The sequence below is a fragment of the Nuphar pumila genome, chromosome 15 (assembly GCF_984573655.1).
Source record: "Nuphar pumila chromosome 15, dmNupPumi1.hap1.1, whole genome shotgun sequence".
NCBI lineage: Eukaryota > Viridiplantae > Streptophyta > Magnoliopsida > Nymphaeales > Nymphaeaceae > Nuphar > Nuphar pumila.
This window is the reverse complement of record NC_143263.1, coordinates 29,837,806-30,099,863: the sequence shown is the minus strand read 5'-3', so window position 1 is coordinate 30,099,863 and position 262,058 is coordinate 29,837,806. Positions and strand designations below refer to the sequence as shown.

Genomic DNA, 262,058 nt, shown 5'->3' with positions numbered 1-262,058 from the left:
GAACATTTTCCGATTACCCATTCTGTGGCTAGAACAATGAGTTCATTTTTTTGTTGTATTCTTTGGTACAGATATAAAACCAAAATCTTTCAAGCAAAAATCTCCAAATGCTCTGGCCATGTCAAATTTATGACCATCAAACACCCCACAAAAGATCTTTTGTTAAAAAAAAGTGAAACCAAATATCAAATCAAACAACCAATATTCACAAAAACAGAAAAAGAAAAAAACAGCAAAAGTCAAATGTAAGATCGATTTTCCAATTTCACGAAATTATTCCCACTGAGATCATAATCAAGCCAAAAAGCAGCAAAAGAAAAGAAAACAATTTGAAACCCTAACGACAGAGATCATAATCCAGTAAAAATGCAGCAAAAAATCAAGCAAAAAACAACAAAAAATTAGCAAAGAGGGAGGGTTTCAGAGAGAGGGAAAGAGGGCTAGAGGGGGGGGGGGGGGGGTGTTGCAGAGAGAGGGAAAGAGATGTCACGAGAGAGAGGTTCTAAGGAATTTAAGGGTTGCAGAGAGGGAAGGAGGCAGAGAGTACCTGCGAGGTTCCGGCGACGGCGTGGGTGGGAGAGGGAGAGGGTCGGGCACACAAAAGGCTACTTTTCTTTATTTAAATACCGTAAGATCCAACGGCCAACGCAGTTGCATTTTGATTGTGCTGGTAAGGATTGCGCAGCTACACACACACACACACACACACACACACACACACACACATATATATATATATATATATATATATATATATATATATATATATAGAGAGAGAGAGAGAGAGAGAGAGAGAGAGAGAGAGAGAGAGACGAAAGTAATTCAACATTACCACTCATGAAGATCAACAAAATGTTGAACCCATGTACTGAACAAGAACAAAAGCCAAAACAAATAAAGAAAGCACAAGAGAAAAGAACATTAGACAGATAAAATGGGCTCACGCCGGAGCCGCTTGCCCAGATTGCGACAAAGGATAGGTAGCATCAGCAGGAGGGAGTGGAAGATCACTAAGATGCATACGCAAGATCGCATAAACATCTACCAAGATTTTATGCACCAGGTTTTGAATGTTAACTTGAATATGACGAAAACGAGCATCGTTTCGCGCCATCCAAACAAACCACCAAGAAGTAAGCAACTACGTCCGCTAGATGAACCTCCACCTCTTGCTGCGCCTAATACAAACCGACCCCAAGATCAGATCTAGCGCAAAAGACTCCTCCTTAACAAATACTTCCGGATGCCTCCAGGTCCTGCTAAAGATTTCCATAAATATTGGGCAAGACCAGAACAAGTGAAACGTAGATTCTTCTGCAGCTTGACAAAGCACACACCAACTCGGGAGTTGAATGCCCCACTTCTTTAAATTACTGTGGGTATGGATCCTATCGTGCAAAATTAACCAAGCCAGGACTCGAGAACGGGGGGAAGGACCCTTCGCCCAAAGCACATCCTCGGGCAACCAATCAGCCCCTGGCGGTAGCAACGATTTATAGACTTTTTTGGTGAGAAACTCTCTGCTTGGTGCCAACGCCCACTGCAACCACTGACCCAAATTTCCGGAGACCTCAAAATGGTCTCTAAAGCAGGCTAAATCCCTCAACCACGATTTACGCAAGTGCGAGAGCGCCAAACCTCGAGTTCCCAGACGAACCGGAATAAGAGTTGGATCCCCATATTTAGCAAGAAGAAAACTAGCACAAGGGTTATCCGGTTGGTGGGCCAACCAACATTGCTTGGCGACAAGAACAATGCTTCACAGTCTGGGCACTGGAATGCCTAAACCACCCATACGCCAAGGTAGTACCACCGAACGCCAACCAATCAAGTGACGCTTACCTTTGAGTTTACACCCAGACCATAGAAAGCCTGCCAGCAAGCGCGTCAGCTGCTTCTCTACTCCCACAGGCATCACAAACAGAGACATGAAAAATTCTGGAATAGTTGAAAGAACATGTCTGACTAAAGTTAGATGTCCAGCGCTAGAGAGATAAGACGACTGCCACGAAAGCAATTTGCGCTTCATTTTTTGAAATGTCGGAGCCCAAGCAGCTGAAGAGAGGGGCTTCACTTTTAACGGCAAGCCAAGGTACATAATAGGCAAGTCAAAAGTAGTGCAATTAAAAATTCTCTTTCCAGCTGCAAGCATATTGGCATTAACATTAAACATGGTAATAGAGCATTTGGTCTCATTTAGAGAAAGCCCGAACATGGAGACAAAGAACTGAATGATAAGCTTGAACCTAAGCATCTGTTGAACATTTGCACGACAAAAAATGATCATATCATCAGCATAAATAAGAATATGACCCGGGAAGTCGGAAACCTGCAAAGGATCAATGAAACCCGATACAACAGCCCGCTTAAGCAAGACCACAAGACCCTCAGCAACTGCATTGAACAACAAAGGTGATAGGGGGCACCCTTGCCGCAAACCCCGCCCTAGCTTGAACCGGTCTCCTCTAATACCATTGATATTTAACATGGCCTGGGCATTTGAGACCAGCTCTCTCACCCAACCAGAAAAACGACGACCAATACCGAAATTTGCTAACATTTGAAATAAGAATGGCCAATGCACAGAGTCAAAAGCTTTATGAAAGTCTAATTTAAGGACAAAGTAAGGTTGACCGCTATGCTGCAAGGAATGGACCACCTCGGACGCCATGATGAACGAGTGATGGACCCTCTTATTACGAATAAAGGCGAACTGAGAGTCTGAAAAAATCTGGTTAGCCACCGATTTCAGCCTATTCGCCAAAACTTTGGCAAACATCTAATAGAGAGCACTCATAACTGAGATTGGTCGGAATCGAGAAATATCATTGGCCTCATCATCTTTCGGAATGAGTGAAATAATAGCAACATGAAAATGATAAGGCAGACTGAAGTTACGATGAAACTCATCAAACATACTCACCACGTCTGATTTAACACAGTCCCAAAAGATTCTAAAAAAGTCGACATGAAACCCGTCAATGCCAGGCGCTTTCCAACCCGACAGATCCTTAATGGCCGAAAAAATCTCATCTTCAGAGAACCTTCTTTGCATAGATCTGACTTGCTCTAGCTGAATTGATCCAACTAGGATATTACCAAAGACACCCTCCGCAGTTAACGAAGCAGAATATAAGTCCTTAAAGTATAGCGAGACTGCCGGATTAACGTGCTGATTGAGATAAGAAACACCCTCAATGGAGATAGAAGGAACAACCTTCTTTCTATAACGATGGGAAGCATATGAGTGAAAAAATTTAGTGTTGCCATCACCAGCTGCAAGCAATTTCACCCTAGACCTTTGCTTCCAACGAATTTCCTCTTTGATCCTCCAGTTTTTCAAGAGCATAGTTAATTCTAAGGACCTGGCCTGAAGATTGAGAAGTTGCAAATCAGAAAGAGAGTCAGGAGAAGACATAGACTGGTACAACTCAGAAATCTCTTGATCCCATGAGGCTACCTGCTGAAATTTCTCCACCTTACGACTATGAAGCCAAGCTTTGATATCCTTAGCTAGACGAGAAAGCTTATTTTGAACATGTAGTGCGGCTCAATGCTCATCAACAGTTTTGTTCCAAGAATTAGTAATAACCGTGAGAAAATCTGGCTCCTGAAGCCACCATTCTTCAAACGCAAAGCTCCTAGTGGGTTGAAAGCCATCCCCCCAATGAGTGATGATCTGCCCATGATCCGAGATAGATGGAGCAAACATCACACACTTAACGTCGAGAATGAGGTCCAATAAATTAGGTGTGACAAAGACCCTATCAAGGACCCTACAGCACGGACGAGACCGCATATTCGACCAAGAGAAGCGCTCCCCAGTTAAAGGAATAGGGTAGAGAAAATGACGGTGAACAAAGTCTTGGAAATCTCGCATAGAGGGATTAGGAATTATGAGGTTATTAGAGTCATGGATAGATAACAAACAATTGAAATCCCCCATAAGAAGGTGACAATCCACGCTGGAAACGACAACCCTATCCAAATCATCCCAAAAAGCGGGCCTCATGGCGGCGAGATTAGGTCCATAAACAACAGAAACCACTACTCTTCTATCAACTGTCTGCAAATTGAAAGCAACAGACAAAGAGAAATGACCCACATCCAACTGTGATAAATTTAAAGACTGCTTTCCCAAGATAAGGATACCTCCTGCATGATTTACCGCTAGCTTATAGAAATAGTCAGCTCCATGCCAGATGCTAGAAACGACCATGAGTGAGATGACCTCCATTTTAGTTTCACATAAAGCAAGAAGGTCAGGCTTTTGCTCTTTAACCCAATTAGCCAGAAACATGCGTTTAGAGAGAGAGAGAGAGAGAGAGAGAGAGAGAGAGAGAGAGAGAGAGAGAGAGAGAGAGAGAGACCGGATCAGTGCTATATGATTGCACATTAAGGACCCTATCACCCTCCATCAGTCTTAGGCCCACACCTGCGGGGCCCTGTCCCCAAGATGGAGGATGGTCAGGTGCACAAATATTTGTTCAATCACATTGCACCGTATCTTTTCACAGTAAGGGGCCGGGTCTTTTGTGCATACGGCATGCTTACTAAGTTTTGGAAAGATTGTTTTTATTTTTTAATACAAAATACACAACTTATATACATTCTATAAGAACTATATATATATATTCTAACACCTGTCAATTTTACTATTAAATAACCGAAAGTTGGATAAGCAAAAATTGAAAATATTGTCCCAGCAAAGATGTCTACCAATTGACATTCATAAGTGATATAAGGTTGGTGTTACATGATAATAATCCATCTCCATGTGTTTGGTGCACTTATGGAAAATATGATTACATGCTACGAAGGTAGCATTTTTTTTGTCGTAACATAAGTTCTACATGAATGCTCATGTTTGCAAAAAATCTTTTAGCCACACTTTTTGAAGTGGCGGTCATGATAGCTCTATATTCTACTTGGTAAATGAAAGTGTTACTCCTTGGTACTTCTTAAACTTTCATGAGTTAAGAGAATCATCTAAAAATACACTAATATTTAGATCTTTACTTCATCTAAATTAAATTACTATATGTAATTAACTTTAAGAAAAATGAAGAAGATAAGAATAACCATTTAGCAGTAGACTCTTTAGTGATTATTCTCAAGACAATATTCATACTCACAAAAGTTAATGAATGCTAAAACTAATAGTATAAACGACGTGCACAATGACGTCTTGTAATGGCAAGATAAGTGAGAGCTTCAACAAATTATTGATAAACTGTTAAGTCTTCCATGGGTGTTCCTTCATTAGTCTTTCATCATTTATTCCAAATCTAACAATAGTATCAATAACAATCTTAGCTTGTGATAACAAATATTTTGTCAGAAAAAAAAGTTGCTTGCATTTCAAGAAAATATTTAAGTTAACCAAGATTTAACATTTTAAATTAGTGTGAAATCCAAACTTGGTGTCATCTATTCCTTTCTCATTACTAGTTGTGATGGTCATGAAGGAATGATCGCATAATATCAATCTCATTCATCATAGAAACTGGCTTCCAACCCCCCCTCCACTTCAATTCAATCTCCGGAGGGAGCCAAGCGCTTGTGCCCAACAAAAAAGTGAATCAATCAAAATGTAGACAAGGAGAGGCGAAAGTGGGTGAGCCCTGCTTGGATTGATTTGCATGAAGGGAGCAAGATGATGGTGCGATGAAACAGATTCAAGTTCTGAGACTGCTAGGAGTCGAGCAAACATGAGTGCGCTTGTGCCCTCAATATACAATAGTAAAATTGCAATGCCTAATAAAAAGAACTTAGCATACATAGAAAAATGTTAGTATAACATGATTTAAAACCATAGTAAAAATATTGGTATCGGCTATATGTCAACGAGTCTATTTCTCACGATATTATAGGCTTGGTGATAAAAATTGGGGCATAAAAAATATAAAAAAATAAGTAAGAAAATATTATGTTTCGACAAAAAATTCATAAATAATAATAAAAATAAGTAAAAAATATATATAAAAAAAGAAAAACATATTTAAAATGTAAAAAATAAATAAAACAATAAAACTAATTGATATTATCACAAGAATATCATGATATTCTTGTGATAATATCACGATATTATCAAATTGGTGATATTTTACCTATATTATTGTTTGCTGAATTTACAATCATAATATCATGATATTTTGAAAATATCACTAATATTTGTGACTATGTTTAAAACCAGATTCTAACATAAATTGACTCAATTGGTCAAAAGAAGCCTTAAGAACTTGCTTCAACCCATACAGGACCTTCCAAAGGCGAAGAACAATACTATAAAAAATGATATACCCCAAGAAAAAATTTATTAACAGTTCTCATTCAAGAAAGCATTCTTGATATCCATATGATATATAAACCATTTATTTATGGATGCAACAAGGAGAGTCTTAACAATAATCATATGAGCAACATGGATTAAGTTTTCATCAGTCTTCATATTTCTATGAATACCCTTTAGCTACTAGCCTAGTTTTATATCTATTTACGATCCCATAATTTTTTGTTTTTATTTTGTAAATCCACCTGCATCCTATTGTTTTCTTTCTTGAAAGAATTAAATGTGTCAGCTCTTGGATTTTTGTAAGACTTCTAATTCTAATTTAACTGCTTCTATCTACTCAAGTCTATTCTTAGCTTGCTTGTAGGATGAAGCTTCAAAGTAGCAATAAATGACAGCTAGAAAATCCTTGTATTGAGTAGAAAAGGATTTTTATAGGAGATAAACCAATTACGAGATCTAGATATACTAGTGGAGTGTAGTTTCTACTCTATCACTACTCTCATTTTGGGAGTATTTATCTAGTGCACATTGAGGTTGTTCTTCCCGATTACGCTGAGAATGTTGCAAATACTATGGCTCTAAAAAACCATAATTTTCACCATCATGTTCATAAACATAGTCATCACACAAATCAATTTCATTGACAATTTTTTCATTTGTAGGCAAGAGATCAAGCTAAAAAGAACATTCAACATGATCTTTTTATTTAGAAATTTCAAAAATGTTCTTTTTCCAAAAAAAGTCACATTTCTATAAATGTAAAGTTTGCCATGTAAAAGATCATACAAATCTATAATCTTTATTTATTTTTTTGCATACACAAGAAAAGTACAAGTAACAGCATTAGGAGCAAGTTTGTCTCTTTGTGGAGAGAGAACAAAGCATTTGCAACTTAGTTTAGAATAGTAGGGTTGTAGTTCCAAATATTTTTTTCCACTAGAAAAATATTCTTAAGAGAAGTTTAGGCATTGTACGAATGAGATAAACAATGGTAAGAATGCCTTTGACCCAAAGATGTAGTCTATAATATGCATGTATTTTCTTTTGACCAAACCATTTTTATATGAAGTAATAGGCAATGATCATTGGTGGGAAATCCCAATGGCATCAAGAAACAATTTTAAACTCTCCCATGAATCTGAGAAGAATAACAATGTTAGTGAGTTTTAATAACATTTTGGAAAGTTTTATAAAACATTTAAACCATCCTTTTATGCTTAAGAAAACAAATCTATGTCTACGTAGGTTATTCATAAAATATAACATAGTAAAGAATTGGAACGGAACCTCAAACATCTTGTATGCACTAATTCAAATGATTTAGAAAGAACAAAATTTAAATGTCCAAAAGGAAGAGATTTTATTTCTTTTTCCAAAGTACAATTCTTACAATTATATTGTTTTGCATTACAAAATTTTCCAAGCGAGAAAAAGGTTCATCTTTGATATATGTTAAGATGGCCAAAGCCAATGGAAAACTATCCCTGTTAGGACGGAGGAAATACTTACAGTGTTCTTACACTAACGGACACCACAAATAGGACCAGTGTCAACGTGGCACCTCTCAGCCTGTGACAGAATGTCCAAACCAAACCAGTGGCTACTGCCCGTTGTCAAGAAAGAAATGTAGAAGATATGGTAGTATCTATGTCACAGGGACACGCTATTTTGGTGGCGTGTTTTCCATGACACGAGTGGACATGCTCGGACACGTACTGAGAATATTTTAATATTTTTAAATAGTTTTAAGTATTATTTCAATAAAAATAATTTATTAATGTTTTAAAAAAATAGTTTTTTATTGATTAAAAACATTTTAAAAACTGTATCCTCGTGTCCTATTTTTAAAAAAAATGAACTTGCAAGTCAAATTCGCATCCTCGTGTCTTTGTGACATAGGGTAGCATAGACTGCTAATCTCTTCTTGCCCCAACTAAGGCCTTGGATCAAATCCCATCAGCAGCATTATATGCACTTGAGCAGAGATGTCCTAATGGAGAGCAGCAGGTGCTCATGCACACCAGAATCTGGCATGTTTTCTATTCAGATTGTGGACTTTGATACCATCACCAGTGAACTGGGATCCAAGTTGATTAGGAATCTGGCCTAATCCAACCAGTTAATGGCCTAATTACAACCTACAATCTACATCCCTTCCTCCCCATGCAACATGATGTTGCTTTCATACAAAAAATGCCTTCCCTAGAAAACACAAGAATTCCCATTTAAATTTTGCACAGTTAATTCGACTAGTTGAAAAGGGTCACAGGTAGGGCTGGTAAACGAGCCGAACGAACCGAACAGGGGCTGTTTGGGCTCGGCTCGTTTACAGCCACTACATGTTCGGGCTTGGCTCGTGTGACCTGAGTCAAGCTCAGCTTGTATCCTCCCGAGCCAAACGAGCTGATCTCGAGCTGGCTCGCATAATCTTGACCTGATAAAATCAAGCATAGTTGTTCACCCAGTTTAGATAGCATGCCTTTCTTGGCATGTGGTGTATAAATCTATATAAAGTATTTAAACGAGCATATACGAGACCAGCCAAAATGAACACCCTTTGTTCATGCTTGACTCGGCTATCTATACCGAATGAGCTCGTGCTAAGCTCGCCATCCAGATGAACCGAACACAAACAAGTTTGAAACGAGCTGAGCTGTGATTCTCTTGGTGCGACGGGCATCCCATCTCCTATCCAGATTGCACTTATAGTTACATAAATGGGTTCCTAGGCACTCTTATCTCTATGAGGCAATTAAGTTGCGACTTGCCGCTTGAATGTCATGGCCTGATGCTATAGTATGAGGAAATAGACAATAATGCCTCTGTGAGAGTGAGTGTTTGTGTGAGAGAGATTGGTGACCTTGGTTTTGTTGATTTTTTTTTCTATAAAAGGGAAGAAACCTGAGGGATAAAAGAGAAACTCTATTTTGAAGAAATGATCAATGTTTTGTTTATGTGATGTAATTTTTTTCCCATGAAGGACAGAAAACCACCCACTATAAGAAATAACATCTTTATTGGTGCATCCCCCTTGGCGTGCTAGTAAAAGATCATTTTCATTAGCTGTACTGCGTTTAGTATAGTACTTTTTTCTGACGTACATAAAAATGTATTAGTAAAAAGACAAGGGATTTAAAAAAAATAAAAATTGGGCACTCTCTCTCCCTCTTTCTCTCGTTCCCTTTGTGTTCACCCACCACCACTGCACCCTCTCTCTCTGTCAATCAGATTTCTCTCTCACTCTTTCTCTCGTTCTCTTTGTGTTCACCGGCCACCACCACACCCTCTCTCTCTCTCTATGTTTGTCCCTTTGTTTTCTCTCTGTCTCTCTCTTGTATGATCGCTTGTCCTTCACTGCCGAAGTTGTCTTTGTGTTCACTGGCCACCATTACTAGTGTCGGTGCCTTATCTGACGTCCTGCCAACACCACTTCACCCAAAGTATATTTCTCAACCTTTTTAAAATTTATAATTTTAGGGATTTTATACTTTAATTGATATTTTTATAATTTATTTAGTAAATGCATGCTAAATCTGATTTTTTTACTTATATATGATTTAGATTCAAGGGGTTTTGTATTTTAATTGCTAATTTTATAATTTATTTAGTGAATGCATGATAAATCTAAATTTTTTCTCATTTATTATTTAGATTTTAGGAGTTTTGCATTTTAATTCTTAATTTTATTATTTATCGAGTAAATTCATGGTAAATCTATTTTTTTCTCATATATGATTTAGATGTTAGGGTTCTGCATTTTAATTTTTAATTTTGTTATTTATTGAGTGAAAATTTATTTATTTTTATATATGATTTAGATTTTAAGGGTTTTGTATTTTAATTGTTAATTTAGAAAATTTTTAGTGAATATATCCTTAATCTAATTTTATTTTTAAGTATGATTTAGATTTTAGGGGTTTTATATTTTAATTACTAATTTAGAAATTTATTTAGTGAATGTATGCTTAATCTAATTTTATTTTCAAGTATAATTTAGATTTTAGGAATTTTTTATTTTAATTTTAATTTTAAAAATTTATTTATGAATGCATGTTAGATCTTTTTTGTTTTTTGCAAGTATGATTTAAATTTTAAGGGTTTTGTATTTTAATTGTTAATTTAAATATTTATTTAGCGAATGCATGCTTAACCTAATTTTATTTTCAGGTATGATTTAAATTTTAGGGTTTTGCATTTTAGTTGATAATTTAAAAAGTTATTTCATGAATGCATGCTTAATCTAATTTTATTTTTAAGTATGATTTAGATTTAAGTGGTTTTGTATTTTAATTGCTAATTTATAAATTTATTTAGTGAATATATGCTTAGTCTTATTTTTTTTTCAAGTGTGATTTAAATTTTAGGGGTTTTGCATTTTAATTGATAATTTTATAATTTATTTATTGAATGCATGCTTAATCCAAATTTTTTTGCTTAGCATAATTTCTTATTTTAGGGGTTTTTCATCTGATATATGACTTAAATTTTATGGGTCAGCTTTGCATTTTAATCCATATATTTGTAATTAATTTAAAATATATGTATCTATATATGACTAGATTGTTGTGGTTTTTTAATTAATTTAATATATTTAATTATATATGTATATAGTACTTTAACATTTTTTATGTGAAATCCAGTTAGGCAATACTCTTTGAAATTGCATATATATGACAAACATTATGCACAATAGAAGTTGGATCCGAATTGGAAGGTAATTTTATGTTTGTTTTTTAGTTGCCTTATTTGCAAGTTAAGATTGAATTTGGATGCAATAGTTGATGATAGCCTTTCTTTGATAGCCTCATTTCATAAAAGAGACATTGATCGCTATTTAAAAGGAGTTAAAAATTTCTTAGAACTTGCTCTGAATAATAATATATTACGGCAGAGAAATCTCAGGTACCCATGTCGAAAGTATGTTAACCTCTTATGATAGCCAATGCAGAATATGTTCGATCGTATAATGTGCAATGGATTTTTAGAAAGCTATATCAACTGACATTTTTTTGGTGAACCTATGAGACCACGTGCAAGTGATCTGTCAGCTGAAACATCTGAAATACATCCAAATTCGCCAGCTGAAATGCCAAATGATATGGACAAGTTGATAGTGGGTGGATTTGGAGTACATCCAAATCCGAGTCGGTGATCATGTAAATGTTGTACCTACTGGTGAAAGTCTAGAGGGTGATACATAGTTCAGGTTGCTAAATGATAACACATAAAAATTATACCTTAGATACTCGAAGTTTACTAAAGTATATTTTCTCATGTGTTTGTTCCATCTGAAATGCATTACCGAGTGAAGTAATAAGTCCTTTGATATGTTGCTAGTGCTATTGCATGAAGTTTTTTCTATTGGTGTACAATTACTTAAAGATTATTACAAAACAAAGAAAAATATTGAGAAACTAAAATTGAGTTATGAAAAAAATAGATGCATGTCCTAGAAATTGCATGTTATATTGGAAAGAAGACAAAGAAAAGAAGAAATGTGTGCACTATGGAATTTCAAGATGGAGAGAGGGTGAAGGTGATGTGGCACGTCTCAAGGAAGTTACCAATGTTTCTGCAAAGACTTTGTGGTATTTAGCTTTGATTTCGATGCTGTAGAGTTTGTTTATGTCAACAAAGACTACTTCAAAAATAAGATGGAGTTATGAGTGCTCAAATTTTCTAAAGAAAGAAAGAAGTCCTAAAATAGTGATGTCATTGCCAGTGCCCAAACTTCAAGTTATTTAAGTGCAAGAGATAGAAACCTGACAATTGGTGATATAATCTATTATAGGTATATTACTGAAATCATTGAAGTTAAATATCATGGAGATATATGATTTATTATATTCAAGTGTGAATGGTATGATGTCCTAAGTCCTCATGTAAAGAAGATAAAGAAAGATGAATTTGTTTTCACACTTATCAACATAAACTTGTGTTGCATGAAGAATGAACCCTATGCGTTTATATCTCAAGTAGAACAAGTTTTTTATATACAAGATCCTACTGTTGCAGATTGATAGATTATCATTAAAACAAAACCATGAGATTTATTTGAGTTATGTAACAAACAGGTAGGTGAATTGCATGACATAGATGGTGATGAGCTAGAACCATATTAAGCTAGTAAACCACTTGTTTTTTATGTTGTCCATAGCATAAATGATGATGTTGATATAAAACTAATTTTCTAGTCAAAGTTTGGTGGTAACAATATGGGATCGAGGAATGCACGTGGGAACCAAAAGCCAACATTAAGGATAAATACTCTGACTTGTTTGAATAGCTTAAACCTCTGTAAATTTCGAGGACGGAATTCTTTTTAGAGGGGTAGGATGTCAGGTCTGTAATTTTTCTATGTTTAATTGTGGTATTTTTTACGAAATTCATCAACCTTAAACAAATCGATGAACTTTTGAATGTTAAAAAGGGTTGGCGCTAAATCAAATGTGTTTTGGATATAGACCGCAGTAGGGATTTCTTACACTAACTCTGGTATTTGTGCAATTTTAATGCATGTTTGTTAGCATAAATTTATGCTAATTAAAATGTATGCTTTCGTAGTTAAGTTACAATGAGCATATATATATATATATATATATATATATATTATAAGATATATATATTTATTATATTTACGTTATATATATATGATTTTAATTAAAAGATATAATTTTTTTGCATATTCTTGTCCCCTTTTAGTTACGTCATTTACTTTGCCATTGCACTGTAATGTGTACAGACTCCATCTTTATGCAATTTACTTAGTTCTACTTTAATATATATGTATCCTATGTACATATATAATTATATAGGGTACGCAGTTTTGTGTACTCTTATTTTATTTTTAAATTACTCACATATTTATTTTGAGTATGCAGTTTTGCGTACTTATGCTTACTTGCTTACTTTAAATTATTCTAGTATGTATTTAAAGATGCAAATTTGTGTATCTTTGCTGTAACTCAATTTCAAAGAAATCTTCATCGATATTTCAAGCTTGCATACTCCAATGTCTCAAAAAATAAAACAAACATTTTACATTCGCATATTCGCGGTATTCAACATTTACATGCACTGCTTATCTTATGTATAAAACAAGGCTCCCATGCATGCTAGCATCAATGTTGTCGGATTCAGCTAGTCGTTTGGGGTATCAAAACACATGGAATAATAAACCCCCGAATGGTCTTAGTTGTTTCTACGTATTATCCTGTGACTACCCACATGTCGTAATTATTGAAACAAGATTATGATGTTCACTATACTTCTACTGAAATTGCATGTTGTAAAATGTATTAATGTATATTAATAGTCTTGTTCTGACGTTTGATATCGATGCACCTACCAGGCTTTCATGAGTCTGACCCATTTTATATAGTACAGGTGACGATTAGAATAATGTTGCAGGCAATGATGTGATGATGTTAAGAACCCACTCTCTCTATTGTTTCGCTCTTGAGCACGTTTTGTAATTTTGTATAAGAGTTTCTTTGTAATAACTTTTTCTATATAAAATCTCGTGATTTTGAATCTACATGGTTTCAAAAGATTGTATGGAAATACGAACTTAAAGTGTTGAAAAGGAAATTCGCCTGTAATGCGCCCAAGGTCCGTCGACTTATTCTTTTCAAATATTATTTTTCACTGAACTATCATTTTTAACTTTGAAAAAAAATTGATTGTAAAGTTTCAAAATTTTCCTAAAATTTTACAAGCTCAAAATTTTGGGGCATTACGAATTGGGTCAGGACAAATATCTTGATAACAAACATTGAAAGCCCAATTGACAAAGCCATAGAAGAATATCTACATGATAATGGTAGGTTTTTATTTATTTGGTGATATATTTATGCTTTGTTGTAATATCTATATGTTTGTAATGTATTGATTGAATGCAACCTAAACCAAAATTTTTAAGTATGATTTAAATATTAAGGATTTGCATATTAATCCTTATTTTTGTAAATTCTTCAGTGAATGCATGCTAAATCTGATTTATTTTCTCATGTAGGGTTTTCATTATAATTCACATTTTTGTAATATATTATTGAATGCATGCTTATTTTGAATACTTATTTTGTCATAAATGTTATTAACTTATTGTTAAATTTTCAACAGGTGCTTCCTAGACATGTATCATTAGAAGCATCATTGTAGTGATAGAAGCATAAGATTAATATTAATATGGCCAACCCATAGAACGAAATATGTAATATCTAAGTAGCTTCATAAGAACAATCACATGAGATCTCGACCATATACCTTTGCATTTTTTTTGGCATGCATTACCAGATTCTTACAAGGAGGATGCTTGGACTTTATTGTTGGTATGTATATTCCTTATATATAGTATATATATTTTTGAATTTTAGCATTTATTCATTCAACTATATGTAAGATACATATATTGTTATTACATAAAATGTTTGACATTTCTGATATGGTGAAAGCATAAGTGTTGAAGGAATACACAAAAGTCTAGAAAAAATTTAAGTGCGAGCTTAGGAAGTTCTTCAAGCAATATAGTACTCTCGATGAATGCCTGACAACACATGCTTACCTTGCATATCTTCTTATCAATGGTTACAATTGATGAGTTATTTTGAACTATAAAACTTTGGGTATGAGATTGGCATGTCTGTCCTCTTGTCATAAACTATAAAACTGTTTGTACATATTTGATAAAAAAAACTTTTTTTTTAGTTGACGTTGTCTAACATGTTAATTCATAAATTTTATCTAATATTCTAAGTTTTTAAGTTCAAATATGAATGTTGGAGTTATGGAGGGTTGAAGAAATAAATATATATAATTGTGTATGAGTTATGAAGGGTTGAAGGAAGAAATATATATAGTTGTGTGTATACGTATGCTTTAAATGTTGTGTTTCTTACAATTATTCAAATATGAATGTTGGAGTTATGGAAGGTTGAAGAAAGAAATATATATAATTGTATGAATGTATGCTTTAAATGTTGTATTTTTTGCAGTGATTCAAATATAAATTAAGTTATGAAGGGTTAAAGGAAGAAATATATAGTTATGTATATGTAAACTTTAAATGTTGTGTTTGTTGCAGGATTTCAAATGTAAATATTAGAGTTGTTAATGTTGGAGTTATAGAGTTTCAAATATGAATGAATGAAATGAATGAAAAGTATGATTTAGAATGAATGAAATGAATGAAATGAATGAAAAGTATGATTCAGAATGAATGAAATTAATGAATGTATGAACTACTTCAAGTTAAATGAATGAATATATGTATGTATGAGCAAGTTTATTTTTTAATGAATGTATGTATAAGCATGTTAATTTGATGATGAATGAATGATTGTAAAAGTTGGTTAATATTGAATGTAAAAAATAAATGTATGAGCAGGTTCATTTCAAATGAATGTATGAACTGGTTCATTTTTAAATGAATGAATAAATGTACATATGAACATGTTCATTTTTGAATAAATGATCAAATGTATATATGAGTAGGTTTATTTTAGAATTAATGAATGAATATATGTATGAGCATGTTTATTAATGAATGTCTGTATAAGCATGTTCATTTAGTAATGAATGAATGAGTGATTGTAAGAGTTGATTCATATTGAATGTAAAAAATGAATGTATGTATGAGCAGGTTCATTTTAGAATAAATGAAATGCATGAGCAAATTTATTTCGAATGAATGAAATGAATATGAATGTCATTTCGAATAAATGAAATGAATGAATGTATGAACTAATTCATTTTTAAATGAATGTAAAAGTTGGTTCATATTGAATGCAAAAAATGAATGTATGCATAAGCAAATTCATTTTTTAATGAATGAAATAAATAAATAGATTCATTTCAAATGAATAAAATGAATGAGCAAATTCATTACGAGCGAATGAAATGAACCAATGTATGAAGTAATTCATTCTTAAATGAATGAATGTATGTATAAGCGATTCATTTTAGAATTAATGAATGAATGTATGAGAAAGTTATACATGAGAAAAAAATTAAATTAGCAAAAAAAAAAAAAAACTAACATTGATGCTAAAAAAGTGCCAGAAAAGGTATTTTTTAGCAATATTTTTAGCAAAAAAATATATTTTCGACATCAATTTAGCAAAAAAAAAATTATTTTTTGGCATTATTTTAGCAAAAAAATGTATTTTTAGCATTATTTTAGCGAAAAATGATTTTTCTTGCACTTTTTTAGCGTCAGTAAAAACACCTTTATTGGTGCTATGCATTAGCGTTAATAAATGCATTATCGACATCACTTTTATTGGCGAAACTACTACCGTTACGTTAATGCTAGTAAATGTCAAATTTTATTGTAGTCATTGGGATGAGAGACCTAATTGCGCTGGCTCAGCCTGCCATACTTTCAGTCACTTTCCTGATGGTGTAAACGTGTGGCTTACCCCTTACCCCCAAAGAGTCATCCAGCTTTGGCTGAAAAAAGGATAAGCAAGGGCTTACCTCTTGACTTTTATCCCTTGCCTTCATTAATGCAAGAAGTTTGACAGTTATGGAATGGAACCTTGACCATAGGGGTGGCAATCGTGTTGGGTTGGCGGGTCAACATACCTCAACTCGAACCCGACCCGTTTATTAAACGGGTCGGCTGTGGCAAACACGAACCCGACCCGTTTAATAAACGGGTAACCCGACACGACCCGCCAACCCATTTAATAAATGGGTTGGGTCGGGTAAACGGGTTCTCAGGTTCGCGGGTCGGGTTGGCAGCCGGGTTGGCGGGTCGGGTTGGTGGGTTGACGGGTTGACCCGCCCGCCTAACCCGTTTATTAAACGGGTCAGCCGGGTTGGCATACCCCCAACCCGAACCGTCTAATAAACGGGTTAGGCGGGTCGACCCATTTATTAAATGGGTTGGCTTAAGCCCAACCCGAACCCGCCTAAGAGTCGGGTTGGCGGGTCGTGTCAGGTTTTGCCACCCCTACTTGACCAGCCAAGGCTCCTTCCACTTCACTAATATAGTGTACACCTCAGCATAAATGAATGGCTTGGATTTGGCATGCAATTTACAGAAAAGAGATGCTATAGCTACCGCTTGGAAGTGGCCATAGTGTCCACCAATGGAAGGCCTCTATTGGTAGAGCAACTTTAGAGTCCCAAAGTGCTATCTCTCTCTCTTTGTCTATATATCTATATATGGTCTCTAGTATTTGACTATCAGTGCAACACGAAAGGTTGATGCGAGTTTAGCAGAATAAAAAAATAACTCTCCCTCAACCTGTTTAGCCAAAAAAAGGTTTACCAAAGTAAAAAAAAAAAACTTTCTTGCTCTCTCTGTCAATGTGCATCTTCAGGCCCACAAAGGGCTCCGCTCATCTGATAGCTGTGACTTGTAAATGTCACCAAGTTGACAGGATGTCACAAGTTCGAAACAACCCATGGGTGGCATTTATTGCTGCAAGGTCGAAGCTGGGTGTATTCCCTGGTGGGCAGGAGGGACCTCAAGGGTTTTACCAAACAAAGGCCAGCCAATATGCGGTTGGTGATGTGGGAGGAGGGGATTCCTTGGATTATCCAAAAAAAAGTATATGAATCTATAGCCACAAGAGGCAACCCTATCATTTTTTTTATATTGAAAAATTGTGGATCCTAATTCAAACCTAGGTGGAACCCAGATTTGGCATGGAATTTTTTTTGACAGAGAAAGCTGGGGTTAGGAAGACCCCTACTAGTTATACAACCATACCATTAGGATTCAAACTTGCAACGTCCCAACAAGGTGATGTGCCCTAACTACCCCTGCCAGACAAGCAGAGCCCCCGTTGGTAGATCTGGTATGAAATTTAACAAACCATATCTGGCTCCAATTTTTACCACAAAAAAAAAAAAACTCTCTCAACTTGTTTAGCCACATAAACAAGTTTACCACAAAAAAACCCCACTCTCAACATGAATCTATAGCGACAAGCGGCGACCCTAACTTTTTTTTACCTTGAAAATTTGTGGATCTTAATTGGAACCTAAGTCGAACCCAAATCTGGTATAAAATTTAATAAACCCTATCCGGCTCCATATACTAATTGGACTGTTTGGGTTCGACTCAAATTCCAGGTAGGCTTCATTTATCATCAAACCCTGACCCAATAGGGCTTGATATGGGTACTATCCTAATGAAACCCGACCCATTGACCCATTGATGCCCTATTCATATTACTATTTATCTTGCAAATTTGCTAGAGAGAGAGAGAGAGTTTCACGTAGTAAACCTTTTTTTTAGTGGATAATTAGGAGATGCTAGAAACGGATTAGTTAATTTTTTTTTACTAGAGCTAACTTTTTTCCCAGGTAAACGGAAGATGCTGGCAACGTTTTGCTATTCCCTTTAAGGGTAAAAAAAAAGAAAAAGAAAAACAGAGAACGCCTTGGGACTCTAAAGGCCCTTCCAACTGGATAAATTTAATTGGTGGTGGCCGGACAAATCCCCGGAAATCTTAACCCCCACGCAAGCAAACACCCAACCAACATTTTATGATGAAATCAAGTGGCATGTTACACATCTTCACCACTACATGACTCACCCCTACTTAGTGCCCTATAGTGCGTTTGGATGTCACCAGAAATCCAGATTTTTTTCCCTTTTTTCAATTCCACTGCTTCAATGCAAAATTAGGAAAAAAAGGCCTTTTTTGGAATCAGAAACTTGCCTGCCTTAGGTGGCCCATAATGAGTAGGGGTGGCAAAATCTGACCCCAACCCGCTTCTTAGCCGGGTTAGGGTTTGGCTTAAACCGGTTTGTGTCGTAAACGGGTCGACCCACCTAACCCGTTTATTAAACGGGCCGTGTTCGTGTTAGGGGTGTGCCAACCCGCCAACCTGTTTGACCCGTTTAATAAACAGGTTAGGCGGGTGGGTCAATCCGTTTACACAAACCCGTCAACCCGCAACGCGTTTATATATATATATATATATATATATATATATATATATATATATAAACTTATCGTGTTACTCGGGTCAGTTATCGCATCTATGTTATCGGGTTGCGGGTTACTCGGATCGGTTATCGTGTCTATGTTATCGGGTTGACCTGTTTAATAAACGGGTCGTCGTGTCGTGTAATCGTGTCGTGTTGACCCGACCCATTTATTAAATGGGTTAACCGTGTCATGTCGGGTTACCCATTTAATAAATGGGTCGTGTTCGTGTTTGCCACATCCGACCCGTTTAATAAATGGGTCGTGTTCGTGTTGAGGTATTATGACCCGCCAACCCGACCCGATTGCCACCCCTAATAATGAGCAATGTTTTTTTTAAGAAGAGGAACCCTCGCCTAAGCGAGGTAAACCCCGGGTGGGCCCCCACGACCACCCTGCCTTACGTGACCCACCTCCATAATGAGCAATGTTGAATGTGACCTAATGGTGCTTCAGTAGACAGCTTGTCTTGGTTGCTTATCTTTCCTCCACAAGTCTAACTAGTCTTTTTTAAGCCTGTTGTCCATATGCTTCCGTAATGTGGGCCACTGAATAGCACATTATCAGGCTCAGCAATTCATTTCTCTTTCGTTCTGACGTTAACCATGACACACATCCCTTAATGCATCTCTTATAATAATTAAACAAAAAAAAAATAATGTAACTAAACAATGTGCATCCGCCGGGAGTGACCAATTTAGTTAAGCAAGTGGTTTCTTCATAGATTTTCATTTAGGCCTGGTGGGGGTATTAAATAAGTAGGAGGAATTAGAAAGACCATGGTTTTCAACCAAGCACGATCATGGTTTTATAACTTTCTTAATGAAGAAACTGCCACTGGAATTCAATTATATATTCAGTTGATGGACCTCAAATCTAGGCTCTTTTACATTATTCTAAGTCATTTGCTTCTACTTTTGGAATATAAACAAGCATACCGAGTTCACCAAGTCTAAAGCTTATTAGTTGTGGATAAAATGATGGGGGACCATGTACTTGATCATGCTTCACATGACTACAAACTACCCCGGGGGGCAGGGGTCCTAGCCTTGGAGTTTTAGGCTGTCGGCGCGACGATTGTAGGTATGGCAGGCTGAGCCAGAGAGACCAGGTCTTTGTGCCAGTGCGGTTTCTTCAGGTTATAAATCCAAAAAAAAAAAAAAAAATAGGACTCCAAACTACAAACTAGCTTTAGGACACCAATTGTGGGAGTAAACATTTGGGCATGGCATCATGAGATACAAGTGCCTCTATATCACATAGGGGCAATCTGTTTTGATGTAACCAACCTCATAGAGGGATTCAACATGGTTCAAATGCTAGGAGTCAGAGCTTGGATAATGTGTTTTTCTGGCATAAAAACACAATATTAGATGCCGTGAAAATGCCACACATTGTTTTTCTTAGAATTTCTAAAGTCTTCTAAAAGCCACCAAACAAAACATGTAGGTGACATCTATGAGGCTAGATTCATAAAAAAAAAAAAAAAAAAAAATGAAAAAAAAATTGAGATATTTCTACCTCATAGAGACGGTAGAAAATATCATACAACTTTTGGGCATTACATGAAGGGTATAACCAAGTTCATGAAATCCAATATCTACATTAGTTTGGCATACACAACCAAGTTCTTGAATTTCGAGCATTTACATTTTTTGATAGACCTAGTCGTGCTGGTTATGCCTGCCATACTTATGATCATTGTCCTGACATCATAAAACTTCATGGGCTTACTCTTTGCCGTCAAAAATTCGTCACCCTTCGACTTCCCCAAAGGGTGATGCTCATGAAATTTGAACCTAGACTGTCGGTGTAGCGGCATATGCCCCTTTGGGGCCTCGAGCATTTACTTCTTCATGATATTTGTTAAGAATACCAGAATTCTATATTATCAAGATTGTCGGTCTGTCAAGAATTCTATTATCCGATGACTTTCAGCCAGCTTATCAAAGAGACATTAGTCATATTGAAGTTCAAGTTATTCAAGAGTTCAGGCTTATGGTATAGGATTGCCATGTGCCATAGTTATCCCCTTGAATTGTTTGTATTTTTGTGGTCTTTTGTAAAGTGTATAAATACCTGTATGCTGAAGGGTTTTGCATCAAGTTTTAATAACTCCTATTGTTTCTGGTTGTATTATCTTCCCTTTGTGTATCGTTTTCCCACCAAGGCTGAGTTTTGTTAGTTAGTTCAATGGTGTAAGGAGGAAGTTCGAAGGATATGTCTCTTAAAATAGAATCAGGTCAGGATACTTCTAGTCCCTTCTTCATTCACCACTTTGATAATCCGGACAACATCTTGGTTTCTCAACAGTTGACCGAAGATAATTATGGCACTTGGAGTAGAGCCATCAGTGCAAAAAACAAACTCGGTTTTATTGACGGCTTTATTACCGAACTTGAAGAAGGAACGGTAGATCACTCGTCTTGGGCCTGCTGTAATAACATGATATTATCCTGGATTTTGAATTCATTAAGTGTAATTTACTCCTTCACTGCCCATGAGGTATGGAGAGATCTACAAGAAATATACACTCAAAGTCTGGCACCATGGATCTATTAAATTCAAAGTTTTATTTGTCGCCTGCAACAAGAAACAATGTCAGTTGCTACTTATTTTAACAAAATAAAATCTTTATGAGACGAAATTAGTTCATATTCTCAAGTACCAACGTGCAAATGTGGCTCAATGAAAATATTTTCTGAACAAATACAAAGAGAAATGGTTATTTAATTCTTGATGGGGTTAAACGATTCCTACAATACAATAAAAAGACAAATTCTCTTGCTCGAATCCTTACCTAATGTGACTAAGGTTTATGCATTGGTGCTCTAAGAAGATAAACAACATAAAGCCAGGTTCACGATGTGAGGTAATGGTCAATAAGGTACGGCCTTAGCTGTACCACATGGTAACACCACCAGTCGTGAACCACCAAATGGGGTCAGACGTGAATCGGCAGTCGGATTTCAGAAATAATTGTCAAAATCAATCAGTGTGTAACTATTGCAATGGAGTCAGTCACTTCAAGGAAAAATGTTTCAAGCTGATAGGCTATCCTCCAGGTCATCGACTATATGACCTGAATTTTAAACCCAGTACTGCTGCAACATCTTTTTGTAATGACTCCCATGGATACACATAGCATTACTGGTAAGGGTGATGGGTTAAGTAATATTGCTTATGTATTCACTATGGACGAGTATCATAAACTTCTGTCACTTGTAAAAAACCATCCCATATTAGTTAACTTTACAAGTATGATTTCTCCACCCACCATATCTTCTAATCATGTTTGGGCTATTGAGTCTGGTGCTAGTCAACATATGGGAACCAAATCCCTTGATTTTCATAATTTTGCTCCATGTAATGTACTGGTTTCATTACCTAACGGTAAACATATTCTTGTGTCACATCAAGGTTCAATTTCTCTTTTCCAGTTTAGCATGAATCATGTTCTGTGTATTCCTTCATTCAAAATGAATTTACTATCAGTAAGTCAATTGACTGAGTTTTTGAAATTGAATTGTTTAATAACTTTCTATCATAATTCTTGTGTTATTCAGGACATAAAATCGAAGATGATGATTAAACATAGTAAAGAAAGAAAATGTTGTATTTCCTACAACCAAACAATAATGTTAAAGCTTGTCTTAACACTGGAACTAACCATAAACTATGGCATAGAGGGTTCAAACATCCTTCATCTTAAAGGATGAAATTAGTAAAGATACATTTGGATTTAGTTTTTGATCTTGATGAATCTCATTATTGTGATACTTGTCATAAAGCCAAACAAAATAGACTGAAATTTCCTTTAAGTGAGATTACTATAGAGAGTGCTTTTGATATGATTCATTGTGATATATGGGGTCCCTATTCGAAGTCCACTTTGTTCGGTGCACACTATTTTTTAAGCATAGTGAACGATTTCACAAGAACAACCTGGGTTTTTCTTATGAGACACAATTCTAAAAGTTTTGCTCGTATAAAGGAGTTTTTTAATCTTGTCAAGACCCAATTTCTTAAACAAATCAAAGTCCTTCGTTCTATAATGGGTCCAAATTTTTTCTGAATGAGATTCAAGCTTTTTTCAAAATTAATGGTGTGATACATCAACATAGTTGTGTTTACAATCTCCAACAAAATGGGGGTAGTTGAACGTAAACATCGACATCTTGAAGTAGCCCAGACTCTCCGGTTTCAATCAAACTTACCTATACGTTTTTAGGGTGAGTGTATTCTAGCTCCAACCTATCTAATCAATCGAACACCGACACCTAAACTTGAAAAAAAATGCCTTTTAAAAAACTATTTCATAAAAGACCAAATTATATGCATCTTCGTGTTTTTGGTTCATTATGTTATGCAACCAAAACATGCCAAAATAAAAACAAATTTGACTCGAGAGCCCGGTGTTGTATTTTTCTCAAATATTCAGGAGTGCAAAAGGCATATAAAGTGTATGATTTAGAAAACCATCAAAGTTTTACCAGTAGAGATGTGTTTTTTTATGAAAATATATTCTTTTATAAGTCTATTGAAGAAAATAAGGATGGGACTGTGTTGCCTAAGCCTATAGATCATGTCAAAGATTAAGGAATCGTTACCATATCACACTCGTTACATGGTTCAGTACCAAAAGCGCCTACCCATGAAACTATGGATTCTTCCATAGAACTTCAACCAAAAATCGTGAATGAAAGACCTAATAGTGTTGAACCCACGCCTTCTTCTGTAAGTGGCCTTAGAAGATCATCTCGACCAAGAAAACCCAATACATGGTTAAAGGAGTTCTACTGCTCATTGATTTCTTCACCAAGCCCGAACACTTTTTCAACACAAGTATTCAAGCTAAGTACTCGATTTTCATTATCTATGTTTGTCTCATTCAAAAAAAAATTAAGTAAACATTCTTCCTTTCTAACCTCTATTGCTTCTACTCATGAACCTGACACCTTTGAAGAAGTTGTTCAGTATAAATTTTGACAGGATACTGTGCACTCAAAAATATGTGTTTTGCAAGAGAATAACACTTGGACCATCACTACTTTACCTGGTAATGTGAAACCCATCAGTTGTAAGTAGGTATATAAAGTGAAACATAAATCTATCTGACATGTCAATCAAACGTGAAACCCATTGGTTATAAGTAGGTATATAAAGTGAAACATAAATCTGACGGGTCAATCAAACGTGAAACCCATCGGTTGGCCGCTAAAAGATACTCACAATAAGAGGGTCTTGACTATAATGAGACTTTTGCTCCGATTGCGAAAATGGTCACGGTAAAAACTTTACTCACAGTTGCGACTGCTCGCAAATGAGTGCTTTGCCAAATGGATATTAAAAATGTGTTTCTACATGGAGATTTACATGAGGACGTATATATGGAGATTCCTTCGGGATATACCCAACAAGGGGAAAATCGTGTGTGTAAACTACAAAAATCTCTATATGGTTTGAAACAGTCATTGCAAAATTGGTATCACAAACTCTCTAATGCTCTTGAAAGTTTTGGGTTTAAATAATCTCATGCAAATCATTCACTCTTTACTTGTGTTAAACGTCATGACTGTGTGACAGTTTTAATTTATGTGGATGAACTAGTCATTATTGGCAACAATTCGAGAGAAATTAATAAGTTGAAGCTACATCTCTCACGACTATTTCATATGAAAGATTTAGGAGTTCTTAAATATTTTTTGGGTATTGAGGTTGCCTGCTCAGAGAAAGAAATCTATTTATCCCAACAAAAGTATGCCTTGGATATCATAAACGAGATGGGCCTTTTGGTGCCATACCCGTCTCTTTTCTCATTGAGCAAAAACATGAACTGAGCCCAAAACAGGGGGACCTTATACACAATAGTCGTCTAGTTGGATGATTGATATATTTAAGTATCATATGACCAGACATCCAGTTTGCACATGTCTTGAGTCGGTTCATGTAGCAACCAAGACTCTCACATTTTCAAGCTGCTCTTCGAGTAGTACGATATTTGAAGTCACAACCCGGACAAGGTATATTGCTGCAAAACAATAATTCTCTTCATCTTATTGTGTTCCGTGACTCAGATTGGGCAGCCTGCCCCCAAACACGGTGCTTTGTAGCCGGGTATTATGTGTTTTGGGGTCTTACTCTTATCTCTTGAAAAATTATGTGTTGAGCACATACAACTAGTCACCATATTTTGTGACAATCAAGCGGCCCTGCATATTGCCACGAATCCGGTATTTCATGAACTTACCAATCATATCGACATTGACTCTCATGTGATGTGATGCCTGAAAAGTTGGCACAAAGAGTTGTTCAGACATGCTATATTCCTATCCTAGATCGTAGCAGCCATTTTTACCAAGGCGCTGGGTAAGAAAGCATTACTCCATCTTCTCGGCAAACTAGGTGTGTGCAATCTCCACGCAACTGTTTGAGGGGCATTGTTAAGAATACCGAAATCCTGTATTATCAAGATTATCGGTCTGCCAAGAATTCTATTATCCGATGACTTTCAGACAACTTATCAAGGAGACATTTGTCATACATTCAAGAGTTCAAGCTTACGGTATAGGATTGCCATGTGCCATAGTTATACCCCTTGAGTTGTGTGTATTTTTGTAAAGTATATACATACATGTACTTTGAAGGGTTTTGCATCAAGTTTTAATAACACCAACCGTTTCTGGTTGTATCCTCTTTTCCTTTTGGGTGGAAAGGTTGGAATCTTTGAGGTCACGATCCCAAACAAAGGACCGCCCACCAAAATGAGTTGCAGCTGTTTCGCCAAGTTTGACCGTTAGAGGAGGTGGATACACTTTAATTCATGTACCAAATAATATATTATGCGTCATAGTATATTCCCCTTACCATATTCCTTCAATAACTTGGGGGCGATATTAAACCCGTGGGCTCATGTTGGGGTCCTCGGTGCATACACAAGGAAGGTCAGCTTTGACTTCTATAAGGGCATGTATTTGACTTGTTTGCCTTTGTTCTGTTCATTAAGATGCTCACAATTCCTGTTGAATGTGAATGTGAAACATGCCCTTCTGTGATTAATTTGGTACCATAGCTTACAATATGATGAAATATTTAATGCCAACATTAAAAAATTAAAAAATTTCATGTCCTCGTGTCCCATTTTTGAAAGAAATTTGGAACTTTCGAGTGGAATCCAATTCCTCGAGCCAACGAATCATTGTGACAGAGATCCCTCCCTACACCAATGCAACTCACAAGTCATTTTGTAAAATGTCAAGGGCATTATGATCAGGCATTTGTTTGAAGTCCCCAAGCTTATAGCATTTTTTTTTGAGGTTTCTGGTCTCAGAATATGTAGCGTATATTCTTTACACTTTTTGCAGGTGAGAACTAATGAATGTAATTTAAAAAAAAAATATTTACAGATCAAATAAAAAGACAATAATGCACTTTCAGTTTTTTAATGCAAGACAGAAAAGGTCATTTAGGAACAATAAATTAGATACTGACATCTGGGCGATATATATATATATTTAAAGGCAAGCTGGGGTTAAGCAGTCTCCTATCAGTTATACAACTATACCGTTAGGTTTTGAACCTGCAACGTCTCAACACAAGGTGACGTGCACTAGCTGCTCCTACCAGACAAGCGGTAGCCCCGTTGGTAAGTAGCTCCTTTAGCTCTACTTGTATTGATTTAGTGTTTGGTTCTAAACGAAGGTACAGGATTATTGAGTAAAATTGACATTCTTTATATATATATATATATTGGATTTTATTATTAATGCAATCTTATGATGTAATCTACAAGATTATTTAGTATAAATAAATTTTGAATCACGTGATTGTGATATGTATGTTTTTCAAAGGCTCCAAAAATCAGTAATCAACACTGTACCGAAATTTTATAAACAAAATTCATAATTTTACATGGAAAAATCACCATTCTTAGAAAAAACAACCTATGCTGGATACATCTTAGTCAATAGTTAGGTACCTTCGTTAGTACCAAATATAAACCCTTTTTCATTTTCAATATAGCTGTGATTAGACTAATGCTAAGGGTTCTTTTGTTTTTTTGAGAAAAATAAGGGATTTCTTGTTTTTAAAAGCCCTTTTGTTTGTCACGGAAGGTGGCATCTGACTAGGGGTGGCAATCGTGTCAGGTTGGCGGGTCAGCATACCTCAACCCGAACCCGACCCGTTTATTAAACGGGTCCGCTGTGGCAAACACGAACCCAGCCCGTTTAATAAACGGGTAACCCGACACGACCTGCCAACCCATTTAATAAATGGGTTGGATCGAGTAAACGGGTTCTCAGGTTCGCGGGTCGGGTTGGCGGGTTGACCCACCCGTTTATTAAACGGGTCAGCCAGGTTGGCGGGTTGGCATACCCCTAACACCAACCCGACCCGTTTAATAAACGGGTTACCACCTGTTTATTAAACGGGTTCATTTTTTCCAAACCTGAACCCGCCTAAGAGGCGGGTTGGCGGGTCGGGTCAGGTTTTGCCACCCCTACATCTGACTGACGTGCGTTCCCATGGGACCCACTGTGACCAAACAAACTATGAACCATTTCCGCAAGAAAGAGAGCCCAAAATACACGGAATCCCTTACTTTTCAGCCGAAAGTGTTTCCATGGGGGTGGCCCTATTCTCTTTTCCGTAGAAAGGAAAGAGGGCAAGAAGGTGCTCTTATTCCATGTGACACGCAAACAGACCCCAAAACAAAAACAAAAAATTAGCGCGTCATTTTCTGATTAGAAAAGTAAATCCCTGGAAAATGAAAGGGCACGCATCACCCATTTAGGCCGTTTGAGTAATTACTAAAATCAACCCGACTATTTCTTCAAAGACAATCATATCCCTTAGTTAAGTCCTCGGTTTCGAGAAAGCCAGACGATTGAAGACTAATCAGATTTGGTAAATGACAGAAAAAGGACCGAAATTTTTGTTGACGAAAATAACCTTCACATTATAAGCATTTTCAAGAGTCCGAAGCTTCCAAGAAATTTTGTCAGTTATTCGTTGTCAAAACATTCCAGAAGGAAACCGTTTCTGGAAGACGCAGTTTTTGGAACGTGATTTTAGAGGTTGTTTGATACCCTTATAGTAATTTTGTCATGCGATCGGCAGCCCTCTGACTGGTCTGTGGTGGACAAAAGCGACCGCCTCGTGTTGCCCGCCTTTGACCGTACGGAACGTTAAGATTACGCCCCGGATCTCTTGAAAACTACAGAAACGCCATCGGATCTATAGGAGGGCTTCGTCATTGGCCCGTAGAGCACGCTTTGGGGGGAAACAGCGTAAGGGGAATTCACTCCTAGAGTGAGGACTCCGTGAGCGAGGCGCTCACTTGCACAGGATGAGCGCGTGTTGCGCGCCTTAGGGCCTGGAAAATCGTATGGTCTAGATTTGTAAACCGTTTGAGTACTTATAGAATATACATGTGTTTACACTCGATTATTTAGCACTAGGTTCATCACGATTCAACTTTTTTGTTCATATTGCTGTCTACATGTTTATTTAATAAAACACGTGTTTTAAACTTGTAATCACATTTCAGAAAACTTTTAAATATTCAAAACGCACTATAATTTTATCAATCACAAGAATGTGTTATTTGATCGAGAAAACATGACCCAAAAGCCAATCCTTCCATCAAAATCTAGCACTTTGTAACTTCTTCCTATTAGGGATGTAAAAGGTTTGGATTCGGATAGGATGCGGAAAAATACTATACCCGATTAATTAATTCACTTTTTTACATATAAACATATTCGGATATCCGTTAAATTCGGATATTTGTCAGATTCGGTAGCAAAAAATTAGAACCACATCCGCATCCGATTTTGACTTACAAAATGCAAGTAAAAGATATTGAATTCGATCGGATATAGAAAACCCTCGAGTGGAGCCCTACAATCACCCCAAGAAAACCCTGGAGTGGAGCCCCACAACCAATCTACCTTATGTGGCCCACCTCTAAAAGCTAGGAATACACCTGTGCCCCCAACGGGGTTTGATCTGGTGCTTTCACCACAGCACTCTCACAACCACCCCGCTGCCCATGCACCCATGGTGGTTATTTAATGACACATGTCATGTGATGGTATAAAGCAATGTTGTTAAAATAGGTTCAGCAGGTGAATCAGTTTCTCAAAAAAAAAAAAAACCCTCTCAATTGAATTGAATTGAATTGGATCATTTGTGAATCAGTAACTTTTCACCATTAGATGAAACTTGCCATTAAAAAATGTTAAAAAAAAAATAAACCTTTTAAAAAATATTTAAAAACTTGAGTTGAAATGATGGGTGAATCCGCCGCCCCCTTTGAATCGTTCAAGGACCGATTTGATCTGAAACAGCCGATTCAAACGAATTCTGAAAACATTGATAAAAAGTTATCAGTTGTAGGTAGGGGTGTCAACGGGTCGGGTTTGGTTTGGATTCAGTGGAACAAGACTTGGACTAGATTTTTTGGTATGGGATCGGGTTCAGACCTGAGTCTAATCAGGTCTACCATAAGAGAAACCATACCTGAATCCAATAAAAACTACATGAACCAGACCCAGACCATACCCACTAAAATAATATTTTTTTATCATTTTTACATTGAAAATTTGTGAGTGGGTAGGGCCTGAGACGTATAAAATTTCACAAACTATACCCAGGTCCATGTATTAATCGTACCTTCGGATCCAGATTCTGAATCTTAATCGGGTCTTCTTATTTGTCACCGTACCTGGACCCTATAGGGTTTGGTCCCGGTAAACCTGACCTGTTGATAACTTTAAAAAACGATTCACCTAACGAACCGATCTTAACAAACGTTGCTTTTAAGGACTGTTTATAAGGCAACAAGTGGGGAAGGAGGCATAGCTGCAGACCTGCAGAGCCTATGAGTCTAAGACTTGTTTGGTGAAAAGAGAAGCAAATTAATTACATTTTTCATAGAAATCTTAGCTGTACCAAAACGATGCAAATTGCTCTTGTAAGTAAACGCATAAAGAAATGAAAATCCATAAGAGATGCAATCTAGTATTTTTGTAAAGCAGTAGGTATCTGAGGCGTTGTTTCCTTTATTCCCTTGTTGCCACCACCACCACCACCACTGTTACCACCACCACCACCACCATCACCTTTATTACCTTGATTTGAATTGAAGTTTTTTTTTTAGTTGCTCCGTTGGTGAGGACAGGCCGTTGATCTCGTGTCATTAGAAATCGTTGAATATATCAGCAATCTTTTATTTTAAATAAAGTGGGTAATATATTTTATGTATATTAAATTTTCAAGGATTTGCAAAGGCTGATTTATTCAGCAATCAAGCCACATTTTGTAAAATCGTAAGAAGGCAAGAGCCGCCCATATTGTATACTCATGGGCGGCTAAAGAAAAGTTTGGCATATTTTATTAGAGGCCCATATTTCTTCATATTTTATTTTCATTGAAGACCGTCAGCACTTGCATGTGCAATATAAGTGTTATATATACATATATATATATATATATATTTCATTTGAAGCCCTAAGCGGTGACCTCATATATCAAAGTGGCCAGCCGGCCCTGAGTACACCCAGCCTTGACCTTCGGCAGGGATGACACACGAGGGTTTTGAACTTGTGACGTTCTGTCAACTTGGTAACATTCATAAGCAGCCCCCTAGCAGATGAGCTGAGCCCTTTTTAGTGAAGTTGGTCTCACTATTCTGCGATCTGCTATCCAGATAGGGATGTCAATGGGTTGAATGAATGTAACCCGATATCAGACCCGAATCTGATTAGTCGGATTCAGATTGGGTGGTAATTTTGCATTGAAATCTGAATCCGACTAAGATTCAAATACAATTACGTGTAAAAATCGGGTTTTAGACTAGTCGGATCCGGATCCGGATCCGGATTCAGCTTTATCTTTTTTCATCCGACTCTGAATCCGAATTCAAATCTAATTAGGTCAGATCCGATTAAGTCGGATTCGGCAATGCCTAGATCCTACCCGTTGACATCCCCATATCCAGTGTATGTTTTCAAAATGGGTAAGATTGGGGGGAGGTAAGGGTTGCATGATTACGGTCACGCAAATTAATGGGATTAAATAAATCTCCCGACATGTGAGTGGCGTGTTTAGTAATTAACTGCCATGAGCAGGGGCTATTGATTGAGGCCGCACGGTTCTGCATCTCTTTTTTCCCATTTTAGCCTTCCTACACGAACACGAAAGGAAAGCGGGAAAGCTGGGTTGACCGTGCGCTCCTGGTTTTGGACGTTCCTCCCAAACAGACAAACCCTAGGGGACTGGTTTCCCGACGGTGACGGTCCTCTTCCACTCTTCCATAAATACTCCATCCCAACCCCTTCTTCGCCATCATCACCATCATCGTCTACTTCATCATCATCATCACCATCACCGTCTACTTCATCATCATCATCGTCGTCGTCTACTACTACTGCTATTACTTGTGCATCAAGAAGACTCTTGCTGTTGTTACTGAATGGACTCGTTCTCTTCCTCAGCTTCCCACACGCAGTCTCTGATAGAGGCCACCAGCAGCTTGGCCATCATCAAGGAGGGTAACCGTGGGTTCATCGTGAAGGTCGGGTCCGAGTCGGAGTTGAGAACGACCAAGAAGCAGGGAGACCGCATCGGCAGATCCAAGCCCAAGGTCTTCATCGGTGAGGCCGGTTACGTCCTCGAGGACGTTCCTCACCTCACCGATTACATCCCCGACCTTCCCGTGAGTTCTTCTTCCTCATGCATCGAGTGTTTTCCTTCCTTTTTCTTCCCGAAACGACATTCTCTCGAGTTTTTGGCAAATGTTCGGTGTTTTCGCTTGATCCTCACCCGCCCTCCCCCTTTTCTTCTATTAAAGTTTTCTTTTTTTTATAGCCATACTCTAAGTCTCTTTGCGACCACTTTTCTTCTTCTGATTTGTGTTTTTTCTTCTTAACCTTTTTTTTTCCTTTTGTTGTAAAATCGGCTCTTTGAGTGGTGTTCTTTCATTTTCTTTGTTTTATGAACTTGTTTTGTGCTTCCTAGTTTTATATCTGGTTGTTCAGTGAATTTCTTTGCCTTTTTTTTTTTTCTTTTGACATGATTTTTTTGCCTCAATCTATGAAGCTTTTCTATGTGCAATAGGGTCGGCCAAAATACTTTTTCCATCTTCCATTACGAATAGATGGTTAGGCGCAATTACCCTTTTAGTCCGTCGGTGTTATGTAATTTTCGTTTTGTGTAAATATGCTTGGTTGATTGATCTTTTTGTTCCTGTTTTTTCTCCCTTGGATTGACTTGATGGTTACGGTAGAACGAGTCGTAATTTTTTGATCTTTTGATGTGTGTGTTTTGGCAGACTTATACGAATCCTCTGCAGTTCAATCCGGCATACTCGGTTGTCAAGTAAGATGCCTCCAATCACCTCCATGTCATACACTGAATATGCTCATAGGCCCCCATCTAAGACATGTTTTTCTTTGATTCTGCAGGCAATATTTCGTCAACCTTGATGACACCGTTGCTCAAAGGGTAACTATCTGACGATGTTCCGTCTTATTGGGTTCTCAATTTGTTTTCTTGCAATCAAGTTTTTAATGTTTGGTGTTTGGTAAAGAGTATTGACACGGATTGGTGTTCTTGAATCACAGGTTGTTGTTCGCAAGGGCGGCCTCAGGGGAACGCATTTTCGACGAGCAGGGCCTCGAGAAAAGGTACGACATCCTCTTCTACCTCTGTGCTAACACCATGAAATATGTCTATTTCCTTTCCTGCTTCCTTCGTTTGGCAAAACATTTCCCAGTGGGTCCTGACGAGCCTCTTTGGACACTTCAGGTGTATTTCGAATCTGACGAGGTAAGCGCATGTATTGTAACATGCGGTGGCCTCTGCCCAGGGCTTAACACAGTGATAAGGGAATTAGTGTGCGGCCTCTACCACATGTATGGAGTTACCAACATTCTTGGAATTGAGGTAAATTCCCTAGGAAAATTAAAGTTTTGTGCAAATTTGTTTTATGCACGCACAGTTCTGTAATGTGGTTAACTTTTGCTTGATTCAAATCACCAGGGAGGATACAAGGGCTTCTACGCTCGCAACACCATCCCCTTAACACCCAAAGTTGTAAATGATATCCATAAGCGAGGTGGGACCGTCCTCGGCACATCGCGAGGTGGACAAGACACCATGAAAATCGTTGACAGCATTCAGGACCGTGGTATTAATCAGGTATGTTGAGAAACGTTTGAAATTGTTTCTGGTATTTTACCTTTGCTTCTACCACATGCCTTAGCGAAGACATGGTGTAATTCGGGGTTCATTTGTTCCAGGTGTATATAATTGGAGGAGATGGTACTCAAAAAGGAGCTTCTGATATTTATGAGGTAATTTTAAGATGCATCATTTGCAAGGTTTAGGTTCGGATTTTTTTTAGGTTCAGTGACATGGATTTAATCAAAGAGTTAAGATTTTGTAATGAACTTCCAGTCCCTTCCTAAAAAGTTCCACGTTGGTAGCAGTTCTAGAAGCCTATGACTTATAGGCAACAAACTACCTGTGAGTTCCTGTTCTGATCATTTCCGGAAATTCCTCTGGTAATTGGTGTAGAATATGTTCTCCACATCGTGCCCATATCTAATGTGTGATGAGTGTCCTCTGCAACCCTAATGTTTCTGTTTTATATCACCAATCAACTCTCCCACTTTACAGATCAGAAAATTTCGAGTTTCTGCAATTCTCTGTCTTGATTCTGATCAGTTGTTGCCGCCTGCCTATCTGTGGCAATGTGACGCCACCTTGTTTTGACGTGTGGCACTGGGTGTCTCATGCTCGAAATCCGATGGCAACATATGCTTTTATTTTGTAGTCAGCCTTGCTTTCAGATGTAATTGAGAGGGTGGACCTGTAGCTTTCTTTCAAGTTCATTCTGTACGTAGCTCTACTTGTTCATTACTTCTGGATGCATTCTGCTTTTCTGTCCTTGTCAACCTAAAATCCTTATGTACCATAAGACCCGTCTCATTGTGTTCACTTATTTGGTCTTGCCGTTTCAGTAATCTGAATGTTCTCAAACCATGTACCTTGCAGGAGATCCAAAGGCGTGGTCTTAAAGTCTCAGTTGTTGGAATTCCAAAGACTATTGATAATGATATTGCGGTAATCTGCTTGTTGCTTAGAGTGAATCATCCCTCTGTCTCTTGGATAATATAATATCATACTGACGAATCCTGCTTCTAATGTCTCTTCCTCTGTATCCCTCATTTCAGGTTATCGACAAATCTTTTGGTTTCGATACTGCAGTCGAAGAGGCTCAAAGGGCCATCAATGCAGCACATGTTGAAGCTGAAAGTGGTGAAAATGGTGTGGGCCTTGTGAAGCTCATGGGTCGCAACAGTGGTACGTTGTTGGTCAGTTTCATGTGGTGATGATGTTAGGTTTATCTGAGTCACAAGTCCAGTTGGATAGGTACAGATCCACGCAGGTGGAACTCAGTCGAGGTTCACCTAACTTTGAAGTTTGGAATGGTGAACTTTAAGTATGTTATCTTCTGAAGTCTTCCTTGTTATGATAGCTTCATTGGCTTGATTTTTATCCAGTTAAGTTGTCTCTAGAAACTATAGGCGACTCAAAACCTTATGGAAGTCCTGAATTGATCTTTAGTTAGATGCCCAAGAAACTTGATTAGTTCCATGAGATGTCCTTTTTTTCTTAATCGCATCTGACCTTTGGGAAACTTGGATCCTGACCATTTTGATGTTTTGGATTCTGTCCATGAGAACGTGTCCCATCTTTTAAGTGGGTTCAATTATATGTAGAAAGTTTTGTTGCTTTTATGATTAATTGGTCATGCATTGGATGCTGCAGGATTTATTGCTATGTATGCTACTTTGGCTAGCAGAGATGTGGTATGTTTTTACTTCTAAATTTATTAAACTAATGGAACTTTATTTTGAATATCTAGTCTGCAATTGCTGCCCAATGTTACCTCAATTGGTTGACGAAAGTCTTTTCTGGTTCCTAGGACTGTTGCCTAATTCCGGAATCCCCATTCTATTTGGAAGGGGAAGGTGGACTCTTTGAATTTATGGAGCACCGACTCAGAGAGAACGGTCACATGGTTATTGTCATAGCAGAAGGTGCTGGGCAGAATCTTGTTGCTGAAAGCATGCGTGATATGGAACAAAAAGATGCTTCAGGAAACAAGCTTTTCCTTGACTTTGGGTTATGGTTATCTCAGAAGATCAAGGTATGTTCTCGTCGTTTCCTGCATGCCTGCATGCCTGCATGCAAAATTACAACCCCATGTGCCACTTTTCAGGAGCATAAACATTCTCAAGCTCCAAGGAGATGTATATTTTGTATATGTTTTTCAGATCAATGACAAACTCACTACTGTTTGACCTTTTTCAGGAACACTTTTCAAAGAAAAAGACTGTGCTGAACCTCAAATACATAGGTATGTGAATTTTAAGCTGACTTTTTAGGCTACGTTTGGGAGCCTTGCAATGAGATGGAAAAACCAGTCCAACTCATTGTTTCAGCAAAGCCACTGCTCCCAAACAGCAAGAGAGTATGAGAGCATGGTGGAAACTGCACACAACCTCCGATTCAATGCTCCCAACATAGCCCTATTGCAATGTGAGCTTGATTTGGCTTGAAGATAAGTTAACTTAAAATTACCTGTTTCATTTTTTGCAGATCCAACATACATGATTCGTGCCATTCCCAGCAATGCCTCGGACAATGTGTACTGCACGCTCCTTGCTCACAGTGCTGTGCATGGTGCCATGGCTGGATACACAGGCTTCACTGTAGGGTCTGTTAATGGCAGGCATGCTTATATACCCATCCCTGTAAGTCAGTCATAACCTTGAATTATGATCATCACCCAAATGAAGTATCAGTTAATTACATGCTCCCATTAACTATATGCTATATGCATAGCTGTCATCAACAGTAGTCCTTGCCCAACTGCTGACAAGTGCTTCTGTTGGTTTCCACCTCCAAGGTGATAGGGGTGGGTGCGACTGCTTGGTTGCTTAATAATTAGGAGATTCTAACAAAGCTAATTACATCAATTGGTGTCTATCAGCTTACAATTTAGATTTGAAAAGTATTGATTATCCAGTGGGGGGGGGGGGGGGGGGCGAATATCTGATTTTCCTTCGATTGCAGCATGTGACGGAGAAGCAAAATCAAGTGTGCATAACAGACCGTATCTGGGCAAGGCTGCTTTCCTCGACGAATCAACCCAGCTTCTTGAGTGCAGAGGACATCGAGGAAGCGAAGAGAAGGCGAGAATCCAGCATTCAGGATCTACAAGCTTACTTGGACGATGGCAAGTCCATGAGGGAGGATGTTTTTGCCCAACCCTGATGATCGCTCCAGAGTTCGAGAATTTTGTGTCCATTTGGCCCACTGTTATTTCAAAGAGGCTGCTGCAATATATCCGCTGAGTTTTCAATTGCGTGTGATTTAAGAGTTCTTAATAACATGATTGTTTATTGTATTTTTCCTTCATTGTCCATGAAAACATCAACTGCCTCACCTTTTGGGGGTGAGAGAAGCTTTAGATAATATCAGTACGTTTTACTTTAGAGATGAAAAGCGTTCAAGTGGGATTCTTGTTGCGTCTTTTTTTTTTTAAATGCAAGCTGGGGTTTGGCAGACTCCCCACCAGTTGTTATTCAACGTATCACTAGGGTTTCCCAACCACAAGGAGACGTGCACTGATAGCTCCTACCAACCACGTGGAGCCTCCCGTTGGTATTCTTGTTGCGTCTTGTTTTGCACAGTGATAAATTTTTAAGTATATGTTGGCTTTAAACTCTCTTGTCGTTCCCATTGTTAGAAGTCTAAAATCACCCAATGTGGAGAGAAGACGGGAAAGTTTCAATTTTGCTCCTTTTCTCTCATAAACACCCAAATTGCCAAAATTTGTCCTATTTTCAATTGTCATCATTCATCACTGCAATATTCCAATTCACGAGATACCTGTCTATTATTGATAAAGGAGAAACCACTGTTATGGTTCAGACATCCCATCCACGAGCTTCCCCACCTTCCTGTTTTTCATAGAGGTAACCACTGAAAAAGAGAACAAAGCCAATCCCCATTCTTCCTTTGCTCAAAGCAAAACCTCCATTTCCCCATAGATCTCCACACACGAACATGTCAATTCTTCCTTCATTCATCCCTTCTCTATAGAGAAACTCAACCCGGCTTTTTGTTTTGACCCATCGATTTTGTCAGAAGATAACTGCCCACTTTTTTATTTGATTCCCATTTCCCAGGTTTACATTTTTCTGCTATTAGTCCAAGCTTCTGATTATCTATTAACGGCTTGAAGGCACCTTGTTTTTCGACAAAAGGATGCTGATGCTCCGTCTTCCATTAGCGCATCTCAAATCAAAGGCAACCCACTCAAAAGTCAGAGAGAGCACTTTATTTAACAGACAAACAGGCTAGAAGGGATGAGAAAAGGGACGAAATAAGAGGCTAATTTAGGTATTCATGGGTTTAACTAGTGACAATAATCAAAGCGACAACAGAAGCACCTCATTGAGGTTGTTTCTAAGAAAGAAAGGTGGTTATTTGATGTTTTTAATACTTTTTGCAGTTAAAGGTAAAATAGATATAATAGAGGCAGCTATATGCAAATTACTCTAACTATTAAATGGGTTGGGATTGCGTGTGAAGATATTATTAATATTACCGAAATATGCTTTCACAAATATCATGTTTGCAATCAAGCTTTTAATAAGTCGAGTTTCAGTTAGAACTCGGCTAATTTACCAAATGAAGGAGCTCCTGCAAAAGATCAAAGTTAACCATCTGGCAAAAAACTTTCCTCATTGCCCACCCTTCAAGGGAATCAAGTATGACATTGTTAATTCAGTAAGATGAAGGCTACGAGAATCAGACTGAGTGGAAGATCAGAACCGCCAACAAGTAAATCATTCAACATGAGGTTTATTTACAAACATTATAAACACAGACAATTTTATACAAAGGAGAAGCAGGAATTTCTAGTCGGTCCGAAAGATTTTGTTGATAACCTCTTTGAGATTGCTACAGCTCACGATGGTTATCCCTTTGGTGTCAACGGTTTTAAAAGATTTCTCTGCTGCTCTTGGAATGACACATTTTTGAAACCCCAATTTGACCAGTTCATTGAGCCGCTTGTCCATTCTAGCCACCTGAAGATCAGTCAGTCTTTGCATTAATCAAAATGGTACGAATATCAAACAAGACAAACTTTCAAGTACATTACAAAATATGAACCATTCAAAGTGTCAAACCCAGAACAAAAAGCTGCCAAACTATCAGCATGATGCATGATATCCATCTACATCCACAACTCAGAAAGATGAAGCTAAGCAAGAGTTGTGCTAGTAAACCATTATCTAACAAAAATTAACAAGGCAAGTTATCTTCTTGCAGAAAGTCTGTGAATGCAATAAAGAGGACACATAATAATAGCCAAACAAGCTATATCAAGTTGCCTTACACTGTTTAGCACTTGAAATAGTATTTTACAGGATCTAATATTTCAAATTTCCAAACTAGAGTTGAAAGGATGAGAGAGAGTAATCCATGACATGAATACTGGCATGTAGGATTCTGCTGGGAAGATCACCAAAATTCATAGGGTTCACATAGAAGGGGTACATGCTAGTTACCATGAAGTCTACTGCGTGATTGCACGAAACTTCAAAATAGAGCTCGAATCAGAAGGCTACGACTGGACGATGCACTACTATCAAAATACACTAAAAACAACAGAAGAGAGAAACAAGAAGCTGGATGGCTGACATGAAGATAGACACCTTATTCACTGGCTCCCTTTCAATCAGGTCAAGCAACAAAAGATGGTTAAATGGATCAAGGTTGAAGGCTGGAACATAGACCCTGGGAAGACCCATGGGTAGGGCTGGGAACGAGATGAGTTGCTTGTAGTTTGGCTTGTGCTCAGCTTGTAATAAGCTTGTTCAAACTTGTAATGTATGTTTGGCAGGCCAAACATGAAAAATAGGTGTTAGGCTCATAGAAGTTCATCAAGTCTTAATAGATACATTATAGATATATTTTATAACATAATGTAGTATAAAATAAATAGTTGAAGTGTTTGGCTTGTAAGCAATAGGTTTAGATTTCAAATTAATTCTATTGATTTCAGCATTGAAACAATGTTCTTTCTGTAAATGAGTCAGCTTGTGTTACGGCCATTTTCCAGAAGACGCTACCTCATGCCCATAGGGTGCGATTCCAGCTTGTGTGTGATATTTTTGAGGCACTTGAATTTGTGTCCTGCACACAAGAAGAAAGAAGAAGAAGAAAAAAGCAAAAAGGGAAGCAAATAGGGCACGCCTAACCTATTGTGATGTTCCTTCTTTTATATTAGAAAACATATCACTATTTACAAACATGCCCTTAATGAATAAAATACAAAGTTGGATCAAAATGCCCTTAAGTTACAAACATATATATGTTCCAACACGCCCCCCCAAACTGTACATGGGTCTTTAACGATCATGGACAATTTGGACTTTAGAAACCAATATCTCATGATAGGTAAAGGCTTGGTGAACAAATCTGCAACTTTGATCTTCTCCACGAACAACATTGGTTGTAGTTTTCGACTTTCAACCTTTTCTCGCACAAAATGTTGATCTATCTCAACATGTTTCATCTTACCATGTTGTACGAGATTACTAGCAATGGATACTGCATTACGATTGTCACAGGATAGAAGTGATTGTGATACTTTCCGATGAAGAACAGTTAATAGATGTCTCATCCAGAGAATCTCTGCTGTAACAGATGCCATTGCTCTATACTCTGCCTCTATACTAGATCGCCACAGTCTTTTGCTTTCGACTTGACAATCATACCAAGTGTGGACCCAGGAAAGCAACATATCTTGTTACTAATCTTTTGGTTGATATATCACTTGCCCAATCTGCATTTGAATATGCAAGAACCACCAATTCCATGTTCTGGATCATGTTTTTTATATACAAGACCATCTCCAATGGCACCTTTAATATATCTGAGCACTCTTTTGGCTACCTCCATGTGGCTAACTTTAGGAGCATGCATATATTGAGAAACCTGATTCACCGCAAAGACCAAATCTGATCTAGTGAATGTAAGATATTGTAAAGCTCCAACTAGACTTCTAAACTTTTCAGGTTCTGACAGTAACTTGTCCCTATTGACATCATAAGATAGCTTTACATTTATTGCTCTGCAGGTGTTTGAACTGGTTTGCAATCAATCATGCCAAAACAAGTAAGCAAGTCAAAGGCATACTTACATTGTGCGAGGACTAAATGATCAGGTTGTTGATCAACCTTGACGCTGAGAAAATACCTTAGAGTGCCCAAATCTTTCATGAAGAATTTTTGTGTAAGCATGTTCTTCGATTTCAGTATCCTTGATCACTTCATGTATTAACAATATCATTTACACAGACCAGGACAATGGTGATATGCAAACCATCATGATGAGTAAAAAGTGAATAATCACACAGACTTCTGACAAAGCCCATAAAGCGAACTGCATTGCTGAAAGTAGCAAACTATGCGCGTGACACTTGCTTTAGCCCATAAATGGCTTTCTTTAACCGAAGAATTGAGATTTGGATATCTAATTCTGGATACCCTGGTGGATGCGCCATATATACTTCCTCTTGCAAATGCCCATGAAGAAATGCATTCTTTACATCCATTTGGCTAAGACTCCATCCATATGTTGCTGCCAATGATAATAACCGGACTAAAAGTTTCATCAAAGTCCATTCCATGCTCTTGAGTGTACCCTTTTGCCATAAACCTGGCTTTATATCTTTTGATGCTCCCATCTGCTTTATATTTAATTTTGTATACCCATTGACACCCCCACAACATTTTTATCCTTGGATTTTGGGACAATTCCAAATATCACATTTATGTAGTGCAAAGATTTCTTCATTCATGGCTTCAACCCATTTAATGTCCGTACTAGCTTAGCTTCACTATAAAATTTGGGTTCTCGATTAACATTCATGGAAGAGGCAAAAAATTGAAAATCAACTGAAGAGATCTCATAACTAACCTATCTCTGAATAGGATGTCAAATTCTGGTCGATCTTCTAACCTCACCTGATTGGGTTGTTTCTGTGACTCCTTCAACAATATCATTTTTGGACTGCACTGTTGAGATGACTTGTTGACTATTTTCCTGATATGTTGGTTGTACCTCTAGTTGCCTGAGCCTATGATAAACCTGGTCATAGTACTGGAATCTCCATTTGTCCTTCATTGTTCACAGCATCTTCATCAGAAGTGTTCTGGAAAACAGCTTGTTCTTCATTTCCCTGATGAGTTTGATTCATAACATGCTGGTCACGTTCAGTACCTAGCTAGAAGGAAGAGAGGGCAGCAGCTTTATCGATTCCATGATCATGACCATCAAACTCTGACTCATGAAAGGTGACATGCCAGGATATCATCAATTTTCCTGTAGCCAAGTTGCAACAGCGATATCCTTTGTATTCATCATCATAGCCAATAAATTTGCAAACATGTGACTTTGGAGAGAACTTGTTATGCAAGGAACTATCAATATGAACAAAACACTTGTCGTGTCTTTAAAATAAAATAATCAGGATGATGTCCATAAAACATAAAATATGGTGTGTTTCCTCCAAGGGAAGTAATAAGCATACGATTTATTAAAAACATTGCCGTGTGATGTGCTTTTGTCCACAGATCCAATCTAATCTTGGTCTCGATAATCAAAGTGAGAGTTGTTTCTGATATATGCTTGTGCTTTCTCTCAGCAACACCATTTTGTTGAGAGGTTCATGGGCAGGAAAGCTCACGCTTTATTCCATTCTCACTAAGGTAATTAGAAAAAGTCACAAAGACATTCTCACCACCACCATCACTACGAAAACGAAGAATTTTGCAAGAAAATTGATTTTCAACAACTTTAAATTTATGGAAAGTAGACAACACCTGGTCTTTAGATTTCAAGAAATAGATTCAGGTTTATCGCATGAAATCATCAACAACAATAACATAATACTTTGATTTAGACAAGGTTAAAATTGGGGCTGGTCCCCATGTTAAATTATGTAATCAAACTTGTAATTTCGTATATATATTTTATATATATAAGGTAATACATATACATATATATAATATATGTATATGTATTTACCAATTATATATATAAAATATATATAGTCATAGTAAGGGTAGTTTAGGAATTTTACACTTATTCTTTTTCGAGAATATGTTTTTTGTATTTTCTTTTTTTCTTTTTTCTTTTTTTATTTTTGCTTTTGCATTTAATGCATTGTACATGCATTGGGAGGGGCCCAACCCACTAGTCGTTGGACCCCTCCAACGGTCACATTTGTGACCGTTGGAGGGGCTCCAACGACTATGTGGAGCCCCTCCCAAGGCCTCCTCCAAAGCCCTATATATATGGGCAGCTCCTCTTGTATTTCCCTAAGGGATTTGGGATTATAGCCCAACCTCTTTAGTTGTTTATGAATCTTATGAGTGCAATTGCATATTTGTGATTCGGTGTGTTGTGCTTGTTGTGCACAAGTGTGCTTGTTGTGCACAAGTGTTCTTGAGTGTGAATAATCACACATTTATTTTCAAGGTTATTGTGTTATCAACTAAAGTATCTTGTTGAAGATACTTTTACATGGTATCAGAGTCTCGTTGAAGAAAAAGAATTGCGATTCGCCTTCTTTTGCATTCCTCGGGAAGCGTGCCTTCAAGTTTTTTGAAATCAAAGAGGATCATCTTCTTCGAGCAATATTTTAGGAGCCTCTTTTGTCAAGAAAGACGCAAAAAATAATTAAGGTACATACTATCTCTTGCATTCTTTCCTCTCTAATGGGCGAAAAAGACTCCCATTTCTCTCTTGGGTTTAAGCTTAATGGCTCAAACTATCATGTTTGGGCCGGTAATATGGAAGCCCATATTAAAGGAAAGGGGCTTTGGGGTTACGTTCATGGATCCATACCGGAACCGGAACCCAAAATTACCATTGTTGAAAAAGGGGATATTAAGATCCTTGAAGGGGATGAAAGACAAAAGGCCCTTGAAGAGTATTCTAAGAAACATGATGATTGGGAAATGAAGAACTTCAAGATCTTATCTTGGATTTTCTCATCCGTTGAGACCAAGATAAATGCCAACATCATCAAATTTAAAAGGGCTTCCGAAGCTTGGGTATATCTTGAGAAAATGTACACCTCAAGAGATCTATCCCACAAGTACTTTCTCCAAAAGAGGGCTTTGACTCTCCAACAAAATGACATGACCATTCGGGAGTACTTTGCCGAATTATCCTCTATTTGGGACGAGCTCGCAATCCTTGAACCTAAATGGAGTGGTGAGGCAATCGAATTAAGGCACAAACAACTTGAAGAAGACCAGTTCTTCAATTTTTTAAATGGCCTTAGACCCGAATTTGAACAAGTTCGGTCCTCTCTTATCTCCGCCTTCACATCCCCCTCACTCGAAGATGTTATCACCAAGCTAAGTGGTGAAGAAACCCGTATGGAGATTGGCAAAAATAATCCTAGCATTCTTGTTACTTCCTCTACTCAAGAAGATGGTGAAATGGCTAATGCCGTGTCAAGACCGGGAAATAACATGAGGACCTATAGACCTCCTCATTTCAAGAATCAAGGTCAAGGAGGAAATGATCGGTATGGCAAAAAAGACTATAGCAAAGTAACTTGCTATCATTGTAAAGAACCCGGACATATCAAACCCTTGTGTCCTAAATAGAAGAAATTGATTGCAACGGCTATGGCATCTCAAGTTGAAGAACGACCCTCTTTATCAAGTGAGTCTCTTTCTCTTCAACAAATCGTGGAAGCCCTACAACCTCTTCTCAAGGGAGGTACTTCCGGAGCCGCTATGTCATCCTCTTCCCCCGGTAAGACATCTTGGCTTTTAGATTCCGGGGCATCCTTTCACATGACTCCTAGTTATTGCACTCTTTCAAATTTTTCTAAAAATGCTTTTCCATCCTTTGTATCAACCGCGGACGGTACATCTCTTGAGATTAAAGGAATAGGTAATTTTGAAAAACAAGACTTCTTTATTCAAAAAATTCGTTTTATCCCAAACCTTAACCTAAATCTTCTTTCTGTTTCCCAACTCTCGGACCATGGTTGCGATATAAAATTTTCTTCTAATAAATGTTGGATACAGGATCGCCAGTCCGGGAGATTGATTGGGGAAGGCTCTAGAAGAGGAGACCTCTACTACGTAGATTTTCTTCAAGTTCCCAAGAGTCAATTTTGCAACGTCGTCCAAAACAAAGACATTCATGTATGGCATAAGAGATTGGGTCATCCCAATATTGTTAAAATCTCGTATTTGCCTTTTGTTAAACATCTTTGTAAAAGTGACTTTTTGTGTAATGAATGCATTCTTGGGAAAATGAAATGTTTGCCTTTTCCTCAAAGATCCATGTTTACGACAAAACCATTTGAAATTGTCCATTCCGATGTATGGGGACCGGCTCCGGTAATGTCAAAAGGAGGTTTTTCATATTATGTGATCTTTGTGGATGACTATACTAGGTTTTGTTGGATCTATTTCCTTAAACATAAACATGAAGTTTTTTCAACCTTTAAAAGTTTTCACATGATGATTTCAAATCAATTCAATGGATGTTTAAAAATCTTTAGGTCTGACTCTGGAGGAGAATACCTCTCAAATAAATTTAAGAGTTATCTTGAAAATTTTGGAATTCTTCACCAAAAATCATGTCCGAAAACCCCTCAACAAAATGGGTTAGCCGAACGAAAGCACAGGCACATCATTGAAACAACTAGGACTTTGCTCATTTCTCAAAACATTCCAAAAAATCTTTGGGCTGAGGCAGCCCTTACCTCTGTCTATCTCATAAACCGACTTCCATCTAAAAATTTAAACAAAATTTCTCCCTTTGAAAAATTGTATGATAAGGAACCTGATTATAGCAGGTTAAGGATCTTTGGGTGTAAGTGTTTTGTTCTTACTGATAAGAATGACAAACTTTCTCCAAAAGCCATTCCTTGTGCCTTTCTTGGCTATTCTGAAACCCAAAAGGGGTTTCGTTGTTATGATATCAAAAGTGATAAATTGTATGTTTCCAGAAACGTGAGTTTTTTGGAAAATGTTAGTGGATTTGAACGTTGTGACCCCCATAATGAAAATATGGATTATTCTTTTTTATTTGATTTATTGAATAAGGACGATGATACTAGTGATAATGAGTCAGATCAAAGTAACCCAAATGAACTTGAAACCGAGGAAAACATCTCCTTGTCTCCTTCGTCACATCAACCTATTGAATTACCTAGAGACCCTATCACCTACTCTCATAGAGATCAAAACAACTTTAGGAGCGCTCTTGAAAGATATAATGATGCCAGTCCCAGTGCCTCTCAGAATGAAGTGATCCCTCGTAGAACTGAGAGAAGTAGAAGGCCTCCTTCTAGGTTCATTTCCTATGACTCTTTCTCACCAAGATATAGAGCCTGCCTTAGTGCCATCCACTCTTATATAGAACCTAGAAATTTTGAAGAAGCACGTAAATGCCCTGAATGGATTAATGCCATGGACAATGAACTTGAGGCTCTGAGAAGAGCCAAAACCTGGGAATTCCAAAATCTTCCTAAAGGCAAGAAAACAATAGGGTGCAGATGGGTTTTCAAAGTAAAAACTAAAAGTGATGGATCCCTTGAAAGGTATAAAGCTCGCTTGGTTGCAAAAGAATATAGTCAAGAATATGGTATTGACTATGAAGAAACTTTTGCTCCTGTAGCTCGTATGGTCACTGTTCGATGTCTTATAACCGTTGCCTCTATCAATAAATGGAGCATCTATCAAATGGATGTGAAAAATGCCTTTTTAAATGGCGATTTAAGCGAAGAAGTCTACATGGATGCTCCTCCTGGAATGGAGACTCCTAAGGGAAAGGTGCTTCGTCTTCAGAAAGCACTCTATGGCCTAAAACAAGCTCCCAAGGCTTGGTATGATAGATTTAACTCTGTTATGATTGAGAATGGTTTTTCCTCTTGTTTTACTGACACTGCTCTATTTGTTAGAAAATCCAATGCAGGGATTGTAATTTTACTTCTGTATGTTGATGACATGCTCATCACTGGGAGTGATTCTAACGGGGTTAAAAGTATAAAATCTATCTTAAAAGATAAATTTGAAATGTCTGACTTGGGTTTTTTAACTTATTTTTTGGGAATTGAAGTGGCATACTCTCTTAGAGGATATTTCTTATCTCAAACTAAGCTTGCTTCTGAGATCATTGACAGGTCAGGTATTACAGATGAGAAGCTTTGTGAAACTCCTGCGGTAGTAGGAGCAAAGATGAAAATTGATGATGGAGCTCCCCTGTTGGATCCTACACCCTACAGACAGCTTGTAGGATCTCTGATGTATCTGAGTATTACCAGACCAGATATATCCCATGCAGTCCATACTGCAAGTCAGTTTCAGCATGCGCCTACATCCGTTCACATGAGTGCCATCTTACAGGTCGTAAGATACATAAAGGGTACTCTAAATAAGGGAGTTTTTCTGTCCTCTTCCTCTGACTTAAAATTGATTGCTTATACTGACTCAGATTGGGGAGGTGACCCAAATGACCGTCACTCCACCACTGGTTTTTGTGTGTTCTTAGGAGACTCACTAATTTCGTGGAGATGCAAGAAGCAACAAAAGGTGTCGCTCTCCTCAACTGAAGCTGAATATCGTGCCATGGCCACTACTACCATGGAGATTGTTTGGATTCACCAACTGCTAGAAGACATGGGGATCAAAATTGAAGGACCCACCAAGCTATGTTGTGACAACAAAAGTGCAATCTACATTGCAAAGAACCACACCTTTCATGAGCGGACTAAACACATCGAAATGGACTGTCACTATGTTCGTGAAGCATATCTCCGAGGAGTTATCGATCTTCCTTATGTCACGTCCGAATATCAGTTGGCAGATTTCTTTACTAAAGCCTTGTGCGCTCCGCGGTTCAACTTCCTTCTTGGCAAACTATCGGTCATCTTGCCCTAAGTTTGAGGGGGGGTGTTAAATTATGTAATCAAACTTGTAATTTTGTATATATATTTTATATATATAAGGTAATACATATACATATATATAATATATGTATATGTATTTACCAATTATATATATAAAATATATATAGTCATAGTAAGGGTAGTTTAGGAATTTTACACATTCTTTTTCGAGAATATGTTTTTTGTATTTTCTTTTTTATTTATTTATTTTTGCTTTTGCATTTAATGCATTGTACATGCATTGGGAGGGGCCCAACCCACTAGTCGTTGGACCCCTCCAACGGTCACATTTGTGACCGTTGGAGGGGCTCCAACGACTATGTGGAGCCCCTCCCAAGGCCTCCTCCAAAGCCCTATATATTTGGGCAGCTCCTCTTGTATTTCCCTAAGGGATTTGGGATTATAGCCCAACCTCTTTAGTTGTTTATGAATCTTATGAGTGCAATTGCACATTTGTGATTCGGTGTGTTGTGCTTGTTGTGCACAAGTGTTCTTGAGTGTGTATGTTCACACATTTATTTTCAAGGTTATTGTGTTATCAACTAAAGTATCTTGTTGAAGATACTTTTACACCCCACACATCAAAATGAATCAATTCCAAATGAAATAAAGCTTTTTTATTAGAATTTTCAAAAGGGAGTTCATGACTCTTACAGACTCGACAATGAGAAAAGACATAGACATAATTGGGGTCTTATCATTTATGATAATAAGACCTTTATTACATAGAATTTCAAGAAACTTTGAATTGCAATGACCAAGACACTTGTGCCACAATTTGGCACCTTTATTAACACCAACGACTTCAAAAACAAGAACTTGAGGATAACTGACAAGAGCTTCATCTACGACATATAATCCTCTGCAACACTTTCCTTCAACGAGGCTCCGCTTTATGTGAATATCCTTCACAAAAACAGACGAAGAGAAGAAAATGTGAGAATTAGTTTGATCAACAAGTTGAGAAACTGAAATAAGATTACGCTTAATGCTAGGAACAAAAAAGGTGTTAAGAAGAGGAATGAAACCACAATATGTAGGAATGATGGCAGTGCCTACGCGAACAATGGAGTGAGTTTTTCCATCTCCTGTGACTATTCTACCATTACCGTGATAACAACAAGATTTGTGAGGTTACCAGAATTGTCTGTGACATGACGTGCAACACCAGAATCAATAAACCATGTATTATTAGAGGAAGAAGGCTGAGGAGGAGTAGGCACCATCCATGATTGTTGATTGAAATTCATAGGCCATTGAGGACAAGTAGGAACACATACATATGTCTGGGTGTTTTGCAGCATCTCCATTTGATTGAAAGAAGTACTCAGAGCATCCACATCTTGATTTTGATGTTGTATGGCAAAAGTAGACAATCCAGCTGAAGTAGGGTATCTTGGATGAAAACGCGAGCTATGGGATTTTCAGCATTGCTGCCTCGGGGAGCAAACTGCCTAAAATGCGCTGGATAAGTCACAATAGGTGGTCGATATGTAGAAAAAAATCTCCAATAACAATTGGAACTGGCGTGTCCACACTTCCCATATATCTGGCAGTTAACATTTTGTCCCCAACCTCCATTAGGTTGATTCAGGTTAGGCAGAATACCAACTCCCCTAGGGTCAAAGGAACTACGACCACACGACGAATTAGTCACAACAAGAACTTCATGCTAAGGAGATGAATCTTCCTTTTTGGAGGAAATATTGAAGGTAGACTCAAATTCAAGTAGTTTGGTTCTCAATTGGTCAAAAGCAGAGTTACCGGAAGCGCCTAGGCAAAAGGGGAAGCGCGCTTCGGAAGCGCGAAACGTCGCGCTTCCGAAGCGTGAGGGGAAGCGTCCCCCTTTTTTGGGAAGCGCGCTTCCCTTTTATGGGAAGCGCGTCCCCCTTTTATGGGAAACGCGCTTCCCATAAATGGGAAGCGCGCTTCCCCCACGCTTCCCCCACGTTTCCCCCACGCTTCCCCCACGCTTCCCCCACGCTTCCCCCTCGCTTCCCCCTCGCTTCCCCATTTTTTTCATTTTTTTTCGCTTCCGGTTCGCTTCCTAGGTCGCTTCCGGTTCGCTTCCTAGGTCGTTTCCGAGACGGTTCGGAATTTTCTTCTAAGTGGTCCCACGCTTCCCCGCTTCCTAAATTTTTTAAAGTGCCTCGCTTCCCGCTCCCGCTTCCCATATCGCTTCCCGCTCCCGCTTCCTCGACTGGTAACTCTGGTCAAAAGTTCCCTTTTTCTCTCGGTTGATGTAATTTGCAATGAAAAGATTATACTCCTCTCCTAAACCTCGAAGAGTCTGAGTAATCACATCATCTTCTGGTAGAGGACTTTCAATGACAGCTAACTGATCAGCAATGTGCTTCACTTTATAAAGAAAATCCACAACGTTCTCATTTTCTCTTTTCAAAGCATCAAATTAAGATTTCAGATAGTAGATCTTAGGAAGAGATATATGTTCATACCATTTGTGCAGAAGATCCCATAACTCATATGTTGTCACACCAGTGGGAGTGTGAAGAAGAACCTGCTTGGATAATGTTGCCCTAATGAACGCAACAACTGACTGATCATTCTTGAACCATAGGCCGTACTCTGGATTTTTTACAAGAACGTTTGCAACTTCCACGTTCCCTTTGTCTTTTCCTTTTGCATCCCCTTGTGATTTAGGCACAAATTCTGGCAGGGCTAGTTTGGATCCATCGAGATGGCCCATAAGATCAATATGTTAGACAGGGCAGATATCGGACATTTGTACTTGTATTTAAGTTTGGATCTGGATCCAGATCTGGATCCAAACTACTTTTGTGTAACATGTCCAGCATATATTGGACATACTTGTAAATACTTGTAACTTATTAGGGTTACTTGTAAAAGACCATGTATTAGGTTTTGTTTCATATATTAAAAGGAAGAGATCACGATTTTTCCATTATGTAAAAACGTGATTAGTTGCAACCTCATTCTCTTTCCTCTATGCAGTTTCTTGATCATTGATTTTGGAGAAAACTTACATGGTATCAGAGCAAGTTTGATCTGAAGGCTGAAAGTTTTTCCAGCAGGTGTGTCTCTAAGAGATCTTATTCCCTTTTCTATCTCCTCTCTGATCTTCTACTGTTCTGCGTTTTTTCATTCTGCACCCCATCTTTAATATTCTGTTTTCTATTTCTTCTTCTCTAGATTCTCGTTCTTATTAATCTTTTCATTCAGATCTGATGTCTGACATCTTTCCATTCAGATCTGATACACAGATGGGAAATACCGTGAGGTGTCAAATCTGTCACACAGATCCGATGAACAAGGAGAATGAGTTTGACGCAAAACTGAAAAGGAATATCGTGAAACTGGTTTGGGTAAGAAAAAGAACTCGACCCAAATAAGTTTGACGCAAATCTGATACCAAAAATGTCGTGAAACTGATTTGGGAATAAAAAGGGTTGTCATGAAACTGATTTGACGCAAACCCAAATCAGTTTCAGGAAAAGAGGAAGATCTGAACCTGATTTGACGCAAACTAGATGGCTGAAAAATACTATCTGTGCATTAAATCTGACGATTGGTTAGAATCAGTTTGCAATCTCGGTTTCACCTGTTACTCTTCGTATTCATTACTGCTGTGTGCAATCTCACATATAAAAAAAAACTTCATATTTGTCACTTCCTTGATGCAATCAAATTAGATCTGTGTATCAAATCTGACTTTTTATATTCACGTTGAATACTCGAGCTTTCTCCTAAAAAAAAAAAGAGACGAGTCTTATTTGTTGCATCTTGATCTGTGACAATTTTACATACTGATTGCACACGCCAAATTTTTTTTTTAAGTCATGGATTCTTCTTCTCATTCATTTCTCTCATCTAATTTCCTTGGCCAACTCATTTCTGAAAAACTTATCAATTCCAATTTTTTGATCTGGAAAAGACAAATTCTTCCATTCATTAAAATGCCAAGGTCTCTCTGGACATCTAAATGGATCAATTTCAGCTCCTTCAGAATTTATCATACAAGAAACTAAGGATGGAAATGAGATTGATTTTATACAACAAATTCCAAATCCCCAATACGAGATTTGAATGAAGCATGATCGAGCTGCAGTTGTTTTAATTATTTCTACTATCTCTCAAGAAGTATTGGTGGAAATTCCAGACGAGTGTTCAGCAAAAGAATTGTGGGACAGGCTGGTAAAGACATACTCTCAGATATCAGAAGCTAGAATTTCTTTTTTTCAGCATGAATTTCAACTCCTGACTAAGGGTTCCATGTCTGTCATGGAGTACTTGAACAAGGTTAAGAGCATCAGTGATCAACTAGCCGTTGTAGGGTATGAAGTGAAAGATAAAGACAAAGTCAGGCAAACCTTGAATGGCTTGGGACTGAAATTTCATGTCCTTTTGACTTCACTGCTATGTCTACCCGACTTACCGTCATTTGAGGACTTGCAAGCAAAACTACTTCAATATGAGATGACTTTGAAGGGAATGTCACATGAGACTGGTGAACAAGTTCTTGCTACTGGCATTTCTTTTGGTCAGGGACGTGGGGATAGTAACTTTGGAGGCGGCAGAGGACGAGGTACTCCAGGGGGCGTTGGTTACTTCCTACTCCGAATATTACACCTATTTATAATGTGAAAAATGTACCCACATGTTATCTCTTTAACAAGCGAGGTCACATCAAAGCCAATTGTTGGCACAATCCACAGAACAAAGGAAAGTTCCAAAAGGGTGAGAGCTCGTCAGGACGAAAAGAGATCTCTTCAAAGTTTGGTGGAGATGTGAAAGAGCTTCTCTTGGCCACGTTGTCTGAACTTGATCTGAAGCGCGATGATAAAGGAGTGTGGTACATTGATTCAGGGGCAGCTACTCATGTCACAGGTAATGCGGGTAAATTCTCTACTTTAACCTCCTATTTTGGAAAAGTAACATTGTCACTGGAGATGGGTCACACCATCCCATCACTCACATTGAAAATGTTTCTATTCCCTTGTCTAAATCCTCACTTCATCTTTTCAATGTCCTTCATGCCCTAGATATTAAAAAAATATATAGTTTTTGTTTCTAAGCTTGTTGATCATACCAATTCTTCTGTTGAATTTACTCCGTCTTTTGTTTATGTCAAGGATCTGCAAACGAAGGAGACGTTCGTTAGAGGGGAACGCCGGGGAAATATGTATGTCTTCCAGGAGGATCCTTTTACTTGTCTCCGACCTACCTTGAAGTCTCCTCAGTCTATGTCGTCAAAGAGTATTCGTGTGTTTAGTTTGCAATATTCAAATAAATGTAATAAGGCTGATTTTTGGCATTCTCGTCTTGGTCATTGTGTTCGAGTCTTTGTTGAACGACTGGTATCTAATGGGCTTATTCCGGAATCTAGTTTGATTCCTAGTTCAGATGATAAAATATATTTCAGTTGTCAATTGTGTAAGAGTCATGTTCTTCCTTTCCATTCAATAAATGAGAGAGCTTCAAGGCCTTTTGAAATCGTTTATTCTGATGTGTGGGGACTGGCCCCTGATTCCTCTAATTCTGGCAGCAGATATTATGTTATTTTTATCGATAATTTCTCTCGTTTCACCTAGATATACTTCATAAAGAATAAATTGGAAGTCTTCGCTATTTTCCGTTGTTTTCATGTGTTTATTAAAATCATTTTTCTTGTAATATTTTACATTTCCAATGTGATGGTGGTAGGGGGGGGGGATACTCCTCTAGGGAATTTATCAATTACCTCCAAGATAGTGGAATAAATCGTAGAGTACTTTGCCCGCATACACCTGAACATAATGGAGTTGCAGAACGAAAACACCGTCACATTGTGGAGAGCGCTATGAGCATGATGCACGGAAGTCGTGTTCCCATAGGATTATAGACAGAGGCTTTTCATTCTATTGTTCACATTATTAATCACCTGCCCATGAAGATTTTAGAAAATAAATCCCTTTATTTCGTTTTATTTGGGAAGCATCCTAATTATGATTAACTAAAAATTTTTGGCTGCATGTGTTATGTTCATATTAACTCTTCTCTGCGAAATAAGTTTCAGGCTAAGGCATCAAAAGTGCAGATTTGTTGGATATGCAGATCACCATAAAGGGTACAAATGTTATGATCCTGACAGCAGTCGAATCAAGATATCTAGAAATGTAGTTTTTGATGAAAATGATTTTGGAGATGAAGAATATGTTTCTGCCCAAACCAATATGAATGCGTTTTTCTATGATCCATGGCTCAGTGCAGAGCTTTTTCCTGAAACAAGCAATAAGTGCTCTTCCTCATGTGCTCAAGGGATATCCTGTCAAGATGGAAACAGTAGAATACAGGAACTTGAAATAGACAATCCTCTAGAGATTAATAAGTTTATTGGGCAAGTTTATAGGAGAAGAGAAAGGTCCCTTTTGACCTCAAATGATATTGAACAAGAAGCTCTTACGTTTTATTCGCCCAATGACACCACTACTTCTCCAGTTTCTAATACAGTGGCACTCCCGATCAGACGGTCAGAAAGAGCCTGACATCCTATTGAAAGGTGGGTTAGTTATAAGAATTTCACCATGGATTTTCAATTATTTTTGTCACAGATTGAGAAAGAGACTGAGCCTAGACATTTTCATCAAGCTATTAACTCCAAAAAATGAATTCAAACCATGAATCAAGAGATGGAAGCTTTGTACCAATGTCAAACATAGACAGTTGTTCCTCGACCTTTAGATAAGAATGTTGTTGGGTCGCGATGGGTTTACAAGATCAAATACAAACCAGATGGGAGTGTTGAGCGATATAAAGCTCGTCTCGTAGCAAAGGGATTCACCCAAGAATTTGGACAGGATTATGATGAAACCTTTAGTCCAGTCGTGAAAATGGGCACAATTCGCATTGTTCTTTCATTGGTTGTAGATTATGGTTGGAGAATAAGCCAGCTAGATGTGAAGAATGTTTTTCTTTATGGGGATTTGAAGGAAGAAGTATACTGTTAAATTATGTACCTTATCACCTAATGTAATATATATATATTTTATATATATAAGGTAATACATATACATATATTAATATATATGTATATGTATCTACTTATTATATATATAAAATATATATATTTTTCTTCTTATTTAGTCATAGGGGTAGTTTCGTCTTTTCCTTCATTTTACGCACATTCACTTTTTGAATGTGTTTGTAATTTCTTTTTAGTTTTTCTTTTTCTTTATTTTTTTTTTATTTTTTGTACTTAAAGGAACCTTGGGGGGCCCACTCAAATAGACGTTGGGCCCCTCCAACGGTCACATTTGTGACCGTTGGAGGGGCTCCAACGTCTATGAGTGGAGCCCCTCCAAGGCTCCTTTTTGTGTGGTTATAAATAGGGGCTCTCCCCTTGTATTCTCTTATGGCTTTGAGTCAAAGCCCAAGTTCTCAATAAATCGATTCCATTGTTTTTATGCCTTTGTGCATTTGTGAGTTATTTGTGGGTTGTGCTTTTTGTGCACAAGTGTTCTAAAGTGTTCTTATTGTGCTTTCGTGGTGGGTTTAATATCGAGAATATTAAGGTCTTGATATTAGTATCTTATTGAAGATACTTTCACAGTATACATGGAACAACAGACAGGATATACAGAAGGAGATTCAAAGGAGTATGTTTGTAGATTAAATTGAGCACTCTATGGCCTGAAACAAGCGTCTCGATCTTGGTTTGAGAGTTTCCCCCTAGAAATTCAAAGACTGTTTTTATCGATCGCAATTGGATCATTCTCTTTTTATTCATCGAGGTAAGGAGTTTACTACCTTCTTATTGATATATGTCGATGATATAATTATTACAGGTAGTGAGAACCATGTTCAAGAGACTAAAGATCTTCTGAGCCAAAGATTCAAAATGAAGGACCTTGAAAATCTTCGGTACTTTCTTAGAGTAGAGGTGGATAATCAAGAAAATAAGCTTACTTTGACCCAACATAAATATACCTTGGATCTATTAGAAAAGGCTGGAATGAAGGACTGCAAACCTCTTGCTACTCCTAGTGTATAATGATCCCACCAAATATCAGAGTTTAGTGGGGATGACAACCAAAGTGCTATTCAAATATCTCTTAATCCTATTCATCACAGCAAGACCAAACACATTGAGATTGATCAGCATTTTATCAAGCTGAAGATTGAGGAAAAAGAGACTGAGCCTCATTATGTTACAACAGAAGACCAAGTGGCTGATTTGTTCACTAAGGGACTCACAAAGTGTCATTTTTGGTTCCTAAAGAGCAAGTTGTCCATGATTCAAAATCATGCACAACTTGAGGGGGACTGTTAGACAGGGCAAATATCGGGCATTTGTATTTGTATTTAAGTTTGGATACAGATCCAAACTACTTTTGTGTAACATGTCCAACATATATTGGACATACTTGTAAATACTTGTAACTTATTAGGGTTACTTGTAAAAGACCATGTATTAGGTTTTGTTTCATATATTAAAAGGAAGAGATCACGATTTTTCCATTATGGAAAAACGTGATTAGTTGCAGCCTCATTCTCTTCCCTCTCTGCAGTTTCCTGGTCATTGATTTTGGAGAAAACTTACACAAGACTGCATATGAAAGGAATAATCTGTTTTTTCCATGTGATGCAGTTGGTTTCACCCAACTCTTCAATTACAAGTTGTGGAAGAAAAGAAGAAGAAACAGGAGCAGAGGGATTCATGATGATGAAGAACAAAACACAAAGATAGATAAATGGAAGAACAAAATTAATGAAGTAAAGCAATCAGATCAGAATAAAAAACTGCTAGTTGATATCCTTGACATCATCCAATGACGTGAGAATGGGTCTCGGAATACATGCACACCTTTTTTTTAGGGGGGGGGGGGGGGCAAGAACCTCTAATCTAACAAGTCGGAATGCACAAACGTTTGAAGGATTTGAAAAAACTTGGATATTTACAAAGGAAGAGAGTATTTATGAAAGCAATAAGAAAGAATCTATAAAACAAGGGCAGAATATTGAATATAGACCTTGGGAACGACTCAACAAATCTAGTATGTGCAAACTGACAGAACAGATCCTCTTATGGTCAGGAAAAAGGAATGTGCTTAAAATAGAATAAGTTAAAGATCAAAAGGAATATAAATTAACATGGATTTAAAGAAATCACAGTTCTAGACTGATTTCTGCATGAAACAACAGATCTGATTGGGTCAATATGCTCTTTAGAGCTGATCAAATCTAACCCAAAATAGAACATATCTGACGTAGAGAGCTGTGTAATATCGCGTATTTTCGTACTTAGTCATTTTATGAGATTTTCAAAATTTTGGCCAAGTTTGGAAGAAAATCGTTTGAGCCTCGATTTTTAACCGATGTTTTTGAGTCTGGGCTTGGCCTAGGTCTCATCGACAAGGTCGAGGCAAGCCAATCGAAATGTGAGAATGAGTTTTATTTTCAACATTTAAATTTAAGAGAAATTCGGGTTATTTTCGAGCGAAATTCAGAATTTGATATTAGTATAATATGTCGTTGGATGCGTCTCAAAATTCTGAGTGCAACGATATTTTATTTTCCTTAATTCGAGTTCTGGTTGGCCCGAAAATCGCATTTTTAAAAAAATTGAGCAGTTTGTCGAACTGGATCCGAAGTGGATTGGATTGGATCTAATGCATATGATCCAAATTATTATGGATTTGAATCTTATTTAAGACCTACTTTAATCTGGTTAATCCAGATTTTGATCCAATTTCGTTTTGGATATAGATTTGGAATTTTAGATCCGAATCCGGATCCAAATCCATGTCCAAAAACAATTTAGCTTTAAATTCAGTTTAAAACTTTAAAATAAAGTTAGTTAGGGTTAAAAAGACTCCTAGAGTAATTCAAAATTTATTTAATTATTAAATTAATTTTATTAATTTCGAAAACATAGTTTAGGGCTGAGTAGGACTCCTTATTCTTGCTTAAGAGAGGCTATGAGAGTTTTAAAAGAATTGGTAAGTTAAAAATAAATAAATATACCAAATGTGGAAAAAAAGTCAACATGGGAAGTTTCTAAAAATTTGGAAACTAGGGGAGAGTTCTCATATTGAGAACTCTCTAGCCCTTATAGAAAGGGTTGGAGAAGGGGGAACGTCACCCCCTCTCCCTCAATTTATAAAAGAAAAAAAAAGGGAAAGGGGAAAAAAGAAAGAGAGAAAATAAAGAAAAGAGAGAAAGAGAGGAGGAAGAAGAAGGATATCTCCTCATCAACAACCGTCCGGTGCTTGCAACCATTCTTTTTCGTCTTTCTTTCGATCTTCGGTTAAGGTACGGGTTTCCCTTTTGATCTCGAATGAGAAAAGGAGCACAGATTCGTTTTTATGCAATAGTTTAGTGAATCCAATGGGAAGAGGGTAAATTTTAATAGTCACCCTAATGATCCATGGTTGAAATTAACGTTTTTTTTTTTGTTTGAACACTTTTTTTTCAAAATAAAACCGCATATGAGTGTAATTGCATCCCTCTTCCCTATGTTCTTTAAAGTTTTCAATGTTGTGATTGATGTACCACACCGTCTTGACTCCAAATTCTGAAAAAAAAAGAAAAGAAAACTAGATAAAGAAGCTTAGATATTCTCATATTTTCTTGTGTCTCAAATCTAAACACATATATTCAACTTATTAATCTTTCAAATACGTGTAAGAAGCTTGGATTCGTTTTAAATCTGTGGTTTTTAATACCTGTTAAACCTGAGATGTTACTTATTTGAACCGGTACTTTAAAATGCACGTTAAATCTGGATTTTCAGCGAACTAAGACCGAGTTACTGTACAACATGTTTTAAGTCTGGATTTAATTAAATCAATCTGGATTTTTGTTAAACATGCAGACCTGGGGTTCTTCAATTTGTAAACCTGTGATTTTATTAAATAAACCTGAGTTTTTCGTCTGAATATACAAATTTGGGATTTTGTTTATGAATCTGGATTTGTCTAAGGTGTAGTTATAAAACTTGATTTCGGGTTGTAAAGGTAAATTCTGTTTCTTTTTAATATGGTCATAAATCTGATGTGAATTAAGGCCAAATGGCAGCTTCAATTAACATTGCATTCAAAAGTTTCAAGGGATTGATTTCTTTCTCTTAAGTTCTTTGAGGTGGATTATTTCTTTTAATGTCCTGCAGTCTTAAGAGATGCATTTATGTTGCTATTACTCATAGGAATTTGAAATTTATCCACCCAAGCTATGATATTGATTTTTGTTTAGCATGCACTTAAAGGTCTAATTACTTATATGCTCTAAATGAGATGATGCATAATTGAAAGTATGTATATGGGAGGTTACATTGTATGGATGATAAAATTTTCAGATTTCGTTATGTACATGTATGTGAATTTTAATACATGTTAGGAAAGAAAATTTGTACATGGTTTGAATTGATGTGACATGCTTAAGCATCATACTAATATAAAGTTTGTTTCAAATGCATGTGCATACATAAACTTAATGTGTGTTTCGCATGTACATAAGTGCATGAATGTTCACTCACTCAAATTAAGTTGATTCATGAATAAAAGCATATTTGTGGTTTGGTCACCTGAAAGCACATGCACATGAATAGTGAACACATGCATATGATTGCTATATTTCATGCACATTGTTAATTGGTTAAATTGGTATATATGGATGTGCATTTGGAAAGTACGTGATTTATTTCATATATGGCACAGTATTATGGCTTTTGCATATGGTGCATCGATGATCAAAATGAATCATCGTGGGCCGGGTGGGCCTCGAGTTGTGGTTTGCTCCTTTATTTATTTTAAATGCATCATAAAAATCACATTTTTTTTATTGCATTGTATTGCATTGTTCTATTGTTTTCATGGGCGGGAGTCCCGTGATGGCTCTCGCAGGGGTAGATGCGAGTTGTTGCCTTTATTTGCATGTTGAATTGCAAATTAAAGAAATAAAATGATAATAATCTAATAATAATAAAAAAAAACAATGTAATATACTTTCTAAGGTGTCTCGTCGAGAGTGCGGTACCCTTAGAGATTCGGTTTTGAGGGACCACGAAGATACAAAAACTCTGTGTACTTTATTTATTACTCCTGAACCCGATATTGAGGTTCTTTCTCCTGACCACGGTTTTAAAAAGAGTCTGTCACTTTGCCTGTGGGTAGTGTGTAGACACAGTTGTTGTTTTGGTATACCAAGAAAGTGACGCTAGTGGATGCTGATTTTCATGGTGTCCCCGACATTAGATGTTGATTTATAATGTTCTGATGGATGGTGTTTCCTAATACCGATCGAGATCTAAGTTTGAAACTCAATAATAAAATACAAATTGTGTGCTAAGCTACCCTAGGAACCTAACTTGACATCGGAAATTTTACCTGTTTGGTGTATCCGCGGGCAACGGTAATTAAAAAGAGAAATTTAAATTGTGTGCATTTAATAGGGGCATGCATATAAAAAGAAAATTCTAATAAGTAGTAATTTACTCATACTTTGCACTTAAGTCATGCATGTTCTTTTTATGCATTAGATCATGCATGTTTACGTATTCCCTTAACTGTTAAATGTTGGTGAATACATACTATTGTTCTCTAAAGCATGTTAAATAATTGTATTACTTAAAATGTGATCTCTATTACTTATTAAATGTTTTCTTATGCTTAATAATTATTTTTTATTGCATGAATGCTTAATTGAATTATGTATTTGTCATAATTGTATTCCTCTAAGTTATTGCATGAACTCTTATTTGTATTCTTTATACTCATGTGATTCATTAAAGGGATTCGTGCGCAGAATTTCTCGGATTTTTAACACCCTTATTTTTGTGATTTTCGCAACCGTATGGGATCAGTAAAGTGACTAGCTTCTTGGAGAGCTACGAGTGTCACACTTTTGCTTGACAATTCACAGAGGGACAGCGTGACTCAGTCTATTTTCTTTATTTACTTTTATGTCATTAAAATAACTCTGATATGTCTCTTGCAACTATTGATCAAACACTCTTTCCTTCATAAGTAATAAATAATGTGTTGCTATGGTTAGAGATAATAAATAATGTGTTCTAAAATCCTTCAGCATGAACAGATTTCATTAACAAATTACTCATGGTTGGTGAAAGTTTTTATAAACTGAAATTCAGATGGGTCACATTGTGAAGAGGGGCCTCAACAAAAGAAAAGATGACCCAGATGTCCAGATGGTATAGAATATTTCACCTAGATAGAGCAGAAAATCAAATTGACATTTGGAAGTGAGAGAATGTAACAGAACACTTGAACTCATGGAAAATCTTTCACAAAAATTAACAGAAGGAATGGGATAGTTGATGGGAGTAGAAAAACCTTGGTTGACTGGCCTTCCTGGACAAGCTTCTCAATGGCAATCTACAACCAGGGGACAACAACTAGAAAAGAAATGTCATTGGACATTACCATTCAGAATTGCACCACCTTGAGTAGGTGACTGTCACAGGGACAAGCTATAACAGGGTGCCATCTCTAGGGACATGATGCAGCAAGCAGACATAACATGACGCACAGTAACATATTCAAATGTTATTGTAGAATTTTAAATAGTTGTATAAAATTTCAATAATAGATACATATTTACATCTTAAAATTTGAAAACATATTTTATCAATTAAATAATAAAAAACTTCACATTATATGTGGTATCGCTGCATGGTGGACATGCACCGACCTGCTTGACAGCCACCCATCTTGGCATTTCTTGATATGGGTGTGGGGCCCATCTCGAGAAATGTTGAGATGGATGGTCATTAGCAGCGGGGCTGCATGATAAGCATGCAGCGCCACTGCATAAGAAATGACCTCTAAGAAACCTTGTCCCTATGTCCTAGTTTTCAGATACTTGCATATTTTGTCTCTTATCCATATCTGTGACTATGTCCATGTGAAATACTCCATCTTCTATGTGATTCTGGGTTCACATATAGGCAAGGCCTATTGGAGCAAAAGCAATAAAAGAAAGGCACAATCCAAAAGGCAGAAAACAGAGGACAGATTCGAAGGCATCCAGCAGCATGTGATGTACGTGGAATGGATTTAATCCCAAGATATTGAGACTAACACTGTTCAAAATTTCTGTGTAATGCATAAACAACTGAACAGCATGAAGAATCTTAATTATAACAGTGTCAGAACTAAATAGCTTTACCCTTGTTTCTTAAAAATTACTACTATAATAAAAAAGAAAAAACAGTAGACATGTTTTAAGTGTAAAACATCTTAAAGCTGCAACCAGAAAAGGAACACAAATTAACTTTATGCAAGACTATGAAAAGAAATGCATATAAAGCCTCTAAATGCATACTGTGCGAAGCTCGCCACCTAGACCAACTTCTCCAATAAAAGCTACATTCGTAGGTATTGGAAACTCCAAATAACTGTCAAAAGACAACGTATCAAGCAGACAACATGAGAAAAAAAAAATGTTAAAATCACCTTTGCTCCCTGCAAAGCCTAACAAGAACACATACCTGCTGCAAATTGCAGCTGCAATTGCAAGATCCCCGGCTGTCTCTGTCAACTTCATACCACTAAGAACATTCAAAAAGATGGCCTATGAAAAGAAATTCCACCAAAAGTCAATACAATGACCCATGGCACATTAGCAATCAAATTTCCCTTAAAGAGGATGCTACAGTAGTTTATACTAAAGAACATGATAAATACTTCTCATACACTAAGTGCCCAGTCCTTCCTCCACAAATTATTTGGCCTCTGATTCTGTCAGTGTTTTTCTTCCCATGTTTTCAAGGGTTAATTTTCTACTCCAAATAATTCCCGGAAAAGATTGCAAGAAGCAATTCCACATGGGACTTGGAAGGACATCAATAGTTTGGTCTTAGGATTTCAATCTGGCTAGATATTCGTGATAAAGTTTAAATTATTAAATTGTACCAATGCCTTAATAGAAAGCATTAAGCTTTTATAGTTCTGGTCACAAGGGTTTATGCTATACTTCATTCCATCCATCACTCTCCTCATTGGAAATAACTTCACTAGTATATAAGACACTTAAAGTTCCAAGAAAGAAAAGCTGAAAATAAAACAAAGAGCAACAATAGCAATGCATAGATAAAGCTTGGAAAGGATTAGGGAAAAAACGTGAACATAGATTAGGACAAAACGGCTGCCAAGAAATTTTCATCCTTTGTGTTTCACATATTCTATGACAAACATAGAAGAGGAAGAGATTTGCAGCAAGTCCTGAACTCTCTTTGATGTGTTAGGCTTGGAGGTCTCCTTAGAAAATATTTAAAATACAAGGAATTACATAAAACCAGTCATATATATCAGTAGTATTTTGAAAATATCACCCATATAAATAATTTGTTTGGAAAATGATTTAAAAAGAAAAAATATTGTGATATTTTCAAAATTAAATTTATTGTGATAATTATTGCATTAATATCATGATATTTTCAATCACTTTTACTTTTTTATTTCTTGTTTACATTTTATATATGTTTTTTCCTTTTTCTTTTATATTTTTTTATATTTCAAAAATTTTATAACTTTTACATTTCTACAAAAACTTTATTATCTAAACATATTCTTTTATTATTTCTGCTACTTTTATATTTCTACATTTTTTAAATGCTGAGATTTTCTTGAGTATTATCAAACAAGCTATATTTTCACAAGATTTTGTTTACTAAGATATAGCTAAGACCAATATCTTTGACTGTGCATACAGCCCCTTACATAACCATGCGGGAAACTAATTAGAAAATAGAAAATGTAAAAACAATAACTGTTGAACCCATGACTCCTTTCATTAATGCACCTATCACATTGTGGCTCCACAAATCTTGGCACGGATCCAGATCCTAGTATGGATTTGGGTCCAAGATTTAGATCCACATTCCAACAACACCTTTCAAGTTATAATGGGTTATGACCAGGGTTACCGGAAGCGCCTACCTAAAAGGGGAAGCGCGCTTCGGAAGCGCGAAACGTCGCGCTTCCGAAGCGTGGGGGGAAGCGTCCCCCTTTTTTGGGAAGCGCGCTTCCCTTTAATGGGGGACGTGTTTCCCTTTAATGGGGGACGTGCTTCCCTTTAATGGGAAGCGCGCTTCCCATCACGCTTCCCCCTCGCTTCCCCTGTTTTTTTTTTTCAATTTTTCTGTATTTTTTATTTTTATTTTTATTTTTATTTTTATTTTTATTTTTATTTTTATTTTTTTTCGCTTCCCCTCGCTTCCGAGACGCTTCCTAGGTCGCTTCCGAGACACTTCCCGAATCGGTCCTAAGTGGTCCCCCGCTTCCTAAAATTTTGAAAGTGCCTCGCTTCCCGCTCCCGCTCCCGCTCCCGCTTCCCGTATCGCTTCCCGCTCCCGCTTCCTCAACTGGCAACCATGGTTATGACCACGAGTAATTTGTTTAAGAGATATTGGCATCTAATTCTTGTCAATACATTTGTAAACAAATCTGCCAATTGATCCTTTTTATAAATAAACAATGTGTGTAATTCTTGTGATTCAATCTTCTCTCTCACAAAGTGAGTGTCAAGTTCAATATGCCTTATTCTATTGTGTTGAACTGGATTCAATGATATTTTGATTGCACTTTTATTATCTAAATATAAGCATGATCTTGAAATTAGAATGCCTAGAGTTATAGGTAAATCTTTAATTCACGTAACTTCTCATGTGATTGTTGTCATAACCCTGTATTTAGCTTCATGTTTGATCTAGCCATAGTTTTATGTTTTATGTTTTCTGCTACTTCAAGAAATCAAATGACCATCCAGATACAGACAATAACCAGAGGTAGATCTCTTAGTTTTGGGATCCCCAGACCATTCATAGCAAAAGGTTATAACCAGCAGTTTGGGATTGATTTTGGTAAGAAATTTGCTCCTGTAGTTCATAAGATCACTATAAGGATTTTGCTTGCGGTTGCTGAGCTCCACTTTGGGATGGAAGTTGTGCTCTTTGTTGAAACCGTCAAAATATGACTGACAAGTCGTTCACACATTGGGTTAGTGGGGTTTGTGGCAGTTAGATGTATAGAATGCATCATGAATGGAGATTTAGACGAGGTGTACAAGAAGTTGTCTCATGGGTGGTCAAATTCATAAGGCAGAATATAAAGATTGAAGAGAGACTTATACAGGCTCAAACAGGAACTACGAGCTTGGTTTGAAAAGTTCAGCACTGTGGTTAGATCTCTTGGTTTAAGCAAAGTTATCCAGATCTTCCTTTGCTTGTGACATCTTCTCATGGCAAGTGTATATTACTCCTATATACTGATGATATGATTATTACAAGAGATAATGTGTAGAAAGTGGAAGATGCCAAGTAAATGCTAGCTAGTATCTTTGAGATGACCTAGGAAATTTGAAATATTTACTTGGCTTGAAAGTTGCATACCCAAGAAAGGGACTTTACTTGTCACAACATAAGTACACAAGTATGCAACTGATCTTGTTGCCAAGGCGAGGCTAACAGGTGATTCTAAGAAAGTTACCTCTCCTATTAAAGCAAATGTGAAGTTGAGGGATACCAATGGAGAGGAGCTAGAAAAACCAGTGGTACACAAACAATTAGTTGGGAGGTTGATATACTTGACTGTATTCAGGCCAAATATCACAATGTTATGCATGTTAGTCAGTTTATGAGCTCTCTTACATCAGTTTAACTTGTTGTGCTTAGGATTATTCGATATGTGAGATACTATGCATTTTGGGATGTTCTTCTCATTGTCTTCCTCCACGGACGTTAGAGCCCTTTGTGATGAATATTTTAGAGGATCTACTCTTGTCTCTCTATTACAACCTACAAGGTTTTGGGAGCTCTTTGATTTATTGGAAGAGCAAAAAGCAGCAACGAGGCGGAGTATAGAGCTATGAATTAGGTTACAACTAAAATTATTTGGATAAGGTGAATTCCGGGGGAGTTAGGTGTTCTGATTTGTAGAAGAACATTTAGAGTTTCCATGAGAGGACAAAGCACATTGAGATAGATGACTTCACACCATTTTAATTAACATGGGTGCATCTGCACCCCAAAAGCACCTGCATCAACACAGTCAGGTCCAGGTGTGGCACCCGATACAACTGGATATGGATCAACAAATGTCGAGTGCGCTCAATCACGTACCTGACCATTTTGTCCAATTTTGGACTTCATCAACTTTGACCAAGACCAAAATTCTAAAAACAAACTTAAAAACCTAAAGAAAATTATAATTGTATAATTACAAACACATTATATATATATATATAGAGAGAGAGAGAGAGAAAGAGAGAGTAGGTGGTAGCTGCCTACCATCAGCCTACTGGTTTTCACATGGGTGCGGGTGCGGGTGTGGGTGCGGGTGCGGGTGCGGGGATGCGGCACTTTAAAAACCTTGGGTGCGGGGGTGTGGCAGGGCAAAAATGCAAAAAATTATATATATTATATTATATATATATATATATAATTTTGAAGTTTTAACAGTTAACATTGTCATAGTATCATTCATCATGCATGCAATATATCAAATTAACAATTCTACAATTTTATTTTACATCATAAAAACTAACACCACAATTAAATCAACCCAAATATCAATCAAATAAGTAAAGCAGAAAAGAACTAAATTACATACCAAAAGTATATCCTACAATGTATATGACGAAGAAGTAATGGATCTTAATAATTTTTTGCTTCATCATCAAACGCATCATAAAAGAAAGATTGGGCTCAGATAAATTCATGTTTGTCATGTTGAAATCATGCTCTCACTCGAAGTCACACTCTTCTGGATTTACATCCCAAAATTTGGATGTTCCTTGTTTGCGTTACAAACCATAGTTGCTAGTTAAGGAAGCGGGAAGCGATACGGGAAGCGGGAGCGGGAAGTGAGGCGCTTTCAAAATTTTAGGAAGCGGGAAGTGTGGGACCACTTAGGAGCGAATCGGGAATCGTCTCGAAAGCGACTTAGGAAGCAAACCGGAAGCAACCTAGGAAGCGAGGGAGAAGCGAAAAAATAAAAATAAAAAATACAAAAAATTGAAAAAATTGAAAAAATGAGGGAAGCACGGGGGAGGCGTGATGAAAGAGAAGCACGCTTCCCATTAAAAAATGGCGCTTCCAAGCACGTTTCGGAAGCACGACGTTTCGCGCTTCTCCACTTACCTAGGCGCTTTCAATACCTCTGTTACAAACCCAATTTGAAAATGTTAAATACAATATAAGTATATTTAAATGAAAAACTAAAAAATAATCAAATAACTAAGAGAGCAACTTAGTACCTGTATTCATCATTGGTTCACGAAAGTAGTCGAAAATTTGAATGAACATATATTAAATCCTCTGCACGCTTGCTGGTGAGTTTGTTTCTCTTCATGTTGTGGATTTGAAAATATGTACTCCAATTTCTTTTACAACAAGATGAACTAGTAGGTAGCAATAACAATCTTAATGCAAGACGTTGGAGAAGAGGTGTTTCTGATTCAAATGTTGACCACCATGTGATAGGATCTATATTATCCTCCTCTCTCGCGAGTAATGCCTGGCCATATAATCTCGGAGATGAAAATTTTTCAAACTCTTATGTGACTTGATTTAGAAGATATGCTTTTGAAAAAAGTCTTGTCATACACATATTTTTATGTCTTGATAGCTTTGGGTCTAAATTTGGAGGGACACGACCAATACCACCTGTCTGACACCTTTTTGCATAATATTTTGGATTAAGAGAATGTGTCATGCAATGCAAAGGAGTGTTGCTCTTATCCCATCTTCTGACTAAAATTGAATGAACATGGTTAAAAAATTCTGAATCATCTAATGCAGGATTTTTTTCATCATGCTTGAAAACTACAACTTATATTTTTTCAATCATATTATCCGACATTTCATAAACTATGTGAAGCATGGGCTCATCCTTATCAACTTATCTCAACATTTCTCAAATAAGTTGCGTAAATTGAAGAAAGTATACCACTATTTCCCAAAACTCATCATCAACAATGAATTTCTTAATTTCTTGAGCCTTGACATCATCATCAGCACGATAGAATGTTCAATTTTCAACAGTCACCATGCTAACCAAAGCATTCTTCACTTTTTTAATCATCTTCACCATCATAATGATGGACACAAAACGTGTTTCAGCAACCTTCAATAATTTCAGGTCAGAATGTCAACGCTGCACGTTTACAAACTGGAGTGTTGTCTGTATTGATTTGTACTACTTCCTGATCACTCACTTCTTTTATGACTTCTATAAACAACCCCTTCAAATACTTCACATTTTTATATTCCCCCGATGCATCAACTGCTTTCAAGAATACTGAGTCACTAAGCGAAGAAGTAATGAGATTGATTAGTGGACGCCTTTGAATATATGTTCATCCATCAGAAACAATAGAAACTCCATTTTGCTCCGATGAATATTTTTTAATCTCCAGCAACCTCTCCACATTTGCCCTCTCTTCTGCAAGAAGTGTGGTTCGTAGTTTTTCTGAGTTTGGAGGCACATAGCCACTCAAATTACAATTTGTCAAAGATGTTACTAATCCTTCCAATAAGGATTTCTAGCCGCATTAAATGGGAGTGAACTAGAATAAAAATACCTCCTTACTTTTCTATACATATCCTCTCTTCCATATGTATTGAATATTGCTTGTATCGTTCCTCTACCTCCTACATTGACTTTTCTTTTTTTTTTCAGCACCTTCTTGGTGGCTTCCAAATGGCACACTAATTACACAAGAATCATTCATTGTCTTTCTGTTCTCATATTCTTCTTGTATTTTCTTATATTGTCTTCGCATTGTCTCCATCAACTTTTCTGCATCCTAAAATGCCATGTCATGGTATCTTCAACAAATGAGTCTTCACTCTTGTGTAAGACCCAACAAAATCTCTTTCACAGAGCTTGCATCGAAATCTCTTGTTTTCACCACCTCCTTCTTCAGTTTTTTCAAGCTTATCTACATGTACTCATAGTAGCCTCAAATCATCACTCTTATCACAACTATCAGCAACACTAGCAGCAGATTTTACATGTGAGGATGAGGATGACGTAAGTCCTTTCCCATTATCTGTCATTTTCATCTTGAAAACACAAAAAAAATTATATTAAAATCAATTATGCACACAATCAAGATTTATAATATTGAGTGCAAAGTTAATAACATATACAATAAGTTTAAAAAATATAGTAGTAGTACATATAAATAAATACCAAAAGGTACGAGAAAAACATATAAACATTAATCATTAATACAAAAGTGAACACTCCTAAGCATGGGATTATAAAAAATATATTTTATAGGATTAATTAAGCACTCGCGAAAACAACGAGATATATCGCTAATTTTATAGTTTTGAAGTGTCTTATTTTTTCATTAAGAAATCATGATCCAAGAGTCGATTCTCACTAAATCAAGCATGTTAAACACATCTAATGGTTCAGATCTATCATAAGTGTTTAGCATGCTTGATTTAATGAGAATCGACTCTTGGATCACGATTTCTTAATGAAAAAATATGTTTTTATGAGAAAAAAAACTATACAGGTAAGATTTCGATGATCTAAAAGCCAGAACGATAGTCGGCAGGGCAAGGCCCCTGTCGGAAAATATCGACATTCGACAGGGATTTGCCCCTACTGGAGAATAACAAGGCCCCTCTGCCAAAAAGATTATTGGCAGGGGCCTCGCCCTTGCCGAAGGAAAGATGGTCGACAGGGGCAAGGCCCCTGCCGAAAGAGGACTGTTGGCAAGGGCCTCGCCCCTACCGGAGAAATGACCGACAACAGGGACAAAGCCCCTGCCAGAGAAAGCTCGTCGACAGGGGTCTTGCCCCTACCAGAAAAACAATCGACAGGGGCAAAAACCCCTGCCAGGAAAATGGCGGTCGGCAGGGGCTTTGCCTCTGCCATGAATGTCGATGGCAGGGACAAGCCCCTGTCTGAGGAGATGGAGGGAGGCAAGGCTTCGCCCTTCCTGCCGAAACTTCGAGCGACAAGGGTGAAGCCCCTACCAGATAGGACTTAGGCGACAGAGAGGAGGGGTGCGACAAGGCCGTCGACCCTCCAATAGCACAGAGAAGTGGGAGGGAGGCGCGGTAGGGTCTGTCGGCCACCTGCTGACCCTCAGGTAGGCCCCAAAAGAGAGGGGGAGGGCGGCAGGGGCCACCGACCACCTGCCGGACCCCGTCCCGCAAACAGAGAGGGAGGAAGGCGCGGCAGGGGCCACCGGCCTCCTGCCGGCGAACACAAGGAGAGGGAGGAAGGAGACGACAGAGGGAGAAGTGGAGGAGCGTACCTGCGAGCTCCGATCGTCATCGAGGTTGAGGGTGGCGTTGATGTCGAAGGTCTACGATGAGGGAGAAGAGGAGGTGGCGTCGGGCTCCCATGAGAGACATCGGGAGGAGAGGAGGCGAGCGAGAGAGCAGAGGAGCGCGGGAAAGGAGAGGAGAGGAAAGGTCCGACAGAGGTAGTCGGCGGCATCGAAGTCCGGTGGAGAGATCGGCGTCGAGGTTTTGCTGCAAAGTCGGGAGGAGAGGAAGGAAGGATTAGGGCAAAACAAATTTCCCTAATCCTCTCTTCGCAACCCTTTTGATCGGGTAATTTTTTTTAAATCCGAAAATTTGACCAAAATGACCCTAGGTGCATTGACCGCACCCAGGGTCAGGTTGACCACACCGGGTGCTGCACCCGCGTCGCGTCGACGTGGGTGCAGCACCTGGTTTGTCGAATCCCTGTGACTTAGCCTACTGGGCTTTGGAAGAGCTTTTTCTATTTTTTCTAAAATCTAACCATACAATGTGATCTTCGTACTTGATTTTATAGGAATCGACTCTTGGATCGTCCCATTATGACATGTAGGTAGGTTTTTATAAGATCTAAAAATTGATGGTCTACAAATTTCATAAATATTCAATGCTTAAAAAACCAAGTTTGTTATCAGAGCAAATCAATCATGTCGAACATATCTATGTTAGAAAGTGACTTGAAATACATTGGGTTCAATAATGAACCCATATCTATGCACGTGAAGTGCAAATATACCCATTAAAGGGAAACAACATAAGCACATAATGTGCTAACACATAAAACCCATAAAAAGGCAAAAATATGACATAAAGTCATAAGTTGCATATCATTGAAGAATAATGGAGAAGGGGTAAAAACCCCATTACAATGGAGCATAAGCTCCCTCAAGGAGTCCGAAATACAAAGGGGAGAGCCCCTATTTATAACAACAAAAAGGAGCCTTGGAGGGGCTCCACTCATAGACGTTGGAGCCCCTCCAACGGTCACAAATGTGACCGTTGGAAGGGGCCCAACGTCTATTTGAGTGGGCCCCCCAAGGTACCTTTTGGTACTTGAGAAAAAAGAAATAAAAAATAAAATAAAAATAAAAATAAAATAAATTACAATCACATTCATAAAGTGAATGTGCGTAAAACAGAGGAAAAGACTAAAATACCCCTACGGCTAAACAAAAGGAAAATATATATTTTATATATATAAATAGGAGGATACATATACATATATACCATATATGTATATGTATCATCTTTTATATATATAAAATATGTCTAATTACAACAATTGATGGGTACATTTTAACACCCCCCCTCAAGCTTTGCAGGGAAACAAAAAGACTGAAAAAAGGGCAAAACTCCACGAGGCTTCGGCGACTCCAAGAGGCTTCGGCAAGGATGCAATGAAACTTGAAATAGCCTTCCTCCAATTGTCTTCAAATGATGAACCCATTTCCCGAACCATCCAGGGTACTTCCCTTTGTCCTATCTCCAAGATCCTGAGAAAAGAAAACAACAAAGAACAAATAAACAATATCTTTGCACTTTACTCAAAAAGGAACATTCCTAACAAGGTGCAAAATTTATGCATAATATGATAGTTACTTTAGTATGAAACGAAAAATTTAGAAAACCAAAGTTTCTAAATCATACATTATGTTAAAACAAAATGAGCGGAAGCAAATTATGCAAGAATGCATAATACATTCATAAGGTCCACCATTGGACAAATATAACCCCATAATGGGGAATAACAAAATGATCCACTAAGGGATACCACAAGAAGCCTACGAAGAGGCATAACATACATATCTTTATTGAATGAGAGCCCAAAAAAGGCCATAAAGAGCATATGCATATACGAATCATTATATGAATTGATACTCAAAGAACTAAAACATGCTTCAAACATGTAGTGAAGTTCCAAATAAGAGAAACGAAGTCTCCAAGCATACTTTAGGCAAAATAAGCCCAAGAGTTCACAAGGTTTTTTAAAAACATTTATGAAAGTCACACTTAATTGAAAAGAGAAAAAAAACATTTTACATATAAGGGTGGCAAAAACCATAAGCACTTAATATATAGATTAAATGCTAAGAAATCAACTTGATATGCATATCAAAAAGATGATTTACTTGAAAAACACAAGTCATGAATGGAATTTTGCAAATTTCAATAATAGTTTATTCATTACAAACAACTTCCTCATTAGTCCTCCAAAACCCATAAATCGAGTGTATAAGCTACTAGATCAAGAATATAAAGCCATTAAAGGCAAAAGACACACACAAAGGTGTGTAAACGAACCTCTTGTCTACATATAATAATACTTGAAATAAGTGCATCTACGACAAGAGCAAGAGAATACATGCCAACATGGACTAAAAAGTATCTCTTGTCTACGTAAAAATACACTTAAAACCAAGTATGTTCAGCTACTAGAACAAGAGTAATAAGCCAACCATGGGCTAAAACATAATACATCTCTTGTCTATATAAGATGGCACTTGAAATGAGTGAAATAAGCCAACCATGGGCATACATCTAAGCGACTAGAACAAGAACACAAACGCCAACATGGACTAAGATCACACACGATGGTGTGAATCAACGTGTCTTGTCTACATATAAGATCACTCAAGACAAGTGTGTTCAGCTACTAGACCAAGAGAGCAAAAGCCAACAAAGGGCTAAAAACACACGAAGGTGTAATAAAATTCTTGTCTACATATGATGACACTTAGATAATGGGCATAAAAGGAAAGGACTTTTGAGACAATAAAGCTTGTAATGACAACATATAAATAAAACCTCGAATGAAACAATATTCCTTTTAAAAAAGAATACTCATAACAATAACATTTTGGAATAAATGCATGTAAAAAGTATCTTCAACAAGATACTACAATCGATAAAATAATATTCTTGAGAACAAATGTGTGAACATACACACACCAAGAACACTTGTGAAAAAACACAACACATGTGCACAACAAGCACAACATACGGAATCACAAATGTGCAAGTGCACTCATAAGATTCTTAAACAAATAAAAGGTTGGGCTATAATCCCAAAACACCTTGATTTTAAATATACCTTAAAACATTTAAGGTTTCAAACACCATATGTCCATCACATTTACATAGAGGCATCCATAATATCAATGGCCACAAGAGAAAAAATGAGTGACACACTCATAATTAGAGATCAAATAACAAATCATTTTAGAGTCCCAAGGTGCCCATAACTCACCTCAACAACCATCTATAATATGGAAGGTGGACAATCTAAAATGATACAACACGAGATGCCCATAACTCACCTCGACAAACATCTCTAATATAACAATAATAAGGCCAAATAAATGATGCATTAAATAACATGTGATGGACAAATATAAGTGCCACAAAAGGGCAGTAACCACATAAGGAATCATTTTCCAAATAAAAGTTTTTACCAAGAGGACCGATTAACAAATTGAATCAAAGGTCCAATATAATCCATCAAAACAATTTTGCATAAACACGAATTATGCTTAATCTTCAAAAGAAGTCTTGTACCAAAAAAGACTTATTAAGCAACAAACACAACATAAAGAATTCATCAAGACAATCAAGCTTTTAATCAAAGAAATCATAAGAACCGTAATGGTTCACAAAGAAGGCTTTAACACAATACTCAAGGAAAGAATATTCAAAAAACACTTGAAAATTTATAGATTTGGGATTAAATCTCATACAACAATTTTAAAATATTCTTTGATTGTGATGAGATATGCGGACACATACAAAGTGCTATAAGCACTTACAATGATTTAAAAAGAACTCAATATCTAAATTCATTATACTTTTCACAAAAGAAATGTGCATAAAGGCTCCATAATGCAAAAAATGTCTACGAAGAGACAATTCACATGTAAGCACACAAGGCTTTATAAAAGATGTGCACGAAGGCACTCATACAATACTTGAACAAATACACACCAAGGTGTAAACAAACATGCACTAAGGCATGTATATCATAAAAAAGAGGGAATGCATACAAGCGCAAAATATTTGAGAAGCAAATGTGCACAAAATACAAAAATACACAAAAGTGAGCAAGTATGCACTTTATAAAAAGAGCAATGCTTGAAATTCTCAAATTTTAATCATGTAATTACATGCTTGATAAGTGCAATTGAGGACAAAGAAAACCATATTATGGCCAATGTAGGCATCTTTAAAGATATTATTAAGAGGTTTCGAAACCTTATGAAAAATACAAACCAACAAGTTTATAAGGATGAAAAATGAAATCATTTATACCAAAAAGGATGTAATAGATGAACTATGCACTCTATGTGGGAAATTCCTTTTAAAACAATCTTTCCTAATGGTTTATCATAGATAATTTTTCAAAAAAGAAACATTGAAAAACTTTTTAGGAGTTCTTATAAGTCATCATTAACAAGAACTACTTTAGGATTCAACAAAGATTTTAGATGTGAGAGATTCTCATATAATGATTATATCAAATTTTTTAAAAATGCACTAAAATCCATAATCAAGAGGGGAACTCGAATCAAATTAGGGTTCATATGAGAGTTAAGAAATTTTAAGCAAAGATCATTATTTTAGCAAGAAATCATATATATAATTTTTAAAAGTTAACTTATAGGTCAATCATGAAATATTTATTTAAGAACTATAAATCTCACATAATTGAAGGTAATTTTTAAAAACATAAATTACTATTATATGCGATGAGTAGTTCGAAAAATAAACACGAATTTTATATTTGGACAACAAACGATTTCACCAAATTTAAAAGGAGATATTTTCAAAATATATGAGCACACGAAATGTGAAAAGAAATAATTCAACTATCATGACCATTAAACGAACAAACTATATGCAAGAAACATATTGTCAAATGCATAATACTTTTAAGAAAAGGGATACATACCGAATAACTTGAAAAGCATAATACTTTAGGAAGAGCAATGAATACTTCACCATTTCTTGAGCGACACGCTTTCCGTTGCACCAAAGGACAACCCCATCGTGACCTCGCTCTGATACCATGTTAGAAAGTGACTTGAAATACATTGGGTTCAATAATGAACCCATATCTATGCACGTGAAGTGCAAATATACCCATTAAAGGGAAACAACATAAGCACATAATGTGCTAACACATAAAACCCATAAAAAGGCAAAAATATGACATAAAGTCATAAGTTGCATATCATTGAAGAATAATGGAGAAGGGGTAAAAACCCCATTACAATGGAGCATAAGCTCCCTCAAGGAGTCTGAAATACAAAGGGGAGAGCCCCTATTTATAACAACAAAAAGGAGCCTTGGAGGGGCTCCACTCATAGACGTTGGAGCCCCTCCAACGGTCACAAATGTGACCGTTGGAAGGGGCCCAACGTCTATTTGAGTGGGCCCCCCAAGGTACCTTTTGGTACTTGAGAAAAAAGAAATAAAAAATAAAATAAAAATAAAAATAAAATAAATTACAATCACATTCATAAAGTGAATGTGCGTAAAACAGAGGAAAAGACTAAAATACCCCTACGGCTAAACAAAAGGAAAATATATATTTTATATATATAAATAGGAGGATACATATACATATATACCATATATGTATATGTATCATCTTTTATATATATAAAATATGTCTAATTACAACAATTGATGGGTACATTTTAATAATCTACAGGGTCAGATTTGCAAAAAACGGAAATACCTATTCACTGGAGGTAGGCTGGCATTGGTAGGCTTTAAAAGTGGTTGGCAACTATCACTTTTCCTATACATATAGTTACAAATATCGGTATTGGCTATATCTCGATAAGGCTATTTCTCGCGATATTATAGGTTTGGTGATAAATCTCAAGAAAATCTTGGGGCTTAAAAAAATAAAAAATATATATATAAATAACAAAAATAAGAAAATATCATGTTCAGATAATAAAATACATATATAATAAAAGAAATAAGGAAAATCCAAAATAAAGAAGAAAAACACATTTAAGATGTAAAAAAAATAAAAACAATAACAATAATTGATAATATCGCAATATATCAAATTGGCAATATTTTCCAAATATCCTGATATTTTACCTATAATATCGTTTATTGAAAATACAATGTTAATATCCCGATATTATGAGGGTTGCACCTTTTGAAATTATATGTTAAGCTAATTTTTCAAGAAGAGTGTGAAACACATTTTGTTTTAGCAGAAAATTGATCCCATTTTTGTATCTTAGTATTTGAACAGGACCTCCAAACATGAAAATGAAAAATCATTGGGCATCTTATAAATTTGGAACTACAAGCATTTGCTTTTAATAGGCACCTCAATTCAAAATGTATACAAGTACAATATAGATCACATAGCTGAAACATTAAAATGACCCAAAAGTTAAAAAAAAATTGAAATATCTGCAAACTTACATTATCTTGAAGTTTCAAACCCACTTGCTTTAGAAGAACCTACAAGATAGAACACAATACAATAACTGTAACTAAAATAACAAGTTAAGATAGCATAAGACATATCTAGATGGTGAATCGGGCATTTCAAAGCAACAATAAATAGTTTCAAACAAGCAATAGCAGTAAGAAGTGATCAGAACGCTCATATAGAAGACAGAAATCTTAACATTTTGAAAGTTCTAAGCATGAATTGGAGCTTTTATACATTTTTGTGATCCACACCGAACAATCCACCATCTTGGATCATGGGTCCTTACCAGACTAATTCCCCATATGCAACAAATTGTAAATCAAGACCAAGACACAAAAGCATGTGGTTTACGTACAATTTATCTTCTTTTCTTTTTTATTTGCTATTTCAACTCTGATAGAATGAATGTCAGTACATACAGTGTCATTTATACTCGTGAAATTGCAATCTGAAAATTGTATTCAACTTTAAAAAATTGGGTCCATCCAACATCCACTTTAATGAATAACTTTTGAGCATAAACCAATGTAAAATACGTGAGCATACCAGCCTTAAACCACGAAGAAAGTGTGATATGCCTACTCAAGACAGACAAGGCAAATGCTTTTCGACTTGTCTGCATGATTTACTCAATCTATTTATATTATTCATGCATGGAGAATAGGTGAATAACTAAAAGGTGCAATAGGCATATCCATCGCTCTATTGTTTGTGGATAAAAACAGTGCAACTTAATGTTCACCTTAAATGCCAATTCAGTTTTGCCTCTTCAGTCTTTCATCTTTGAAATTGATTTTTTGTAGTTACTTGTTCATAAAAAAAGATGTGCATGATGTGGTAGAATGAGATAGCTGGATGGTTAGGTCGCACAATCAAAACCAAGGAGTCTCGGATCCAAATCCCACAGGATTATTCCCTAGCTTGCCTATCAAAAGAAAAGAGAGAAATGTTAAGATATATATATATATATATATATCTTTGTGTAAACCAAAATACCCATCAGGGGTATTTTGGTCATTTCCTGTAATAGGCATCAGCCCATTAGGGGCTGACTAACCTTTTGTTCTTTTTTGTTTTTTTATTTTCTGCTTTTTCAGCTGAAGATTCAGCTTTTTCAGTGATGGGACTGTTAAAATGTATCATTCAACCTTTGTAATATTATATATATTTTATATATATAAAGGATAATACATATTCATATATTGTATATATGCATATGTATTATCCTAATTATATATATAAAATATATATTTCTCTATTTATAGGCATAGGGGTAGTTTAGACATTTCACAGTTTTACGCATATTCCATTCGGAATATGTTTGTAATTTTATTTTATTTTTTCTTTTTTATTTTTCTCCTTTTTTGGGTTTGCGCCACCTAGAGAGGCTCCCCAAAGAGTCGTTGGGGAGCCCCCAACGGTCACAAATGTGACCGTTGGGGGCTCCCAACGACTCCTTTGGGAGCCCCCTTTGTGGCTCCTCTCTTGTGTTATAAATAGGGGTCTCCCCCTTGTATTTCCTTACTCCTTGAGGAGCTAGTGCTCCATTGTATAGGGTTTTTACCCTTTTCTTCCTATTTCTTCAATGATATTCAACTTATGACTTTAAGTCATATTTATCCCTTTTTATGGGTTTATGTATTAGCACTTGATGTGCTTGTGTTGTTCCCTTAAGTGGGTATATTCGCACTTAATGTGTATGGGTTCATTATCGAACCTAAAATATTCGAAGTCACTTTCTAACATGGTATCAGAGCAAGGTTGAGATCGAGTTGCTCTTTGGTGCATCGGGAAGCGTGGTATTCAAGAAAGTTTTAAAGAAAAATGGTGAAGTATTCATTTCTCTCTCTTTTCTAAAAGTTATTCGGTATGCATTCTATTTCCTTAAGTATTGTATGAAGAATTTAATATGTTCTTTTTTATGTGTACTCTTTGTCATTATGTCTTTTTATAAAAATTTGAGTTACTTGATACTCTATTGAATCATTTTCATATACATACTTTTTCGTATGTTTTTCTTTGAAAAATTTTAAAATGATAACTTGTTTGGCGAAAAATTAGATATATGATTGCTCAAAACTTAATGGGTCGGTAAAGATTTATGACCATTGGAGCCTTGAATTTATATTTTAAACCTATCTTTGTTTATAAGAATACCTTTTATATATGGTAAGTCTTTAAAGAAAGGTATGTTAAGATTAAAATGTTTGTGAGATGTGGTTTTTCGAAAAATGCTTGGCATATATGAAAAATTCCTTAATAAGTTTTGATTTACTTACCTAATGTGTCCTTTTTATATGAGCAACATTTAATTAAGAAAGTTTTTTATATATATATATAATTCCGGTTGAATTAAGTCATGTTTTTTTATAAAACTTAAGAGCTTTTTTGAATTTTTCCTCAATAAATGTTTAATTTTATAGATTTATGCCATAGTACAATCTTACTTTATCATAAGGTTTTTTTTAACAAATCTATTATTCTTCTTTGTTGGGATTTCTCTCACTTTAGTGGAGTTTCCCCCTTCTTTAGGAATTTTGTGTGTTTTGAGCTCTCTTTAAGGAGCCTTTTGGTCCTTATAATCTTCTTGTGAGTATATGCTCTTTTATGAAGATTTTATGGTTGTTGTGAGAAGATTGTTAGTGAGTATCTTTTCCCTTGCATAATATCCTTCAAAGATTCATTAATACTTGTAACCCTTTGTGGATCTTTTGAGATTGGTTGTGAGCATCATTTTTTAAGTTACAATAGTGGATTTCATAAGATTTTCAAACTTCACCATTTTTATGAATGCCTATATTGGCCTAAGTTTGTTATTTGCTCATTCAAGATTATTGTCATTTAAAAATCTTGCATTGCATAAAAGTGCATCTATTATCATTTGGTATGCATTTAATTGCACTTTATATCTATCATAGTTGAGGCTTGTTTTTGACTTTTTGATTATTCCAAATGGATTCTTATGCATGATGTTGCTTAATATTTCATAATTGTGTTAGTTGCATAATAAGTCCCTTTTTTGTATAAATGACTTCGTTTGAAGATTAAGCATAATTCGTGTTTATGCAAAATTGTTGTTATAAAACATTTTATTGTGATTAATTATATTGGACCTTTGATTCAATTTTTAATCGGTCCTCTTTTCTTTGAAAAATGATTCCTAAAGTGTTTATTGCCTTTTTATGGCATTTATATTTGTCCATCACATGTTATTTAATGCATCACTTGTTTGGCCTTATTATTGTTTTATTAGAGATGTTTGTTGAGGTGAGTTATGGGACCTCGTGTTATATCATTCTAGATTGTCCACTTGCCATATTATAGATGGTAATTGAGGTGAGTTATGGGCACCTTAGGACTCTAGAATGATTTGGTATATGATCTCTAATTATGAGTGTCGCTCATTGTTATGTCATTTTAGTTTGTCCACTTACCATATTATAGATGGTGGTTGAGGTGAGTTATGGGCACCTTGAGACTCTAGAATGATTTGGTATATGAGTGTGTCACTAGTTTAATGTTGGTCATTGATCTTATAGATGCTCTTATTTATATATAAATGTGATGGATATATGATGTTTAAAACCTTAAATGTTTTAAGGTATATTAAAATCAATTTTTTGGGATTATAGCCCAACCTTTTTAGTTGTTTATGAATCTTATGAGTGCATTTGCACATTTGTGATTCCGTGTGTTGTGCTTGTTGTGCACAAGTGTTCTTGAGTGTGTATGTTCACACATTTATTCTCAAGGTTATTGCGTTATCGACTAAAGTATCTTGTTGAAGATACTTTCACATGGTATACTCACACATTTTATTTCAAAATGATATTGTTATGGGTATTCTTTTTTTGAAGAATATTGTTTCGAGGTTTTATTTATATGTTTGTCATTACAAGTTTTATTGCCTCAAAAGTCTTCTCCTTTTATGCCCCTTATCTAAGTGTCATCATATGTAGACAAGAATTTTATTACACCTTCGTGTGTTGGTAGCCCTTTGTTGGCTTTTGCTCTCTTGGTCTAGTAGCTGAACACACTTGTCTTGAGTGTTATTTTATGTAGACAAGGCACGTTGATTCACACCATGGTGTGTGATTTTAGTCCATGTTGGCGTTTATGTCCTTGTTCTAGTCGCTGAGATGTATGCCCATGGTTGGCTTATTTCACTCATTTCAAGTGTCATCTTATGTAGACAAGAGATGTATTGTGTTTTAGCCCATGGTTGCCTTGTTACTCTTGTTCTAGTAGCTGAACATACTTGGTTTTGAGTGTATTTTTACGTAGACAAGAGATGCTTTTGGTCCATGTTGGCGTGTATTATCTTGTTCTTGTCGTAGATGCACTCATTTCAAGTATTATTATATGTAGACAAGAGATTCTTTTGCACACCTTTGTGTGTGTCTTTGGCCTTTAATGACATTATATTTATATTCTTGATCTAGTAACTTATACACTTGATTTATGGGTTTTGGAGGACTAATGAGGTAGTTGTTTGTAATGGATGAACTATTGTTGAAATTTGCAAAATTTCATTCATGACTTGTGATTTAAGATATTCAAGTGAATTATATTTTTGATATGCATATTTTAAAATCAAGTTGATTTTTTGGCATTTAATCTATATATTAAGTGCTTATGGTTTTTTGGCCACTTTTGTATGCAAAATGTGTTTTTTGTCAATTGAGTGAGATTTTCTTAAATGGGTAACATTCTCTACTCAAATAACACTCTTCGTTTTGCCTCGTAAATGGATTTAAAACCTTGTGAACTCTTGTGTTTATTTTGTCTAAAGTATGCTTGAAGACTTCGTTTCTCTTGTTTGGCACTTCATTACAAGTTTGAAGCATGTTCATTAATGATTCCTTTAAGTATTAATTCATTTCATGATAATATATGCATATGCTCTTTATGGCCTTTTAGGATCTCATTCAATAAAGCATATGTAACTTATGTCTCTTCGTAGGCTTACTGTGGTGTCCCTTAGGGGACCATTGTGTTATTCCCCATTATGGGGTTATGTTTGTCCAATGTTGGACCTTATGAATGCATTATGCATTCTTGCAATTCATTTCTGCATAATTTGCTTTCACTCACCATTTAACATGATATATGTTTTTGAAATCTTGATTTTTCTAAATTTTCCTCATGCTAAAGTAATTATTTTATCATGTGATCTTGCATAAATATAATTTTGCACATTGTTAGGAATGTTTCATTTGAGTAAAGTGCAAAGATATTTTTTACTTGTTCTCTGTTGTTGTTCCACAGGATCTTGAAGATAAGTGGAAAAGGAAGTACCTTGGATAGATCATGGAAGGTGCTCATCGTTAAAGACGTTGGAGGAAGACATTTCCATTTTCAATGGCATTCGGACTGAAGGCTCTTGAAGCCTTGAGATTCTTCCTCTTGCTTTCTTCAATCTTTTCGTTCCCCCACGCAAAGTTTGAGGGGGGGTGTTAAAATGTATCATTCAACCTTTGTAATATTATATATATTTTATATATATAAAGGATAATACATATTCATATATTGTATATATGCATATGTATTATCCTAATTATATATATAAAATATATATTTCTCTATTTATAGGCATAGGGGTAGTTTAGACATTTCACAGTTTTACGCATATTTTATTCGGAATATGTTTGTAATTTAATTTTATTTTTCCTTTTTTTTCTCCTTTTTTGGGTTTGCGCCACCTAGGGAGGCTCCCCAAAGAGTCGTTGGGGAGCCCCCTTTGTGGCTCCTCTCTTGTGTTATAAATAGGGGTCTCTCCCTTGTATTTCCTTACTCCTTGAGGAGCTAGTGCTCCATTGTATAGGGTTTTTACCCTCTTTTTCCTATTTCTTCAATGATATTCAACTTATGACTTTAAGTCATATTTATCCCTTTTTATGGGTTTATGTATTAGCACTTGATGTGCTTGTGTTGTTCCCTTAAGTGGGTATATTCGCACTTAATGTGCATGTGTATGGGTTCATTATCGAACCTAAAATATTCAAAGTCACTTTCTAACAGGGACAGCTCCAACTAGCTGTCCAAAGGCCTTGAAGGCCATTGTAATTGTTATCTCTTGGAGAGTTTCTCCACTCAATAATATTTATATTTTGACCCTTGTGTGGGTGGTTTGTATTATTCAATCAAGTATTCTACTTGATTGAAGTGTCTTCTTGTTTGTCCATAAGCGACGTCCTTGGGTTTAGCTCATTTCATTACAAGAAATATGTGCATGATGGATTTCTTCCATAGCAAACGGCACCCCTTCCAAGCCTAGCCATTGCAATATAACACATTATATCCACAATAAAACAGCAGTGTAAAATTTATATCATAAATTATTTCATTTTTAGTTTAAAGTCCTAAAGTCATCCTCTTTAACATAAAGAAGAGAATGGCCTTATGCAAATGCTAGAGTGAGATAGTATATATCCAATACAATCAATTGCCATAAGAGTGCTAGTCTGACCACTTCATTGGGGGCATGAACTCCAACAAATTCATGCTAGAGTAGACAAATGTGATGAACAGCCAAATGTATGGCCAGAGGGAAACTCCTACCAAAGCATGTCAACCAAAAGCCTAGAGCATCCAAGGATGTAGGACAAATTGTGAAGCAGTAAATCTATGACAGAACTATGGTGGATGAACATAAAAGACCTTGACAAAAATGAAAAAAGAAAGTTTTCATTGTGGAAGAAGATTTTTGTCGACAATAGACTTGCACAAAAAAATGATAGTGATGATGAAGAAACAAACTGCCACACTGTTAAAAATATAAAAAGTGTAATATATATAATATAATATTTATTTATATTTTTTATTTTATTGTTCTTTATTCTTTTATTCCTTTCTTTTTATCTAGTTCATTTTGAACTAGAATCTATATCTAGTCAAGATCTAATTAGATCTTGACTAAGAATATAGTCGTTGGACCTAATCCAACGACACTTGAGAAGAGCTCTTCTCCCTCTTTTTTTATCTTGTATAAATAGGGGTGATCCCTTCTCCATTGTAATTCAATGTTTCTTAAGCATTTTCATAAGAAATAAAAGTTTATTATTTTATCTTGTATTCTTCCATTTATACTCTTTCATGAGTTGTGCTTGTAGTGTCTCCAATAGACACCTATTGTGAGCTTTTGTGCTTTTGTGGAAGATTGCCATTTCCTTACATGGTATCAGAGCTTCGAAGTTTCTAGATCTTAGAGAATTTCTACCTCGTTTTTCGTGCCTCCTTAGCAAAAGGTGATGCATCCTCTTCTTCGTGATTCAAGTGACTTTTTTGAAGAAGGAAGGTGTTTGGAGGAAAGATTGACTACGCAAATTCTTGTCTATCTCTCTTTTTTTCTTTTTTTCTGTTTTTCACCCTTGTAAAAGATGGATGACAATGATAAAGTCACCATCATGCAGATGAAATTAAATGACACCAACTATGTGATGTGGGCTTCAATCATGAAGCACCACATTTGGGGAAAAGGGTCGTAGGGTATAGTAAATGGTTCTGATTCGTGACCAAAACTAACTCTCACAAAAATTGAGAATGAGAAAGAAGTACCTCTCACAGAAGGAGATAAGAATAAAGCTTTGGCGACCTATGAGAAAAAATTGAAAGAGTGAAAGATAGGGCATGCCAAAATTATGTCATGACTAATTAATAGCGTTGACATCAAGAAATGCTCTAATCTAATCAAATTTGAGCACGCTGATAAAGCTTGAGAATACCTTAGAAATATGTATTCCCTTAAAGATATTGCACATGTGTGCAATTTGAAAGAAAAAGTTCGGACCATGACTCAAAAATACAAAAGTATTAGGGAATATTATAATGAGTTATCTGAGCTTTGGGAAGAGTTTGCTCTTCTTGAGCCAAAATGGCATTGTCTCAAAGATATCGAGCTTCGCCAAAACAACTCGATATGGAACACTTTTATCAGTTTATAGATGGTTTAAGGCCGGAATTTGAATAGACCAAATCAACTCTTTTACATCGAGGAAAGGTTCCTTCTATCATTGACAATATAGAGGAACTAACTATGGAGGAAAATAAACTTAGGAAAAATACTCCAAAGCATGAAGATGATTTTGTTCTAGCTGTATCTAGACCGAAAAATTATGTACGCACTTATAGGTCGCATCACTTTGGTAGACAAAATGGTGATTTTGACAAAAGAAAAGTCATTTGCCACCATTGTCATGAGCCAAGACATTATATGCCTCAATGCCCTAAGTTAAAGAGAAGAGAAGAAAAGAAAGTTGCATCTGTTGGTTAGGAATCAAAAGATCAAATCAACCAAAACGCACATGTATTTATGGCTCAATTAATGGAGATCCTTTAACCTCTTCTCAAAGGAGCATCATTTTCAACAGAAGCCTCAACTCGAGCAGTTGTTTCATCCTTCTCTGATCTTGGTAACTTTTCTTGGCTCCTTGACTCTGGTGTTTCTTTTTATACGACCCAAAATATCAATAGTTTATCCGAATGTCTTAACAATAACTCAAGTGTGTCAAAAGTTTTCACAACTGATGGTACATCTCTTGAAATAAAAGGAATAGAAAATTTTAAAAAACTTCATAAATCCAAAAAATTATTTATTTCAGAAGTTAGATATATTTCTAAACTAAATTTAAATCTTTTATTTGTTTCTCAAATATCTGACTATGAGTGTAATATATCCTTCTCTTCTCATGGTTGTTGGGTATAAGATCGTCAGTCAGGGAAGCTGATTGAGGAAGGCCATAGAGAATGACTCTATTGTATGAATTTTTTGGATTTGCCCAAGAATGCTTTTTGTTATAATGTTCAAAAATTAAAGTTGGATCTATGGCACAAAAGACTTAGCCATCCTCATATGTCTAAAATCCAATATTTTAAAGTTTAGGAAAATTTTATAATTCTGAAAAATTTACTTGTAAAGATTGTATTCTTGATAAAATGAAAAGATTATCATTTCATGATAGAACTTTTGTTTCTTCTAGACCACTTGAGTTAATACATTCGGATGTTTGGGATCTTGCACCGGTCATATCAAAAGGGGGGTATGCATATTATGTAATTTTTGTCAATGATTTTCTAGGCATACTTGGATTTACTTCCTTAATTCCTTAAGCATAAATCTGAGGTTTTTTCACATTTTTAAACATTTCACAAAATGGCTAAAAATAAATTTAAAAATGCTATTTTCATTTTTCGCATTGATTCAGGGGAAAAATTTATATTCAAAGAATTTAAAGACTATCTCAATTTGCATGACATCACACATCAAAGATCTTGTCCACACACACCACAACAAAACGACCTGGCCAAACGAAAACATCGACACATTATGGAAACCACTAAAACTTTATTAATAGCAAATCAAGTTCCAAAAGGCTTTTGGGCAGTAGCTGCCCTAACTGCTACATATCTCATTAATCGAATGCCATCTTCTTTGAAAAATATAACTTCGACTGAGAAACTTGTTATCTTCTGATTACTCTAAGATTAAGGGTCTTTGGATGCAAATATTTTGTTTTCACCAACAAAAGTGATAAACTCTCCTCCTGTGTCATACCTTGTGCCTTCTTAGGTTATGCAGACAATAAAAAAGGCTATAGGTGTTTTGATTTTCAAAATGAAAAATTATATGTATCAAGAAATGTATCATTCTTGGAAAAGAAATGTTTTTTTGAGTTTGAAAAGCCCAAGGAAGTAACTGAATATTCCTTTTTAATAGATTTGACTTCGAAATCTAATGAATATGATCATGAATACGATTTAGACGATGATCAAGGTACTATTGATTCTGAACTTAATGTTGATAATGAAGAGCAAACCCATAGGGACATCAGTTTACAATATTCAAGACGTAGAGAATCCAATCTTCCATGTGCATTAGAAAAATACTCTGAAGCACAAACCAGCAGTTTATCACCCACATATAAGGCAATTATTGCGTTAATACAGTCATATGTAGAACCATCATCCTATACTCAAGCCAAAAACCATACAGAGCGGGTAGAAGCCATGAACGCAGAATTGAAAGCATTATAAAAGGCTAACACTTGGACTATTCAAGATATTCTTCTAAACAAGAAACCTATAGGATATTAGTGGGCTTACAAAGTTAAAACCAAGAGTGATGGAACTCTTGAAAGGTATAAAGCCAGATTAGTGGTCAAGGGGTATGCCAAAGAGTATGGCATCGACTACGAAGAAACTTTTGCTCAAGTTGCCCGAATGACAATTTACAGAACATTAATAGCCTTAGCCACTATTAGAAAATGACCCATATTTCAAATGGATGTCAAAAATATTTTTCTCAATGAAAATCTAGTTGAAGAATTTTATATGAAAACTCCACCTAGTATTAGTATCCCTAAGGGTAAAGCTCTTCATTTAAAAAAGGCCCTTTACAGTCTTAAACAGGCACCAAAAGTTTGGTATGAAGAATTCTGATGTAGGGATTATTATTATTATTCTCTATGTGAATGACATGATCATCACCGAAGATGACAAACAGGGAGTTGAAAACATTAAAAAGCTCCTTAAAGCTCATTTTGAAATGACTGATTTACGTTTATTGAGATATTTCTTAGGAATTGAAGTTGCTTATTCCCCTCGTGGGTATTTGTTATCTCAATCTAAATTTGCTTTTGATATTGTTTTCAGGTTTAGAATTACAGATGATAAGAAAGTGGACACTCCAGAAGTTGTCAACATCAAAATGAGAATCGACGTTGGAGAACTTCTTAATGATCCCACTCCTTACAGATAGCTTATTAGAGTACTTTCCTATCTTTCTATCACTAGACCTGATATAGCACACGTTGTACACACAGCTATCCAGCTTCAACACGCTCCCACTTCTGTTCACATGGGAGCAGTTTTGCGTATTGTTAGATATATAAAGTCTTTCCATTCACGAAGCTTCTTTGTGTCAGCTTCAACTTCATTAGATTTAACTGCTTATACTAATGTTGACTGGGGAGGTGATCCCAATAACAGGCACTCAACCACTGCTTTTTGTGTTTTCTTAAGTGAGTCTCTGATTTCGTGACGGTACAAAAAGTTGCAGAAGGTCTCTCTTTCGTCCAACAAAGCTGAATACCAAGCCATGACCACCACGACAATGGAAGTAGTTTGGCTCAGACGTCTGCTAGCTGACATGGGAGTTGAAGTGACAAGCTTCACGCATGTGCTGTGACAACAAGAGTGTGATCTATATTGCTAGCAACCGAACATTTCATGAACGCACCAAACATATCAAAATGGACCGTCAATATGTCAGAGAGGATTTGTCTCTATATGGTGCCTAATTCACATAATTTACATAAATACACATTAAATCACAAATAATATGATATCAAACCAACAAAACTGGATCATGAGAACACTATCGCTGGCAAATGGCAGCTAGTAGGTATTTGACCAATACATTTCCATATGAAATTTTGAGCAACTGCTTCTGCAAACTGCTTTTCCCTTCCTTTTTTTGAATTGCATTTATATATTTATATATATCTCACAAATATCATGTTTTTTGACATTTTATTTTTAAAGGGTTTTGATAAAAAAAGGCTTTTGAAATATTGTGATATCATCATGTGGTGTTTTCTTGCAATTCTTTTGTCAAGATTTTCATGATGAATGCCACATATTCTAAGTTCTCTGGTGAAAAAACTTTGCCAATATATATATATATATATATATATATATATATATATATATATATATATATATATATATATATATATATATATAGACAGAGAGAGAGAGAGAAATCTAACTTGAGTGAATCCTACTACCATACTGAGTAGATCTAACAAAGAAGAGCAATATCTACTATGGAGCATATGTTGTATCCATTAAAAGAGCCCTTATGTGCCTGGTTATGTTTTAGTCAAAGAATAAAGTCAAAGGCAAAAATCCAAGTTGAGATCCTTGGAGCAAAAAATCATATTCGGGGCAAAAATCCCATTCAAGATCCATATTTGGTGCAAAATTTCATGATTTTAGATATAATTTCGTAATTGGATCCATATCCTGGCAAAAAACCATAATAAACTTGTTAAAACATATAAAATGGTGGACGAATCAGGTCATACGATCCAAAATGAAGTAATTCGACCCATTATCCTTGACTATCCAAGTTGTCCGCACATCGTCGTCAAACAATGGACATTTTGAACATAGCATTTGAATACGGTCCAAACAAACGTTGGACCTGGAACAGTTGTTACGGAACGAACAAAACCTATGTTTTGTTCCGTTCTTTTTGTTCATTTTGTCCAACCATGGACAAGCCATCAAACATACACTAAAAGAACAGAAGGGCCAATGGACACAGGACCTTCCTCTATACCAAGAATGATAAACAAAGAGACATTCTTCTCTCTTATACCAAAAAGAAAGACAGTCAACAGAAGAGGGGCATAAAGCTAAGAGAGAGAGAGAGAGGGGAGAGCTAGGAGGGAGAGAGCTCATTGCTAAGAGAGATGATTAGAACAAGGGCTAGGCTTGGTATATATATATATATATATATAGACTTGAGTCCCTGCCCAAAAGATAGTTAAAAGGTGTGCAGTGGGTGATGACCACCAACAAGACCAATAGGAAGGGCAAGTAGCCACCCAACAGGCTAATAGGAAAGAGAGGTGGCTACTCAATAGGGCCAACAGGAAGGGGAGATGGCCACCCAACAGAGCCAACAGGAATGGGAGGTGAACACCCAACAAGGCCAATAGTAAGTAAATCTTGCAAAAATGGCACCCAAATCCGAATGTAATATACCACCCTATTTTCACCAGTTATAAGCCTTAATTTTACTCCAAATATAGCAATTTATATAAAAGTCAAACCTAGGTCCCTATCTGTTCAAGTGCTAAGACATATGCTCATAACTGAAAAATATTTTTCATAATTAAATTATGAAAGATTTTCTCCCAGACTTTTGAGACAAAGCAACAATATGTAAAGATAGAAGTTTAAAAAATATAAGACCAAAGAAATACTTGAGATTTTGAAAAATGTAATTTTGGGCCTATCTGCAAATTTCTGAAATTTGTATTGAAACTCTGAAGTTGACTTTTTATTCTTCAATAATTTGAATTTTTAACTATTTTTAACAATCTATCATGGAATGTTCATCTGTGAAGAACAGAGAAAACAAGGAAAATCATCTTTTCATTCGCCACAAATAATACAATATTACTTTTTTTCCAATTTCTAAAATACATAAGCTCTACCTTTTTCCTTTTTATAACTGCAAACCCAGTCCTGTGGATGCCAGATGCCAATTGCAGGTTATTGGAATCTCCTATCAACATTCATGTTCTAGCAAGGGTGTTAGTTAATTTTGAACGTTAATAAGGGAGTAAAACACCACTGACTGTCCGTTCTCGCATGAGTATTTTATAACCTAATTACAAAATAAATTGAATATACCCCTAGTACACTAGTCTAAAATAGTACCAAATAGCCTTAATAAAGCAAAACACTCTGTTGTCTCAAACCATGAAAACTATTAATAGCCAACTACCTGTTAAGCTGTAGTGAGGTATTTTGTATAATGTTTTTCTTTTGTCTTATGTAAATATTTCAATGTTCATTATTAATGAAGATATATATTCATAAAGCCTTATGTTTGTTGTATTTATTTTTCATTCATATGTATTGAATGTTGGTATTTGGGTTTGGGTTTTGAGTGCCTTGAATTATGTGCCACTTCTAGACATGGTATCAGAGCGAAGGCATCATGGTCTTGAAGTCTTGTTCGTGATCGTGCTTCAAAGGAAAAATTCTGACTTGTTAAATGGATTGGATTCAAGCTATGTCACATGGGTGCGGGTGCGGGTGCGGGTGCGGGTGCGGGTGCGGGCGCGGGTGCGGGTGTGGGTGTGGGTGCGGGTGCGGGGATTCGGCACTTCCAAAAAACCTGGGTGCGGGGGTGTGGCAGGGGCAAAAATGTAAAATGTAATATATATATATAAGGGGGTCAGGGGTTCCCCCGATGCGGGTTTTTTCAAATTTCATTTTATATACACCTGCATGCACCCATCTCATAAGAAGAACAGTGAATACTAATAGCCAGCAAGGCTACCACCATCATTATCATTTATTATGGAGAGAGAAAATCCTTTACTAAAAAAAAGGATCAGCAAGGCTACCACCATCATTATCATTTATTATGGAGAGAGAAAATCCTTTACGAAAAAGAAGGATCAGCAAGGCTACCACCATCATTATCATTTATTATGGAGAGAGAAAATCCTTTACGAAAAAGAAGGATAAGGATTGAAAAGACAGGAGCAGCAACAGCTGTTAGCAGCTGTCAGCAGAATTTTTTTAAAAAAAAATTCCGCAGCCCATTTCATAGGGCAAATTTTTTTTAAAAAAAAAAAAAATCCAAAAAAAAAAATGGACCTAAATAATCCTGGGTGCGGTCAACGCACCCAGCCGAATCCCTGTGACATAGGATTCAAGGATCTCTCATTCCAGTATGTACATTGTGATGTTATGGCATATGTGTTTAAAATGGAATTATTTAAAAATGAATATGTTTTTTCATAAATCCATTGAAAGTAGATCTTATAAAATTATTGTATCTTGAAATATGCTTTTGCGTAAATAGATTATAGATAAGTGTATTTTGCAAAAGCAAGTGGTTTCTTAAAATCTTATATGTTTTTCATGTTTTGCAAAATACTTAATTTTATGACATATCCTCTCTTGTATGATGCTTAATGAGTGTATTCACATCAATTGTTTTGTGATTTTTTTAATATTATGATGTTTTGATGAATTTTAGCTTGTGATATGCATGATATTTTGAATATATTCTTGTACTCCTTAATATTGTATGCTCTCCATCATTGTGTGAATGTGTTTACATGAATTTTTGAGTTCAAAGCAAACTCTTGAATGATTTACTCATTGAGTCGTAGAGGCTATAAATTGTTTAAAAATATCATGAATGTTTTATAGGCTCTCATGAGATTGCGCTATTATGATTGTGTGACATCAATGTGTGACTTTAAGTTATATTTAAAACCATCTTATTATGCAAAATTATTTTGCAAAGGATTAATGATTGATTGAGTATGATCTTCGATGGTTTATACTTGAGTTTAATGAGTGATTCTTATATTTGATTGAATATTATCTCTTTCTTTATATTCTTAGGTATACGCCATGAGTAGACTTTGGGATTGTTATATCAACTTATTTTGGATTGCATGAGCATGCCTTATTATCATGAACTTGAATGCATTCTTTTACATTAAACATCCATCATGGGCTCTTAATGAGTCATATATGTGTATATGCCTCATTGTTAGGCATTTTTTTTATAAAAAACTACCACATTTTTTTATGTATTGAGCTCTTGTGCCTCTTAGTGATTGGTGGTGCTTGGAATCTTTGTGTTTGTGCTTCTGCTATTTGTTTATACTTTTTTTGTCTCGTAATAGACTTATGATCTAGGGTAAGCTAACTCCTTGGCCATTCCCTATTAATATAATATTGATGCATTTGCTTGAACAAGATTTATGATATATTGATACCTTGTTTGCATTTGATTACATCATATCCTAGAATCTTTATTAAAACTGATTTGAAATAATGTTTTTCAAGTCATTTATTATTCGAACTCACATTATTTAAAATTTATTTTCATGAGATATTTATTGTCTTATTGTAGCATTTGTTTTGTCCATCACATAAATTATGTTTAATGCATTATTTTTTCTGGCCTTGTTGTTATTGGGTCAAGGCTAGCTCTTGAGGTGAGTTATGTGTGCACCTCATGTTATCTTATCAGTCTAGATTCCCAAGGGTTATGAACGTGTTGTGTTGGCTTTGTTGAACCATAGATGTTTGTTGGGGTGAGTTGTCTGCACCTCAGTTTTTGTCAGTTTAGATTGTTGGCTTATAGTTTGACTCTAACTTATGTTTGTTTGATCGTTGGTTCTACGAGTGCGTTGTATTACTATTTTTTTATTTGGCTATTTTTATTATGTTGGATACTTATAATTATGTTTATCTGTGATGGCTATTTATTTTTGAAACCATGGTGTTTCAAAAGATTGTTAAAATTGATATCCTTATTCTTCTTGGTGACATTCGTTTGCTTTCATTACAAGCTCTTTTTACCTCTTGTATTTCTTCCTATTATGCCTATTATCTAAGTGTCATTATATGTAGACAAAAAATGTTTATTCACACTTTTATATGCTTGTTTTGCCCCATAAGTGGCATTGTGATTATACTCCTGTTCTAGTAGTTGATACACTTATTTTGAGTGTCATTATATGTAGACAAGAGATGTTTATTCACACTTTTGTGTGTTTGTTTAGCTCATAAATGGCATTGTGATTATACTCTTGTTCTAGTAGTTAATACACTTATTTTGAGTGTCATTATATGTATACAAGAGACGATATTTTCAATGTGGTGCTTGTTCTAGTCACTAATACAGTTTTAAGTGTTAGTTTATGTAGACAAGAGATATTGTTCTTCAATGTGGTGAGTTATGTGCACCCATTGTACTCTTCATCTAGTTGCTGATACACTTGTTTTTTAAGGTTTGAAGGTCCGGTGAGGTGATTGCTTGTGGTGGTCGAACCAGTGTTAAGATTTGCAAATATCATTCATTGTTAATGTGAGATTTTTAAATCTCTTCATAATTTTTCTAAACTCATTTGCTCTTGTATGAAAAATGATTATTGAAATATTTTCATGCATCTTGCATTAAATATGCTTTTATTGCATGATTGAGGATATTTTAAATTTGTTTTATGTTGGTTGTCTTGCGTGTTTTACATCATGATATGCCTTGGTTGCATAGGTTGCTATATTTTGAATGAATTTATAGATATTGTTTCTATTATTAAAATTTAAATTGCTATGATCAGTTTGAGACTTTGCATCTCTTTGAGACATTAAAGTATCGAATTTGTATCTATATTGATTGATATAGTTGTTGAACCATGTTTGCCATTATTGCAAAATATCATTTCTCTTGTTATGATTTGCAAGTGGGTTTTTGAATTTCCTCATTATTTTCGTTGTGCATTTGAATATGGCCATTTGTTTTGAAAAATCTTTTGTTTATAAATATTTTATTTTTCCTTGTAAGGATTTAAACTCCTTTGTGAATTACTTATTCATGGTATTGATGTTGTTTGAAAATCCATATTTTATATATTTTATGCATTAATGCACTTTTAGTGATAGATATATACGAGTATTGACTTTGAATAATGCATGTTTTCATAAATGTTTAAAGTAATTAATGATTTATGCGTTTATCCTTGAGATATTTTGTGCATGCATTTCTCTTTCTGATAATATGCAATTATGTTCTCTTATGAATTAAGAACTGTGATTTCTTAAAATTATCTATTGAAGTGAGACTCTCAATGACTATTGTGTTTGAAAAATTAAGTGATTTTTCAAAATTAATTTTTTAAAATAATTTTGAAAATGTTAAACTATCTTATTAAATATTTTCTATATATTGTATTTTTTGTGTGTTTGGCCATCCTCTATCTATAATATACAACTGATATAGTTTATTTTTGAAATCTTTATATTTTATGATATATATATATGTGTGTGTGTGTGTATAGTTGGGATGTTTTGTTAGCTCTATTTACAGGTTCTTAAATAGTTATGATATTGAAGATCCTAAATACCTTTTGTATAATAGGGCATATGATTGAAGATCGAGAGTATCCTTTAAGGAAGCATACAACAACAACAAACAACAACAACTACGCCTTCATCCCAAAACAATTGGGGTCAGCGATATGAACCAAAAAAGAAATTCATTTTGGGTCTTCCACACGAATCCTTTTCCTCCAATCATTTTTATCCAACGTCATGTCCTCGGTGAGGTTCAAAGCATTCATATCCTTTCCTATCATCTCCATCCAAGTCTTCCTAGGCCTACCCCGACTTCTTTTAACTAATAAATTTTCCCATTTCTCCAACCTTCTAACTGGAGCATCATTAGGCCTTCGCCGAATATGTCCAAACCACCGTAAACGATTCTCTCGCATCTTATTTTCAATGGGTGCAACACCTACCTTCTTACGTATCTCTTCGTTCCGAATCTTATCTTTTATTGTATTTCCATACATCCATCTAAGCATCCGCATCTCAGCTACACTCATTTTTTGAATATGATGTCTCTTGGCAGCCCAACATTCCGTACCATATAGTAAAGCGGGTCTAATAGTCGTCCTATAAAACTTTCCCTTACTCCGCAATGGCATTCTACGATCGCACAGCACTCCAGTAGCACTTTTCCATTTCATCCACCCAACCTTTATCCTATGATTTACATCTCCATCAATTTCTCCATACTTTTGAATGATGGATCCCAAATATTTGAAATAATCATTCACCGGTATATCTTGCTCACCAAGATTCACTACACTCCCATCACTACTTCGTTGCTTACTAAACCGACATTCCATATATTCAGTCTTACTCTTACTCAACTTAAAACCTCTAGCTTTCAATGTCTGTCTCCATAATTCTAACTTAGCATTAACCCCAGCTCTAGACTCATCAATCAAAACAATATCATCAGCAAACAACATACACCACGGTACATTTTCTTGAATTGATCTCGTAAGCTCATCCATCACTATCGCAAATAGGAAAGGGCTTAAAGCAGATCCTTGATGTAACCCAACCGTTATCGGAAAATTGGTTGACACCCCTCCACAAGTGCGGACATTGGTTACTACTCCTTCATACATATCTTTAATTATACTAATGTACTTGAGAGAAACACCTTTCTTCATCATTGTCCACCAGAGAACGTCCCTAGGTACTCTATCGTATGCCTTCTCTAAATCAATAAAAACCATATGCAAATCTGTGTTCCTCTCTCTATATCTTTCAATAATTTGTTTAAGAAGATGTATAGCTTCCATAGTTGATCTTCCAGGCATAAAACCAAATTGATTCTCCGATATCATGACAACCTTCCTCAACCTAGACTCAATCACCCTCTCCCAAAGTTTCATAGTATGACTCATGAGTTTTATACCACGATAGTTTGTGCAATCTTGTATATCACCCTTATTCTTATATAAAGGCACCAAAGTACTCTTCCTCCACTCATTAGGCATCTTATTTGTTCGCCAAATCAAGTTAAAAAGATTTGTCAACCATTCTAAACCTTTCTCTCCCAAGCATTTCCAAGCCTCGATAGGTATACCATCTGGGCCAACTGCCCTTCTTGATTTCATTTTCTTCAAAGCCTCTGCAATTTCTTTCTTTTGAATCTTGCGCATGAAGTCACGATTTATCTCATGAAAAGGAATGGAGAAGTCTCCAAGATCTTGAGCATGACTATCATTAAATAGCTTATCAAAATAATCTTTCCATCTCTCCTTAATCTCCTCATCTTTGACTAAAACCCTTTGCGTTTCATCTTTGATACATCTAACCATACCCAAATCCTTCAATTTCCTATCTCTCATCTTTGCAAGCCTATAAATATCCTTCTCGCCTTCTTTGGTATCCAACTTGTCATAAACCTCCTTATATACCTTAGCCCTCGCGTTTCGAACTTTTTTAGCTTCCTTCTTTGCTATCATATACTTCTCCAAATTCTCATTATCACGACTCTTACTTAGATTTCTATAACACTCTCTTTTAACCTTAATAGCTAATTTGACATCCTCATTCCACCATGATGTATCCTTACCTAGTGGTGCACCGCCTTTAGACTCACCCAATACCTCCTTAGCTACTTTTCTCATACCACCCGCTATCTTATTCCACATTGATTCTGAATCCTCCTCGAGACACCAATCAACTTCCTTAACTACCTGCTCTATAAACATTCCTTGTTTAGCTCCTTTCAGTACCCACCACTTAATTCTAGGATCTATCCTATGTCTATCCCTTTTGCGGCATTGTCTAATTCTAAGATCTAAAATTAAGACTCTATGTTGTGTAGCTACACTTTCTCCTGGTATAACCTTACAATCGATGCAACAACCCCTATCTCTCTTTCTAAGTAGGAAAAAATCTATCTGACTCGTATTAACCCCACTTTTAAATGTTACTAGGTGAGACTCCCTCTTCCTAAACCAGGTGTTTGCTAAGATCATATCATAGGACAAACAAAAATCTAAAATCCTTTCTCCACTTTCATTTCTTTCTCATATACCATAGCCTCCATGGATATTCTCAAATCCATCCCTACTAATGCCTACATGTCCATTAAGGTCACCGCCGATGAAAAGCTTTTCTCCATAAGATGTCTCTTGTACTACTCCATCTAAATCTTCCCAAAATTGATGCTTAATGGAATCATCTAAACCTACTTGAGGTGCATAAACACTAATAATATTAATAATATCCGTACCTAATACTAATTTAATAAGTAAAATTCTATCACCCTTCCTACGGACCTCAACTACATTATCTATAAACTGACGACTCATAACAATCCCTACTCCATTCCTATTCCTATTTATTCCTGTATACCAAATCTTATATCCCCAAGGTTCTATCACTTTAGCTTTCTCACCTACCCATTTGGTCTCTTGAAGACATAAAATATCAATCTTTCTCCTACACATAACATCTACTAACTCTACCAACTTACCATTTAAAGACCCTATGTTCCAAGTGGCTAACCTAATTTTATGGTCTTGGACTAACTTCTTTACCCCCACCCGTCCAACAAAGTGAGGGAACCCTTGCCTATTTGACACCACACCCGGGCGCCGGTGTGACGCGTCGCTTCTGGGCGACGACCTAGCAACCCTTGCACATTTATCACTGCCTCCGGGCCTAGAGAGTACAGCGCGTCGCTCAGTAGGGAACGCCCCAACGAAATTCTCATATTGGTTCATTTTCATAGGATATGACAAAGTTTTTATGCTGGCTGTCACAGGCCTACCGCAACCCTCCTCCTTTATCCGGGCTTGGGACCGGCAGTGTATAACTACACAGGCGGAGTTTAAGGAAGCATAATATATTATATATATACATATATATGTATATATAATATATTCATTGTAAAGTTAACTAAAGTTGACTTTACACTAGTTGTTAGCTAGATTTTTATTCCAATGGCTAGAGATGACTTTATCTCTCCTCTCTTTAATCTCGCTCTTCCTCTATTTTCTTTCTATATATATGGGGTGTGGGTGCCTATTGTGGGTGAGAGAGTGATGGGTAGTTTAGGTTCATGAGTAACTCTTTGTGTAGTGGAGTATTTTGTATAATGTTTTTTTTTGGCTTATGTATTTCAATGTTCATTATTAATGAAGATACATATTCATAAAGTCTTGTGTTTGTTGTATTCATTTTTCATTCATATGTATTGCATGTTGGTATTTGAGTTTGGGTTTTGAGCAGAGTTACCGGAAGCTTCTTAAGTAGGTGGGAAGCTCGCTTCCTGGAAACTCGCTTCGGAAGCGCGATACTCCTCGCTTCCGAAACTTCATGGGAAGCTCGATTTCCCCACACTTCTTCTATGCTTCTCATACACATGGTCTATGCATACTATATACTTTTCTCACGTTTCTTTTCATCTTTTTCATGTATTTTCTCTCACGCTTTCACTCACTTTCCATGTACTTTCTTTAAATTGGTAACCATCATTGTTAGATTTTAACAAAAAAATTAACTCTTTTATTGAAAAATCATGAAATATAAGAATGATCAATTTTATTTTAGTTTTTATTTGTTTCTTGTTTAATTCTATATTGCATCATTTTTTATTCACATTTTGCTTTTAAATTGAAACTTCACTTCCCGCTTCGTATAAATTTTAAAATGCCTCGCTTCCGCTTCCCGTATCGTTTCCCGCTTCTGCTTCCTAGTTTGGCAACCTTGGTTTCGAGTGCCTTGGATTCTGTGGTTGTACTTCATGGCAAATAATAGAAAAAGTAAGCGGTTGTATTTTAGCAAGACATGTGAGGACTAATTTCTTAAGAAAATAGAAAATGGTATATCGACTTCTTGGTCAATGGTAGTCACTTCTGCATACTCCATTTCCATTTCTCTAGGTAATAAGAGAAAGAAGGCATAGTTGCATTAAAATAATGATATTAATTTGTTGAAAAAAACAAAGATGGAGAGAAAATTAATGGCAATCAAGGAGGTGAGGCATTATGTTACAAATGCTTTTGCAGCTGACTAGATTAAACAACAGCCATGATAGTAAAAATGTCATAAGCAACACAATAGTTAACTTTTGAAATGACACAAATTTTCAAAAGCAGTACACCAAAATCTTGAAACATGTCTTCAAGCTGTACACCAAGATAATTACGGAAGCAACATTTTTCACATTAACATGTTTCATTTTAGTGTGACTTTTTTTTATATAAGTTTGCGAACTTGCATAAATTTAAATAATCAAAGTATGAAGTCAACGTGTCTGAGATTAATTACAGTTTTTAATCACAAATAAATTTTAGATGCTAATAGAAGTAATCCTTATCCTTTACATGACTTGTGTATATGATTAACCTATCATAATGATTAATAATAAAAATTCCTTTTGTTAGCATATCTTCATTTGCAAGTTGGCATATCTTCATTTGCAAGTTGTCATCCCCTGAGGGGGCATTTTCATGTCACAGAAAAGCCCCCTTTCCGTGGTAAAGAGAGCTTTTCTGTGGGGCCCACACCAAAGAAGTTTGGCACACACAAAGAGAATAACTAACTTCTGTATGGAAGGCTCCCTACCAGCCAAAGGTTTCCACGTTCCACCCCCTTTTACAGCAGAAACAAAGTCCGATGAGGGATGGTTTCCACTGGAACCCTTTCCGTGCTTTTGTGTGCAGGGAGAGTGTTACCATGACACAAACACCCCTTAAAAGCCACTGTCATGGCATCTTTATCCACTTCAAATCAAATCACCCACTTGACTAATTTGTGGATATAATGACCTATTCTTGAAAAACAGTTAGATAACATAGGCAAGCATATAAGCACTCACTGATATTATCATGTCAGCTCTGCTTTCTTTTACTCCATTTACATGTCTTGCAACAGCTACACCAGATAAACATAGTGCCTGCATTACAATTCAACAGATCATTAAAAATACCAGCAAAAGGCATTTGGAAACACTCAGCTTCCTACTTTAAAAGCAGCTTTACAAGAAGAGAGACTCTCAAGATAGGTTTAAGCTTATCGTCTCAAATGTAAACTCTTGAATAGCAATTCTGTCACTATAAATTAAAAACATCAAATAATAATAAAAATAAGTTGAAATTGCAATCTAATGTAATTGATGACAAATTTTAAAAGAAAATGAATACAAGTGAATACAAAATAAGTAAACAAGATCATGAAAAGAAATAGATAAAGTTAATGACACAATGATGACTATGTCCATGAAGTGTCCTGGTGTGTCCGAGTGTCTATTATCTCAACACAGGATACACATGCTCAACGATGTGTCTATTAAGAATAGATAGGCATGTACTAAAAGGGGGTATTTTAGTCATTCAAGTTATATCAAGATGTGTTTGTACATGTTATATATATTCATGAGTATTTTTATACATATGAAAATATCAGGAGAACTCTAATCAAGAGGGACGTCCTCTCATTCTTTGGCTGACATCCTATTGTATCTTTCTCTGCAGGTTACACGAATTCAAAGGCTTCTTCGCATGGTATCAGAGCAGATTTGAGTGCAAATCCTCATCGAATCTAAAACGCCTGACATCTGCTCTTTTCAGATAAGTCATTCCTCGTATTCTCCTCTTAATCTCAATCAGATCTGAACAAATCTCATTCGACCTAAGGTCTGATCTGAATAAATCTCATTAAATCAATGAGTCACCTAAAAACACACAAAAACCAGTGGTTGAGTGTCGGTTATTTGGAACACCTCTCCAGTCAGCATCATTATAAGCAATTAAGTTCAAGAATGAAGAAGCAGATAAGAAAAATCCTCGAAAAATAGAACTTTTGATATATCTAATAATACACAAAAATTTCTCCCATATAAAAAGTGTGAAAAGATGTATTTGGGTCACGGGTCAGGGTCCAAACCTGTGACCGTGATCATGTGTTATATTCCTTCATTAATGGCACATGTGTTATTGTATTCTGTTGTAAAAGGGTACTTTAGTACCCTAAAATCTTTGTATCAGTAATAACATATAATGAAAGGTTCAGCAGCCTATTCCATCGATTGAGGAATCTGGTTTTCTCTGCAGCTCCTTCTCTCTCTTTGTTCTTCACCCTTCACGCATGATGAAACTCTGGTTTTATAAAATCTAGCATGGTATCAACGAAAACACGACCTTTTGAGAAAAAAATAAGAATGGAGGAATTGATAGACAATTAAACAGGTTATCCCATCGCCAAGGATCGGGTCACCACAAATTTTGTGATAATTGTGTTACCATTTTTGCGATAACAGAAAATGTATCTTGTTACCTAGGCGAGGTTGTCCATCATGATAAGAGATATTTGAAGAAGAATAGAAGGAATGTCCCATTAATAGGGATGAGGTCGTCACGAGAATCGTGACCATTTATGCTATAAAACAAGATAAAATAATAAAATTTGGCCCAAAAAGCTTTTTAACAGAACAAAATTTTATCTTTATTGATGACAAATTTAAAGACAAAGAGAAGGTGGGCAGACAGTTTGCTACCATTCTCGATATTCAGAAGATACATTGGGTCCAGGAAATACAGACAAAGGAATGAAGGAGTCCCAAGTGTATTTGGTTACATGGTATGCCCCAGACCACTGATCCGACTGCAGATCGAATTCTGGCATATGGTCTGCCGGGAAGCGAGTGTTGACACGAACTTGTCGATGCGAGAATTGTCTGAGACACCTCTCTGGCAGATAGTCAACACAAAAGAAGGGACCAAGCAGTCTGTAGCGTTTGCTACGAGCATAAGTGTAGCAAGGAACTGACTGTCAAAGTAATCCCAAAGGATCTCTTCCTGGTGCAGACTCTCGATCGAGGCTCGATACTGAATGGTTGACTTCGACTTCTTGTTGTTGAACCTGAAGGAACTGGCTTTTGATGGCACATGTCGCAGGAATCACGACTGCAAGGCATAGGTGCATCCTTCCACCAGAATGGTCTCTTCAAGGGCAAAACGAGTTAAGCCTCGGTAGATAAAGGCTAGAGCTTCCATGGATACTGAAAGTTGACGGGTCTGCTTGCTTCCCCATCTTCGAAAGAGTCGGGCGACTCTGACATCGATGAAATTCTAACTGTCCTGAAAGAATGTTAATCCCACTGTGCATAGGAGCATGACATACTGGATTCTTTCTTTCGCTACTCGGGACAAGGTGTCAACTTCCTCGTAAGCTTCATACTTGCGATAGAGTCCGAACAGGTCGATGAACTGACTTCGGTTGATCTCGGTGAGAGGCCAAGATCTGCTCCCTGTTGCCTTGGCTAATGCTTCTCGAACATTTATACCCTTGACGTTGATCAGAAACTGCTGCTCGACTGGATCATCTGGCTGACCAGCTGGCTCTGGCAATCCCATGATGTCGCTGAATTCGTCCATTAGCAGAGTCATCTCTCCCCATGAAAACCAAAAAGTGTAGGTACGTGGATTCCATCGTTCTGCCATAGCTTGAATCAGATTGTCGTTGATGGTTCACTTGCTCACTGCTGATGTCATCTCCAATCCACAATCATCGAAATGGTCTGGGAACATACGCGAGAAGATGGCGAACCAAGAATAATACCACCGGGGGAAGAAGAAATGAGACTGGATAACCCGATGATCCGGGGATCCGTCCTTCATCTGATAGAAGACATGATCTCTGGGAAAGATAGCATCGAGGGAATCGGACGTCATCGGAATGATATTGAGGCAAAGAAGAAGAGAATTAGATAGAATGCAGGACTTACGGATAGACTTTCGATGAAAGAAGAGGATATACATAATTCCTAGAATTTTTGAAAGATCAAGGGAATTTAGAAAAAAAGATTTCCAAATTTTAAAGGAAATTTGACACAAAAGAGAAAAGAATGTAGGTCAAGGAAAAATATACACATGGGGTTTCTGAAAATAAGGGGAAATTTTGAATAATATACCCAGGGTTTGGAAAAAGAGGTTTTGATATATAGAAGAATACAAGGAAACATCGCATAATCAAAGCTGCACAAACAAGGATGCGCACACAGCACTCCCTAAAAGGCTGACTCTATATGCAATATTTGAAATGGCTTGTAGGATCTTAATCCTAACTCTATGGTTCAGATCATCTGATTCCAACCAAGGTATGCCGATATACTCAAGTCGAAGCTCGAAGTACGTGGCATAGAAATATTTCTCTGGTTCCTAACAAACAAAGTTGTGTCAGTTAAAATTGACTCAATCTGTCATACCAAACCTTTGGCGCTAGTTTAAGGCCATATAGGACCTTATCTAAACGAAGGGACTTTCCCTTAGAAATAACTATACCATGTGGTGGTTTCATATAAACTTCGTCAACTAATTTTTCATTGAGAAACACATTTTTAAAATTCATTTGATGCATAGGCCATTTCTTTACAGAAACAAGGGCTACTATGGTTCTAATTGTTGTCATCCTAGCAACTGGGGCAAAGGTTTCCTCGTAATCTATTCCATACTCTTGGGAATATCCCTTTGCAACTAATCTAGCTTTATACCTTTCAAGATTCTCATCACTCTTGATTTTTATCTTCTATACTTATCGACAACCGATGGGTTTCTTTCGTAAGGGTGTATCTTGGACAGTCCAAGTATTCACCTTTTTTAAAGTATCTAATTATACCTGCATGGCCTCTACCCATTTAGGATGTTTTGTTGCTTTAACAGTTCTTCCGCACTCTAACCATTCCCTTATTCTGCAGAAATCATTAGCATTGTTAGAATGGTTCAGACAAGAGCTGGAAAGGAAACAGCCCCTCAACATAGTGACAGTGAGAACGAAAAAATGGATTCTCCCAAGTCAGTCAGAGGACAGGGTCAGAGCAAAGGCGATGATATCGACCTTGCCATGTACAGCATGTTTCAGAAGATGATGGACAGAATGATGTCAGAACAAGCCGAGGTCAATCTGAAGAAGGTTGTTCCAAAGAGCAAACCAAAGAAAAAAACTGTGAAAAAGCCAATCAGGATTGTCAGGAAAAAGGTCCAACCTGACACCACTTCTGAGGAATCAGAATCAGCAGAAGAGAAGTCAGAAGAGGAAGAGCAATTTGTCTACAATGTAATCTTGATACTTAGGTGAAAAGGACGCATAGGACAAAAAAATTTCAGGGAACTTTTGATATTTTGAATGACCTTCTAGTTTCCATCTCTGCATGGTCCTCATTATTAGTATATTTTTCAAGGGCACATGTGTAATGCTCCAAAATCCCGAATTTGTAAACTTTTTAGGAAAAATTAAAAGCTTTGTAATCAGTTATTTTTCAAAGTTTAACATGTCAGTTCAGCGAAAAATGGTGTTTTAAATAACAAGTCAATGGACCTTGGGCGCATTACAGGCGAACTTTACTTTACACAACGGATTTGTATCTCCATACAATCATTGAAACCATACATATTCAAACGAGGTTTTTAATAATTAAAGTTTACACGAAAATTGGAATTTCAACGAAACCCTTATACCAAATTACAAAACGTCCTCAGGAGCGGAACATCACAGAAAGAGTGGGATCCTGATATTATCATGTCATCGTATCATCGCTTGTCGTATCAACCTAATCATCACCTGTACCCCATAAAATGGGTCAGACTTATAAAAATCTGATAGGTGCATAGATATCAAAATTAAGAACAAGACTAACATATGCATTATTTTTTTTGTGATACGCAGTTCAGAATAAGTGAACATGATAATCTTGTTTCGATAATTACATGTCCTGAGGGTACGCATAGAAAAACGTAAAAACAACTGAAACTGCTCGGGGGTTTGTTATTTTATGTATTTTGATACCCCAGACAACTAGCTGAGTCCGCTCCTAAGGGGACGACCAATGGTCGAGAGAGAATTCCTCAGAGACATATATGAAAAGGGATACATCCGAACTTTTGCAGAAGCCAATGGGATCTACCACCTAGGATAATTTTTTGTAGTCTCGTCCCCTAACTCCGATACTCCGATGACTGAGAATACCGAATCATTACTACTCGAAGAGTGTAGTTGTTACCAACTTGCTCATCGAAGTTTTTTGTACCATCACATCCTCTCTCTTGACGGAACCAAAGAAACAAATAGGTATGACAAGTTTTATTTAACTGACGACCCATTTTACATGCTTTGGTCTTTTAAACCAAAACGAGCATCTTGCTTATGAAGGCGATTATTACCATTTATGTAATTTCTTTTTAATCACTGTGTATTTTCACACTATGAGGTTACCATAAACCTTCGGTCTAATCATCGTAGTACTAACATGCCATGCATGTCTGATAGTACCACTACGATGAAAAGATATCGGTTTCTCAAAAAGAAACCCCAACATTTATTTAGAATTTCCAAAGTCTCATGCTTTAGGCCGGAGAATATCTGATTCATTTCGGATACCAAAAAGAAGAATTGGTCGTACATACTACCTAGAGCTACGTAGTCAAAGCATTTTCATTACGCAGGTTTGAGGGAAAAACTCGATTGCAAATGCGCAAATGCCAAATACTTGTTTTGCTTTTCAAGATAGCGAATAAAACGAGCTTGAAATCTCGCATGTGAAATCACTTTTTTTAAAAACTGCATACTTTGTAAGTTTTATATATGTATATATATAATACATATATATTAAAGCATAAGCATGTGCAATTTACAACACGGCGGCAAGGTAAATGACATAAAGGAAGGCCAGATGTGTGAAACCACACATCAAGCTAAATAAATTGCATAAGTGATGCACGAGGTACAAAACCGTACATCGACTAAATAAATTGCGTAAGCAATGCACGATGTACAAAACCGTACATCAGCTAAATAAATTCTGTAAGCAAATCACGAAGTATAAAATCGTATATCGGCTACATAAATTGCGTAAGCAATGCACGATGTATGAAACCATACATCGGCTAAATAAATTGTGTAAGAGGCTGTGTACATTATAGTGCGGCAACAAAGTAAATGACATAATTTAAATGGACAAAAATACGCAAAATTGTATCCTTGAGTTAAAAGCATATATATATATATATATATATATATATATATGTATAAGTTAGAAGTATTCCATCATTTGTTCTTGTATGCAACTTTCTCTTGCCTCGAAGATGGTCCGACTTGCTGACGATTCCGAGCGTAAGTTCTTAAAGGCTCGTGCCGCGGTATTATCCGTTGTGCCGAAGTGGTATGCTGCAATTGATTACACTGTGTTGAGTTCTTAGTTTTTGACGAAAGCGGCGACGATTGTGTCATAGTGGTCGAACTTGAATCCAGTTCGAACAGACCAGATCGAGCCGAGCTTAAAGGAACAGAGTCAAACTCGGTTCACACGAGTCGACTCAGCGCACGCGAGTCGACTCAGGTTGCGGGGCCGACTCAGGTTGCGGTGATAGCCGAGCTGGATCTATCCCCCAAACAAGACAGGAGCGAGCCTAGGCTCGGTCCTTCAACTGAGGGAATTGAGCTGGGCTCGGTTCAAACCGAGTTCAACTCGATAGAAAGGTCTAGGTAGGAGGGTAGCGCCCTCCTGCCTCCTGAAAAATGAGACGGGCAGGAGGGTTGCACCCTCCTGTCGGCAAAATATAAACAGGCAGGAGGGTCGCACTCTCCTACCAAAAAAAAACAGGCAGGAGGGGCGACACCCTCTTGCCGGTGGAAACGAGAGAGAGAGAGAGAAGAGAGGCAGACGGGGAGGGGGGTTTGCCTGACAGAAGGGGCGACAAGGGAGCGGCCTCAGCTACCCCATGTCGGTCATCCCTACCACAGCAGTAGCAACAACCTATGGTTGCTGCTGGAAACAAAAAGGGAGGGAAAAAGAAAGGGGAGGGTGCTCGGCACCTTCCCTTCAGGCATGCCAGAGACACTATCGCAGGTGGTTGTGGGTTGCCTGCAGAAACAGGGAAAGAGAGGAGAGCAGAGCAGAGCAGGGTGTCGACCCTCTATTAGCCAATGGAAACAACAGAGGAAGAGGGTGGTCGGCGTGGGAAAAGTCCCAGCGAGGGAAAGGAGCTCAGGCAAAGATGTCGAGAGGGCTCCGGTGAGGGGGTGCCGGGTGGGCTCGGAATGAGCAGGGAAAAGTCAATGAGCGGGAGACTCGAGTGAGCTTGCGAGAGGGAGAGGTGAGAGATCTGAGAGATGAGAGGGATACGGGAGAGAGGGCTCGTAAGAGAGAGAGAGAGAGTACTTACAGTGAGAGAGGCAGTGGGAGGTGGTTCTGGCATGGCATGTCGGGAGGGGGCTCAGGCTATGTCACACGGACTCGGCTAGGGAGGTGATGCACCCGCGTCGACACGCCCAGACACGGGTGCAGCTTCGGACACGAGGCAGACTCGGACAACAGGTGTCAAACTCGGTCAACGCACCTGGGTCGAGTCTGCCCACTTTATAGACTCGAACAACTTTGATCGAGTCTATAAAGGTCCATTTTCAAACTCATTTTGGATTCGAGTCGGTTCGGATCCGAACCCGGCCTAGATCCAAAATGGTACATGCATCGGGGCCAAACCCTAAAGAGGGTTTACGATACTGGGAGGGGCTTACCCTGTCGATCTTTGCCTCCTCCCAGTCTTCCGATCTTCATCCCCTGCAGTCACGCCGACGACCCAGACCCCGACGACCGTAGCCACAGGCGACACCAGCCACCGGTCTCAGGTATGCCTCTTCCCTCTTTCGTTCTTCTTCCTCTTCGTCCGGCAGGGGGCTCCCCCTTCCTCCTTGTTTTCCGACAGGGGGTTGCCCCTTGCCTCGTTCTAATTCAGACAATGAGGCAGATTTATGATAAGTTTTGTTGTTTATCATACTCACAAGCTTCTTTATGTGTTATATTTTGGTAAGTTTGTGTTGTTAAGAATTACTTTTTTATTTTTGCTTTAAAATTTACAATCCTATTATTACTTTATTATTATATGTATAATTATATATATATAGCAGAGTCCCTATGTCCAAAATTTTTGAAATTGTGTCGCATCCGTGTTGCACCCGCACCCATGTGACATAGGGCTCGGGTTCGGTCGGCATCACTCAGGCGAGAGTCGGAAGGGTGGGGCGTCGGATGAGCAAGGAAGGCATCGGGGGTCGGATCGTGCTTCGGGTGTTTAAAAAAGAAAACCCTCCTGTTGGGGGTTTAAATAGAACACATGGGGGGGGGGGGGTGTTGACCCGGATCCAAAACTTTTTTTTGTAAAGACCATGAGCGTTACAACATGGATACAGTTTTGATCTCGAGATTGTGCTTTACTTATTTCAATATCATGCGATTTTTCTTCACTCACTATATCATTTTCTATTTCTTGATTAAGATCAGCATCATAATCATCAAACTTTGAAATTAGATGACAGAAAAGAATACTTAGTTACTCCCTCAGAATTTTCAAATTCAATTTTTTTTTCTTTTTCTAAGAAAGACACATTTCTTGAAACATATAACATTTTATTTTTAAAGTTAAAGCATCTACAGCCTTTTGGTTATTTACATATCCCAAAAAAATACAAGGAATAGCACAAGGAGAAAGCTTATCATTTTTGTTAGTGAAAACAAAACATTTGCACCAAAAAACTCTTAATCTAGAATAATTAGGTGTAAGTTTAAAAAGGTTTTTCAAATGGTGATACATTTTTCAAAGACATAGATGGCATTTTGTTAATAAGATAAACTATAATTAATGTTGCTTCGACCCAAAATTATTTAGGTACTTGGTTTGAAATAAGCAAAGTTCTTGTGGTTTCTATGATATGCCTATATTTTCTTTCCGTCAAGCCATTTTATAGTGGAGTGTAGGGACATAATTTTTTTTATGTATAATACCATTGGATTCTAATTTCTAGGTAGTTTTAAAATTCTTTTAATAAAAATTCTCCCCCTGAATCAGTGCTAAAGATAAAAACATCTTTTTGAAATTTATTTTTGACCAAATTGTGAAATATTTAAAAGTATGAAAAACTTCAGATTTGTGTTTAAGAAAATAAATTTGTGTGTCTAGTGAAATAATCAACAAACATTACACAATATGCAAACCCACCCGTAGATATAACAGGTGTTGGGCTCCAAATGTAAGATCGTGTGTCCAAGTCTGGGGAAAAATCGTTTGAGGCTCGATTTTTATACTGATACCTTTGAGTCCGGGTTTGACCCAGGTCTCATCGACAAGGTCTAGGCGAGCCAATCAAAACGTGGTAGAGAGTTTTAATTTCGGACGGAATTCAGAATTTTATATGCGTGTTATATGTCGTTGGATGCATCTCAGAATTATGAGTGCAACGGTACTTTATTTTCCTCAATTCGGGCTACGATTATTTTCTGAAAAAGGATCAGTTTGTCGAAATGGATCCGGGATTGGATCGGACTGGATCCAAGGCCTACGATCCGAATTTTCATGGGTTTGGATCCTATGTAGGTCCTACTTAAATATGGGTTTGTTCCAAGTCTTGATCCATTTTCGTTTTGGGTATAGGTTTGGATCTTGGATCTGGATCCAAATCCATGTGCCATGTCTTTCCTAGCTTTAAATTCAATTTAAAGTTTTATTTTGGGGTTAATTATAGTTAAAAAGCATCTAGGGTTAATTTGGTAATTTTTGGAAAGTTATAAATAATTTTAATTAATTAGAAATTAATAATTAATTAATTAATATCAATTCTGAAATTTAATTGTTGGGCTGAGTGGGACTCTCTAAAAGAATCCCTATGTTTTACCTAAAAGAGTTTAGGAAAGTTAGAATTCATAAAAGAAAAGGGGAAAGTTAACATTTGGTAGATTTTAAAAAAAAATGGAAGCTACCTTAGGGAGCGAGTTTCCAAAAATTCTGGAAACTCTCTCAAGAGAGAGAGTGTGCTGGAGATTAGGGGGGGGGGGGGCACCCCCTCTCTCTCATCTTTTAAATAAAGAAAAAAAAGGGGAAAAAGAAGGAAAGAGGAAGAAAAGAGGGAAAGAGAGAGAGAGGAGGAGGAAGAAGAGGAAGAGGAAGCCATTGATTTTTCAGCTCCAAGCCCTTTTCCACCTTTATTTTCATAGTTTGAATCAAGGTCCGGGTTTCTTTCTTGTTTCAAATGAGAAAAAGAACATGGGTTTGATTTCCATGTGATGTTTTTAAGAGAGAAAAAAATCCATGGGAGAAGAGTAAATCTAGTTATTTACTCTAAAATACATGGATGGGGTTTTGTAAATCTTGTTTCCATGGCTAAGATTTATGTATTTTCTTCTTCCTTGAACTTTATGTTAGGAATATATATATATATATATATATATATAAAGGATGATCCATTGATCGTGAGTGCTATTGTTTTAAAAGAGGAAAATTATATATGGCAATTTGTGGGGCGATAGCACAAAACCTGTGAATTTTTTTTTATTCCAATGCTGAAACAGAAATCGTGATTTGATTCTTGTTAAAACAGTGTATTAGGTTGTAGCTTGTTCTCTGCATAACCTAGCATATGTGTTTTTGCATGTTGTATATATATATATATATATATATATATATATATATATATATATATATATATATATATATATATATATATATAGTTATCTATTTTCCTTTTAAAAAAAAAAAGTATATAATAGCAGTTTTGAGTTGCAGTCGGCAACCTGGACCTCTGTCAGACCCAGTCCAGCCACTCGGCTGGACTGGTAGTGGCCCTGCCAGGCCCGACTGCAAGCCTTTCAAAACTGCAGGCTGCAGTGGGTGCCTGGCAGCTCAACCGAGCTGGGTTCGGCTGGGACAGGCCTCGACCCCACCAGGCCCAGCCTATTGGTTGGTCTGAGGCCGTCTGGCAGGCCCCCTGCCAGACCTGGCCCTATTCAGCTAGGCCTCGACAAGCTGGACAGGCCTGTCGAGCCTGCTGAACCCAGTAGATGGGCATTGGCTGGGTCACATTTATTCAAAAAAAAGAAAAAGAGAACAAACGTATGTATATCTGAGTATTGAAATCTTGGTTTACAAAAATTTTTATGGGAGGGGTATGTATTTGCAGCCAAGTGAACACTGATAACAATAGGCAGTTAGATATATGTGGTCACAGCACATTTACAGGTACATATGCATTTGTAAAAGAAAATATATAGGCATTGATGATCACTTCAATGAGAAACAGACATTAACAGGACGTGCATTGTCTGTTCATTTCAAACAAAAACAGTGCACTCATAGTCATGGAAATCTTGATAAAAGAATTATGCAGTGATGTACACATTTATTTTAAAGTGAAACAGTATATGTAGTTAAACAATTTTTTTTATGTATTATCGAGCTGGGTAAGTGGCTCAGTTTGGCCCCCCAGTCGGCTGGGTGTGCTTTGGCAGTGAACAGACCCAACCGACTGGGTTCGGTTGGGCTAGTTGTCTGTAGCTGGGCATTTTCGGCCTTAGCCCCAGCCGACTACATGTCAGCTGGACAATGATTCTGGGCCCGGTGTCGCCCCATTTGGACTGGTGCAATTAAAAACAAATTATTTTTGTTGTAGATGGTAGGACAAGCTGCACTGTTACGAAGAAAATTTTCAGACTGTGTATGCACCGTTTGTACTCAGACAAGGGTCAAACAGTACATCAAGAATTTCTAATATGTATAGTCCTTGTGTTCGATTGAAGCTGAAACAAAAGATCCACTTAGCATGCAAATTCCAGAATTTGTTTCCTTGTATTAAACTAGTCATCCGCGTGCTAAAGAATGAATTCTTTTCATATGCCTTTACTTGACATAATATGTTGAATTAAAGTAATATGGCAACGCTGCATCTTATGCATGTGTGTACATTAAATTGATGTGTTTGGCAAGTGCATCATTGCATGGTTGTTCACTTGTTTATTTGAGAAGCTTCATGAATAGAGACATGTAATTGGCATGATTATGAGATCACATGCATATGAAGTTTGTCTCATGCATATCTCAAAAGTTTGCATACATGAATGTGCATCGAGAAGCATGTGAAGTGAATGCGTAATGGCATGTTAATTATGGTGTTTGCATATGGATGCATTGATGATCAAATTGGATCATCCTGGGTTGTGTGAGCCTTGAGCAGGTGTTGCTCTTTATTTTAATTGTAATATGCATTGCAAAAATCGAAAGTGAAATTATGGTTTTACTGCACTGTTCTTTGTTGTCACGGGTAGTGGTCCCGTGAAGAGCTTGACATGCTGATTTGCAAACTTATGTTATTAATTTTTTTGCATGTTGATTTGCAAATGTAAAAGAACTAAATTAATAATAAGATAAAAGAAAGTAAAGAACAATGTAATTTATGTTTCCTTGATGTTTCTTCTTACTGTGTGAATCTTGGAAGTTGCGGTTTGGGGAAAACCGTGAGGATACAAAAACTCTGTGTGTGTTGTTGTTGCCCCTGACCCGATATTGAGGTTCTTCTCCTGCCCACGGTTTTAGGAAGAGTCTGATGCTTTGCCTGGGGGTGGTGTGTTTGACACAGCTGTTATTGTTTTGGTATACCAAGAAAGTGGCACCAGTAAATGCTGATTTTCATGGTGCCCCCGACATTAGATGTTGTTTTCCAATGTTTCGATAGATGGTGTTGATTCCTGATATCGGTCGAGGGCTAATTTTAAACCCAGTAATAAAATACAAATTTGTGTGCTAAGTTACCCTGAGAACCCTACTTAACTTCGGGGATTTTTACACGTTTTGTGTATCCGCGGGCAACGGTAATTAAAAAGAGAAACATAAATTATATGCACTTAATAGGACATGCATATGGGAAAAGGAAAACTTAAATGAAAGATAATAAAAGGTTCATGCATTGCACATAAATCATGCATATTCCTACTATGCATTTAGATCATGTATGTTTACTTGTTTCCTTAGTTGTTATATGTTGATGAATGCATGGTGTTGGTCTCTAATGCATGTTAATTGCCCTTATTGCTTAAATTGTGATTCATGTTGCGTAGTTAATGTTCCCTCATGTTTAATGTTTATTTTCTTTTTGCATGAATGGTTAATTGTCTTATGAATTGGTTATAATTGTATCCTTCTAAATATTACATGAATCTTATTTATGTCATTTATTCTTATTTGATTCACTAGAGGGACCTGTATGCAAGATTCTTCGGATTCTGACACCCTACTTTTATAGTTTTTCGCAGACACAGGTGATCAGTGAAGTCGACTAATTTCTAAGAGTATACGAGGGTCACACTTGCTTCAGACTGCTTCACTTATGAACAGAGTGGCTCTATTTTTTGTTTCTTTTAGTTCTTTTTATTTCCTGTAGTTGTTACTTCACTCTTGACTTTTATTGATTCATTAATGAAGAGTTTGGTTTGTTTGGTTATGGATGATAAATGTAAGCTCGTTTGTGGTGTGTGGTTATCCAGCTGAAATTAGAACTGTAAGGACCCCAGGTCTCTGGGAAGATTTCCGCAACTCTTAAAAAAAAATATCGCATTTTGAAGGGGTATGAGTTGGGGTCGTTACACCAAACATCCGAATGTACTAACTCAAACTGTCGTGTAGAGACAAAAGTTCTTTCTTGGAGTGGCAATCGTTTCATTTTGCCAAGAATACAGTCTTCAAGATCATAAAATTTTTTCATATTTGGAAAGTGCTGGATTTTGGATACATTAGGATGGCCAAGTCTTTTATGTCATAGATCCAAATTCAGTTTCTAAACATTATAACAAAAAGTATTCTTGGTTGTTTTCAAAAAATCCATGTAGTATAAGCCTCCTTCTCTATGACCTTCCCCAATCAGCTTGTCTGACTGGCGATCATGCACTCGACAACCAATAGAAGAGAAGGAAACATTATACCTATGATCACATAATTGAGAAACAGATAAGAGATTTGAATTTTAACTTGAAAATATATCTAATTTTTAGAATAAAAACCATTTAAAAATATTTTCAAAATTTCCTATTTCCTTTATCGCAAGGGAAGTAACATCAGCAGTAAATACACTTGACCCGTTTGAGTTACGACATTTGGAAAAAATATCACCATTTGGTATCATATAAAATGAGGCACCTAAGTGAAAAAGCCAAAGAGATTTATTAAAATTAGATATACTAACAGAAGAGACTGTGACTCCAGCTGATGAAGCTCCTTTGATTAGAGGTTGAAGATGTTAGTTTTGGATCATGGATCCATGACCCGCACCACATTCCAAGGATCCATCTTGGGATGCGTGGGCGGTGGCATGTTTGTAATTTATCTTTATTACTTGTGTAATGTTATACCCTATACAACACTTATAAATAATAAGTAAAAGAGGGAAAACCTATTGCCGCTGACTCCTCTTTGCTGACTCCTCTCTTCTCTCTTCTCTTCTCTCTCCTCTCTCTTTACCTCACCTGTAACTCTTGCAGGTCGATATTTCTGACATGGTATCAGAGCACAGGCGCGGAAATCAATCATCTAGAAGGCCCATAAGGACCAGCACGTGCTTCTAAAGGACGTAGGCTTTATTTCTGTTTTGTTTTCCTTAATCAGATTTCTTTATTTCTCATTTTCTTAATCAGATTTCACGTCATTCTAGTTTCCTTTTTTATCCTTCTCATTCTCAATATTTCTGGTACGCACGTCTTAACATCATGTTTCAGTCTGCCGAGTTTTTGTTTTTCTCCCCAAAATATTTCTGATTCTTTCTTTTTCTGGTTCGCACGTTACTATTCATATGTGTAACGTATGTGCTGATATTGTTTTCAGCACACAACATTGCTGTTTCTTTTTCTCTGTGTAACGTGTGTGCTGATATTATTTTCAGCACACAGCATTACTATTTTTCCCTTCAATATACTGTTAGAACAGTCGGCATTTAATATTTCCTGGTTCGCACATCACTATTCTTCTGTATAACGTGTGTGCTGATATTGTTTGCATCACACAGCATTGTTGTTTTTTCCTTCAATACACTGTTAGAACAGTTTGGCTTCTCATTCTTCATATAATTCATGGATTCCAAGCTGAACCCTAGTTTTCTTATTCACCTCATGACCCACAAGTTATCTCATCATAACTACTTACTTTGGAAACGTCAGATTGTGCCTTTTATTCGCAGTCATGGTCTTTATGGGCATCTAGATGGGCGATCACCCGCCCCACCTACACATATCATGCAAGAAATAACAGGTGAAGATGGGAAGGTGAGTCAACTTCGAACCACCAATCCTGCTTATGACATATGGGTACAACGTGATCAGACATTAGTTGCTTACATAACTTCCACACTTTCTGATCGTGTTTTACAAACTATTTCTGATGATCAATCTGCTGCCGAGTTGTGGAATGGACTAGCTCATTCCTTTTCTCAGGTTTCCGAATCTCGGGCTTTGCAACTCAAGTGGCAATTCCAATCCATGCGAAAAGGAAACAAATCTATTACAGAGTTCATGGGGAATGTCAGGGTTATTACAAATCAGTTAGCTGCCATTGGAAGTCCCATATCAGATAAGGACATGGTACAACAGGTATTAGGTAGCCTTGGACATGAATATTGCATGTTTTGCACAACACTCCAGATTGTCTCAGTTCTTCCATGTTTTGATGATCTTCAATCTAAGCTTTTGCAATATGAGGTCAGTTTAAATCAGGAACACGCATCAGATGATGCTCATCCTGTGATGATGGCATATACGCTTATTCAAACAGGAGTCTTATTTACTCCTCCTCATCCCAATGGAACAACTATAAACAAAGGAGGATTACTACCTACACCAGGTGGAGGAGGCCTTGGCTCAGGCAGTGTACCACGAGGGGGACGTGTTCCTACTTGTTTTCTATGCAATGAGCGGGGACATGTTAAAGCAAATTGCTGGTACAATCCTCAGAACCGAAACAAAACAGGGAGGCCAGATAGTAGGTAAGGGCAAAGGGCAACTCAGACGTTTGCACGCACTCCTCAGGGACAGGTTCTTCCACAAGACGTACAAAATATCCTTATGACTACTTTCAATCAGATGAACTTGCGCCAAAATGATGAAGGTATATGGTATATTGATTCAGGGGCAGCAGCACATGTTACTTCTGATGCTGGTAAATTTTCTCACTTGACTCCTTACACTGAAAATAGTACTATAGTCATAGGAGATGGATCTCACCACCCCATCTCTCACACTGGAAATGTCTCCCTCACTTTGCCTGAATCTCAATTACCCTTGTCAAATGTCTTACTCACACCTGCTATTCAAAAGAATATTCTATCTGAGTCTAAATTAGCTGATGAACAAAATTCTTCCGTTGAATTTACTCCTTCTGTTTATCTTAAGGATCTTCACACCAAGAAGACGCTCGCTAAAGGTGAACGGCGCGGAAACATGTACGTCTTTGAAGAATTTCATGTGCCTTTGAAGACGTCGTCTTCCGTAGCCGTGGCTTCTTCAGCTCCTTCCTTTCCAACATTTTTGAGTCGATCCACAGATCATAGTTCTCCATCTAGAGTCTTGAAACTTAATAAGCTAGACTTATGGCATCTTCGTTTGGGTCATTGTAGTCATGTTTTTCTTGATAAGTTGTCTGCTAAAGGTCTAATACCTGCAGTCAGTTTAGAGTCAAAATGTCCAAGTTGTCATTTATGCAAAAGTCATGTACTTCCTTTTCATAGTATCAATAAAAGAGCAACAAAGCCTTTTGAGATTATATGCTCAGATGTTTGGGGTCCTGCGCCCACTGCCTCTCTTTCTGGATCTCGATACTATGTACTCTTTCTTGATTCTTACACTCGATTTAGTTGGATTTACTTCATGAAAAACAAACATGAAGTTTTCAAGTTGTTCAAACAGTTCCATGGACTAGTCCAAAACCAGTTCAACACCAATGTTGTATATTTCCAATGTGATGGGGGGAGAATACATATCCCATGATTTTAGTGAATATTTGAAGGAGCATGGCATTACAAGTAACATTTCTTGCCCTCATACCCCTCAACAAAATGGAGTAGCTGAGAGAAAACACAGGCATATTGTTGAGACAACCTTTGAGCATGATGCACACTGTGGGTATTCCCTTCTCTCTTTGGACCGAGGCTTTCCATACAGCTGTTTACGTTATCAACAGGTTGCCCATGACCATCCTTGAAGATAATTCTCCGTATTTTGTTCTTTATAATTGTCATTCATCATATGAAGAACTACATCCTTTTGGTTGTGTATGTTATGTTCACATTGATCATTCATTGAGAAATAAGTTTCAAGACAGAGCTGTACAGTGCAAGTTTCTTGGGTATGCAGATGATTATAAGGGATACAGGTGTTATGATCCTCATACAGGCAAAATTCGGGTATCTAGAAATGTTGTTTTTGATGATGAAAATTTTGACACTCTGGGTTCGTCTTCCACAGATACACAGGACAGTTATGATCCTTGGCTCAGTGACTCACTTTTATATGACTCGTTGCCTTATGAGGATTCATCTTTATTGACAGACAATGAACCCTATACTTTCGATGTGGAACCGCATATGGAAGACATTCCTCCTACAACAACATCCTCACGTTTTTCTGGTCTTGTTTATTCTCGTAGAGCTCATCCAGTCAATGATGAGACTCCTCTACGACGTTCCACTCGGGTTAGACATCCTATAGATCGTTGGGTAAGTTATAACAATTTCTCTTTGGATTTTCAAACATTTCTAACCAGAGTGTCCAAAGAAACAGAACCTTCCTCTTTTCATGAGGTTGTACATTCCCATGCCTGGGTAGAGGCGATGAATGAGGAAATGGAAGCATTGCATGAATGCAATACATGGGAAATTGTACCAAGGCCAGATAACAAAAATGTTGTAGGATCCGAATGGGTGTACAAGATCAAGCACAAACCGGATGGCAGTGTTGAGCGCTATAAGGGTCGTCTGGTCGCACGAGGCTTCACACAGCAGTATGGGCAGGACTACGATGAAACGTTCAGCCCAGTAGTAAAATTGGGCACCGTCAGGATTATCATTGCATTGGTGTTACAACATGGATGGTCACTCAGTCAACTTGATGTTAAAAATGCTTTTCTGCATGGTGAACTAAAGAAGTTTACATGGAGCAGCCACCTGGTTATAGTATGCATGATTCATCCAATTGGGTATGTAAACTTCAACGCTCTCTTTATGGCTTGAAACAAGCTTCTCGATCTTGGTTTGAGAGTTTTTCCACGGAGATCCAGCATCATGGGTTCACTAAAAGTGTTCTAGATCATTCATTGTTCATATTCAAAAGTGATTCAGCTATTGTTTGGGTGCTTATATATGTTGATGACATCATTATTACCGGGAGTGATGAGGTTCACATATCTTGGGTTAAGTCTATGCTGATGGCTAAATTCAAGATGAAAGACTTGGGTCCCTTGTGATATTTTTTGGGTGTGGAAGTTGATAGTCGACATGAGACTATTACATTGAGCAAACATAAGTACACCATTGATATTTTACTTGCTACAGGGATGGAGAATTGTAAACCGATTAGCACACCTTGCCTTCTAAATCATAAGCTAAGTGCTAAAGAAGGCACTACTTATCATGATCCTACTTTGTATCGTCGAGTTGTAGGGATGTTACAATACTTAACATTTACTAGGCCTGACATAGCATACTCTGTCAATCAAGCTTCGCAGTTTATGCATGCTCCTACAGATGTACATATGGAAGGAGTAAAAAGGATCCTTCGGTATTTAAAGGGTACGATTGGAGATGGCTTGATGTACACCAAGGACACAGCTTATATGTCAGGGCATCGACTATTCACCCACACAGATGCGGACTGGGCTCGTGATCCTGACGAGCGCAGATCAGTTTCGGGGTATTGCATTCTTATCGACAATAAGATTATAACATGGAGTAGCAAGAAGCAAAAGGCAGTGGCGCGATCTAGTACTGAAGCGGAGTATCGTGCAATGGCAGCAGGAACAGCCGATGTTACATGGGTGAGACATCTACTGCAAGAATTACAAGAACCGATCTCGTCCTCTATGCTTCTTTGCGATAATCAGAGTGCTATCAATATTGCCTTCAATCCCATCATTCATTGTCGCACGAAGCATATCGAGATCGATCAACACTTTGTTAGGCAAAAGGTGGAAGAAAAAGAAATTGAACCTGCATATGTTCGGTCAGATATGCAAGTTGCTGACATCTTTACCAAGGGATTATCCACTCATCAGTTTTGGGCACTCAAAGACAAGTTGAGCATGATCAAAGACCATACTCAACTTGAGGGAGGTTGTTAGTTTTGGATCATGGATCCATGACCCGCACCACATTCCAAGGATCCATCTTGGGATGCGTGGGCGGTGGCATGTTTGTAATTTATCTTTATTACTTGTGTAATGTTATACCCTGTACAACACTTATAAATAATAAGTAAAAGAGAGAAAACCTATTGCCGCTGATTCCTCTTTTCTATCTCCTCTCTTCTCTTCTCTCTCCTCTCTCTTTACCTCACCTGTAACTCTTGCAGGTCGATATTTCTGACAGAAGAGCTTCTACAAGTTGAGTCAAAGACATGCTCCCAATAGTTGATTCTTGTATAGCTTTGTGCTCACTTGACTCTTGAGCAACGAAGGTTGCCTTCTTCTATAGGGTCCATTGTTTTCATAGGGTCTTTTTAGTTTAGGAGAATATGTCTTGACATGCCTCGGTTCATGACAATAATAGCAAATATTTTTTTTTTCAAACTCATTGTGTTGCTTTCCATAGTTATCATTGTTTGGTCTCCCATAATGTGGTGGTTTGTAAGTATGGATATGGTTTCTCGGCCTAGATACAGCTAGAACCCAACTCTAGCACTTCTTGATATCAACACTACTAATGATCCATGATATAATCTTGGCATGCTTCATTCTCCATTCTTTACATTTTTTCTTATATGTGGTCATAGTCTTAGTCTTTTCTATCTTCGTAAGAGGTATTTTTTTTTCTCCTTCTATCTTAGTAAGAATTAGTTTGGGTTTCAAATCCGACCCATCCACTAATCCCCACAACCCTTTCACCCATATGAAGTGTTTCATGATTGAAGCATGTGTTACAAAGTTTGTGTTATTGATCTTGATGGGTTTTAGGGTGACATTATCATTGTCATTCATGTTTACAAGGGCTAAGAGAAAGAATAGAAGATAGAGAGGAGGAAAAAAGAGAGAAGATAATAAAAAAGAATCACGAGCACTACACCACAAGAGAGCACCTCCAGTGAAGAACACGATCTCACGAGCACTCCACCACCAAGAGAGCACATTCAATGAAGAGCACAAACACACGAGCACTCCACCACCAAGAGGGCACAACAATTTCACAAGCACTTAAATAAATTTTGCAAAAGAGACTTTATCTCTTCAAATTCTTGAGTGGCACACTTCGCAATACACCAAAAAATTAATTTGATCTCCAGTCTCTGATACCATGAAAGGAAACAAGATCCTCCGAAGATAATTACCAAAATAACAAGGTGAATACTCAAAGAGTTCCACCAAAGCACCAAAAGAGCATACACAAGCCATAAAATGGGTATACACACAAACATCCGCTAAAGGGGCAAACACAAGGAATAAAAAATAATATTTTATTGATCAACACTATGCAAGAAAGCATAGTAGGGCTTTGCCCCATATTTATACACAAAGAGGAAGAGACTCATAAAGAGTTGTTGGGGTCCCAACTGTTGTAAATAGAGCCAGTGGGAGCCCAACGACTCCCTATGTTGACTAGTCAACTTATGTTGACTAGTTCAAAACCAAAAATAAAAAAACCTAATCCTAGTTACTACCTAGTTATATTACATATGACTTATATATGTACATTTATTTTTAACAACCACTGCTTTTTTTTCTTTTGATGTTTTTGGATTTCTTAATATATTGAAAAACTCTCATGATTGTAATACTTATCAAATTGGCATGTATTACCTAATGCTTACATGCTTACCTATAGACAAAATGAACCAAAAATCTTTTGTTGTTATACACAATATAGGTATGTTTTCTACACTCACGTGCATAGCGTGCGAATTCCACTAGTAAATACAATCTCATTTCCATATCACAACTTATTGATCAAATCCAATCTTATGTCACCTTGCCTATTGTTCTCGTGTCGTATCCTCACAAAAAAGGATGTACAATGAAGGCTCTTGGCATGGGAATCTTTATATGATGAATGAGGCCCCAGATCAGCATCTTAGTTCTAGTCATGTGTTTGACCCAGAGTTGCCAGTCGAGGAAGCGGGAGCGGGAAGCGAAAGTGGGAAGCGAGGCACTTCTAAAATTTTAGGAAGCGGGAAGCGTGGGACAACTTAGGAGCAAACCGGGAAGCGTCTCGGAAGCGACCTAGGAAGCGTCTTGGAAGTGACCTAGAAAGCGAACCGGAAGCGACCTAAGAAGCGTCTCGAAAGCGACCTAGGAAGCATCTCGAAAGCGACTTAGGGAGCGAACCGGAAGCGACCTAAGAAGCGACGAAGAAAGCGACATAGGATTTGAGTGAGAAGCGAATAAGAATTGAAAGGGAAGCAAAAATGTAATTATATATTTTTATTTTATCAAAAAATAAGAATTATGTCATCATTGACAAAAGAAAACATGTATCTAAGACAATAAATAATATAAATTATAATTATCTAACAAATGCATCATATTGCAACTGTCAAGCATTTAAAAAATTATACATCAAGAGAAACTCATAATTCACATTCGTGTTGCAACCATTTAACAAATGCATGCAAGCACTAAATAATGCATTAAGAAAACAAATAAATCTGATTAAAAAGCGTGTCTTTTTCCAAAGAAAGAATCAAAATGACTTTTTATTTGATGTTGTGATTGTGGTAAATCTTGTCATCTCAGCAACATAGAAAATGAGAAATCAATAAACTCAAAGATTATATAGGGATATGGTTAAATTTTTAAGCTATAAATTTCTAAATTGTAAATTATAAGCTACAAAGTTCTAAACTCTAACCTTAAAATTAACATAGTTCAATACTTCACTTCATCATGCAAGATTCAAAATAAAAGTATACCAAAAAAATATTACAAGACCATGACAAAAAAGTAACATAAAAGTTTTTAAATTGGACTACTCCAACTATATCATCAAAAAAAATTTAATAATTCAAAAGTTCATTAATCTGTCATCTTTCTCTTCCCCTTCAAGTCAGTAATAGATCGTGAATTTTCTGCATCATCACATGCTTCTTGTCCTCCACGACCATGTCTTTTGCTCCTTCCTTCATTTCCTATAATGAATACGTTAAAAAATTAAAATATTCAAAAACCATAATTTAAAATATAAAAAACACAATATCAACATACATTGTCTAGGTCTCCTGCTAAAGAAGCGATCAATCCGACCTTGAGGAACTGATGGTCGCTCTTGTATATTTGTAGTTCTACTGGCTCTGTTGGATTGATTTGTATCATCTTCAACTTCATTTGTACGTATGATTATTGGAGGTAATGGAGCTCTTGGTTGTGCATCTTAATGTTTGGATTTGGAAATAGTGCTTGATTGTTGTGCACTATCATCCAAATCTCTCCATCGCATATCCTCTAATCTCAACGTATTTTCTTCTACAATAGGAAGTTCTGGATTGATATCCCATTTTCGACTAGGCCCTTCTTTGTAGCGATTGTTGCACCTTTTATAACAAGAATATAAAATATGAATGCTAATAAACAATCAATGATAGAAAAAAATACCAAAACAAAAGTATAACACAGTTTAATTATACTTGTCAATCAATCGAAGATTGGAATGAATATACACTAAGGTATCAGCACGATCTTCATTAAGCCTATTTCTTTTAACATTGTGAATGTAACTATAGGTGCTCCATACTCTTTCTACAGAAGATGTGCTAATAGGTTGAGATAAAACCTTAATGGCTAATGCTCTCAACTCAGGTGTATCACCACCATAAAAACGCCACCAATTAAGCACCGACATTATAGGATTCAGTGCATCTATTTTTGTTGCATTTCGACTAAATCTTCCACTTCTTGATGCAAAAGCCACAAGTTGTGACCTATAAAGTGTAGATAGCTCTTCATTTCCAGAAGATATGACTTCAAGCGTGAGCATTGCACAGTCTAAGATATCATAATCCTTTTCTGCAAAAAAAAAAAAAAATTTAGTAACTATAACAAGAAAATGCAAATGAAATAATAAAATAATTAAATCATTAAACTTTAAACTCTATTAAATAAACAGAATAAAAATTTTACCAGGAGAAACTCGTTTGACCCCTCCTGCTGCTGGGATTTTGAGATACTCCGACTCGTAATATTTTGGAGTAAGCATGTGGGCTAGACTATGGAGAGGCACATTCATTCTATCCCATCTATTTGAGACAATCTTATAAATCTTTTCATATAAATTTGGTTATCCTTTTAGATTGTCTTTGATTTCTCCCAACATGTTATCCATGCCTTCATACACTTCACCAATTATAGGGCCTTCCTAATCACAAAATTTAATCATCTTATAAATGAGTTTCATAATCAATAATGTTAAACGTACAGAATCCCAATATTCTTCATCAAGAACAGTTCTTTTTATTGTAACAATCCTTTTTTTCATAGTTTCATCCGTGCATGATTGCTTCCAATCGCTCCATCTATCTGAAATTACTGTGAGCCTTAAGCTCTCCCTCACATCAAGCAAGCGTTTCAAAGTAATATAATGTGAAGCAAACCTTGTTTTTGCAATCTTTATTAATTCTAATTTTTCATTGCTTCTAAAAATTGCTAGTGCTTTTGAATGATTTGTGATATACTTCACAATTTCTTTACTCTGCAAATATGTTTCTCCCAACCAATGAAACTCATGTGTCAAATCCTTGAAGATCAAATTAAGTGTGTGCACAACACAAGGTGACCAAAAAATATACGTATACGTTTGTTTTAATTCTTCACCTGCTAACTTGCAATTTGTTGCATTGTCTGTAATCACTTACACTACATTAGAAGGCCCCACAAGTTTAAATCCCGTCTTCAAAAACTCGGCAATGTTTGCAACTGACTGTTGCACATTAGAAAAATCGCTTGTATATAAGAACATCGAGCCAAAACAGTTTGAGGCAAGTATATTTATCAAGTGTTTGTTCTCGATATTTGTCCAACCGACTGAGACAATGGAAATTCCAAACTCCTTAAACTTTTCTCGAAATTCATTTAACTCCCTGTGAACACACTCTTTCTCACTGTCAAGCAACGTTGTTCGCGCTTTTTCATATGATGAAGGTTTATATCCGGGCAATTTACTAACTGCATATATCATCTCTTCCCAATATGGTGATCGAAGCACATTGAAAGGTATGCCATTTGCACACAAAAATCTGATAATTTTGTGATCTACATCATCTCTTTCTACCTTTTTAAAGGTATCACGAATATCAATTATTTTTCGGCTTCCACTAGATGATGTAGTCATACTAATAGGCTTCTTCGGAGTATCAATTCTTGATCTCCTCAACTCAAATGCACTTGATGAAACCTCCACTCGGCGAACTTGCCTCTTAATTTTTTTTGTCAATTCTACATTTTTTGCAACTACAGCTCAAAAGGCAATCCCAACACTTTGTCCCTTTGGAGATCCCATGAGATATGCAAAAACTCAAGTATATGACCCATGATAAATATTTTTGCAGTGCCTGCACATAAAAACTTGGGTTCCACCTTGCTTTCCTTGCCCACTCTTCTTTTGTTTCAATACATGACGCCATAGCACTGTTGTTTTATACATGCTAGGTGGTTCATCATCTTGGTCATCTTCAGAATAGTGGTCATCCAAGTCATATTCTTCATCTTCCTCATCAAAACAATTTCCGTTTCTATCCTCAAACTGATATGGACAAGCAGAAGACCTCTTCTTGCCCTTCCCAACACCACTAGATGATTCATGCTCCAACATGTACAAAGAATCGTCATCGTCATCAGAATTATCGTGATCATAGCTTGGGATGGTCATTAATGAAGCAAAGAACATGCAAATATATCTACATCATAAAAGTATAAGAATCAACTTAAAACACTTTAAGAAAACTATTATTAACAGTAAAGGATGGAGAGTGAAGAACACAAATCATTACTCATAATTTACCAATTACTAAAACAAATAAATAAACATCATTTAAGGAGGTAAAAGATCTATGATTCTATAATATACTATGATAAAGCAGACAAAATTTTAAAAAAAAAGGAAGTTCTTTCAAAAGTTTGCATTTATGAAAACATGCTAAAGAAAGATAACATAACAACGAAGAAAAACAAAATTTATATTGGCCGACTGTTACTAGCAATAATGATATTTATTTAAAATTTTAAACAACTAGCTGCAGCATACTAGTTGCCCCACTCTTCTGATAGAGTAAATGAGTCGAGCCTCGGTGTGCCCACGCTCGGTATATCAAAGAATTCATACTTAATAAGGATGATAAGCTCAATCATGCTTGGTATACAATTTGTATAATATGTTTTTATAATATGAATTCAAGAATTTTCCTATAATATAATTTTTATATATTAATTTATACTTATAAGTATCTCTTTTGTTTTGTTTCTTTTATCACGCTTGGTTCACTTGATCAACATGTAAGTTCAGAATTCACATAAAGCACAGTCACTTCAAGAGATCAAGGAGAGAATGGAAGTCTGGCAAGATCAAACACCATAATGAAACCATAAGACAACTTGTGGAGGCAGAACATGTTTTTCATTGACTTTGAAATTGAAAACAATAAATCAATAATCCATATATATCCAACAGTAAAAGAATAATAAAAGTGATCCAGTCAATCTAATCAGGATTCAAGCAATCGTCAAAATGACTTAAAAGTTAAAACCTACAAGAATGATAAAAAAATACTGCATTAACCCTTATTCCTAAAAAAGACTACCAAATAAACTCAGTTAAACCACAAAATGTGAAATGTTTCTCAACCAATATATTGTTCATTCATGGGACTCAAATAAGAATATAAATGGTCATCATATTGATAACACAAAAGATAAAGACCATCATGTTATTGCAACAGGAAAATGAAACAAATAGTCTCTAACAATCCTCTGTTCCCTAAATGTACTTTCTAGAGAGAATGAAGGAATCAAACCTCTACTCACGAGCTGAACCTCACACCACACAGGTCAGACACCAGCCCTATATCACTCGAAAACTCTTCATCAACGCAAAATATGGGCCCACCATTTGGGGCAAACAATTTGGATGGGTCGAATCAGGTCTAAACTCATTAAATGACCTTATTTCCCAACCTTAACACCCTCTGAGTAGCCACACAAATCTCAGATTTCCAGAAAGTGAACCGAAATAAAAGTTAGGCAATGATGTCCCAAACCCTAGGTAGAGAATCGGATCTCCAAGGACCAAAACTTTCAGAAAATAAAACTGATAAGCTTTCCGTTTTCAAAAGATCAAGGTTACGGTGACAAGGCAACGGTAAGCTACAAGCAACCCAATAAATAATGATAAACATAGATAGAATAAATTGTTACCAACAACATGCACATGAATAAGCAAATCTGCAGAACCGACAAAGAGTGTAAAACATGTCACAGGGATACTCTAACTTAATCCCATATCATATCTCATGTGGTAAACGGGTCTCGTGCCAAGTTGAAAGCTTGGAATCCCTCTGCCTCGTGGGGCTTAAGAGATGATTAGGGTTTGCGACTGCATAACCCCAGCTTGCCTTAAAAAAAACAAAAGAAAATAAAACTCTGAAGAGTCTGAGCGAGAGTAGCCATGCTTGGCTTGTGAAGGGTTGCAGTCGTGCGATGAGCGTGAGAGAAGAGATGGAGAGAGTGAGAGGAGAGCGTACCTGAACATAAGGGGGGAAGGGGAAAAATCAGAATCGTGGGAGATGGAGAGAAGAGATGAGAGAAGAGATGGAGGGGAAATGAATACGAGTACCTGAATATCCCCATCGTCAATCGGTTGCGGTCGTCGGACGTCGAAAAAGGTCGCCAAAAGTTCTGAAGGTCGTCGGTCGGTGGCCAAAATCCTGAGAGAGAGAGGAAGAGAGAGACTCGGAAGAGGCGTGAAAAAAAAAAACCCTAAAGCCTCTCTTTTATGTTTTTTTCATGAGTTTTTTAAAATTCCAATTTTGCCCTTAGTAAAAAAACTCTCTTTTTAAAAAAAGGCAAAATAGTAATAAAGGTAACTCGTACCCCTTCAAAGGGGTATGCGGGGTACGTTGTCCTTTAAAGGGGTACGTGTACCCCTTTAAAGGGGTATGCGCTTCCTAATACTTAAGTGCGCTTCCCCGTGCGTTTCAGAAGCGTCGCGTTTCGCGCTTCCGAAACGTGTATCGGGGAAGCGCGTTTCCCCTCAAGCATAGGCGCTTCCGTTAACTCTGGTTTGACCCCAATATCTCTTCTACTTTAAGCAAAGGGTCATATGATGTTTGCCATGTGTTTGGGTCGTTGCAGCTTTGGCAAGCTTGGGAAACTCATATTGCCTGGTAAATCTCATGTCAACAAATTAAACTCTCCAAGTCATTTATGTAAAAGCTGCCAGATATGTAAGAGTCATACTTTACCTTTTCCAAAAAAGTTTGAACCACAATCCATTGGCACAGAATTACAAATTGCAGATATCATGACAAAGTTCATTACCTATGCTCACAATTCTATGATAAAAGACAAACGCTTGATGGTATTGGGCCATGTTCGCTTTGAGGAGAGCTATAAGAGATAACATGCAGGGATATTTGGTTATTTTACACTGGAGGTATTTTAGTCATTTCATTTTCTGTCATCTCTCATGGGAAAATTGTAATATTCACTGTTATTTGTTGCAACTTAGGCAAAAGCTTAGTTGTATTCAATATTGCTTTGGGTTTAGGATAGGCTGTATAGAGAAATATAGAATTACGACACGATTGAGAAGAGGCAAAGGTGAGCTAATGTATGGAAAAATGTAATTCCAGTTTTGACTTTACTTGGGAACCAAAGAAAAGATTCAACTATAAGACTATGAGGCCCCCTATGGGACATACTCTGAAAAGGTTTTCTTTCTAATACCATAGTCAACTCTTCCACTTTTTTCTCCTCTTTCTCACAAACTTCTTCCATTGGTACATAAAGGAAGCAATTCTCATAATTATTAGGTCCTAACCAACATCCACCCCTAACCATAGGCACAACATTTTTTATGCTTTGAGTATAAATAAACAAATGAATCCAAAGTTTTGCAATTATAATCCATGGTCACATGCATGATCAAACAAAATCAAGAGATAAAGTGAATCCATAGTTCTGCAATTCTAATCTGTAGACCACGTGCATGGCCAAATGGAATCATAAGATGAAAACCCTCGAAAGTGTAGAAATCATAATTAGAAGGAACTCGCTTCATAAAATAAATATACATCCATAAAATGCATTAGATGATAATATTCTTAAAAGGCTCAAATTGTAGAAGAGAATTACTCAAATTGTAGATGGAAACCAACTTGCGAGAATCATTCACATGAAAATATCCAAACCGAAAAACAGAACATTGATAAAGGCATGTCAGAAAGTACCTGAATCTCCAGCAAAAATATCCGAGATCCATCAATAATAACAGAGACAGCTAGACCAGCTAAAACTTCTGAATCACAATTGTTCTCACTTAAGAAGATCTCACTTGGATTTGAAACAGCTTGTAGACCACATTGAGACATTTCAAATACCCCAAGCTGAGAAAGTAAAACAGTTTGGCAATAGAACCAGTAGTGGAAAACATAATAAAATGATAAGTTGATAACCACTCAGCAACTAATCTTAGCATAAAATAATTATACCCAGGAGTCTCAACAATAAATTCATTCACCACATATATGTTTTAAGTCCTATTTAAAAATGCAGATTGATATGTTACCAAGTCATGTCAGGTTGTTATATCCCAAATCAGACCACTAAAACTTACACTTACAGAAGCTAAATAACAATTTTTTGTGCCCTGAGTCTGAGTCATGCCACATCATGAACCAAGCACATTTGGAGTTGGTATGTGCTGAAAATACTACATTTAAGCTAGACCCTATCTTAATTCTTCATTGTTCTCCACTAGAGCTCTAGAAAATCCAGAATTTACATCAATATATAACATAAAGCATGTGCTTTTTTTTAAGTAGACAGAAAAAAAAGGCACAAGGTTGCTTGCATCCAGAATCAAACCAAAAGAGAATCCTCCCACAAACAATTTTTGAGGATCAGAACCATATTGAAGAAGTAGAGGCTTAAGGAGGGTATCATTTATCAGTGAAAAAAAAAACCAAGTACCTATAACAGTGAAACACACCAAAAGCAGAAGAAATATGGCAGTAGCCAACTTAGTCACATTCAGAATGATAATAACACGAGGAGAAACCATTTTCCAGCATTACACTGGTAAATCTGTCATACCAGGCTTTGGGAGCCTGTTTCAAGCTATAGAGGGTCTTTCGAAGACGAAGAACTTTATCTTTAGGAATCTTCATGCCTGGTGGAGCATCCATATACACCTCTTCGTTAAGATCACCATTTAAAAAAGCATTTTTTACATCCATTTGAAAAATGTTTCAATTTTTAATAGATGCAATAGTAATAAGACATCTAACTATAACCATTCGGGCTACAGGAGCAAAAGTTTTTTCATAATCAATCCTATACTCCTGCCCATACCCTTTTGCAACTAAGCGAGCTTTATACCTTTCCAGGGATCCGTCGCTCTTAGTTTTAACCTTAAAAACCCATCGACAACCTATAGTTTTCTTTCCTATGAGTAGAGTTTGGAAATCCCAAGTTTCAGCCATTTTAAGAGCATTAAGTTCATTTTGCATGGCTTCTTGCCATTCTATACATTTTTTAGCTTCTTCAAAATTCCTTGGCTCAAAGTAAGAGTGAATGGCACTAAGACAAGCCCTATACCGGGGTGAAAAGGAATCAAAAGAGACAAAACGAGTTGGAGGTCTCCTATTCCTCTCAGATCTTCGGTGATCGAGAGCAGGAACAAGCTCACTATATTGGTCAATGGCACTTCTAAAGGTGTCTTGGTTTCTACGTGAGTAGGTTATGGGGTCATTTGAAATCTGGTTTTCTTGTTCATTGAGAGGGTTATGTTCTTCAACATCACCATCATTTTCCTCATCATGGTTTGATGATACATCATCATCACTAGATATATCATCATTACTAGTCAATAAGTCAAAAAGGAATGAGTAGTCAAAATTTTCTTGTTGAGAAACATTTTTTTTTAAATCCACTTTCATTTTCTAAAAACGTTACATTTCTAGAAACATATAACTTATCATCTCGAAGATCATAGCAACGAAACCTTTTTTGAGTTTCGGAATACCCAAGAAAGGCGTAGGGGATAGCTTTGGGAGAGAGCTTGTCATTTTTATCCGTAAGTATAAAGCATTTGCACCCAAAAACTCGTAACCTATTATAATCAGGTTCAAGCTTATATAAGATCTCAAAGGGAGATGTTTTCCCTAATATCCTAGATGGTAAACGATTTATCAGATAAACAGAAGCAAGAGCTGCTTCAGCCCAAAAAAATTTAGGAATGTTTTGGGAAATAAGAAGTGTCCTAGTGGTCTCAATGATGTGCCTGTGTTTTCTTTCGGCCAACCCATTCTGTTGAGGGGTTTTAGGACAAGACCTTTGGTGAATAATTTTGTGATCTTCAAGATATACTTTAAATTGGTTGGAGAGATATTCTCCTCCAGAATCACTTCTAAAAATCTTTATATTACTGTTGAATTGATTCTTGATCATTGAATGGAAGGTTTTAAAACACGTAAAAACTTCATGTTTGGACTTAAGAAAATAGATCCATGAATATCTGGAGAAATCATCCACAAAAATAACATAATAAGAAAAGACTCCTTTTGAAACAACAGGTGCGGGTCCCCAAACATTGGAATGAACAATTTCGAAGGTTTTAGATGAGAACATAGTTCTTTGCTCAAAAGGTAAACTTCGCATTTTTCCGAGAATACAATCATTACAAGAAAAAGAACTTTTACATAGATCCTTCGCAAAATGTAAATAAGATAACTTGGTTATATTAGGATGACCAAGTCGCTTGTGCCACATATTTATGTCTTTGTTCCGGGCAACATTACAAAAAGATTTTGGAACTTGGAGAGATTCCATATAGTATAGGTCTCCTTTTCTAAAGCCTTCCCCAATCAATTTCCCTGACCGGCGATCCTGTATTAAACATTTATCACATAAAAATTTAATATCGCGACCATGGTCCGAGAGTTGAGAAACAGAGAGAAGGTTTAAGTTTAGTTTAGGTATAAATCTAATTTTTGGAATGAAAAAATTTTGAGTTTCAAAATTACCTATTCCTTTAATTTCAAGAGAGGTTTCATCCGCAGTGGAAACAAAGGATGGAGAAACATTTTTTGAGTAATCGGAAAGTGAAAACATGTTTGGGGACATATGAAAAGATGCACCTGAGTCCAAAAGCCAAGAGACTTTACCTGGGATGGAAGAAGTAGACACGGCGGCACCGGATGTAGCTCCCTTGAGAAGAGGTTGAAGGGCTTCCACTATTTGATTTAAAGAGAGTGACCCACTTGATGATGCATCTTCCTTTTGTGGTATACACTGGTGGTAGCCATGGTGAGAAGCTTCTTCCATTTGGGACATATGGGCTTGATATGCCCCGGTTCTTTACAAAAATGATAAATAATCTTGCTACAGTCCCTCTTTCCTCTTTGTCCACCATCTCCTCCTTGATTTTGTGATTTGAAAAGAGGAGGACGATAGGTTTTTACATTATTTCCAGGTCTTGATACGGCATTGACCTCATTGTTTTCTTCATAATTACAAGGAACCGCAAGAACATTTCGTCCTTGTTTACATAAACTCATACGAGTCTCCTCACCACTTAATTTGGTGAGAACATCTTCAAGAGAAGGAGTAAATGAGGATAGAAGTGACGACCTTATTTGCTAAAATTCCGGTCTTAACCCATTCAAAAAATTGAAGAACTGATCTTCTTCAAGTTGCTTGTGGCGGAGTTCAATTGCCTCTCCACTCCATTTTGGTTCAAGCAGGAAAAGCTCATCCCAAATGGAGGAAAGGTCGGCAAAATATTCCCTAATAGACATTTCACCTTGAGTAAGGGAGAGGGCCTTCTTTTAAAGGTAATACTTATGGGATAGATCTCTTGATGTATACATTTTCTCGAGATAATGCCAAGCTTCCGATGCTTTTTTGAACTTGATAATGTTGGCATTAATCTCTGTTTCGACGGATGCGAAGAACCAAGAAAGAATCTTAAAGTTCTTCATTTCCCATTCGTCGTGCTTCTTGAAGTATTCTTCAAGAGCTTTGATCATTTCCTCTCCCTCAAGAATCTTGATTTCACTTTCGTCAAACACGGTTATTTTGGGTTCCGGTTCCGGAATTATGCCTTGCACATAACCCCATAATCCTTTACCTTTTATGTGAGCCTCCATGTTCCCGGCCAAAATATGATAGTTAGACCCATTCAACTTGAAGCCAAGAGCGAAGTGAGACTCTTTTTCACCCATTAAGGAGTAAAGAAAAGGAGAAGAGGGCATACCAACACAATGCTTCAACTTCTAGCTTGCACAAGATCCTTCTAAAATATTTGAGAAGCAAGATCCACCACTTCAATTTCTAAGGATCCGAAGGCACGATTTTTGAGGCACTCGAAAAAAAGAGAATCCCACGATCCTTAGTCACCAACCGTGCTCTGATACCATGTGAAATTGTCTACGAAGAGACAATACACATACAAGCATAAATACTTTATAAAAGAAGTGCACGAAAGCACTCTCATAACACTTGAACAAAATAGGCAAAAAGCGTATAAATAATAAACATGCAATAATGCATGTATTTCATAAAATGGAAGCAAATGCTTGAGACTCTCAAGCTTATTTTACAACAAGAGGGAACACCCCTATTTATACAAGAGGAAAGGGGTGCAAGAGGGGGCTCCCCAAAGGAGTCGTTGGGGAGCCCCCAACGGTCACAAATGTGACCGTTGGGGGGGGGGGGGAGGGGGGGCAACGACTCTATTGGGGGGACCCCCAATGCACCTTTTTGTTATGCAAAAAGGAAAAATAAAAAAGATAAATAATTACAAAAAAATAAAAGAAGAAATACAGCATATTCCAAATGGAATATGCGCAAAATGTAAAAAGACAGAAATACCCTTTTTGAGTAAAAGAGAAAAACGGAAAAATATATAAATATATATACTTATATATAGAGATACGTATACATATAATATATGTATATGTATCTCTATGTATATAAGTATATATATTTATACTTACAATAATGTTTTTGAGTATATATTTTAACAAAAACGACCTTAATGAAAGCAAGAAGGGCAGTTGGCCCAGATGGTATTCCTATCGAGGCTTGAAAATGCTTGGGAGAGAAAGGTTTAGAATGGTTGACAAATCTTTTTAACAAGATTTGGCGGACAAATAAGATGCCTAATGAGTGGATGAAGAGTACTTTGGTGTCTCTATATAAGAATAAGGGTGATATACAAAATTGCACAAACTATCGTGGTATAAAACTCATGAGTCATACTATGAAACTTTGGGAGAGGGTGATTGAGTCTAGGTTGAGGAAGGTTGTCATGATATCGGAGAATCAATTTGGTTTTATGCCTGAAAGATCAACTATGGAAGCTATACATCTTCTTAGACAACTTATTGAGAGATATAGAGAGAGGAACAAAGATTTGCATATGGTTTTTATTGATTTGGAGAAGGCATATGATAGAGTACCTAGGGACGTTCTCTGGTGGACAATGATGAAGAAAGATGTTTCTCTCAAGTACATTAGTATAATTAAAGATATGTATGAAGGAGTAGTAACCAATGTCCGCACTTGTGAAAGTGTGACAACCAATTTTCCTATAACGGTTGGGTTACATCAAGGATCTGCTTTAAGCTCTTTCCTATTTGCTATAGTGATGGATGAGCTTACGAGATCAATTCAAGAAAATGTGCCGTGGTGTATGTTGTTTGTTGATGATATTGTTTTGATTGATGAGTCTAGAACTGGGGTTAATGCTAAGTTAGAATTATGAAGACAGACATTGAAAGCTAGAGGTTTTAAGTTGAGTAAGAATAAGACAAAATATATGGAATGTCGGTTTAGTAAGCAACGAAGTAGTGATGGGAGTGTAGTGAAGCTTGGTGAGCAAGAAATACCGGTGAATGATTGTTTCAAATATTTGGGATCTATCATTCAAAAGTATGGAGAAATTGATGGAGATGTAAATCATAAGATAAAGGTTGGATGGATGAAATGAAAAAGTGCAACTAGAGTGTTGTGCGATCGTAGAATGCCATTGCGGTTGAAGGAAAAGTTTTATAGGACGACTATTAGGCCCGCTTTACTATATGGTATCAGATTTCGTATGTTCAGCTTCACAGAAAAGTATAGAGAGAGAGAGAGAGGAGTTGCAGAATCGGCTGGGGCGGCACATCAGGGCTCGACCTCCAAGCCCTAGCCTTTATAAAACAAAAAGGATATACAATGATCCTTGTAATATCAGAGATATTACAAGGATGCCATTAATGAAGCAATATTTAGCATGTGTCATTTAACATGCCATGCGTATGGATCTGGATCCAGATCCATACGCAAAACTATATTTTAACACCCTCCCTCAAGTTGTACGTGATTTTGGAGCATGTATAACTTGCTCTTCAATAGCCAAAATTGACGTCCTGTTAACCCCTTGGTAAACAGGTCTGCCACTTGATCTTCTGTTCGAACATGGCGTAGTTCTATCTCCTTCATCTCGACTTTCTACCGTATGAAATGTTGATCAATCTCAATGTGCTTCGTTCTGCTATGCTGGATAGGATTACATGCAATGTTTATTGCGCTTTGATTGTCACATAAAAGAAATGATCCAATAATTGTCTCCCCAAGGTCACTCAATAAGTGTCTAATCCATGTGGCTTCTGCCGTGCCTGCAGCCATCGATCTGTATTCAGCCTCTGTACTCGATCGTGCCACTGCCTTTTGTTTTCTGCTGCTCCAGGACACTAAATTGTATCCAATATATACACAATATCCAGAGACAGATCGTCTCTCATCTGGATCCCCTGCCCAATCTGCGTCTGTATAAGTGATGAGTTCATGTCCTTTATGCAGATTATCGTTCTTGCGATAAACAAGTTCGTCTCCTATAGTTCCTTTTAAATAGCGTAGAATGCGCTTCACAGCTTCCATATGACCCTCCGTTGGAGCATGCATAAACTGGGATACCTGATTGACAGCATACACTATATCAGGTCTGGTGAAGGTCAAGTACTGTAACATCCCCACGAGGCTTCTATACGTTGTAGGGTTCACACAAAGATGACCATCTTCAGAGCTCAGCCTTTGATGCAATACACTAGGAGTACTGACTGGTTTGCAATTCGTCATCCCGGCTCTTTCCAGAAGGTCAAGAGTGTATTTTTGTTGCATGAGTGTCAATGTGTCTTGTTGTCTGTCAACTTCCACACCAAGAAAATACCTCAACTCCCCTAAATCTTTCATCTTGAAAGTTTTCATTAAAAACTGCTTCACGACTTGCACATGATTATCTGAGCTCCCAGTGATCACAATGTCATCAACATATATAAGAAGAAGTATAACAATGTCTGCCTTTTGGTAAATAAAGAGTGAGTGATCTAGAGAGCATCTTCTAAAACCATAACTCTGAATTTGCATAGAGAAACTTTCAAACCAGGAATGGGACGCCTGTTTCAATCCATACAGAGATTTCCTTAGTTTGCACACCCAGGCAGTAGGATCCTTCTCGGCATAACCAGGAGGTTGCTCCATATACACTTCTTCCTTTAAAGTTCCATGCAAAAATGCATTTTTAACATCCATCTGGCTAAGGCTCCAACCTCGATCGACTGCTAGGGATATGATGACACGAATAGTACCCATTTTGACTACCGGACTAAAAGTTTTATCGTAGTCTTCACCATATTGTTGTGTGAATCCTCGAGCAACAAGTCGCGCCTTATATCTGTCAATACTTCCTTCAGGCTTATACTTTGTTTTATAAACCCATTTTGAGCCAACTACATTCTTTCCATCTGGCCGAGGGACTATTTCCCAAGTCTGGCATTCATGAAGAGCTTCCATTTCTTCATTCATAGCTTCAGTCCAATGACGGGATTGAAGAGCTTGATTAAAACAAGTGGGTTCATCCTGTTTTGTGAGCTGAGACATAAACAACTGGAAATCAAGGGAGAAGGTCTCATAACTCACCCATCGTTGAATAGGATGCTTAATGCGTGACGGCCTTTGAGCCGGATCATTGGCGATGCTTTCCACATTCCTCGGCTCTGTATTTTTGTCCCGTCTAGTGTATATCTGTCCAGAGAAGCGTTCTACTGGGGGTGGCACAACTGGAGATAATTCAACATGCATCTGTGAGTCATTCAATTCCCTACTCAAGCCGAAGGAAGGACAATTTGTCTGACATGTTTCTACTGTATTAGCAAAAAGATCGGCGCTCATCCATGGATCATATACTTCTAATTCTCGAGGTGGCAATGCTGCAGAGCCATTAACCTGAAAATTTCGTTCGTCAAAAACAACATTTCTGGAGGTCCTAATACGTTTTGTACTAGGGTCATAGCATCGATAACCTTTGTATTCATCTGCATACCCAACAAATCTACACTTGACAGCCTTGTCCTGAAACTTATTTCGCAGAGATGAATCAATATGTACATAACATACACAACCAAAAACACGCAGTTCATCGTAAGAGGGATGTTGCACAAATAAAGTATAATAGGGAGATTTCCGATCCAAAAGTGTCATAGGAAGACGATTTATGATATGAATAGATGTGTGAAAAATTTCTGTCCAGAGACTAACGGGCACATTGCTATCATGTAACATGCTCATCGCGCTCTCGACAATATGCCTGTGTTTCCTCTCTGCAACCCCATTTTGTTGAGGAGTATGAGGGCAAGAAACCTGTCGACTTATTCCTTTATCCCGAAGAAAGGCAATAAACTCGTTCGATGAATACTCTCCTCCACCATCACATTGTAAATGCACAATATCACAAGCAAACTTGGTTTTGACCATTGAATGGAATTCCCGAAATATTTGAAAAACTTCATGCTTGTGTTTTAAGAAATATATCCAAGTATAACGGGAATAAGAATCAATAAAGACAACATAGTAACGACTCCCAGAAAGAGAAGGAATAGGTGCGGGTCCCCAAACATCGGAACAAATAATCTCAAATGGCTTTGAAGCTTTTTTATTTATAATATGAAAAGGAAGAACATGGCTTTTGCAGAGTTCGCATGAAGAACATTTATTATTATTAGCAAAAAATGAACATAAACTAGACTCTGGAAGAAGACCATCAGATACAAGATTTTCAACGAAACCCCGACTATAATGTCCCAAACGACTATGCCAAATATCTGGCTTATTACAATAAGATGAATTAAAAACTTCTAATGAAGGGAAAAACAAAGACTCTGAAGGCGAAGACACTGAAGGATGCTTAGACGACTTCAACTGGAGGATTGGGATTGAAGACGAAGACACTGAAGGAATCTCCTTGAAGACGTACATGTTTCCTTGTCGCTCCCCCTTAGCGAACGTCTCCTTCGTTCGTAGATCCTTAACATAAACAGAAGAGGGAGTAAATTCGACAGAAGAATTCATATCGTCAACAAGTTTAGCTACAGAAACAATGTTCTTTTTAATATTAGGAGCAAGAAGGACATTGAACAAGTGAAGTGAGGACTTTGACATAGGGATATGTGCATTGCCAGTATGACTAATGGAGTGATAAGTTCCATCTCCCGTAACTATACTACCTTTTTCAAAATAAGGCAATAAGTGAGATAACTTACCCGCATTACCCGTAACATGCGTGGCGGCACCTGAATCAACATACCATTCGCCTTGTTCATTTTGCTTGATCGTCATCTGTGACAATGCTGATAACAAAAGTTGTTGCACATCTGTGGATGGCCCTTTTGTGTCCACAGCAGTGGCGGATTTATTTTCAATTTTGTTTATTTTTCCTCTATTCTGTAGATTGAACCAACAATCAGCTTTCACATGTCCTCTTTTGTTACATAAGAAACAAGTGGGCACTCTCCTCTGATTCCCTGTGTTAAAACCCCCTGAAAGATTAGGTATAGGCAAGATACCACGTCCTCCCTGCCCAAAACGTCTGCAGCCTCTGCCTCCTTGATGCCCGCCATTCCATCGTCCAAAACCTACAGAAGTGTCCATGGCCAAAACTGAATGAGGACGAGCTGATTCATTTCCTTCTGCCCTTTGCTTCATAATCATCTCATGCTGGAGAAGTTTCGCTTGGAGGTCATCAAAAGTGGGCAAGTGAGGAAGGCATGATAAAGCTATAGTAAACATGTCAAAATCAGGACTCAATCCATTGAGGAGTTGTTGAACTTTATCTTTATCTGCAATAGCACTTCCAACGACAGCCAATTGATCAGTAATACTCTTCAAGCGGCCTATGTATTCCATGACTGTCATGGAGCCTTTCTTCAAACTTTGAAATTCATTTTTTAAGAACATAACTCGGGATTCTGATATCTGAGAGTAAGTCTGTGACAGCTTACTCCACAGATCCGCCGCAGTGCAATCATCTGAAATAGTAACCAACACTTCTTGAGAGAGTGTTGACGTAATATAAGCAACTAAAGACTGATCCCGCTTCCTCCAAACTGTATACTCTGGATTCTTAATGGAAATGGTAATTGTGTCACCTTTCTCATCCTTGGTTTCCTGCAAAATAAGCCGTGGTGGTATAGGAACTAAACCATCCAAATGTTTATCGAGATCCTGACTCCGTATAAAAGGTAGGATTTGCCTCTTCCAAGTCAAAAAATTAGAATGAGTAAGTTTTTCTGTAACGAGCTGACTCAAGAAATTTGCAGAGGGACCGGATGACGATGAGTAATCCATATCAATGGGATAATGAATAAGCAAACAAAACGAATGAAAGAAACGAACAGGTAATCAGGAGAACTTCAGTTTTTTTTTTTTGCAGGATTCAGAATCGAGATTGCAAACTGTTACAATCTGCCTATAGGCGTTGTACAGGGAACACTAGAATAGCAATAAAGGAAAGGAGAGAAAAAAAAATATAGAAGCAAAGAGATTGCAAACTGTTTGCAATTAAAGGATGAATAAAGATGGTGACTACAATCAAAAATTGAATCAAACAGGCTGCAATCAGATAGGAGAACAGTTTGCAATGTTGACTGCAATGTGACTGCAGTCCTTGATAAACGAAAAAAAAAAAATTTGCGTAGCAGACGATGAGATGGATATCACGTTAAGAATCAAACAGGCTGTTTATGAGTAGCAGACTAGCAGGATAAAAAAAATGGCATAGAAGGATATCACGGAGAGAATAAAAAGGGGAACGAGAACTAGCAGATTGGGTAGAAAGATTGGAGAGGAGAAAGAAAGATTGGAGAGGAGAATAAAAGATGGATGACGAGCCAAAACCTGTTTCTTCAGTTGGCTGGCTCAGATCTCGCTGAACAAAACTTTCTCGAGAAAATGAAAAACCCTGTTTCTTCAGTTGGCTGGCTCAGATCTCACTGAAGACGCCTCTAACAGGATTTCGCAACCCTGTGCTCCGATACCATATCAGATTTCGTATGTTCAGCTTCAAAGAAAAGTATATATATATATATAGAGAGAGAGAGAGAGGAGTTGCAGAATCGGCTGGGGCGGCACATCAGGGCTCGACCTCCAAGCCCTAGCCTTTATAAAACAAAAAGGATATACAATGATCCTTGTAATATCAGAGATATTACAAGGATGCCATTAATGAAGCAATATTTAGCATGTGTCATTTAACATGCCATGCGTATGGATCTGGATCCAGATCCATACGCAAAACTATATTTTAACATATGGTACGGAATGTTGGGCTGCCAAGAGACATTATATTCAAAAAATGAGTGTAGCTGAGATGCGTATGCTTAGATGGATGTGTGGAAATACAATAAAAGATAAGATTCAGAACAAGGAGATACGTAAGAAGATAGGCGTTGCACCCATTGAAAATAAGATGAGAGAGAATCGTTTGCGGTGGTTTGGACATATTCGGCGAAGGCCTAATGATGCTCCAGTTAGAAGGATGGAGAAATGGAAAAATATATTAGTTAAAAGAGGTCAGGGTAGGCCTAGGAAGACATGGATGGAGGTGATAAGAAAGGACATGAATGCTTTGAACCTCACCGAAGACATGGCATTGGATAGAAATGATTGGAGGAGAAGGATTCATGTGGAAGACCCAGAATGATTTTCTTTTTTGGTTCATATCGCCGACCCCAATTGTTTTGGGATGAAGGCGTAGTTGTTGTTGTTGTAGAACGACCTTAACACAAAAACTCTTTGGAATGTCTTTAGAAATAAGTAGGGTCCTAACGGTTTCCATAATATACATATGTTTTCTTTCACCTATCCCATTTTAATGAGGAGTTCTAGACCAAGATTGTTTATGACAAATTTCATTTTGTTTTAAATAATTTTGAAATTCATTGGACAAGTATTCATCACCCGAGTTGGATCTAAGAATGAAAATATTGCTTTGAAATTGATTTTTGATAATCATATGAAATTCTTTAAAAGAAAATACATCGAACTGGAAATTGAGGAAGTAAACCCACACATATCTAGTAAAATCATCAATAAATGTAACATAATATGAGTAGCCTCTTTTGTATGACATGAGAAGGTCCTCATACATTTGAATGCACTAACTCAAAAAGATTTTTAGAAACAAAGGTTTTATTAGAAAATAGAGTAGATTTCATCCTTTCAATAATACAATCTTTGCAAATGACCATTTTTATTACAAAATTTTTCCCCAAAAGGGAAGAGGGACATCTTTGAATAGCTTAGGCGTTCAAGTCTTTTATGTCAAGTTTCAATGTTTTTATCTTGAACATAATTACAAAAAAAAATTAAAAGATTTAAAGAATCCATGAAATAGAGATCACCCCTCCTATGCCCTTGCCCAATCTGCTTCCCAGACCAGATATCCTGCACGATGCAATTCTTAGATGAGAAGGAGATTTCACATCTATATTCAAAGATTTGAGAAACTGAAAGACGATTTAAATTCAATTTTGGAACCACCCTAACTTTTGGAACACAAAAATTTTGAGAATTTTTAGACTCTAACGTTCCAATACTTTTGACTTGCAAAGATGTACTATCAACGATAGAAACACGAGATAATTTTGAATTAGTACATATATCGGATAGAACATTCTCATGTGGTGTCATATGAAAGGAAACTCCTGAATCAAGAATCCAAGAGCACATACCTAGAGGAGAGGATGAAACTCTAGTGGCACTCAAAGTTGATGAGGATTTGAGTAATTGTTGAAGTGCCTCCGATAGTTAAGAAAAAGAGAATGAGTCTTTAGAGTCTGCGCTTTTAATTAATTCTTCCATCTTTGGTGTGAATTCTTCAATGGAAACTGCCTTATATTTGGAGGTATCATTGAGCTTGGGACAAGTAGGCCTTATGTGTCCTAACTCATTATAATAGTGACAAATGACTTTTCTACCCCCATTATAGTTATTATTAACAATATAGTTATTTTGTCTCCCAAAATGTGGAGGCTTGTAAAACTTTACATGGTTGACGGGCTTAGATACTGCCAACACTTCATTTCCTCCTTTAATCATACCAAGAGGAGTTTTTTCTTAGCATTCTTCGGCAATTGCATCCTCTAAAGGAAGAAGTTTAGATCTATGGAGAAGAGAAGATCTAACTTGTTCAAACTTGGGACGAAGTCCATACAAGAATTGAAAAAATTGTTCTATTTCCATTTCTTGACGCCTAAGTTCTACATCTTAAACGGCAACCTAAGTCACACGGACTCGGCTAGGGAGGCGACGCACCCGCGTCGACACGCCTCGACACGGGTGCGGCTTCGGACACGGGCCGGACTCGGTCAATAGGTGTCGAACTCAATCAACGCACCTGGGCCGAGTCCATCCACTTTATAGACTCGGTCAACTTTGACTGAGTCTATAAATGTCTGTTGTGAAATACGTTTTGGATTCGGGTCGGGTCCAAATCTGGACCCGACCCAAATCCAAACTTCATTTGTATCGTTGGGGCCAAACCCTAAAAGGGGTTTATGATAGGGGGAGGGGCTTACCTTGTCGATTTTGCCTCCCCCCCCCAGCACCTGCAGCTTCCTCCTACACTCACGTCGGCGATCCGGACTTCGGCAACGGTAACCACAGGCGATGCCAGCCACTGTCTCCCCCTTTCCTCCGTCAACAGGTATGCCCCCTCATTCCCACTCTCTCCTCTTCGTCCGGCGGGGGGCTCCCCCTTCCTCCTTATTTTTCGGCAGGTGGCGAAGCCCCCTGCCTCATTTTTTTTTCGGTAGGGGCCGAAGCCCCTGCTGGAAAAAAAGAGCAAGGTAGGGGGCTCCGCCCCTGCCACGTTCTTATTTTCCTGCAACCCACCCCCCTCCCTGCACCCTCTGCTCGCAGAAGAGGGGCTCGGCCCCTCCGTGTGCCTCTGATTCACAGTGGAGGGGATCGGCCCCTCCTCGTTTCCCTTCTGTCCGGCGGCCAAGTCTAGGCTCGGCCTGTCAGCTGAGCCCCCTCCTTCCCCCACTCCTCTCTGCTTCGTCCTCTCCTTCACTGTCAGCAAGCAGGACCTGTCGACCCTCATTTTTGCAGGACAGGCAGGAGCAAAGCCCTTGCCGCCTCTGCTTTTCCAGCAAGGGCCTTCACCCCTTGCCTTCCTGTCTTCTTTGCCAGGCAGGGCCATTGCCCCTGCTGCCTTTGGCTTTTTGGCAAGGGCGAAGCCCCTGCCACTAATAAGGTTCGGCAGGGGCTTACAGAAGGTCAACCCCCTGTCTCGAACCTGGTTTGCAGAGAGGGAACGAACCCCCTCCCTACATCATCCCCTCGCAGAGGAGGGCCTAGTTTGAACCTGGTTTGCATAGAGGGAACGAACATGGAGCTCCTATTACTATTATTTTGATGTGTTTATTAACTTTATTTTCTTTTCAGTTTTCACTTTTCAGATATAATGGCGAGTTCTAGCGGCAGTGTCAATATAGTTGGTTTAAGTTCTAAGCCTGAATTAGAAGTTTCTCAACCACTTTGGAGGCTTGTGACAAAAGGGATAAAAGTTATTGGTGGTAGTGGTAACGTGCAGTTTCATTGTAATCTATGTAAGACTGTTTTCACGGGTTCTTATACGCGTATGAAAGCACATCTTTTGCATATTCGTGGTCAAGGAATTAGGGCATGTTCTGGGGTTGACAAAGACTTGCTAAAACAGTAAAAAAAATAACAAGAGAAAGCTGGAAAGAAGAAAATTGTAGAGATGAGAAGCGATTTGATTAATCTGCCTTTTTCTATTACTAGTGATGTACAAGAAGAGCTTTTGAAGGAAAGAAATATGGAAAGCAATAAAAAAATACAAGTGTCATTCAAAAACATGGCAAGAACAGAAATTGATAAAAAGATTGGTCGATTATTTTACTCAAGCTCAATTCCATTTAATGTAGCTAGAAGTCCATATTGGAAAGATATGATTACATCTTTGGCTAATTGCAATTTGAGTGGTTATGTGCCTCTTAGTTCAGAAAAAACTAAGAACAGTCATTCTTGCAGAGGAAAAAAATAGAATTGAAGACTTGTTAGAGACCCAAAAATTTGCAATAAAACGACATAGAGTTTCTATAGTTTCTAATGGGTGGACTGATATACAAAGGCGACCATTGATAAACTTCATTGCTTATTCACTTAATGGGCCAATCTTTTTTAAGACTGTTGACGCATCTGGGGAGTATAAAGATGCTGAATATTTAAAGAGATTATTTGTCGAAGTGATAAAAAAAGTGGGTGAAGAAAGTGTGCTGCAAATTATTACTGACAATACTCCAGTTTGCAATCATGCAGAAATGAATTTGGCAAGTGAAGATACATATTCACATATTTTTTGGACTCGTGCAGCACACTGTTTAAATTTGGCCCTTAAGAGTATATGCAATCAATCAAAAGATAATGCACATGCACGTGAAATGTGTTTATGGATTGAGGAAATAGGGCATGATGTTCGAAATATTAGAAATTTTGTTGTAAACCATCATCATATCCTTTCAATATTTAATAGGCATTCTGATCTCAAGTTACTGAAAGTTGCTGAAACTCGTTGGGATTCTCTCATTGATATGATGAAAAGAATTAAGCAACTCAAGAATGCATTGATGATGATGGTGGCTTATCAAGATTGAGATTTTTATGGTACTAAAGACGATGTCAAGGCTCAAGCTATCAAAAAATACATCTGTGATGATTTTTTGTGGATTAAAATTATATAATTTATTGAATTTACAGAGCCTATTTGGAAAATGTTGAGAGAAGTTGACAGAGATGTACCCATGCTTCAAAGAATTTATGAAATGTGGAACAATATGTTTGAAAAAATTAAAAGTCATTTTTAAACATGAGAAGAAAGATGTTGCACTTGATGATTTAGAATTTTACAATCATGTACATTTAAGTTTTTAAGTTTTAGTGAAAAGATAAGATAAAAGAAAAATACTTTTGCGTTGCATGGCACACTCTCTCAATCCAAAATACTATACAAAAAAATGGTTGACAGCAGGTGTTGGTCGTGTTTGTCCAAATGAAGATCTTGAGATATCAAGAAATAGAATGATATGTTTGAGAAGACTTTTTAATGATCCTCACATGTTTAAGGTTGTAAATAGTGACTTTGGCAAGTTTTCTACTGAGAGATTTGATTCTTTAGCAGCACTCGTGGCAAGGGACGAAGAAGACCCCCTTAATTGGTGGGCAACATATGGATCAGAGACACTAAATCTGCAACGTCTTGCAATGAAGTTGTTATCTCAACCTGCTACATCATCTTATTATGAAAGAAATTTGAGTACATATGCTCAAATTCACAACATTAAAAGAAACAAACTCACTAGTAAAAGAGCAAAGGATTTGGTTTATGTTCACTCTAATCTATGATTAATATCTCGTCGCACCAAAGAAGAGTATAGATATTTTTTTTTACTTTGTATTCAAACTTCATATTTAAATATTTGTATTCAAAGTTTGAAGTTAGATACTAATATAGTCATTTTTTGATGCAGTTGTGGACCATCCAAGAATTGACATGTAAATCCAGAAGATTTTGACTTGAAGGGAGAACATAATTTGCATACTCTCAACATGGACTACCACGATCATGTTCTTCCCTCTAATTCAGATGATGAGGCAGATTTATGATAAGTTTTGTTGTTTATCACACTCACAAACTTCTTTATGTGTTATATTTTGGTAAGTTTGTGTTGTTAAGAATTACTTTTTTATTTTTGCTTTAAAATTTACAATCTTTGTGTTAATTTATTGTTATATATATAATTATATATATTTCAAATATATATATATATATTTTAATATATATATATATATATTTTAATAAATATATATAGCCGAGTCCCCGTGTCCGAATTTTTTGAAATTGTGTTGCACCTCTGTCGCACCCGCACCCGCTCCCATGTGACATAGGCTATAACAAGAGGAACTTAATATTAAAAATATAGAATTTATTGATGAAATGCTTAAGCAAAAGCAATGAAAAATGAAGGGGAACAACACCCCTATTTATACATATACAAGAGAGAGAGAGAGAGACCACATGGAAGCTCCCAAATAGAGTCGTTGGGAGCTCCCAATTGTTATATTTATGACCGTTGGGAAGCCCCCAATGACTCTATGGTCAAAAGACCATAGAGCCCATGCTCAAAGGGGAAAAAGACAAAATAATAAGAATAATAAAAAGAAAAAAATGTGTTCCTAATGAACAGTCCTATTACATGATATAACACACCCTTAAAGGACATTACCTGTTACAAAACTATATATATCTGAATATATATATATATGAATATATATAAAGAAAAAGTGGTAGTTGTGCAACCCTTAGGTGTGCAGCTACCGAAGGAATCACGCTAATTGTCCATCGTAGGGCGTGATGGACGGCTAGCACGAAAAAACATGAAAAAAAAAATGGTGAAAAGCGAGTTTTTCCACTTGTTAGGAATTAGTGACGCTTGAAATCGACACTAAAGGCTATAAAGAGTGTGCCCATCCTTTTTTAAAAAGAAATTTAGTGACGCTCAAAAAGCACCGCTAAAGCTAAATTTTGGCATTTTTGACACTATTTCAATGTTTTTAGCCAGAAAAACGTTGAGCATCCCCGTAGGTAGTTGTGTGCCTAAAGCAACTACCACTCACTCTATATATAAGTATATATATACATATATATTAATAGGCCACTACACCTGCTTGATGTTAAAAATGTCTTTTTACGTGGAGATCTGAATGATGAGGTATATATGTCTTTGACCCTTGGGTTTCTAGAAAAAGGTAATGTAGTTTGCAAACATAAAAAGGCAATTTATGGATTGAAACAATCTCCTCGAGCATGGTTTGAGAAGTTTAGTAGAGTTATTATTGACTTTGGACATTGGTGTTGCACCTTTGATCATACACACTTTATAAAAAGGATTATCATCTCAAAGATCTCATTGTGGATGTAGATGATATAATTGTTACAGGTGATGATGAAGGGAAAATTGCAAAGTCGAAAATGCACTTGAGGAAGACCTTTGATATCAATGATTTGGGCAAATTGAAGCATTTCTTGGGGATAGAAGTTCTCATATCAAAATGGGTATTCTCCTCTATTAAAGAAAGAATGTGTTAGAACTATTAAAAGTGACTAACAAGGAAAACTGCAAGCCCATGGATACTCCTATGGACCAAAATCACAAACTTCATCAAAAAGACGGAGAACCATTCAAAGACATGGGAAGTACCAAAGGTTGGTAGGAAAACTAATCCACCTCATTGTTACTTGGCAAAATATTTCATATGTAGTGGCAGTGGTTAGTAGGTACAAGCACTCCCCAACTATTGATCATGTACAGGTTGTCTCAAGAGTGCTAAGGTATCTAGATTCTAAAGAAGAAACCAGGAAAAGGACTTATATATACCAGACATAATCATTTTGATGTAGACATCTACAAAGATGCAGACTGGGCAGGCTCCCTTGATGATAGAAGATTAACCTTCAGTCTTTGTGTTTTTGCCGGTGGAAACCTAATCTCATGGAAAAGAACAAAGAAAGATATGTCCGGATAAAGTGTTGAGGCCGAGTATAAAGCCATGGCCCATGGGGCATGTGAAGGACTTTGGCTCATGATTATGCTTCGTGAGTTGCGGATTGAAACAACTCTTCTTATGACTCTTTGTTGTGACTAGAGGTGTCAATGGGTCGGGTTTGACCTGGACCCGACCCGTACCATACCCTATAGGGTCAAGGTTTGGTGATAAACAAGGTCTAATTAGAATCTGGGTTAGACTTGAAGGGTCTGATTAACATATGGAGACGGGTATGGTTTGCGAAATTTCATACCAGACCAGGGCCCGACCCAAGTTCCGATTAAGATCCGCGAATTTTCAATGTAAAAAAGATAAAACAAATTATTTTACGGGGTCTGGTTCATGAAATCCTTCTACGGTCTGGGTATGGTTTCTCTTATGGTGGGTCCGATTAGATCTGGGTCCAGACCCGGTACCATCATCTCAAATCAGGTCTAGGTTTGGTTCCACCTGTATCATAACCAAATCCAACCCGTTGACACCCCTAGTTGTGACAACAACTCAGCCATTTATACTGCCAATGATTTTGTACTTTATGAGCACACCAAGCATATTGACACCTATTGTAACTTTATTAGGGAAAAGATTGAGAAAGGAATCTTTAAGGTGATAATGTCCGCAATCAAGATCAATTAGCAGATGTAATTACAAAGGCTACACTGAAGATGAAACATGATGAACTTGTAAGCAAGTTGAGAATGAGAGACATCTTTCATTCCAACTTAAGGGGGAGTGTTGTAAACTGAAGTCGATTTTTGCACATGGTCTTAGTTGACTGGTTAGACTAAGACCCATTAGCCTCTATACATAAAATGACTATAAGGTGTAAGGCATTTTTGTCAAAACTTAATATTAGAATGAAGTGAGGGAGGAAAGAACCCTAAGCCCTCTTTCTCCTGTCTTTTTCTTCTTCTATTCCTCTCCTTCCTCTCTGTCTCTCTCCCTCTCGCAGATTTGGCACGATGTAGGGCCTTCAAGAACAATATTAATAGATCCAACTTAGGCTACTAGGGCAAAAAGGAGAAAAGAAAAAGGTATTTTAGCAATACATAGAATAAAATAATATCATAATAAACTTGGAGAAATTACAGGCTCCAGAATCCAATGATATAGGAACACTCAACTAAAGTATCATGTCCTTCTGAACTCAGAGGAATAAAGAACTGAGCATGTAAGGCTCACAAAGGCTATTAAGCGTTCGACGTCAATCAAGGTCAAGTTTGGAACCAGATATAGGTTTAACATCAGTCTTCATGTAGCATGTCATGTTCTTCATTGAACTGTTGCTAATTTATTTACTTGACCAAGCCTCCAATATATTGCTGTCATAAGGAAAATCATAGAATATCACTGAAAGATGTATTCTGGCATTTAAAATCATTGAAAATGCAATATTGAAAGGGACACTTGTAATTCTTTGTCACCTCTTTCTTAACTGTTTATTGCAGGGGATCCCTCAAAATCAGTTAAGATGTTAGTCTTTGTGCACCATAGTGGCAAAATTGCATGTGGAAAGAAATTTCTTAGTCATACCTCATCAGTGGATCCAAAACGATTCTTTACGGACCGTAGCAAGCGATGGGTCATGTATCTCTCCCCCTGGGCCAAAAAAGGAAAAAACTAACATCATTAATATATTAAAACAAAGTAATGGCACGAAAAGCAAAAAGAGAGAGAGAAGCCTAAAGACATACAAAAACGGAAATTTTTGCAAGAAAAAACACGAAACAATTTGGGCATGCGTTTAAGGATGCATATGCTACAAAGTAATCACCAATAAGTGAAACACCAAAGATAAAATTAAAGTCTCCACTTTTCTCAACAAGTTATCAAGACAAAAAACACTACAAGATCTCAAATGTAACAAAAATATCCATAATTAAACAGTTCACCACCAAGATGTCATGTATTCATATACCCACATAGTAGGGTCAATATTGTATCTGTTCTTGTATGTAGATTTAGTTTCATAGAACAGTGGGACCTAGGATTGCTTCAAGACCATGTATGTCCAACATGCACCCTCTATGTTATTTGTAACAGTAGAGAGTTACCATATATGGATACAAATTAGGAGTGGAGAGTGAACTGTGCCACTTGCAAGCTGAAGAACATGCTCGAGCTTGATGATCATAATCTCAAGCTACCATGATAAGAAGCTAAGCTTGAACCTATATGTGCGCAGGTAAGTTTGGCTACAGCTAGTACATTAAGATTAAAAAATAGTGCATGTATATAGTTTTGTGTGAAAAAGTATAAAAAAAGGAATAAAAAAACTAGTTGTCTGTAATAGACTGCTACACCTTGTAACAGAAAGTCAAAAAGGCCACAGGTTCTAGCCCTGCCACTTCCCTCTCTTCACAAGCCAACTAGAAAAGCTTTCTAAAGAACTTAATTAAGATGTATTTCTTGGCCAAGACAACCTCCAGCATATGGCTCTACAAGCATGAGCTGAGTGTACGTTAACTGACTGAGCTTGAAAAGCCTAGGCTTGGGTTTGTCTCAGCTTGTTTACTGCCTTAGCATTCATGTTCTATATCTCATATCAGTTAATATGGAAAACATCATACAAAAAAATAAAGCAGTGCAAGCATGGATTCTTTCATGCAATTATCTTTCCAAATTCCTAATACAATAGAATGAATACCGGCATTTTTTAACAAGCCCAAGTGAGCTCATTACTGTGCTATTGTGCTGGACTTGCCAGCCCTAGTCCCAATCAATCACATCAATGACATCCTACTCCATTACTTTAAAGGGAACAATATGACCTCCAGGGATATCTTATTGTTTTATGCCTAATACAAATAATAAATTAGAATGATTTATGAAGGAAAATGTACCAGGAACACAAGAACTTAGCAACACATTATACAGGTAGCAAGAACCTAGAGCCAAAAAAGGATTGATGCTTAAAAATAGATCAGGTGATAATGTGCAGTTGAAAAATTCCAAACAACAATTTATCTATTTTAGAGCAAAATCCGAGACCCAATTATGAGAACATCAAGGAATAAAAGGGAGAATGAAAAAGATATCCTCATGCAAAAGAACAGTAATTAAGAATATTGTGCAATGATCAGTTAAATTATTATTTGGCCTTCCATTGATGCTTTGCAAATTGTTTGACCTTTCATTGTAACACCAGTAGAACACTATAGCCTCTCATAACCTCAAGATTATGAACAAATATAGGACTACTTTTGTTCATTAAGAGAGTGAACATAAGCTAATGAACAGTGATACCAACTTCCATATATAAAACAGCATCAACAATGTGCTCCAATACACGTGGCCCTGCAATATCTCCAGTTTTTGTTACATGCCCAATCTGAAAAAATGAATACCCTGAAATTAATTTCCAACAGTTATATAGTGCTTTGGACTTATATATCAAAATGCAGTAGTAAAACATGTTAACAAATTCACACAAAATACATAAAAGCAATTCAACAAACAGGCTATTAATAGAGCTCATAAAATGCCCGAAGTACTTTGTAGAATATGAAATATGGACACACTTTTGGAATTCATTAGATTTAACAAGATCCAAAACCGGAATGATTATTGTTAATATATATATAGAGATATATATAAAATCATATATATTGTATGTTATGTAATAGGTAATGCTCTCTAGGGGCATTTTGAACTTGTTATTTTCATGTAAATAATGACTGTCGACTAAGGACAGTATTGCATTTTTGTTCTTTATGTTATTTTTCTCTTTATTGTATAGTGTAGGGGGTCTATATGACTGATGGAACAGTGATGCCTATGGGATTGAATGCCTCTCTTAAATGCCCAACTTGGCTCTATATATAGTGTCTTTCTCTTCTTTGTAAGATAATGCCTCTCTTAAGCATTCATGCTCAATAAGATGAATATTTTTTATATTTTTGTATTCCACTCTTTGGTTCTTTAATGTTTTGAATGCACTTAGTACTTGTGTAGTGTCGTTGCTGTAACACTCCAAAATCCCGAACTTGTAACTTTTTAGGAAAATTTTGAAAGTTTTGTAATCAATCATTTTTCAGAGTTTAAAATGGCAGTTCAGCAGAAAATGGTGTTTGAAATAACAAGTCAACCAACCTTGGGCTCATTACAAGCGAACTTTCCTTTACACAACAGATTTGTATCTCCATACAATCAATGAAACCATATAGATTCAAAACGAGGTTTTAATAATTAAAGTTAATATGAAAAGTGAAATTTCAAAAAAACATTTATACCAAATTACAAAACGTCCTAAAGAGCGAAACATCAGAGAAAGAGTAAGATCTTGATATCATTACGTCATCGTGTCATCGCTTGTCGTATTGACCTAATCATCACCCATACTCTATAAAACGGGTCAGACTTATAAAAATATGGTAGGTGCATAGATATCAAAATTAAGAACAATACTAACATATGTGTTGTTCCTTTCGTGATGTGCAGTTCGAAATAAGTAAAATGAGCATGATAATCTTGTTTCGATAATTACTTGTCCTGAAGGTACGCACAAGAAAAATGTAGAAACAATTGAGACTGTCCGGGGGTTATTATTTTATATATTATAATACCCCGAATAACTAACTGAGTCCGCTAGTAAAGGAACGACAAATGACCGAGAGAGAATTCCCCAGAGGCCACTTGTTCAAGGGTATGCATCCAAACTTCTGTAAAAGTCATTGAGATCTACCACCTAGGATAATTTTTGGTAGCCCAGTCTCCTAACTCCAATTACCGGGGACACTGAGTCATTGTCACTCGATGAGCGTAGTTGTTAACAACTTGTCCATCGAAGCTTTTGTACCACCCCATCCTCTCTCTTGACGGAACCAAAGAGGTGAATGGGTATGTCAGGTTCTATTTTAACTGACGACCCATTCCACATGCACTGGTCCTTTAAACCAACATGAGCATCTTGCTTGTGAAGGGGATCATTGAAAAGAAGTCGTTATTGGGTCTTAGACCCAATTTGGGTTTGCGCATGACCAGACCCAACTTCTGTTCCAGATCGGATCAAGATCCAAACATAAAAATGTTGTAATTTTGTTTCTTATTAGAAGGTATTTTTATACCCTAAAATTGTGTATTAGTTAAAAATACTTATAACCTAATACAATGAAACATGTTGAACCCTTTTTGACGTGTTTTTTTTTTTTTTTGCAGTCCCTTCTTCCTATATCGTGCTTCTTCTTTCTTGCACAGGTGAACGTGGAAATCATCATATTTTAACATGGTATCAGAGCAGTGTTAAAGTTGGGTCTAGGATTGTTTTCCAGAAGGAATGTCCAAGGAGATGATCTGAGTTTTCAAGTCAAGAAAATATCCCTACTTCGACCCCGATTTTTGCGTCTTCTTCCTCCTTCCTTTTTTGTTTTCAGTTATGGTAAGGGCGTCAACATCTCCTCCTTCTCTTCTCTTCTCTTCTCTTCTCTTCTTCAGATTTGATTCTCTTATCTCTAAAAGTTTAAAATCGGTTAATCAATTCTAAAAAGGTTGTCTTCTATCTAAACTCTTTTTCTTGTTTTGGGTTTCTAGATGTGAAGAGACGTCGATCAGTTCTCTACTGTCGATCTGAATATTCTACTCGCTGAAATTAACATTTGTGTTATTTCAGTCTGCATAATCCTTTATCTTGAAATATTCAAATTCTTGTTTCATGTTTTTACTTAATCTGGAACCAATTTTATGTTGATATTCAGTCTTCTACTGTCGATATGAATATTCTACTCTCTGAAATTAATATTTGAGCTATTTTAGTCTGCAATATATTTTTATCTTGAAGTATTGATATTCATGTTTCACGTTTTTACTTAATCTGGAACTAATTCTACGTTGATATTCAGTTTTTTTTTCTGATCATACCCAAATATAATATATCTGTCATACTATCAAAAAAAAGGACAGAATATTCGAGTGACTGATTTCCTTGTGAGTTAAAATTTGGTCCAGAAAATTTATTTATTCTTTCCTTTTCCACAATCCTTTCAAATGGACTCATCTTTTCCACAGTCAGGCATTTCCTCTAATTTTCTTAGTCAATTGGTCTCTGAAAAGCTGAATAATTCCAACTTCTTGACCTGGAAAAGACAGATTGTCCCTTTTATAAGGAGCCAGGATCTCTCTGGTCATCTGGATGGATCAATCTCACCCCCTCCAAAGTTCACTTCGCAGGAAAAGAAGGACGATAAAAGGGCGCAATCTATTATTCTTCTCAAAAATTCAAATTATGTTGCTTAGGTGAAAAGAGATCAAGCATTAGTGGCATACATCACCTTTACACTCTCGCAAGAAGTTCTTGTAGCCATTCCCGATGATTGTTCAGTCAAAGAGCTATGGGACAAGCTAGTTCAGACTAGAGTTACCGAAAGCGCCTAAGTAAAAGGGGAAGCGCACTTCCCCGAAGCGCGCTTCGGAAGCGCGAAACATCGTGCTTCCGAAGCGTGAGGGGAAGCATCCCCTTTTTTGGGAAGCGTGCTTCCCCCTCGCTTCCCCCATTTTTTCATTTTTTCGCTTCCCCCTCGCTTCCGGTTCGCTTCCTAGGTCGCTTCCCCCATTTTTTCATTTTTTCGCTTCCCCCTCGCTTCCGGTTCGCTTCCTAGGTCGCTTCCGAGACGATTCGAAATTTTCTTCTAAGTGGTCCCACGCTTCCCCGCTTCCTAAATTTTTTAAAGTGCGTCGCTTCCCGCTCCCGCTTCCTGTATCGCTTCCCGCTCTCGCTTCCTCGACTGGTAACTCTGGTTCAGACATATTCGCAGATCTCTAAAGCGAGAATCGTGTTTCTCAAGCGAGAATTTCAAATGTTGAAGAAATATTTGATGTCTATTATGGAGTACTTGAATAAAATGAAAGGCATCACAAATCAGCTGGCTATTGTGGGATGTCTAGACAAGGTGCAGCTGACCTTGAGTGGATTGGGGTCGGACTATCATGTTCTGGCGACGTCCTTGTTGTGTCGCCCAGAGCTTCCAAAATTTGAAGATCTTCATGCAAAGCTACTGCAGTATGAAATGACCCTGAAAGGGTTTTCTGAGGACACCCATGTGCATTCAGGAACTCAAGATGTGCTGGCCACAGGATTGACTTATGGTAGAGGTAGAAGAGAAAATTCTTTTCGAGGAAGGGGAGGACAAGGAAGAAATGTTTTTGGGGGTCGTGGACTACTTTCAACGCCCAATATACAGGGACAAAGGCTCATTCCTACTGTATTTCTATGCAATAAAAAAGGGCATATTAAAGCAAATTGTTGGTTCAACCCTCAAAATAAGAGAAAAAACCCACAAACAGAGAGATGAAGAAGTAAAGGAGTTGTTATTGGCAGCTTTGGCAAGCTTGAATATGAAACAAAATGATAAAGGCAACGACCCACGTCTCGGGTGATGCGGGTAAGCTCTTGAATCTTACTCCTTATGTTGGTAAAAATAAAATAGTCACAAGAGATGGTTCTCATCACTCCATCTCACATATTGAAAATGCCATTATACCCATGTTCAAGTCTCCTCTTAATCTTTCAAATGTTATTCATGCTCCTAATATTCAGAAGAACATCGTTTCTGTATCAAAACTTGTTGATGATGTTAATGCCTCAATTCAATTTACTCCCTCTTCTGTTTATGTCAAGGATCTTCGCACGAGGGAGACATTCGCTGAGGGAAAGAGACGAGACAACATGTACATCTTCCAAAAAGATCCCTCCTTCTCTGTTCATTCTGCTTGTTCATCCTTGAAGCCTCATCAGCATCCATCATTGGTTTCTTCCGAATATATGTTTGTCATTTCTGAATGTAATAAGTCAACCTTTTGGCATAGTCGTTTGGGTCATTGTGGTCGTCATTTTATTGAAAAACTTGTCTTGAATAACTTCATTACTAATTCCAGTCTAAGTTCAGAAGCAAGTGATATAAAGTGTCCTAGTTGTAATTTATGTAAGAGTTGTGTTTTGCCTTTCAATTCAATTAATAAGAGAGCTTCAGGGCCCTTTGAAGTCATATGTTCTGATGTCTGGGGTCCTGCCCCAATTGTTTTTGTTTCTGATAGTAAATATTACCTTATTTTCATTTATAGTTATTCACGCTATATTTGAAAATTTTTCATGAAACACAAATCAGAAGTTTTTGGATTGTTTCAAAAATTTCATTCCTTTGTTAGAAATCATTTCTCTACAAACATTCTCAATTTCCAATGTGATGGAGGAAGTGAATTTTCTTCTAGTGATTTTGTTAGTTTCCTTCAACATAATGGGATAAAGAGAAGAGTGTTTTGCCCAAGTACACCTCAACAAAATGGGATTACTGAGAGGAAGCATCGACATATTGTCGAGAGTGCAATGAGCATGATGCACGGGAGTAATCTCCCTATCACCCTATGGACAGAAGCTTTTCACTCCATAGTCCATGTGATAAATCGACTGCTCATGACCATTTTAGAAAATTGGTCACCACTTTTCTCTCTATTTGGCATACACCCCGACTATCATGAATTACGTGTGTTTGGATTTGTTTGCTATGTTCACATTGACTGCTCATTGAGACATAAGTTTCAGGACAAAGCCTTAAAGTGCAGGTTTGTGGGATATGCTGAAGACTACAAGAGGTATAGGTACTATGATCCATTGAGCAATCAAATCAAAATATCGAGAAATGTTTTTTTGACGAGATGAATTTTGACAATCAGCCTGCTAATCCAAGTCTTCATGTTGCTAATCTAAGTCCCAGTGTTGAGGTGTACTATCCATGGTAAAATTCAGAACTCTTCTCCAACACTAGGGATGACTGTCCTACAGGTTGCAGTCAAAAAGAGATGTGAAGAATCAGCAGATGCATCCCAACCAGAAGAGGTTACCACACAAAACTTGAAGCTAGTAAGGTATAAGGGTGTTGTCTACACTCGGCGAGAGAAAGAGCCATCATCCATCCCTTGCACAGATATTGGTCCTTCTACTTCTGCTCCACAGATGTTGGACATCAGAAGATCCACTCGGACCCGACATCCGCTTGACAGGTGGGTAAGCTATAAAAAAATTTCCTTGGTTTTTCAATTGTTCCTAACGTCCATAAATAAAGAGGACGAGGCTCTCACATTTTATCAAGCTGCAAGTTCTAGAAAATGGATTAAAGCGATGAATGAAGAAATGAAAGTCTTACATGAATGTGGTACATGGAAAGTTGTGCCTAGACCATAAATAGAAATGTGGTTGGGTCAAAGTTGGTGTACAAGATAAAATATAAACCAGATGGGAGCTTGAAAGGTATAAAGCTAGACTTGCAGCCAAAGGGTTCACACAAGAACAAGGACAGGACTTTGATGAAACTTTCAGCCATGTTGTTAAGATGGGGACCATTCGTATTGTGTTGAGTCTAGCCATTGAACATGGATGGACATTGAGCCCACTAGATATAAAAAATGTCTTTTTGCATGGGGACCTAAAAGAGAAAGTTTATATGGAACAACCCACTGGGTATGTGGAACAAGATGTCAATCAATATGTGTAGACGATGGCCTGGACCCTAGAAATAGAGAAGAGAGAGAGAGAGAGAGAAGAGAGAAAGAGAGAGAAGAGAGAGAGACGGCTGCAAAGAAAACCTCAGATCTCATTTTCCGATTAGGGCCTCTCTCTATGTTAAATAGAGAGAGGCTTAAAGACCTAATTACAATACAGCCCCACTATAAAGAACTAAATTACAAAAAGCACCTTAATGAAAGATAACTCTACTTAAAACCACCTATTCTCAACACTCCCCCTCAAGCTGGAGCATAGATATCGATCATGCTCAGCTTGTCACAACATTTTGAAAAATTTGGTCTGGCAAGAGGTTTTGTGAACATATCTGCAACTTGGTCTTCCGACTTTAGATATTGGGTAGTGATATGACCCGCTTGAACCATATCCCTTACATAGTGGCAATCAACCTCAATGTGCTTTGTTCTCTCATGAAATACAGGATTGTTCGCTATATATGTTGCAGCTTTGTTATCGCACATCATGGTCATGGGAGAAGAAACCTTCACCTGGAGATCAAGAAGCACAGTACGAACCCACATCAATTCAGCAGTTGTTTGGGCCATAGCCCGATATTCTGATTCTGCACTAGACCTCGAAACCACATTTTGCTTCTTACTTCTCCAAGAGATTAAGTTGTCTCCCAGGAACACACAAAATCCTAAGGTAGATTTTCTATCTACTACAGATCCTGCATAGTCAGCATCAGAATAGGCCACTATATCCAGAGGTCCACCTTTCTTGAACAATAACCCCTTTCCAGGAGAAGATTTTAGATATCTGAGAATCATAATAGCTGCATTCCAGTGTACCACAGTAGGTTTGTCCATAAACTGACTGACTTTACTCACTGCTAAAGCAATATCTGGCCTGGTCACAGTTACATACAGTAGTTTCCCAACTAGGGAGCGATAGCTTTTGTTATCAACCAGTTTTGACCCTTCTTCAAACAACTGAACTTTATGGTCCATGGGAATATTTGCTGGTTTAGCTCCCAACATTCTTGTTTCCTTTAATAAGTCAAGAACATACTTTCGTTGAGACAAAACCATCCCTTCACGGCTCCTGGCAACTTCTTTACCCAGAAAATACCTGAGTGAACCAAGGTCTTTTGTAACAAAGTGTTTGTGAAGATGAGCCTTTGTGGCTTCAATAGCTTTCACATCATCACCTGTAAGAATGATGTCATCCACATATACCACCATAACAACTATGCCAGAGCTAGTTTTCTTTATGAATAGTGTATGATCTGTTGCTGACCTATTAAAGCCAAAACCTGACATTACTTCAAACAACTTCTGAAACCATGCACGAGGACTTTGTTTCAAGCCATAAATTGCCTTTTTCAATCTACACACCTTCCGACACTCCCCCTCAACCTCGAATCCTGGAGGTTGTTGCATGTAAACAGTTTCAGATAGGTCCCCATATAGAAATGCATTTTTCACATCTAATTGAGACAGGCTCCAACCATGTTGCACAGCTACTGAGAGAACAAGACGAATGGTACCCATTCGTGCAACAGGAGAAAAAGTTTCAAAGAAATCAATACCATATGTCTGAGTATACCCTTTGGCTACTAATCTGGCCTTGTACCGTTCAATGGAACCATCAGATTTGTACTTTATCGTATATACCCATTTGCATCCAACAATGTCAGCATCTGCAGGGGAATCAACTAGGTCCCAAGTATGCTGAGATATTAAGGCATCCATTTCTTCTTGCATAGCCCTCTTCCAGTGAGTATGAATCTCGGCCTGCTGATAGTTCCGAGGAATAACTTCAGCAGATAAAGCTGAAATAAAATTTTTCATCTGATTTCCAATTCTGGCTTCAGAGACAAAACGAGACATGGGATATAAAGTACATTGTCGTGTCCCCTTTCGTAGAGCAATCGGCCTGTTATCATCATCATGAAGATCATTATTGTCAGTAGAACTTACCTCAGGGGAAGAAGAGGGAGGCACTTGAGGAGGTGGATCTCTACGCACATATACCAATGGAGGATTATGAAATCTGGAAAAGGATGAAGTGTGGTTCGGGAATGAGGGCACGGATTCCAAGGGAAAAGGGGGTATAGGTAATGGGCAAGACTCAGCTGGATCAACCTGCAGCGGGGAACCAGTATTAGAGTAATATGGAGTGGATTCCAAGAAAGACACATCCGCACTGACATACTCTCGGCGAGAAGTAGGATCATAACATCGATATCCCTTTTGATTTTTGGGATAACCTATAAATATGCACTTTGTAGCTTGAGCAGCTAATTTATCACGGTCAGGGCCAAGTTTGTGTACAAAGCAAACACATCCAAACACTTTGGGCGAGAGGGAGAAAAGAGGGGTATTTGGTTTTAGGATATGAATTGGAATTTGATCACCCACAGAAGAGGAAGGCATGCGGTTGATCAGATAGCAAGCAGTTGTAATTGCATCTCCCCAGTATAACGCAGGAACATTTGATTGGATCATAATGGTCCTGGCAATATCAAGTAGGTGACGATGTTTTCGCTCAGCCACCCCATTTTGTTGAGATGAATAGGCACAGAAAGTTTGGGGTTGGATGCCACTATCATGGTAAAATTGTAACAGACTTTTTGATTTAAACTCGAGAGCATTATCAGTGCGAACAATCTTGACACTGGATTCAAACTGAGTCTTTATTTCAAGAATTAAAGATTTGATAATATTTGGAACATCAGATCGTTCCTTTATTAAAAACACCCATGATAACTTAGAGAAATCATCAACAATAACTAGATAGTATCGACACTGAGTCCTAGTAGGGATCTTACTAGGACCCCATACATCTGCATGAAGAAGTTCAAAGACTTTATTACTAGACTGACTCTGACTCGAAGGGAATGAACTTCGATGATGCTTGCCCAGCTGACATGCTTCACACTGAAATGATGTGGTGGAGGGAATCTGAGGAAAGACCGAACGAAGCTTTGACAATGAAGGATGACCAAGACGACGATGCCACTGAACAGGACTAAATGAATGGTCCATTGCTGCATGCACAGTACCCATTGGATGATGTAAGTAGTAGATTCCATTTTCTTCATAACCTCCACCAATCTTCTTCCCCGTCAGCAAATCCTGAAAATGACAACCCATTGGATCAAATATTACTCTACAGTTTTGTTCTTTTACAAGACAACTCACAGAAAGTAAACTCTGAGGAAATTTTAGGGCATGAAGAGCATTTTTCAACTGTAATGAGGAGGATATAGAAATATTTCCCTGACCAACAACCGGGGAGGTACTCCCATCGGCTAATGAGACTCCAAGCTGAGCCTTAATATCCTTCAGATCAGAGAAAACAAGTGAATTTCCACACAAATGCCTGGATGCACCAGAATCAATAATCCACTTACTGTTAGTCGGATGAAGAAGATTTCCGGTTGAATAGGCAACACCAGCAACAGGAGAGGTAGAGCTCAAAGGACGAAGAGCTATCAGCTCATCATATTCAGCACGACTGAGGCTTATACTACTGTCACTTGCAGAAATATTGTCTTGTGCCTTTGTTGCCTCGAGAGAAGTAGTATTAGCTCTAGGAGCATATGACTTTGATGAAGATGAGGTTGGTCGGTCATGCTTATCCCAGCAACGATCTTCTAAATGTCCAGATTTTCCACAGAATGTACATAGAAGCTTTCCTCTGCCTCCCACACCTCGGCCGCGACCTCGTCCTCTGATGTTCTGAAGATTTCCACGTCCATAACCAGATTTTCCACGTCCATAACCAGATGAGACAACTAAGGCAGAAGACTGAGTCACAGGCTGAGAATGTGGAAGAAATATAGCAAGTCTGCTTAGACGGTTATATGCCTCAGCAAGAGTAGGCACATCCGACCCAGTCAACATTTGGACTTTTGCAACAGAAAATTCTGAAGATAAACCTGTAAGAAACCTAGCAACCATAGTTTGTTCTTGATGATCCTTTTGTTTCGAACAACAGAGAGGTCTGTGAGCATTAAGTCTTTCAAAAGCAGCTTTTACGGAGGCATAGTACTGGTCCAAGGTTTGATCTCCCTGCTGTAAATTGTATATTTCCTGTTCGACTTGTAGGATACGACTCACATTAGTTTCTTGTGAGTATGTATCTCGAAGATTGTCCCACATCTGTTTGGCGGTATTATAATAAATTAAACCATCTGCAATATGGGGTTCGACGCTATTCATAATCCATGACATGACTATGTCATTATCTTCATCCCAAGTAACATATTTTCCCACCTTTTCAGTGGGTCCATCTTCCAACAAGATATGTTTTCTACGATGTCCAGATACCGACATCATAAATGTTCTGGACCACCTGGCATAGTTGGTTTCATTTAACCTCACAGACGAGCCGTACGAAAAGGGATTGGCAAATGCCTTATATTCTCCCATATGTTCCAATTTTGAATCACCTTTCGAAGTTTCAGCCATACTGCAGGTAAAAAAAACTGGACAGTCTCCACACTATCCAAAAAAAAAACCCGCGTGTTACACCCACACGCCAACTGATATTCCAACCAGCAGTTGTTCACTTACGAACAACAATAAAAAAAAAACCACTACAGTAGTGAGCAGCAGCCCACAAGCAGACAGATAATTCAGCACTTCCGTGATTCACAGCTAACACGACTTCTGCATATGCAGAAAAAAAATTTCATAACAGGGACAGCTCCCCAGACATATACAGTTTGACAATACGTCATTAATTTTTCTCGAGCAACACCACTAAGAGTTGGATTGCTGGAGAGAAAAAAAAAATAAGCAGGAAGTACCAGCACCAATCAAACTCCACACAGCCACGATATCAAGATACACAAAACATTTTCAGTGCAAAGAGTACCAGCACCAATCAAACTCCACACAACCACGATATCAAGATACACAAAACAGGCCCCCAACCATATGTAAAATCACCAACAGTAATCAGACTCCCAACAGCAATCAACTCCCAACAGGTAGCCACGAAACCGAGACAGTAGGCAGTCATGAAATGATAAAACAAGAAGCTGCGAACTCACAGCAAGCATCCACGACCACTTGCGTGATCAGATCTGTCAACAGATCCAGAAAAAAAAAATTCATCGCTGACCTGATTAGGTATTTTTCTTTTTACTCATTAGATCTGTTGACAAATCTGGTGGCCTCCACGATCTGATGGCCTCCACGATCGATCACGCTCCCGCGATCACGCTCCCACGATCACGCTCGATCACGCTCCCACGGTCGGTACAGCTCTGATACCATGTAGACAATGGCCTGGACCCTAGAAATAGAGAAGAGAGAGAGAGAAGAGAGAGAGAGAGAGAAGAGAGAAAGAGAGAGAAGAGAGATAGACGGCTGCAAAGAAAACCTCAGATCTCATTTTCCGATTAGGGCCTCTCTCTATGTTAAATAGAGAGAGGCTTAAAGACCTAATTACAATACAGCCCCATTATAAAGAACTAAATTACAAAAAGCACCTTAATGAAAGATAACTCTACTTAAAACCACCTATTCTCAACAATATGTATGCAAGTTGAAAAGAGCACTCTATGGATTGAAACAAGCTTTTCGGTTCTGGTTCGAGAGTTTTTCGCTGAAAATACAGAAGCACGATTTCTCTCAATCTCTTCTAGATCACTCATTATTCATCTACAATAAACGAGATGTCACCACTCTTCTATTGATATACATAGATGATATCATTATCACAGGAAACTGAAGAGATCATATTGAGGAAGTAAAGAAGTTATTAAATCAGAGATTTAAAATGAAAGATCTGGGAGATCTGCGGTATTTTCTTGGGGTGGAAGTTGATAAGACGTGTGATACACTTACTCTTACTCAACACAAATACATGATGGATATTCTTAGTAGGGCAGGCATGAAAGATTGTAAGCCATTGGCAACTCCAAGCATCATCCATCAGAAACTGAGTTCTAAAGAAGGGGACTTACATGGGGATCCCACTAGGTATTGTAACATAGTTGGCATGCTGCAATACCTGACCTTTACTAGACCCGACATAATCTATTCGGTCAATCAGGTATCCCAATTTATGCATGAACCTCATATACCGCACATGGAGGCAATTAAGCGAAAACTACCGTATCTAAAGAGTACAGTTGGTGATGAGCTGATGTACAGGAAAAGTGAATCAAATCAAGGTGGCCATGAAATCATTATTTACGTTGATGCCGATTGGGAGGGTGACCCAGATGAACGACGATCAGTATCTGGTTATTGTGGTTATACTGGATCGAACATGATCTCTTGGAGTAGTAGAAAGCAAAAGGCGGTTTCTAGGTCGAGAACAGAGGCTGAATACAGGTCGATGGTTGTTGCTACTGCTGGGGCTACATGGATAAGACATCTCCTAACAGAGATGGGAGAACCAATTTCTCGATTACTTATGTTGTGTGATAATCAAAATGCCATCAATATGTCCTTTAATCTCATCTATCATAGTCGAGCAAAGCATATTGAGATAAATGAGCATTTTGTCAGCCTATTTTTGTGCGAACTGAAGAGCAAGTTGAGGATATTTTCACCAAAAGACTAACAAAGGACAGATTCTGGATGCTGAAAGGCAAGTTATTCATGTCCAGGACCATGCACAACTTGAGGGAGGCTGAAAAGAAGTCGTTATTGGATCTTGGACCCAAGTCGGGTCTGCGAAGGACCAGACCTGACTTTTGTACCGGATCGGATCAAGATCCAAACATAAAAATATTGTAACTATCGTGGTATAAAACTCATGAGTCATACTATGAAACTTTGGGAGAGGGTGATTGAGTCTAGGTTGAGGAAGGTTGTCATGATATCGGAGAATCAATTTGGTTTTATGCCTGGAAGATCAACTATGGAAGCTATACATCTTCTTAGACAACTTATTGAAAGATATAGAGAGAGGAACAAAGATTTGCATATGGTTTTTATTGATTTAGAGAAGGCATACGATAGAGTACCTAGGGACGTTCTCTGGTGGACAATGATGAAGAAAGGTGTTTCTCTCAAGTACATTAGTATAATTAAAGATATGTATGAAGGAGTAGTAACCAATGTTCGCACTTGTGGAGGGGTGACAACCAATTTTCCGATAACGGTTGGGTTACATCAAGGATCTGCTTTAAGCCCTTTCCTATTTGCGATAGTGATGGATGAGCTTACGAGATCAATTCAAGAAAATGTACCGTGGTGTATGTTGTTTGCTGATGATATTGTTTTGATTGATGAGTCTAAAGCTGGGGTTAATGCTAAGTTAGAATTATGGAGACAGACATTGGAAGCTAGAGGTTTTAAGTTGAGTAAGAGTAAGACTGAATATATGGAATGTCGGTTTAGTAAGCAACGAAGTAGTGATGGGAGTGTAGTGAAGCTTGGTGAGCAAGATATACCGGTGAATGATTATTTCAAATATTTGGGATCCATCATTCAAAAGTATGGAGAAATTGATGGAGATGTAAATCATAGGATAAAGGTTGGGTGGATGAAATGGAAAAGTGCTACTGGAGTGCTGTGCGATCGTAGAATGCCATTGCGGTTGAAGGGAAAGTTTTATAGGACGACTATTAGACCCGCTTTACTATATGGTACGGAATGTTGGGCTGCCAAGAGACATCATATTCAAAAAATGAGTGTAGCTGAGATGCGGATGCTTAGATGGATGTGTGGAAATACAATAAAAGATAAGACTCGGAACGAAGAGATACGTAAGAAGGTAGGTGTTGCACCCATTGAAAATAAGATGCGAGAGAATCGTTTACGGTGGTTTGGACATATTCGGCGAAGGCCTAATGATGCTCCAGTTAGAAGGTTGGAGAAATGGGAAAATATATTAGTTAAAAGAGGTCGGGGTAGGCCTAGGAAGACTTGGATGGAGATGATAGGAAAGGATATGAATGCTTTGAACCTCACCGAGGACATGGCGTTGGATAGAAATGATTGGAGGAAAAGGATTCATGTGGAAGACCCAAAATGAATTTCTTTTTTGGTTCATATCGCTGACCCCAATTGTTTTGGGATGAAGGCGTAGTTGTTGTTGTTGTTGTTTGTTGTTGTTGTAAAATTGTGTATTAGTTAAATACTTATAACCTAATACAATGAAACACACTGAACCCTTTTTTATATTTTTTTTTCTGCAGCCCCTTCATCCTATATCGTGCTTCTTCTTTCTTGCACAGGTGAACGTGGAGATCATCATATTTTAACAATCATCACCATTTATGTGATTTTCTTTCAATCATTGTGCATTTTCACACTATGAAGTTACCATAAACCTCCAGTCCAATCATCGTACTACCAACATGTCGTACATGTCTGATAGCACCACTACGATGAGAAGATATCGGTTTTTCATAAAAAAAACCTTAACATTTATTTAAAAATTTCAAAGTCTTGTGCTTTAGGACGGAGAATATCCAAGTCATTTCGGATACCAAAGAGAACGATCAGACGTACGTACCACCTAGGGCTACGTAGACGAAGCCTTTCTGTTACGCAGGTTTGAGGAAAAAACTCAGTTGCGAATACACAAGTGCCAAATACTTGTTTTTGGTGTTCGAGACAACAAATAATACAAGCTTAAAATTTCTCACGTGAAATCTTTTTTAAAAGTAAAGACTTGGCGAGGATGCGCAAATCTGTCTTTAAAAACATGCAAGCATAATATAAAATAGACAGAAGTACACAAAATTGCATACTTTATAAAGTTATATATGTATATATAATACATATATATTAAAGCATAAGTTTGTGCACATTACAGTGCGGCGGCGAAGTAAATGACATAAAGAAAGGCTCGATGTGCGAAACCACACATTGAGCTAAATAAATTGTGTAAGCGATGTATGAAACCGTACATCGGCTCAATAAATTGCATAAGCGATGCACGATGTACGGAACCATACATTGGCCAAATAAATTGCGTAAGCGATGCACGATATACGAAACCGTACATCGGCTAAATAAATTACATAAGCAAGAGCCTGTGCACATTATAGCGCGGCGGTAAAGTAAATGACATAATTTAAATGAACAAGAATATGCAAAATTGCATCCTTGAGTTAAAAGCATATATATATATATATATATATATATATATATATATATATATATATATATATATATAATATAATACGTATAAGTTAGAAGTATTCTATCATTTGTTCTCGTATGCAACTTTCCCCTACCTCAGAGATGGTCTGACTCACGGACGATTTCGAGCATAGGTTCTTAAAGGCTTGTGACTCGGTAAACGTGTCTCATCCGTTGTGCCGAAGTGGTATGCTACAATTGATTACACTGTGTTAAGTTCTTAGATTTTTTAACGAAAGTGGTGACGATCACATTGCAGCGATCAAACTTGAAGCAAGTTCGAATAGACTGGGTTGAGCCACGCTCGATGCTAACCGAACTCAGCTTGGCGGCACCTGGCCAGGCAGGCAAGGCAGACCGGCTGACAAGGGAAAGTCGAGTCAAACTCGGCGCACACGAGTCTGCTTGAGTTACAGGGCAGACTCGAGCTGCGCTAAGTGATAGCCGACCTCGGCATGGCTCGACCAGACTCGAGACAGCAGCAGCACTAGAAGTTGTTGTTGCTCGAGCGCAGCAAAAAGGATGGGGGAAACAGTTGAGCCGGGTCTGGCCCCCAAATAAGACAGGACCGAGCCTAGGCTCGATCCTCCTACTAAGAGAACCGAGTTGGGATTGGTTCAAACCGAGCTCAGCTCAATAGGCTGGCCCAAGGGACAGCTGCAACAGGATGCTACTTTTGTCACCAAAAAGAAAGGGAAAATGTCAGATTGCTGGAGGCGGTGGCTGCCGCGACTACCCTGCTGAGGGCCGAAGGCCCCTGCCCGCCACTAGTGGCGCGACAGAGCGGCGAAACGTGAGCCCAGCTCGGGTTCAAGAAAGCCAAAAAAATGTCAGCAGGGGAAGAAAAGCGAAGAGGGATGCTCGGCACCCCTCCTCCTGGCGAGCCCCGGTCTGCCGGCGATAGACGGAAGAAAAAGGGAGAGGGTGCTCGACACCCTCCGTTTCGACGAGGTCCGATCTGTTAACGACAGATAGAGATAAAGAAGAGGGAGCAGAGGGTGGTCGGCACCCTCCCTCCCGGTGATGTCCAGTCTGCCGGCAACAGACAAAGGAGAAAGAGAGGGTGATTGGCACCCTCCCTCCTGAGCGATGTCCAATCTGTCGACAACAAACAAAGGAGGAAGAGGGAGGAGAGATCGTACTTAGGGGGGGGGGGGGGGGGGGGGGGAGCGGAGACAGCGTCGAGTCGGGTGTGCTGGCAATAGGAAGAAGAAGACGAGGGAGAAAGAAAAGGGAGAGAGGTGGGAGCCGTCGGGGGAGCTCAGAGGCAAGGGGGCTCCGGAGTGGGGTGTCAGGTGGGCAGGGAAAAGTTGGGGGCTTCGGGTGTTTTAAAAAGAAAACCCCACTGTGGGGTGGGGTTCTGACACCCAGATCCAAAACCTTTTTTTTTAAACCACGAGTCTTACATTTGTGCTCTTGTATTGTCCCTTGGTTGGACTTGTGTATGTGCATGTGCACTTTATGTTTATGATCTTATAAGTCCTTAAAGGCCCTCGTTTTCTAATTTCGCATATTTCATTACATGATTTGTGAGATTGTTCTCCTTCATTATTATGTTCATTAAATATGCTTTAATTGCATGTTGGATATATATATATATATGTATGTGTGTGTGTGTGTTTCTTATTGATTATCTTGTTCACAAATTTGTATACATGAATTTAGTTATCTCCTCTTATCTTGAGGACTTTTTTGAATTGCTATATTTTATATATGCATGTTGTTGTTGATGATTTGTTATTTTATTTGAAATGCTTTTGGGATATTATTTATGTATAATTGTTTGTCTCTTCTTGATAATTTATATTTCCTTTAGTAATCAAATTCTGTTGTGACCAATATTTATGTTTTCTTGAAAAATATGTTGATTTTGGGTTTATGATTTAATTTTATAAAAATGTATCCTTGAGGTATGCTCCTCTTATCTTTCTTAATGATCATCTAATGTTTCTCTTGTTCAAAAATATATTTGTTTTAAAACTATTGGGTTAGGATATTTTTCTTTGTGTAGTTGGAATTGTTCTCCCTGCAGGTTCTTAAAGATGTGATGGAATGAGAAAGGAATATCTTTGATGCATCATATCATAAAGATGGAGATAGCCGATGAAGGCGTTTGGGGACGATCACCAATAAAGACATTATGCATCATAAAGATGGAGACTACCAATGAAGATATTTTGAAGACTTGTATTTAATGAAGGCTTTCGAAGACTTGTATTTAATTAAGACCTTCGAGGACTTATAGATTCAAACTTTTGGTTATCACATCGTAATTTTGAGCGGGAGGGGTGTTAATATATATATATATATATATATATATATATATATATATATATATATATATATATATATATATATATATATATATTGCATGTTATGTAATAGGTAATGCTCTCTAGGGGTATTTTGGTCTTGTTATTTTTATGTAAATAGTGATTGTCCACTAGGGACAGTATTGTATTTTTGTTCTTTATTTTATTTTGTATCTTTAGTGTATAGTGTAGGATGTCTATAATGACTGTTGGAACAGTGACTGCCTATGAATGCATCGCTTAAATGCCCTTCTCGGCTCTATATCCAGTGCCCTTCTCCTCTTTGTAGGATAATGCTTCTCTTATTCATTCATGCTCAATAAGATATGAATATTTTTATATTTTTGTGTTCCTCTCTTTAGTTCTTTGATGTCTTGAATGCACTTAGTGCCTTTGTGCTCTTCGATTGTCCCTTAGTTGGACTTGTGCATGTGCATGTGCACTTTGTTTTTAAGATCTTATAAGCCCTTATGACAAGATACTTTGGAAGAAAAGAGAATGAAGAGAGAGATGCAGGTGGTACTATCGATATGAGAGAGAGATCAAAGCTACAAGTGGTGCCATCATTAATGAATCAAATGGAACAAGAACACACCAAAAATACAGGCACATTTGTTTGTTTGGCAAAACGTAGCAATGCTGAAGTGCTTTCCTTCACCTGCAACAAATCAAATTTGTCAAAATTAGATTTAATATACACAAACAGTAACTGTGAAATTAAAAATCAAAAGAAATAGAAATTTGATGCAAAAATGTAGTAGAAAATGAACACAGTTAGGGCATACGATGCACATGCGATGAAACATGAAAACAATTAAGCATTGTATCTTAGGGTGGTTAAATATTGCCAAAAGGCAGGTACATGCCACATAGAAACAAGCACGGACCATCTTAAAGGAAAACAAAGAAGCAGCTCAATTATTAGGAGCATGTTTAAGGTAGTCAATGAAGGACCGCTATTAAAAATTGCTGATAGTCAAATAGGGAATACTAGATCTCTGTAGAGCATGAAAAGGCTATTGTAATGAAATGAATCCAATCCGATAAATATGCAAGAACACTCTCCAATCAACTAGAATGCTTGATTGAATAATCGAACCACCCACACAAGGGCCAAACAAACTTTGTTATTGCATAAAAAGTCTCTTCAAACAGCATAACTAGATTGCAAGATTAACAATTTGATAGCTAATATAATCTAATTCAAATGCATGAACATAGACTGAAGAAATTGGAAGATAATTGCAAAACAAACCTGTGTAACACTTCCTGCACTTCCAGGCACGCCTCTCAAATATACAGTTTGAATAGAATCAATTACCAGAGCTCGAGGAGAAAGAACTTGGATTTTTTCCAAGATATCCTAAAATATAGAGCAAATAGTCAACTATAAAAAAGAAAAACAAATCATGCTTCCTGGAGCAACTCATAATTATTTTCCCCTACATGAAGCCTGCATCATAGAGTAAAGCAACAGCAGCACAAACAAAGGGACATGATTATGTAAGTTTTAAACCACTACATCAATAACACGAAAGGGTAGTGAGTGAATGAGAACTGTTAACAGAATGAAGGTTAGACAGATCAAAATAAGTGCAGCAGGAATGGAGGTGAAATGTTTTCAAAGTCAAAAAGAAACTCAAATATACAATGATGAATCGAAATAAATTTTGCTTCAATGGTATGTTTAATATAGTACTTATTCTTTTGGAAGTGATGCAATCCATAAAAATAAAATTGCATTGTTCATGATTAACTCACAAACTGCAATATTTCATATGGCATGTCTAAGGAACAATAATGGTGTGAGCGACTTGGTACATTTACTGAATAATTTTAGTAGAATATGGACAACCAGAGGCGACAATATGGAGTCTCCAGATGGCACAGCCACATTCACAAGGACACAGTGTAGCATAATAAAAGTCATATGGACAAAGGACAATACAGACAACCGCATGCAAACAAGTGGTTATTCCTAGTTTCCAACCAATAGAATCAGATTTATCCAAATCAAGACATGACTTGCATCATTTATTCTTTAAAAATACAAAAAAATCCCTGCTGGTGACAATTAAAACAGGAACCCACCATGTCAGTTTTTAAATTTATTCAGGTTCAAAAATGTAGTTAACATGCTAACAGCCAACGAAAAGCAATGGACGTTACAGAAACATGCACACACGCACGTTGTGCATGCATGTGCACGTGAAATAATACAAAAACAAGAAGACTATGATTTAGTACATTATTTTTGAAAAAAAATGCAAACAGAAGGCAGAATTTCTAAGCTGCAAAAGAAAAAATCAGAAAAAACATACCTAAAATAGTATAAATTAGGAAAATAACGAATTTCTAAGACTAGAATGACAATATGAAGGAATATCACAGTATTATTAGTTTTAAATTTATAATAATCTGAAAATGACACTGTATTTTCCCTTTTTTAATCTTCACCAGTGTTATCAAAAACGCGCCTTGAGGCGCAGCCCTCTGTGCCTCAAGGCGCAAAAAAAAAATTACAACAAGACTTATGAGACATAATCAATAAGAGTTTTGTAGGTTAATCTCATATATTTTCCAGTATTTCAGTTATGTAATCAGTTTCTTAGTATATTTTTACTTTTGTTGGTTAATCTCATATATTTTTCAGTTATGTAATTAGTTGCTTAATATATTTTAACTTTTGTTGGTTAATCTCATATATTTTCCAGTTATGTAATCAGGTTTTTAGTTACTTTTATATGTTAATCTCATTTTTTTAGAATAATACAACAACTACGCCTTCGTCCCAAAACAATTGGGGTCGGCGATATGAACCAAAAAAGAAAATCATTCTGGGTCTTCCACATGAATCCTTCTCCTCCAATCATTTTATCCAATGCCATGTCCTCGGTGAGGTTCAAAGCATTCATATCCTTTCCTATCATTTCCATCCAAGTCTTCCTAGGCCTACCCCAACCTCTTTTAACTAATATATTTTCCCATTTCTCCATCCTTCTAACTGGAGCATCATTAGGCCTTCGCCGAATATGTCCAAACCACCGCAAACGATTCTCTCTCATCTTATTTTCAATGGGTGCAACGCCTACCTTCTTACGTATCTCCTTGTTCTGAATCTTATCTTTTATTGTATTTCCACACATCCATCTAAGCATACGCATCTCAGCTACACTCATTTTTTGAATATAATGTCTCTTGGCAGCCCAACATTCCGTACCATATAATAAAGCGGGCCGAATAGTCGTCCTATAAAACTTTCCCTTCAACCGCAATGGCATTATACGATCGCACAACACTCTAGTTGCACTTTTTCATTTCATCCACCCAACCTTTATCCTATGATTTACATCTCCATCAATTTCTCCATACTTTTGAATGATAGATCCCAAATATTTGAAACAATCATTCACCGGTATTTCTTGCTAACCAAGCTTCACTACACTCTCATCACTACTTCGTTGCTTACTAAACCGACATTCCATATATTTTGTCTTATTCTTACTCAACTTAAAGCCTCGAGCTTTCAATGTTTGTCTTCATAATTCTAACTTAGCATTAACCCCAGTTCTAGACTCATCAATCAAAACAATATCATCAACAAACAACATACACCACGGCACATTTTCTTGAATTGATCTCGTAAGCTCATCCATCACTATAGCAAATAGGAAAGGGCTTAAAGCAGATCCTTGATGTAACCCAACCGTTATAGGAAAATTGGTTGTCACCCTTCCACAAGTGCGGACATTGGTTACTACTCCTTTATACATATCTTTAATTATATTAATGTACTTGAGAGAAACACCTTTCTTCTTCATTGTCCACCAGAGAACGTCCCTAGGTACTCTATCGTATGCCTTCTCCAAATCAATAAAAACCATATGTAAATCTTTGTTCCTCTCTCTATATCTCTCAATACGTTGTCTAAGAAGATGTATAGCTTCCATAGTTGATCTTTCAGGCATAAAACTAAATTGATTCTCCGATATCATGACAACCTTCCCCAACTTATACTCAATCACCCTCTCCCAAAGTTTCATAGTATGACTCATGAGTTTTATACCACGATAGTTTGTGCAATTTTGTATATCACCCTTATTCTTATATAGAGGCACCAAAGTACTCTTCATCCACTCATTAGGCATCTTATTTGTCCGCCAAATCTTGTTAAAAAGATTTGTCAATCATTCTAAACTTTTCTCTCACAAGCATTTCCAAGCCTCGATAGGTATACCATCTGGGCCAATTGCCCTTCTTGATTTCATTTTCTTCAAAGCCTCTACAATTTCTTTCTTTTGAGTCTTGCGCATGAAATCACGATTCATCTCATGAAAAGGAATAGAGAAGTCTCCAAGATCCTGAGCATGAGTTCCATTAAATAGCTTATCAAAATAATCTTTCCATCTCTCCTTAATCTCCTCATCTTTGACTAAAACCCTTTGCGTTTCATCTTTGATACATCTAATCATACCCAGATCCCTCGATTTTCTATCTCTCATCTTTGCAAGCCTATAAATATCCTTCTCACCCTCTTTGGTATCCAACTTGTCATAAACCTCCTTATATACCTTATCCCTCGCGTTTTGAACTACTTTTTTAGCTTCCTTCTTTGCTATCATATATTTCTCCAAATTCTCATTATCACAACTCTTACTTAGATTTCTATAACACTCTCTTAATAGCTAATTTGACATCCTCGTTCTACCATGATGTATCATTACCTAGCGGTGCACCGTCTTTAGACTCACCCAATATCTCCTTAGTCACATTTCTCATGTCACCCGCTATCTTATTCCACATTGATTCTGAATCTTCCTCGAGACCCCAATCAACTTTCTTAACTACCTGCTCTACAAACATTCCTTGTTTAGCTCCTTTCAGTACCCACCACTTAATTCTAGGATATATCCTATGTATATCCCTTTTACGACATTGTCTAATTCTAAGATCTAAAATTAAGACTCTATGTTGTGTAGCTACACTTTCTCTCAGTATAACCTTACAATCGATGCAACAACCCCTATCTCTCTTTCTAAGTAGGAAAAAATCTATCTGACTCGTATTAACCCCACTTTTAAATGTTACTAGGTGAGACTCCCCCTTCCTAAACCAAGTGTTTGCTAAGATCATATCATAGGACAAACCAAAATCTAAAATCCTTTCTCCACTTTCGTTTCTTTCTCCTATACTATAGCCTCCATGGATACTCTCAAATCCATCCCTACTAATGTCTTCATATCCATTAAGGTCACCGCCGATGAAAAGCTTTTCTCCATAAGATATCCCTTGTACTACTTCATCTAAATCTTCTCAAAAGAGACGCTTAATGGAATCATCTAAACCTACTTGAGGTGCATAAACACTAATAATATTAATAATATTTGTACCTAATACTAATTTAATAAGTAAAATCCTATTACCCTTCCTACGGACCTCAACTACATTATCTATAAACACAAGACTCATAACAATCCGTACTCCATTCTTATTCCTATTTATTCCTGTATATCAAATCTTATATCCCCAAGGTTCTATCACTTTTGCTTTCTCACCTACTCATTTGGTCTCTTGTAGACATAAAACATCATTTTTTCTCCTACACATAACATCTACTAACTCTACCAACTTACCCGTTAAAGACCCTATGTTCCAAATGGCTAACCTAATTTTATGGTCTTGGACTAACTTCTTTACGTCCACCCGTCCAACAAAGTAAGGGAACCCTTGCATATTTGACACCACACTCGGGCGCCGGTGTGACGCGTCGCTTCTGGGTGACGACCTAACAACCCTTGCCCATTTATCACTGCCTCTGGGCCTATAGAGTACAGTGTGTCGCTCAGTAGGGAACGCCCCAACGAAATTCTCATATTGGTTAGAATAATCTCATATATTTTAACTTTTGTTGGTTAATCTCATATATTTTTCAGTTATTTCAGTCATGTAATCGGTTTCTTAATATATTTTATCTTTTGTTGGTTAATCTCATATGTTTTCCAGTTATATAATCATTTTTTTAGTCACTTTTATATGTTAATCTCATATTTTTTAGAATAATCTCATATATTTTAACTTTTGTAGGTTAATCTCATATATTTTTCAGTTATTTCAGTTAAGTAATCAGTTTATTAGTATATTTTAACTTTTTTGGTTGATCTCATATATTTTTCAGTTATGTAATCAGTTTTTAGTTACTTTTATATGTTAATCTCATATTTTTTAGTACTTATTTGAGATTTTCTATTTCTTATTGATTGTTATTTAATCAATAAAGCATTTCTTTATTTATTTGTAGTTTTAGATATTTTTTTATAATTTTTTAAAAGTTTTCAAAAAAAAATTTGAGGCTTACGCTTTACGCCTCGCCTCGGTTTTTGGTGGAGCGCCTCGCTACGCCTCAACGCCTTTCACAACACTGATCTTCACAAGCACACACATGCTCGGAGGAACACACACGCGTGCACTCACACGTACACAAAACCAGTTAAGGGACTAACTGATCCCAATTGGCTCAAAAAATGATTGGTGTTTTTTGGGCTTAATCTAAACTTGTTGATGTGCTTATCCTTGTTTGTTTACAAGAAAACATGTTCATCACATTATTTCAATGAAAATCCTGGGCTATGTATCATATTTCTACCAAATTCTTGTACCTGTGCCGCATTGTGTCAACATGGGCACTCCTACCAGGTACTTCTATGTAGAGGTCAATTGCGTTTTGGACCTGAACCAACTTATTTTATCCATTTTATAATTAGTCAACATGTGAGTCAACATGTGAGATTAACATTGTCCAATGTTAAACCATACATTTGTTGATTATTAACAGTTAGTTAATTATATATTTGACATATTTTAAATTCTTAGTTCATGATTGCCAACCTACAACTTCACAGATAAGGGTTTTGTAAGATGTACCATAATTGTGTGTTTTTGAATGTGCTCACACACACACACACACACATAACATGGGTTAATGTTTGCTACCTTCGTGGGCAAGGAACCCCTTAGTAAAAAATTGCAAGGTTTTTTGTATTTTTTTATTTTTTTGCATATCTGACCCTCCGGATGTTATCTACATATTTGGGTTAGTAGAATGGATCATGTTATTCCAACGTGCACGTAAGATTTTACAGGGGTTGAAAAAATCAATGGCCTGTAATGAACCAAAATTTCAACCATCATAAAATTGTATTACATCGGAAAAATACTATCCAAGAATTGATTCCTACTATTTTGACCATGCTGAACACATCCATGTGGTTAGATTTGGTCAAAACAACTTCACAGTATGGGTTCCAACTAGGGGGTTCTTTACCCACAAGGGTACCAAATACTTTTGCAATAATATATATATATATAGATATATATATATATATTGCACTTCTACTTAGTTTCTATACCATACCTGTGTTCTACACCATACTTGCACCTGTACGTATGTAGCATAAGTCTTGATTTTTTTAACATAAAGTTTTTGGTGCATTATAGGCTGTTCTTTTTTACATTTCTTTATATACCTGAATAAGCATAAAAAGTCCTAATATGTTATATGTTTAAATCAAATTAAACTATGGGGACCACATTTTTAGGGTATGATTTACAAAACATTACCTGTCAGCTATGGCCTTGACCTTTTCAACTAATTATGGCTAATTGGACTCAGCCAGGACCTCTCTCTCATAACCATTATGACCCTATACTCTTTTGAAATATTACTATTGCCAATATTGTTATTCACACAAACATACCATAACTTGTAGTTCCATGTGTGAAACAATGTGATGACAAACACTTATTGGCCTCAGTAGTAGTAGTAGTAGTAAGTCAAAAATAAAAACTATGAATAAATAATGCGGAGATTCAGGGTCAATGTAAAACAAATGCTTAGCATTCAATTGTAATAAAATGCATTTAATAACCAAATTACAGAAGAATGCTAGCATTTTCGTAAAAATATTGATGTGAATATGCAAAATGAAAATAGAAACCAATTGAAAACATTAAGTGTATATCACTATTATTGCCTATTTTTTCATTACAAGCTCTAAAACATGTATTTTCAGCTTTTCCAGTGGTTGCTAAACAGCAACAACAAAAATCAGTAGCATGTTTTAGTACAAAATTTTCTTACAAAACAGTATAACCAAACAGTTAATATGTGCAAGATCATATAGAATTTCCTCATCTGTGCATCTCGTCCTTCAATGTCTAGGTGGAAGTTCTGAAGAAGTCGTTGGGGAAAAATATATACATATACATATACATACATATAGATGTAGGAGAGAAAAATAAAAAAGAAAGTCACCCAAGCAGACAAAAGTGTTTTTTTTTTCTCTGAGATATGTTGAAGGAGAGAGGTAGGGCCTTGAACCTGTGACCTCTACCCAAGCAGGCATAAGTTGGTATATAGACATACAATTTACGTCATGAGTAAGTACTTAATCACAGATGCCAATACCTCAATGTCTGTACTTGAGTATAGAAAAAGATACCCTGTCCCAATTTTCATGCGATCAGCTCGATTCCCAATCTGCTCAATACTCTGTGATTGGAGGACCATATTTACTATTCAGTAAGTTTGCAATCAGCAAGCAACAACAAACAACCAAATCATTTTGCCAAATAAATAAAAACACAGCTTCAGTATTACATAATTCGAGATATCTGGAAATGCCTGGCAATTATGTAAATGTCCCTCCAGATATATACCATAAAACATTTGTTTCAACAAAAAATGTCACCTCCAACAGTAAGACGCATTGCATCTACTCAGTACAAATGTCCACACTCCTAGCAGAGCAGATCTTCAATCACAAATTTTCCTAATCCACAACACCTCATTGAAGCCCCCATCCATGTCATAGGGTGGTTATGACATGAAAATGTTTTATAAAAAGTTTGGATAGATGAGTGCCTCCGATCATTGGGGAGCATAATTAACTTTCCCAAAGAAGTAGTCCTGTGGAATCATGTTGTCAGTTTCTCTATGGGTGTATTTGAAACCCACGGACCTCAGTCCTCAGATTTGAGGGGACAGAGGCACACTGATGTGGTGTTGGTGTGGCAATAAGATCCCAGGTTTTGCAAACACTGGATCTCAGATCCGAGACTACGTCGGATCTAAGTTCCTTGCTTTTGTGAAATAAAAGGGAGACGGGCATGGATTTAAAATCCAATGGAGAGGGGTGGGACCTGAGAATCATGGATCTCAGATCTGAGGAGATACCTCAGAAAGGTATCAAACACACCCTATGAAAACAGCCCTCTCTTTCTGTGAGCAAAGAGAGGGCAGTTTTGCGTAGCCACGGTGGGGTCCGCAGAAACGCTTTGTGATTCATGTGTTTCCTCTGTGGCATGCAAACGTGCCCTATATGTAGCAGTTATGAATCCAAGTAGCTGAATTGATGGTCACATGCTTCCAATAGGTGGAAGCAGGGATTCTACTAGTTGGAAACATAGCAACACATTCTCCTATTCTTCTAAATAAATGTCCCACTTGTGTATCTCCATAGCACTCCTTATGGAAAACTGACAAAGTAGATGCCCCAGCTGCTACAGTTGAAAAGTGTGATTTTCATTTGTTCATTTTTGTTTTAAGAAAGTAGCATTTACTTTAGTTTTGAACTTTTTAAATAAAATGATCTAATGATCTACTAATAGAAAGGTTACATTATGCCTTCATTTACCCTGTTTCTTGGATGAATCCCTCAAAAGATTTCTCACACCATTTCTCACTTTCCAAACCCTCTTAAAAGTCGAAGCTCATCTGTTTCCTGCTTATAGTTCACACTGCAGTGACTATGGCTATGACTCGAGAAAAAAGTAAATGCGGTTTGACTTAACAATGGTCACATGACTCAATGGATGCCATCAACTTGAATGGGTCAATGTCAGCCTGGATAGACCGATGGAGCAAGTAAAAGCTCAAACGAAGTTAAACCAGCCACAACACAACTGCTATTCTAGATAAATCACCAAATCTTCAATTTTCTTGGAATCCAACTTACAGTAAGACACCTCTAAGTTACTGAACTATGAGATTAGCACTCATAAAAATAAAGTTAACAGAAAAGTTCAGTGTACACCACAATGATGTGTTCCTCCAAGTAGGTCCTTAATAATAAATTAGTGATGCATCTTACACTACTATCTACCGAAAGGAATCTTAACAATGAAACTGATGCCAGCAGAGATAGTAAATATGCATGACCAATCAGCTTTTATGTACCCATGATGAACACAAAAAGGGGTGCAGAAATCTGACCTCTTCACCAGAGACATAAACAACTGGGGCTGGGCCACTAGAATCACATCCTTCAGCTAGCATTGCAGCAATCTACAGCAATAGATGACAAATAGCATTTCCAAATTTGTTTTAACTTTGGAAGATAAGCATATAAACATTTTAAGAAATAAAAGGAAATCAGTTGATTAGCAAAAGATGCAGATGACCAGTCATTATTGAAGACAACTCCCCTATGTTGGTAATTACAGTAACCAAGAGCTCCAAAAAGTATTAGCTTAAACAAGGAACAATTCAAAGAATCAATATAGGGCTAGTACCTGCAACAGAAGTGTACTCTTCCCTACACCAGGATCACCACCAATTAAAATTAAGGAGCCTGTAACATAACAGCTACCGCGTTCAAGAAACTTACCAGATAAACAGGATCCTTACCAATATGAGAAGCATTATAGTTGAGGATAATAATATTTTCAAAATGTGCTAGCAACACATTTGTGATAGGTCTGTGTTGTTTGGGCTTGACTTTGTAACACAAAATGACAAAATGATATTGGGGAACAATTGCATAGTAGTTAGGTTATATGCATAGGGTGATTACAAGAACCAAAACTTATGTACAATTCAAGTCTGATGTGGATAAAAAAAAAAATCAGTAACACAATCCTACAGGGCTCTCTTTTTTTCTGGATAACCAGGGAAATAGCCTCACTCACTCGTGAGCTCATTGGCGTAAAAAACCCCAGCCCCCTTTGCCAACCAGGTAGTACACCCTGCTTAGGCCTTGCAGCAAGGGATGTGCACCCATGGATTTTCATTTGTGGTGTCCATTCATCTTGGTAACATTCAAGAGTGGCCCCTAAGACCCCTATCAGATAAGCAAAGCGCTCATGGGCACCTACAGGGCTCAAAAACTGATATATTATATTAGCCTAATATGACACCATAAAATGAGATATTGTGTAGCCATGAACTTGCATCTGGATATTTCATGATATCAAATAATAATTTCAGATTATGTCCCTTTACGAAGGTGGTTCACTTAAAAATTGTCAACCTTCCAGTAACTTTTGAAATATTGAACACCATATGACAAATAAAACAAAGTATGATGACATTATTGTGATACCTGGGACGACCCCTCCACCCAGCACTCTTGAAATCTCCATTCCAAAGAGTCCAGATCTGCTACCCATACAAGAGCAACAGCTAGATGAATTTTGATAAATGCAAGTACAACAAAATACAAAAAAGACAGTAGGCCATATAATAAACCAATTGATGAAACAATCGAATGTGCAATAAAGAGCATTGCAAATCAACCAGTAAATATAATAGATATTCAACAGAATAAACCCAAATGGTCACACAAATTTGATCGGTGAGATCAATAACCAGATTGCCTTTCCCAAAAAAACTGGTTAAAAGAAATTTAGATAAGAAAAATTAATACATAAGTCATATGAAAAATAAAATAATAACTGCGAGCAACATCTGCTCATCAAAATAAACTTGCAAACTGCACATTAAGAACAAGGTAAACATACTTATTGAAGCTTCAAATATCGAAATATGCTAGGCCAATAACTACAAATTAAAGTTTTTGAACTCCAAACAAAGCATAGAGTGATCTAAAAATCACAAAGGCTTCCAACAGAGGCGAAATCTAGCAATGCTCTATCACCTATAAAAATCAAAGAGAACCATGACAAATCATCTTGCAAGGGATAAATAATCCAGCAAACTCGATGCAGGTTGCACGCATCAAGGCAAAACAACACAGAGACACATGAACAAAAAATGGACTCTGTAGTTACAGTAGAATCTTAAGCCACCCTCAGCATGTAAACCAAAACACTGCACATAAGCATCAAGTTATTCTGGAGCAAACCTGAATGATGATTAAAAGAAAGATTCAATAACGGGTTAGAAAACATAACTTTGATTTCACACATCACAATCAGAGATTCAAGATGCATCCCAAGGCCCTCATACACCTGCAATTAATTCTCATACCACAATTTCCCGATTTTTGAATTGCCAACATAAAAAGTGACGCAGATTCAACTAGTAAAGGCCTAAGTCTATGTATTACACTAACATCATTCGAGTGCTATCATTAATGCAGTCCAGGTTGCTTGAGTGACAAAAGCAACTGCCTCGAGATACAAGACGCATAATCCATCCAATCTCTTACTCATCTAAGCGGTACAATCTATGTCACGGGGACACATCATTCTGGCTGTGTGTCCCTTGTGTCATGACCAGACACACTATGACAAGTATAGATATTATTTTATTATTTTAAATACTTCTTAATGATTTTTAACATTATATCAATAAAAATGAATTCTTACACACTAAAATACCAGAAAAAGAGTGATCAAAAATCAAAACAAATATTTGTCCTCAGGTTCCATTTTTCAAAAAAACTCGTGTCTCGAACTTGTAATATATGTCGGGTGGTACTCGTATCTTTGTCACATAGAGTGCGCAATATGTTCAGCTAGTCAAGTCCGTTCCCATACACAGCCACGACGAATATCACAAACGCATTCTCGAGATTGGTCGAGTTTCTGTGTTTTGAACACAGGCTAACCATGCACAAGATGCGCGAGCAGCTAAGCATAGTGGGTTGGACGCGGAAATATAATGGACTTGAGAGAAACCCCAAAGAGAAAGGATTTCAAGTGGGAAGAGAGGATGCATTGGGTAAAGTCCCTAAAACCACTACAAACTAACAATCGAGGCGACACACAATCGCATTCCTTTTATAAGATATAACGTCATGTAGTAACATTACCAAACAAATAAAAGGAAAATTCGACAAGAAGAATACAAAAATGCAGAGTATGATAGGGAAGAACTTACAGGGGAATCCGCCACTCCGCCGGATTGATCCGCTTGTTGACGTCCACCAAACTCATCGGCCGGGCCTCGACGGAGCCCTGCTGGAGCCAGGACCTCGCCACGCCCTCCGCGACCTCGAACCCCCGCTTCCGGTCGACCGCTGCAGCAGCGCCCTCCGACTCCGAGAACTGGCGCAGCGTTCCGACGAGCTTGCACGACTGGCAGGTGCCCCACCACTGGCCGAACGTCTCCCCGCAGTTCTCGCAGACCCACGACGTCCGCGCCTTCCCGGCCTTCCTCCGCGGCGGCGTCCTCGACTCCGGCGTGAACCACGCCCTGGGGTTCTCGTCCCCGCTGCTACTGCTGCTCGGGTCATCGACCTCGCGAGCTCGGGAGCCGAACGCCCTGCACCGAGCCCTAGGGCTAGGACGGCCCAGAGATAGGACGAACCTCTCGGCGGGGAGACCAGGGCTTCTTCGAAAGGTGGCCTGGAGTCCGAGACGGAGAAGGCGACGGAAGGACGGCATTTGTGGGGAAAGGGAGAGGGAGAGGCGAGGGAGGGGTTGCAACATCAGAGTGCGTAGGTTTGAAAGTGAGGGAGCAAGCGCAAGAGTGGCGCTTCGCATTATGAACCCGCCAAAAACTCCGGTCCGCGGTTTCCGGGCTCGCCCTCGGCCTCGGACAACACAGACACAGAGGTGAGAATGTGTCGGATACGATCCGGATCGTAGTGGAACCGTGTCCTGATCCAAATATCACGCAACAGGTCCGGATTCTAACTACATCCAATGCGTCGGAGTTGAATCCAGATCCTAATTTGACATGATCACGCTGGATCCGACCAATAAAAAAAAGTTTTTAAAAGAAGGTTCTTCGCACATGTAAAAAGTCTAGGGTCCAAGTCATATGTTCAATAAGATTATAATTATAAAGTTGGGTTGGATTGTTGACGAGTTAGGGTTGGGCCCCCGCTCATTGGGCTCTAACCAGCATCAATTGTACTTCTTTGAGGTCTTCTTCTTCTGGATCCTCCCAATTGTTACTCAAGATAGGTGATATTTGGATCGACATACCCAGAGCCGGACCTGTCAAGAGGCCAATGAGACTTGGGCCTCAGGGCCCCTGGGCCAAAAAAGATTTTAGGGGCTCATTTTTAATAGGGATTCCATTTTCAACAAGGGCCCCAAAAAAATTGAAGGCGCTGCTCTCGAACTCCTACTATTAATAGGAGGCTCAAAAAATTCTGAGGTATTGCCCCCGAACTTCTACTATTAATAGGGGGGTCATTTTTAGGGAGCTCATTTTTAACAGGGGCTCAAGAAATTTAGAGGCCCTACCTCCATAACTCCTACTATTAATAAAGGGCCCATTTTTTTATTCAGCATCAGGCCCCATAAAACACAGGTACGGCCCTGGACATACCACCTTAGTCTTTTGGAGTTGAGCCTCTTTTTTTCTTGTCCTTTTGTTTGGTTGCCTGAAAACCTAACTCCCTTGTTGGCGAGTTGCATAATATATATATATATATAATAGTAAAATAATCTCTAAATAATATTTATAATTTAGAGTTAGATTAGGAGTTTTATTTCTTTAAGAAAATAGAACTCTTTCTATTTCTAGAAGGGCATCCCTTTTAAATATTAGATATAATTTAGAGTTACATTAGTATTATAAAAGGGGCATGAGCCTCCCTCTCTCAACATCGACTTTGAGAGAGAGAGAGAGGGAAGGCTGAACCGAGTAGAGAGAGAGAACATCTCCAATGTGTTTTTTCACTGACCTTTACTTCTTTTTTCTTTTCTTCCTCTTTTCAAGACATGTTGTTTTCTTTTTGTATTAGATAGGATGCTAGGGTCAAATCAGATGGGTTTAAGGAGGCTTATACTAGAAACTAAACTCACCTCAATGGGGTTTTTTATTTTAGCTGGCCTGAAAAGAGTATCTTTATGAACTGCATGTTTTTTGGATATATATATATATATATATATATATATATATATATATATATCCCGATTTGCGTTCTTTTTGTTGGAATCTAATATGTAGGGACTGGGTTCATGCTGATCGGAGTTCTAACAAGCAAGCCAGGTTGACTGTATATGTATTTTCGTTGGTTTAAGTTGGACTTTGCGACTGATCTGAATCAAAGGAGTCGCCCATCGCTTTATCATTGGTACATATTAGATTTTTGGGGCTGAATCCCAAAAATCTGTCTTATTTAATCATCTACAAGTATTAAATATTATTATTTTTGTACAACTGCTGAATATAGATTTTATACATGCTTAAGATAAAATCAAGATCTGTCAAACTCCGATTTGTTGGGTCACGCATGTCTTGATTTACGATTCAATGATTCTTGGATGCACGCCCACATTTTTTTTTTTGTTTTTTTTTTGTCATATCATATCAATCTTTAAATCTTTGTTTATGCTATGTTATAATTTTTGTTTATATTGTATACTTAAGTTAGGTTTTGGAATTATGTAAATAGGAAGGTTTAAATACCTATTAAATCTGGCATTTGTACGAGGTAGGCAAATCTGGATTTCAGGTTTGACTGGTATGCAAACAAGGGACTCCTGAATGAGTTTGTTTACCTGTCCCTATCCTGTTTTACATTAGGATGGGTCGATCAACATATATATGTATATATACCCATTAGGATATATATGTACATATACCGATCATCATATATATATATATATATATATATATATATATATATATATATATATATATATATATATATATATATATATTCATGCATATATATTTATTAAGTGTTGCAGTCAATGCATTCTCAATTTTTTGGTTATCTGGTTTTTTATCCAATGACTTAATCATGTATACCATGCTTAATTTTTTGTTTTAGTCCATGTTATTTGCACAAATTCAATTACGTGATTACTATGTTGTAATTCAGACTTTAGTGTTTTGTATTATAATAGTTGTGACTTTACATACATGAGATTGGTTTTATGTATAGGATTTGCTTTTTCAAATTTTGAGTAAATTATTTTTTAAAATGGATTAGAAACCAAATTTGAAAGGGGTTTTGGAAATTTAAAATTTTACTTATGCTGTCCTAAAAATCTGATTTTTTTAAAACTATGAAATCTGGTTGGTCATGGATAGTTAATTGAATCTAAACCTAATGAATGTTGAAATCGGTCACTCTCAAAAAGTTTGGATCCTAGGTCAATATGATACATCTAATGTGTTTGATAAAGCTTACATTCATTTACTAGCCATGAATATAATTTTGTGTTAGGTCTTGTGCAATATGAATACTAAATTGTACTTGTCTATAAATGATTGTTGTCACAGTAAGATTTACAATGCTATTTAATTTATATTAAATTACATAATAGTTATGTGAAAACCATTGATTGGCCTATGGAGGTCAGGAGCATATCTTGCTCATGCAGTAGTAAATTATAAATGCATTGCAAAACTATTTTGGTGTTGCTTTTGAATTAATTAAATTATTAAATTTGATAGGCCAAAAGCCTGAATATGTTATTGTGTGATGATTTTATAATTGTTCTTGTATAAATAACCTTTAATTGATTAAGATTAGTAAAAGAGATCAAATAGTGTGATAAATTTTCTTCTTTGGTGGTCCTCTAAAAAGGTGGAAACTTTGGATGGCGATCATGAGAGACCGTGAGGATAATAAATACCATGTGCATTTATTTTCTCTAAGAACCCGATATGTGGTTCCTATTCTTAGTAATAGTTGTAGAAAACTTCTGTCACTTTACCTCGAACGGGTGTTGTTAGACTCAGCTGCAGTTATTGTTATACCGAGAAAGTGACATCAATGGATGTTGATTTTCTTATTGTCCCGATATTAGGTGATGATTCTTAATGTTTTTATTAATGGTAATGATTACCGACATTAGTCGAGTAACATGTGTAGAACTCAGTAAATAAAATATAAATTATGTATTAAGATATCACTTGAAACTATTTTGAACCTAAAAAATTTGGCTCATTTTGAATATCGTTGGGTTTTAAGTAAGTGAGAATTAAATTGTGTGTATTAAGTAGAGGCATGCATGTAAAAATAATACTAATAATTAAACTTAAAAAGTTATTCATGCATGTTGCATTGATTCATGCATCCATAAATGTTTAGTTTAGCATAAAATTGTTGGTTATTTGATTCGAATTGCTTATATTGAAAGTTTGTTCTAAATGTGTGATGGTTGTTGAGTCATCTTAAACATATATTTGATTTGATGTATACTAATTTTGTTATTATTGGATTTCGAGAGGGTCTCATACATGAGTGTCATCCAAGGTTGGGCAAACCATGTGGATATTGGTTTAGTAAAAAAATAATAAAATAGATTTCATATTCAATAAAAAGTTATAAAATTATTTTTCACAAAATAAATGGTTGTTCATGTTATTTCTCTTATTTATGGAAATGATAATAATAAAAGAAAATAAAAATTTATAAAATAAGTCATTGTGAAAGATAAATGCATGTAATTAGACAAAATACCAAAAACTTTTATAAGGAAATAGTTTTTAGGAGAATAAATTGATTTCTCAGTTTAATGGTTGTGAAAATGAGATTTGTTTGCAAAAAAATATGTATTGTTAGGACTTAAGATTTCTATCATAATATATGATATGTTGTTAGTGAAAATAATAAAAATTTCAATTCGATTTGCCTATTTCTGCTCACCCCAATGCATATTACCCGTTATTGTTCATATCCGGCCTGACATCCATCCGATGAATCATTTGTATCTCTCCCGTCTCATGAAGTTTTTGCGAACAGTTTGTTGCATTAGAAAGGTAACAAAATTTCACATAATGTTTAAAATTTTGGGCTTTGTTCCTTAGTTGTGCAAAAAACAATGACGGCCGAAACAGAAAAGTAATGGCAAACACTAAACCGCTCATATCTCTCTCATTCAGAGAAGTTTTGATGAACAAGTTATGGCATCAAAAAGTTGATGAAATTTTCTACAATCTATCATAAATTAAGCTATGATTGTGGAATATACACAGTTTTGTGACAATCGTAATAGTAAGAAATTTGAGGGTCTCATGGGTCCTGAACCAGCTAAGGATCAGGAAAGGAATGAATGTGATACCTTACCGGTATTCAAATATGTGATTACAACACTAATTTTATGCAGGTATTGACTGTCTAAATAGCGGCATAAATTGAATATGATGCTTGTGGTATAAAATGGCTTTTATTGCAAATTGATATCGAAGTAAATGAAATGTGTATCAAATGTCAATATTTATGAATGCATCACTTGTGTATGATCATTGTTTATTGATGAATGATTGTTAAAGTAAAAAATGTATAAATGAGTAATGATGCATGACTGTTAAATATGTATTTGAAGTATGTGCATCCATGAGCCCAAAAGGGACACAAATCTTTAATTCGGATTGTAGTGTGAATTGCATAGGCTTAATGAATTAAAAAGGTTAACCATGTGACACTAAAATATGATGCTTACACGGATAGGGTAAGTGGTACATATGTCTTCGTGGATAAAGTTTTTGAGCATAAAAGGTTATTCCTCCCCATCTACGAAAATAGGAGAAGCCTCCATAATAGACTGTAGAGTGAATGGTAAGAAACTCATGAGTGGAAGTCTGATGCATCGGGATAGTGGTATTGAGAGCTCTCTCTCGATAATTGGCGTCCCTCATTTGAAACTGGTGAAAGATGCCCAACAAGGTCAAAGCCGCAATTATATGAATATAATACCTGCACCATGGCCTAGATCCATGTTTAAGCCTATGATCGTACCCACAAGGATAAAAAGTTAGAACTTAAATTGATTGTACGTTTAGTTAGTCATAGCATGCGTCAATTAAAAAAAAATAATTAAAGATAATGAAGTCATTCATGCATAAATAATCACTCGTTCTGCAATGGTAAGTGCATGCATTCTTAACTACTCATGCATATTTAAATGTTCATGGTTATATAACTACTTATGATTAAAAAAATATGCAAGTGTGTTGATTGATAATCGTGTGAAGCATTGCAATGTACATATCCTTAAAATTAATGGTTTGTCTACATGTGCGAGTGTAGAAATATCCTTTTCCATGCTTATTTTAATTTACGTATACTGAATAATACTTTCCTACTGAGAACTTGTTAAGTCTGACCATATTATAAAAACTTCTTCCAGGTAATGAATAGACAACCAACGTGATGGTGGGAGGTTGCGGCGGGACCTAAAAACTTTTTCACTTATGCTAGATTTTTGGATTGTGGACATTGGCATGTTTATGAACTTTGAAGGAGACTAATATTATTATTTTAAATTTATAATGGACTTTTATTAATATATGAATGTTGAAATTTAAGTTGAAATGTTGACTGGTATGATGGATTTGTAACTCTCCCAAACCTTTTATCCAATTTTTAAACTTTCGCTGTGATTTTTAAAATAATTAAAAAAAATCTGTAATTTTGGGGTTAAAAAATTGATGCGTTACAATTTTGGTATCAGAGCAGATGAAAAAAATTGGCTTAAAACTTGTCCAACTGATCGACATCGCTTGGTCAGTGTGTTCTTTTTTATTTTTATGTATTGTTATGAAATTTATTCCTGAAAAGTTTAATTTGTGTTTCCTGTAAAATCTGAACTTAGATGCTAAATAAGGACATCAACAATAAATTAGGTTATGCAAACATAGAAATTTGTATATAATTTTAAATTCTTATAGATGGTCGAACGATATCTCGCTTGTTGAACCACGCAGAGGGATTTCCTCCTAGAAGCTCTCACGACTTTGACTACCACTTGCCAGAACCTTATAAATAACATGGTTAATGATAATGGAAACGACCATCAACAAGATGACAATGTGACACCGAATACAGTGAACCATGAGGTGAGTTGTAAGCGCTTTATGAAATTGAGCCCCCCAATCCTTTACTAGGAAGGAGGACCTTGATGTAGCTAAAGACTGGATTTGCGCTATAAGCCAAATTTTTGACATCCTCGAGGTTCCCGCAGAGAAGCAGGTTTTCTTTGTCACCTACAGACTTTAGAGCGATGCCAAGAGTTGGTGGAGATAGTATGAGAGGTGAGCTATATGCTAGCACAACGACAGACTCTTACTTGCACGCAATTCTCTGAGGTGTTTTTAGACACCTATTTCCCCAATTTGCGAGAGATCATAAGATGCAAAAGTTTCTAGACCTCCAACAAGGCAATATGAAAGTGGTAAAATATACTACTAAGTTCAGGCATTTAGAGAACACGTACACCACTAATGAGGCTCGTGCGATGAAGTATGTGCATGGGCTATGAGATGGATTGAGGACTCAAGTTCTACAAGTCAACCCCAGAATCTCAACCAGACTATCGAGATGGCTACAATACTTCAGGTGGGAAAAATAAAATAAATTTTTTTATAACCCTAAGAGAACCCCAACAAATAATGATGTCTATTTACGCATCACAGGACGATTGAGAGTCTTCCAAGAAGACTCAATCTAGGTGGTTCGATAGGTTAAAGGGTAATGGAAATATAACCCAAAGGCCTACAGTCGAATCGAGCAAGGCACCACCTAACAAAAAAATCAAGGTGCATCAAGGTGGGACTAGTTGCCTATAATAGACTAGCACAATGTGTTCTTTCTGCGAGAAGCCGCATGGGGATGTCTGCTACAAGGCAACAAGAGCATGCCTACATTATAGGTAGATGAAACATTAAATTCACTAACAATTCACTAACATAACACAATGAGGGTAGCAACAACAACAACCCCAACGACAATGACAACAACAGTCCTAGGAACAAGGACAAAAGAAGGTGATAAGCAGAATTCACACGACTTTTTTAGAGGATGCCGATGTCATCGAAGGTACTATTTTTATTGTCAAATTTGATGCTAGAGTACTTTTTGACATGGGTGCTACACACTCTTTTGTGTCCACACAAATTGCTTGAATGATTGATATGACACCGATTATATTGGGTTATATTTTGAAAAGTTTTATACCTTCAAGTGGTAGGACCATCGTTCACACTTACTTACCAGACGTGAAAGTTATCATTTCTGGGTAAAACCTCTTTACCAACTTGATCGTATGATATATGATTGAATATGATGTAATTCTAGGTATGGATTGGATGTATGGATTCTACGCTTGTATGGAATGTCATGAGCAACAAATACACTTTAATCATCCCAATCAACTGTTCTTGAGTAAAAAGGTAATAAGACAACGATGAAAGGGAAAATGATCTTTGCATTGAAGGCCCAACGTTGTATGGAGATGGGTTGTGAGGCTTTTTTGACTAGTGTTTCCTTGGTAGAACCCAGCATGACCCTGATGGAGGACCTGAACATGGTTCAAAAATTTAAAGTTGTGTTCTTTGATGACTTGCCAGGCCTACCATCTATAAGAGAGATCGATTTTGTGTGCCTGACATGACCCCAGTCTCTAAAGTCCCATATCACAAGGCCCCTGCAGAGCTTGAAGAACTAAAGAAACAACTCCAAGAACTGATGGACAAAAGATTTATTAGGCTAAGCATCTCGACGTGGGGTGTTATAGTGTTGTTCGTTAAGAAGAATGATGGGTTGATGTGCATGTGCATTGATTATCGCATGTTGAACAAGGTAACAATCAAGAACAAGTATCATCTTCCTTAAATTGATGAGTTATTTTATCAACTCCTGAATGCCAAGGTTTTCTCAAAGATAACTCTCTGATCTGGATATCACCAATTGAAAATCAAAGATTTAGATGTTCAGAAGACAACATTCAGGACACGATATGGTCACTATGAGTTTTTGGTGATGTCTTTTGAGCTAACCAATGCTCTGATGACGTTTATGGATCTGATGAACATAATTTTTTGACCTTGTCTGGATTTGTTCATGATAGTATTCATTAACAATATTTTGATCTATTCAGAGAATAAAAAAGATCACAGAGAGCACCTGAGGTTTGTTCTCGAAACACTTAGACAACATCAGTGGTGTGCAAAATTTTCTAAGTGTGAATTCTTGTTGAAGCAGGTGATATTTTTTTGGACATGTGATCTCAAAAGATAAGGTGTCAGTAGACCCTGCTAAGGTAAATTCATATCGATGAATATACTTTGAGAAAAATCTTCCTTAAGATTTTTATCCTAATTTATTTAAATTTTGTCTTTGATACTGAAATTGTATCAGATGAAAGCAATCCTAGACTGAAAACAACAAAAGAGCATGTCAGATATCCATAGTTTTATTGGTCACACGAGATAGTATAAAAGATTTATTCAGGACTTTTCAAAGATAGTGACACTGATGACCAAGTTGCTTCACAAAGTAATAAAGTTTGTATGGACTTAGTAGTGCGAAGAAAGCTTTCAGGAGCTAAAGAAAAGGCTTACTTCAGCCCTAGTGCTCACACTATATTCAGGCCATAGAGGATTTGTGGTTTATAGTGATACGTCAGGTACAAGACTTGGCTGCATACTGATGAAACACGGCAAGGTTATAGCCTATGCTTTTCGCTAATTGAAAGTGCATGAACGAAATTATCCTACGCATGATATGGAACTAGTAGCTATAGTCTTTGCACTTAAAGTATGGCGATACTATTTATACAGAGAGCAATTTAAGGTTTTCTCCGATCACAAAAGTCTCAAATATATTTTCTCACGAAACGATTTAAACATGAGACAAAGGTGGTGGTTAGAGTTCTTAAAAGATTATGATTTTTTCATTTCCTACCTCTTAAATAAAGTCAATATAGTAGTTGATGCATTGAGCCGAAAAGCAGAAAGCCTAGCAAGCATGATGAGTAGCGGGTAGAGACTATTCAAGGACCTGATCGATTAGAGACCCTTTGACTCAGATTGAGGTAGCATTTGGATCACACGTCTTGACGTTTGAACTGAACTCATTGATCAGATTATAGCCCAACAAAAGAATGACTCGAGCTTCACAAAGATGATTGCAGCGTACAAACATGATGAGTCAGCCCTACATCTAGAAGAGGATGGTAGTATCTGGTACAATATTGATGCCAAAGGATTTGTAACTACGAAATGAGCTACTTGATGAGGCACATAAAACTAAGTATACTATGCATCCAGCTAGTAGCCAAATGTATAAGGATATGTATCAGAACTACTAGTAGAACATAATGAAAAGACATATTGTAGAGTATGTGTCGAGGTGCTTAGTATGTCAATAGGTCAATATAGAATATCAGAGACCTGAAAGAACATTGCAGATGATTTAGATACCTCAGTGGAAATGAAAATATATTATCATAGATTTTGTGGTAGGTCTACCCAAGACACGACACAAGTATGACATTATATGGGTCATTATGGATCACCTTACAAAGTTGGGGCACTGTTTACCGTCTAGGGCGAATCAAACTCTAAAGAGTCTAGCAGACTTATATGTAGATGAGATAGTTAGGTTACATGGAGTATCTGTCTAGATTATTTCAGATAGAAATTTGAGATTTACGTCTAAGTTATGGCGATAACTTCAGAAGGCATTGAGGACAAAGCTTAAGTTTGGCATAACCTTTAACTCATAGATAGACAGACAGTCAGAGAGGACGATCCAGACACTAGAGGACATGTTATGTGCTTATGCATTAGATTGAAAGGGCGATTGTAGTAACATTTAAAGTTAGTAGAGTTTGCCTATAATAATAGTTACCATTTGAGCATCAATATAACTCCATATGAGGCTCTATATAGGCGACCTTGTAGGTATCTTGTATATTGGAGCGAGATTGGTGATCAATCTATCGAGTCACCAATAGTCCTACAATACTATACCGATCAAGTGCAATTGATACAAAAGAGACTTTTGACCACTTAAAGCTGTCATAAAAGCTATGCAGATCCTAAGCATCGTGAAGTCACTTTTGAAGTAGAGGATCATGTATTGGTTAAGGTTTTTCCAACCAATAATGTGTTTAGATTTGACAAAAAAGGTAATGTCAGTCCGAGGTATGTAGGATCTTTCCTCATCCTCAAGAAGATTAGAGGTGCAACTTACATATTGGCACTTTCGCAATAGTTCTTAAATATCCACGATGTATTCCATGTATCAATGTTGAGAAAATGTGTTAGACCCGACACATATTATACAGTACAAGGAGGTAGACATATAGAAGGATCTCAAGGTCAATGAGCATCTGATAGAGATTTTGGACAGACGAGAACAAGTGTTGCAAAAAAAAAAAAACATTCCCCTAGTAAAGGTAAGATGACTACACCATAAACTCAAAGAATATATATGGGAGTCAGAAGTGGAGATCAAAGTGAAATATCCAAGCAAATTCGGTAAGTAACCTTAGTTAAATTTTGAGGATGATTTTTTTTTAAGGGGGTTTGGATGTAATACCTGCAATTTTTCATGAATATTCTCATGATGAATAAATTGATAATAATAATAAGAGGTATGAAATAAATAAATTAAATTTAAAAAAATAATTAAAATGACTAAGTTGTCCTGCCAACCCTTGCGAAAATTGCACTTGAAACGAATTTCAATAAAAATGATATTTCTGAGAAGAGAATTTAAATAATTATGGCAAATTAACATTTAAAAGAATTTCACAAGAATTTAAAATAATTTGACTCACATGTATTGTCATTCTATCCAAAATTGAATTTTAATTTTAGAAATTTTGAAATCCAAAATATCAAACAAAGTTAATTAGTAAATAAATTATTATGAAATGAAGATTTAGATTTAATCAAATTCTATAATGAAGTAGAGGTCCATAGGTGGGGTGTCCCCTATGGGGCTCATCCTATGTGGCACCTCAATTTAAATTGGAACTTTTTAAAACTTAAAAAAAACAAAAAGGTTTTTAAAACTTTCCAAAAACCAAAACATGGGAGCTAAGTCAAAAGTTTTCAAATTTAATGGAAACCCTCTCTTGGGGGGGGGGGGGGGATGTCCCATCCTAGAAGATTCTAGGATGAGCTTAAAAGACAAAAACAAAAAGCAATATGAAAAGAAATGGAAGAAGGAAAGGAAAAAAATACCAAGTCAATTGCTTGCCAAGCAAGCAAGCTTGGCTATTTTGCAAATTGGAAAGTATCTAGACAAGAGGGGGGGATGTCCAGCCTTGTGGACTCCCTTGCTTAGTATCCAATCCATATGATGTACATTAATGTACATCATATGAATGCTAAAAGTAGCTAAGTAGAAAAAAAATACAGTGCATAAAAAAAATAAATGCTTAATGGAATTAAGAAAGGGAAAAGAGAAAAAAATGAAATTTTTTCTAGGAGTGAAATTTAATCTCAACACCTTAGAGGAGGTATAAGAGGAGGGGAAATAGTATAAATAAAGGGGAGGGGCTCACACGCCCCCCTATTAGCCTTTTTTAGGAATTTCTCTCTCTCCCTCTTTCTCTCTCTCTCTTCTTCTTTCTTCCTTTCATTCGCCTTCTTCTTTCTTGAGTTTCTCCTCTTTCACATCACAATGAGGACCATACCATATGTGGATTGAGGTTGAGCATAGGGCTACAATCACTATATGAAGAGGAGAAGGCAGATCGATAGAAGAACTAGTCTTTCAATGAATTTGGCTTATTTTGAGTATCTGTGGATTTTCAGTAAGTCAGAATTAAATTGTATGTATTAAGTAGAGGCATGCATGTAAAAATAATACTAATAATTAAACTTAAAAAGTTGTTCATGCATGTTGCATTGATTCATGCATTCCTAAATGTTTAGTTTTGTATGAAATTGTTGGTTGTTTTATTTGAACTACTTATATTGAAAGCCTATTCTAAATGTGTGATAGTTGTTAAGCCCTCTTAAACTTATGTTTGATTTGATGTATGTAAATTTTGTTACTATTGGATTTTGAGGGGATCTCGTATGAGAACTTTAGTTTTTAACCTGTTTTAAAAAAAATCCTCTTTAAGTATTGAGGCACATTGTTGGTGGGACCAACTTGCTTGAGGGGGTGAGGGTTATGATGTGGTGGACCGGGTTCTAAATGTTTTGGGGAGTTTTTGTTTGAGGGAACATGCTAGAATGATTATTTTAAAAAAAGTTTTTAAAAGAAGGTTATGTGTGCATGTAAAAAGTCTATGGATACAAGTCATATCATGTTCAATAAAATTATAATTATAAAGTTGGGTTGGGTTGGGTTGTTGATGAGTTAGGGTTGGGCCTTGGCCCATTGGACTTTAACTGGCATCAGTTGTACTTCTTCACGAGCTTCTCCTTCCAGATCCTCCCAATTGCCACTCAAGATAGGTGATCTATGGATCGACATACCACCTTCTCTAGGTGCCCTACCTTGGTCTTTTGGAGCTGATCCACTTTCCTCTTGCCATTCTATTCGGTTGCCTGAAAACCTAACCCTCTACCGATGAGTTGCCCTGCCAATGTCCAGCTCTCTTGTTGTGCTTCCCTATTGTGGTCCCTACTAGCAAGAATCCCTCATCGAACTTTGTGTGGCCTCCCTCTACAGCCGTACCTATTGGAGGCCTTGACAACTATCTCTCTTGAGATTGTGGGAGATTACCACTCGCACCCATCAACACATTTTTTTCCTCCCTCATTATGATGGGTCTTTTCCTTGTCCTTAGACTTTTCCTCTCCTCATCCTTCGCTTTCTCTAAGGTCGGCATTCTTCACACAACCTGAGTTAGTACAATCTCCTTTTGCATACTCCTTGATTTTTTAGTTTATCGTTGTCTGCCAACCTTGTTTTTTTTTCGATACCACTACACCGGTTCATCCCTTGTTTCCCCAATTGGCTAATGTGGACCTCTTTCCCTCAGTCAAACCTGCACTTACATCAACTTTTGGCCCATGGACCCCGTACTATTGCTCTTTCTCTAGGCGCACTTCCTAGTTATGCATTAAGTATTGCAATCAATGCATTCTGAAATTTTTGGATATCTAGTTTTTTATCCAATGACTTAATCATATATACCATGCTTAATTTCCTGTTTTAGTCCAGGTCACATGTACAAATTCAATTATGTGATTTATGTTGTAAATATGATATTAGTGTTTTGTGTGTTATGCCTTTAGAGATCTTATTATAGTAGTTATGGCTTTGGATACATGAGACTAGTTTTATGTATGGGATTTGCTTCCTTAAATTTTGAGTAAATTATTTTGTTAAATGGATTAGAATCTAGATTTAAGATGGTTTTGGAAAACTAAAATTTTACTTATGCTGTCCCAAAAAACTGTTTTCTTTTGGAACTATAAAATTTGGTCGATCATGGATAGTTAATTGAATCTGAATCTAAAGAATGCTAAAATTGGTGTATCTAAAAAAGTTTGGATTCTATGCCAATATGATACATCTAATGTGTTTGATAAAACTTACATTCATTTACTATCCATGAATATGCTTTGATGTCATGGATTGTGCACTATGAATACTAAATTGTATTCATCTATAAATGATTGTTGTCAGTGTAAGATTTGCAATGATATTTAATTTTATATGAAATTATGTAATAGTTATGTGAGAACCATTGATGGGACCTTTGGAAGCTAGAAACATATGTTGCTCATATAGTAGTAAATTATAAATGCATTGCAAAACTATTTTGGTGTTGCTTTTAAATTAATTACACCGTTGAATTTAAAAGGCCAAGGGCCTGAATCTATTATTGCAGGATGATTTGCATTACTATTCATATATAAAGGACCCTTAATTGATTAAGAATGGTAAAAGAGACCGAACAATATAATAATTTCCTTCTTTGGTAGCCCTCTAAAAGTGTGAGAACCTTGGATGACGATCATGGAGGATTGTGAGGATATTAAATACCGTGTGCATTTATTTTTCTAAAAACCCGGATGTGTGGTTCGTGTTCTCAACCACAGATATAGAAAACTTCCACCACTTTGCCTCAGGGTGTTATTGTTAGACTCATCTAAGGTTATTGTTATACCAAGAAAGTGACATCAATGGATGCCAATTTTTTTGTCGTTCCGATATTAGGTGGCGATTCCTAATATTCTGATTGATGGTGATAATTTCTGACATTGATCGAGAAACATGTGTTGAACCCAGTAAATAAAATAAATATTATGTATTCAAATACCAGACAGAATTGCCTTGACCTTTGAGAATTTGGCTCATTTTGAGTATCCACGGGTTTTAAGTAAGTGAGAATTAAATTTTGTGTATTAAGTAGGGAGATGCATGAAAAAATAATACAGATTATAAAACTTTAAAAGTTATTCATGCATGTTGCATTGATTCATGCATCCCTAAATGTTTAATTTAACATAAAGTTGTTGGTTGTTTGATTTGAACTACTTATATTGAAAGCATGTTCTAAATATGTGATGGTTGTTGAGCCCTCTTAAACTTATGTTTGATTTGATGTATGATAATTTCTTTATTGTTGAATTTCAAGAGGGTCTCGTACGAGAACTTTAATTTTTACTCTTAAAAAAAAAAACTTTTTTCAGGTACTGAGACACAATGATGGAGGGACCAACTTGTTGGAGGGAGTGAGGGTTATAATGCGGGGAGTTTTTGTTTAAGGGAACATGTGAACCCTAAATGAGAACTATTTAATCAAATTCAATTCAATTTAAATTCATGGTTTGCTTTATTCTATATGTCTGAAATTATTGTTGGGTTGTGTACATTATATATGTAATATGCCCCAAGTTCCTAGATTATTTTTTTAAATGTTTTAAAATTATTTATTCATTTAAAAAAATCATAAAATTTTGAGGGTCAGTTTGGGGTTGTTAGAGAGTCGGAATGAGAGTTAGTCAAAACCATCACCATAAAGTCTTAAACTCACACTCCAAAAGCAATCATTGATCATTGGTAAGAGGTATCTTGAGAATGTTTATTTTCTTATTGTCCTAGAATTATAGAAATTATTATTTTGGCAATAAAAATAGTTATAATTAAATTGGTATATGATGATATAATTTGCATGCTTGATATGATTATGTTTCATTAATGGGATCAATCCTAAGGGGGTAGATTTGATCTACTGGTATAGTTTAATAATAATTTTTTATTTTAATTAATTTTTAGATGTATACTTGTAGCCACACACACGCTCCTAAGAACTGGTAGGAACAAAGGGACTTCTTAATGAATGCCCTCAACAGTTTGGCTGAGACAATTACTATGCACATCCGGGCACAAACTGCTTAGCCTGCAACATGTGTGAACCCCACATCAGTCATAACCCCTAACACTAGTGTGATGACCTATGAGAAGTTCTTAAAGTTGGATCCATCAACTTTTTTTGGGAAGGCCGACCCTGAAGCCATCGAGAGTTGGGTTAAGGAGATTGAGTGCGCTTTCCGTGTCCTACCCATGCTAGAGGATAGGCAAACTGATTTTGGCACCTACCCTTTGAAGGGGCACGCCAATAAATGGTGGGATACTGTTCAGAAAGTGAAGTTCACCACAATAGAGTTTATTCCCTGGAAGACCTTCTGAGATAAGTTTTTGGAGGGCTACTTTCCCTCATTCGTCAGGAAAAGGATGCAATAGAAGTTCCTTGAGTTGACCTAGGGGAACATGAGTTTGGTGGACTATACCACCAATTTTTGAAGCCTTGAGCGATACTGCCCCAACCTGTTTGCTGATGACAAGGCAATGTCAGCGAAGTATGTAAGAGTACTCAGGGATGGGCTACGAGTATGAGTGATGAATAGCCGCCTTACATTGTTTGATGACATAATTGAATCGCCTTTCACCCCGAATAAGGAGTGAGAGCGATTCAAGGGAGGACTATTCAGACACTCGAGAGCGTCCAAGAAGACGGATGACAACGGTAATGGTGGAGCTTGTAAGCATCCACCTACTAGTGGTAGCACACAGAATAAAAAGCAGAAGACTCTACAGGGAAACCACCATAAGCGTCCTCAACAGAAGCAACCACAACAGGCAAAGCCAGAATAAACTTTTCAGAGGTGCAACAAGAGTCATCCCTTCAGTTCATGTCATCTCTTCATTTGAATCTGCTACAAGTATAAGCAACCAAGATACATTGTACAGTGCTGCCCGAATATGCCGGGAGCATAAGGCAGACCGTAATAGTCGCAATAGCAATAAAGACCTCCACAATGGCAGGCGTAGAGGAAGACCATTAGACGAGTGTACACCGCCACTACCATAAGCAAAATGATCTGATCGAAGGTATTATCGTAGTTGTTGATCACCTTGCACACGTTATGTTTGATTCGGAGGCAACCCATTCCTTTATATCTTTTTATTTTATAATGTCATTTTAAGCATGGATTGACTATCACGTCATAACGTGACCCTTTATTGTCGAGACAAGAAGGTTTGCTTAGAGCGACCCAATCTTTCAACATTAAATTTTCAGGTGACTAGGCCGGTTGGCGAGGTGAAGATCATATCAACAATAAAGATCTCTAAGTACTACAAGCAGAGGTGTATAATTTTCTTAGCTAGTGTGTCCTAATGACGGTCACATAGATTCAGAGTTTCTTGGGATTGACTGGATATTATCATAGATTTATTTAAGACATCACTCGTATAGTTGTCATGATAACAAAGATGTTGCATAAAGGGGTTAAGTTTGTTTGAATGCCAAGTTGTGAGAAAAGCATCCATAAGCTGAAGAAGAGGTCAACCTCAACTCCAGTTTCAATGCTACCTTCACGATCAAGAGGGTCTATGGTGTATAGTTATGCCTCAAAAACTAGATTGGGTTGTGTCTTGATGCAACATAGAAATGTTATTGCTTATGCTTCATGGTAGCTAAAAGTGCACAAGAAGAACTACCTGACACAACTTAGAGTTAGCAACCTTTGTCTTTGCATTGGAGATTTGGCGCTACTACCTATATGGGAAGCAATTTGAGGTTTTATTTAACCACAAGAATCTTAGTTATATTTTCTTACACAAGAATCTAAACTTGAGACAATGCAGCTGGCTAGAGTTCCTCAAGGATTAAGAATTTATCATCGCTTACCATCCGAGTAAAGAGAATATCATGGTTAATGCATTAAGTAGGAAGACTTTAGTTTTAGATGTCATCTTGATTGGGCAAAGTTGTGACTTACTCGAGGAGTTTATCAAGTGGCAATCATTTTTCGATAAAGTTGGACACATCCATTATGCAGGGATGAGAGCATTACATTCAACTCATCGAGACTTCAAGAAGTTGAGTGAGAGTGATCAGAAGCCTAACATGCAATTCCATCATGAAGAGGATAAAACCATTATGTTCAGTGATAGATGGTGGGTTTTGAATGCTCTTTGAGAGGAGTTGATGAGTGAGACCCACAAGTCAAAGTATTTTGTTAATCCTGGTAGCACCAAGATGTTATAGGATTTACAACAGACTTATTGGTGGAATAAGATAAAACAAGATGTGACACCGTTTATGTTTCGTTGTCTTACTTGCCAACCAAATATAGAACATCAGAGGCATGGTGGATTGCTACAACCATTTGACATCCCGAAGTGGAACGATATATCGATAAACTTTACAGTGGGATTATTGAGGACCCATCGTTGGCATGATGCTATCTGGGTGATAGGACCAGCTGATGAAGAGCGCAAACTTTTTGCCAATCAAGGTGAGTTAAACCCTGGAGAGCTTGGTACGCTTGTACATTGATGAGACCGTCAGATTATAGGGGGTACCACTTTCAATAATCTCCATTTTTTTTGTGTCGTAAAATCATGGGACCAAGCAAGAGGTCCCGAATAACGGAACTCAGACGAGTTTGAATAGACGATGCACCCCAAGTTTGAAAAAATAAGTCTAAAATGACCGGGCAGAGCCAAAATAGGTGAGTCATGTCCTCTACTGCCTTCTAACAAAGAACACACATGCTGGAAAATTGAATCTCCCATTTCCTAACATTAATCTCGGTATGAACACAATCCAGAGCCACTACCCACGCCAAAGCTTTTGCCCTTGGAGCGAGCCCCTTACCCCACATACAATCAGTGGGAAACCAGTCTATCCCGAATGGCAATAGGGAATGATAAACTTGCTTAACGGAGAACCAATCTCCCCTCGCCATGGCCCAGTGAAGCCACAGGCAGCCATGGATAGACTTAAGATCCCTATCACTGAAGGACCGAAGTGTCTTCTGCCACTCCAGCTAGATAGATGAACGACACACTAAACTGGGCGTTGAAAGAAGGGAGTCAGGTAGACTACCATATCTTTGCCTAACAAACGTAGCCCAAGGAGATTGAGATGTGGAAGCTACCCATACCCACTTCAAGACTAAAACGACGCTCCTCTTTCTCAGAGCCGGAATCTCCAAGCCGCCTCACAGCCTCGGGAGAATGATTTGTTGCCAAGAAACAAGCGGGTGCTTTTTGTGAGACACATTACAAGACCAAAGGAAGTGCGAAAGCAAATGGTTAATCGTTTGTTCTACTGTCGTCGGTATAATGGACATGCTCATACGAAACTCTGGTAATCGGGCTAAAACATGGTGAATTAGCGTCAATCATCCCACAAAAGATAAATATCAGGCCTTTCAATACTGCAATCTCTCTTGCACCCGCTCTATTGTAGACATCCAAGATAAAGTTTCTACCGACTGCAGTGAGTGCAATGATAGACCCAAGAAATTGATAGGAACGTCGGATATTGGGCAGTTGAAGATCCTTTCAGCAGCCGATTGGATAAGAGGGTCAGCATTGAGTAAAACCAGAGCGCACTTACTCTCATTCAGGTGAAGGCCTGCAATTACATCAAAGACTTTAATAATCAAGAACAACCTGAACATTTGATTAACATTTGCATGACCAAATATTATAGTATCGTCTGCATATTGAATTGTGTGACCAACAAAACCAGGAATGCCCAAGGAATCCAAGAAGTTTGTTTGTTCTGCCCTTTTCATGAAAATAGGTAAACCATCCGCCACGATATTAAAAAGGATATTAGCGATTTAATCAGAAAATCCCATACCAGACTATCATAAGCCTTGTGAAAATCCAATTTTAGCAAGAAGTATAGTTGCACAAATAAAAGATTTCTAATGCTATTAGCGACAAACCAATTTGTTCCTCTATAGGCTCGATTCACCAAGGTTGAGATTTCTAATGCTATTAGCGGACTCTTAGGATGGAAGGCCCAAGCCTTGACGGTTTTCATGTTGACTTCTTCAAAGCTTTTTGGTCAATTGTTAAAACTGACCTGCTCCACTTGTTCAATGAATTCTATCGTAATGTAAGGCTGCCTAAACCATATCATGTGGCAGTCATCTCTTTGATTCGTAAGAGGCATGGGGTGTCAGACATATCCAACTTCGGGCCAATTTCAGTGATGGGTGCTCTGTATCACATTATATCTAAGGTGTTGGCATTACGGTTGCACGGTGTCATTGATCAACTTGTCTCTCTGAACCTAGGAGATTTTATTCCAGGTCGAAGTTTGCAAGGGTCTTTTATTTGTGCAACTATACTTCTTGCTAAAATTGGATTTTCACAAGGCTTATGATAGTCTGGTATGGGATTTTCTGATTAAATCGCTAACAAACATGGGGTTTGGTAGCCAATTTATAGCATGGGTTAAGGAGTTGGTCACGAAATCCATATCGTCGGTTTGCATCAACGGACTAAGATGGAAAGAATTCAAGTTAGCTAGAGTTGTGCGACAGGGTTGTCCCCTAGCCCCTATCTTTCTTAATATCGCGAGAGATGGTTTACTTATTCTCATGAAAAGGGCAGAACAAACAAACTTCTTGGATTCCTTGAGCATTCATCGTTTTGTTGGTCATGCAAATGTTAATCAAATGTTCGGGTTGTGCTTCATTATTAAAGTCTTTGATGCAATTGCAGGCCTTCGTCTGAATGAGAGTAAATGCACTCTGGTCTTACTCAATGTTGGCCCTCTTATCCAATCGGCAGCTACAAGGATCTTCAACTGCCCAACATCCGACGTTCCTATCAATTTCTTGGGTCTATCATTGCACTCACTGCAGCCGGCAGGAACTTCATCTTGGATGTCTACTATAGAGCGGGTGCAAGGGAGATTGCAGTCTTGGAAGACCCGATTATTTATCTTTTGCGAGACGATTGACGCTAATTCGCTATTGTTTTGGCCCGATTGCTAGAGTTTCGTATGAGCATGTCCTAATCTGACGACAGTAGAACAAACAATTAACACTTTCTTTGGTCTTATAATGTGTCTTATAAAAAGCACCCGCTTGTTCCTTGGCAACAGATCGTTCTCCAGAGGCAGTGAGGCGGCTTGGAGATTCTGGCTCTAAGAAAGAGGAGTGTCGTTTTAGTTTTGAAGTGGGCCTGAGTAGCTTTCACATCTCAATCTCCTTGGGCTACGTTTGTTAGGCAAAAATATGGTAGTCGGTAGACGCCCAGTTTAGTATGTCATTCATCCCTCTGGCTGGAGTGGTAACACTTCGGTCCTTCAGTGATAAATCTGAGGCCTATATCCATGGCCGCCTGTGGCTTCACTGGGCCATGGCGAGCGGAGATAGGTTCTCCGTTAAGCAAGATCCAATGAACAAATATGAGAGGAGAGAGAGAGAGAGATCCAATGAACAAATATGAGAGGAGACAAATCGAGAGGCTTTTATCATACACCTACACAACAACATTAATACATTTTCTTAGAGAAAGAATGAAATAGAATAACTTTCCACCCAAATGCTCCTAGAACGAAGGTCTGTATATCCCTGATGGATCTGAATTTTGGATGATCCATGGATGTTCTAGAAGTTTATGCAGTGGGAGACGCTGGGAAAAATCTTTAACAAGTAGCTGCATAGCACCAAAAATGTGCACAAATAGTGAATGCGTTAAAAAAAATTGAAAGATATTGAGCACAATGATTGCAAATGCAAAGGAAAAGTTAGAGAAAAAGCTGAATACTGACTTGACTGATTAGATCCTTGGCAGCTGCAGAAACAATCGGTTTAGGTGGAAACTTCAAATCAACTTTTACAATCCTGCATCAGTAGATAGGAAAGCTGTTAATGTCTGCTAAAAGTGACTTTAGAAACCAGTGATCTACGTACAAACCATCCCTGGTTTTCTAACAAGACAACTCTTCCATGTTTAGAAAAAAGGGTGCCAAATGCACAAGTCCTATGGACCCAAACATAGTAAAAGTAGCAAAGAATATGTCATCTGATACAAATCCAAAATGCATAGCCCACTTCACTTGTATGCTTCCTGAGCTCTGAATATGATCAAGATGGATGACACGATTATTTTAGACTGGCACCGCACCTCTTTGAGACAACATGTCATCTAATACAAAATCCAAAAGGTAACCGCTTGTATGCTTCCTGAGCTCTGACTATGATCAAGATGGATGACACGATTATTTTAGACTGGCACCTCTTTGATACAAAATCCAAAAATGTTGACAAGAGGTAACCGCTTGTATGCTTCCTGAGCTCTGACTATGATCAAGATGGATGACACGATTATTTTAGACTGGCACCTCTTTGATACAAAATCCAAAAATGTTGACAAGAGAAAATGAGATCTGGTTTATTTTTTATACAATAAAAAAGAGCTTGACAAATAACACCCGATGCACAAGATTTTCAACCTTAGATATGATCTCTTTAGTTTGTTTAAGCATTTTTTTATCAGAATAACAAAAAAGAGACATTTACAATTCAAAACTAGAAATATACAGTCCAGTCCAGCAACACAGAGTGGTAACATCTTCAATGCAAAATATTTATGACCAATAGAACATAGTAGCATAAAACATGGGAATCTAGAGGTACCTCCTATATGTGTCTGAGTGCTCCTTTGCCTCAAAGGGAGGTACCCCATAGAGAAATTCATAGCACAAAACACCCAGGCTCCAAATATCAACACTGGCATCGTGTTCTCTACTTTCCACTGCAAGTGAACAAATGTACTTGAGTTAGGATTTTAACACGCGCACTTCCACAAAACTCAACGAATAAACTCAAGCATTCATCTGGACTCAGGAAAAGTGCAAAATGTACTTGTTTTTTGAAAACTTGGTTAGGGCCTTCCACAATTGAAACCAAAGTCATCCAAAGCCACCAACCAAGTAACGTACTCAACTTGGGAACAAAGAAACTATCAGTATCTAAGTTATTCCTTTTGAACGAGGAATCATAACCCGTTCAGCTGACTCCAACTTACCCATTTCAGGTGGAAGATAGTCCAATGTTCCACACATGGTACGTCTTCTATCAAATGTGTGCACGGACCACCCAAAGTCTGCAATCTTTAGTTCACCCTGCAAAAAAATAACCCACTAAGCATGCAAACTTGCAGATCATTTTAACAAAATCAACAAATACAAGCCTGCAGAATTACTACCTGCACCCCAATTAGCAGGTTTTCTGGCTTAATGTCTCTGTGTATTACATGCTTCCCATGGCAGTAAATCAATGCCTGTGCCAATGAAGCAATATACTGTGCCAAGACATAAAAATTAGCATCTCTCTAAGGAACTACACACAAGATATATATAACCCAAAAAATTTGTGTCAAGTTTCTAACACATGGAACAAAAAAATAGTTGCAGCAAAACATTGGCGTATCATCTAAATGGGTTTATTCTTGCTTAACCAAAAGCTAGGCCTGGATGTGTGGGTGGCCAAGATCCTATAAGCAATAAGAAAACCAGCAGTGATGTTTAGAAGAACAATTAGAGAATGCAGGAATTAGTTATTTCCAAGCATCCAAGAAAGCATCCCTGAAATATTCCGAAAATAGCAAAAAGATTTGGTTTTCACAAAGAAAATGACTAGTTCCATAAAGAAAATGAGTAGCAACCATTGGGGAGGTATCAACTTATATCTTAACCATCTGCATTCATTTGCCAAACAATAAGGTTTCAGGGTAGACTTTTGAAAAACAAAAAAACACCATTAAACTTACTGTGGCAGCTCGCTTTTCTGGGAAGTATTTGCACCTCTGCAGCTCCTTATACAGTTCTCCTTTCGCTGCATACTCCAATATCAAATAAACTCTTGTCTGGCATCAAAAGAGTAATTTGGTTCAGTAAAGACCTATCTATAGTTCATTAGCCACCAACCAAGAAGATTTACCGCTTTAAGATCATCAACAAAATTTAGAAAGAAAAATGAAGATTTCAAACCTGATCATAGAAATAACCATACAGACGAAGTATGTTAGGATGTCGTAGATGGGTCTGGATCTCAACTTCTCGGCGCAGCTGATGTTCAACCTGGGATTGCTTCAATTGGCTTTTGAATAGAACTTTCAATGCGACTATATATTTGCTCTGCAACAGAAAGATGCCAATCCAAGAAAAAAGAAGAGCAAATATGGGTCAGTTAACAAAACCAATTAAAAAAACCTACAAGAAATTACCCTTCTAAAAATTCCAATAAGCCTATCAGACAGCCAGCGGATCAGATGATACGCGCTATCGCCATCCTCTGGTGATAAGGCATAACCACTATCCATTGCCGCCCATCGCGGCAATCAACGGGACAGAAATGACGACACCACACTGGTCTCTACAATGATGGTTCAGTGCAGGAGTCGGATCTGTTGACTCTCGCATCCAAAATTTCTTCCCTGTATGATCCACTCTGCGTTTTAGACGAGGTGGTAAGGCCTTATCACCAGTGGATGGTGACAAGGCTTATCACCCGATCCGCCCTACTTTCAAACCAAACCCTAGAATCTAGTGCTTATCTAAACCCAAAATGAGGCATTCCCATTAGGCACATCAAGAAGAAAAAGAAGCAAGAAAGAAAACGAAATGAAAGAACAGGAGAAAAAAAAACAAATGAGAAAAATAAAACGTTTCCCCTTGAATACAAAATATCGGTCAAGAGCGAGAAAGATTCCCAAAGAAAAAAAGAAAGAAAAAAGGAAAACCCTCCCCTCACCTTCTTCTCCCTGGCCAAATAGACGTTGCCGAACTTGCCCCTCCCGAGAGGCTTCCCGATCTCGAAGTCGTTGAGCGTCCACCTCTTATCCTTCTTGTCCGACCCCTCCATCGAGGGCGAGTCCTTCAGAAAAGATGGAAACCCTAGTGAGGCAAAACCCTAGGTTTTCCGAACCAAAAACCCTCAAATCTTTGAAATTTCTCGGATGGGAAGGGGCTTAGTCTTACCTTCTGGAGTTCTGTTTCTGCAGGACCGATCATACCCATCTTGAGAATCGAAGGGATTTCGCAGAGGAATCCGTGAACACGAGGGCGACGATGACGATGAAACTCCAAAAGGTTTCAAAATAAAGGACGCCAACGGTCTGATTCTCTCTCTCTCTCTCACTCTCTCTCTCTCTCGTACGCCAACCAATCAAGGCCACCTTTTTAATTATCTTCTGTAGGGATATTTTGTTATTTTTTAAAATAAAATAAAGAAAATGAAATTTTTTGAATTGGTGATGGGGACCACAGGAGCGGCTAACGGCTAGAACTGCTGCAGAGCTTCCCGGGTCGACTCTACTGTAGAGCAAACAAAGTTGGACGCATTAATTGGTCCCATGACTCGTTTCAAGAGCTAGAGTCAGTTTGGACCTGATTGTCCCCGAGTAGTGAAGCGAGCAGACTGTACGGATCGGGTATCCGACTATCAGGCTGCACCGGCACCCGCCCCAATAAAATAAACGGTAATGGGATTCGGGCTTGGGTTTTGGTTATGTCATGGTTCACAAAATGAAAGCCCAAACCCAGACCGTAGATTTAAGGAGAATTTAAATTATATATCTTTGGTTTAATTTGGATTTAATTTGGTTTTGATTTTACAAGACGGGGTAAAAAATAACGAATATATATATGAAAAACAAGTTAGGATATAGGAATTATGAGATTCAGATTCCACAATCACTGTGATCCAAACCTATGATCCGATCCAATTGGATCTATAATTGCATTGTTTTGATTTTTTTTTTAAATATGAATATTTGTGTTCTAAGTATTTCTCTCAAAAACATGCATTTTTTTTTTCTGTCGATGTTTTGAAAAGGATAGAGTTTCAGTTGTTTATTTTATTTTTAAAGTTTTTTTTTACACAGAATTTTGCTAACTATGGCCAGGAAAATCATATATCTGGCACAAACCCGACCCAATTGACAGCCCTACCTCCGGGCCTAGATTCAGGTCAATGTAGTTGATATGGCTTAGGTTGGACGTGCTGGCAATGAAAAAGAGTCCTACCACCCTTCTTTCAGACATTGTCGCCCAGTGAAGTACAAAAAAAAAATGCTTGCAAGAGCTATATGTCCCACATGATAATCAAGGTAAAGCACAGCAACCATCATTTGACAAATGGGAAAAATTAGGACAGCCAAATTTTCATTGAGAAAAAGATGTGATGTTTCATGTTTGTTTCATTTAAGAGACATCTACTTCATAGCCAGATCTAAAAGTTACCGGCTTACCATTTGGACTGAATAAAGAAATGAATCCCAAATCCTCTTAAGAATCAAGACCAAGGATTTGAAATCCATAATTAGCCTTAAATCTCTATATTTTAAACGAGAAAATAAAATGGAAAATGATGGTACTATAGGATAAAAATGATGTATTTTCTTAAAAACCTCACAATTTGCCAAAAATAGTCCTATGATTAAAACCATAAATAGCCAATTTTGTTATAACCTTTTTACCCTTCCCATTGAGAAATTCATGAAGTTTGCATGATATATTGCTTCGTTAATCGAGTATCCCAAATTCTCAATTAAAAGGAGGTTCACATAATTTTTTTTTTGTAAACCTCAAAAAGCACAAAAAAATTTATGTTATTTATGCGGCATTCTCGTTAATCATAAAATTGTATATTTTATTCTAAAATTATGGAAAACTGTGTGAACCTCCTTTTTTCTTTAACCCTCACTTAAATGTATGTTTTTACATATTTTTGTAAGATCTTCACGAAGCATGCAAAAACAAGTTTCGTAAACCTATTTATGATCGTAACTTCATAAATACCTTAATAAAATCACATATATCTGGTACCTATATAATACGATTTCATGAGAAAAAATAATTATTTTGTGTTGCAAACATAAAGAAGTTTAAGATGTGACATATTTGTGTCTCTCTGCACAATTAGATATGTGATCTTATAAAATATATGGATTTTCGTACAGGCATAATATAAAAGCAAAGCTAGAGTTTAATAGAAACTAGGATTTTTTTGGTCTCCAACCAGTAAAAAATTATGACTATTTTCTCATGGACAAGTATCAGTAATGAAAAGATAGACGATACTTCATCGACAAAAAATATCGATGATGAGTTTTTTCGATAAGCGCATCTTATGGTATGGGTGGGATAGGAAATGATGTTTTTGCAAGTTATTCATGAGTATAATTGATCATCTGAAAACCCGTTTTCATTAAAAAGAAGTGATATGTTGCATTCTTGAAGCCCAAGAGATTAAAGTATCTTTGCTCATACTTTGTTTTCTTCTCATCAAAGAGGCAATTAGAAGCAAAATTCTTGTAAAAGAATGAAATGAATGCAATGTATGAGTGACTTCATTTTATAAAATAATGGAATGAATGCAATGTATTATCATTTATTGATTTTGTGAAAGAATATCATGAATGCAATGGATGAGTGACCCCATTTTATGAAAAAATAAAATGAATAAGCATGCAATGTATGAGCAACTTTATTTTGTGAAAGATGGGATGATTGCAATGTATAAACACCTTCATTTTGTGAAAGAATGGAATGAATGTAAACAAGTCCATATATATATTATGTGAGGATGAGAAAGTTTGCATATATTTTATCAAGAAGACCTTATGAAGTTCGCATAAAATATAGGCAACAAATGATCAATATTTGCAAGGTATATTTTATACAGACTTTCTTATCCTTGCATATATTTTATATGGACTCCTTATCCTTGCAAATATTGGTTATTTTTTTCTTATATTTTATGCAGACTTTGTGAGGTCTGCAAAAAAATCGTGTGAGTCTACCTTTTAGTTAGAGAGCAAGATATAACTTCATTAAATTCATTCAAACTAAACATGGTCATACATATATTCATTATATTTATTCCATTCATTAAAAAATGAACATGCTTATACACGTATATTCATTCCAGTAAAAATGAACATGTTATAAACATTCATAGTACATAGCTCAATATTAGAGGGTTTGATGGCTACGTCTCACATGGTCATTAATTGATGAAATAGAGAAATGCTCAACATCAGGAGGTTTGTTCTTTGGCTGCTTAATGTCAGTCACATTACTATTTTTGTCTGCAAACCCTCTCTTCTCTTGTGCAAATGATTCAGGCGAAAATGCCTCCACTACAATCTGACTTGAAGCATGCACTTGTTTCTCTAAAGACTCATTTCCAATCAGACATAGCTCCACATCGGGGGTTCAATCTTTGGTTTCTTAATGTCAGTCAACCTACTGTTTTTGTCTACAAACCCTCTCTTCTCTCAAGCAAATGATTGAGGCAAAACCGTCTCTTCTGCAATCTAACTCTTGAGCATACTAATCTTATAATCAGAGCCAAATCATGCACTTGTTCCTCTCAGGACTCATTTTCAATCATACATAACTCCACATTGGAGGTTCGATCTTTGGCTTCTTAATGCCAGCCAACTTACTGTTTTTGTCTACAGACCCTCTCTCCTCTCAAGCAAATGATTGAGATGAATTCGCCTCCTCTATAATCTCTCCATAACTGGGGCCTACTCTTTTTGCTAAGGACCATCAATATTATTCACCACCTGAGCATTTTCACCTTCTATCTTCACCTTCTATCTTGTCCACCTCAGCCATGGCATCTTTGTTCCAAAATCTTCTTCACTGTCATTTTTAAAGGCGAAAACAAACCCTAAAATATTAACCATCTCTTTTTTACTATCAAAGTATTGTAAAAATTAAAGTATCACAATTAATATTGGTTCACACTATTAAAGTATCGCTGTAAAAATTGAAGTGTCACTATCAAACTGTCATACAAATATCGGGAGGTGCACATTTAAGTAAATTTGTGAATCTCCTATACACTGTTTGTGAAGTTTTGACATGTTTCAGTTACAAAAAGTTTACATATACATTTGTGCAAACTTTATCCTACATATGTAAATTTTGTGAAAATATATGCAAAGTTAAACTGAATCACATAACTTCGTAAATAGTGGACAAAGTTCATGTATATTTTATGTAAATATTAGACTAAGTTTGCATATACCTCACAGACCTCCTCATCCTTATAAATATTGGTTATTATTCACCTATATTTCATGCAAACTTTTTCATCATCACAAATATTTGCCATCGTTCACTTATATTTTATGCTAACTTCTTCATCCTCTCAAATATTTGATTATTATTCACCTATATTTTATGCAGACTTCCTCATCCTTACAAATATTTGTCATTATGCAAACTTCCTCATCTTTACAAATATTTGTCATTGTTTACATATATTTTATGCAGACTTTTTCATCCTCACAAATATTTATTATTGTTCGTCTATAGTTTATGCAGACTTTCTCATCCTCATAAATATTTCTCATTATTCACCTATATTTTATGTAAACTTTTTTGTTCTCATAAATATTTAGTCCTTATTTGCCTATATTTTATGTAGATTTTCTTATCTTTTCAAATATTTGTCATTATGCGGACTTCCTCATCCTCACAAATATTTGTTATTGTTCGCCTATATTTTATGTAGACTTTTTCATCCTCGCAGATATTTGTCATTGTTCAGCTATATTTTATGAAGATTTTCTCATCCTCGCAAGTTTACAGTTTAACTATTTAAAGAACATTCTTCACTTACAAAACATAGTTTTCAGTCTAACTGTTTAATAAACCTACTCATACATTGTATTCATTCCATTTATTAAAAAAATGAATATGCTCATACATTGCATTCATTTCATTCATTCAAAAAAATAAACCTTTTCATACATTGCATTGATTTCAATCATTTTAAAAAATAAGCATGCTCATGCATTGCATTTGTTCATTTAAAATTGAATACTCATACATTGCAAGCATTTCATTCATTAAAAAAAATAAACCCAAATCCAAAATCCATTTGAGAAGATCCAAATCCATTTGAGTTTATCCAAATCCAAAATTCATTTAAGAGGATCCAAATCCAAAAATCCATTTGAGTAAATCCAATCCAAAATCTATTTGAGTGAATCCAAATCTAAAATCTATTTGAGTAAATCCAAATCCAAAATCCATTTGAGTAAATCCAAATCCAAAATTCCATTTGAGAGGATCCAAATCCAAAATCCATTTGAGAGGATCCAAATCCATCTAAGTTGATCCAAATCCAAAATCCATTTGAGAGGATCCAAATCCATCTAAGTTGATCCAAATCCAAAATCCATTTAAGTAAATCCAAATCCAAAAAAAACCATTTGGGTAAACCCAAATCCAAAAATCCATTTGAGTAAATCCAAATCCAAAATCTATTTAAGTAAATCCAAATCCAAAATTCAATTGAAAGGATCTAAATCCATTTGGGTGAATCTAAATCCAAAATCTATTTGAGTAAATCCAAATCCAAAATTTATTTGAGTAAATCCAAATCCAAAATCCATTTGAGAGGATCCAAATCCATTTGAATTTATCCAAATCCAAAATCCATTTGAGTTGATCCAAATCCAAAAATCCATTTGAGTGAATCCAAATCCAAAATCCATTTGAGTTATTCTAAATATGAAATCCACTTGAGTAAATCCAAATCCAAAAATCTATTTGAGTAAATTCAAATCCAAAATCCATTTTAGAGGATCCAAATCCATCATTGTTGATCAAAATCCAAAATACATTTGAGTAAATCCAAATAAAAAAAAACCATTTGGGTAAACCCAAATCCAAAAATCCATTTGAGTAAATCTAAATCCAAAATTTATTTGAGTAAATCTAAATCCAAAATCTATTTGAGTAAATCCAAATCTAAAATCCATTTGAGAGGATCCAAATCCACTTGAGTAAATCCAAATCCATAAATCCATTTTTCAAAAGCCTATAATTATTCAACAATTTGATTTTTATTGAGAGAAATCTGAATTTCTAAAAATCTATTTTCCTTTTGGTTAGATGAACCACAACTATCTAATTTTTTTAAAGTTTATCTTTAATTCATCTAATTTACTAGGGTCATACTCTAAATGATCATGGTTGCACGAATTTCTTCAAAAAATAATTTTCTTCCTAATTACATCATGCAAACTTTGAGCATACACTTTCCCATATCCACATGAATAAGATTAACAAATACAATTATAATCAAGACATATCCTTTCACACGAATTTTCAAAAGTAAAATTCCAATTATCATTGTGACACGGATTTCCAAAAAGTCTTTTAATTTGGATGTAGTATGATTTGCATAATTCTAAAATGCATGAATGAATATATCTTAAAACAAAATTCCTCTTGATATCAACTAAACTTTTTTCATGGTAATGAACTATCATTAGAACATGAAAAAAATTCTTTTTCTTCTTATATGAACATAATAAGGAAAATCGTATAACCTATGAAGGGATAAAGATAGAAAGTGTAGCAACGTGCTCATTTCCTATATCCATATGTGTTATGAAAGCACATATTTATATAATTGAGAATAGAGATCAGGAGATAAACGAGAAATTGAATATTATTAAGATGCATAAATAATAAATTTAATTACCTTGACTTGGGGAAACTTAGGCTTGAGCTTCCTCTTCTCTTGGATTCTTTCAAAATACTATAAGGGTAGAGAAGAGTTCCTTGGAGTCACCTTTCATTACTCCTAAGTGAAGAAAGAAGAAGAACCCTAAAAAATGTAAAAGAGAGAGAAGAAGAAGAGAGAAACTTTTGGATGCTTGAACCTCTCCAAGGGAGGGGTATTTATATGGGGAAGGTAATGATTACTTTCTAAATGGATGGCGAAAATCAATTATAAGGAATAAAGGGTTGAGATTAGGTCATCTCAATTCTCCAAAAGTTTTCTCCCAAGCATAACCCTTGACTCTAACATGGAAACTTATTCAAGCTAGATATTTTAGCAGCTATAAAATATTTAGAGATTCACATGAGATTTTGTGCATCTCACTTGGATTCTAAAATCTCATCATTAGGAACAATCACCCCCCTCTAGTGTACTTGCAATTTGTTTGATTTAAATTGGTAATTACTACTTAGTTGCACCTCCTAGTTACTTTAACTATGTACCTTTTTTTCTTTTTGAATATTCTTTCTTATTTTATGATAATTTCATATTGAATCTTGCATTTTTTACAATTCAATTATAATGATATACTTTCAAAATTTTATTTATAAGGCTATACTTTTCAAAATTTATATGCAAGAGTATACTTTTCAAAATTCATATACAAAGCTATATTTGTCCAAAATTCAAATATAAGGCTATATTTTTACCAAAATTCATTTACAAGGCTATATTTTTTCAAAATTCATTTATAAGGCTATATTTTTCCAAATTCTAGGTTATAGAGATATGAGTCATAAATAAGATTGACATTATAATAAGAAAAATACCTAGAATTGTATGGGTCTTACATCCTACCCATCATAAAAAAGGATTTCGTTCACAAAATCTGATATCGAAACTATGTGAATATGTCAGGATACTTTTCTTTCATGCTAGCCTTGGGCTCCCATGTACATTCCTCGATGCCATGGTGCTGCCAATGTACTTTAAGCAACAAAATAGTCTTTGATCATAGTACTTGATCTCAATGATCTCTATTGATTGCCTCCATATCCTCATATTTAATAATGTGGGATGAGTCATGAATGTATTTCTTCAGCATGGATACATGAAACATATTATGGATTTATGCATGCTATGGCGGCAATCCCACACGATATGCTGCTTCACAAATTCATTCTAGGATTTTGAATGGTCCAATGAATCTCAGACTTAATTTCTCTTTATTTCTGAATCGAAATACGCTCTTTGTAAGAGATACTTTCATAAACACCATGTCTCTTTTTTCAAAATTCTCGATGATGTCGGTCGACGTAACTCTTATGTCTGTCTTAGGCAACTTTCAATCTGTCTCGAATCCTCTAGACTTGTTGAGTATAGTGCTATAAAACTATCAGTGATTCGGTTGATCGCTCATCGATGTCATGCTAGTAAGTTGGTGATATGCATGGTCTCCCATACAAAGCCTTGTATGGAGCCATACCAATACTTGCATGATAGCTGTTGTTGTATGCAAATTCAACCAAACATAGGTGCACATTCTAATCATTCTTCTAATCGAGCATGCAAGTTCGTAACATGTCTTTTAATGTTTGGATTATCCTTTTGGATTGACCATAGGTCTATGGATGAAATTTGGTACTGAACTTGAGTTTTGTACCTAACACTTGTTGTAGTTGTCCCCAGAATCATAATGTGAATCATGGATCACGGTTTGAGATGATTGAGAGTGGTACTCCATATAATCTTATGATTTTCTTGATATACAGATTAGTCAGGCTTTCCAAAGGCTAATTGATCTGGATAGATAAGAAGTGAGCAGACTTGGCGAGTCTGTCGACTATAACCCAAATCACGTCGTATTTTCAACGAATTCTAAGTAAACTTATCACAAAGTCCATGGTAATGTCTTCCCACTTCCATTGGAGAATCTCGATTCTTTGCATCGTTTGTCTAAGCCTTTGGTGCTAAATCTTAATTTGTTGACAAATCAAGCACTTAGCAACGTAAGTCACTATTTCTCGCTTTATACCATTCCACCAATATCTTCGTCGTAGGTTCTTGAACATTTTGTTTTCTCGAGGATGAATGATGTACTTGGTCTTATGGGCTTCATTAAGAATTTCTTGCCTCAATTCTGAGTTATCGAGTACCCAAAGTCATCCTTTCAAATGAATACTTCCATTCTTTTTTATATGAAATAATGTACCTTCCTCTTATATTCGTGCTTTGAACTTTTTATATTGCGAGTCTTGCTTTTGCTCCACAATAATATGGGAGATGATCTTCGATTGCAAGATTAAACTAGATAATTGGATTACTCCATGATCGTTCAAAAATGGTTTCCATGAGATGAAATCTTCTACTAGCTTTCAGCATTTTACAAGACTAGTCAAGATGCTACCAAACTTACGATTAAACGCATCTGCTATGACATTTGCCTTTCCTGAGTGATAGGATAAAGTAAATTCATAATCTTTGATGAACTCTAACCATTATCATTGTCTTATGTTCAACTCCTTTTGAGAGAAGAGATATTTGAAACTCTTATGATCTGAGAAGACTTCAAACTTGCCTTTATACTAGTGCTGCCAAAGCTTCAGTGTGAACATCATTGCTACGAGTTCCAGATTATAGGTTGGATAGTTTCGTTCGTGAATCTTTAATTGCTGTGATGCATAAGCTATGACCTTGTCATTTTGCATCAGTATACAATCTAAGCCTATTCCAAAGACGTTTGTGTATAATACAAATTCTCCTCGGCTAAAAGGCAAAGCTAAGACAGGAGTTGTCGTGAGCTTTGTCTTCAAAATTTAGAATCACTCTTCATATTTATCAGTCCACTCAAATTTGATCCCTTTGCATAGGAGTTTGGTCATAGGCAAGGCAATCCTAGAAAAGTTTTGAATGAACCATTGGTAGTAACCTGCTAAACCAAGAAAACTCCTAATGTCGCTGACATTCTTCGATTGCTTTCAATCAAGTACAACTTCTACCTTAGTAGGATCCATGGATACTCCATTCTCAGATATCACATGACCCAAAAACATCACTTCTTTGAGCCAAAATTCATACTTAAAAAATTTAGCGAACAATTAGTATTCTCTAAGGACTTCGAGTATGATCCTCAAGTGTTCTCGATATTGCTCTATACTTTCAGAGTCGATTAAGATGTCATCCATGAATACAATCATGAAGGTATTTACATAAGATCAAAATGCTCGGTTTATGAGATCCATGAAGGTTGTTGGAGTATTAGTGAGTCCCAAAGGCGGCACTAAGAATTCATAATGTTCATACCTTGTTTGAAAGGCAGTCTTGGTGATATCTTTGTTCTTAATCCTGAGTTGATGATACCCAGTTCTAAGGTCGATCTTAGAAAATACTTTTGCCTTTTGTAGTTTATCGAACAGATCCTCAATACGGGGTAATGGATACTTATTTTTGATGGTAGCTTGATTGAGCATCCTATAGTCAATGTACAATCTCATTGTTTCATCCTTCTTCTTTATGAATAACACTGATGCACCCAAGGTGATACACTCGGTCGAATGAATCCTCGATCTATAAGTTCCTGTAATTACTTATTTAACTTTTTGAGTTCTACTGGCGCCATCCGGTATGGTGCTTTGAAAATCGATGTTGTTCCATACAGTAACTTGATGTTGAATTCCACTTCACGTTATGGTGGAAGTCCAGGTAACTCCTTCAAGAATACATCAGAAAATTCTCTTACTACGTCCAATTCTTCTATTGATGTAGTTCTAGACTTAACTAGATTGATACTTATAAGAAAAGTAGTACATCCTTTCTGAATGTACTTTTGAGCTCTTAAGGTTGATATAACTCCACCCTTCAGTGTAGTCCTAGACAGTTTAAATTCTATGATTGGACAATCGAGTATTGTAAAAAATGCTTTTCCTTCTCGACACATAACTCGTGCATGGTACTCGAACAACCAGTCCATGCCCAATATGATATCAAAGTCGGTCATATCGAGTAGGATTACATCGGCAGGTAAATTCTTTCCTGCTACTAATACTTTTATGTTTGACACATAGGTGATGCACAAAGAATGTTTACCAGTTGGAGTATGTACCTCCAATGGCTAGTTTAGGGTTTTGACAGGATTGTCGAGTGATTAGTACCATAGCTTACATCAACTCGCCTTTGGTCAATTGTTCCACGGTGGTGGCATACACTCGTCCTGCCACTGCTTTTTGACTCGTTGGCTTTAGCTGATGTTGATGCAGTTGTTACTGCTACAGTGGTCGCTGTGTTGGTTGTTGTGATGTTCCCGCTCTGTTCCTCAATTCATTGATCATCCTTACACGACATTCCTTCACATAGTGGCCCTGCTTGCCACAATACAAACATCCCCTGGTTCTACGAGGACAAGGTCACCCCGAATGATAATTTCTGTAATGTGGGCAAGGTTGTATTCACCCTTGTTGTTGTTATAGTTGATGTTGAGGGCAATGTTGTGTTTGCCCTTGTTGTTGTTGTAGTTGATGTTGAGGCCTCATGTATCCTTGTTGTCTAAACCTCTTGTTTGGTGGTATAAACCTTCTACCACCTAGTTGCTTGTTAAAGAATCTTTTTCTAGGCTAGCTGTTCTGACCTGTTGGTTGTTAAACCCCTCAGTTATTCTGAGTTTTCTAAGAATCGTTCCTATTCTAGGAGAGTAGCTACTTCTATGGCTTCGTCCAAGGTTTAGGTCCATATGTATAGATCTTTGTTCTCAAGGATTGTTTAAGACATCGTGCAAACTTTATGGTATATTCTTCTTCGGTGTTGTAGATGTTTTGACGGTATCGTTCTAATCCTCAAAATCTAGTGGTGTATTCTGCGAAAGTAACTCCTCCTTGCTATAGATCCAGAAACTCTTGCATCTTTCTACTCTTCTCGTGCTTTGAAAAATAGGCTGAATAGAATACTTCAATAAATTATTCCCATAGCACTGGTCCATTGTGGAACTTAACTTCCAAAATAGTTGCCCACCATCTTTCTGCATTTTATCTTAATCGATAGGTTTCAAAGTCTACCTTACTGTCCTTAGGGACTCGTAAGACCATGAAGATTCATTTTATTTCTCTTACCCAATTATCTACTGCTTCTGGGTCAGACTTTCCAGTAAAAGAGGGAGGATTCATATCCATAAACCTCTTATATGGAGTTCCATTTGAAGTAAAGAGTACAGTTGCATAGCATTCGTGTGCAACTTGTTGGAGGTTATCACCCATAACCCTTATCGCCTCTACTTATTGTTCTACAACGCCAGTTAGGTTGGTTAGTGTATCCATAGTTGTGTTACACCTTCCTTGCCATGCCATCTAAGCAAAAAAATTCTAGGTTAAGCGAGGTTTAGCCTTTGTATGTTGTCTAAAAGTTATGTGTATTAGTGTTAGTTGTTCACACTAATGGTACATAGAAGTAGTCATATATATATATATATATATATATATATATATATATATATATATATATATATATAAATTTTAGCGGATGATAACTCAAAGCAAAGAAAAACACTGAGGTATCCATTGGTGCTTGGCCACATACTGCCTATAAAAACTTAGGAGTTGCTAACTCCTAATAGGTCAGATGCTACCACACCTAGGGATGGCTTGTGTAGTGTCTGCAATACTCCACGCAGTTCCCATTGCGCTTTTGCTTGGGCATGGATGCTTGAGGAGGTGATGCCAGTGTGTACCCTGGAGACTCAAGGGGTTTGTTGACTACCCCAGGGGTGTACTCAGAGGATGTCAGTGCGTAGATCAGTGAATTTGGCCCTGGTTCACATAACACTGGGTTTAGGTCTTCCACAATCAATGGGAATGGCATAGGGTCACTTTGTGAGAATTCATCCACTTGTATCTCAGCATTACCCTGCCACTTCTCATGCTCTAACTTCAGTTGGCATTCATCTATGATGTGCCCCCTCATTCTGTAATAGATGCAATCACATAACTCATGAGGACATATCTGTCCTATGTGATCCATGTTGCATCACTTACAAATTTGAGCTTCTTATAGTAGCAGTTGTATGCTATAAGTCACCATGGTGATGGATTGATTTAATTGATCAGCTCCTTGAGCCAGGTAGTTCATAGCCTCTATCATAATCTGACATCTGTCTTCCCACGATATCTAAACATATCATGCTACTAATTTCTCTATTCATAAGTCATATTTAGCTAACATATAATGCAAGAATTTAGAATTTAGAATTAAAATCTAGTGGTACTTATAGTGCAATTGTTGATGTCGACGAACCTTGAACCAAATTCCCTAACTTTGCTCTGATACTAATGTTGTAACACTCCAAAATTTATAACTTAAAAACATCAAAATTTAAACCCCCTTTTTTTGAAATAGCACAATGGAAATAATTTAGGTTTTGAAAAATCGGATGATTATGACGGGTTACAGAAATTGAGAAAACCCATTTGAAATAAAGTTTTATTGCAATATTAGAATAAATCAAACCATTCCTCGCATTAGATATAAATCAACTTGTCAAGGTTTATACACCCTCCAAATAAAGTATGTCATGAAAATAAGAGACAAATCAACGATTGGTTCCAAGATCGAAACGTATTTAGAGAGGTTTGGAACAGGGCCCCACCACACATCGAGCTCTTGCACTACTTCATTCTTCATTACCTACACCCCATAACAATGGGGTCAAACTCTTGGGAGCAGGTAAGTAAACTTAAACATCATGCATTATGATAGGACATCAATATCTATCATATTCTCCTACATGCAGTATTAACATGCTAGAATCATATGAAATGCCATGATCACGAGCTGATAATAATAACAATAACAATAACAAGATAATAATGAGACATCAATAAGAACATCATGATCTTAGCAATATAATCAAAATAGATTAAAACTAACTATGTTAGTGAGTCAGCATGGTTAGTATTAAGTTTTGATAGTCTTTACTTATCTCGGTATGAAGAGGTGTTCATTGCACCAACAAAAAGTACTACGGGCTTCATTACGCAAAGTGGTATTTTTGCCATAGGTTCTGCTAACCGGATCCCCAACCCAAGATGTGGCCTCCTCAGGACAGAGAGATGATTGGTGCATGGGTAAATTCGGATTGCAATCTCTATCGCTATGACAACTAGGTCTACCCTCAGGTGACCAGACCTCAATGCCCCGAGTGACAAAGGTTTGGTATTTTTCAGAGAACTAGCCTGTTTCTGAGTTTTATCAGAAAACAGAGGCCTCTATTTGAAAAATATAAGGGCACAAATGAAATAATTCAGAAAGAGTAGGAGAGTCAGGTAATATAACTTAAAGAGGGATACAACAGAAATTAATAAAAAAATAAAGAGTCAGAAACATAAAAACATTATTAAACCCTAATTGTCCCCCCCCCCCTTTTGTTTCCACCCTCTCCCATAAAAGGGAGAGGTCCTTAGGGTTTCCCTAGGGAAAAAAAATAGAAGATGCAAAGGTAGATACCGTCACCTTCGCCCCAAGTTTTGGCAACTGTCCGTCTAGCGAATCGTAGGGTACGAGTCATCCACCACTTATGGCAGCCTTGCAAGGTGAGTGTCACCACCATCGCCTGCAGAAGAGGATCCTTTGGCATCACCATCTCTCACGATGGGGTCTTTGCTGCCCTTTGCACATACAACAAATCCAACAAACTCCTCTACCTACCCAAGGCCACCAGCACTCGATGAAGGACCACCTCCTGACAATTAGTTGGCTGGAGCCCTGCTGCTCATCGACAATTTTGGTGCCCTCAACGACCTTCTCTCCGTTGGAGGCTCTGCTAATTGCACCACTGGAGTTTGCTGCCTCTCAATCGAGCTATAAGTAGGGTTTTGACATCCTCACTACCGAGATGGTTGTGATCGTCATCTCGGCCGCCTTCCAGGCCCGATCAAGGAGGTGTATAGGATCGCCCTTGCCCAGACCCTCATCACCCTCTACTCTACTATTCTAGGCTACTGGTTCACTATGGCATTCATCGATCGCATTGGGTGGTTCTACATCCAGCTTAGGGGATCCGTGTTCATGACAACATTCATGATGGCACTAGCAGTCCCTCGATGTCGCCTCACTCAACTCCCAGGATGAGGCCTACCTCCTTGGCCTCTCCTTCACTGAGAAGCTCGAGGACCTCGTGCTTAGCACTGCCGCCATAGGCGACGCTGCCTCTACAGAATCTTCAGTCGATAAGGAAACTCTGACAGTTCAACACATGCATTACCATCTCAAGAGCCATTAGAGATCCTCGCTCCATCACTGCCCTCCTCTTCGGGGTGGACATTGACGACTAGGCTCTTGTCTTTGCCGAACTTCGACATTGTCAACGTCTCCTCTTTTGGAACTCCCTTATTCAGAAGCTCGCTTTGGGCCAACACCCACAAAGGTGCCTCCTGGTGGTCAACGAAACACGAAGGGGTGATTTCCCTCTTTAACTTAAATGGAACATGGAGTGTTGATGGTGGTGGGGCTCGATTGATGAGTTGCAAGGTGCCATAGTGGTGTTGCTTTTGAATAGCCATTTTTTTTATTCTTCTCCAGTTGCCGTTGCAATTCTAGAACCACCTATGATTTTGGCCGACAACAACGCCTCCTTCAACCTTTGCATCGACGCCGCTGCTTGTGTCATGGGTTCTAGCACCCAACTGTCCCATGAGGGTAGGGATGCCCCTCCCGTGGAGGTGGCTCCACCACCTCAAAGTGACATCATCCACTTAAGGAAAATCCTAACACCGATGACATCTCTATCACAACCACTCGACAGGTGGGGTTTCCTCCACCACTTTAGCAACAATGTTGCTACAGGGGTCTCCTCCACCACTAAAGTCGACAGTGATGCTGCCTCTAGGAGGGTTTCTTCCTCCCTTTGACACTAGCTATGTTCACCCTGCTACGTTGTCTCTAATCAGAGTTTCCATTGAATTTAGTGGTGACTGCATTATATGGTAGCCGTTTGACCATCGTGCACACCGGAACCAAGCCCTGATACCATTGAAGGATTTTACATGATGTGTGCACAAAGAATAGGAAGAATAAAGAATAGAAAAAAGGGGTTTCCCATAAATGGACTGTGTCAAGGGGGACAACACATGTATTTTCTCACCATACTATCTTGTGCATTAGTGTTGGGCTCTTATAGCTTCCCTTGGAGTAGCCACTACCTTCCCCAACTTAACAAACACTGAGTTATGAGCCCTCCACATTCTGTAACTGACCCCAGAATATGGAGTTGTAACTACCCATAACCCACTAATTAGGCTCTACAAAAGTGGCTCACTAAATTCATGTGTGAGACCCTATGGCCACAAAAGAATTGGATTTAGTTCTCATACTGGATCCCATTTCTGGATCCAACAAAGAAGAGTGTGATAGTGTTGATGAAGAAGGGTAGATTATGAGGGAGATGGAGAAGGAGGAGGTTCTCGATTGACAAGGAAAATAAATGGCGGCGGACGGAGAAAGGGGGGAAGGAGCAAGAAAACCTTGCTAACTTTTTTGGGGGGGGAAACAAAAGAGGGAAAGGATGCACCAATGTTTCATTGGCGATGTATTCGGTTATGCCAGTGAAACCTTCTATCTTTGCACCAGAAAACAAAGTTTTACAATGGCGCTACTGCCAATATGCACCAGAAAACACTTTTTCTTGTAGTGCAGTGATGCAATTTCCTTAGATATGTTGTTGGAGGGTATGTGTACTGTTTTTCGAGAGCCTCTTACAACCTCAGCCATGGCAATGTATAGACTATAGGTGTGGTAGGTTGGATAGGAGTGACCAAAAAAAGGGTTGTTAGTATGAGGAAGATGAAGAAATAGATGGACAATTTTGTTCCTTTTTACATTTGCAGATACATTTATGAGTTTTAAAGACTTTGTCATGAATCTCATCAATTGTAATGTACTTTTTCTGCATATAGGTATTCATTTAAAAGACTTCTATTTTTTTATTTTTTATGATTTTATTTTCAATTTATTAGTATGGTTAAAGCAGGTTGTGGGGTGTATGGTGATAATTGGAGAATTGCCTGGCGTGATGATATCTCACCACAACAAGACTCCAGCTTCAACGAATTTTATATTAGTCACAACAATTTGCAACCGCATCATTCACAACTCAATTCAATAAGCTGTATAAATGTTTACTTTAATACGTAACTTATAATATTTTTTAGTTTAGACAAGCTGTCACGGGCTAATTTTCGCTCAATAAGCCCATGCGGCGCAACGGTCCTCCTTGTCGTCACAAGCCTTCTAATCGCTATCTCATAACCACTTTTGCCACGGACATGGAATAGCTAGCAACCTGTAGCACGCTAGCCTAGCCAAATGCCACAAGCCACCCACCAACACTTTCAATGTACTGAATCAGAATATTGGCCCTATGCGCTACCCCGCGCACAGCTGCCTAGCGGAAGCTCTTCAAGCGCATCTTCAAATGCGTTCCATGTTATCAATGCCACTTTGTGCATAATCGTCCCATACCAACTAAACACTTCCGAGAAGGGCACCAACCTGCCTTAGCTTGGAATGCCATGGTGCACATCGCAGCTCCATGTGCAAGCCAGTTGAAACCTCGCCACTGAAGGATCCAAGTCTTTTGACCCCCAGTCCGAAGACCAGTTGATGATTTCATGCCATAGCGAAGAGCACCACCCAAACTCTTTCACTGGCGCATAGGCTCTCTCTTGCCTAGCCCCGAGTATCTTTACTTGGTTGGAATCACCTAGTGTGACTCCTGGAGGAATTACTCCTAACCCACACGCACCCCCGTGCGTCCAATCGCCTCGCGTGGGACATCCGCAAGTTGAGAGGTTCTTTAGCACTCTCCAAAGGCAACACCCTCTGGTCCGTTGGCACTGCTTAGCCAAACAACGCTCCACGTCTGTGCCGCCATACAGCGATGCACTAACGACGATATCGTTGCCTATCGCATGCCATGCTACCACCGCATGTCACCAATCAAGCTGACGCATATCGCGCGTTCTTACGCTCGATGCATTTTCCACTCAGTAGAGCTCCTTACTGCTCATGCCCCATTCCAACCTCTGCCCGGGACATGCTCCCCCACCCAAGCCATTATACATCCTCGATAATGTTGGTGTAGGTAAGAACACAATTAGCTTGATCTGCCAGTTCCCTTTTTGTGTTAACTTTTGGCTAACTTCTTTTTCTTCCAGCTCAACTTGTTCTGGTGTCTATCTACCATCTCCACAATCTTCAATATGCCAAGTCCCATACCTTAGCGTATCTCTGATCGCTTAGACAACAGTCTTCCGCTTTCTCGCAACGAGCATTCCATGCTCGTGGAACCCCAGTGTAGTTCCAACTCAAGCAGGGCATTTTTGCCTGCACAACAAGCTTGTCGTCATGAAGCTCATGGCTGGGTTGCCTTCCAATCTCAGCAAGGGCACTTTGAGCCCTTTGTGATCCTCTCATAGAAAGATGACCACCAATGTTTCCCGCAGAGATCTCTATCCCTTTAGGACAACATTTACGGTTTTCCAATGATCCATCTAAGTCCTCAAGTGGGAAATGCTTTGCTGGAGCATTAACCCAATGTGATCCTTCAGAGTGTCTTCGTGGCACTCATCCTCCTCACATAGGCACCTTCGGCCCAATGCTGCTGCGTCTTTCTCACATAGGCACCTTCGGCCCAATGCTGCTGCTCCCCTCCCGAAGCCCGCATGCTGCAACTCTCTTCTAGAGTCAGCAGAGAATTTCCGCAGGGATCAACGATCCAAGAACAACAATTCTTTCCGCACACACACTTCTCAGAGAACTTTCAATTTAAGGGATCAAACCGACGAGCATCTTTGCTCAATGTGGGCACTCCGCTAACCCACAAACTTGGGAGAGAGCACAAGTTTTATCAAGTCTCCCCGACCCAAAGGTGCAAATCCTTCCAGCCGAATCCAACGTGCATTCTCCGCATGCACAAGGCAAACGCTACGCTCCACCTGTGAGCCTAACGCACAACTGGTGAGAATCGTTTTGATTTATTTGCGTTCCCTTAGCCAACAACTGAACAACAACCTTACACTTCAGAATATCGTGGTAAAGATGTCTCATACCATCCAACCACTACTTTGCTTCAACGATTCGATTCACCAATCTTCAGTTACGCAATTTTGCATCGCAAGAATAAACCATCTTTGTTCCTTTCAGTGTCACACATGAATAACAAGGTCTCCGTGAACCTTTTCTTTTTGAGTGTATCTTGCTCAAGATATCGATCTGCTCTGATGCCAATTGTCACGGGCTAATTTTCGCTCAATAAGCCCATGCGGTGCAACGGTCCTCCTTGCCGTCACAAGCCTTCTAATCGCTATCTCATAACCACTTTTGCCACGGACATGGAATAGCTCGCAACCTGTAGCACGCTAGCCTAGCCAATATGGCTAGACTAACGGCCACAAGCCACCCACCAACACTTTCAATGTACTGAATCAAAATATTGGCCCTGTGCGCTACCCCGCGCATAGCTGCCTAGCGGAAGCTCTTCAAGCGCATCTTCAAATGCGTTCCATGTTATCAATGTCACTTTGTGCATAGTCGTCCCATACCAACTAAACATTTCCGAGAAGGGCACCAACCTGCCTTAGCTTGGAATGCCATGGTGCACATCACAGCTCCATGCGCAAGCCAGTTGAAACCTCGCCACTGAAGGATCCAAGTCTTTCGACCCCCAGTTCGAAGACCAGTTGATGATTTCATGCCATAGCGAAGAGCACCACCCAAACTCTTTCGCTGGCGCATAGGCTCTCTCTTGCCTAGCCCGGAGTATCTTTACTCGGTTGGAATCACCTAGTGTGACTCCTGGGGGAATTACTCCTAACCCACACGCATCCCTGTGCGTCAAATCGCCTCGCGTGGGACATCTGCAAGTTGAGAGGTTCTTTAGCACTCTCCAAAGGCAACACCCTCTGGTCTGTTGGCACTGCTTAGCCAAACAACGCTCCATGTCTGTGCCGCCATACAACGATGCACTAACGACGATATCGTTGCCTATCGCATGCCATTCTACCACCGCACGTCTGATGCATACCGCGCGTAGAGCTCCGCACTGCTCATGCCTCATTCCAACCTCGGCCCGGAACACACGCAACACTAACAATTAAATATGAAATGACAAACTACAGTATGCAATGATACCAAAAGAAGCAAGACGCATCATTCCAAACAACGTTGCTATAATATAGAACAATACGGGTTTTGTTAATCACTGAACACCATTACTTGTCTTTCTCAAACAATTGATTCATACAACTAAGCAATCGACCTGATCCGACTAAAAGGATTTGGATTCAGTTGGATATCCAACCTAAATCCAAACCATTGACATCCTTCCCACCAACAGGTAGGGGTGTCAATTTGGGCAGCTTTACCCAGGTCTGAACCGTACCAAACTTTATAGGGTCAGGGTCTGGTGATAAAACAAGGAGGTCCATTTGGAATCCAGGTCAGACTCAAAGGATCTCATTAATATATGGAGTCGGATATGATTTGTGAAATTTCATACCAGACCGGAGCCCGACCTGAGTTCTGACTAAGATCCCTAAATTTTCAATGCAAAAAGTTAAAAATTATTACTTTATCGGGTACGGTCTGGTCTGGTTCACGTAATCTTTATAGAATTCGGGTATGGTTTCACTTATGGTAGGTTCGATTGGATGCCAGTCCGGACTTGGTACCATTTGGTCTCACCTGGGTCTGGACCAAACCCGACCCGTTAACACCCTTGTCAGGAGCAGCAGGACAAAACCATGTCTTTGAGGACCAGAGAGAGAGAGAGAGAGACGATGGGGATTCGGTTCATCGTTATGGTGAACAAGCAAGGGCAGACGCGACTCGCCCAATACTACGAATACCTCAACCTGGAGGAGAGAAGAGCCCTCGAGGGAGAGATCGTCAGGAAATGCCTCACTCGCACCGAACAACAGGTTTTTTTCCTTTTGGTCTTTCCTCACTTCGCTAATTGACGTTTTGAAGAAGATGATATGGCCCGTTTTAGGATGGTTTAGATTTTTGCGTCAGGGAATTCTAATTTGGAGAGGATTTATTAATTTTTTTGTTAATTCATGCGAAGATTTGGGTTGTAGCGTTTATCGATGAATTTTTCTTTCTTTTCTTTTCGTTTGGTGATGCATTAATTGTATAATTTTGGTGTATATTTCTTATTTTTCGTTTTGGGAATGCAAAATTGTGATTTTTTTCGCCTTTTGAGTTACAAATTGGTTCAAATTTCAGAAATTGCATAATGGTTGGTGAAGATACGTCGTTCCTCACGTTGGGTATCTGTCATTTTTGCGTTGTTCTTGAGGGGAGAGGGGATTTCTGGCACATTGATTATTTTGTGGCTCCCTTTTTGTTTGGTGTTGACTAAAATCTTCTTCATGAAGAAATTGGTAAATAAGTCATTGTTACTTCGTTGACCAATTGGCTTGTTTAGGTGACGTGAAATTGAGAGCTATTGAATGTTGCATGAACGATTTTCGGTGATCTTTGTTTTAGTGGTTAGCTTAGTTTTTCGGGAATAGAGGCATAATCATCACTGTGGGTGAGGATCTTTTGCAGCACGGATCATTGGCCACGTTTGTGGCTTGAAGAGCTGGATGGCATTCAACAAGATCACAAGCTTCATTCAATTTTAATCATCGCTTGGATGTCTGAAGTGGCAGGCATCCATCCAGATTTTCCTGCAATGGATCTTTTATCAATGTTATTATTTGAACATCGGTAATTCTGGGCAATGACAGATTATATGAGTTTTTTCTAGTAATTTATCTGAAAAATCAAAGACGAAGAGAAAGTTTAACCACTTGGCCATCACACAAATCCCTTCTGCCCTCTTTTGTTATAGACTTTGATGTAATATTCATCTTTGTCTTCTCTGTTTGAGGTTAGGTGTATCATTATTGGCTAGGAGTTGGTTTGGGTCAGAAGGCTTTTTGATTGCTTATTTGTTATCCTATGGAGATAGTCTATTTATTAGATGAAAAAAAAATCAAGATCCTGTGCTATGTGTAAATTTCCATCACGTTACTGGCATGTGACTTGCTTTTAGATCTCACATGAATTAATTTGTTGCTTTAAGATCTTGGAGTTCATGGAAGCATCCTCATCTGTATTGAAATAGCAAGACCATGATTTATAACCTAATCATCATGGATGTTAACTACCATTTTTTGCTGATATAATCTTCAGTTGCTACCTATATTTAACATTGTTAGATTTACATGTCTGCTATGGTGTTATAATTGCTTTTCTTTGGTTCATGCTCAACAAATTATGTTGTCATATTTTGTTAGATCCTTATATGCGTAACTTTGCAAAATGAGCAAATTGTTTATACAGCACCTAATGGCTAATATGCTCTTTATACGACCATGTTTGGAAAGTTATTTCATATTTATAGACCTTTGGTTATTTTCTTAAATGCATCCATTGTCATTTGCCTTCCAGTAAATGAACCATTACTTGTTATTATGGCTAATGATTCTAAAATTCATAGAAATATGTTAAATAGCTATGATTTTGTTGGTTCTGTATCCTCTGATCTTCATTTCTTATATGCATTATTTTTTTGTGTGCGTAGAATATGTTGAATTAGTTAAAAAAAAAGAGAGAAGCTCTGCTAGGGTTTCCTTCTCTTGGGGCTATTGTTGGTTTCTCCTGTGATCGTCGGCCTTTGGCCAGCCGATCATTGCCGACTGCGAGAGCCTCATGTTGTTGGGATCAAACTCCTCCCACCCGAGTGCTGGTGCGCTCCTTCAGGTGGTGTGGTTCCTTATGCTGGTTTTGTTTCTCCTGTGCCTATCTGATAGGGACGGTCGAGGAACAGATCGACAGGCTGTTCGATCCACCACCCATCTCCCTCTATGGGGGAGGTGGATCCTTCTCTGACGTTGCAGAATGCTAGGCATGGGTGCAGCGTCCCATCGCCATCCCGATCTTCCTTCCAAGATCCTCAACTATTGGAAAGTCTATTGAATTTCGGAGGTTTAAGTGCTGTAGTATCTTCCCCAGCGTCGCCCCCTCATGTTTCCCCTCCGACCATGTTGGTGAATAAGGCCCAGCATGGTTCTTTTTCTGTGGACGCTGACTCCCTTCATGGTGTTCAAGACTCCTTTCATGGTGACCTCGATGGAGCCTGTGTTCCTTCAAAAGCTACTGTTGAAGGAAATCCGTCTCCCAGATCGGGGTCTCAACTTCCTACGTCTGGATTTGCGTCACGTTCTTGGGCTCAGATTGTGAGCTGTTCGGCTTTTGATAAGTCGGATCTGCCTCCATATTCTATTATTGATGGCAAGAAGATGCTATGTATTCCGCAAAGCATCTACGATCAGAAAGCTAAACGTTTTGAATATTCTCTTATCTGTAAATGGCATACTTGCCCTATGGAACATGAATTTTACGTTTCCGAGCTGTGCAAGAGATGAAGATTGAGATCGAAGCCAAAGTTTTCTTCGCTGCAGGATAGCGAATTTCCAGTTCGATTTGGCTGTCGAGATGATATTTTTTATGTTCTTCAACATGGTCCATGAACTATTGCGGGAAGAACCCTTCTGATGGAACAATGGGACAGTATTGGCATACCCAAATTCCACGTGTTGCAGTCTATTCCTATATGGGTTCGTGTCTTGGCCTTCCTCCTGTGATATGGGATAATGATATGTTTATACGTGTTGCAGATGCGATTAATGACCAATTGATTGTGGTTGATGATCACATATCCTTTAAGGTCAGGTTTCATTTCTCTCGGATTCTTATTGAATTCACAATAATTTGTGATTTTGTGACTCTCTTCCTATTATGCTGGGAGATTCGTATTCTGGAGATCTACAATTCGAGTTCGAATCATCATCTAAGGTGTGTGGGGTTTGTCATTCACGTCTTCATGCGACTGAATGATGCCCAAAAAATTATTCTAAGGATCCTAAGTCTAAGAAATCAGGTGATAAAGGTTGGAAGCCTGCTTGGTCTAGGAAGATCGCCAAAGTCTGGGTGCCTAAGGTCTCTCCGAAGGAAGCAACAACCCGTTTAATGTTCTTTCATTAGAAGACATTGCAAGTGATTGTCATGTGGGCGATGTTGCTGTGGTCTCTATAGATGATGATGCTCACGGCTTGAATTCTAACAAAAATTCTAATCTTGAGGAGGGCGAGTCTGAGAATCAATTTTTTGATGCTGTACCTGATCTTGTGATTCAGCAAATATCTGACTTCCTTCCGTTGGCCCAACAACCTGCACCATCACCTGTGGTTGTTCCTCTTGGATCCTGAAATTGTGACAGAAACGATGCTGTAGTGAGCGACAAATCGGTGTTGGAGATGTTGCCTATAACTCAGTCAGCATCAGCTGAAGATGACCAGCAGAAAAGGATGACGTCTTTGAGTGGTAAAGGCCAACAAATCTTAGATACTAAAAGGAAACATGGTAGGCCTAAGAAGGGAACTGCATCAGTATCAATTGGGGTAAGTAACATCACCCTTAAGTCTCGTGGAGGTGATGCTCCCAAAAATTCAGATTCTCTATGAAGATTCTTTCTTGGAATATTCGTGGCTTTGAGAAGCCGTCTGCTCAAAGGGTTCTTCAATTTTTTCTTTGCACTCATCGCCCTGAAATGTTCATAATTGAACCTATGATATCCTTTTTTCATTTTGAGAAGTTGAAATTCAGATATTCTGACTTTTATTTGGTTCATGATGCTTTATCTATTCATGATAGAATGTATATCATGTGTTTCTGGGATCTGTCTCGTGTTGAGTGTTCGGATTTTCATATCAACGCCGGATATATTTGGTTGTTCAGTGGTTGACAAGGCGAGCAACAAAAGTTTTATGGCTGCTGGCTTGTACCTTATCAACCACTATGGGCAGAGGTCTCAACAATTTGGAGCATTCTTAATCACTATGGAAGTCATTTGGCGGCCTTGGGTAGTCATCAGAGACTTTAACTGTGTGCTGGATGCATCAGAGAAAACTGGGCTACCTCCGAATGTTTTGTGCTTGGCTGATTTTAATGATTTTATTACTGCTGGTGGGCTGTTTGAAATTGGTGATCCCTGGGCCAGATTTACTTGGTCCAATGATCAGCAGGGACTATCTAATGTTCAATGTAGACTCAGTAGATGTTTTGTCAACTATTAGTGGTTCGATGATGTGGGAATGGGAAGTACTCTGAAAGTTTTCCCCACAACTGTTGTAGATCATAGCTTATTATTATTTGATTCTGATGCGGTGATCAGATAGAAGAAATGGTCTTCTTTTAAAATTTTCTTTTGGTGGTTATCGGAACCTGAATGTATGAACTTAATTGCTGATTGTTGGAGCACCCACCAGACAGGATGTCCTATGATTCGAGTCCTTTAACAAATTGGATGAGGTTAGAAACAAACTTCAGTTATGGTATAAAGGGAGATCAGGACGGCTTGAAGATACAGCTGCCGCTATTTGTGAGCATCTGACTTTGGTGCAGCATCAGATGGAATCTACTAGCCCTTCATTTGAATATATAATTTCTCTTAAAAAGGAACGTGAAAAAGTCCTCCAAGAGGAATCCCAATGGCGCCAAAAGTCCCACATTCAGTGGCTCAAGGAAGGAGACAAGAATACAAATTTTTTTTATGGCCTCGATGAAAGGTAGACATAAATTCAATAATATTCATAAATTGCTTGTTCATGACTCTTACGTGACTGATGAATCAGCCATTCAAAATGAGTGTTTCAATTTTTTTCATTCTCTTCTTTCGGAGGATGAGGTTCACCATGATTCTCTTCCGTGTTCGGATGGTCCTGTTGTTTCACAAGCTGAAAATGAATTATTATTGGCCCCTATCTCGGATGAAGAAGTGAAGAAGGCTGTGTTCTTGATGAAAGGTGATAAAGCTCCCGGGTCTGTTTTATAAAAACTTTTGAACTTATAGTGGGTAGTGATATTATGGTGGCTGTGATAGAGTTCTTCAGGAAAGGCAAGATTGTTAAGAAGGTTAATTCTACTTTTATCTCCCTCATTCCTAAAGCTTCCGGCGCGGATCAGCTGAAGGACTTTAGACCTATATCCCTCTGTAATTTCATATGTAAAGTTATTACCAAAGTAATGGTTATCAGGATGAGAAGTATCTTAACCCGAGTGATATCCAAAAATCAAGGAGCATTCCTTAAAGGGAAAGATATCCGAGAAAGTTTGTTATTAGCTCATAAAGTCATTGGTTCTATATGTAAGAAGAAAATTTCAGCCTTATGTTTAAATTGGATTTATCCAAAGCTTATGATAGAGTTTCCTGGGATTTTTCAGAGAGCTCTTTGCTTCGATCCTTGGTGGGTTCATTTAATTATGGTATGCGTGAGGACGACCTCCTTTCGGGTACTAGTGAATGTTAGTCCTGGAAGAAATTCTCTAGCTCTAGAGGTATTCGGCGAGGAGGTCCATCTCCTCTTTTCTTTTCCTTATTATCATGGAACAATTATCTAGGAGGCTGAATTGGAGTGTGGAGCATAATCAATTTGATGCTCTCTCACTTCCCTTTACCGATATTCAGGTATCCCATTTGTTCTTCGTTGATGATGTGCTTCTCTTTGCTAAGCCAGATGCAGATCACATTCGTATTCTTAAATCTATTATGAAGGAGTTTGAAGACATTGCAGGTATGAAGGTGAATAAATCCAAATCTGTGATGGTTCTATTAAATTTAAATCATATTGAAACCAATCGGATATCCACCTTTGTGTAATGGAAGTTGGAAAATTTACCTATTATATATTTAGGTGTGTTGTTGTGTGTGGGCAAACCAAATTCTACTATGTGCTAGCCCCTGATTGCCAAAATCACTCAACGTATTGAGTCTTGAAAGGCTTAACTTTTATTGTATGCAGGAAGAATCACTCTCATCTAGAATACACTATCATCGACAAATACCACCATAAATTTGTCCAAATATGGTCTGAAAACTCTGTTCATCATGTCCATGAAAGCAACTGGTACATTAGTCAGACCAAAAGGCATGACTAAAACTCATAATGACCATGAAAGCAACTGGTGCATTAGTCAGCCACTTTGCTTGGGGGTGGTGTTATAAACACAACTGCTGTTATTGATATATTAAGAAAGTGACATCAGTGGATGTTGATTTCCTTGGTGTCCCGACATTAGATGTTGATTTCTAATGTTCCGATGGATGATATTGATTCCTGATATTGGTCGAGGATCAAGTGTGAAACCCAGTAATAAAATTCAAACTATGTGTTAAGTTACAATTGAAAATCTATCTTTAACTTCGAGAATTTGTTGTGTCCGTTTTGAGTATCCGCGGGTTTTAATTAAAAGTAGAACTAAACTTGTGTGCATTTAATAGGTACATGCATGCAAAAGAGAACTCTAATAATAACTTAATTATTTATTCATACATGTACATTGAAATCATGCATATTTATTGTTCTGCATTAGTTTATGCATTCTTACTTGTTTAGTTTCATGTGAAATATTGTTAGTGTATGATAATTGCTTGTAATTGCTTGAATGGTAATTGAATTATGATATTGTTGTAGTTATGTTCCTCTGAAAACTTGTATGAATTCGATTTACGCTTTTTCTTGCCTATTTGGATTTTCAGAGGAATTCGTACAAAGAATCTTTGATTCTTACCCACTACTCCCTATGTTTTTTACAGGGTCTGAGGCTTAGTGATGAAAACGATTGCCACAAGGAGCCTACGAGAATGCGTGACTACTGATATTCTTGGACACTATGATTTTAGATTTTAATTTAATTATGTTCTTAAACTTTGATTATTGATTAATAAAGTTAGTTATGTGATTGTTGGTTAAATGTAAGATCCTTTGTGGTTTGGAATGTGTCAAGTCTTTGAGGCCTCGGATCTTTGGGTTTTAGTTTTTGCAATTGTTAAAAAAAAAATTCTACTTTTCAACGGGGATGAGTTGGGGTCGTTACTGTTAGATTTCACTAGGATCTGTCACACGTGAAAGAGAGATGAAAGAGAAAGAAAGAGCTGCGGCTGTCACGATTTCCAATAATAAAATCATGACCTAAAACATGTATGCATATCCTTCGTTTACAGTATGGGTCGGGTCTAATATATTATGCAGACCCGGAATACAAAATAACAAATACAAGTAAAGAATACATAGACAAATAGACTTTTTCACCCCCCTCAAGTTGATCATGGTGTTGAACCAGAGTTATCAGAAGCTTCTTAGGTAGGTGGGAAGCTCGCTTCCCGAAAACTCGCTTGGGAAGCGCGATACTCCTCGCTTTCGAAACTTCATGAGAAGCTCGATTCCCCCACGCTTCTTCTATGCTTCTCATACGCATGGTCTATGCATACTATATACTTTTCTCACATTTCTTTTCAGCTTTTTCATGTATTTTCTCACTCTTTCACTCACTTTCCATATACTTTCTTTAAATTGGTAACCATCATTGTTAGATTTTAACAAAATTTTTAACTCTTTTACAGAAAAATCATAAAATATAAGAATGATCAATTTTATTTTAGTTTTTATTTGTTTCTTGTTTGATTCCATATTGCTTCATTTTTTATTCATATTTTGCTTTTAAATTGAAACTTCGCTTCCCACTTCGTATAAATTTTAAAATGCCTCGCTTCTGCTTCCCGTATCGTTTCCCGCTTCCTAGTTTGGTAACCTTGTGTTGAACCATGAACAACTTGCCTTTAAGTGTCAAAAAACGATCCTTGGTCAAGCCTTTTGTGAATATGTCTGCAACTTGTCTTTCAGTGTTAACAAATTCGGGCTCGATCTCCTTTTCTTCAACCTTTTGTCTCACAAATTTTTGATCTATCTCAATATGCTTGGCACGACTGTGATGAACCAAATTGAATGACATGTTGAGAGCACTTTGATTGTCGCACAACAAGACAGACCGAGATATCACTTTTCCCACTTCAGTTAGCAAATGTCTGACCCATGTGACTTTAGGAGTAGCAGCAACCATAGATCTGTACTCAGCCTCAGTACTTGATCTAGCAATGACCTTTTGTTTTCTACTGCTCAAGGATACTAATTTTCTTCTAATGAAGATGCAATATCCTGATGTAGACGTTCGTTCATTTAGATCCCCTGCCCATTCCGCATCACAATATACAGTTATCTCGCGCATGTCCTTGCCAGATGGTTTTGGAGAATATATCAATCCATCCCCAACTGTTCCTTTTAGATCTCTGAGTATCTTTTTAACAACCTCCATATGCCTAGTACACGCGGTTCATGCATGAATTGGGTCACCTGATTGACTAAATAAGCAATATCAGGTCGAGTGAATGTGAGATACTGTAATATCCCTATTAGACTGCGGTACCTGGTGGAATCCTCACACAAGTCTCCATCATGCACGCTCAGTTTTTGGTGAAGAATACTTGGAGTCCCTAGAGGTTTACAATCCTTCATACCTGCTTTGGTTAGAATGTCCATCGTATACTTGTGTTGGGTGAGAGTCAACCCATCAGCTCGGCTATCAACTTCAACTCTAAGAAAATAACGCAGGCACCAAGGTCTTTCATTTTGAATCTCTGACTCAGTAGTTTCTTTACTTCTTTGATATGATCCTCAGAGTTTCCTGTGATGACAATATCATCAACATAAATTAATAATGAGGTGATCATATTTTGCCCTCTAAAGATGAACAATGAGTGATCTAGTAGGGAGCGAGCAAAGCCATGCTTCTGAATCTCAAGAGAGAAGCTATCAAACCAAGAGCGAGATGCTTGCTTTAGGCCATAGATAACCTTTTTTAGTCTTCAGACATTTGTCTTACAATCTTCCTCATAGTATCCAGGTGGTTGTTCCATGTAAACTTCTTCCTTCAAATCTCTATGCAAAAATGCATTCTTAACATCAAGCTGACTCAGTGTTCATACATGTTCAACAGCTAAGGAAAGAATAATTCGAATCGTTCCCATTCTCACCGCTGGACTAAAAGTCTCTTCATAGTCTTGTCCTGCTTCTTGTGTGAAACCCTTTGCCACGAGTCTTGCCTTGTATCGTTCAATGGTCCCATCTGGTTTATATTTTATTTTGTAGACCCATTTGCATCCTACCACATTTCTGTCAGGCGGTCTGGGAACAATTTTCCAGGTTCCACATTCATGCAAGGCTTGCATCTCATTGTTCATGGTTTCTACCCATTTCTTAGAAGTGGCTGCCTGGTAGTACATAATAGGTTCATTTTCCTCATTGAGAGCAGTAAAAAAGAGTTGAAAATCCATGGAGAAATTGTTGTAGCTGACCCACCTATCAATAGGATGCCGCATGCGGCTGAATTTCCTGACGTCAAGGGTGTGTGAGGGGGTAGGTGCAGCCTCTTGAGCCCGATTTAGGAGTCCTGAAGCAACCGTTCTCTGTCTAGTGTAGGAAATGCCCTTACACCTTCCCGATTCCAATGGTGGTGCTGCTTCACAGTTCTGCGATTCCGATGTACCAACGATCTTGTGACTCTCTTCTTCGTGTGGCACATAGTCCGAATGCCATTCATCATTCGAACTATCAAAGAGCTTTGAATTCAGCCAAGGGTAATAAACTTCAACTGATGTAGAGGACATGTCACCTGTGCCAATTTTATGATCGAAGTTCAGCTCGTCAAAAACAATATTTCTCGAGATTTTGATGCATTTGCTAATGGGATCATAACATCTATATCCTTTGTAGTCATCCGCATATCCCACAAATCTACACTTCTGAGCCTTATCCTGAATGATCAATATGCACATAACAAACACATCCAAAAACACGTAAGTCATGATAATCAGGATGAATTCCAAAAAGGCAATGATAAGGAGACTTGTTTTCTAAGACAACCATGGGCAGTCTATTTATCACATGTACAACAGAATGAAAGGCTTCTGTCCACAGATTAATAGGAAGATGACTGTCATGAAGCATACTCATCGCACTTTCAATAATATGCCTATGTTTGCGCTCAACAATCCCATTCTGTTGTGGCGTGTGTGGGCAGAACATTCTTCTTCCTATCCCATTATTTTGAAGAAAGGAAATGAAGTCACTGGATGTGAACTCCCCTCCTCCATCACATCGGAAAAATTGAATGGACTCGGAGAATTGATTTTTTTACTAAGGACAGGAAGTTCTGAAACAAAAGGAAAGCTTTAGACTTATTTTTCATGAAGTATATCCAGGTATATCGAGAGTATTTGTCAACAAAAATTAGATAGTACTTGCTTCCAAATCCAGAGATGACTGGAGCAGGCCCCCATACATCAGAACATACTATCTCAAAAGGCTTTGAAGCTCTCTTATTACATGACTCTTGCATAAAAGACAACTAGAACACTTTTGACTTCTCTCTTCCACATTGAGACTTTCTTTTGGAATGAGAATATTAGAAACAAGTTTCTCAATAAAATGACTCACAATGCCCTAAACGACTGTGCCATAAAGAAGACTTATTACATTAAAAAATACTAAGAACATTTTTAGAAAGACATAACTCTAATGGAGACTTCAAATCCGGGTGAGCAGGACAGGCCGAATGACATGGATCCTCTTGAAAGATATACATATTGCCTTGTCTCTTTCCTTCAACGAATGTTTCTCTCGTGTGAAGGTCCTTGACCTGCACAGAGAAGGGAGCAAATTCGACTGAAGCATGATTATCATCAATAAGTTTAGAAACAGAGACAATATTTTTCTTGATATTGGGAGCATGGAGGACATTGGAGAGTTCAAGAGTAGAATGTGACATGGGGATGATAGATTTTCCAATGTGAGTAAGAGGGTGGTAAGATCCATCTTCGGTGACAATTTTACTTTTTCCAAAATAGGGAATAGGTTTTAAAAGTTTACCTGCATCACCGGTAACGTGAGTTACTGTCCTAGAGTCAACGAACCAAGTTCTTTGTTCATTCTGCTTTAGATTCAATCCCGACAAGGCAGATATTAACAATTATTTAATCTCTCCACTGTCTTTGGTGCTGCTGGTCTTCCTTTTGGATGTTGCCTGATGCGACTTTCCTTTATTTTCAGGATTATGCCAACAATTCGCCTTGATATGCCCCCTTTTGTTGCAAAAGAAGCATGTGGGAATGGGTCTTGATCCCTGAGTAACAGTGGGAGTGAGAAGTAATCCACGTCCCCCGTGTCCATTTTTCCCTTGTCCTCCTCGCCCTCGACAATAAGTCATTCCTGTGGCAAAGACTTCTTGGGTATTCGTATGAGTGCGATTATCCTCAGAAAAGCCTTTCAGAGTCATTTCATACTGAATTAATTTAGCCTGAAGCTCATCAAAGGTGGGAAGAGCAGGCAAACACAGTAATGAGGTAACAATCATGTTATATTCTGATCCCAATCCACTTCAGGTTTGTTGCACCGTATCACTGTCACTCACTGCACATATTATAACCGTAAGTTGATCTGTGATAGTCTTCATCTTGTTTAGATATTCCATGATAGTTATGAAGTCTTTTCTTAGTAGCTGAAATTCTCTCTTAAGAAAAACCATTATTACCTGAGAAACTTGTGAATATGTCTGAACCAATCTCTCCCAAAGTTGCATGGCTGTGCAATTGTCAGGAATTACAATAAGTACCTCTTGAGAGAGTGTAGAGGTGATGTACGCGACTAATGACTGATCTTTCTTTTCTCAGTTGAGATATTCTGTATTTTTGACATACACAATTGAGATTGCCCCTTTATCATCCTTCTCTTCTCGCGTAACAAATTCCAGTGAAGCTGAAGCGGTTCCATCCAGATGACCTAAGAGACCTTGACTCCTTATAAAAGGAATGATCTGTCTTTTCAAAATCAAGAAGTTTGAGGTGGTCAACTTTTCAAAAACAAGCTGATTGAAAAAACTCGAAGAGAGACCAGATTGGGAAGAATGAGAGGAGTCCATAGCTTAAAGTTAACAAGGTGTTCACGAGATGCACAGTCCACTGCTTGAGAGACTTGCTGGTCGTCCCTTCCTGCCTTTTTTTTTGCTGTGATAAATGCAGGAAAAGGGAGCAGAACAACTCACACTGAACAGACTTTAATAAATCGCAGCTATGTTGGTTCAAGAACAAAGGGTTTCGTGAATATGGAATTTGACAACAGGTGTATTTCATACACAACGATTTGCAGACATAACGATTTACATGCACAACGATTTGTAGGCATAACGATTTGTAGACACAGCGATTTGTAGGCACAACGATTTATAGGCACAACGATTTGTATGCACAACGATTTGTAGGCATAGCGTTTTGTAGGCACAACGATTTGTTGGCACAACGATTTGTAGGCACAACGATTTTCGTGATTCAGCAATCAAGAAATATGGTATTCCAGATCTGATACTGATGGATGATCAAATCCGATGGTTTCAGACAAGGTTTGGCAGAAATAGGAATTGCGAGACCAAGAATATTCACGATCATATCTGAGTATTTCAGATCTGACAGAATAAGGAAGTGCGAGACAGAGAATATGCACAATCAAGAAAATTTGGGATCTGGCGCAAGGATTGAATATTTCAGATCTGACGCATGTACACGATCAAATTTGAATATTCAATACGAATCATGAGACGAGAATAGAAAGAAGAACCGAAGTCTTTCAGGTCTAACGCAGATTCACGTCAAATCTGAATATTCAGGCACGAAGAATAGTCGAGGAGTAAATGAAAGAAAGAAAAAGATGGAAGAAAAGTGTGGAAGAAGAAAACCTCTTGATTGGATGCAGGTTGATCTCTCAGGTCAGACCTTCTGGAAGTAGCTTCAAGGCCCTAGATGGATCTCTGCTCTGATACCATGTTAGATTTCACTAGGATCTGTCACACGTGAAAGAGAGATGAAAGAGAAAGGAGTTGCGACTGTCACGATTTCCAATAATGAAATCGTGACCTAAAACATGTATATATATCCTTCGTTTACAGTATGGGTCGGGTCTGATATATTACCCAGACCCGGAATACAAAATAACAAATACAAGTAAAGAATACATAGACAAATAGACTTTTTCAGTTACATGCTCTGTGCAGGATCTCTAGTCCGTGAAGCAGATTGAGCAAGGCCATAGGAGAAAAGATCTCTACTTCATGAATTATCTAAATCTTTCTCCAAATTCCTTTTGTAATTATGTCCAAGAAAAAGATATTGAAACTTGGGATAAATGACTTGAGCATTCAAGCTTCTCAAAGATGTATGTTCTTTCTTTTGGGGAAAAATTTTGTAACGAAAAAGATTTAATTTTGCAAAGCTTGTGTCTTTAGAAAAATGAAATCCATCCATTTTCCTAATAGAACTTTTGTCTCTAAGAGGCCTTTTGAATTAGCGCATTCGGATGTTTGAGGACCTCCCGTCATATCAAAAGGAGGATATTCATATTATGTTTCTTTTATCGATGATTTCACTAGATATGTATGGATCTACTTTCTTAACTTTAAATCCGATGTGTTCTTGTTTAAAAAATTTCATATGATTGTCAAAAAACAATTTCAAAGCAACATTTCTATTCTTAGATCCGATTCGGGTGGTGAATACCTATCTAATACAACAACAACAACAACAACAACAACTACGCCTTCATCCCAAAACAATTGGGGTCAGCGATATGAACCAAAAAGAAATTCATTTTGGGTCTTCCACATGAATCCTTTTCCTCCAATCATTTCTATCCAACGCCATGTCCTCGGTGAGGTTCAAAGCATTCATATCCTTTCCTATCATCTCCATCCAAGTCTTCCTAGGCCTACCCCGACCTCTTTTAACTAATATATTTTCCCATTTCTCCAACCTTCTAACTGGAGCATCATTAGGCCTTCGCCGAATATGTCCAAACCACCGTAAACGATTCTCTCGCATCTTATTTTCAATGGGTGCAACACCTACCTTCTTACGTATCTCTTCGTTCCGAATCTTATCTTTTATTGTATTTCCACACATCCATCTAAGCATCCGCATCTCAGCTACACTCATTTTTTGAATATGATGTCTCTTGGCAGCCCAACATTCCGTACCATATAGTAAAGCGGGTCTAATAGTCGTCCTATAAAACTTTCCCTTCAACCGCAATGGCATTCTACGATCGCACAGCACTCCAGTAGCACTTTTCCATTTCATCCACCCAACCTTTATCCTATGATTTACATCTCCATCAATTTCTCCATACTTTTGAATGATGGATCCCAAATATTTGAAATAATCATTCACCGGTATATCTTGCTCACCAAGCTTCACTACACTCCCATCACTACTTCGTTGCTTACTAAACCGACATTCCATATATTCTGTCTTACTCTTACTCAACTTAAAACCTCTAGCTTCCAATGTCTGTCTCCATAATTCTAACTTAGCATTAACCCCAGCTCTAGACTCATCAATCAAAACAATATCATCAGCAAACAACATACACCACGGTACATTTTCTTGAATTGATCTCGTAAGTTCATCCATCACTATCGCAAATAGGAAAGGGCTTAAAGCAGATCCTTGATGTAACCCAACCGTTATCGGAAAATTGGTTGTCACCCCTCCACAAGTGCGGACATTGGTTACTACTCCTTCATACATATCTTTAATTATACTAATGTACTTGAGAGAAACACCTTTCTTCATCATTGTCCACCAGAGAACGTCCCTAGGTACTCTATCGTATGCCTTCTCTAAATCAATAAAAACCATATGCAAATCTTTGTTCATCTCTCTATATCTTTCAATAAGTTGTCTAAGAAGATGTATAGCTTCCATAGTTGATCTTCCAGGCATAAAACCAAATTGATTCTCCGATATCATGACAACCTTCCTCAACCTAGACTCAATCACCCTCTCCCAAAGTTTCATAGTATGACTCATGAGTTTTATACCACGATAGTTTGTGCAATCTTGTATATCACCCTTATTCTTATATAAAGGCACCAAAGTACTCTTCCTCCACTCATTAGGCATCTTATTTGTTCGCCAAATCAAGTTAAAAAGATTTGTCAACCATTCTAAACCTTTCTCTCCCAAGCATTTCCAAGCCTCGATAGATATACCATCTGGGCCAACTGCCCTTCTTGATTTCATTTTCTTCAAAACCTCTGCAATTTCTTTCTTTTGAATCTTGCGCATGAAGTCACGATTTATCTCATGAAAAGGAATGGAGAAGTCTCCAAGATCTTGAGCATGACTATCATTAAATAGCTTATCAAAATAATCTTTCCATCTCTCCTTAATCTCCTCATCTTTGACTAAAACCCTTTGCGTTTCATCTTTGATACATCTAACCATACCCAAATCCTTCGATTTCCTATCTCTCATCTTTGCAAGCCTATAAATATCCTTCTCGCCTTCTTTGGTATCCAACTTGTCATAAACCTCCTTATATACCTTAGCCCTCGCGTTTCGAACAACTTTTTTAGCTTCCTTCTTTGCTATCATATACTTCTCCAAATTCTCATTATCACGACTCTTACTTAGATTTCTATAACACTCTCTTTTAACCTTAATAGCTAATTTGACATCCTCGTTCCACCATGATGTATCCTTACCTAGTGGTGCACCACCTTTAGACTCACCCAATACCTCCTTAGCTACTTTTCTCATACCACCCGCTATCTTATTCCACATTGATTCTGAATCCTCCTCGAGACACCAATCAACTTCCTTAACTACCTGCTCTACAAACATTCCTTGTTTAGCTCCTTTCAGTGCCCACCACTTAATTCTAGGATCTATCCTATGTCTATCCCTTTTGCGGCATTGTCTAATTCTAAGATCTAAAATTAAGACTCTATGTTGTGTAGCTACACTTTCTCCTGTTATAACCTTACAATCGATGCAACAACCCCTATCTCTCTTTCTAAGTAGGAAAAAATCTATTTGACTCGTATTAACCCCACTTTTAAATGTTACTAGGTGAGACTCCCTCTTCCTAAACCAAGTGTTTGCTAAGATCATATCATAGGACAAACAAAAATCTAAAATCCTTTCTCCACTTTCATTTCTTTCTCCTATACCATAGCCTCCATGGATATTCTCAAATCCATCCCTACTAATGCCTACATGTCCATTAAGGTCACCGCCGATGAAAAGCTTTTCTCCATAAGATGTCTCTTGTACTACTCCATCTAAATCTTCCCAAAATTGATGCTTAATGGAATCATCTAAACCTACTTGAGGTGCATAAACACTAATAATATTAATAATATCCGTACCTAATACTAATTTAATAAGTAAAATTCTATCACCCTTCCTACGGACCTCAACTACATTATCTATAAACTGACGACTCATAACAATCCCTACTCCATTCCTATTCCTATTTATTCCTGTATACCAAATCTTATATCCCCAAGGTTCTATCACTTTAGCTTTCTCACCTACCCATTTGGTCTCTTGAAGACATAAAATATCAATCTTTCTCCTACACATAACATCTACTAACTCTACCAACTTACCAGTTAAAGACCCTATGTTCCAAGTGGCTAACCTAATTTTATGGTCTTGGACTAACTTCTTTACCCCCACCCGTCCAACAAAGTGAGGGAACCCTTGCCTATTTGACACCACACCCGGGCGCCGGTGTGACGCGTCGCTTCTGGGCGACGACCTAGCCACCCTTGCACATTTATCACTGCCTCCGGGCCTAGAGAGTACAGCGCGTCGCTCAGTAGGGAACGCCCCAACGAAATTCTCATATTGGTTCATTTTCATAGGATATGACAAAGTTTTTATGCTGGCTGTCACAGGCCTACCGCAACCCTCCTCCTTTATCCGGGCTTGGGACCGGCAGTGTATAACTACACAGGCGGAGTTGAATACCTATCTAATGAGTTTCAAAATTATTTAGAACATGGGATCTGTTACCAAAAGTCATGTACTAGAAGTCTCCAACAAAATGGATTAGCCGAAAGAAAACATAAGCATATTATAGAAACCACTAGGACACTACTTATTTCTAAAGATATTTCAAAAAGTTTTTGGGTCGAAGCCATTCTAACATCAACATATTTGATAAATAGAATGACCTCATCATCCTTAAAAAATGTATCTTCTTATGAACATAAAAGAACAACCGATTTCACGCAGTTGTGAATTTTTGGTTTTAAGTGTTTTGTACTCTTACATAAAAGAGGTAATTTATCTCCAAAAGCCATTGAATGTATATTCATGGGTTACATAGAAAACCTAAAAGGATATAGATGTTTTGACCCTAAGAGCAACAAAATATATGTTTTTAAAGATGTAACCTTTTTAAAAAATGAAAATGGTTTTAACAGAACCAAGGAAAATAAAGTAGATTATGTTTTTCTATTTGACCTCTTGCCACAAGAAGAGTTTTCTTGTGATGATTCTTTGAATGATAGCAATGATAATACCTTGAATGATAATAAAAATGGTGATAATAATGTGCATTCAAATGATAATGATGCGAAATCACCTATAAGAAATTATAATATTGTTGATAAACCCATACAAATATATACCTGGCGGGAGCAAAAGAATCCTCTAAATGCTTTTGAAAAATATTCACAAAATTCGTCTTTAAAAGAAACCTCATTTAAAAGATTCAATCGTGTCTCCAACCTACCAAGTAGGTTTGTGTCTTATGACACATTGACACAAAATTATAGAGCATGTCTAATAGCTTTACATTCAATTCGTGAACCATCACATTATAAATGAAGCAAAAAATCTTTCACAATGGGTTAAAACAATGAATATAGAACTTAAAACCCTTGAAAAGGTTAAAACATGAGAAATAACTTCATTACTTATAGGAAATAAATTTATAGGATGTAGATGAGTTTTTAAAATTAAAACCAAGAGTGGTGAGACTTTAGAAAGATATAAAGCTAGGTTAGTGGCTAAAGGGTACTATCAAAAATATGAAATTGACTATGAAGAATTTTTTGCCCAAATAGTTAAAATAATTAGTGTTAGGATACTCGTAGCCGTTGCATCTATTAAAAAATGGCCCATATACCAACTAGATGTTAAAAATGCTTTTTTTAATGGTGAATTAAATGAGGTTTATATAGATCCTTCATCGGGGTTTTGTATTAAAAAAAGTAAAATTCTTAAACTTAAAAAAACTTTGTATGGTCTTAAACAATCTCTAAAAGCTTGGCATGATAAATTTAGTAATGTAATGACTCATCTGGGTTTTCATTTATGCTATACTGACACTGTTTTTTTGTTCTAAAGTTATTCTTGTACTTTATATAGATGATGTGATAATCACCAGAAGTGACAAACAGAGAGTTAGTAATATTAAAAATATTTTAAAAGAATTTTTTTGATTTGTCTGACTTATGTTTTTTAAGATATTTCTTAGGTATTAAAGTTGCGTACTCTTTCTCAAATGGTACATTCTTTCTCAAATGAAATTTGTTGCTAAGTCTAGTATTTTAGATAACAAGAAGATAAAAAATCTCTGAAGTGATTAATGCTAAATTAAAACTAGAAGATGAGACTGTGCTCGAAGATCCTACACCTTACCGCCAACTTGTTGGGTCTCTCACTTGTCTATCACTCGGTCAGATATAACTCATGCAATTCACTCTGTCAGCCAATTTCAACATGCTCTGACCACTGTGCACATGAGTGCTGTATTGAGAATTGTCAGATATGTCAAGTATACTATAACCAAGGGAGCTTTGTTATCCCCATTTTCGTCATTAGATTTACATGCCTATACTGATGCTGATTGGAGAGAAGATCCCAATGATAGAATCTCAATTAGCAATTTTTGTGTATTTTTAGGTGACTCTTTGATTTTGTGGAGATATAAGAAGCAGTAAAAAGTATCTCTACCTTCAATAGAAGATGAATATCGTGCAATGACTACGACAACTATGGAACTTGTATGGCTAAGAGGACTTTTCAGAAATCTCAAAACCTTCGAAGATGTGCTGTAATAATAAGAGTGCAATTTATATTGCAAGCAACCACACATTCCATGAGCAAACCCAAAACATTGCGATGGATTGTCATTATGTTCGTGATGAATATCTGAGAGGAACCATTGAGTTACCGTATGTTAGATGACTGGAATTTGGTTGTGCGTTTTGCCTCAATGTCTTTCAAAAATTTTGATCTCCTTTTGTATGCTGATTATTCTAGAGATAAAATCCTTTTGATCGGTGGTATAAAAAAGAGTCATTTGTCCATGCCAGTTGAAATCCATTGCTGTTCTGGTCTTAACTGAAATTGAGCCTTGCTGCGTAGTCCTGATTTCTAATGTCACTAGATGGTATACGATTATTACTAACGCATTAGAGGGTCGAGGACGCATAGCTGATGTGGGCTCTTTTACCTGTCATTTTCAGATTGATAAGGTCTTGTGCCATGCACCGCTGCAGGCATTGGGTCAGATATTATTCATGCTACGTTATGGTAATGACTCGTATTAGAAGGACAAGCCACCGGATTGGCTACCCTCTGTGTGAGATCATACGCAATTCTTTAACATTTTATTAGAAAATCGGGGTAAACCTCCCAGCATATTAAAAAAAATATCAAGTTTGTTAAATTTTTAATTAATTCTGTCAGAGATAAACACTGAATTAATTCTGTCACATAATTTGTGTTTCTTTAATATGGAAATTTGTGTTTTTTAGATTTTTTTTGCTCAAGATAGGTTCGGCTTTTGTCATACAGATAACTGACCTAAATTTTACAGCAGTTATTTCTCAGAGTGATTACAAATAAGCGAAAGAAATATGCCAATATGATTGTATTAATTTTTTCAAAACAACTTACTTTCAGAATAAGTTTCTGAAGGAAAGAGTCTTCTTCTGACTTTTTGAGTCATGCACGATGGTTAAATTTGTTCAATCCAGTAATGGATCTGTTTTATGTACTTTTGTATTTGTTAGGTTTCTACGGTTCTCTATTATTATTTCTCATGCTTATGTGTCTCCTTTCCCTTGATATATATACGGCTCATCCAATGTCTATTTACTTAATTAGTCATGCACGGTGGATCAATTTGTTTAAGCCGGTCATGGTATCTATTTATTTAACTCCTTGGATCTATATATCTTTTATGCTTGTTATCTTGCAGTACAAAGGTCTTTCTTTTGATCATCGAGGGCATCATTAAGTATCTTACCTTTTCTTGTGAAAACCTAAGATAGTCTTATAATGAAGAAAAGGTGCATTTTTTGGTGATATATCGTTTATTAGATATGGCTGAATTTGTTTGGTTTAACAAGCTTTTGTGGTTGACCTATCATTTGTATACTTGTATATATATTTTTCTTTTTCTGTTTTGAGGTTGGGGGTGGGGGGTGGGGTGGGGTGGGGTGTTGAGTGTTCACTTTCTGTAACATCATCAGCACTCTTTTGATGTGATTTCTTATGTAATTTTATGCGTAAGTGTGTGTGTCTGCATATTTGATTGACTGAATGTGCATATGTCAGTGACTTTTCTTATCTCTGATATGCTTTATCTTTTTTAAATGCAGTGTTCATTTGTTGAGCACCGAAATTATAAAATTGTCTACAGGCGCTATGCATCACTGTTTTTCTTGGTTGGTGTAGATAATGATGAGGTGAGCAGTCTTTTTTCTTTTTGTCCATAACAGAATATCCTTATGACATCATATTTGAATAGGTAATGCGCAACATGTACTAGTCAATTATTTCCTCTTTCCTGTTCTATCTGGAAAATTAAAAGTATAAGCTTCAAGTTTCCAAATTATATGTCACAGTATGAGGTTTATTTGCTGTCTTTGAACCGTACAATGTGTTTATTTGCTATCTTCAGAAAAAACTTGATTTATTTTGTGTATGTTTTTCCTGCCAGTTATTTCAGTTTGTATTAACATGTTTATACATGTCTTGCAAAAATGTGACAATATACCATCCAATGTTTACTTCTAAAAATGTAAATTGTTCTTGCTTTTCCAACATTTCAACATGAAAAGCTGATATCCATTCACATCTGAATTGGATATCATGCCAGTAGATCTCCTAACCTCAAGGTTGGGTGCTTTGGTGCTTGTAAGTGCAGCGATAAGTCATATTCTTGTGTCTTCTTTTGAATCTGCAAGTGTTTGATCAGGTCCATGGTCGTGATCTTAGTTTTGTTCTGCTGTTTGATCACGTGGGCTTTATCCACCCCATTTGGCCTTTCCATCTTTCACAACAGCCATCCTCCTTGAATTTGAAATTTCTTTTTTGCGATTCCTCAGTCCTTATGCCTTATTATTTTATTATGCCATTATTTCAAGGGTGGTAGTGTCAATTCATGTTTCTATTCCACTGGCTTCAAGATTTTCCTGTTACCACTTGATGTTCCATTGGTCCTTCAGTTACCAGTCTCCATGGTGCTCTAACTGCCTGTTGTTCATCAGTAGCCTATCTTGGGACAATGATTCTTTTAGCTCAAGGGCTATATTAACTGATAATACATAAGAGACTCATTGTATTATCCAGTGTTGTTAAAAGCGTTGAGGCGTAGCGAGGCGCTCCACCAAAATCTGAGGCGAGGCGTAAGCCTCGAGGCGCAAAGCGTAAGCCTCAAAAAATTTTTTTTTTAAACTTAAAAAAAACTATAAAAATGATCTAAAATTATAAATAAATAAGAAATGCTTTATTGATGAAGCACCAACCAACACGAAATAAAAAATCTTAAATAAATACGAAAAAAATATGAGATTAACATGTAAAAGTAGCATTAATGCAACAACTTGATCTATATAAGTATCTAATTGCATAAATATGAGCATTCATTTAATAAAAAACTAACATTAACAACAAAATGCATATTAGCACTAACAACATCATGTCATAATTAAAAAATGCATGTTAACATTAACAACCAAATGTTAATGTATTTGTCCAGAATTCTTCAAAATGAGAGTGTTAACATTCACAATTACAACTGAAAGTCCCAAAAAACATATAAATGGCCAATAGCTCTATGATATGAATTAGGGCCTAGGCTCTTGTTGTGTCTCGTCATCATCAATATTTAAGTCTTCAATATCATCATCTGAAGAATCCATATAAATAGGTTCTTCTTCATCTTCATTCTCTGACTCTTCATCATCTACACTTTCTTCATCCACGTCCTCAATTACTTCTTTTGCTTTTCTTTTTCCTTCAATAAAAAAACATGTATTAAATATTTAGGTTATGTAATTAAAAAAATACATTTATATTCATAGCTAGGTAAAAGGAATATAACTTTACCTCGATCTCTTGAAGACATGTCTTGCCTAGAACCACTTTGTGAAACATGAGGTGAAGTGACTTTTTTAATAGGAACATGCTCAATGGCATTTATGTCGAAGTTCGGATCCAACCATGAATCCTCCAACCAATTGGGATCACTTGGCAACACTGGATCTTCCTTCTCCATAATCCACTCATCGTCTGAGTCTATATGATCTAGACATATAGGGTCTTTGGTAGCCCTCCTCTTCATATTTCTCTCTCTTAATTTCATATTGTACATTACAAAAACCAATGCATTCATCTTCTCTTGTTCAAGTCTATTCCTTCGTTTTGTATGCACCTATAATTTCAAATCATTGATAATCAAATATAAGATAATTAAAATATAAAAATGTATTTCAAAAATAAAATACAAAGTCACAAACCAATGAGAAAGTACTCCAATTCCTCTCACAGCCCGATGCACTGCATGTCAAACTTAAAATTCGAATTGCAAAATTCATCAACTCAGGATTTTCGTGCTCAAATGAACTCCACCAATCAGCTGCATTCAAATAAAATAATAAAAAATTGATAAAAACATTAAGAATGTCATAATTAACAAAAACATAAAAAAATATTGACAAATAACAACATAATTGCAAACTTACCAGGACTTTTTAATTTTCTTGTTGTAACAGCTGCCTCTCTGCCAAACAAGCCATTTGCCTTTTTAAATGCATCGATTTGTGTTGTAATTTTCAACCGAATATTTGCATCAGAAACTAATTTTTCAACACAATCATAAAAGCCACCCATAACTTATCCATCAGGGTTGAAGTTGTCAGCATAATGAAAATGCGGATTTAAATAATAGGCAGCTGCATGCAAAGGCTTATGAAGTTGCAAGTCCCATCGTCTATCAATGATATCTCAAATAGGTTTATATTTTCTTTGGACATTGTCAAGGTTTGAAGCAATTTCTTCCTTCGCTCTATCCATTGCCTCATACAAAAATCCCATAGCAGGTTCGTCTGCATCAACGAGTCGCAACACTTTGACGAGAGGTAGTGTAGCTTTAATTGCATATGATATGACAGCCCAAAACTTATGATCATTAAGAACAATACAAGAAATGTTCTTAGCATCAGATTTCTTATAGTAATTAGATGTTCTAAAATTTGAAGATAAGAACATCGACTTTAACTCTTTCTTATAACATCCAATACTATGAAGTGTAAGATATGTTGTGGCAAAACGAGTGACGGTTGGACGCAGAAGTTCTTTCTTTTTTGTGAATTTTCTCATTAAATTTAATACCCATGCATGACTATAAATGTATCTTGTAATTTTTTTTGCCTTTTCCACTGTATCTTTAAAAATTGATATCTTTCCAATATCTTCTAACATAAGATCCAAGCAGTGGGCTGCACATGGTGTCCAAAAACATGTTTTTCCTGCTGTTAACATATTTCCAGCTGCCACATAATTTGGTGCATTATCTGTAATGAATTGCACCACATTACTTTCACCAACTTCTTTAACAACTTCTTCAAACAACTGACACAAATTTGCACCAGTTTTTTCCATGTCGCTGATGTCAACGGACTTCAAAAATACTGTCCCAGATGAGCTGTTCACAAGAAAATTAATTAAGTTTCTTCCTTTCCCATCTGTCCAACCATCTGCCATAATACTGCAACCAACCTTTGGCCACTCTTTTTTGAACTCTTTCAAAATTTCATGAGTACAATCTACCTCGTCCTTCAAAATCCACGTTCTGATCTCATGATAAGAAGGTGGTTTGAACCCTCGCCCATAATTTGCAATAGCTTCTACCATTGCACCAAAATATGGACTGTTGCAAAGATTAAATGATAAGGCATTTGCATAAAAAAATCTACCAATGGCACAACATGCATTTTTTCTTTCATCCCTTTTGAAAGCAGTGTTTATTGTGGTTTGCCGTGCTTCTTTGTTCACAAAAAGGTCCATAGGACCAGCTGCACTTGTTTTTGCATCACTACCTGATCTACTAGCTTCTTTATTCACATTATCGCCGGTTGATGATCCAAAATAAACACTTCTCCTGATATCCAACTTGGTTTGCTCTAACTCTTCTTTCTTTAGCCTCTGATCCTTTAGATGATTCTGAAAAAATCTTTTCACGTCAGGTGGAACCGCTTCGCACATGCTTACACCATGCTTTGTGCCAGCTAAGTGATGTTTTAGCCTATAGATGCCTCCTGTAGTCTGTTTATGACAGTAATTGCAAATTACATGTCCTACAAGTTTGGGATCTTTAGTAGGATTTGGAACTTTAACTCTATGATCCCATCCTACATCTTTTGCCATTTTTCAACTGCAAAAATACATAACACAAAATATATATTAACATCATGCATTCTGCTGACCACATTACATGAAAACAAATGCAAAATAGACAATCTTGGTGTATAAGCTATATACGAATCCTAGAAAAAAACATAATTGACGAGAAAAAAATAATAAATATAATTAGGTCAGTTTTTTAATTGGGTCTCAAAGTTCATTCAATAATGCACACTTATAGCCACACACACACATAGTAGAGATAGAGTGGAGGTGGTTTGGATCCCAGATTTCTTCTCAAAAACAAAAAGAAAACACCAACCAACTCCGGAGATCAACCCCAAGAAATTGTGAAAATGCCGAAAAAAAAACATATATTGAATATGCTAAACAGAGGTCACCATTATGTTTGAATATTTCAATTGTGTTCTATCTCAGTTTACACAGTAGTGAAAAGAAACCTACAACCCCACAATCTGTTTTAGTTTGCTTCATTATCCTATTGTAAAAGCACTCAAAACTGAGACTGTTTTCATACTCAAAGATGTGAGCCAATAAAAATCACAAATTAATTCAATTAAAATGGGTTATAGTGTAAAATATCCTATGGATCAACATCTAGATAGACCTAATAGCATCTTGAGAGATCCTTAAATAGTCAGTTTGAAGAAAAAGTTGCTTTTTATTGTTTCATTCAACAAATTTATTTCCAAAATGTAGGTCGGGTGGGCTCCTATACATCAGAAACTGATTGAAATAACCATACAACTGCTCCTTTATGTCCAACTTTTATCTTCAAGAGAAGTTGCGCTGAAGTGACCACCAACATGACAAGGGATACAAGTTCCATAAGAGCCTTTTCAGTTCCTTTCTTTTCAAAGCAGATTGATATTCGCCACCATGAAAAGCAAATGATGCTTTCCAAAAGAATAATAAAATATGCAAATTTAGCAGCAAGGAATTAATTTCTGGACTGTATTCTGCACAAGATGTCCAGGCTCTCTCTCTCTCTCTCATATGCCTCAAGTAAGCAAGCATTATTGACGAAAAACCAAATCAATGCATGCTTAAACAATTCAGGACATCGCATATTTGATTGCACACCAAGAAATCATCATCGCTACAGTTATATGGACAAAAAAGGAAAACAAGGGACCGCAGTCATATGGACAAAAAATGGCTACAATTATTAATAAAAATCTATTTCATATGGACAAATCAAACTATTTGCTGCAGTCAGGGCTGGGCTGAGCTACAAAAATGGATAAAAATCTATTTCATATGGAATCAGGGTTGGGGTAAGACTGGGCTTTTAAAAAAAAAAAAATTTTAACTGTTTCGGGAGGCAGGACTGGGCTACAGCCCAGTCCTACCCCCCCTAGATACGCCCCTGGTTAATAAAAAAAAAAAAACGAAAAAGCCATACCTGAAGGAAAACGATGATCGGCGACGGGTGGGGGCCGGCGGCGAGTGGTGGCCGGCGACAGCAGTGCTGGCGGCGAGTGGTCGCACGGCGAGTGGTTGCACTGCGAGTGATCCCTTCTCAGCAGAGGCGGCGAGTGGTGGTCAGCGACAGCAGTGGCGGCGGCGAGTGGTCGCACGGCGAGTGGTCGCACTGCGAGTGATCCCTTCTCAGCAGAGGCGGTGATCGGCGAGTGGTGGCCGGCGGCGAGCAATGGCGGTGGACGAAAGGGGACGGAGTGGAGAGAGAAGGGGCGAGGGCTTTCCCTCGCCCCGAAGCACCTGTGTCTTTTTTAAAGACATAGGTTCTCGATCTTTCGAGAATACGGGCCCGGATCCGGGTCGAACTCGGGTCCGGGCCATCCGATGTTTAATGCGCGCCTCACTTTGAGGCGCGCCTCGCCTCAAGGCGTACGCCTCAAGGCGCATGAGGCGTACGCCTTGAGGTTGTTGCGCTTTTTACGTGCGCCTCAAGGCGAAAAGGGTCTCGCCTCGAGGCGAGGCGCACTTTTAACAACACTGGTATTATCCATGCTTCAGCCTTGCACTGTGATTACACATCAAGATGAATTAACCTGAATGTGGTACCAGACAACCCTAATACTTGGTCCATACATGTCGGGGGTTTGCAGTCCAATGATGATAATGACTAGTCACAGAACAATGTTCAGACTAATAATCTTGGATCTGGTTTTCCATTTAATATGCAAGCATTTTTGTCAAGCAACAGAATTTTATTTTGGTGAGTGCAAGTTCCATTTATAATCTGTTGTAGCTCTTGCCTGTTGAGTTTTCCTTACTTTTTTCAGTGACAATCAGATTCATAGTTTGGCATTGCAAGGAAAATTTCATATTATCAGACTGAACCAATTGAAGAGTTTGCCATAAACAATAGTTTTCTTGCATTGCTTGTTGATTGTGTTAGGCAGCTGGTATTCACTTGTAACGACCCCAACTCCCTTAGAAAAGTGCGGATTTTTTTTTCTAAGAGTTGCGGAAAACTTCCTAGAAATCCGGGGTCCTTACAGTTCCAATTTCAGTTGGATAACCACACACCACAAACAAACTTACATTTATCATCCATAACCAACCAACTAAACTCTTTTATTAATGAATCAATAAGAGTCTCATACTCAACTCAAAAGTGAAGTAACAACTGCAGGAAATAAAAAGAACTAAAAGAAACAAAAAAAACAAAAGTAGAGCCACTCTGTCCGTAAGTGAAGCAGTCTCAAGCAAATGTGACCCTCGTATCCCCTCAGAAGCGAGTCGACTTCACTGATCACCTGTGTCTGGGAAAAACCAATAAAAGTAGAGGGTCAGAAATCCGAAGAATTCTGCGTACAGGTTCCCCTAATGAACCAAATAAGAAAAAAAACATAAATAAGATTCATGTAATAGTTTAAAGAGATAACGTTATAACCAATTCATAAGACAATTAACCGTTCTTGTAAGAAGAAAATAAATATCAAGCATGAGAGAACATTAACTAAGCAACATAGATCCCAATTTAAGCAATAAGGGCATTTAACACGCATTAGAGAACAACAACATACAAATCATCAATATATAACAACTAAAGGAACAATCAAATATGCGTGATCTAATGCATAACAGGAATATGCATGATTTATATGCAATGTATGAACCTTTTATTATCTTTCATTAAAGTTTCTCTTTCCATATGCATGCCCTATTAAATGCATACAATTTAAGTTCCTCCATTTTAGTTACTGTTGCCCGCGGATACACCCAACGGGTAAAATCCTCGAGGTTAAGTTAGGTTCCCAAGGTAGTTTAACACAAAATTTGTATTCTATTACTAGGTCCCGAACTTAGCCCTCGACCGATATCAGGAAATAACACCATCCATCGGAACATTGTAAAACAACATCCAATGTCGGGGACACCAGAGAAAACAACATCCACTGGCGCCACTTTCTTGGTATACCAAAACATCAACAACTGTGTCAAAACACACCACCCCAGGCAAAGTGACAGACTCTCCTTAAAATCGTGGCTAGGAGAAGAACCTCAATATTGGGTTCAGGGACAACAACAACGCACACAGAGTTTTTTGTATCCTCACGGTTTCCCCCAAACCGCAACCTCCAAGATTCCCACAATAAAGAAGGGACATCAAGGAGAACATGAATTAAACTGTTCTTTACTTTCTTTTATCTTGTTATTAATTCATCTTTTTTATATTTGCAAATCAACATGCAAAAATTAATAACATAAGCTTGTAAAACAGCATGCCAAGCTCTTCACAGGACCATAGTCCGTAGCAACAAAGAACAGTGCAGTAGAAACCATAATATCACTTCTGATTTGCGCAATGCATCAAAATAACTAACAGAGAACAACTGGTTCTCGAGGCTCACCCAGCCCCTGATGATCCAATTGACCATCGATGCCCTCATAAGCAAAAAAAATCATAAATAGTATGCCACTTATGCATTCTTTTCACACGCTTTTCAATGCGCATTCATGTATGCAAGTTGTACATGAAATAATAATTTCATAAGCATAAGCATAAATTCACATACCCACATTAAATGCATGCTTTCATGCCATGCACATACTTATGTCAAATGCAAGAGTTTATTCATGAATCATTCCAATTAAAACATGCGAACAACCATGCCATTTGGACCCTGCAAAAGCATCTAAATTCCTTATGTGTATATGCAAAAGTACACTCGCTTACAACAATAATTTCGAACAAGCATTAATTATCAAGTTTCAGGGCATAAGAAATATCATCCCTTTGTATGCATATGATTAAGTCTAATACACTTGGCATATTTTATTCCCATAAGCAAAGAAAATTTGGACAGATCCACTCCAAATTGCATATTATATATATTCCCCTTTTTGTAAAGGAATCGCTGCACCCATGATAACAGAAATGTCAGATCATATTAGGGTGGGTAGTGCTCACATCCTGTGCATTCTTGGCAGATATTGCCATGGGTTTTAAAGAAACAACAAGACTTTTCACATCAAGGAATTTGCAGAGTTTTAGGCAGATTTAAAAATGCATTAACAATCTCATATGTTTGGTTTTTTCACAGTTCCAATATAAATTGCCTATGCTAAACAAAGCCTATCTCGACCATAATAGGCTTTCTAAACGTAATGCAGATAAAACCCTTGAGTTGTTTGACAACTACTAGGCACAACCCCTATTAGTCTCAGGTTTAATTAAATATTCAAAACGATTAAGCTTTAACAGTTAAAAAAAAAAATCAAATTTTCAATACATTATTTAGTTAACCAAGACATCAGATTTAAGAATGGATGCAAGCTCGATTCATTCTAACAAATCAGGTTCAAATAACTGATTCAGATTGACATAATAAATCTGAAGTAACCTTTATTAAACCCCCAAAGCTCCACGCCAATATATATAGACATAACCAGAAGTTCAGAATCAATTTAATTACATGCTTGTGCTAAATAACACCTACTGGACCACTCATGGTTATAATAGAACCCCACATATGAAGATGATAAATAGATCTATATGCATCTTAAGCAATAAAATGAATGCATTAACAAGAAAGCGTAATTTAAATCCTACGGATGCTCATTACGTATGATAAACATGCATATCTAGATGAAATAGTCACGGTAACTTGCTAGGGTAGAGAGCTTATGACAACATTCGCTCCATTACCAAAACCACAGATCACTATTCTGGGTAAAGAGCTTTGTACCGAGATACATGCAATAAAAAAAAACATGAGTATGTCCTGACATAACAGGATCCTACCATGCGTGTATTCAATTACATCACATTCTTGGCAGACCTTACTCATACGTACCATAAATCCCTTATGCAACAGTGGATCCAAAACTAACAGGTGAACAAACAAATCAAAAATTTGGTGTGTTGAACAACATCAAATCGTGAACCCATAAAAATGTATTGAAACATGCTGAATAAAAAAAAAAAATCTGAATAACTTTAAATTGGAATCAGGGTTAATCCACAAATTTGGACATCATACAAGAAGAAAAAAAATCAATGTATCCATATCCTAATCATGAACTCCCAACAAAACAAATGATACCCAAACTCATATTAAATCACCGATCGAACTTAAAATCAATTTTAAATTCAGGAACCAGGTTCTTAATAGGTTCAAAAAGCCATCCTGAAACCTTAAACCCATACGAGCTGAAATTTCCCTAGCTTGCTGAAACTAAATCCTTCTCAAGGAACATGTGAAGATATGAGCATGTGAAAAACTCGCAATTTAACCCCATGTGATTCGACCCACCGAAAGCCCAAAAGAGAAAAAGGCAGGAATTTCAAGATGAGATTTTCCCAAAAAAAATTACATGGAATCCAGTCCATACCTCCTTTCTCAACCGATTTCAAGAGAGAGAACCCGTACCTCAAAATCGACGTTAGGTGGCTGCTGCAACAGCGTGAGGTTGATCCCGCCGACCCGAATCGCACACCGTGAGGGGTTGATATCGCCGCCTCCGGTGACCCTGCTGTCGAACAAGGGTTGTGCCCCCTTCACGTCGCGCACACACGAGAGAGAGAGAGAGAGAGAGAGAGAGAGAGAGAGAGAGAGAGAGAGAGAGAGAGAGAGAGAGAGAGAGAGAGAGAGAGAGAGAGAGAGACCCTCTCCACTCCCCCTTTATCGCCCAAACCCCCCTCCCTCTTGCCGAGAGGCGCGGGGTTCAGTTACTCCCTCTGTAACCGTTCCCCCCTCCTCCCTTTCGGTAACTGCAGGAATCGTGCCCTAGGCACGATTCTTGTTTTTCCCCCTTTTATAAATTGTAGCCTGAGATCGGGTTTTAAAAACCCTACCGGGTTACGGATTCGGGTCGGGTCCGACCCGGGTCTAAGAGTCCCCCCCCTTTTTTTATCATTTTATCGAGAGGGTTGGGTCCGGGTCTGCGACCTGCGACTCGGGATCCAAACCCGATCACGATTTTGGACCCGCGCCTCCCACTCGATATGGATCCACGGATTGGATCCAAATGGATCCAATCGTGGATCCCCTAAAAATACTCGTATAATATATATATTCATATATATTTAATCATTTATACGTATATATAGGGTATTTTACCTATATCCATAAGGATCCTATCTGGGTCTTGGATCTGGAATGTGGGTCCCAAGCCCATTTATGCATTATTTACATAGCTATCACTTGAATAATTCGCTTAATTAAAATTTTTGCACTTATATATGTACATATAAGTTTATACGAGATAAATATATATGTAAAGACCCCTTTATGGGTCTCGGATCCGCGACTTGGATCCCATGCCCAAATCACATTGTTATGAAATTTTATATTATAATATATTTAAATAAATGCCTAAAAATTTGTGGTTATTACATCACTAGTTTCTTATATGTCATTCCAAAAGAAAAAAATTATCTTTCATGTATGGGTGTCTGTGCATATGCACCTGTATATGTATGTATATGTGCATATCATGATTATAGATATAGCTGATACTTTTGAAATATCAATCACCATACTATCACAGGGTACTTTTCAAATATCAATCACCATACTATCACAAGGTACTTTTCAAATATCAATCACTATACTATCACAATAATTTATATTTATAATATTTTTGAAATTTAATATGAATTTTTATTGTTTCTTGTCTTTCCTATGTTTCAAAAACTTGTGTGCATTGTTGCCAAGATATTGCCAAGATTGTTAATATGGTGTCTGCGCATTTGTTTTCTTTGCCTTTTATTTTTCTTTAAACCAATTATGCTCCTAACCAAGGTTGCCAAACTAGGAAGCGGAAGCAGGAAATGATACGGGAAGCAGAAGCGAGAAGCGAAGCATTTTAAAATTTATAGGAAGCAGGAAGCGAAGTATCAATTTAAAAGAAAAATATTAAAAAAAATGAAGCAATATGGTGATTGAATAGGAATCGAACAAGAAACAAATAAAAACTAAAATAAAATTGATCATTCTTATATTTTGTGATTTTTCAGTAAAAGAGTTAAATTTTTGTTAAAATCTAATAATGATGGTTACTAATTTAAAGAAAGTACATGAAAAGTGAGTGAAAGCGTGAAAGAAAATACATGAAAAGAAATGTGAGAAAAGCATATAGGAAGCATAGACCATGCGTGTGAGAAGCATAGAAGAAGCATGGGGGAATCAAGATTCCCATGAAGTTTCGGAAGCGAGGAGTATCGCGCTTCCGAAGCGAGTTTCCGGGAAGCGAGCTTCCCAGCTACCTAAGAAGCTTCCGGTAACTCTGCTCCTAACTCCATGCACTGTTGCATTTGTGAGGCAGTTATGGATGATTGTTATTGCTATTTATTTGCTGCTGATGATTCATATGTTTCATCTAAGCAAATAGTTAAGGTTTATGAGCTGTGCTGAGCTTTGATGTATAGGCTCGGCTGGACATGGCTTGTGGCCTGCTCAGGTTCGAATCCTTTGAGAAAAATGGGAATTACACCCCCATGCATATAAAACGTGACCTCAGATTTTCTATATACTCCAGTTTGGGTACGAGTCTGAACTTGAACAAGCTGGTAGACAGCCTGAACCCTAGTTGCTTATGTGCTGTCGCGCTCATTTACCTGCTGTAGAAGCGAACAGTGTCTGCTAAAGTTTGGCTCAGTATATGGTGCAGGTTATGCACAAAGATGATGATTAATGCCAGTTTTTTCTTCTTTTTTAATGGTTGTTAATTGATTTCAATTAATGCCATCTCTGAGGATATTGTCAATGCTTAGTCTTAGTTTATATTGGAGGAGATATCTGGTGAGATGATTTGTTTTCTATTTTCTTCACAGAATGAACTGGCAATTCTGGAATTTATACACCTATTAGTGGAAACTATGGACCGCCACTTTGGTAATGTGGTATGATTCTGAAACCTTTTTCAAATGCACCATGTTAAGCTTTAAGTAGAGCTATTTTCTATACTTAAAAATCTAATTTAGCTTCTTTTTTATCAACTGTAGTGTGAACTGGATATTATGTTCCACCTTGAGAAGGCTCATTTCATGCTTGAGGAGATGGTCATGAATGGCTGTATTGTTGAGACTAACAAATCAAACATTTTGGCACCAATTCAGCTCATGGATAAAGCTTCCTAGGCATTTCCTTAGACCCATAAAAGAAAGTTCCATGGATTGTGGGCGGCATTGCTAACATGAGATGAGTGAAAAATATGATGAGTTACATAGTTGGACCAAATGGAAATGTATGATGTTTATTAAATGTAATGGAAAGATTTTTTTACTTCTATACACTTTTTGTCCATTTTTGAACCATGGTTTGAACTCATTGAAACTTGTTTCCTTGGGGCTTTAAAACTCATTGCTGTGTATCCTACTGACTCATTGTATATATGTGTCACTTGAGCTAGCAAACTTTATTTTCATTATATAGATAATATTTTCATTAATTTCATTTTAGGCAATCTTGCATTTGAGGCATGAAAAGTACATTTTCCAAGATGTAACCTATCCTACTACTCTCCCTAAAGCATTTCTAACTTAAAAATGGATTAATGTTGTTCATATGATTGAAATTACTGCTCGCCTCCATGATTTAACTGTTCATAATGCTATATTGGTTTGTATTAATTGTCTGGCAACCTCATCAGCTTCTTGTCAGCAAGGTTAGCTGGTTCATACCACCCAGGTGGTATCCCATGTGGTAAGCGGGGTCCTGTGTCAAGCTGAAGGCCCAGGATAGAATCCCTCTGCCACATGGGGTGGCTGTTGTTCTGGTAGGGGCCTGCCTAACCCCAACTTGCCTTTAAAAAAAAAGTTAGATGGTTCATGTCTTAGAGTGCTTGGCTATAGATGCTCTTCAGCTTCCATGAAAAACTGGCACATTTGTCTGATCGCGATGTTTGCTTGTAGAATTTGATTTTTAGTTACTCGAAACTCAACTTTTAGGTTTTCTGAACTGTACAGTTTCATGCCATATGGGGGATAACTCTCATGGTATTCGAACCCTACACCCCTTGGTTATGATAGTTTCAAGTGCCCCTTCGTTCAGATGCTTTTCATGGGAAAGTGCTATGCTGGCAGGGGCTTCCCAGCTTGATCATGCTGAATAGGTGTAGAGTTAGTAGATTTGCAAAACGTGACTTAGAATACTGAAAATTAGCACCGCTCATATCGCATGGACTTAGGAGGAACCAATCTCTCTCTAACTATATATATATATATATATATATATATATATATATATATATATATATATATATATATATATATATATATATAGTGAGAGAGAGTAAAAAGTATCGGAGAAGCCAAAACATCCTTTATAGAGTAATGCGCTCCTTCTGCCCGTTTTCTCGTTCTGCCCCGTTAGGCTCTTTCAAAAATCATTATTTTTTGCATTTTTTCTCACATCTAAGTCCATAATCTGACCTGTATACAAGTTTTTCCGGTGATCCAAAATGTTAAGAAGGCATCAATTTTTTCCGACTCATAAAAAAATATTTTTTCATCGAAAAAACATGATTCAAGAGTGGATTCCCACTAAATCGAGCATGCTAAACACAACTAACATTTCAGATCTATCATAAAACACTTCAAGCAGAAAGAAAATGGGGCCTAATATGTTCTGTGCTCATATATATATATATATATATATATATATATATATATATAATACATCCATGCTAAATGAAATATGCTAAATGAGGTTTTCCAGCCTTTTTTGGTGTTTTTTTCATGGTTCTAAGCTCATAAATGTGTTGGCATGGTCTATTTAGTAGGAATCCTCAACTAGACCACGTGTTTTTGATGAAAAAAATGATATTTATCAAGTACATGTATCACACACCGTCAGAATTTAAAAATAAAATAAAATAAAAACTGAAAAATCCATTTAGCATGTTTCATTTAGCACGATACATATAGCTAGATGAACCGCCCATGTCTCCAACTCCAACCTGCTCAAACTCTATTTCTTCAGTTATGTTCTTCACAAAAAGAAAGGACCCACACTCACTTAAGGGTTGCAACGTGCCCGGAAAAATGTGGCTGACCTAATAATGGCACAGGTTTGGTTGGGTCTGGTCAAACCTAATTCTTTAAAAAAATCTGAATCCCATATTCAATACAGCTAGGCCTTAAATAGCTTTGTTTTGGACAGATTAATCAGTTGAATTTTGGCTCAGGTTATGCTATTTTATAAGTGTAAAATTATATCTAATTTAAAAACAAAAAGTGACCATACTGTATGAAAAATATAATCTGTTTTCCGAAATGCCTTGCAATTTCTGCTATTCATGTCCAAAATTGTGAGTACCCAACTTTACTATATCTTTTTTAACCGTCACGTGTGAAACTGGTGAAGTTCACGTGATATATTGCTCCACTCTTTGGTTAATGTAAATTTTCACTTAAAAGGAGTTCCATACATTTTTTCTTGTAGACATCACGAAGGTCACATAAAATTTATGTGCGAACTTCGTGTTAATATCAAACTTTGGAACATCGCATATATGTCATGAAGTTCGTGCATAATTTTATACGAACATCATTTTACTTTCAAACTATGAAACATCACACATATGTCACGAAGTTCACACATATGTCATGAAGTTTGCATAAAATTATGTAAAAACTTCGCGAGTATAAAAATCGAAACACTGCAACCTAGACCGTGTGAACTTTGTGAACATAAATTATTAGGGTTATTTGTGGTCCCCAACCTGCTTCTTGGCGGACACTTTTCCAGCAACTATTCCGGTGGGACTTCATCGTTAAGTATTTTAGAATCTTCAATGGTGATTTTTTTCGGTAAGCACATATCTAACGACTGAACCAATTATTTTTTAAACATAAATTTTCTTCATTTGTTTTGACAATTCGTATGCTTCAATTCCATCCTTCAATTTTGTTGTTTATAATTTAAGGATCTTGTACAATAAACATGGTATATTGGCATAATGTTTATTTTTGTTGTTTCATTAACGATTTGGGTTTTTTATTGTGTCTCAGTTGCACATCTGTTTACCTATAGAATATGTCTTGGTATTGTAGGAAAATTTTAAATTGTTTAATATAATATGCAAACTGAGAAGACTATGTCGGAGGGGTCCATACCCGGATCATCTTCTACGATTGTGCACAACAGAAAAAATCAAAAAAGAAAAATTATGAATTGGGTCATCCTTTGTACAAGGAGCTTGCTTGA

The 262,058-nt window shown here is 37.2% G+C and overlaps 5 protein-coding genes across 6 annotated transcripts; 2 read left to right on the top strand and 3 right to left on the bottom strand.

The window, feature by feature from the left end:
• Positions 1-31,455: 31,455 nt before the first annotated feature.
• Positions 31,456-36,727, top strand: LOC149814983 (ATP-dependent 6-phosphofructokinase 3-like). The gene is made up of 14 exons (XM_089989276.1): positions 31,456-31,963; positions 32,579-32,625; positions 32,712-32,751; positions 32,871-32,933; positions 33,055-33,192; positions 33,289-33,447; positions 33,549-33,602; positions 34,306-34,374; positions 34,485-34,614; positions 35,083-35,123; positions 35,240-35,464; positions 35,629-35,674; positions 35,917-36,071; positions 36,394-36,727. The coding sequence occupies exons 1-14, from the start codon at positions 31,721-31,723 to the stop codon at positions 36,592-36,594; spliced, it is 1,611 nt and encodes a 536-aa protein (XP_089845402.1). The 5' UTR covers positions 31,456-31,720; the 3' UTR covers positions 36,595-36,727.
• A 1,337-nt stretch (positions 36,728-38,064) lies between these two features.
• On the bottom strand, positions 38,065-180,901 carry LOC149814982 (DNA repair protein RadA-like protein). Of its 2 annotated transcripts, XM_089989727.1 has the most exons (15): positions 180,348-180,901; positions 178,606-178,661; positions 177,797-177,855; positions 177,498-177,569; positions 175,692-175,775; positions 168,483-168,590; positions 167,823-167,885; positions 149,593-149,673; positions 147,876-147,941; positions 127,622-127,777; positions 99,011-99,088; positions 76,035-76,073; positions 61,788-61,870; positions 61,622-61,694; positions 38,065-38,417 (listed from the first exon to the last, which is right to left on the bottom strand). In XM_089989727.1, exons 1-15 carry the CDS (start codon positions 180,896-180,898, stop codon positions 38,247-38,249), a joined length of 1,740 nt encoding a protein of 579 aa, XP_089845853.1. In that variant the 5' UTR covers positions 180,899-180,901; the 3' UTR covers positions 38,065-38,246. The 2 variants fall into 2 exon arrangements, with proteins under 2 accessions (XP_089845853.1, XP_089845852.1); XM_089989726.1 differs by having other exon boundaries at positions 61,622-61,870.
• Positions 180,902-201,836: 20,935 nt separating this feature from the next.
• On the bottom strand, positions 201,837-205,582 carry LOC149814981 (serine/threonine-protein kinase Aurora-2). Its single transcript, XM_089990667.1, has 9 exons — positions 205,388-205,582; positions 205,161-205,283; positions 204,398-204,544; positions 204,178-204,273; positions 203,614-203,709; positions 203,434-203,530; positions 203,043-203,160; positions 202,175-202,247; positions 201,837-202,059 (listed from the first exon to the last, which is right to left on the bottom strand). The coding sequence occupies exons 1-9, from the start codon at positions 205,424-205,426 to the stop codon at positions 201,952-201,954; spliced, it is 897 nt and encodes a 298-aa protein (XP_089846793.1). The 5' UTR covers positions 205,427-205,582; the 3' UTR covers positions 201,837-201,951.
• Positions 205,583-225,745: 20,163 nt separating this feature from the next.
• On the top strand, positions 225,746-259,139 carry LOC149814979 (AP-4 complex subunit sigma). Its single transcript, XM_089988376.1, has 4 exons — positions 225,746-225,901; positions 246,384-246,470; positions 258,683-258,751; positions 258,854-259,139. The coding sequence occupies exons 1-4, from the start codon at positions 225,761-225,763 to the stop codon at positions 258,986-258,988; spliced, it is 432 nt and encodes a 143-aa protein (XP_089844502.1). The 5' UTR covers positions 225,746-225,760; the 3' UTR covers positions 258,989-259,139.
• LOC149814980 (uncharacterized) lies at positions 247,687-248,898 on the bottom strand. Its single transcript, XM_089988377.1, has 4 exons — positions 248,751-248,898; positions 248,526-248,644; positions 248,116-248,440; positions 247,687-248,023 (listed from the first exon to the last, which is right to left on the bottom strand). Exons 1-4 carry the CDS (start codon positions 248,896-248,898, stop codon positions 247,854-247,856), a joined length of 762 nt encoding a protein of 253 aa, XP_089844503.1. The 3' UTR covers positions 247,687-247,853.
• Positions 259,140-262,058: the final 2,919 nt, after the last annotated feature.

What these genes read in the sequence shown, in the direction of transcription:
- LOC149814983 (XM_089989276.1), top strand. Translation starts at nt 31,721, where the DNA reads ATGGACTCGTTCTCTTCCTCAGCTTCCCACACGCAGTCTCTGATAGAG. An exon ending in ATGACACCGTTGCTCAAAGG is followed by an intron (nt 32,752 to 32,870) that starts GTAACTATCTGA and finishes CTTGAATCACAG; the next exon opens with GTTGTTGTTCGCAAGGGCGG. An exon ending in CCAACATTCTTGGAATTGAG is followed by an intron (nt 33,193 to 33,288) that starts GTAAATTCCCTA and finishes TCAAATCACCAG; the next exon opens with GGAGGATACAAGGGCTTCTA.
- LOC149814980 (XM_089988377.1), bottom strand. Translation starts at nt 248,898, where the DNA reads ATGGGTGGCTTTTATGATTGTGTTGAAAAATTAGTTTCTGATGCAAAT. An exon ending in AAGAAAATTAAAAAGTCCTG is followed by an intron (nt 248,645 to 248,750) that starts GTAAGTTTGCAA and finishes ATTTGAATGCAG; the next exon opens with CTGATTGGTGGAGTTCATTT. An exon ending in ATTGGAGTACTTTCTCATTG is followed by an intron (nt 248,441 to 248,525) that starts GTTTGTGACTTT and finishes TTGAAATTATAG; the next exon opens with GTGCATACAAAACGAAGGAA.
- LOC149814982 (XM_089989726.1), bottom strand. Translation starts at nt 180,898, where the DNA reads ATGTTGCAACCCCTCCCTCGCCTCTCCCTCTCCCTTTCCCCACAAATG. An exon ending in GTGCAGGAAGTGTTACACAG is followed by an intron (nt 167,886 to 168,482) that starts GTTTGTTTTGCA and finishes GATTTGTTGCAG; the next exon opens with GTGAAGGAAAGCACTTCAGC. An exon ending in CAAATGTGCCTGTATTTTTG is followed by an intron (nt 149,674 to 167,822) that starts GTGTGTTCTTGT and finishes TCATTTTTTCAG; the next exon opens with ATTGGGCATGTAACAAAAAC.
- LOC149814981 (XM_089990667.1), bottom strand. Translation starts at nt 205,426, where the DNA reads ATGGGTATGATCGGTCCTGCAGAAACAGAACTCCAGAAG. An exon ending in CAGAAAAGCGAGCTGCCACA is followed by an intron (nt 203,710 to 204,177) that starts GTAAGTTTAATG and finishes GTCTTGGCACAG; the next exon opens with TATATTGCTTCATTGGCACA. An exon ending in ACCTGCTAATTGGGGTGCAG is followed by an intron (nt 203,531 to 203,613) that starts GTAGTAATTCTG and finishes ATTTTTTTGCAG; the next exon opens with GGTGAACTAAAGATTGCAGA.
- LOC149814979 (XM_089988376.1), top strand. Translation starts at nt 225,761, where the DNA reads ATGGGGATTCGGTTCATCGTTATGGTGAACAAGCAAGGGCAGACGCGA. An exon ending in TCACTCGCACCGAACAACAG is followed by an intron (nt 225,902 to 246,383) that starts GTTTTTTTCCTT and finishes TTTTAAATGCAG; the next exon opens with TGTTCATTTGTTGAGCACCG. An exon ending in ACCGCCACTTTGGTAATGTG is followed by an intron (nt 258,752 to 258,853) that starts GTATGATTCTGA and finishes TATCAACTGTAG; the next exon opens with TGTGAACTGGATATTATGTT.